Raw genomic sequence first — 288,358 nt, 5'->3', positions numbered from 1 at the left:
AACTTCTGTAGTGTAGCAATCCATAGCGTATGCGCTTGAATCATCTTGGTTTAAATGAAGAGCAACTTTTATAACATGGCCACACGGATAACCAGATGTTTGCCATTTCATACAACTACACGTCTTTGCATTTAGATCGACTAGCCCATTTAAGTTATTATCCAGTACTTGAAACAAAGTGTTGAAACATGGTTCAACTCTCCATGACGTTGACTTCACAACACGTTTCGTTATCTTTTTTTCAGTCCATGGTGTAACACGATGTTCCAATGTTCCTGTAAATTTAAATAAACAATACTTAGTAAAATATATAAATATGATAAGTTACGAATTCAAAGAAATAATACCTGCATGGTTTCTTTCTTGTAGTACCACTGTTGAATAGAGGCTCGAAAAAAACTCCATTAACAAGTAATGGGTAATTTCCGGGAATGACGACTTAGAGCGTTGATTGATTCTGCACTATTAGACGTCATGAAACATATCTTGCTCCAAGTTGATGTACTCTTGACCACTTTCAAACCCGACATCTTCTAGTGTTTGAGCACACTGAGGCAAAACACGTCTTAAACAATTATATGCTTATTGAAATCCACTTCCCGATAAGCTTTTACAGCCTTCCAGTTGTCCATTTGTGCTTTTTATAGCAGACCTTGATTTTAGATTTCTATACAAATGAACACCACAAAGTCCATGAAAAGCATCTGGGAAACACCTTCTAACAGCGTTGTCAATTGAGTTTGCCCTATCGGATATGATTGTCAGATTGCTAATAGGACCTATGCAATCCTAAGATGCCCCATAAACCATGTCCATGAATCAGAGGTTTCAGATTTGCCAACCCCGTAAGCTATTGGCAATATCCCCATTGTTAGATCCATGGCTACTGCTAATAAGTTTACTCCAAGGTATCGACCTTTCAATGTGCTCCGTCAACTATAATAACTGGGCGCATGCAAGTAATAAACGAACGAATCTACAAAATAATATACAAGAAATATAATCATTAAATGTGAAATGCATGTAACTAACAAAAATGAGTCAACAAAATTATATTGATTTACTAACCGTAGCACCAATGGCGATAAACAGCAACTCAAAGCGTCCATCTCTATCTGTTTTGATATGAGTTACCGACCCAGGATTTTTCAGCTTTAAATTGTGACAATAAGCCGGCAGTTGGGCAAACGATGCTTCTGGCGACCCCCTCAACAATTCCAAGGCATAACATTTGGCTCTCCAAGCTTGAGAATATGATATACTAATCTTGAACCGAGCATTCATGTCAGTCATAATTTCATGTCCCCGTATACCCTGTCATTCAAAAACATTAACTCAGCCAGAAAACCACCAACACCTTTTTGTTTGCCTGTCTATGGTGAGGAAAAACTTGGGTCTTGAACATGTGTTTATCAATAAAAGTCCTAACTTGAAACATTTGCAATCTTTTATTCTCTTTGCAATCATACGCCACGTACAGTTTTTGTCAATCATACACCTTGTTTCGAAACGATATTTGCTTGATTTGTTAACTTTTAGTTGATAGCCATCTTCCACACATTTCGTATATAAAGCTATCTTCAAGTCTTCCTTTGTATCAAAACAATCATCTTTCTTGATACGAATAACTTTTGTGTAACAATCAACTGCTTTCTTTATCAACTTCTTCGGTATCTGAAGTAATTCTGGCTATTCCAGTTATACGCCCGTGGCATTTTCTTTTCTTCGGGGACTTTTCTTCTTCTTTTCTTCTTCAGGATTATATGAATTACAGAATGGATGTTCAACATGTTCATTCACAGTCGTAACTTCCTCTCATTATCATCAACATTACATTCTTCGGCAACGGCTGTTTCATCATCAAAATTCGGGTATTGACCAATATCAATATATTACACGCATGGTCTGTTTCTTCTTCTGAAACATCATCAAAATCCGTGTATTGACCAATATCAAAGTCCGGATATTGACCAAGACCAAATTTCGAATACTGACTAGTACTCACAATTTTTTCTGTTGGCTCATCATCGTCTAAACTGGTCAATACGAAAACCGGAATTGGTGCTGAAAGTTGATTGGGATTTGGATTAGAGAAAGGTTGGGGTTTTGAGAAAAACTTAGTTGATTACTACCCGCTACTGACCCAACAATACTACTTCTAGGTTCAACAACATACAATGTAACATCATCTTGTGAAACACTAATGTAAGCAATGAATCGTTCAACATCTTCATTGTCGGTTAACAAATAAACTTTACCATTTCTCTGATAAGATAGCCTAAATCCACTTAGGGGCTCTAAATTCAATTTATTTGAAACACGTAGCATTAGAGTTTCATAAGTTAACTTTTGTAAAGACAATTTTAGTTGAAGATTCATGGGTAAAGGCATATTGTAAAACACCATGAACATTATCCCATGACCCTCCAAAACACAAATCTATCCAAACATGATCAACATTAGATGATTTCATGGTTGTAAATTAATTTACTAAACAGACGAGCTGCGAAACTAAAACCTGTTGCCGGATTGGGAAGGATGTCGTTGGATATAGGAACGGATGTCGCCGGAGAGAGTGATAGATGGAGATGGAATGAGTTGCGATTTAGGGATTTAGTTTATGATTTCAGTGTTATATACCCAAAATTTCAGTGTTGTGATTTACAGATTCTCGTTGCGATTTACAGATTATCGTTGCGATTTACAGATTTCGTTGCGATTTACGGATTATCGTTGCGATTTACGGATACGCGTTGCGATTTACGGATTATCGTTGCGATTTACGGATACGCGTTGCGTTTACGGATACGCATTGCGATTTACGGATACGCGTTGCGATTTACGGATACACGTTGCGGTTTACGGATACGCGTTGCGATTTACGGATACGCGTTGCGATATACGGATACGCATTGCGATTTACCCATACGCGTTGCGATTTACGGATACACGTTGCGATTTACGGATACGCGTTGCGATTTATGTGTTCGCGTTGCGATTTTCATATTCGCGTTGCGATTATGGAAAATCGCAATGCGAATTTGTACTATCGCATCGCGATTTTCAAGAATCGCGTTGCGATTTTGGAAACTGATTTGCGATTCTGGGGATCGCGTTGCGATTTTTATTTCGCGTTGCGAATTTGTTGGTCATTTTGGCAAATCCAAAAAAAGTTGGTTAAAATCGTATATTATAACTTTTTTTTGGTCACTGAGGCGATTTTCTCTTATATTAATCTCGATTATACTTAAAATCGAACTTTATGTCAAACTAATAAATTAGAAGTAGAACTCTTCTAATTGATTATTTTATTTATAAAAATTAAACTTAAAATCTTATTTATGAGTTTAAATTAAATCAGTGACAATATCTGCAATGTCTAATTTCCATGATTATTTCTTTTCTATAATCCAATATATTAATTATAATATCCAATTTCAACGTTCCCAAGCTACATCAGACATGACTTTTACTCCTATTAATTTCATTTTCCAGATTTCGCATCTCCAAATCCGTAGAAGTTTCCTTCTTGGGGTCAAAATCGATTAGAAGCTTCTTATAATTTTGGTAATTAAATAATAAATATATTTAGTTTAACTATCAGTGATAAAAAAAAATCTAAAAAGAGAAAATCGCCTCAGTGACCAAAAAAAAGTTATAATATACGATTTTAACCAACTTTTTTTTGGATTTGCCAAAATGACCAACAAATTCGCAACGCGAAATAAAAATCGCAACGCGATCCCCAGAATCGCAAATCAGTTTCCAAAATCGCAACGCGATTCTTGAAAATCGCGATGCGATAGTACAAATTCGCATTGCGATTTTCCATAATCGCAACGCGAATATGAAAATCGCAACGCGAACACATAAATCGCAACGCGTATCCGTAAATCGCAACGTGTATCCGTAAATCGCAACGCGTATGGGTAAATCGCAATGCGTATCCGTATATCGCAACGCGTATCCGTAAATCGCAACGCGTATCCGTAAACCGCAACGTGTATCCGTAAATCGCAACGCGTATCCGTAAATCGCAATGCGTATCCGTAAATCGCAACGCGATCCGTAAATCGCAACGATAATCCGTAAATCGCAACGCGTATCCGTAAATCGCAACGATAATCCGTAAATCGCAACGAGAATCTGTAAATCGCAACGATAATCCGTAAATCGCAACGAGAATCTGTAAATCACAACACTGAAATTTTGGGTATATAACACTGAAATCATAAACTAAATCCCTAAATCGCAACTCATTCCATCTCCATCTATCACTCTCCGGCGACATCCGTTCCTATATCCAACGACATCCTTCCCAATCCGGCAACAGGTTTTAGTTTCGCAGCTCGTCTGTTTAGTAAATTAATTTACAACCATGAAATCATCTAATGTTGATCATGTTTGGATAGATTTATGTTTTGGAGGGTCATGGGATAATGTTCATGGTGTTTTACAATATATGCCTTTACCATGAATCTTCAACTAAAATTGTCTTTACAAAAGTTAACTTATGAAACTCTAATGCTACGTGTTTCAAATAAATTGAATTTAGAGCCCCTAAGTGGATTTAGGCTATCTTATCAGAGAAATGGTAAAGTTTATTGTTAACCGACAATGAAGATGTTGAACGATTCATTGCTTACATTAGTGTTTCACAAGATGATGTTACATTGTATGTTGTTGAACCTAGAAGTAGTATTGTTGGGTCAGTAGCGGGTAGTAATCAACTAAGTTTTTCTCAAAACCACAACCTTTCTCTAATCCAAATCCCAATCAACTTTCAACACCAAATTCGGTTTTCGTATTGACCAGTTAGACGATGATGAGCCAACAGAAAAAATTGTGAGTACTAGTCAGTATTCGAAATTTGGTCTTGGTCAATATCCGGACTTTGATATTGGTCAATACACGGATTTTGATGAGTTTCAGAAGAAGAAACAGACCATGCGTGTAATGATTGATATTGGTCAATACCCGAATTTTGATGATGAAACAGCCGTTGCCGAGAATGTAATGTTGATGATAATGAGGAGGAAGGTTACGACTGTGAATGAACATGTTGAACATCCATTCTGTAATTCATATAATCCTGAAGAAGAAAAAAGAAGAAGAAAAAGTCCCCGAAGAAAAGAAAATGCCACGGGCGTATAACTGGAATATGCCAGAATTACTTCAGATACCGGAAGAAGAGTTGATAAAGAAAGCAGTTGATTGTTACACAAAAGTTATTCGTATCAAGAAAGATGATTGTTTTGATACAAAGGAAGACTTGAAGATAGCTTTATATACGAAATGTGTGGAAGATGGCTATCAACTAAAAGTTAACAAATCAAGCAAAGATCGTTTCGAAACAAGGTGTATGATTGACAAAAACTGTACGTGGCGTATGATTGCAAAGAGAATAAAAGATTGCAAAATGTTTCAAGTTAGGACTTTTATTGATAAACATACATGTTCAAGAACCCAAGTTTTTCCTCACCATAGACAGGCAAACAAAAAGGTGTTGGGTGGTTTCTGGCTGAGTTAATGTTTTTGAATGCAGGGTATATCGGGGACATGAAATTATGACTGACATGAATGCTCGGTTCAAGATTAGTATATCATATTCTCAAGCTTGGAGAGCCAAATGTTATGCCTTGGAATTGTTGAGGGGGTCGCCAGAAGCATCGTTTGCCCAACTGCCGGCTTATTGTCACAATTAAAGCTGAAAAATCCTGGGTCGGTAACTCATATCAAAACAGATAGAGATGGACGCTTTGAGTTGCTGTTATCGCCATTGGTGCTACGGTTAGTAAATCAATATAATTTTGTTGACTCATTTTTGTAGTTACATGCATTTCACATTTAAATGATTATATTTCTTGTGTATATTATTTTGTAGATTCGTTCGTTTATTACTTGCATGCGCCCAGTTATTATAGTTGACGGAGCACATTTGAAAGGTCGATACCTTGGAGTAAACTTATTAGCAGTAGCCATGGATGCTAACAATGGGATATTGCCAATAGCTTACGGGGTTGGCAAATCTGAAACCTCTGATTCATGGACATGGTTTATGGGGCATCTTAGGGATTGCATAGGTCCTATTAGCAATCTGACAATCATATCCGATAGGGCAAACTCAATTGACAACGCTGTTAGAAGGTGTTTCCCAGATGCTTTTCATGGACTTTGTGGTGTTCATTTGTATAGAAATCTAAAATCAAGGTCTGCTGGTATAAAAAAGCACAAATGGACATACTGGAAGGCTGTAAAAGCTTATCGGGAAGTGGATTTCAATAAGCATATAAATTGTTTAAGACGTGTTTTGCCTCAGTGTGCTCAAACACTAGAAGATGTCGGGTTTGAAAGATGGTCAAGAGTACATCAACTTGGAGCAAGATATGGTTTCATGACGTCTAATAGTGCAGAATCAATCAACGCTCTAAGTCGTCATTCCCGGAAATTACCCATTACTATGTTAATGGAGTTTTTTCGAGCCTCTATTCAACAGTGGTACTACAAGAAAAGAAACCATGCAGGTATTATTTCTTTGAATTCGTAACTTATCATATTTATATATTTTACTAAGTATTGTTTATTTAAATTTACAGGAACATTGGAACATCGTGTTACACCATGGACTGAAAAAAAGATAACGAAACGTGTTGTGAAGTCAACGTCATGGAGAGTTGAACCATGTTCAAACACTTGTTTCAAGTACTGGATAATAACTTAAATGGGCTAGTCGATCTAAATGCAAAGACGTGTAGTTGTATGAAATGGCAAACATCTGGTTATCCGTGTGGCCATGTTATAAAAGTTGCTCTTCATTTAAACCAAGATGATTCAAGCGCATACGCTATGGATTGCTACACTACAGAAGTTTATCGACAGACTTATGCCGAGATGTCTACCCTATTCCACATCCTTCTGAGTGGGACATACCAGATGACTTACAAACAGTTTTGCCACCAGCCATGGACGAAGGCTACCTGGCCGACCAAAAAGTCACGATCGTATACCGTCTAAGGGTGAAGAGAAGAAGAGATCGACATGTAGTCGGTGCAAGGAAAGTGGTCATACAAGGTTGACATGTGGATCACCAGTGCCATCAAAATCATCTTTTCCTCTACCAAAATATGGATCCTCATCAAAATCCAAAGCTCATATGGTGTCAAGCAAAAGGCAATCATCTTTAAAATCCCAATCACGATTGGCTTCACCTTTTGAGACTGTTAACTTAGGTGATTTTTAAATGCAAACGTTGTATTATGTGGATTTATGTGTGAACTTTTAACATTTTCAGTTGAATTAATGACTCAGGCCAACCATTTTGACTTAACCAACTCTTGTTATTCAGTTGTTATCACTATTAGGCATGCATTTGACTATCGCAACACGGAAAATACAATCGCAACGCGAAATGAAAATCCCAACATGAAAATCGCAATGCGGAAATGAAAATCGCAACGAGAGAATCGCAATGCGAAATGAAAATCGCAATGCGAAATGAAAATCGCAACGAGAGAATCGCAATGCGAAATGAAAATCGCAATGCGAAATGAAAATCGCAATGCGAAATGAAAATCGCAACGACAGAATCGCAATGCGAAATTAAAATCGCAATGCGAAATGAAAATCGCAACGAAAGAATCGCAATGCAAATGAAAATCGCAACGAAAGAATCGCAATGCGAAATGAAAATCGCAATGCGAAATGAAAATCGCAACGAGATAATCGCAATGCGAAATTATAAACGCATTGCGATTTTCATTTCCGCATTGCGATTTTCATTTCGCATTGCGATTCTCTCGTTGCGATTTTCATTTCGCATTGCGATTTTCATTTCGCATTGCGATAGTCATTTTTGCCTTCAACATAATGCAGATTGAAATCAACAAAATCAACATTACATTTCAATCAATTAAACAAGCACAAATAAGAATTATGTTCGCATCAATTACACAAATCAACTTTTACAAATCATCTTTTACAAATCAATTAAACAATCAAAAAATAAGCAATAATTCTTATTTCCGATCATCTACTATTGAATCAACTTTACAAATCAATTAAACAATCAAAAAACAATCAATTAAACTATTGAATCAACTTTTGCAGCTCGACATCATTTTCACGCAGTTCACTTCTGAGATTAACCTGCAGAAACCAAACATTTGTTCAAACAACACTTTCTACACATCTAAAACCTACAAACAGCAAATTATTGAATTCTAGTTACTTAACCAAACATTTTCAAACCAAAAGTATATAAACTTACCATTGTTTATGGACATTTTTTATAACGCGGAAGCAGGTAGGCAGCGTCTCGTATATATCGATTTAGCCATAATGCCGAAACCACAAGCCTACTGCAGCTTTATCTCTATCGGTGGGAGGTAGATACTTGATGCTTCCCGTCGTCAAACGCTCCAACGCCAAGCATACGAGAGGACCACAATCTCCTCTGGCTCCGCTCGTTTGTTGTGGCGCGGTCTCGTCTCTAATAACTGTAATATTGAGCTTCTTTGGCTTCTTGTTTCCAGAACGAGTCCAATAATTGATCGCATCCAAGAATTTAGCCAAATGAGAGCTCCATCCCTTAATAACATCTCTTAAATCAGCCAATGATATGTAATTTATCATGCTGTCATACACTATTGTCTTAAGGGATGGGAGCTGAAGCTCGACGAGAATCCAATGTTTACGTTCCAAAACAGGGATAAACACCTGCAATCATAAGTAATAATTCATTCATTTGCGCACTTATTTCATAAAACCTTTAAACTCAATCTAAAATAAATACTAACCTTATCGACCTCCCACCATGCAGGATAAAGTTTAGCTTGTCCATTGCCCAAATCAATGATTCATCTCGTGCATTCTTCAAGTGAACGGCGTGAAAAGACGTCGGCATTATTGTATATCGTATATTTTTATTTTTCTTAAGTTTTCTTATTATTAGAAGACGTGTCACCCACGCATCGATATGCTGTTTTACAAAAAAAGACATATATTAGTGACTTACATAAATTTAAAAAAAAAATTAATCAAATTGAAATATAAGAAAAATATAAGACTTACCCCCCCATCGAAATAGCCATTGTCTTCGACCCCTAATAATACGCCCCACCAAGGCCGTTCAAGCAACAAAAAGATATCATCGGTGAGCTTGCATATGTCAGTGAAACACCCTTGCTCCGCTCATGTAGATAAAATCAACTGCGGTCTTAGCCCAAAGGGTGTTATCCAAAATTGTGTCCGGTAGTTGTTCCCTCTCCTCTTCAGATACCGGTATGGTACTGGCCGGTAACTCATACGAGAGCCAACTTGAATCCATCATGTCCGGCACGTCAGAGGGTTTCTCAAGAAGCCTACATATGACGCCATGTGAATCGGGCTCTTGAATGGTGGGAGGGACCTCTTCAATGATGACAGTGGCCTCTTGAACGGTGGGAGGGGACTCTCGAGGAATGATATGGGGGGCCTCTTCAACGATAGGAGTGGACTCTTGAGGGATGACAGGCGAGTCGGGCTTCTTCTTGCGGTGTCTTCGCACTATTGGGGTGTACGGAGACTTAATAGCACGTGCACGCTGTCTGATGCGTGAACTCCGTCGTGCAAGCATAACCCGACGTAAAGCATCCACTCTATCGGCCGCTAAATAATTAAATACAAAAATCAGTAAATAAACAGACATGATATTTAAACAATGAAAACAAAGACAAATATGTTTCAAACTTGCATTGTATTCACCCAAGTCATTATTCTATCATAGTTCACAAAATGCATCAGATAACAAAGAAAATATGTTTCAAACTAATACCCTGAAGTTAGTATTTGTCTTTGTTTTGTCTATTGGTTGAAGTAATGCAATCCATTCAAGTTTCAATTTGCAGAAGAAGAAATAGTTTACTTTCGCAACACGAAACTTAAAATCGCAACGCGAAACCAAAATCGCAACGCGAAATGAAAATCGCAACGACAGAATCGCAATGCGAAATGAAAATCGCAACGCGAAATGAAAATCGCAATGCGATTTTGGTTTCGCGTTGCGATCTTGTCGTTGCGATTTTGGTTTCGCGTTGCGATTCTGTCGTTGCGATTTTCATTTCGCGTTGCGATTTTGGTTTCGCGTTGCGATTTTAAGTTTCGTGTTGCGAAAGTAAACTATTTCTTCTTCTGCAAATTGAAACTTTCAACCAAAAGACAAAACAAAGACAAATACTATTTCACAGTGTTAAAGAATACACAGTTTAGCAGAATTGGCAGCAACCGAACAAATTTACTTTCAACCAAAAGACAAAACAAAGACAAATACTATTTCACAGTGTTAAAGAATACACAGTTTAGCAGAATTGGCAGCAACCGAACAAATTTACTTTCAACCAAAAGACAAAACAAAGACAAATACTATTTCACAGTGTTAAAGAATACACAGTTTAGCAGAATTGGCAGCAACCGAACAAATTTACTTTCAACCAAAAGACAAAACAAAGACAAATATATTTCACAGTGTTAAAGAATACACAGTTTAGCAGAATTGGCAGCAACCGAACAAATTTACTTTCAACCAAAAGACAAAACAAAGACAAATACTATTTCACAGTGTTAAAGAATACACAGTTTAGCAGAATTGCAGCAACCGAATAAATTTACTAAGCAATCTAAGTGAAATGGCTAATCTAAGTGAAATTACGAGTAAATTTATCATTAAGTTAAATATGGAAAATCTTAAACTTACCTCGTTGCGTAGAGTATGAACCTCATTCTGCAACGATACTATCATCTCACGTAGAGCGGCAACCTCACCACGTAAAGTTGACACCTCCACACGCCATGCACCATCGTTATCGCGTAGAGTACCGATCTCCTCACGCAAGGCATTGACCTCATCACGTAACTCCCTTGACTCATCCCGTTGAGGTGGAGGTGGAGAACAGGGAGATAGGAGTCGTGGCATCTTTGCCGGTCGCCTATCATGAGGTGATGGTGGAGAAGAGGCTCGATGATGTGACGGGATAGGTGATGGCTCTCGTTCTAGAGGTGTATAGTCGGTTCGATCGGGTGATGGCTCTAGGTGAGGTGATGGCTCTCGAATTGGAGGAAGTGGATGCTGCTCATCATCCGTGCCATCAAAAAATTCTGACTAGCTTGCCACCAATCAGTGGCAAGCTCTTCCTCCGTGGGTGTCAGTCTTTGTAATGGAATGTTGGCCTCCTAAAATAAAAACTCAAACAAAGTTAAACGTCTACTATTAATAACTTGTTTATATTATATGAAAGTATTTGTGTTAACTTACATTATTTATTGTGGCATATGGTATTAAGTCTTCCCAATCCAACAGAGTTTTCCTCTTCCAGGAAATAGCCCTGGGAATATCATTTGACGTTTTTATTGCATATGTACGCATGCTGGGGAAAGCCTCGAATATCCAAATCTACAAACAATATAATAACAAAATTAGTAATTGTTAAATAATTAATTATAATTTTAGAAACATTATATAGAAATTCTTACCTTAAAGGCCCAAACAAAGCCTGACAAAGTGTATTTGGACCCATCGCCCCGCAAACTTTTGCGGTCATCAAAGGCAGACGACAACTTAGTCCAGGTAGCTTTCCATATATACGAACCCCACGGAAACAGATTCCATGCATTCAGGTCCTCTACCAATATTATTAGCTCCCGATGAATAGGTTGTCTGGCCTCTCTGCCTAAAAAGCCGGCATACACAAGTAGTAGAAGGCATACTCGGACAACATCGACGTCTTCCATCCGAGTGAAACCAGCTTTCTTATTAAATATTTCTTCAGGTCGTCAACATGTAGGTTCGGCTTCTCCATTGACTCATCCGGAAAAACCCGGGATAACCATGATGGGCGGGCGATATGACGAGTGTACCGGCCTACATCATCGTGTCCGAATCGTAGACCAGTGATTAAGCAGAACTCCTTCCGCCCAAAGCAAGTATACGCTGGTGGAAAATGAAACCATATCTCTTCCTCACCACGTTGTATACTGTCGGGTAGATTTGATGTCATGGTCTGAAGCCACAAATGGGTCAAATTAGCATCTCCACCGGATGCTGTACTCTCAGCCATGGCCCGAAGCAGGTTTCCTCAAACAATTGTCTTTGAGCAGGTGAAAGCTTCTTTGCAATTGTAGTGGCCAGGCTGACTTTATTTCTCAAGGTCAATTGAGCCGAAAAAAAATTCTACAAAAACAATAAACATACCAAGTTAGATATACCAAAAACTACACTGTGAAGATATACCAAAAACAATAAACAAAAAGTAGTAGTTTATTCTTGAAACTAAAATTTGCAACACTGTTTTGTCTTTTGGTTGAAATGAAAATCGCAACGAGAGAATCGCAACGCGAGATGACAATCGCAACGAGAGAATCGCAACGCGAAATGAAAATCGCAATGCGATTTTGGTTTCGCGTTGCGATTCTCTCGTTGCGATTTTCATTTCGCGTTGCGATTCTCTCGTTGCGACAGTCATTCTCTCGTTGCGATTTTCATTTATCTCGTTGCGACTCTTCTGCAAATTGAAACTTGAATGGATTGCATTACTTCAACCAAAAGACAGAACAAAGACAAAGACAATACTAACTTGAAAATCGCAACGAGAGAATAGCAACGCGAAATGAAAATCGCAACGACAGAATCGTAACGCGAAATGAAATCTAAGTGAAATGGTTAATCTATTATTGAAATGACCAGTAAACTTATCATCAGTTTCAATATGAAAAACCTACAATAATGCAAACATTTCAAAATAAAAATAATTAAAAAAACTAACCCTCGGAGGTTGATTTTCCATTTCTGAATATTGTGAGGGATTTCTGACCGTGAATGGTTGTGAGGGATTTCGCCGGAGATGGGGACGGAAATCTTCGGAGATGGGGACGGATTTCTTCGCCGTAGAGAGTGAGAGATGGAGATGGGACTGAGTTGTGATTTTAGGTTTTAGGTTATGAGTTGCGATTACGGGATTTTGTCTTAATATTCTTTTTGTAATTTGAAAATAAAATACGCGTAGCGATTATAATGGCGCTTTAAATATCGCGTTGCGATTTACGGATACGCGTTGCGATTTTATGTATTATCGTTGCGATTTACGGATACGCGTTGCGATATACGGATACGCATTGCGATTTACCCATACGCGTTGCGATTTACGGATACACGTTGCGATTTACGGATACGCGTTGCGATTTATGTGTTCGCGTTGCGATTTTCATATTCGCGTTGCGATTATGGAAAATCGCAATGCGAATTTGTACTATCGCATCGCGATTTTCAAGAATCGCGTTGCGATTTTGGAAACTGATTTGCGATTCTGGAAACTGATTTGCGATTCTGGGGATCGCGTTGCGATTTTTATTTCGCGTTGCGATTTTGTTGGTCATTTTGGCAAATCCAAAAAAAAGTTGGTTAAAATCGTATATTATAACTTTTTTTTTGGTCACTGAGGTGATTTTCTCATCTAAAAATTGGAGCTTGATCAGGATCGAGTGGATTTATATATTTTTCCAGTCCGATTGGAGAGAAGATATATAATTTTCATATTGAATTCGAATAAATGATACATATTTTCAAGTTGAAGGCCGTTGACAAAAAAACTCGACCATAATCCGACCGTTACCATCCCTATTCTTAATATGAGGTATAAAATAATATTAATTAACAAGTAATAATTTGGTAATAATACTTAACACTTACCTTAAACTTTTTTCTGTTTATCCCATTACTATTTCACCCATCATGGTCATCGTCATCCTTACACACGGTTCAAACACTCCTTCACTTTCGCCCAGTTTCCAGCCACTTTTCATTCCTATATACATACTCGGACGTTTCTTTTCAATCTCCAAATTTCAATCATTTTCCGATGTCATAGAAAAATTCCCATTACCGAAAAATGACTCCCAAGCATTTCCTACTCCTTATCATCTTCACCTTTTGTTTGTCTTCTTTCTCGTTACACGCTCGCTTCGTCACCGGCCGTTCGTCCCCGACAGGTCTCGTCTCCGATGGGATCTCCACCGTCGAAAACCAACCTTACCTCCTCCTCAAGCCGCTTGTTTCGGCCGAGGAAACGTGTGAGCAGTCGTATGGGTTCTTACCCTGTACCACCACGGTTCTGGGAAACTTGTTTTTGATTATCGTTTATGGATACCTTATGTATTTAGCCGCCACTTACTTGTCCAATGGAAGCGAGCTTTTGCTTGAGATCCTCGGTCCCGGTATTGTAGGAGGATTGTTCTTGCCCATGCTTGGAGCTCTTCCCGATGCAATGCTTATCCTCGGTAACTGTTATATTTTTTTTCCCTTTCTTTTCCTTTTCAGAAACTTTTATCATGATGTTTGTTTGTCCGGAAAATGCGAGAAAAATACATTTAGTTCTCCACCGTTTGGCTCATCATAAAGGGCGGAAAGTCGAAAAGTTTAGATCTTGTCGTCCTTTTTTCTTGCTTAAGGAAACTGAGAGATTCGAATCATAATATAAATAAGCTTTAATGTTATGCAAATTTTAAGCTTTTAGATATGGAAGATCAGCTAAATTCAGGTTCAGAACATAATTCCTTTCTGGGTTGTTCCAAATTCCTACACTCTTTGATTTTCAGGAATTCTCTTTATTTTTTGATTCGAAAAATCCAAGCGACCGACTCTTTTTTTAGCTTACAAGTTTGTATTTTTTTTTTTAAATTTTAAGATGTCGAATCAATGAAAATTGATAGAATTATTTGTTAACAGTCATACTTAAATTTTTATTTTTTTTGAAAAATAAAGGGATTAGTTTCTTGAAAATAAATCTTGGAGGACTAAATTTCAAATGATTAAAGGGTACATAGACTTCCAACATATTTTAGCCATTCTTTCAGGATGTCAGTTGGATTTTGTGTTTAATGTTTTCCCGTTTAAGTGTTTTAATATCCATTTATCCATTTCTGCTTTTGGATCATGCATTTAATTTTTTTGCATATGGATCTTTGTTGGACAGAATCAAACGTTTGCAGGTAAAGAGATGAATTTCTAAAATTTTAAGAGAGAAAAAAAATATCTAAATATATGATAATTTGAAAATTTTAAGGACTACAGCCCGAGTCTCCCCTCGGTTCGTCTGGCTGTTGTTTTTAATTGGCATTCTTGTTTTCTTCCAGTGTCTGGACTTTCCGGAACGGCGGAAACTGCTCAAGGCCAAGTCTCCGTTGGAATGGGGTTGTTGGCAGGGTCCACCGTCATGCTTCTCACGGTTATATGGGGATCCTGTGTGGTCGTCGGCAGGTGTGATCTCCGTGATTCGTTTGCAGTCGACGGGTCGAATACGAAAGGGATTAGCTTAACAGGTACACGGCTATGCCTATGCTTCACGTTGTTCTTTGTTAGTTGGCCCTGTAAGTTGTTGAGTTTGTTTTACCATGCATTATGTCCTGTAATGGCCAAAATCATGTGGCCAAGTAGTTTAAACTCTAAATGTATCGTTTTAAATATCCGTAACCGTAACCGGAACCGGACGCTTGTCGGATTTTGCAGAAACTGGTGTTAGCACTGATATTTGGACATGCTATGCTGCCAGGATAATGGCTATATCAGTTATCCCGTTTCTTATTGTTCAACTGCCACAAATTCTCAATTCAACTTCGGGAAGACACTTGGCCGTTTTGATTGCGCTTATCGTTTCGATCTCGATGTTGGTTTCGTATTGCATTTATCAGGTTAATATTATTTTCCGGTAAGGAATTCCATCATCATCATATGTCCTGATATTTCTTTTTAACATTCTTATTATGTGTATTTTGCAGGTGTTTCAGCCTTGGATCCAGAGAAGAAGGCTTGCTTTCGTGAAGCACAAGCATGTCATGTCCGGAATTTTAAGGCACTTGAAGATGCATTCTCTGGGAAGGCTTCTTACCGATGACGGCGAACCGAACGCAGAGATCATAAAGAAGTGAGTTTCGAGTTCCGATTCGAGATGAACTTGCTCTTCACTGTATATTGTATTGTTAACATCTATGTGCTCTGTGAACTACAGGTTGTTTGAGACGATTGATGAGAATCACGATGGTGCTCTTTCGCCTGCTGAGCTGAGAGCGTTGATTATAGGAATCCGGTTCGAAGAGATCGACTTGGATCGAGATGATGCTGTGAGAAAAGTACTGGAAGATTTCGATACCTCCCTTGACTCTCTCGTTCAAGAGGATGAGTTTATAAGAGGAATCACAAAGTGGATTTACGAGGCAAGGCGAACCGGGGGTGATTATCGTGAACCTAATGCCAGAACGTTTAAGTTTATCGACGATTTTCACCAGGTAAGTGTAACATTCACGACTTCTTTATGATCATAGCTTAGCGCTGACTGAATGACTTATGAGGATTACTTATGCAGCAAACAAAGATAGAACATACTTTGTTAGGGTCGGAGGAACAAAGCGACGAGGTAACCGAGAGTGTCGAAAACCCTCAATGGATCTCCTTCAAAGCCGTACTAATGTTATTACTAGGTACCCTCATCGCAGCTGCGTTTGCAGATCCACTGGTAGACGCGGTCGACAACTTCTCCACGGCGACGAGCATCCCATCATTTTTCATCTCATTCATTGCATTGCCATTGGCTACCAATTCGAGTGAAGCTGTATCGGCCATCATCTTCGCCAGCCGCAAGAAGCAGAGGACTGCATCCTTGACATTTTCCGAGGTTTGTTTTCGTGTCACACCACTTGTTTGCTTAGCCAAGTCGGCACAATCACATGACTGATCGATCGATTGACTTCTGATGCAGCTCTATGGGGCAGTAACGATGAACAACGTCCTCTGCCTATCGGTTTTCTTGGCACTCGTTTACATTAGGGGATTAATGTGGGATTTCTCGTCGGAAGTGTTGGTAATTCTTATCGTTTGCCTTGTGATGGGCGCATTCGCCAGCTTCCGAACAACGTTCCCGCTGTGGACGTGTTCGGTCGCTTTCATCCTTTATCCGTTCTCGCTGGGGCTCGTATATGTTCTCGATTATGTCTTCGGCTGGTCGTAATTCGCATAGATTGATGAATGTAACGACTGGTGTAGAGGACAGCTACTTGTTTTGATTTCCATGGTTCAGCTGAGAGACTCCTGATTTTCTCTTTGTTCAACACTTCATCTAATAACAACTAAAGCTCAAGTTTCCTCATTTGTGTATGATTTCCGTTTTGTTGTTTTGGGTGGTAAAATTACCTATCAGGTCCCTTCATTTTATGGACCAGTTTGAATTAGTCTCACAATTAAGACAAAAAATAAGCAAATTTTAATAAGAAAAAGATTCAAATAAACTCGAACATTGATAGAGTTAAATGTTAAATCAGTTCAAATTTAGTCTTATTTGATTATTTTTAATAGGGTAAACTTATGCGTTTAGTACTTAAACTATTAGTTTTGGTCAGTTTTACTACATAAACCTTCATTTTTTTAAAATCATACCTAATGTTTAGTTTTTTTTTTCGTTTTAGTACCACATTGTTAAAAACTTAACAGGTGATTTGCACATGGCACCATTTTTTATGGGCAAATTGCATCATTCATCACTCAACTATCGTCTCACTCCCATTTTGGTCATTAAAGTTTGATTTTTTTAATTTAATTACTTAACTTTCAAATTACTCCTATTACAATCACTCTAACTTTCAATTTTTTTATTTTTAATTATATATTAATAAAAAAAATAAAAAAAAAATCATGTCACAAAAATTATTAATAAAATAAACTAGAGTGATTAAAATATGAGCAATTTGAAAGTTGAGTAGTTAAATTGAAAATTTTTAAACTTTAGTATCATAATAGGAGTGATAAGATAATTGAGTGATAAATGATATAATTTACCCATAAAAATGCAGTTCCGTTTTTAATGACTAGGTACTAAAATGAAACAAAAACTAAACATTAGGTATAATTTTAAAAAAGTTAAAAGTTTAGATACTAAAAGATTCTAAAACTGATAATTTAGATACTAAATGAGAAATTTACCCTTTTAAGTAATATAAAGATTGATTTGAACCATAGTTTTAAATTCTTGTATCTCATTTATTCTTTAGTTTTTTAAATAAATATATATATATATATAATGATAATTCTTTAAATAAGCTTTTTAAAACTGCACTATATTATATTAAAAAATTACACTATATTATATTAAAAAATTACACTATATTATACCTAGACGGAACTATGAAAAAAATACCCCATAATTAAGAGATCATTTCTTATATATGTATGGTTTAATACTTTAAATTGAGATCAACATGTCCAGCTACTTCTCCATTTTTGCAATTAGACATCGTTACTGCACTTGCTCGTTCAATTTCAGCCATTGCGGGTGGTGGAAAGAAGCTGTAGTAAGGCGGCTGCCGGTTTAATCCTTCGCCGCCATGTTTCGGAATTCAATCTTCAAAGCTTGAATTTGATAGAGGGCTTGGATTTTGAGGTTGAACACATTGGTGTAGTTGTTGGAGGGGCTAATGTGAGAAAATCTCACCCTATTTGAGGTTGAACATGGAGGCCCTTCCCTGGGAAGAGATTGAACAAATATGAAAAAAGGTTGGTATAGATTACAAGAGAAGGTACGGAAATAAGTTCGAGGTTTGAATCTTGACGTTACGAGGACAGAAAGTGAAATTCGAGATGTCGGATGTGGGAGCTTTGCTAATTGAAGTAGCTTCAACCTGTCCATTGATGGAATGAACAATGGGAGGAAAATATTTTATGGGAAAGGGGGGCTTGGAGCATTGTCTAAGGAGAAAGGGTATGGTCTCTTCATGCCAATCACCTACATTAACAGTTATTATCATAGCTTGACATTGTTGCGGAAGACGGCTATCGGATAGAGCAAAATCGCAACTGATAATTTGAGAAAATAAAAATGAAGATAAAAGAGACACACAATTTACGTGGAAAACCCCTAAAAATTATTAGGGTAAAAACCACGGGCAACGGTAGAAGAATTTCATTATGAGAAAATAGGAATTACAACCTCTCTCGATCTACCAAGGAGAAAACAATGATAATTCTCTCTAGATAAAAAGGAGAAAACAACTCTCAAGAAACTCTCTAAAATCTCTCTAGTATTGGAAGAAAGCTAGAATGCTTTGGGATGGTTTTGAAGCTAAATGAGCTAGGGTATTTATAGTTGAAACTTAAAGATTAATCTTATAAATACCCTAAAGTTTAGTGACTAAAGTTTATAATTTACCCATTTAATTTTCAAACATTATTGCACCTAATTTTGACATTATTGCACCTAATTTTGACATTGCAATATTAGGTGCCTAACTTGAACCAATTTTCCAAGCTTTGACATTTCAACAATCTACCACTTGAAGATTTGATTGGAACAATCATATCTTCACACCATTCTTTCTACCTTGTACCATCATGTTGCTTACGTCTCTGAAAGGCCACAAGAGGATCGACACCAGGTAAATTTATCAGCGTTGATCGCCTTCGTCATGAAATCTGCTATGTTGTCTTTGGTATGAATCTTCTGTATATCTACCGTTCCTTCTTCCACCTTTTCACGAATGAAATGGTACTGAACTCGTATGTGCTTAGTCTTTGAATGAAATGTTGGATTCCTTGCTAGATGCAAGGCGCTTTGACTGTCACAAAACAGAGAGACATACTCTTGATTGTGCCCAAGTTCCTTCAATAGCATCTTCAACCAAATTGCTTCTTTACTGGCTTGTGTAGCTGCTACATATTCTGCCTCTGTTGTGGACGTAGCCACAACTGACTGCAATTTTGAAACCCAGCTTACAGCTCCACCAGCAACTTTGAACTCATATCCTGTAGTAGATTTGCTTTTATCCAAATCCCCTGCATAGTCAGAATCTACATACCCATTAATTAGTAAGTTTGATCCTCCGTAACATAATGCAACATTTGAGGTCCCTTTGATGTATCTTAGGATCCTCTTTACTGTATTCCAATGCTCTTTGCCTGGATTCGCCATGTACCGACTAACCACTCCCACTGCTTGTGCAATGTCTGGTCTTGTGCATATCATAGCGAACATTAAACTTCCCACTGCTGATGCATACGGTACTCGAGACATCTCCATCCTCTCTTCTTCACTGCTAGGACTCATACTGGAGGATAATTTGAAGTTAATAGGAAGAGGGCTAGAAATTGGCTTAAAATCTTGCATGCTAAATCGTGACAAGATTTTCTTCAAGTAATTCTTTTGTGAAAGCCAAATCTTCCTATTACTTCTGTCTCGGTGAATTTGCATCCCTAGAATCTTGTTTGTTGATCTCAAGTCCTTCATTTCAAATTCCCTAGCCAGTTGTGCCTTCAATTCTTCAATATGATCTTTGTTGGGTCCTGCAACCAACATGTCATCCACATACAACAGCAATATAACAAAATCGTTATCACCAGACCTCTTGAAATAAGCACAAGGGTCTGCATTAAGTCTGTTGTATCCAAGGCACATAATGAAAGAATCAAATCTCTTATACCAATACCTCGGCGCATGCTTTAGACCGTACAGAGATTTGTTCAACCTGCAAACCAAGTTCTTCTTTTCTTTTTCTTCAAAACCTTCAGGCTGGAGCATATAAATTTCTTCTTCAAGATTTCCATGAAGAAAAGTTGTTTTAACATCTAGCTGCTCTAGATGTAAGTCCAATGTAGCACACATTGCCAAAACTACTCGAACTGTTGTTAGTCGAACCACAAGAGAAAATATTTCATTGAAATCAATACCTTCTTTTTGAGCATATCCTTTGACCACCAATCTTGCACGATACCTCTCCACTTGATCGTCACCATTTCGCTTGATTTTGAAAACCCATTTATTACCAATTGGCTTCCTTCCTTGTGGTAGTGGCACAAGATCCCATGTATTATTTTTATGAAGGGCTTCGATTTCTTCTTGCATCGCCATCATCCACAGTGAAACATCTGAGTTGTGTATTGTCTCCTGGTATGTTGATGGCTCACTGTCCTCTGTTAAAAGGCAGTATGCAATATTACCTTCTATAACATAATCTGAGTGCCAATTGGGACGTCTTCTCACACGATCTGATTGACGAGTTGTTGGAGTTTCAGAACTCCCTGGTTCTTGTTCATCATGTGCTGGTTCTGCTTCAGAAGAATCTCCTTGTTCAACCTCATTTTCCACATGTATCTGTGTAGTCTCTTACTTTTCAGCGCTATCATCATCTTCTTTTCTTTGTAACTTATCTTCTACAAAGATAACATCCCTGCTAATGATCACTTTGCGGGCAGTAGGATCCTACAAGCGATACCCCTTTACTCCATCAGCATACCCCAAGAATTTGCATTTCCTGGATTTTGGATCCAGCTTTGAAATTTCTTGGGCGTTGTACATCACGTACACAATACTTCCAAATACATGGAGGTTTGAATAATCAACTGGTTTAGCAGTCCACATCTCCATTGGTGTCTTCAGCTTTAGTGCAGTTGATGGAGCTCGATTCACCAAATAATAGGCGGTATTGACTGCTTCTGCCCAGAATGATTTTTCTAGGCCTGCATCCCTCAACATTGCTCTTGTTTTTTCTAACAATGTTCTGTTCATCCGCTCTGGCACACTATTTTGTTGAGGAGTGTTCGCCACTGTGAACTGTCTTTTGATGCCTTCTTTCCTGCAAAAGTCATCAAATTCTTCACTTGTGTATTCTCCTCCATTATCTGTTCTGAAACACTTGATTTTATTTCCAGAATCAAGTTCTACCCGCACTTTGAAGTTTTTGAAAGTTGAAAACACGTCTGACTTCTTCTTAATAGGGTGCACCCAACATCTCCTGGAGTAGTCATCAATAAATGAGACAAAGTATTTTGCTCCACCTAGGGACGTTACTGGTGCTTGCCATACGTCAGAGTGAACCAATTCTAGAACACTTTTGCCTCTAGAATTTGATGTGTTGAATTTCAACCGGTGCTGCTTACTTGTTATGCAATGCTCACACAAAGAAAGTGATACCTTTGTTAAGCCAAGAAGTAACTTTTGCTCCACAAGGACTTTCATTCCTTGTTCTGAATGTGTCCAAGTTTCTGATGCCATAGCATTGTCGAATCTGAACTACATGAGGCAACAGAGGCTTCTGCTTCTAGCAAAGTCTCTCCCTTCAGCATGTACAAGTTTTATGCTATCTTTTCGCCTTTTAGCACCACAAGCGCTCCACGGAACACCTTTATGATTCTTTTCCGTGTTTCAATCTTGCTAGCATTATTATCCAACAATCCGTAGGATAATAAATTTTTCTTCAGACCTTTCACGTGCCGCACATCTCGAATAACTTTAATTGTTCCATCATACATCTTCAATTTGATGGTTCCCACACCAACGATCTCTAAGACATGATCATTGCAACTATACACAGATCCTCCTGAGACAGGTTCATAATGATGGAATCATTCTCTTCTTGAGGTCATGTGATATGTCGCTCCCGAATCAATGAGCCATATATCTGCAAATCTTTTTCTGCCTTCCACGGTGGTTGACGTTTCACAGCATAGAGCATCTCCATCATTTGAAGTGTTTGCGGTATTGCCTTGTGGATTAGAGTTTTTATTTAGACTCCAACAATCCTTCTTCAAGTGACCCTTCTTTCCACAGTGGTACCACTTTAAATTCTTTTTGCTCCTCGACTTCGATCTACCATGTTTATGACTACTGCTTTGGGCACGTTCTGTTGATCTCCCTCTCATCGTTGTCAACGCTTCTGCTTGTTGCAGATTTACTTGTCAGTCTTCCTTGTTCTTGTGCCAATTTTCTTCTTGTAGAACATCAGCTGCAACGTCATCGAAGACTAGACTGGTGACATTACTATTTGTCAAGTTGATGATGAGTTGATCATATGAATCCGGTAGACTTTGAAGTAGAAGTTCAGCACGTTCTTGTTCTCCTATTTTACAGCTTAAGGATGTAAGCTGAGAAAATAAAGTGTTCAGTGTATTTAAGTGCTTCGTCACTGAAGTAGATTCTGACATACGGAGAGTGTACAATTTTCTCTTAAGGAAAATTTTATTGTGCAACGATGTGGCCTCGTACAGTTTGGTGAGATGATCTCATATCTCCTTAGCTGTCTTCTTCTCCTCGATACTTGACAATAATTCATCTGCTAATGCTAGATGAAAGTTTGTCATAGCATTTCCGTCCATTTCGATCCATTAGTTGTCGTCTGTGAAATCTACTGGCCTTTCACTGATAGCTGCTAGACAACCGTCTTTCCTCAAGATGACCTTCATCTTCAATTTCCACAATGAGAAATTTCTCCCATTGAACTTTTCAATATCAAATTTCGTTGCCATTGCTTCGTTTACGGATAGCTCCACTATTTCACTATCGTGAATAGTTTTCTGGAACCTTCAAAGAATGGGTAATAACTTCTTACTTTCTTATGTTAGAGGATCCACCTTTTGGTGGCAACCACAAAGACAATAAGCAGATATTACACACTCTAATCTAGCTCTGATACCAATTGTTGCGGAAGACAGCTATCGGATAGAGCAAAATCGCAACTGATAATTTGAGAAAATAAAAAATGAAGATAAAAGAGACACACAATTTATGTGGAAAACCCCTAAAAATTATTAGGGTAAAAACCACAGGCAACGGTAGAAGAATTTTACTATGAGAAAATAGGAATTACAACCTCTCTCGATCTATCAAGGAGAAAACAATGATAATTCTCTCTAGATAAAAAGGAAAAAACAACTCTCAAGAAACTCTCTAAAATCTCTCTAGTATTGGAAGAAAGCTAGAATGCTTTGGGATGGTTTTGAAGCTAAATGAGCTAGGGTATTTATAGTTGAAACTTAATGACTAATCTTATAAATACCCTAAAGTTTAGTGACTAAAGTTTAAAATTTACCTATTTAATTTTCAAACATTATTGCACCTAATTTTGACATTGTTGCATCTAATTTTGACATTGCAATATTAGGTGCCTAACTTGAACCAATTTTTCAAGCTTTGACATTTCAACAGGCATTATGTATGTATGCATGCATGCATGTATACCTTATCATGTTCAGGCAACAAAGGTTTAAAATTTTTATAATAGCTTTGGTTTGAAGGGAGCTCCATCTGAAAATTCATTACAGATGTTGATGACGAAGTTCTTGATGACAAATTCACCTGCGTATCAAAACAAAAGAACCATCAATTCACCCTAATTTTCATTAATCACACCGGCAAATCAATGTAATTCTCACAATTGAAAATGAAGGTTGCTGTCCCCTTAGCATCAAACCCCAAGGTCTATGACCATCAATCAAAGGAACACCAAAAGTGTTCCCATTGCAGACAACAGAAAAAGATGGCCTAAAGATTAGATCTTTCTTCTGTTCTTCTTCTAGCCTCATCTTCTCGAGTTGCGCCACACCGAGCGCTCTCCGGGGTACTTTCTTAGGCCTCTTCTTCTTGGAAGATCTACAGATACTGCTGTTGTTTCCACTGCTGGTGCTACACCTCGGGGTTGTTTCATCTTCTTCAACCATTCTTTTCATACATAAAACACCGCCAAAAAGACTCGATTTTTAAAGTTCAGAGAAACACCCAAAGCTCAGAAGCTCGTAAAAAAAAAAAACAAGACGTGAACAGTTCCCAGCAAAAAATTAAGATTAAATTACTATATAATATAAAATTTAACTTAAAGGGAAAATAGACGAAATGAAATGGAAGATAGAGATCAAATAAGCAAATTCTATCTAAAACTTTACATTTTGGACCCACCTTAGCTAAGAACAAATAATCTTTTTAACATTTATTATAAAAAGAAAAAAGAAAAATAATAATAATAATTTGCCTTCCAATAAAACCAATTGTCCCTTAATTTCATGGATGACAACATACTTCTTTGTCATATAACATGCCAAGATTTTGTTACATATTACAAAAATGTTAGGGTCCCCCCTCCCCCATTTGGGGCATCTATCACTAATATTCTCTTTCACCATATAATTATTTCATTCTTTTTATTTTTCATATAAAATATACTTTTTTTTTGCTTGCATGATCTATTATTAGTTTTGAATATTTTCCTATAATTTATAAAAAAAATTAGCAAGTGTATGTGAATTGACATCAAAATTTCAACAATAATTGAAGGTACCTTGGCCCCTCTTGCTTCAAAATACATTGATTTTTGTGGGCCTAATAAGAAGTTTGTTGATACTATAAAATAAAATTCTTTAAAGTGGCTTCCAGATTATAATGTAAAAATATTTATATTTTATTTTATCTATATAATAAAAAAATAAATCACGATTTATTTAATTTGATAAAACACTTAGTTTCTCCCTCGGTCCCTTATTCTTCTGACTCTTGAAGCTCAGTCCCCCTATTTGATTGATTTAAAAGTCTAAGTACAACTCAAAAATATTGTTTATAGATATGTGTGTGACTTGTTTCTAAATTAAGTCCCCAAACTATACTTTTTTTCCCACAAATAGTCTCCCAAACTTTTTCTGAATGATTCAAGTGTCTAAAATTATAAACATTAACTATTTAAGTGTCCGAGCCGTAATTGATGATATTTTTCTCCGTTACATGACACATGTCAAATTTTGATATTTTTATTTTTTTAAAATAAGAATATTATTATAGAAACCTCAAATCCATAAAAATCCTAAATCTCTTACTCTAACATGTCATTGTCGCCATTGCCGACCATCACCACGACCACGATCACAGACGTAGTCCATGTCATTTTCCTAATCATACGCGCCACAATTACCACCGATTGACTGTCGACATCGCACCTTTCAACCTATGGTTAGCGGGTACAAAACGCTATTGATCACAATTTCATAGGGTTATTGATCGTCAAGGGAAGTCCGGGTCGGGTGAAACTTTGTCAATAACAAAGGGCAATGGGCCGTGTGGGTTTAGGAGTTCAAATGAGAGTTTTCAAAACTTTGATGCTATTTCGAATTTTTTGTTTTTCTAAATATATATAATTTTAATTTTGAATACAATTTCTAAAATTACTATAATGTGACACGTATCACTTAACAAAAAAATTAACGACGTTCATGGTCAAGACACCTAAAGTGGTAACGTTTATAACGTTAGACATCTAGATCATTCAAAAAAGTTTGAACACCTATATGTGAAAAACGCTATAATTTGAATACTTTTATATATATATATATTCCAGGGCCATACAATGATGAAGAAGAAGCAAACAACAAGCACACTAAGCTATTTACATTCATGGTGCAATGCCCAGTCTCAAATCCAAGCTCCATGGAGAAAACAATAATCACTATTAACCTACTCTTCTTTAATTATCATTCAATATAGTTAGGCTTTTGATCTCGACATCTACGAGGAAATGAAGGATTGAATCCTTCTTTTTACATTAACGGAGAGTTAAGCCTTGCAGATTAGTAATTAATAGAGGGTAGCAGCTCTGCTAGCTTTCAAAGCCATTAATATCCGCTTGCCTATAATCTACCTGTTTGGCAAGCCAGAAAATCAGAAGCTGGTAACCAAATCAATCTACTATCCTTGGGGTGTTGTGTTTTCTAACAGTAGATCGCTTTACTGTGGGGTTGGAGCTGGATAGAGAATTCGGATAGCCGCGAGGCCATGGGCCTATTCACCCGAGGAAGACTCACGGCGGGCAGGCAAGCAAATCAGAAACGCACATTACATATGTAAAAATCATGAATTTGCTACCTCCTTGATACTTTTTCACAAGGGGTACATGGAACACAGTCAAATGAACATTACTTAAGATAACCAACATCACGTATGAAATTAAGATGTCACGAGATTGCAGATTTCGATATTCGAATCTCCGACCCGATTCAAAACCTCCCAGATATTATGTCTGAACAGCTAAAGCACAAAACACCTAGAAAGGCCCAAAACCGGTGTAAAAAACAACCTATAGCAGCGACCATAAAAGGTAACCAACTTTTATTAAAAATAAGAAAAAGGCTTTGATCTTGTTATTTTTTTTAGAAAGTCGCATAATGCTCCAACTCATTACTCCATTATGCATTAATTATCGTAACACAATTATTCATTCTTGCATTGCACCATTCAATTATGCAACATCATAGCTAAGCCCCCAACAAGAACCTCTGCAACAATCCAACCACCCCTCCACCTCAAAAATCCCAACTTTAACATCTCACTATATAAAAAAATCCTATATTTTACAATAAAATCGAATAAAAGTTACGGGTACGGTACCTTTATTATGGTTTTATTGGTGTTACTATAAAAACCAAGTGTTAAAATGTGTACTCCACAGCCAAAAACCACACAGCAAATATCAATAGAAGCCGAAGTATACATACATGCATTATTGGTATCTATTTTTATGGTGAAAAAGAAATACAAGAATTTCCAGCTAGACTCAAAGGGACCATTTACAGACAGGCAAAATACCAAAATGTTGGTGGTATCTAATATCTACAGTGTATTCTACTATTCAATACCATAATTGAGCTTTTATTTGTACATTCATACCATTCCCCACTTTCATGGTTACCCCCCCTGCACTTGCTGCAGATGGTACTCCACTTATAGCCCCACTAGCTCTATTATGCTAACAAGCCCTCATTGACTGGTGTTATGTGACGTTAGGGTGTCCTACAACCTGGTCTCAATCCTAATGTATGCTTCGGGACAGTATTCGGACCAACCCCGTCTTTCATGTTGAAGCATCTAGCAGCTGAGTTCTGCTAATTTTGGCAATTGTGATGCCAAGGACGGTGATTGATTCATTACTCTTTTGTTCGATTTTAATTAATACAACGGATCGGGTTCTTTGTTTCTATAACGAGCTCTTGATTCAAACAGAGTCGATTCTAAACTGAGGCATCTAAAACAGACCGGTATTTAGTAAAACGAACACTGAAAGGAAAAAGAGTTATAAGGGGAAGTTATACATTGTTTTCAGCCAGGTAGACGCTGACGGTGGAATCGGCTACCACTATCCAAATATCCTACTGTTTTCAGAAAATGATTCCTCTTTCAATGCTACCAGATCAAATCCATATGCAATAAAGCAACAAAAGGAAACTAGAAGCGGAGTTCGTTTTCTTTCATCCACGAGAAATTGACAACTTCTTAGGATTTGGAAAGACTTTCCCATATTAGCTGATCAGGGGTTACCTTATCTCATGATAATTTTCAAAAGATTTAGCAAATATGTTAAACTGTGTCGGTCCTAATGGAAGGGAAAATCAAATCACAACTAAACAATCTAGGCACGCATCTTAGTAGCAACACTGAGAAACTGTAGCAAACATTGTAGATAAATTGACCGGCAACATGTAACACAGGATAAATCCATCAAAGAAGGAAACCATTGTTAAGCTCTACGAGCCCACGAGAATGTAAAATTAAGCTACAACACAGCCAACTGATAGAAACTAAATAAAACCGGGGATCGAAAAACCTGATATCCACCCAGATTTCTTCTTCCCACGGCAATAGGACATTGATTCAAAGTGACCAAAATCTTCTCTCGAACCGCTCTTTGACTCTTGAATACATTGTACAATCTCCTCATTGAGTTCAAAGTCAACACTCATCGATCGATGATCAACTAGTGCTGAAAGATCAATCACCTAAATAAGCAGAAGAGCTTGTAAGTGCAATATATGGTCATTGAAAATTAAATGGAAATAGGAAAGAAGTGCTAACCTGATACAGGTAAAGACTTTGGATTTCCTTTGATTTACTCTATCAATGGTGAGAATCGGATGAAGCAGAGGACAGCTTATTGGCGATTCTGTCGTGCTCATCTTTGTCGCCATGAATTCGTGCTGGATCGCGAAAACCAGAGAATACACCAGGTGTGGTGAATCCAATGCCAGATAAAGCAGCTTGGTGATGGATGTTTTCTGAGATATGATGGTGATGTTGATGGTGTTGGTATTGGTCGGTTGTGGAAATTGGCTGGTCTATCCAAGCACGAACCAAGGGCGTGTTACTGGACTGAAGGGGTCCCCTCTGAGAAAACAAATGGCTATTATGGCCAAAAGACTGCGGCAGTAGCTGCGGTGTAGGAGTGCCAAAGAGAAACCCTCCTACTCCTCCGCTACCGCCACTGCTTGTGTCAGCAGCAGCACCGCTATTATTCCAAGCAAACAATCTCTGGAACCTTCCGATCTCCGCCGGATGTTGGTGGTGATGCTCCCATCCAGCAGAAGACCCATCAAAACCAGCTAATGGGTTGGTTCCAGAGAATAAAACAGGCTCACTGTGCTGTGCCTGATCTGTAGCAGCTTGTGCGTGGTGGTGGTGATGCAAAAGAATCGGCTCCAGAAACGACTGAAGTGAAAGCCGAAGATCCTGACTGTGGCTACTGGTCCTCGACAACAAATCCTGCGGATAATTCTGAAACTGTATGGAAGAAGATGGCGTCTCACTCGAAGCCTCCAATGGAAAGAAAGACTTAATGGTATCGGCAATCTCGTCAGAAACTAAAGAGGGTGGAAGAAAACCCGAATTATGATTCGGGTTTTCTCCCATTTCTTGTTGCTGAAGACTTTGAACTTCATTCCCCATTATAGTAGCCGTTCTCCTCCGGGCACCCAACCCAGCAGCAAGGTTATCGACAGGGTTTCCACCATGGTTGATGTGAAACTGATACGGCTTATCATTGTCGGCCGTCGTCGTCGTCGCGTTTTGCTCTTCCTGGTTACTCGGTTTAGCAATCAAAGTCGATGTATTAAAACCTTCAGGTTCCAAGGAGGCAGCTCAGCGAGCTCGTCAATGGCTGACTTGGCTTTTTTATAAGCCAATCCACGGCCTTGCTGGGACGGTCGTAGCCGAGGCGGTCCTGGACATCGTAGAACTGGATGGCGGTGTGAGCCGAGAGACGAACACGTCGGTCCCGAGGACCTTTAGCAGTGCAAACTTTGCTGTGACGGTCTTTCCTTCCGGTTGACCGAACAATGTGACCACCTTGGACCTCAACGATCTCCCCTCCAGAGTGCCTTATCCCCAATCTTGACGATGTTGCAGCTAGGTGGTGGTTATCCCCCATTTTTCTTGCATGTTGTGTCGATTTCGAACCCAAAGATGTACTGGACGACGGCAAGTACGAGCGCTTCTTTGGTGGCTGCGGGTACTCCTGAGTTTCCAGGCTTGCATACAACTGTTGCGCCCCGTGGAAGATCCCTTGTCGGTTTCTTGCAAGCTCTTCCTCCTCTTGTTGCTGCTGCTGGTGATTATGATGATGACTGTGTGGATCCAGGCTCAGCTCTTTATGCTTTATCTGTTCCAGCTTTTAATGGAGGACACACCCCACTTAAACCTGATACTACTGTGGCCTACTAACAAAAGTCACTCCCATTCAATGCTTATAATTTCATTTCACCACCAGCCCTCCAGAAACACCCTAAAAAACCCAGCTTTTATTCCCAGGCTAACCCATCTTTGTACCCTCCTACTCTGAAAAACTCAACTTTTGGTAAATTGGGTCACTTTATTATCTGTACTATTCTATTCAGTAACCAAACTACAGAAATGGGTTATTGTTTTTCAACAATTAGCCACCAACTTGACCAGGACAACCAACAACAACAACACACACACAAAAAAAAACGTTTCCTTTCTTTTTCCTCTCAAGAAGGATTTTCTTGGGAAAATATACTAGAAACTAGAAAATTCTTCATCACAGCTACTACTACTACTAGTAAAACAAAAAGAGAAAAGAGCAGATTTTGTTTTGTGTTTTAGGGGGGCTTATAGCTAGTAGCTCGTGTAGGGAAGAGTAAATTTTCACTTTTTTTGTCCTACAAACCCCTTGATGTTGATGATGATGATGCCACTGGTAAAGAAGCGGCAGAGTGTGTTTAGGGTCAGACAAAAGATTAAAGGTCTCTGTGTTCATCTCATCACTATCATATGCTGCTGTTTATTGTACTATTGCCCTAAACAAACACCATTCCAGCCAAGCTAAAAAATAAAAACAAAGATAGAAATCCCTCCTTTCTTTTCACCTTTCCCTCTGATGATAAAATTCTAACCTTCCCTCTCATTTTTTACCAACTATAGATAGCCATGATTTAAAGGCACTTTCCTTTTGACAGAATAGGGTTTATATTGACTAAAATTTTCAACCTGATTAGTAAGTGTTAAGAAAGTTGAAACCTTCATAGATTTTTTTCCCCTTCATTTAAACTGCGTTAGGTTTTATAGTTCAAGAGATTGTCTGGATGCTTTGTTTTGATTAGATCAGATTGAATGAATAGATCCTTTCTTTGTGTGCCACCATCACAACTTTTGACAGTGACCCAATTCACACCTTTATTATCATTTTCATATTTATTTATTTATTTTATTTTCCATCCCCTTAATTGCTTCACTTAAAAGGAACAACATCATCTTTCCCATAGTTCTCCCTTCTTCGGATTTCTCAATATAGTATCTATTTTAATTTTATTTACCGGAGGTCTTCTATGGAAGTTGTTCTCAATCGGGTATTGAAGGTAGTCTACTACCTTACTTCCCCTTACCCCATTGCATATGTGAATAAGATTTTGTTGTTGTTGTTTAATTTTATTTAATATTTTAGAAAATGAAACTTTTATTTCATTTTTGATATTATCTTTTTATTTTTTATTTGCATTTTTTATTGCTTTCATTGAGCAAATTGAAGGAAAGGTAGCAGCACTTGCCTTTCACTGTTTTGGAATTGGAATAGTTGTCCTTGTCCTTTTTAAATGCTTTGCTAAATTACTTGGATACCCCTTCTCCAATTTATTTGTAAAAGAAATTACATGCATTATTTATATTAGGTGCTTGAGTTTTTTTAAGGGTAAATTACACAATTAATCACTAATGTTTGGGGTAGTTTTTGTTTTTTCTCACTGAAGTTTCAAAAGTTACAAATCGATCACTAACATTATTGATTGGTTACAAACTGATCACTCAACTTTAACAGTCGTTAATAGGCGTGACAAAAAACACAGTTGACGCGTTTGAAAAAGGTAAACTACACAGTTGACTACCACGTTAGAAAAAGGTAAACTACACAAATGGTCACTAATGTTTGAGTAAGTTTTTGTTTTCCCCACTGAAGTTTCAAAAGTAACAAATTGGTCACTAACGTTATCGATTTATAACAAAACAGTCACTCGCCGTTAACCTCCATTAATGTGGGTGACCGAAAACTTACATGGCCAGTTAAGTGCTAACTTGTCAACCTTTTTGTCTACTTTCTTCGTCACTCTCTCTCTCTTTGCTTAAGCTCATATTCCGCTTTTTTTTTGCTATAAAAGTCTTAGTAAAATCACTCTTCCTTGGTCGATCAAACCCTCTATTGTAAAATAATTTTGGTTATTTTAAGGGATCAAAGTTATCGAAAACATGTATCCAAATCTTGTGATAGAAAAACTTTTCTATGTTGACATCATTGTAAACGAGCTAAGCAAGATTTGTTTTACCCATGCCACCATACCAAAGATGGAGAGAACGCAAACGTCATTTTCTCACCAGTCATCATCAATGGAAGGAAGATACCATAAACCATAATCAAAAGCTCAATTAACTTCAAAATGAATCGTAATCACGATTTTACATCATTAAAATATGACAACACGAATCCTTCACTAACAAATCTACTCAAATTTGTTTGCATTCTCACGACAATGAATACCTTCAGTTTCTTATTCTTTAATATAGTACGCACTAGTCCTCGAATTTATGTTACCCACACAGCTTGAACAAAATGACCAGACAATTAGACCTCAAGTTTTTATACTTGGAACAACATGATGGACGAGACTAGTAATTAAACCCCTCCTTTTTATTTTTTGAATAATATTGTCCCCCTCCTTGTTTATTTGCACCTGTAACTTTCTTTTTTCTTTGACTTTAAGTTTCACCAATAGAGTTGCCATTTTATTGCTTGGGATGGGATCATGGGAGGTACATTTTCTTAGTATTTGTAGTTAATCCCGCTATAGGTTGCACCAATCATAAATTTCAATTTCCTCTTCGAATTAATTTGTGTTGTTTCTAAATCCTCAAAAAACCCATCTGGTTTCTAATCCAACTATTTTTGACTTGTTTAACTTACGATCATCAGGAGGGTGACCCTGTTTATGTACGGGCAGCTTGTGAAGGTAGCTTGAAATGTCTTGGGGTTGAATGTATTGATATTTATTATCGCATTCCATTATTTATGTGGTGGATGGAGCTATGGAGTATGTTGGTAGAGACAATGAAAAGCAATAAATAATTTATTTGCTCAAAACTAATAACTCTAATTGAGTTTACGTCCTTTCCATCGCTAGCACGAGGGCGTGGATAAAACAATTTTTGTTCAGCTTGTTTACAATGATGTCAGCGTAAAAAAGTATTTTGATCACAAGGCTTAAAGTAACCAAAACTATTTTGCAATGGAGGGTTTGATAGGCTAAAGGATAGTGATTTTATATAGAAGATTTTTATAGCAAAAAAAGTAAAACACGAGATTAAAGAGAGAGAGAAAGTGACGAAGAAAGCGGACAAAAAGGTTGACATGTTAGCACTTAACGAGCCACGTAAGTTTTCCGTCACCCACGTTAATGGAGATTAACGACGAGTGAATTTTTTGTTACAAATCGATAACGTTAGTGGCCAATTTATTACTTTTGAAACTTTAGTGGGGAAAATGAAAGTTTACTCAAACATTAGTGACCATTTTGTGTAACCTTTTTCTAACATGACAATCAATCCATCCATTTCAGCAGTTAACGCGCCAACTGTGTTTTTCGTCACGCCTATTAACGGCTGTTAACGTTGAGTGACCAGTTTGTAACCAATCGATAATGTTAGTGGCCGATTTGTAACTTTTGAAACATCAATGGGAAAAACGAAAATTAACCCATAAATAAACCAGTTTTAAAAAGTTCATCCGGAAATCATTCTACGTTCCCAAACGAAATCCGTCGATTTGAAATTTTGAATTATTGGTCGTACGGAACACGACATTCTCTTCATTCTTGTTTATTTTTAAATATGTTACCTACATTGACTTTGAGACAAAGATTCACGACAAAATCTACTCGAAGGCAGCTATTACATTTTAACAGGTTTCTTTTTGTCTTTTTTTTGCTACTTAGTTAACAATTAACTGTTAGGATGATGAATATTTTATTACTAAAAATTTATTTACGCTTGTAAGAAATTTTATATAATGAGTAATAAATAGTTTTAATGGACGAGTCTCGTTATAGAGATTTTTTTGCATATGTTGTATTATTAATGAGTGTTTTTTTCATTAGATGTATGATTAAGAATTATATTGTATAATCACTCCGTCAATAATTCATACATATTAAAGCTTTTAATTTATATGTGAAGCTTAAATTTAATTTTTTTATTTAAGTTTGGATTTCTATAATTGTTTGTTCGTATCTGGTATAGGAGCGGGTAGTATATTTGTTGTACGGTTTATATTTAAATAGTTTATAATGTATACATTTAATAAATACATATGTAATTAATTAATACTAATAATTGTTGCGGACTAATAAAATTGTGTAGTTGTTATTTCATGACATTTGAATTATGTAAGCCGTGGTCGGTTATCTTCTATGGTTGAATTTGGAGTTATCAAAATTTAATTAATTATATAAAAAAATATATGTTCAATTGATATGATTATATATAAAATTTACATGAAAACATATAATTAAGTATATAATTGAGGGGGAAATTATTAAATTTTGAGTGGAACTTGCCACTTAGTATATCAAAGAGAATATTCTCAACATGGGAGCCATTGTTTTTATCATCATATCAGCTTGAAATCGAACTGTTTTAATCTTCTAGTTAAACAAAACATTCTCAACGTTGTGTTTTGTTGACAACTACTTTGTTCATCGAAAACTTGTCAAGACCGGGATAAGTAATTTGTTTTTTATCTTATTTTTTATTTTCTTCTTTACTTATTTTTGTTATTATTTGTTGTCTAATATTATTAGCGGTGGTAGACATTGACGTGGTGGTGATCGAATGTGATTGGTGATGGCGGCTTTGGTTTTGGTTAATATGATCGCGAATGATGCTTGTAGTTTTTGGGACTTAAATAAAATAATGATGATGAATGGTTCGATAATCATGGGAAGGCAATTAAAACTTATGAGTATGATGAGTTATATTTACCGTTATCGAAATAATATCGATAACGATGACAACACAAATGAAAAGAGATCGTCGATTGTCAATTTAGAATGAAAATATAGGGTTTTATAGGGGATAATTCTTTAACTTACGACATTAGCTTTCCTTAACGAAAATGATTGTAACGAGCGAATTAAAGTTCCGTGATTGCACTATAAGTTTTAAACATTTATGATCAAATACAATCATTCTAAATGTTTAGGGATTGTTTATGTAGTTTATCCTTATTACAAATTTACATCAAACTATCATTTTATTATGGGTAAACTACACCATTCATCATTGAGCTTTACTCTCTCCTATTTAACTCACTATACTTTCAATTTATTCACTGAATTTTTGAATCGCTCCTGTTTTGGTCACTCTAAATTATTTTATTATTATTTTATATGACATGGAACTTTTATTATATTTAATATAAAAATATTTAAAAATATAAAATTAAACCTAGATAATGGTTGTCGGTGATGAGAATGAATGATGATTATTTTAAATCATTATAAATTTAATAATAATAAAATATCATTTTATTATTTATTTTAAATTATTTTCTAATAATATATAAAAATGTCATGTCATAGAATAATAATAAAATAAATTGTAGTGACTAAAACATGAGCAATTTGAAAATTCAGTGAGTAAATTTGGAAAAATTGAAAGTGTAGTGATGAATGATAAATTTACCCTTTTATTATTCATGTAAACAAATCTCAAACTCTTGCTTAGTATTAGGTTGAGATCCTTAAATAGTAGATTTGTATTTTAGTGACTTAAATTATTCATTAATATTACCTTGTTATTTAAGTTTAAAGGTCAAGTATATAAATAGTTATCCAACTTTTAGGGTCTTGCAGTTTTGTCACCCAACTTTCAAAACTTACAATACATTCATTGAACTTTTAGTTCGTTTTTATTTTAATCTCTGTCGTTATATTTCGTTAATTTTTATTGACATGACACTTAACCCCGTTAACTCCCCCTTCTTCTTCTTCTTCTTCTTCTTCTTCTTCTTCTTCTCTTCTTCTTCTTCTTCTTCTTCTTCTTCTTGTTGCACAACAGCCTTTCATCGCTAACCCAACATAGACATCGGCAAAAAATAAAAGAAGGAAATCCACTTCACACAGGGCTAGACAAATGAATGTAAAAACCCTAAATTCCGTCTCTTGTTGTTGGAATAATATCTTCGTTGCCTGGGTTTCAAAGAAACAACTCTCCTCCTTAGCCTGCCGAACGGCTAAATCAATGTCAACGCTGGGGATGGGTCAACTTTCTGTTCGTGTTTCGTCAATATACGAGTAAATAACTGGAGGCTATGAAATAGGCTCGAGCGTTAGGGAAAAGATATGAAATGGCTGAAAGGGTGAGGCTACCAAAGGTAGAGCTAAAGCATTCGTTCAAAGCCGTTTATAAATCTTCAGTGTTGTCGCTCTTATTTCGCAATGCAATTAGATTTCTCTATACAACTAATACTAAACACTAAAATGAAAACGAAGTAAAATTTTAATGTTTGTATTACAAATTTTAAAAAATTAGATAACTAAAATACAAATGTTTTAAAAGTTTAGACATTATTTATATACTTTATCTTAAATTTAATTATAAAATATATCGATATTAATATATATATTTTAATAGTAATTCGGGCTGGCACTGATCGTGTCCCATGAACATATTAATACTTAATAAGTTATAATTGAACATTATTAAATTATTTATTTAAAATTTAAAAAACATAATTTTAGAGTAAAGTATATAAACAATCCCTAAACTTTAGGACACTAACATTTTGGTCACCTAACTTTTAAAACTTACAATAAAATAATTAAACTTTTAGTTCGTTTTGAAAATAGTCTCTACCGTTACTTTCCGTCAGTTTTTACTGACATGGCATGTTAACTCAGTTAAAACAACACCCCCCAGGTCTTTTTCTTCATTCTTTCTTTCTTCTTCCTTCTTCTTCTTCCTCCTCCTCCTCCTCCTCATTCTTCTTCTTGCACAGTGGCTCCGAGATTGTTTGCAAGACTAACAGGGATTCAAACAGGTCTAATCGAGGACAAGCTGGGATGGACCATGGCCAGAGATTGTATGCTTTTTTATTGGCAGACAAAACCTTTGCTGAAGAAGAACAACGTTAGAGAGCTGATCAATATGCTCTCAGAGAAGATTAGAATGTTCGGCAAGTGAACATCGTCCTTTTGGCGGCAACGATGTGCATACATCAGCCTTCGATACGGCGCCCACAAATGAGTCAGGTATGATATAGTGTCACGACCCAAGTCAGCTCGTTGGACCATAACTTTCTTAACTTTTTCTTTTAACAATTGATTCTTAATATGTGCGTGCAGGTTAAACAGCTCCTTAATGGCAACCCCAACAACTTAAAGAGTAAGAGAAAACGTCGGGTACCGTTCTTTACAAAAAGCTTTCCATTAAGAGATTTAGAATGGAGAAGATCGAAGCTTTAGAAACAAGTTGTGCATGCAATAAAAAAGTAGTTCAACGGGGATAAAAAGATCGACGTTGTCTTATCGTACATTAAAAAAAGTGAACCGAACAGGTTTGGGAAGAATAGTTCATCCACGTGAAAACTGCATTGGAATAGTTGTTTTCCTTGGATGCTTCTTAATGGCTGAGCTTGTAAGGAATAACAGAGTTGCAGCTCATAGTTGCAACATATTTTTTTTAATCTTAAAACTTAGAAGAAGAAGAAGAAGAAGAAAGAAATAAAGAATGAAGGAAGAAGAAGAAGACCTGGGGGTGTTGTTTTAACGGAGTTAACGTGTCACGTAAATAAAAACTAACGGAGGTAATAACAGGGACCATTTTGAAAACGAACTAAAAATACAATAATTGTATTATAAGTTTCAAAAGATGGGTGACTAAAATGAAAAAAATCTAAATATTAAGAGATTATTTATATACTTTACCCTTAATTTATTTTTAAAATATAAAACTGATTAAAATTGCCATAGTTTCTTTATCCTTTTAGTAAACGACAACAAATGTGAGCCGTTTTGTACGACTCTGCTACGTGTAGTCGCTTTCATTTATTCGCCGCCCATTCACCTTTTGCCAATGAGAGCGACTACACCTTATTAATTTTTAGGGTAAACTACACGGAATACCACCAAACTATGGTCATTAACAATCTTGCCACTGAACTATTTTTTATCTCAATTCGACCACCAAACTTTTTAATCGATTCAATCGCGAGAATTAGTTTTTGAAAAAGAATTAATTTTATATTTATTCAGTTATTTTATTAATATATATATATATATATATTTTAAATTATATTATTTAATTCTTAAAAAATTATTCATATGAATAAAAAATTACATCTCTTCTATAAAAAATATCATTATTTTATAATTTTTTTGTTTGGAAATGGCTCTTTGGCCAATTATATTTGAGAAATAAAATTTATAATTAAATAATAGTAACATTATTGATTTTTTCCGCCTTCGATGAAAATCAATAGTGATATTGACGTATTATCACGAGGTAATATAACTTGATTCTTTAAATATAAATTTATTAAGTTAATTTATTTTGTATTAAATATTATTATTATTTTGAGAGTAAACTATGTATTTAATCATCCAATTATCATTTTAATTCTATTATGTTCAGTCATCTATTATTTTTTAAATGATACCCAAAGTTAAGTTTTGGTCTCTTATTGTTAAAAAATTAGTATTGACATGTCATCAGGGTGAGCAAAATTCGACTTAACTCACAAAAATGATTTTTTCAACTAGACCCGATTCGAAAAAACTTGACTCAAAATGACTTCGAGTTGTAATTTCATAAACTCGACTCAAAAAAATTTCAAGTTCAAATCGAGTTGTAAAATACAATTAGAATAACTCAAAATTTTTAGTAATTAGCCGATGAATTTTTAAGTTTGAGTTAAGTCTAAATTTTATATGATATATGTGTATCACATACATATATGGTATTTTTTTTTCAATAATCACATAGGAATGTATTGTTATATATATATATATATATATATATATATATATATATATGATCATAAAAATCATTTAAATTGAAATTAAATAATATCACAATATTATAAATATTGATAATTAAATTTGAACACAAACTTAAAAATTCGATTCGACTAAAAAAAATTAATTCAACTCCGAGTTATAAAATATGACTCATCAACTCGAATAACTCAAGATTTTTTAACACGACTCGATCAAATATTCACTCCTATGAGTATCATGAGGTAATATTATATCATCATTTAAAATGTAAGATACATTGTGACGTCAGTAACTTTATTTATCAGTGATAATGATAAAAAAACGTAACGATTAGGCACGATTAAAAAAATAATCGAATGACTAAAATTAAAATTAAAGTAATAGTTAAGTGATTAAAAATAATTTATCCGTGCAAGACTGCAGAGTAAAACAAAGTCTGAAACTGATTAAGCTTTAGTTTGGGGAAAGTGGTAAAGTGAATGAGTCTGTCTAGACGTATTAATTGTGCCCTGAACCCGACATTTCAATACATTGAATTTTATGACAAAGTCATGAAATTTACAAACCTCTGACTCAGCACTTCCTGTACTCGTTTTCTCTACACGGTGAATCTAGAAATATTTTTAGGTTATATATATATATATATATATATATATATATATATATTAGTATATAAAATTTTTAAATGAGATATGTATAAATAAAATTTTAAAATGAATACTATTAATAAAATAAATAATCAATCAAAGAAAATTCAAATTTTAGTATAGACATAAAAAATTTAAGAGTGGACAAATAAGTAAAATAAGTAATTAATTAAAAAAAATTTAAATTCACTAATACATGGCTCCGACCATTGGTATGAAAAAGGGTAAATTATGTGTTTAATATCTAAACTATCAGTTTTGATCCGTTTTAATATCTAAACTATCAATTTTTCAAAACTATACCTAAAGTTTAGTTTTTGTTTTATTTTAGTACCCACCATTTAAAGCTTTAGTTTTTTGTTTCGTTTTAGTATCCCGTTCAAAATTTAACGTTAAGTTTTGAAAAATTAAAAGTTTAAGTACTAAAACGGACTAAAATTGATAGTTTAGGTACTAAAAGCGTTAATTTTTTAACGTTGGGAGTACTAAAACGAAATGAAAACTAAACGTTAGGTATAATTTTTAAAAAAATATAAGTTTAAATATTAAAATAGAGTAAAACTGATAGTTTATATACTAAATACATATTTCTAAAAAAACATGGATTTATTGGTGCAAAATTACTACTGCCATGGATTTGCTTGAAGCCTGAGATTAAAAAAGAAGAAGAACATTTTGTTTGGACGTTATGTGAAATTTGGGAGGATGGTAAGTGGTGACCTTCAGTAGTAGTAAATATGGTCTGTCTGTCTGTCTCATAACAAAAGCGCTAAACTTTTAATGTTTAAGGGTGCATGTCGGAATACCTAAAAATAGGTTTACGCCCCAACGTGTATCGAATTTAAACTCTTGCAATTTATTTATATTTAACCTAAGTTTAAGGTTCAAAATGCCTTTAAATTATTCTAAAATCAATTATAATTTTATTTGTATTTATATTCATTCGAGTATTCAAGAAGGTAAAACGAGTTTTATATATATATATATATATATATTAATCGATGTTTATTATTATTACAATGATAATCAACGTAGGATTTTATATATGTATAGTGTATTGTCAATTATTAAGAAAAATATTATGAACATATACTACCTTCTAATCACTTCAAACTATTAAAAAAACTTTGATTATTTAACATAATTGTATTATAATATATATTTTTATTCGAGCGTTTAACTGATTTTTTTGAATAGTTTAAGATGATTACAAAGTAATATCAACAAAAATAATTTATTAAGGATTAAAACGAACAATTTCAAAACCTAAGTTGTATGTCTCGTTAAAAGTCTCCCTAAGTTAAACATCCTCTTCCAATCTTTATCCCAAGCACTAAAAAACACAAAAACCGAAACACATATTCCTTTGATGAGAACGATTCTACTCTGAATTACGCAATCCTCCTCCTAAATTTACTCTTATCCCAGATAGTGAGTAACACCCCAGCTCTGCCATTTGCTACGTAAATTATAAATTCAAATTCATCATCGAACCATAAGCGCCTAATTTCATGATCATAACTTTCTTAATCAATCGACTTCCTACACATACATGCAGACGCAACTATTCAAACATAGAACTTTTAGAGAGAACAATAATCCCTTAACTACTAAGTGGTCTACTAAGACCACTTGACACTTTATGAGTTTAGTTTAAGCTAAATTCCAAATTAATCGACTAATTAAACCTATATAACTTGAAAAGCTAACAAAAATTAGATAAAAGCTAGAGATGGATGCCCAGGCTTTCTCATAGTCATTAAGACAATACTTCAATGCCAATTAGTGGAATATACACACACGTAAATGTAAACATATTTTTGCCAAATTTCAGCAGTTTTTTTCTTATGTCTACCTGCCACGGCTTTCATCGACTGCCTAATCTAATTAATTTCAGACAGTTAATATTTATTAAAATTAAATAAATAAGAAAAGTGGGGTCGGAAAAAAGTCAATTTCGAAAAGTGGAAATTGATGTCGGTCATCTTCAAGGTTGGAATTATACTGTTGTCTTAGCATTCCCCCCCATCGTAAACCCTTAAGAAAAGTATTAGCTTGAACCCTACCAATAATTAATCTGGAAAGAGCTTTCATCCACACCAATTTATGGTAATTTATCATTTATTTTTTCTAATGAGATGAAATCGAAAAAGGGTATGCAAGCAATCCAACTTTAATGGTGATGGTAAGAGTTTCTTCAAAAAGGGTATGCAAGTAATACTCACATCAAAGGTGCTTCGTCATTTTCATGTGACAAGGACATGAAAAATAGGAGATTTTACCGAAATATCACCCTCAAACCTATTAATTACTTGTCAGACATATTTTCTCCTTATATTACCGATCTAGCACCCTTTCTGACAAAGTGCGGATCACCATCCGCGCCTTCGCGGGGTTCTGTCCGAGCTGGCGTCACGTAAGAGAAGGCTCGGATCATCATCCGCAACTTTTGCTGAAGTCCACACCACGTAAGGGAAGGCGTACTCTTTTCTAGGATCGTGTCATAAATCAAAAACAAAACTAAATTAGTAACTTTTGCCAAGTCCCTGACAACGATGCCAATTTGACAACGCATTGTTTTCAATGTTAAATAAATTTATCCTTAATCTCATTAAAAATAAATATAATAGTATAGAGAGAGTAAGGATCGATCCACAAGGACTAAGGAAGATGCTGAAATGATTGTTCTTGATCTCTGATCTAGGCGAAAAAAACAAGTAAAGTAGAAAAGGGGTTTTGTTGAGAAATTGAATAAGCAAATAATGATTCAAAGGAAAATAAAGAATCGAAGAAAGCAAAATTAAAAACCAATATAATGAAATTAACCTCAGACATTCGTGTGCCTCAAATTCTAAATGATCATTGAATATGATTTTTCCTCCAATTAAATGTTGGTTTGAATCCGCAAGGTTCAATCCTTGTAGCTCATTTTCCTCTTTGGTAATTGACTTTCCTAAATATATTTTAGGAATCACAATCCTTGTTCGGATTAACTTCAACTATCGTTGTTAACTTAAAACTGTTTAAAAGTGCTTGGAAAACCTAACTCGAATTATGCTTTCTCTATGAAAGTCGAACTTGATCCTAATTTCCCTTAGCGTACCATTCGCTAAGTGTGTTCAAGTGAATTCAAATAAATTGATTCTATAATCCCAACGGTAAACCATAATCCAAACCAAAATCTATTTTTGAAGTGAAAGCGTTTTGATTTTAAGAAAGACTATCCACCAATATAGTTTCCAGAAAATTGAGAATTTAACCCGAGAGGGTATGAGGTGCTTTTCGATTCTCATGATTCAGAATTGAGTCATCGCTTTAGCCTTTGACTATGAAAAACTTAACTAAGTATGATAGAAATCATACTTAGCATTTTTAAAAAAAACTTTTATAGAAAATAAAAGAAAAGTAAAACTTTATAAACTAAAGAAAGAAACAAGAGAATTCAAGAGTGAATGATCTCAATGATGAATTGAGACTTACCCCCAATGGGGTATTTATAATCCTCAAAAACCCTAAAAGATACATTTAAAATTAAAAAGATAATTCCTAAAATAAAAATAAAATAAATCCTAATTTGAATTAAAAAATTCGGCTAAGTCTTTGGTCTTTACGCTATTGTTAACTAGACCTTCTAGAAGCTGCTAACTGGATGACACATCAGCGAAGTCATGCCTACTAATCCAATCATGATTCCAAAAAATAAAAAATTGCACAATTTCATCAGTTTTAACAACATTTATGAAATTTACTACCCTGCATTGAAAATGAATGAAAAGGTCAAAGTTAACAACTTCAAATAGCTAATCAAGAAGTAATTAATCACAAAATAATATATAATTTAATCACTAATCAATCTTTTGGCTACGGTTAGCTTATCGTGATCATAAGACCTTGCTTCAAATTTTCTTATTGCAAGCATTAATAGAACGATGACGAACAAGAGCACTATCCTAGAACTCGAAGCATTGGCCATTGTATGTAGGTATGTAGCATTTCAAAGACCATTGACAAACGTAAATCGAAATCGAGTGTCGTGAGAAAACTATCTACAAACACAAATCGTGTTTCTAGTTTCAGTATAAAAGTCTAAAGCATGAAAGATCGATAAAATAATAAATAAATATCATCTTGATCAGTCTTCAAATCGAACTAAGAAAAATTAAATGAAAGAAAAAATCAAATGACTAATAAAGAAATAAAACTTGTCAAAAGACATAAAAAAGCAATCATAAAGACAGAAAAATGTATCGTTAAAATAAAATTATTGAAAAAAAAGTTGTGATATAAAATATATTTTTTGATTAATCTAATGTGATATCAAGATACTATATGGTCTAAAGATTCTTAACCATTTGACGATAAAAACTCAAACACCTTTGCAGTCTCTGGTACTCAAACCTGAACTTCTATAAATAACAACCACTGAAATAACTTGATTTGTGCATATAAAACAAATTAGAATTGGATTAATGGGAGCATTAATTTTAGGGTAAACTATGTATTTAGTACCTAAACTATCAGTTTTGTACCATTTTAGTATCTAAATTTTCAATTTTTTCAAAATCATACCTAACATTCAGTTTTTGTTTCATTTTAGTACTCAAATATTAAAAACTTAAAGCGTCTAGAACCTAAACTATCAATTTTGGTCTGTTTTAGTATCTAAATTAAACGTTAAATTTGAACATGAGTACTAAATAAAATAAAACTAAATTTTTAACGGTGAGATACTAAATGAAACAAAACTAAACTTTAATTATGATTTTAATTTTTTTTGAAATTTAGATACTAAAATAGACAAAACTGATAATTTATGTATTAAACGGGCATAATTTATCCTAGGTCGGTCCAAAAAGGTTTAAGGTCTTAGGGTCACGTCATTATGATCGGTAAGCAAGTTAAAAAAATAATTTGAGGGATAAAAGAGGGTATATTTTCATTAAGATAATCTCTTCGTTAAAATGGTATCTCATTTGAAAATGATGGCAATCGTCTATATATAGCTTGGTCTTGTGTTCTCTTCGTTAAAATGGTATCTCATTTGAAAATGATGGCAATCGTCTATATATAGCTTGGTCCTGCAACACAAGCTATGCAACTATCAACCCCGATTCTGATACATAATTTCAATGGCAAGCTTCAAAGTTTTCCTATGCATTTCCCTGCATGTTCTGTTCTTGGTCTCGAGTTCCGGGACTCGGCTGTTTTCGACCATGGATCTGGCATCGATAATGGATCCGAAATCAGAGTACAAGGCTAGTACATATGATGGAATGGAGGTAACTTATAGATATTCCGAGCCAGTTGCAGCAGGTGAACACTCTGAAGCAGCCGTTGCCGAATCCAAGCGTACATTGGTTGAAGAAGGCAGGGAAGCCATTAAAGCAAGCATTCAGAGAAATGGTGGGATGACATTCGAGTCTAAACGAACAAGTCCGGGCGGACCGGATCCTCAACATCATTAATAATCGTACATTTTGTTAGCAACCGGTTGGTTCAAGCATGTATCAGACATGTAACTTCAAAAAGCTACCAAGGGTTAACATCCTCAATCCAGAATAAATATGAAATAAAAAAAGTTACATAGATTTCGAACTATACTCTGATATCTATCCATGTCGCAATGATATTCATCAATCCAACAAGCAGCGACGGATTCAAAAATTTAAGAATGATGTCTAAAATTTCAATATTTTTTCTTAAAAGTAATGGGTATGCAATTTTTTTCTTTTTTTTCCTTAACATATTACACAATTTTTCACTATTTTTCCAAAATAATGGGGATGCACTTAACCCTATGAAGTTTAGTGCATGCCAACTGCCAACAAGTTAATCAAGTGAAGGGTGAAGTGGGATCCTAGTAAAGAAGTCTAAGGTCGAACGACGAATCAAGGCCAAATTCGGCTCATTGAAACCGACCACCCCCAGACAAAGACCACGACCACGACCACGACCCGACCCGACCCGACCCGACGGCGGCGCGCGAGAGTACCCCTTGTTCTCTTTCACTCAACAAGGAAGTGCAAAATCCAAGCCTTAAATACCATTCCCAATAGTGTTTCCAAAACTATGTGGGATTGAGCATTACCAACACTTGTTCCCAATAGTATTTCCAAAACTATGTGGGATTGAGCATTACCAACACTTGTTCCCAATAGTATTATTTATTTGGATGCTTAAGGATATATATGATTTAGAATTTAGAACAAGGTTTAGAATTTAGAACAAGTTTTAATAATATTATTGGACTAAAACAATTGTCATCTTTCCTTATTAAAGATTAAATATTTTTATCGCTTCAATTCAAACAAATAATCATCAGATGGCCCGCATTTTGTGATTTTCAGCAGATAATAAGTTCTTACAACATGGGTGCAAATTTAAGAATACGTGCATAACATGTACAAAATTAGGATGCAAATTTGAAAAATTATATTAAAACTTTAAGAATATAAAGTTATAAAATTTCAAGAGTATAAAATTAGATCATTAATAAAAAAAATTAAAATATATGAAGATTTAAAATTTTTATGAATGTAACAACGATTATTGGTTCAAGTGGTTAGTACGAAACCTTGGTCTACATACACTAGAAACTAAAAAAAGTATGCATGTTGGTATAGTTGGTAAATATATAAAGAGAGATAAGTATGCATAGTTAAGGATCAATCTCTTGTTACATAATTGATATACCATCACTCTCCAGGTTAGTAAGACTATCATTTCAGTAGGAGCAGTTGTGCTCCGTGATTTTTTACCTCAATCTTTCAAATCATATATATCCTTAAGCATCCAAATAAATAATACTATTGGGAACAAGTGTTCTCAATCTCACATAGTTTTGGAAATACTATTGGGAATGGTATTTAAGGCTTGGATTTTGCACTTCCTTGTTGAGTGAAAGAGAACAAGGGGGACTCTCGCGCGCCGCCGCCGCCGCCGTCTCGTGGTCGTGGTCATACGTGTCTTCGACACGTCCGCGCGGATACTATCTTTTTAGAGAAAATTCTTAAGAAACAAATGCAATACCATTTTTTGGACTATCGCAACGAATTTGGAAAATCGTAGCGACAACTGTAGACTATCGCAACGCGAAATGGAAAATCACAACGAATTTGGAAAATCGCAACGCAATTTTCAACTATTGCAACGCGAAATGAAAAACCGCAACGCGGTTTTCAACTATCGCAACGCGAATTTGTGATACTGGAGATCGCGTTGCGAATTAGAAATCGCATTGCGATTTTGTTGGTCATTTTGGCAAACCCAAAAAAAAGTGGTCAAAATCGTATATTATATGGGATTTTTGGTCACTGAGATTATTTTCTCTAATAAAAAACCTTGAAATTAGAAGACAATAATATATATATATATATATATATATATATTAATTAATTAAAAAATTGATTGTGGCATGTTAATTGAAAAGGAGAGAATAATTTAAATTTTTCATGAGCATATTGTTCGAAGAGTTGTGTATACCTCCACTACAATTTTTCATGCTTGACTTGTACTTTGTATATTTTGAATAATATGTTGTACCAAAAAATATATTTTGAATAATATGACTCAAAAGTGACCTTTTTGGAAGATAAAGTGACTTAATTTCCCTATCAAAGAGGTAGATAGTCAATATTGAATCCTCAAAACGATTCAACTTTGAGAATTTTTAGAGTAAATTAAACATTCACGGAGAAGGTGACTTGGCTCTTGAATCTTCCTTTTTCATTCAAAATCTTCAAACTTTGTCACGTTGTTTATATGTTCATGTGTGTGCTCTTTTTTTTTCTTTTGGAAAAACTTCTTAAATGGATCATTCATGCGTGCAACTCGAAAAGGACCTTAAATATAAAGGAGCATATTTCCCATATCCATGCATAAGGACAACTTTGAAAATGAATTCCCTCAATTGGAGAAAAGAAAGTCCTAGGACAAGACAAAAGAGTGTATGAGCCAAGGATCTAACGTTGTGTTGTCTTCATCAGCTTTTTGAGTCGATTCTGTCATGGCGTTAAAAAAGAAGATGAGCAGTGGACAACAAGAAGGACAAGGTTAATTTCCGAGTTGTCACACAAACAAAACAGTACTGTTCCTTTTGGCTGTTTATGAAGGTCAACGAACGTCAAAACTTTGCTAAGCAATTAAGGGTCGAAAATTAAACATCATGTTGTTTCTTGTGTGTAATAACGTTAATGGAGGTGAGTCAGGAAAGCAGAAAATCAGCCGTGTTTTTGGGTTATGACAAAACCAGTTTGTCTGGTTTTATCTGCTTATACGTCGATGTTCCAATACATCAATGTCTTATATGAAAAATGTCGTTTCGGTCTTGTCCCATTGCTTCCAAGGTTGATCTCCTTTACTATATAAGCTTATTGGTAAGTTCATTGATGATAAAACTTCGTTTCTCGTTAGATAGTTTTACATACCGAATTACAGATATAACATGGCTAATGCTTCGAGTTCTAGGCTGGTGCTGTTGTTCGTCATCGTTATATTCATGTTTGCAATGAGAAAATCTGAATCAAGGTCTTATGATCATGGTAAGCTGACCGAGTCCAGAAAGATCGATAGCATGACTATGTTGGAGAAACTTGGTTACGGTTTATCGAAAATCGTGCATTACAGAAGGATGCTGAGTGGTAGTCCGGAGAGAATCTCGCTTGGAGGGCCGGATCCTCGGCATCACTTTTAATCATCAGAAGCTTTGAAATAAGAGACAAAACCCCTATGGATAGTAATACTCAACTTGTGTGATGTTCTCTGCTTATGAACCAATAGGACTCTTGGATGAGCGGAAGCACATCAACACAGGCAATGTAAAAGTTCTATTTTATGCTTGAATTCTAATAAATTCGCAATTTTATTTATCAGAGTTTCTCGTACCGCATTACTAGGGTCAAGGAAAGATCGAGCCCTCGAGGCCTCAATGTTGGGTTCACAAACACGGACAGCCCCGAAGCCTCCAATGCACCTAAAATCTTCACATTTGAGCCCTGTAATGCATGCCTGTTCTACCAAGGATCAGATTCTGCTACAAGCAGATAAACAATAGTTTACATTTCTAACGATACCGATACCGTGCTTTTTCCGGAGCATTACACTGGCTTTCGGGGAATGAACATCATCTCGTCGATCTCGTTTAGCATCACATAGGCATTCCGTTGAGGGGAGCTGATAGATTTTGACAGTTACCTCACCAACACTATTGCCTATACATATATGTTTATGTATAGCTTGATCTCATTGACTAGTCTTGGCATTACTTTCTGAAGCTGAATCTAAGTTTATATTTTGATGTTCGATTGAGCTCGAGTCAAGCATCAATTTTTAAATATCGAGTTAAATTTAACATTTAACTTGTCACTATTAAGTTTGGTTCGACTCAACTCGCGGTTAGATGGAGCTACCACGTTTTTAAAACAAAGGTATACAATAGAAGATTTGATAAAGTATAAAGGTTATATCTCTATTATACCGTGCCCGCCTTGAAATGAAGAATAATATTAGGCTTAACATACTTTTTAGAGCTTAAACTACAACTCGAAATATAATTCGGTGCTTAGAGAATTTTTTGCTAACAAAGATTTGTCTAACATTTTTTCTGTTACACTTTTAGATGTCTATCGTTATATTTCTAATTTTTTAATAACAAAAATATTTTTTTAAAAAAAGGAAAAAATTGAAAAAATCAAACCCATGTCATCCCTCTCCGTTCCGTTCCCCCACCTCCTACGGTGAAGGGTCACTACCAGTCAGATTTTGTTCAGAACAGGACGAGGAACTCAATGATGGTGGCCGTGTAACGTACAAATGGTTGTAGTCATCGAAAAACAACGAAAAATCTAGAAATCTGACGACTCTTTGTGGTGTTTTTCACGACGATCGACACAATTTCACGGTGGGTGGGGGACTAGGTTTTGGTCGAGGAAGTGAGATGATTCTTATGGTGTTAACGGTAATAACCATGGACCGACGGTGATCGATTAGCGATAGAAGATGTAAAATTTGAGATTTTTTATTTTTTTAATTATAATATTAGGTTTTTTTAAATAAAATAATTTTTGAAATTTTATGTGTGTGTGTTAGAGAACAATCAAATTTAACAGTTGTTACGATTCAGACACCTAAAAATGTAACATAATGACCACGAACCGACGTTGATCGACTTTGGGGGTTTTTTAATTTTTTAATTATAATATTAGGGTTTTTAAATAAAATAATTTTTGAAATTATATGTACGATAACGTGTTTTAGAGAACAATCAAATTTAATGGTCGCTACGATTCAGACACCTAAAAGAGTAACTTTTGACACTTATTGGTAGTAAAAAAAATTCTTTAGGCACAAAATCGTATTTTGAGATAGGTTTAATAGCAAAATAAGTGCCTAAACTATACCTAAAATCTCGAATAGATGCATAAACTATTTTTTTTACCTATCCATATGCCTAACGATATAAACGTTACTTACTTAGATGTCCGCTCCTTCACGATATTAATTCTCTCGTTAAGTGACATACGCCACAATATGATGATTTAAAATTTTTGATTACAATTAAAAAAATAAGGTTATATATGTTTTTAAAGAAAACATAAACATCTTGAAATAACCTAAAATTTAAAAAAAATTCATTTTTCATTTTAATCTCTAAACCAACTTCGACCGTGACTATTTGCGGTTGATGAAGCTCCACCGTACAACAACTAACAGCAGCAGGGAAAACTGAAGGTGAAGAATCGAAGAGCAACAAAGTTTACACCAGGAAACCCTACAACAACACGCCCCAAAATCCCACTTTTCCCCCTCAGCAAACACTAGCCGCCACCACTACAGCTGGTTATAACAACTCTCAGCAGCTGCCACTCCAACCCTATGATGCCGTGGCGTCAGATGATTTGTCTAGTCATAACCAGTTGCGGTAGGGTGCACGGAATGCTTCCAATGAGTTTGCAGCTTCTGGGTATGTAAAATATGATAACCTCGTTAAGATTAACTTGAATGATTTGTCCAAGAACGATGCTAGAGTTTTGCAGAGGAAGTTAGCTAGTGAGCTTGAGCAAGTTAGGGGTTTACTTAAGAAATTTGAGGCTAAAGCAGGGTTTAGTGGTGGGTATTTGAAAGAGAACGTTGATAGATGTGGTGGAAGTTCAGTTAGAGTGAACTCGGATGTCGGTTCTGTAGGATTGCCTAGTTCAAGGCCTTTTCATGGAGTATCTGTGTCAGTGGCAGAGCATGATCAGTGTAACAGTGGTGATGTCGGTGGGAATGGGAGTAAGTTTGTGGATAAAGAGAACCGAACCCCGAAGACGAATCAGCATCATAGGAAGTTTGTGTTTGTTTCAGAGAAGGAGAAGTTGAAGCCTATAGAGAGTAATAAGAAGACGAAACCGAATGTTGTGAAGAGTAATCCGGGTCAAATGGGAGGTGGGATTGTGATGGAGAAGTTTTCAGGTCAGTTGTTTAAGACTTGTAGTAATTTGTTAGGGAAGTTAATGTAGCATAAGTTTAGTTGGGTGTTTAATAAACCAGTGGATGTGAAAGGACTCGGGTTCATGATTATTGTACAATTGTTAAGTATCCTATGGATTTGGGTACGGTGAAGACTAGGTTGAACAAGAATTGGTACAAGTCACCAAGGGAGTTTGCGGAAGATGTGAGACTAACTTTCAGTAATGCAATGCTGTATAACCCAAAAGGACAGGATGTGCATTATATGGCAGAGACATTGTCAGGGATGTTCGAAGAATAATGGACAGCTATAGAATGTAAGTATAATCTTAATAAGAGGTTTGAAACGACTTATGATTACAGTTTGCCAACCCCCACTTCAAGGAGAAATCCAGGTCCAGCACCAATTCACCCAAGCTTCTGCTCCGGCTCGTTCATCTCTACCATTAGAAGCGAATACTCTTGAAGGATCAGAATCCATGACGATGCCTGTTGACCCGAAGGCAAGAGATGCGGAGTTGGCTCCTACTGATATGGTTGCAGGATCAATGAAACCCAAGGCAAAGGATCCCGAGAAGAAGGATATGACTTTTGAGGAGAAGCAGAGACTCAGTGTAGACCTTCAGAACTTGCCTTAAGAGGAACTCGGCAGCATTGTCCAGATCATTAGGAAGAGGAACGCATTACTTTTCCAGCAAGAAGATGAGATTGAGGTGGATATTGGCAGTGTTGATCCAGAAACTCTTTGGGAACTTGATAGATTCATGACCAACTATAAGAAAAGTTTGAGCGAAAACAAGAAAACTGCTGAAGTTGCTCTTCAAGGAAATGCTGAAGATGTTCATAATATTCAGGAGACTGTAAGATGATGAACAAGTGGCTTTTGAACATTTAAATCTTTTGCTTGTTTCGAATTGTGTTCAATGGAACATTTTGTTATTCTTTTTGCAGAATTCGGAACCACCTGCTAAAGAGGTATCAAAAGTAGCTGAAACAAGTAAGCATTATGTGCCAGCAAGAATTTGCTTTCATTGTCATATTCTTCACTTGTTTGGTTCTGAAGATGAAATTTTCATGCACTAATTTGAACTGGTAGGATTCTGAAGCAGCGGGAAGGATTGGTCACACTTCTTCCCCAATTCATGGGAAAATTCTTCAAAATGAAGATAGTGGTTCAAGTAGTTCTAGCAGTGACTCTGGCTCCTCATCAAGTTGTAAAATTTAAGTTTTTCCTTTCTTTGTGCCCTTCTGAGTTTAAATATGCCAGATTCCTCACGTGAATATTTTCATGCAGGCTCTGACAGTGATAGTTCATCTTGGTAATGTGAGTCATTCACCTTGTTTTTACTTTTTAATGAAATTTTTACCTCCTTTCTCATATAAGTTCTGCAAAACATTGAATATCGTATGAGCTGTTTATCAAGACACTAGGTTACATGGTAAAAAGGAACTTGGTCTCATCTTCTGAAATTGGTCTGTACTAGGAACATGTTACATGCACGTTGAAGATGCTTTGATAGCATTTTGGAACTTTTGATGTCAAATGCCAATAAATGTTTGACTTCGGATTTTGTTGTATTTGTCGCTGAATTTCTGATTACGTATCATTCTAATGCATTTCTATCTTTCATCATATGATATGATTGCCGATCACCAAGACCTTGAACCATGAATGTATGAAAACTCTATAAACCCCCAATTTGAAGTTCTTTTTTTTCTATTGAATCTCGAGGACTTGAATTTGACATGAATGTTTTGCTTTAACCTATCATGTGCATGTTTATCGAGTTTTAAGCGAAACATATTGTAGATCATTTGTTAATGAGCTTCTCGTTGCCATTTTTGCAGACTATCTTAAGAGGGAAGCTGATTAGTTTTTTTATAAAATAAAAAAAATCTAAGGTTTGTTTACCATCTCGTGCAATGGCTAGATTGATTTGAGATGCGGGGAAAAGAAAGATGCTAAAGACTAATTGTTAAATATTCCTAAATTTATTTTGAATGGGAGAGGAGAATCAAAGATTGCTAGTGAAGACTCGTGAGGATAGGTTAGTTTCGCCACGAAATCTGCTGCCATATTTGCTTCTCGACGAATCAGCACAAAATCTATAAACCAAGCTTTAGCATAAAAACAACGATAGATCGTACTAGAGAGAAAGGGGTCGTAGATGACGGTGGCGAAGTGAACGTCCGCATTATCTATTTGTATTATATTACTTTTGAAACCATTTACCCAGGCGAGAATCAATCCCTCATGGATGCTCCAAAGTTCAGCATGAGTGACCGAGAAAATTCCAAGCTGTTTATTAAAAGCCAGAAGGAATTCACTTGTGTGGTTTCGGAAAATGCCTCCTGCAGCACCAAATTTAGAGACTTGAGAGACGGCCCCATCGCAGTTCAAACAAATCCAATGCAAAAGGGGTGGGTTCCATTGCACGGATTTATCAGGGGCACTTAAGGTGGCGTCTCCACAAGTTCTGGAGGCATAATAATGCTTTGCCCAAGAGATGCTTTGATGTAATAAGCAATCCTGAGCACTCGTATGGGACTTGAAAATAAAAGCATTCCTTTGTTTCCATGCTTGCCAGACGATGGAAGAGAAAAGAATGGACCAAGGAACCCCAAGGTCAATGCAGAAATAATCAGAGTTGAGATTCATCTGGAACCAATCTGTGAGAGGAAGATTGAAGAAAGGGCCACTCCAACGTCCGCCGAGAATCGAATCCCATAACAAACGCGTCTGGTGACAATCGCCAAGGATATAAGTCAGTTTCCTCGAGTAACCACAAATATGACAAGAAGGGTCCTGGCTCAAACCTCGTAAGCTTTGGTTTTGGTACGAGAGAATCTTATCTCGCTATGCAAGTCAAATGAAAGAGGGAATTCGTTCCGAAACTGGAATTTTCCAAATCAACCTCCATCGCGGATCTTTAGGACTCCATTTTGACATCTCAAGGTGTTTATAAGCACTTTTAACAGTGAATTTGTGATTTGATTCAGCATTCCAAAAGCAAGTTTCTAATCCGAGAGAAATAGAGGGGGCTGGAATATTACCTATGTAAGGCAATGCAACCGGCTTGAGAAGTTGCCTCAATAAAGTCCAGTCCCAAGAATCGTTGCCAAGACAAAGGTCGCTAACCTTAAGGGTTGTGTCTATCATAACATCAGATTTAGCCCATTGAATTAGAGGACCAATTTCCGGTACCAAGTATTAGTCCAAAAATCAACAGTGGAGCCATCACCAACCGACCAAGCAACATGTTCTAAGAAATTAGGCTAGACCTTGGCGAGAGACCGCCAAAAGGGAGAACAATTTGATCGAGAAATAGAATCCAGGCAAATCGTCGTTAACTTATATTTTTCTCGCAGCAGTTTGATCCACAAAGAATTGGGAGAATTAACAAGATTGTTGCAGATCTTCATAAAAAAATGCTCGATTTTGGCTGCGGATGTTCCGAATGCCCAAGCCTCCGCTATCAAGGGGTTGACATATATTTTCCCAACTGACTAAAGAGATGGGATTTGAAGTACAATTTGAACCCTTGGTGAATCTGCGGACCATTTGCTCAATTTTGTTTGAAAGACCTGCATAAAGATAGGTCGATTGCATAAGATAGGAAGGAATGCTCAGAAGAACCGACTTGGCCAGAGTTACACGCCTCGCAAAGGAAAGATTGCGAGCCGACCAACAATCTAATTTTTTGAGGATTTTGTTGAGGAGAAAATGATAAATGCCATTCGTGCACCAAGATGACGCACAGGAACACCTAGATACATCCCAAAATTTATAACTTCTTGAAATCCAAGTCTCGCACAAATCTCTAATCTAACATGTAGAGTGGTATTTGGCGAGAACCACACTTTGGTTTTCTGCTTGTTAACTGAACTCCCAGAATAGTAGCTAAAAGTATCAAGAATTTCTTCAATACTAATAGCCTATGCCATGTTAGCTTTCCATATAAAATAAGATCATCGGCAAAAAATAAGGGTAAGATGGGAGTACCGGCTTGAGCAAGTTGCACCCCAGACCAAGATCCAGCGTTCACTGAAAGGTATATACTTTGGCTGAGTCTTTCCATGGTTAGGTTGAAAATGTAAGGTGATAGAGGGTCACCTTGATGAATGCCCTTTTCAGATTTGAATGAGCGACTAAGATCGCCATTCCATTGGACTTGCATAGAGGCTGAAGTCACACACCGCATAATAAGTTTAATGAGGGCTAAGGACAGTCTGGCATTCATGAGAATGTTTCCAATAAAATCCCACGAAGCCGATTGAATGCTTTTCGGAGATCAATTTTAATGGTCATCCAACCATTTTGACTCTTCTGAGAATACATAGAATGAACCACCTCTTGATTAATAATAGTGTTCTCCGAGATACTGTGACCTTTGAGGAAACTGGTTTGATAAGGTCCAATAAGAGTGGGCATAACAGATTGAAGGCAGCGTACAATAATCTTAGTCACAAGATTGTAAAGGATCGAACAAAGATTTATCGGTCTGAAGTCCACAAAAGTCACTGGGTGGTTGATCTTCGGGATAAGAGTGAGCACAGTACGGTTGGGTGCAGGTTCTAAATCAATACCTCAGAAGATAGAATGAACCATGTTGCATACAAAAGGACTGACAAAGTCCCAATGGCATGGGTAAAAATGGGCGTAAAGGCCATCAACCCCGGGAGCTTTAAGTGGTGCCATAGAGAAAAGAGCGCCTTTAATCTCATCATCCAATAATTCAAAATTAAGCTGTAGACACCCGTTTTTGTCCGGGTCTTTTCTATCTAATTGTAATTATTATTATTATATTATTATTATTATTATTATTATATTATGCTTATTTATTGTTATTAATATATTACAAATTTTTGCAGGCCTAATCCCTAAGCCCAACAGCAGATACCAATGAACAGGCCCAATCCCGCAGCATACCCAACAAGCTGGAGCCCAAACCCGGTTCAGGCCCAATACCAATTCTAGCCCCAACTAGTGACCCGACCCGGTTCCCTAGGGTTTCTAAAACCCTAACTGTTCATCAGCAGCCGCCCCAACAGAGGAAAGGATGCCACGCCGCCGTTACTGTTCCGGCCCGCTCCGATGGTCCAGCCGCCGACCCAGCTGCTCCACTATCGTCATCTACAGCATAACCAATCAAACAGAAAATAAAACATCATCAACAGTGGACCAAATCACCCTCAAATCAAGAACCCATTAAAAACTAAGATTAAATCCCGATTCTTCGGGATTTAACAGATTAAAAAAATCAGAAGCTCATGCCCTATATTCTAGATCTCATGATATCTATCCAAATAAGACCATAAATTGAAAGGAGGAAACGAAAAAGGGGGACAGAGAGGAGATTCGGAAAAAAAAACGAAAATAGAAAGAAAAAAAAAGAAGAAAAATAAGAAGGAAGCTCTCACCTTTGTTTCATCTGCCACCATCGGTGTCTCACCGGAGCCACAGTACTCCGTCCTTGAAGGTATATGTTTTACCTTGGGGGTTGATTTTCATTTTAGGTTTTGAGAGGGAGGGGTTTAGTTTCGTTTTAGTTTTTTTAAAGGGTAAGGAAAAGAATAGGGGTGTTTGGGCGTAATCTTTCCCTTGGCCACCGAGATGTGGTGGCCGGAGTCACGGTTGTGACTCCCATCGATGGTAGCAGAAAGGTTTTTCCTTTCTCTCTCGTGAGAAGAGAAATGGAGAGGGGAAAGAGAGAGACGGCTGATGAGGGTAAATGAGAATAGGGTTCTGAGAAAACCCTTAATTTAACATATATACCAAAGAAGACGGCGTCGTTTTGGTCTAAGAGAGGAGACCAAGCTGTTATTTAAGGGATAATGGTTGTCTTGGTCCCTGTGACCTTGTAAACTCATACTCGTTTCCTGGGATTTAAGGGTTAACTACATGTTAGGTCCCTTATAGTTTGTAATCGCATATTTCAGCCATTAAATGAAGTCTTATTTTATTAGTTTTTTAGCACATTATTTTCGGTTCTTATGCTTTAGTCCTATTATTAAATGCTATGTTATTATTATTAACATTTAACTTTGGCCATAATGTTTGTAATAGTTTCATTTTAGTCACTATTTTCGTGGGTTGTGATATTTTATGGATGTTTGAATTTAGCCACCATATTTGCAATTGTTATATTTTAGTCACTGTTTTAGCTTTGGGTTAATTACTTTTTGTTCCTCCATGTTTCTGTAAAATTTCATTTTAGTCCTAAATGTTATTTGTGGGTTTTTTTTTATTTTTGGTACTTGCATGTTTAATATTTGCTGTATAGGCTCTGGTTTATTTGTAATTGTAGTTTAGTACTTAAGTTTGTTGTATGTTACTATTTAGTCTCTTAAATGTCTGTTTCTGCTATTTAGTCCCTTAAGATTCTATTTTTACAGTTTAAAGCCCTTTAACTTTCTGTTATTGTTATTTTAGCCCTTTGGAGTCCTTTAAATTCTTGTTTGTACTATTTTGGTCCATTGAGTGTATGTTTTTGCTATATTGGTCCTTGTAACTTAAAAATACTTATTTTTGGTCATTAAATTTCAGTTTGTAATATTATTTTGCTTGTATGCCAACTCTTTATGTATGTACATATTTTTTATGTCATGTATTTATTTATATCATTTGTAAATAAATATGTTTAACTTTATTTTTTATAAATATTTAGTTTCGCATATTTTATTTATATTTATTTCCATTGTATTTCTTTATTTAAATATTGTCTGAATATGTTTCGAGAACGGTATTTGTAGAATGGGCATGGAAAACACCACTTGGTCGAAGTGATGTAATCCAATATGACATTCGAATTAAATACAAACTTGAAATAAATTAATTATATTTCGCTCATTATTAATTTATTTCACTTTAATCCAAATATTGCAATGAATGACTAAATAATAATTTATTTCATTCCATGCAAATTGTTAATCTTAATTCTACATTTTTATATTCAATTCATTTTAGTTAATCAATTTATTTTTAAATGTAAACTTCATTTTTTTCATTTATATTCGATTTGCATTTTTAAAATCAATGATGAGTGATATTTTTTATTGATAAGAAATAGTCGAGTTAGTTTTCCCGATGAAGGATTGTTAATTTCGAGATTTCTTTTCGAGTTAAAGGATTTTCTCTAATTAATTGATTCCAAGCAAATTAATTATATTTCAATAAATGGATCATATTTTAATTTTATATTCGATTTGTAATTTCCACCATTACGACAATGCGTAAGTGACACAGTACCAATTCTGGGCGTTGTGGGGTGTTTACCCTTCCCCACAAGTAACCGACTCCCGAATCCATTAAATTGAATCTTTGGTGACGCAGACTAAATTGTCTAAAAAATGATTTTCCTTAAAATTGTTTTGAAAGACGGTTTTAGGTATTCAACCTACCTAACTCAAAGGTCGATGGCGACTCCTTTTCTATTTTATTCAAATCAATTCCAAAATCACCAAATTTTCCAAATTAAAGTCATAATTGTTTTTAAAACAATATCGAATTGTTTTTTTGAAAAATGGTTATGACATAAGCAAAGAATAATCAGCCTCGGAAAAGATGGGAAAGAAACCCGAAACGTAGTAGGAACCCAGCGGAGTTCTTTGATCCGCAAAGAGGTGCTCAAAATAGTCAGCAACAGCATCACGTAAAAGGTTGGAGTCTCCGCACCATTCATCACCAGTAGAACGAAGTTTGCGAAAGGTATTCCAACGCCTTTTTTGGACTGCTTTGGAGTGGAAATAGTTCGTTACGGTCTCCAAATTGAATCCAACCGGATCTAGATTTTTGAATCTAAAGTTGTTCCTCATGGTCCAGAATTTGCTCAAGTTCTCGCAACAGTTTAAATTCGAGTTTAACCATACTTTGGGTACGATAACGGTCCAGACAACGTTGCACCCCACGAAGACGTGCCATTAAGATCTTCTTATTTTACCAATAGAGCCAAAAGTGTCATAATTCCAGCCTTTAGCGGCTTCGATGAAAGAAGAAATAGCCTCTACCAGGGGGAGGGAAGGGTCCCAATTGTCAGAAATGAGTCTTTTGAAATCCGCATGAGGAGACCAACTTGAAACATACCGGAAAGGGCACAAAGAGCACCGTTAATGGCAGGGGAGCAAGAGAGCAAGAGAGGCCTATAGTCCGATTTCATATGGAGAAGGTGCTCGAGAATGGAATGTGGAAATTTCTCAAAGCAGTAGGAATTTCCAAACCAGCGGTCAAGGTGAACTGAGTAATTCCCTTGGTACTAGGTGAAATTTGGGCCATGGTAACCGAGGTCATGCAAATCGCAATGAAAGGCCATATCTTGAAAATTATTTTATATTCTTATCAAATAATATGCATTTAATAAAATAATTTATTGATACGTATATATATCACACAAATAATTTAATAAAATATGCATTTAGATAACTTATGTTCTTTTAATCAGATAAAATAATTTTATATTCTTTTCAAATAAATCAAATAATATAACATAATTTAATATTTTTAATTTTATTCTCATATGGAATCGTAGATCTTTTAAACCCACTAGAAAAACAAATCTGAAATAATTAGAGTTAACTTTATCACATGTCCTCAAAGTATGACATTTATTTTAAATTAATCTCTAAGCTTTTAAATATTTTAATTTCATCCTTAAACCATGAATATCAATTTAAATTAATCCTTAAACTTTTTAACAATTCAATTTCATCCCTAGATTGCGACTTTCATTTTAAATTGGTCACCAAACTTTTTAAACATTCTAATTTCATCCTAAAATATATGAACATACTAATCACATCATTTGTTAATAAAATCGTTAGGCCTATTTATATTATTATATGTCTAAAAACCAAATTTAGGTTAAATTATGGTTGAAACTACTTACATATTTGGATGGATTTAAGGATAAATTTGGAATATTCAAAAGTTCGGGGACTAATTTAGAAAGAAGGTCATAAATTTGGGATAAAATTAGAATTTCAAAAACTTAAGGACTAATTTAAAATGAAAGTTATAGTTTAGAGATAGAATTAGAATATTCAAAAGTTTAAGAATCAATTTAAAATGAGAGTTATAACTTGGTGACATGTGATGCATTAACTCAAATGGTTAGATTACGGGTTCTTTAGCTGATGGGCCTAGGGCCTGAAGCTTGGACTTCTTTCAATAAGGAATGTATTTTCTTGGAACCCGCCACTGATATTATGGGAGGACTGGGGTTAATTTTCTTTCCCCATTTTGGTTGCCGAGAAAAAGAAATCCGCTTTTCCTGAGAAAAAAATGGTTTTCTTTTAGTTTGGTATTTATACAATTTTCTTTTTGGGACCTATTTTCTTTCTTAGCAAACATCGTGAGGAAGGTGTTTTGGAGAAGAAATTGTGGCAACGAGGTTTCGAGGGAAAGAATAAGGGCGGATCCTGTCGGTAAGATTTAATTTGATTGGATTTATTTTTCGGTTCTACCATGTTAGGTTCTTGTGAAAGTTGAAGCTGATTTTCCCTTTTAACTCATCTTTTTGTTTGATTGGCAGAGTCACTATCGGTCTCATAGATGGATCTGTCGGTGAGTTGTGTGTTGAAATTTTAAATTGATTTTTTACAGGATAAAGTAAAAATGTTTTCATTTGATAGCTTTGATTTTTATATATTTGGCTAGGATTTTCATCCTGGTGAGGAGGACATGGACCTTTCTCCTGCTAAAGTTTCTATTCCATGTATGAATAACGTAGCTGATCAATCAATGGAAACCTCAAAAGGAAGTGGTCGTAGTGCCAAAAACAAAGGAAAAGGTCACAGAACTGAACTTAGTGTGGATGAAAGAAGTGGAAAGAAAATCTTGAGTGATAAGCGACATCGACTAAGAAAAAGGTAAGGAATAAACATGTGTTCCTTTTATCATCCTTCCCGTTAGGATTACATATGGATTATATACTTCAAGTTTAAACGAGAGTCTTGCGGAGCTTGAAAATTTGACAATTGAAGCATAGGCAGCATTTTTAAACATTAGCAATTACGAAATTCAGTTGTATAAAGACGCCTTTCTTCATGTCTCTTGAATAGATGAAAATTTCATTTGCAAGAAAAGGCATGAATGAGAGAAGAGAACTGACTACTCATAGTAATTGATATCTATATATGCCTGTGCTTGTATCCCCTCTACACTCAATGTTTTCTGCTAGAAGTACGGAAAGAGCTTTAATGGGCCTAATGCCCATCCTTTATTGTATATTGTTGAAAAGATGGAGCTATTGGGGTTGAAACAAAGATGTTATGACAAGTGATCTTGAGGTTAAATTTTTAATTTTGCATGGGATTAAAGAGAATTGGCTGTCAATAGCATCATACTTTTCGTTGCTTTTTATTTTGCAGATGTTTTTCAAAAATATGACCGAAGAGATCAGTCAGTTAAAAGAGTATATTACAGAGATGCAGTCCCAGCAGAAATCTTCATCTCAACTTCTAGAGAAACTAGGATCTTATATTTCCCAATCAACCAACCAACAGCATGATGATAAAGGTGATTCTATCCAGGTAGCAACTGTTTGCTTCTGAAGAGTTTGAATGTATAATGTTGCAATTGTCTAGGTGTTTTTATATTAGAATAATGTTTAAAACTTAGTGAATTTGCGTATAGTAAATCTTTGACGGAATAAATACCATGCATACCAAGATTCATTTATAATTTTGCGTCTTAATCTCTAAAAAAATCCTCCCCTTCTTTGATTGGTCAAATTTAGAATGCTTCAATTAATTATTGTATGTTTTACCTTCTTGACCAACAAGAATTTAAAACAGTAAAATTGTATTCCATAGATTTAGTCCGTGTGTTGCAGTGGTGATGCTTTTGGGTTTGAAACGTTGGCTTGATGTTATACCTACACCCCAATCTTTTGAGAAAAACTAGTCTTTTTATTTTATTTTCCCTTTTCTTTCTGTTTGGTAGTTTTTTTAAAATCTTTTCAAGTGTGTTAGCCTTTACAGATGTCAGTTACTCGTAAGAAAATAGAATGTTGAATAAAGTCATCTTCAGTATTTGATGTTAACATGATAATGCATCTCCAAACGTGGATTGTCTAGGATTATGGATGGGATGGAATTATCAACTGAAGTACTTAATATGAAAGAAAACAAATGTATTTCTTACAAGATATAAGGTTTTGGCTTGTATTTTTCTCTTCATTCTTTTCTCTTATTTAATTTTGGCTTCCATTTGTGCAGATTATAAAACAAGAAATGATTGCCCAGCTTGAACACTTGCAAGATATCAAAAAGTTGACTACTGAGAACGGAGAATTAAAAGAGGAAATTGTACGGTTAAGTAGTGTGAACGGATTGTTAAAATTGGAGAATGAGCGGGTAAGTTCTGAGAACGGATTCTTAAAAGTGGAAACCGAGCGGCTGAGTACTGAGAACAAACATCTAAAAGAGGAAACTAGCTGGCGAAATTTCGAGAACAAACGCTTGGAAGATCTTATCAAAGGCCTGCGAGGCAAGGGACAACTTCTAGAAGTTCTGCAGAGACAAGACAGTCGTATTTCTCTACCAACATGCCAGGTTGATTAAAATGATTATGTCCAAGTAGAAATTGTGTTTTCTTCTGAAGTTTTAAGGAATTATTCAGCTTTACTATTTTAAGAACTGAAATATAATTTTTACCATACGAAATCAAATATGCTTATCTGCTAAAACTAATTAATTTAATTTGAGGACACTGAGAATGTCATGAATAAGTTTTCTATCTCTTGCAATGTACTAACTTTCACTCTTATGTATGAATTTCATCATGTCCAAGAAGTAAAATTTATTGTTTGATTTATGAGCCAAGCTAATTTCCTATAATGCTATGATTAAAGCTACATTGATCATATCAATCACTCATCACTAACACTATGCCTTAACTTGCAGGATAACCATGGAATGGAGTGTAATAATGATGACCATGTTTATAGTGTATGAGCAACTCTATAAATCCTCTACCACATTTGGCTTGAGATGCCTTTACTAATTACTGTGTAATCTTTGAAGAGAAACATTGATTGTAATCTCTTTCACTTGTTTGTGTCTGTTAACTTACAGAATAATCGTTGTGTGGAGAAATTTGGCAACGAAGGAGCTGTTGCTGGGGTATGGAATTTCTTTCTATTTCTTTAAGTGCATTTGATTTGAGATATCTTGAAAAGTTACCATTTAGAATAACTTTGAATGCCTAGAAACCTTTTAATGGCAGTAAAAATTATCCCAAGCTACTTGTCATTCAATAATTATTATGACTTACATGCTTATATTAGATTCCACCCAGATACGTACTATGAATATAAATGAGAACACCGACTTCTCATAGTAACTAATATCTATGTACCTCTGCTTACCCAACCTTTACTCTCAATTTCTTCTGTAAGTAGTATTGACAACTATTTAACTGGATCTAAAGCTTATCCTCTATGGTCTGGTGTTGCAATGAAGATGTTAATGAGAAGTGTTAAATTTTTAATTTTGGACGAGATTAAAAGAATTTGGCTGTTAATAATATTGTATTCTTATAGAACAATTTAAACATGAGAGAGAGAGAGAGAGAGAAGAATCAGCCAAGTAGGGAGAGAAAGGTCAATCTTCCGGTGTGAGTTGGACGGTTTTCGTTGATAATCTTAGTAAGGGAGTATCCAGAAGAGAATTAAGAGATTTATTTCTCTCTCAAGGTCATGTGATTAGAGTTTTTATTCCAAATGAGACGAACAAACCAAAGTATAAATCCTACTTGTTTGCCTTCGTTCAGTTTGATAATGAAGTAGGAATGTGGAATGCAGTTGATAATTTAAATGGGATATGGTTAGATGGGAGGAAAATATTTGTTGGAGCTGCAAAATATCAGAAAGATCGCTCAAGGTATGGAGGGTCAGATAAGGTTCTAGCTAGTGCTTTAAAAAAAGATAACAGAAGGAAATACCAATACTACTGAGAGAGTTCAGCACACAAGAAGCATAAGGGATGATAGATCTTATAAGGATGCCTTGTTGATGGACATTCCGCAGAGGAAAGTTTTGGGAGATTTAGAGAATAAAAATGATCCTTCAGATAGGGGGAAAGGAAAGAAGAATATTTGGGAGATGCATATTTCTTCTGATCAATCATCCTGGGTTAAAAGATCACTTACGAGCATTGTTAAACAAAAGTTTGATATGGAATTGGTGCAAAGTGCTTTAATCAAAGAAGGTTTCGAAGTCTAGATTGCAAGCTGGGGTCACATTTGGAAATCTTGTGTCATTATATTCAAGTTGGATGAGGAGATGAAGGAGGCTTGGTTTAAAAGGAGTGAGTTATGCTTCTGGTTTGATAGACTGGAACTTATGTTGAATGAAGGAGGTATGCCAATGGCTTTTTGCTTGGTGGAGCTCTATGGTGTTCCATTATTATGTTGGCAAGAAGCTTTCTTAGAAAAGTTAGCGGGGATGTGGGGGATCGTAGATGGTATTCAGAACTCGACAAAAAACATGGAGGATCTCTCGGCTGTGAAAATTCTGATTAGGGTGGCAAGTCCTTTTGATGTTCCGGAAGTTATCACTTTAGGTTCGTATGGAAGATCCTTCAAGGTGAAAATTAAGCTGGGTTCGACTTCTATCTATTCCGGTTTTTTCTCCAGTTTCACGCCGGAAATTTTTTCCGATGAAGGTGAAACTAAATCAGAGTCGTCGGAGATGAAAGTTGACAGCTTAAAGTCAACTGATAAGACAGGTACTGTTCGGTTGGTTGAGGAAGCACGTAAGAGAGTTGATAGCTGGATGGAGCAGGGAACTACTTTCGCTTTTGTTGAATTTGACAGAGGATCCCAGTTTCCTAGAAGAAGCAGGGATGGGATAAGCATTAATGAAGAGATGTCAGATTTGCACAGTATTGGGAGTTTTAAAAAGGGAGAGTTTGCAGGTTTGGGTTTAAGGAATTTGAATAATTCAAATGGTAATTCTCAGGCCCAAACGGATGATAGTAGTGAGCCCATTTCCCCAATAAAGAAGCTAATTCCTAAGGGTCCAGCAATTCTCATAACTGGGCTTCAGTTTCCATTAAATAATCAGTGTTTCATTCATCCAAGCAGTCCGCAGGAAGCAGTAAATAAGGGATTCAACCTAGTAAAATAATAGTGGAGGGTGGTTCTAATTTTACAACATTGAATTCAGCTAATGTGAGGCCAGCAGAAGGTTTTAACTTGTTAACTGAGGGGGGTGTTTGTCAGATTCGCCCAGCAGAATAATTCTATGAAAGTGCTCCGGTGGGAAGAAGGATGATAAGAAGTTGTAAGAGAGTTTATAAAAGATCTCGGGTGAGGAACATTTGGCGAAGTAGTGAGCATGATTTCTTATCTCAAACAGAGGGTGGTTCAATTAAACAGAATGAAAATGCTGTTATTTTAAGATATGCACAATCTGAAATTCCAGAGGTTGAGCAAAACTCAGAAGAGAATTGTGAAGATGTGGGGATTAGATGATCTAAAAGGAGAATTCAAAGGTTTTTGATTAGGGATGCTTTAGAAAAGTTAAGTGTCTCCACTATTTCATCCAATGCTTTTTCTTCGATTTTAAATGAAGCTCTTACAACTTGGGAGATCAGCAAGATGTTGGGTATTTCTTTTAAGGAAGGGAAGGAAGCTTTCTTGAATAAAATCATGAAATTGGAGGAAGGTTTGAGTGGGGTCAGTTGAGTAGGTTGTCAAGTTGGGGAGGAGACTGGTATTTGCATATCATCATGAAAACAAAGATAGTAATAATGTCTTGGAATGTCAGGGGTTTGGGGAAAAAAGAAAAGCAGCGAGCTGTTCAAAAGATGGTTTCGAGAAGAAACCATCCTTTCTCTTTTTGCAAGAAACAAAATTGGAGGCATGTCCAAGGTCTTTTTGAGAAGAAGTGGACTGAACAATATTCAAGGGTATGTTGAATCACCAGCAGGGGGATTACTTACTTGTTGGGATGACAATTTTTTTGAGGTAGAAGATAGGCAGATTCATAGGAGATTTATTGCTATTTTAGGGAAGTTCAAATTGAATCAATTTCAGTGCGGGTTTATTAACGTATACGGACCTTCGGTGGAGGAAGAAAAAGTAGATTTTTTTGAAGAGCTCAGCTTGTTTTTGAATGGCATCAGTATTCCTTTTGTGTAGGAGGGATTTTAATGCTTATTTAACAGAAGATGAGAAGGATGGTAGAGCACAAAACAGAAATTCGATGGAGATTTTTAGGCAATTTGTTCATCTTTCGGGTTTAATTGATTTTCCATTAACGGGGGGAAGATTTACTTGGGGTAACAATTGGGAAGTTCCTACTGTTGTCAGATTGGATAGGTTTCTGCTGAGTGTTAATTTTTCATATGCATTTTCGGATATCACCCAACTCCTTCTTCCGAGATCTATTTCTGACCATAATGCAATATTGCTTCAGACAGGGGGTGATAATTGGGGTAAGAAACCTTTCAGGTTGTTTAAATATTTGATGAATGAGGACGGGTTTGATGAGCAGGTTGTGACAGCTATTAAAGATTGCAAGAAAGTCGATAGAAAAAGCAGGTATTCTGAGTATCATTAGAAGCTCAAAATCAGCTATTAAAAGTTGGTCTGGAAGGAGAGATCAGTATCCAGCTTCTACCATTTCTGCTTTAGAAGGTAAGATTCACAAATTAGAGCAGAATTCTCTGTCACAGCAGGTACAGAGGGGTACAAACAGTGTTGAGGAATTGCGGTCCTTGAGATCAGAATTGTGGAAGTTATACAGGATTGAGGAGCAAATTTGGATTCAAAATTCAAGGGTGAAATGGATAAAAGAAGGTGATCGTAATTCAAAATTTTTCCATACTTGTGCTTCAGTTAGGAGGAGGTTGAATTCTCATCAAGGCAAGTGTCCGTGAGCATTTTGTTGAAACTTTTAATTTCAAATCTACCCTGGAAGTGGAAGATGTCAAGCTGAATTTTTCGAGATTAACTTTAGAGCAGAGTACAAGCCTAGAGAATGGGTTTACGGAAGAAGAAGTTTGGGAGGCCTTGAATTCTTGTGATAGCAACAAAGCGCCAGGGCCGGATGGGTTTAACATGGGGTTTTTCAAAAGGTTTTGGTCCACATTGAAAGTTGATATTCTGAAATTTTTTCATAATTTTTACTTGGGTAAAAATTGGGAGCATGGTATCAATCACACCTTCATAACCCTCATCCCTAAGGGTACCAACATTGGGGGATTAGATGATTTCAGACCTATTAGTTTAGTATGTGGACTGTACAAGATCCTTTCGAAATGTCTATCGAGAAGGTTGAGATGTTGCATGAACGATGTCATTAGTGATTCACAATTTGCTTTTACTCCGGGTCGACAAATCTTGGATTGTTCTTTTATAGCTAATGAAAGAATAGATTTTTGGAGAAAGAAAGGTTTGAAGGGTTGTGTGTTTAAGGTAGATTTCCGGAAGGCTTATGATACAGTGGATTGGGATGTTCTTTTCAAAGTCATGGACAAAATGGGTTTTGGCATAAAATGGTGCAGCTGGATTAGAAAGTGTGTGACCACTGCTTCAGTTTCAGTGCTGGTTAATGGTGTGCCTACAGAGGAATTTTCAATGTCCAGAGGTCTCAGACAGGGTTGTTCTCTTTCCCCATTATTGTTTAATTTTATAGGAGAGCTACTTAATCAATTGCTTCTCAAGGCGGTATCTTTGGGGTTGTTCAATGGTTTGGTTGTTGGCAAAGAAGAAGGTTCTTACATGCTATCACATCTGCAATTTGCAGACGATCTTATCATTTTCTGTAATGCCTCTAAGACGGATATTTTAAACGTTAAGAGAGTTCTTCGGGTCTTTGAAATTATGTCCGGTCTATAGCTTAATCTCAGCAAAAGTAAGTTATTTGGCATTAATATTACTGATGAAGAGGTCAAGGAGTGGGCGGGGGATCTTGGGTGTGCAGTTGGTTATTTCCCTTTTGATTATTTAGGGCTGCCGCTTGGAGCAAAAAGGAACTCTTTAGCTCTGTGGGATCCGGTTGTGCTGAAATTCTTCAAGAAGTTGTCGGGTTAGAAGGCAAGAACTCTTTCTTTGGCAGGGAGACTGGTTTTATTGAAATCAGTATTATGTTCTTTGCCTACATATTATATGTTGTTTAAAATTCCAGCAGTAGTGAATTCTAAGTTGCAATCCAACATGGCCAGTTTTTTGTGGGGAGGAGGGGCAGAATCTAAGAAAATACACTGGGTTAACTGGATTACAGTGTGTAAATCAAGAAGTTGTGGTGGTTGGGTGTGCCAAATCTTAATTTTATGAATAGTTCCTTATTAGAGAAATGGTTTTGGAAGTTTGCTAATGACAGTGATTCAATTTGGAAGAGGTTGATTTGTTCCAAATATAATCAGGACACTAATATGATTTCTTTCTCTAAAAAATTTCCTACAAATGCTTCTTGGATTCGGAAATCGGTGGTTAATAATCATTTTAAAGAGGATGAGTTTGGTGCCAAGATTCGTAGCATGTTCCAAGTCAAAGTGGGTAATGGGGAGAGAATCAGGTTCTGGGTAGATATTTGGGCCCTTGATTATCCTTTGAAGACTGCTTTCCCGAGAATATATGCTCTTTCATCGAATCAGTTTGGGATAATTAAGGAATTTGGTGAGTTTAATTCATCGGGTTGGTCTTGGTTTGTTCAGTTGAGAAGGAATCTATGTGATTGGGAGTTAGAACAGTTTTCTAATCTTCTTGCCATCATTCATAATTTCAGCCTATAGTCAAAGGATGGTCTGCTTTGGAGAGGGAATGGGGAAGGCATTTTTACTGTTAACTCTTGTATGAAGACTTGTTTTGTTGAATCGGTAAAAGATAGTTTCTGGGAGAAATGTATTTGGAAGGGATTGATGCCTCCTAAAATTGAAACCTTTATGTGGCAAGTAGCCCATAATAAATTGGCAGTAAAGTTTGAGCTTCAAAAAAGAGGGGTTTCGGGGATTGTTGATGTTTCTTGTCCTTTGTGTAAAAGAGATTGAATCTATTCCTCATCTATTTTTCTCTTGCACGGCGGCATGGTCCCTATGGAATAAGTTTTTGAATTTTTGGAATATTAGTTCGGTCCTTCATGGAAATGCACAAGGTTTTTTGCTTGCTTGGAATGACATGATGTTTTCTTCTTCTATTTGGTCCTTAATTCCGGGGGTGGTGCTTTGGACCATTTGGAAATTTAGGAATGCCGTGGTGTTTGAAGGAAGGTCCTTAGATCACATTGAGTTATTTTTCATGGCTAGGCTAAGGCTTGCTTCTTGGTTCTTAGCTAAGTTCAATGAGGTTACTATTTCTAAAGATTCCCTGATAAGTGACCCTTCTATTGCAGATTTCTGGTCTTCTTCCAGAATTTCGGCTACTAAAATTGTGTCCTGGATTCCTCCTCCAACGGGTTATCTAAAACTGAATGTAGATGCAGCAGTTTGCAATGATTGGCGAAAGAGTGGTGTGGGTGGTTTACTAAGAGATGAGGCTGGTAAGATTTTGGGTTCTTTTAAAGAATCTGCAGATCCTGGACCTCCAACTTTGCTGGAGCTTGTTGCCATTAAGAGGGGTGTACTCTTCTTTGAGCATGACCTTCAGAGGTTTAAGAATCGGTGGATTGTTGAATCAGATAGCAAGCTTGCTGTGGATTGGGTTAAGAATTTAGATAGTTGTCCTAGTGTTTTCCTTCATATTGTTAAAGATATTGTTGCCATGATAAGAGTTTGGGAAGGAGCTATCAAATGGATTGACAGAATGGCAAACATAGAAGCCGATAGCTTAGCTAAGGCTGGTATTGGATAGTTATTGTTTGATGGGATGGGATTTGTTTTATTGAGCGTAAGAGGTGTTCTTGTTGTGTTTCGGGTTTTTTTTGTAAGGGGCTTGTTAGTTTTAAATATTATGTATTCTTCTACTTATTAATGAATTATGAGGCACTCTTTTTCTCCTTCCGCTGATTAAGGAAACACCAATCGGTGTTCCGTCAATCATGAAGGGGGTTTTTAACGAGGCCTTAACTTCCTATAAAAAAAAATAATTTTGTATTCTGGTGTTGCCTTTTATTTTGCAGATGGAGTTGGAAAGTTTTACTTCTAAGAACAGTTTCTTCAAATCAGAATTTGGTCGGTTGACTGATGAGATAAAACGGCTACAAGAAGATATTACATGGTTGCGTCCTAATTGGCAATTTCCAGCCCAAGATCTAAACAAACTAGGAGATCTTTTTTTCCAATCAACCAGTCAGCCACATGATGATAAAAGCGGTTCTGTCCAGGTAGCAATTGTTTGCTTTAGAATGATAAAAGTGTTATTTTGTGTGTATCTTTGACGGAATAAATATATGCATACCAAAAGCCCTTTAAAATCGTGTCTTAACTCTTTCAAAATCCTTTCATTCTTTGATTGCTTAAGTTTAGAATGCTTATGTTTTTGTATGTGTTATCATCTTGATTTCCATAAAGAACTGAAAACAGTAGGATGGTATTTCATAGGTTTAATTTCCATGTTAGTGGTGAGGGTTTTCGTTTATTTGGTTCGAGTTTGAGTAAATCTTGTATGTAGTTTTTACACGCCTTGATTACTTGAAGTTCAATAAAAGTATCTTTAATGTCTCGAACGAAATCAACCTTCGTGTAAGCTTCTCTTTCTGCTATCGTGATGATTTTTTTTTTCTATCTTCGAATTTAATTTTTCAGTCCACTGGTTTCCAATTGCGTGAAGGCATCCAGGATGTGCAGAAGACTGGTTCTAGTGACGAAGCAGCGGCTACCAACCAGAATCATACAAATAATTATTCTTGATTTGGAGCATGTACCCTAGTTATTTGCTGAATTAAAGTTGTTTCTCCTAAGGCTACTTTGGTAGCCAGTCTAGTTTTCAATTCCGGACTTTAATGCTTTTGGTAATGATAGCAAATGACCGACTAATAAATGTGTTTCGTGAATATTAAATGAATATGTTTGGTATTATTGGCTTAAGTTAGACTTGGTAAATTTGATCCGTACCCAATTATTCGAATTGAGGCTCGATACAGACCCGAATATGATAACCTAAAATTGACCCGAATCTTGAAATAAATCGAACCAAAATCGACCTGAATTATAGTTTAATTGAAACCAACCTGGACTGAAATTAACCCGAACCAAAATCAACCCGAATTGAAAGCATTTTGAATCGAAATTAATCCTAATTGAAAATAACTCGAACCAAAAGCAACTCGAATTTAATTTACCTATAGTTGATCCTAACTGAAACAAGTCGAATTAACTCGAAAATCTAGCGGTTGATTCAAACCTAAACCAACCCGAATTGACTCGAAAATTTAAAGGTTGATTTTGAATCAACCTGAATTGACCCGAAAATCTAAAGTTTGACTCGAACCGAAACTAACCGATCCGATTTTTGACCCGGCCCGAAAACCAAATGACCCGATTTGACCTGACTTGGTATCCGACCCGAACTAAATTTCCATAGACCCAAACTAAACTCGAACCAGATCTGACACAAACTGAATTGAATCCGCACCGAATGCAATTCTAACCTGAAATGACCAAATCAGAACTCGATCCGAATGACCCGATTGCCACCTCTACTTTAAGTTAAATAAATAAACATGAACAAGATTTCAAGGTTAAACGAAATGAAAACAAGAAATAAAATCAGTTATTTCTAGTTCAATTCAAACGTGTATATCCGTTTAATGAATCGTTTGATGTTCGTTTGTTGTTTTATTTTTATGTAATAAAAAGTGTTATTGTTTAATTGTTTATTTTATTTTTTTGATTAAGTTGGATTAGTATTTGTCGGTGAAACATACATGAGAATATGAGATCGAGTATATTTAAATGGACAATCTCTCTCTCTTTTATTAATTTAGAGTGATTACAAGTGACAATAATTGTTTTTTAGACCATTTGACAATGAAAATTTAAATATATTAATAGTTACTGATGTTTAAACTTGAAACCTTTGAGAATAATAATTATTCATCTAACCATTGAGATTATTTGGTTCACGCAATATATAATCTCTTTCAACTAAAGAATAGAGAGAAGTTTGGATGGTCTAAACATCGTATATAAAATTTATTTATTTTATTTATGTTTGACATAGTTATTAATATTAATAGTTGATTTGTATATCTAAAAAGTATGGGTAGAATTTTAATTGTTTGTGAATATATCTAACTGTATGTTCATAAACATGATCGTGAAAATACAAATTTGATTTTCTCAAATAAATGTGTTTAAATAAAATGAATATGAATATGAATAGGAATCCATCGCAGATAAAAAATTTAAAATAAACATCAACAATTTGTGGTTCTTAAGTTTGTCGAGAACAGTTTAGTTGAAGAAGGGAAAAGAAAATGTTGATGGGCTTATCCGTTCGGCTTGTTCTATTGGCATACCTAGTTGGTGTTATTAATTAATTTATTTTTAATTCAGTTAAAAATTACTGCAGTTAAAAATTGTTTGATAAATTGTATTAACATAAGAGTATTTTTATTCTTTTGTAATTTTATGTATGGTTAAATAAAATAATTAAAAATTCATAAAAATTAAATATATAACTTATGGATTTATATATATATATATTAAATAATATTGAAAACGCGTGTACAAGAACTGAACTCAATTCGATTGGTGAACGATCGGAAACGAACATGATAACGACAAACGAAAATCCACTATGTAAGAAATGTTGAACGCGATCCTTAATTTTAAGGGTAAATTACACAAATCATTATGAACTTTACTCTCTCTCCTATTTCACTCACTGTAAGTTAAATTCGTTCAATTGTCTCACTGAATTTAATATAATTAGTATTTTTGGTTACTCAACCGTTTTCTCATTATGACATTATAAATGAGCTGTTATGTGAACGTAAAACGACGTTATTTTGGTGAAAATTTTATTTTTCTAAAACGACATCGTTTTAACGCTATTAAATACGACCGAGTGACAAAAAATGTTAATTGTATTAAATTTGGTAAAAAAATTGAAAGGATTTAAAGTACAGTGAATGAAATAGGAGAGAGAGTAAAGTTTAGCAATGATTGGTGTAATTTACCCTAATTTTAAATAAAAATAAGGTCTAATTTTAAAGTAAAGTGAGAGAAAATTGAACCTGATTGGACTACATCATCTAGGCCTGTAAACGAATTGAACGCACATGAACGAAGGTATGTTTATGTTCGTTCATTTAATAAACAAACAAACATAAACGAATACGAACATAAACGAACAATTTTTTTTTGTTCATGTTTGTTTATTAAGGAATATAACTTGTTCATGTTTGTTCATTTAATAAATAAACGAACATAAATGAACATAAATGAACATAAACGTTCGAGACCATACATTCCATTGTTCTTTCATGAAAAATAGTCGACAATGCAAATCAACCAAATCTACAGTGATAAATAGCGTAAGAGCTGATTAGCAGTAATGAAATGTTTGAAGATATCAAATATTTCGATCGATCTTTTAAAGATATTAAATGATTCACACGACTTTAATTTAACGATATAACATTTATCTTAGTGGTCCATGATTACATATGAACAATCATTTTCCACTACGTTATTATAATAAATTCACCGACTAAAAGTTTTGTGACATCAATTTCAGACTTTAGTGAGGTTTGTTAATAATGGTCATTTCCGTTGGCAGAGTAGAAAATTTAACAGCATGAAGATTTCGAACGGTACAAATTGGACTACAAGGCAATAAAATAGATCCGAAATCCCTTCGATGCTACATATCGTAACTGATATTATTGCTAAACCACCATTCAAAATTTTAACATGCCTATAGTCTACTCCACAACTAAAGGTCACACAAGAACTATGAAAACAAAAGTTCATTGTCAAAATGTATTTTCTACTTATTAATGGGTTCTTCATGGAAAACCCATTACTTCCACTATTACACTCTTTTTCAGAAATTGCATAGAAACCTTTGTTTTGTTTTCTGACAAATTCTATTTATTTTTCTCTTTAGTGATGCTCATATAATTCCGATTGTTACCTTTATCTTCCCATCTATTTATAGAAAGAAGTATGATGTTTTCTTGAGTTTTAGATGTGAAGATACACACAATAACTTTACATATCAACTATTAAGCCAAATAAAACAGAGAAAAAGATGAAAACATACATGTAAAACTTCGGATTGCACTATAATATAACTTTTTTTGAAGCTTTAAGCGATCGTCCCCACTATCTAGTGAACACTAGGGTTTGGGGGAAAAATGGGAAAATGAATATTGGTGCGAGGTGCCTCACGGGTTAACATATTAGATTTAATCTCCAAATAAAATTGGGTTAATTATGGAATTTGACATCAAAATAACATATTAATTAATATTTTTAATATACTTACAAATTAGTCACCAAAATTGATTTAAGAAGATTGAGTTAAACATAAATGAATGAACATAAACGAACATAATCGAACAAACATAAATGAACATAATCGAACATAATCGAGCGAACATAAGCGAACGTTCACGAACGTAAATGAACGAACGAGACCTATGTTCATGTTCGTTCATTTAATTAAACGAACACAAAATCTTGTTCATGTTCGTTCATTTAATAAATAAACGCACATAAAGGAACTTCCCGCCGCACAGTTCGCTGAACGTTCAGTTCATTTACAGGCCTAGCATCATCGTTTTTAAAAGAAAAAGAAAACTATCCAAGACTAAAGCGATAACAATTTAAAAGTTGAGGGATTAAACTTATTGAAAAAGAATAAAGGGCAGAAATAAAGTTTCGGTAAAGTAGGAGGGGTAAAGTAGATATTAAGCATAAAAACAAAACTAATACTCAAAGTTTATCACCATGTGAAAGAGTTGAATAAAGTGAACATCTAATTGGGCGCCAAAAGCCGGGAAAATGGGATTCCAGATGTGGACGATGAGCTTGAAGGAAAAATCTAACGGCTCAGACATTTTGCTAGCGGTCTGATCCGAGGGCTCAAAAAGCAACTCCTGTTATTACTCTCTGGAGTCAATTGTGTGGGCTGACAATGTCGTGTTCGTATTTTTGCGGATTTAGATTGGCATTTGTTCGTTGCGTTTTAAATAATAATAAAAACAATGTGATTTTATTTTTTTACAATCTGATTGGAGGATAAAGACAATACTTCTTTGGAGCAGTTGGGTATAAAATCGTTATTCAACCAAAATTCAACAGACTATGTTTTGAGCTGCCGCAAGATTAGGAAGTTTGTTTTCGAGGTTGAAGAAGAGGATTCTTGGTGTAGATATCTCCCCGGAATGGATGAACTGCAGCCAATGTAATTTTCTTTGGTTTTTTAGAATTTTACTGAAGTTTGATCCCTAAATGTTTTCTTCCATTGAATCAGTCAGCTAATCTTTGATTATCTTTCGTCTGAACTTCCCCCCCCCCTTTGATTATCATCCGATCAAAAGCAGTTTGGCAAATTTTGTTTATATTTGTATATGTTTTGTTGTTGCAGGGTTCAGCCGTGTAGGAGCCGGACTCCAAATCCAGAAATGGTTTCTAGTTCATCTGCAATCCCGCTTATGAATTCTCGACCGAATCAAGCAGAGATGAACTCTCAACAGAATCAATCATTTCAGAGTCCAACTATTCAAATCAGCTCCCTGCTAGATTCAAGTACAGGATTGATGCACAATGAACCGAACAATATGTTGTCACATGATGCAAGTATGAGCTTTAGCCCACCATTATTGGATCCTTTAAATTGGAATCATGGTCAACTCAGTCAAGACCTTCACTTTCAAAGAAACATTAATGCGGAGGGCTCTTCGTCTTATCTTCATATAAGTCCACCCCTAGCGAATGAACCGTGTCAGGAGGAGAGTGGGAGTCCATCTCAGCTATCTCAACCGGATCGATTAGATCAGAATCAAATTGACGGACAGGTGCCTTCAAAATTGAAGGGAAAACAGAAGAAAGAACTATCACAAACGAAATCAGCAATTCTTGGTAGGGCTAATAGGGAGAAAAAAAAAAAAAGAGACGGTAAAGAAACATACACCTCTTTCATTCTTACATGAAGGTAGGTAGAAATTTAACATTGGTTGAATTTTGCAGGAAGAGTTACAAACCGAAAAGGAAAGGGCGACGGAAAACAAGGTAAAAGCAAAAATCTTTTTTCTTTTTTACTTTCCCTATATATATATGTGGAAGAATTTAAGTTCCCAATAATATTTTTTGGGATTTGCAGAGAAGATTGACCGAGGAAATCGCAAAGCTAACTGCAGAAAAGGTAAAGTGTGAGGAATGTGTATATCCACAAGTAATCAGAACGATATCATAAGATAGATGACACATAAAACATTGTTTGTGTTTCACAGATGGTATTGGCAAACGAAAATCAAATGCTGAAGGAAGAAAAGGTAAAATAGTATAAATCTGTTTCAATATGATATGTGGTCATTTCTTTTATGGGATCATATGTTTATATCTATCACAAACAAAACATTGCTTTGATTTCACAGGTGGCATGGACTACAGAAAATCACAATCTGACTGTAAACATGGTAAAGATTACTAATCTCTCTCAATCTGATGTGGGATTTCTTTTTTGGATATGAAGTTCATATTTATCACGACAAGTAATGGATTTAGTCTCAAAGCTATTACTTCCTTGTAAATGAAATAATTTAAGAGGCCGCTAATGTAACACCCCCAACCCGTATCCGACCCGGATACGAGTCCGAAGTGTCACATTGACTTTTCAAACCTTGACTCTTAAGAAAAATCCCGGGAAATTTAAAACTTTATTTAAAACAAAATACAGACTTTATCAGAGTGCTCGTACTTAATGACTTATTACATGCCAACACTTTATACATAACCAAAAACATACTTTGTCAAATATTTCTGATCTAATCTTTTGGTAAGGAAAACTGACCTGTCTTGCTCCGCATCACTCCTTACTCTTCTCGAAACCTACGTGTGAAACAATCACACGCTAAGTCGAAGACTTAGTGAGGCATAACCACTTATAATGCACTTTAAAACATATATATTGATACATGCATGTTCTGTTCTATCATGTTATAGCAATTCCAGGCATTTTTCATATCGTATAGAATCATATCAGATTAATCGCAGTAAATTCATACATACACATAATTCATCATTCACATGTTATCATATAATCACATACTTTTTCAATCAAACACTATACACACAACATCATATAATTTCTATAGCATTTATCATACCACTAACTTATATTTGTTCATATTTCTGGATTAGCCCATGTATATATGTGAGAACTATCGATATGTGAGTCTATAGAGGTTGTGCACTATGCTGTCACCACAGCTCGTATAAATGCACCGAAGTGCCCCGTAGAATTGCACCGAAGTGCCCGTAGAATTGCACCGTAGTGCCCGTAGAATGATGTCCATAAGGACCACGTAGAATTCCTTAAGAATCATATACATATACTATGGATCAAGTATGTGTCTTTCAAGACTTCACACAGGTTCCAAAGGATATACATATGTCCTAAAGAACCGAATAAACCCTCGACTCTTGGCATGCCAACTATACCCCTAGCTCTCATGACACATAACATGGGCGTTATCATTTCTTTCATTTCAAATATACACATAAACTTGTAATTCACTTTCACATATCACGTATCACATAGCTTCTTTTCATATGATCATATAGTCACGTAGTTCACTTACCCGTAGATCATTTCCATATAATTCACATGTCACATATGTCATGTTTTCATATAATTTCTATCATTTCTCACCCAATCACCTTTATTCATATAAACATACTTATCATATCTTGTTCACATAAGATCATATACTTCATATAATATATCGAAACACCTAGAACACTTTCACGTAGCTTATAGTCATAAGTTTTGTCTCGTATCATATACTTGTTTTCATATATATTTCCTATCAATTCTTATACCATCACATAATTCCTTTAACATACATAACATATCATGTAACATTATAATAGAAATACTTATAAGTCATATCACTTAAAGCACATATACTTATAGTCACATTGCTTATATCTTAATCGTATGCCTTCTCTTAAACATATATATTCACATGTTCAGGTAATTCACCATTTCATCACATAATTGGGTATTCATATAACTCATTTCATTTCATTTCATATCTATCTATATATATATCCTCAAGATTATCCTAATATAAATCATATAGCACTCTTATATTTCGTATTCATCTAGGGCAGACTTATAAACATATCTCACTTCTATTATTTCTATATATAATCTAATCTGTTACTTAATTCAATTTCTTATAGCTCTTATAATCTTCTCATATAACTTCACAAATTTCTATCATTCAACCCATGTGTTATAGTTTATTTAAACCTATGAATCTTTCCCATCTAGCTTATCTTATACGTTCATCTTATCATTTATGTTCAAATCCCCTAGTTGGTGTACTATTTTCACTTCATCCTATAGATCAATATTATCCAGTTTATTTCACTTATCATATAAAAATATAATTATATTTTACTATGATCACATAGTTTATATCTCATACTTTGCTTTCTCATGTTCACCTATATCATGTCATATGGCTCATATCTTTCTCATGCAGTCACATAGTTCAGTTTCACATATGTATATATATATACCTTATATAGCACATACTTCTCATAACATTACATTCAAAAGCATGTCAACACATATATTCATGCATACATACAATTCATGTCATTCATATACGTATAATCATATATTCATGCATTCTAACATAGGAAATAGACTTGTCGCAAGTCTTGTTTCCATTTAGCACCATAAACTAACTAATATGCACTCACCTGGCCTCACTAGCCAAATCCAATCTCTTATCTTTCCCTTGATCGATCTTACTTGCTAAATGTTCCGGAATTGCTTTATGCGTAGAATCTACATAAATGTACATTTCGAGACCATCATTAGATACCTACACCTTGTAATTGGATACTATCAATTTAAACGAACTTATTAAATCCATATCCCCAATTTTCCTTTAGGGGGAATCGGTTCCCCCCCCATGGGGGTATCGGTTCCCCTATGACATACTGGAAATTCTTGTTCGTTTGAAGGGGTATCGGTTCCCCTTGAATGGGTACCGATCCCCCTTGCCCAGAAATCATATTTTCAACCCGAAAATTACTTCATTTCCTCTCAAACACTTCATATATCATCCCCTTTTCATCCTTAACTCTAGTACACATACTTAAACCAATCTATATTCATTTATTTCATCTTAAACCTCAAAATTCTATCTTCCATATAAGATTCAAAAATCATACCAAATTTCCAATGTGTTCTAATTCCAATTCTAACACTTCCTACCTCTTAATTTAATCCTTGACAAGTCAAATTCAACTTCACAATCTATTAACTCCTTCCATATCAAAAATTCACTTAAAAACTCATTTTTCTTAATTTCTCATAACTTGTTAATCTTTGAGGTTTAAGCCCCCTAAAGCTTTCCTTAATCTTTCTTAATATCCCAAGAATCAAAACAAGCTTTAAAACGAAAGAATTAACCAACTAAAGACTCACTTACCTTATACCAAGCTTCACGGTGGAGAGGAGGAAGAAGAAGACTGAAGAATGCTCTGGACTCTTCTTCATACGTGCTTATTACCCTTAAAAAAAATTATAAAAAATCTTTCTGGTCAAATGACCATAATACCCTTAATTTCCTTTAATAATTACCAAATAACCTTCAATATATATTCAAATAATCATTGAATTCTTTCATTCTTCTACTTTAGTCACCAAATTCTGAAACTTTACAATTTGGTCACTAACCCGGTATTGCGGATGTTACAGCTAACATTACTTGGGATTTTGCAGGCAATAATTTCAGAGAATTTTGGAAAGTTGTCTGCCCAGTGCGAAGCTTTATCACAGTCAATAAATTGCCGGCAACAAGATGAGCAAACCACAGCACACAATGGACAATCAGATATTCAAATGATTCACCAGCAGTTAGTATCTTTATATGACTCCAAATTCATGTTTGGTACACGAATCTAAACAAAAAATCTAATATACAAATTCACTTGGAACGTGTTATAACTGGATTAACCAAATCAAGTTTTCTTTTAATATGTCCCGGATAAACTCCGTAGCTTGTTTTCCTGATGAGTGAGGGGTATTTTTGTTTAGAAGATGAAGGATGTGTCGACTTTAATCATATTGACATTCCACGTCTATCTTCGCTTTGATGTTGTATTATTCAATGCAGGTTAAAACTAGTTACGTTAAATGTTTTACAAATTAAGACTGATATGTTGGCTGCATTAAAACAAGGGTTATTATCGTTGGATGGTTTCCGACAATCGGATGAGCAAATTCCGACACAAAACAGACAACCAAATATCACAAGAGTTAGTATTTCAAACTCAAACCATGTACCTTGTTTTTGTTCAATTAGATAGCACCGACGAGAACTTATTTTAATTCTTTATTTCTTGTTCATGTATGCATTCTTTAATATGTTACATGTTGCCGTTATGAAACTTTGCTCTGCTTTATCTAGACTAGTCCAGCACAGACCCAATTTTCTTTTACCTGATCTTTTTGTTCACTTACATTTGTCATGCGGCAGTAAAAATATGCTCTTATGGTTATGAAATTATTAACAAGGCATAGTCCTATCTCATCATTCCTTTGCTTGTCTTGATTGCAGAACCACCATGCAAGCACTTCGGCATCTGAAAGTCAAGGATGTCAACAAGCATCTACCAGTTGCCCGCAGCCAAATGAGCCAATTCAAGAACAAGCTAGGCAACCAACTATTGAGCATATTCATCCTTCAACTTATTCTGCCAAGCAGCAGTTAGCGCCCGAAAGCTTCCAAACAACAGTTAGTACAATACTCATTTCTACTTATGTTGCTCGGACTTTTTATAATTGAGGGTCCAGATAAAGTACTAATCAAATGTATGTTAGTTGATGTTTAATGTTTTCTGCATTTTGCTATGTCTCGTTTTCAAGCAAGACCATGCATCAAATTTTAGGTAGGCTTCTAATTCTAGAACCATAACATTAATTTTTCCTTTTAATTTCAGCAAAATGATTCGCAAATTAGCAGCGTTGTTCAAGATCCACAGAGGACAACATCAGTTAGTACTGAAGGAGGCATTGTCACCAGCTCACATCTTACAGAAAATCAAGAGAATTCTCTAGCTACATCGATGCCTATGGCTGAACTTCTCAACAAAGTCGATGAAAAAGGAAAGAGCAAAGCTGATTTCTCAGACTTCCCATCGTTAGATAAGAACGACCGCGTTAAAGTTGGAAGATATGACGTCCCAAAATCTCTGCACAGCACTGCCCAAAAAATCATGGATAAATACGGTGATGTTACAAAGGAAAGTATAATGCACCATGATGTCGATGAGAGAACCTTTATTCTCTCATGTGCTTCAATGAAGGAAATGGAAGAGCTCCCCCTTGATCACGTTACTGAGGATTATATATTGAAGTGGAGCGATACAACCAAGACTGCTTTAGAGATGCGTTTCGATGTCGAATTCATGATGGATGAGTTAAAAAAAGGCATTGTTCCCTCTTATTCTGATCGAGTCAAATTTCAGGCCTCCTGGGATGATTTGCAGCAAACATATGCCAAAAGGCGCAAGCTGTTCATGGAATAGAAGGATGCTATTAAGAAACTGACATGAAGGTGAAGCTTTTCGAAGTAGTGATCTTTAAATTGTCTTCCTCGTCCTCCCCCTCAATGGCCGATTACTTGGCTAACTTTGGATCGGCTAGATCCCAGCTGTTCAAAGCCTGGTGGTAGCATCGTTTGCTTTTTGATGGAGTGCCGTGGAAGTGGTTCCGGGATTCGGGGAATGCCTTTCCCTAGATAGTATTGTTTTTTTCATTGTCAAGGTCACCACTCGCGTTATGCTCAGCGGTGGGTTTGTTCTTCTGGTTTGTAGTTGGTCTTTCTTGGTTATATGTATGTTTTGTATTAATAAAATTTGTTCTGGCGATTAATAAAAGGTTTTGTCAAGCTTTCATGGAGACGTAGTTGTACAAAGGCTTCAGGAATATTTTGGTCCCTACATATATTGTTTTTTCCCAAGTTCTTTTTCCTGTCTGAAATCTGAATTGATTCTCAGGACTTTGGTTAACTGAATATAATATTAACTGTGAGATTAATATTTCTAAAACGAAGCATTATCTGATAAATTAGTAGTAAAATCATATTACTTTGTTTAATTTATTTAATAATATGTAAGATTGTAATGTTTGATTAATGAATGTAAGATTAAATTTTGAAAATTTGATGAGCTATGCACCAGTTAGTGAGGGTTTAAGACCTTCCACAATGATACACACGTTGTAACTATTTTGTGATAGTTCATATGAGTTGAGTCTTCTACAAATTAATCACGTGATTAGAGTTGCAATGGACCATTTAAGATCAAATTTGAGTTCGAAAGCCAGGTATAAGGGAATGTTCAAACATTCTCATAACGTCCAAAATTAATACATAGAAGTGATATGTTTTTTCAATTTTTTTACATAATATACAAAATGTAACAAATATATTAATAAAAAAATAAAAATAAGAATAAAACGCAAAATAAAAACATGGCGAGAAAAAAGATAAAGCAAATAAAATAATAATAATAATGAAATAAACAATAACTATAAATTAGATAAAAAAAATGTAAATAGAGAAGAATATTCACACACACACACACACACATATATATATATATATATCAATAATAATTATAAATGACAATGAAATAATAAATACATAAAAACGAAAATATATATATATAATAATAAATAGTAATGAAAATAATAAAATAAATGTAAATATAAAAAAACTAAGACATAAAAGTATGCAGGACCCAATTGAAACAAAATAGAATTTAAAGGTCAAAATTAGCATTTACATATGTTGTGTGAGCAAAACTCTGTTCGACTTAAAATTTTATTTATTTTTAGTTTCAAGTTATTCATTTCGAGTTATTTGGATCAACTTGAATTATCGAGTCAATTTCAAGTTTCGAGTCGAGTTTAAATTTGAAACTTTCAGGCTGCTCAAAAAATAAAAATTTGACTGAGTATTTTGAAAATTTTGCAATTGAGTCGTTGATTTCCTCATTCCTTTAATTCCCCCTTCATTTTAAATTTATTTTTTTACCAAATTTGAACTACATACTCCTAAAGCATCGTAGAATACCGATGTACTTTTAATTCCTCTTTTCGATAACAAGTTCAAATTTTCAATTCAATCCCTCAACTTTTCATGATTTCAAGTTTATTTATTTTTTACCAAATTTGAACCACGTGCTCTTATACCACTATTAAATACCTATATAACTTAAATTCCTTTTCTTTTTTTACTAAAAGTACTCTGTTTTAATTTAGTGACTTAATTTTACTTATTACTCAATTTGTCTTTTGACTGAAATTATTTACAAATTCTTTATTGCACCGATTTCCCGAGTGGCCCGAGATCGTGTCTCGAATTAAGTGAATCATTTTACTTTTTGGAGTCGTCACCAACCTTTTTGGATTAGGTAAACTCGAATACCTAAATTTTACCTCTTACCGAATATACATCTTGCCAAAGATTCACTTGGAATGGTTCAGGAGTCCATTACGTGTGGGGAAGGATGAGCACCTTCACATCTCCCTTTTGGTACCAACATAGTTATAAATTGTCTTAATAGCGGAAATTAAAGTTTAGACCAAAATTTAAGAAAAAGATCATAATTACTTACCTTTGAGTATTTGTTACTATAAAATTAAATGAATTATGGTATTTTAAATAAAAAATAAATACTATAATTATGTCTAACAAAATAAAAGAGTTATAAGTATCATATATAAAAAATGCAAAATATACATGAAAGATGAACAAATAGGGAAATGCACAAATACACAAATTTAAAAAGGAATGCAAAATAAGATACAAAAAGATCCATAAATGTAAAGAGTTAAAAAATAATTAAAAATAAATATAAAATATAAAAAGGAAACAAAATAAAATTAGAATAAATTTTAGAAAGCAAATTATGAAAAGAAGCAAAATAACTAAAGATGACATAAATTAACTAAACTTAAAAGAAAAATACAAATTAAGAAACAAAATAGAAATAAATCTACCATACCAATTTAAGCACGTTTAAGGAAAGTTACAGAAATTAAAAGGTATATATATCGAACATAAACTAATTAAATTTAAAAAAGGAAAAATATAATAAAATAGTAATAACACCAAGCGGCCATTGTAAATAACAAAGTAAATTAACTTTAAAAATAAAATAGATGCTTTAGGGAACGATCAAAGTTTAATATATAAATTTTAATAAAATGGAAAATGAATTAAAAAAACTGAATATTGAAACATAATTAAGAAAAATAAAAAAAAAGATAAATTTTCATAAGAAATAACAAGAATAACGACTATAATTACGTCTTATTCGTGTAAAAATACATAAATCTCATATGGATTTGAGTCGAGTTATCACATCATTTAATTGAAGTTAAGAAAATAAAAATCCTTCCAGAAAAAGTCAAAATGAAAATTAAATTAAAAAAAAAGGTTAAAATACATAATCCTCTAACGGTTTTCACTAGAGAACCTCGAGATAAGATAGATCTAAATAAAATCTTTACCTCTTGTTCATCGGCCTCCTCTCTCAATAATTTTTTGAATAAAAAATAAAAACAATCAATTGAGCATCGAAGTTCTAGCATGCAAGCGAGAAGAACACGAGAAATATTTAAAAAGATTTCACTTTTTATTGGTATTCTTTTTTCGATCTCCTTACAAAAATTTCTTTGATTTCTCTTCTTCTTTTTCTTCCCTCTTTTGCATGAGATGAGTGCCTATTTATAGCCATAGACCTCCAAAAAAAACCTAAAACCTAAAATCTTAACATTTTTTTTATTAATGCTAGATACAAAATTAAAAAATAAATCTTATCATAATTTATAAGATTCTAAATTACCTTAAATAAGTATAGAAAGTTTAAAGTTTAATTTAATTGTAAATAATCAATAATATAATTTAAAATTCGTAATAAAATAAAGGCTTAAGGGTCACCTTTGCCCCTATAGTAGATCAAATTTATCATTTTCGCCCATATCGTATTTTCACATCAATTTAACCCTCAGTTTTTTAATTGCATCATTCTATACCATTCCCCTAAATTAAAACCATAAGTTCAGTGTTTAAAGGTAATAGGGTTATGGTAGGGTTTATGAATTACAATTTATGATTTTAAGTTAGGGGTAGGGTTAAAAATGATGCAATCGAGCAACTTTGAGGGCTAAATTGATGTGAAAACAGGATAGGGGCAAAGTGATAAATTGGGTCTACTATAGGAGCAAAAGTTACCCTTTTGCCTAATATAAATATCTCGTATTCAACCTGTATTGGATTTTCTGAACGCGTTGTCTTCGTTAAAATAAGCATATCTTGAGTTTCTGATGTTCGATTGAGGTGTTTCAAAATGCGTTGAAAAGCTAACTGAAAGACGATCCTATTTTAAGAAGACATTATGCCTTGAAAACGCTCAAGTGGTTTCCCTTTTTTCTGTCATTATCAGCTATATAATATATATAAAATATATTATAAAATGCTACAAAGTTTGGGTATTGGATAGGTGGTTTTATTTTCCATCTATAAGGTAGTGATACATGTCATCGTTTTATTGAAGACTAAATTTATTTTAATATATTGAATTAAATTATGATCAAATTGATAATAATATATAAATATTAAGGATCAAATATGTAATTATATCAAGTTTTTTTTAACTACCAAATCATCTCCTCCTATAAAAGTTAAAGGACATTTACTTGATTGAAGCATTTAAATAGTTGAGAGGTCTGATTGATTAAATCAAAATATCGGTGGTCAAAATGAAATCTGACAATAGTTAAATGGTCACCAATGTAGTTTACCCAAAATAATTTTATGAAGAAAAAGAACCATTTATGGGAAATAATCGCATCAAGATTCCAGAAAACCATAAATCTATATTAAATGAGAAGGGAAATTTTTGTAAATGTACAATCAACTGAGTACATCTCAATAAATTTTAGTATATTTGTTGCTATCGTCCATACAGATGAAAGAAGCCTTTGGTTTATTTGGAGGAAGAAATAACAAGGATATGATGAAGCCATGATTGATTTGTCTTTTAGTTTTGTCATCTCGTGTTTTGGTCTCTTTTATTTGACTTTTACCGATATAATATTCATGAGAAATGGCATGAGTTTTTTGCTCCGAGAAAAGACAAAGAAAAAATATGGTGGATTCGGCACGAACAGAAGAGAAAGATTACACAAGCAAGTTACTTTTGTTAACGATGAACAATGACATCCTAAACTATAGATATATACTAATCGCATTCCTTGTTAGTAAAATCGTTAGGCTAAGTAATATTATTACATGTTTGAAAAAACAAAAATTAGGCTAAACTATGATTGAAGTTAATTGCATATTTGGATGAATTTAGGGATGAAATTGGAATATTCAAAAATTTGAAGACTAATTTAAAAAGAGGGTCGTAGTTTAGGGATGAATTCGGGATGTTCAAAAGCTCATTGACTAATTTAGAATGAGAGCAAATTTGTTGAATCATCCCAACAAATCTTCCTCAACGATATTTCTTGAATCTCCTAACAAGTTTGTTGCCTGCTCGTTGAATCATCCCAACAAGCCATTTTGGTTTCCTTATTGTCATCATGATATATCCCGCAGAAAATCCAAACACCAATCCACAGCTATAACCCATCACCACGAATTTCCAATCCAATCCGAATGCAGAGTCATTGTCATGTTCATAAACTACTGGTGCTGGTGGTTCATTTTGGCCACAACCTTTTGAAACCGGAAACCCACACAACCCCGTATTGCCAATGTAGGAATCGTTGAGAAAGGTATTGAATTGTTTTCCCTGAGGTATGAGCCCAACTAGATGATTCTCCGCCAAGTTTAACACTTCAAGAAAATTCAAACCAGCCAACTGAGAAGGAATTTCCCCAACGAGCCTGTTGCAAGAGAGATCTAGCGACTCAAGTGCTGCTACATTCCCTAATGAGGAAGGAATATGACCGGTTAAGTGGTTATGGGAAAAGTTGAGCACTTGGAGTGAAATAAGATTTCCAACTTCCTCTGGAATGATCCCTTCAAACCTATTGCTTGACATATCAAGTGCTGCAAAAATAGTTAAAATTCTCTCAAGCTCAAAGTCCCCACCTTTCATTGTGACAACCAAGGAATCTTGATAGTAATAACTACCATCGTCCATATATCTCATTTGATTATCGCCCAAACTCATCATACCTTGGAAAGTTCTAAAGTATGTTGTTGGCAGATAACCAGATAACTTGTTATGGGAGAGGTCCAGGATTCGTAGGGTCAAGAAGGGAGATCCAATTCTCAAATCGATTATTTGACCATAGAAATAGTTGGCTCGCAAGACAAGAACTTGTAGCCGAGGAAGAGTTCCCAACCAGTGGGGAAATGTGTCATTTATCTTGTTATTTCCCAGATTCAACACTTCCAAATTATGGCAATTTGCCAAAGACATAGGTAGTGGCCCATCAAAATCATTGTTGTTGAGGTTAAGTGTGTGCAACTCGTGGCTTCCTTTAACACAAAAATCAGGGATGGTTCCATGTAAATGATTCATCTGCAAATCTAGAACATAAATATTTCTCAAGCCCAGACATCTTGGAATTGCTCCACTCAGGTTGTTATGGGACAAGTCGAGAACTATATCTGAATGGGACAAATTGCATATGGAAGGAGGAATTTCTCCAATCAATTTGTTCTTTGAGATTAAGAGAACGGATGTGGAAGGAGGTGGTGGTGGAAGTGGCCCTTCTAATAGGTTGGAGCCGAGATTTAGAACTTGTAGATTCTGCCATGAAGAATATTCTACAACTGTCAACAAGTTGTCAGAAAGATCAACAAATTGTAGCTTGCTTCTCCAATTTATTTCTTCTTTGGTAATCTGGCCTTGAATGCTGTTGTTTGAAAGATCTAATTCTCTCAAACTCTCTTGCGTTGTCAAGAAATTTGAGAATTTAGTTATATTACAAGAAGACAACGACAAGGAGTTAAGATTAGGCAAGACAAGGCTAACCTGACTATTGTTGCTCACAAATAGTGGATTGTTGTGTGAAAGATCCAGATACAAAAGATTCTTAAGCTTTAAAAACATATCAGCCTCGATGACACGGACTTTATTATAAGAAAGGTCCAGAGAGGTCAAACCTTCTAGATTTCTTACAAAATTTGGAAATTCTCTTATGTTGCAAGAAGAGAGTAGTAGTGTCGAAAGATTAGGCAAAGAGTAAGTGGTGTTGCTGCTTGCACTGCTCAATGATAGCAAAGTATTGTTCGAGAGATCCATTGACACAAGTTTGCTGAGGTTGGAGAGTTTGTCCATTTCAAAACTACCACTCAAATCATTAAAGGAAAGGTCAATATCAATAAGGTTCACAAGCTGGGAAAAAGAATAAGGAATGGGACCCTGTATCTCATTACTGAACAAATCAACAACCTCCAAGGGAGCAACCTTGTCAAATTCATCAATAGGACCAGTAAGCCTGTTATTATGGAGCGACAACACTTTTAAAGATGGAAGAGAAAATAACCAGGAGGGTACCCTGCCACTGAGAAAGTTGTGATCGAGGTATAGTTTAGGAAGTCGTGAAAGCCCACAAACTTTAGAAGGAAGGGAACCAACCAAACTGTTATTTGAAAATTCTAGAACTTGAACTTGTGGAAGGTTGAAGGCTGAAACTGGCAAAAGACCACTAAGCTTGTTATCTCTCAAAGACAAATGAATTAGGTTGGTGAGGTTTCCAAAAGAATCTGAAATCTGTCCCACCAAATTATTATAGGAAAGATCCAAATATCGGAGATGTGTGAGGTTGGCAAGAGTTGTTGGAATTGTCCCTCTTAAATTGCTATTACGAAGATCCAATATCTCCAGAGATCTAAGATTACCAATTGAATTAGGCAGTTCCTGCAAATATGAAAACGATACTTGCAGTGACTTGAGGGGGCCACTCCAATTAGTCTTTGGGAACTTGACTTCAAGATAACTACCCGAAACACTGAACTCCTGTAGGCGTGGAAAGTGGAAAACATCTTCAGGGAACTTCCCTTGTAGTTTAGTAGCCCCAAGGGTAAGAGTTGTGATGTAAGAAGACACGTTAAGGAAAGAAGCAGGTTCAACTAAAGACATATTGGCACCCGAAAGAAGAAGGTGTCTTAGTTGTGTCAAGTTTCCCACCACATTTTCAAACACATGACCCTCAAACATCAAATGATAATTATCAGATAGATCAAGGGATGATAGTTTAGAAAGGTGTGAGATTTCATGTGGGATTTTACCTGAAAATGATGAGGTAGAGATGTTGAGATGGGTCAAACTAGTCAATTGGCCAAACTGAGGTGCTATTGGGAACATGTTGAAATTATTTCCAGCAAGGTTAAGCTCTTGGAGATGGCGGAGGAGGAAGAGGGTGCTGTTGGAGGAGATAGGGCCAGCAAGGCAGCTGCAACTGAGATCGAGGCCAATCACATTCCCAGTTTCAGTACCACACTTAATCCCATCCCATAAACAACAATTCGTGCCTTTCTTCCACCACATTGTTTTAGCCTGAGACACTTGGCATTCCCAACTTTGCAAGCAATCAATGGAAAAGGAGTTGCTGAATTGGATTAAGGCAACGCTTTGGTCATGAGGGCAGGACAGCAGCGTTGAAGCATAAGCATTATAAGCAAAGAAGAGGGAAAAGAGCACAAAATACGACGATATTAACCACTCTTTCATGTTTCTCTTAGGATACAAAGTGAGAATTGAGAGTGTAAAATGTGAAGGCTGATAAATTAAGAGTGGAGTGGGGAGCATAGATTTATATCAAAATTTGAGGCAAACAAAAACATTTATCTTCACATTTCAAACCAAACGCTACCGACTTTAATTGGCGACTTCAACATTAGTTTCTTCTCAATTATTTTGGCATTTTTAGCAGTGTGTCTTATGGGTTAGGAATGAAGACCACGCTTAAAGACTATGAAGAGACCAAATACTTTGAAATTACTAGGAAAGCGAAAATGGGGACAAATACTTTGAAATTTAATACATCAGAGCTAGTCATGCAATTAAAAGTCTTTTCAATTATAGAAAGTCATAATTTGAATGGTCGGAAACGTTTGTAACCAATGACGTCCTATTCAAAACTAATGCATTGAAGACTATAATAAGTCAAGAGTGACCAACCTCTACGCAATTTTGCCGTGCTTCCTCTGCAAGTCATATGGTGTAGACATTTACAGCCAAGTGCTTCCTCTGCAAGTCAAGGAGTCACCAACCTCCGATGTTTGAGAATTTGGTGTACCGCTAATCTTGGAAATTTCAATGCTCTGCAACCATAGCTTTCATGGAAATTCTTCTTTTCTTTAATCTAAGAAATAAGCTCACAGTTTTGGGGCAATGGTATATTGCATTCTTATACGAGGATATTAAAATACATGAATAATTCTAAAAAAACCCTCCAACTTTGATGTTGGAAAAGAAAATTTGGAAAATTAAAAGTACCGGTTGTCATATGAGTTATTTCTGCCATGTTCTTTTGCAGAAATATCTCATCAAAGATCTTTACATGAACTCCAACAAGATGACAATGTAAATGCAGGTTACAATACATCGACATCGAAGCACATAGACTTAGACTGGGAAACACACAGCTTCTGTTCGGAAGAAATTTGCTCGATTTTATGGATGGCGGATGCAAATGAAGCTTTATTTCCGATTAAATATGCTCTCAGGAGACTCAAAGTCTGGATTGTCCCCATTAATACCTGTTTTGCAGGAAACTTTAAGCAGCACATTTGATTCAAGAAGCGACATCATGCTGATTTAAGTTCAGCACCAGAAATGATTCGAGATTTGTTGCTGCAGAGAAGTTCCAATAGATTCGAGATTCTTTCTACAGAGGAATGAACTGAAGGGAGCAAACCAAACCTGCATTGAAACCTTTACTTGCTTTATGAAATTGTTCCAATTTTTTGAGTCCACAGCTACCTGCCTTTTATTCTTCCAGCGGATAAGAGTTGTGATGTAAGAAGACATGTTAAGGAAAGAAGTAGGTTGGGCTGAAGGCAGCTGCAACTGAGATAGAGGCCAATCACATTCCCAATGTGGAAAACATAGTGATGACAGCCGACTTGCTTTTTGTGATGGATTTTTCTTTGGCATCCTCAATCAAAGCGTGCATAAGGGCTCCAATGGAATGCATAAAAATGGTATTTCTCATGGATTCAAAGCTACGGAAAACATGAATTAGATGACCAAATCGTCGTTATAGTTTACTTTGTTAATTACGATTCGATTAATGTAGGATCACGTCCCGTACTCTTATTTGAATGAACCGTATTTTTCAATGTTTATTATGTTTAAGATCTTTAGAAGAATGATAATATAGGTGCTCCAAGGCATAGATACAATTATCTCAAGAGACTGAGGTGAATGACTGGAAGAAGAAACGAGCTAAGATACATGAGGAGTATTGATGCTGCTGAGAACTTCAATAGAGTACCTGTCAGCACGTGTTTATTTCCTTTGTCTTCTTCTAATAGAATTAATCATTCTAGAAATTTAGATACCATTCTCAACACTTACTGCACAAAAATACCAGTCATCGGTACTGACAAGGCTGCAGGTAGACGTAAAGTTAGTTGTTTAATCCACTTTCTTACAGGAATGTTTCCAAAAGGTGACAAGTTTTTTGGAACGATGATCACAAGGAAAGATGTAATCGGGAAAAGCAACACAAACCTTGTTTTCCCCGAACAATGTCCCATTATATATGAACCAGAGAACATCACTCCCGGGCAAGTTCATCGAGAAAATTGTGATTCCGGTGATCATGGGGGGTTATTCATCAGATGGGTCCAGTTCATTTTTCACTTTGAAGAAACCAGATGATCATTCATGGGGCGAAGCCGACCATCAATGGATGGAGCTGGTGGGTTTTGTTGAGGATCATAAAACTGAGGTCTCTGCTATAAATGGACTCCATGAGTCTATAACAGATCAAGATCAGTTGAATCAAGTAGAAATATCCGAAGGTTCGTGCCACACGAAATCCAAAGGCGGAAGACCGAAATTTACACTCGCTCAGAAAAGAGAGAACAAGAGACTAAGTGATTACAGGTATAGGCAAAAGCGCAAGGTAATCATACATAACTTTCTTTCTCATTAAAACTCAATATGAAATCGAAAAATAATACGAATACGGTTGCTAAAGAAGCTTAATGATTGTTTCACGGTGTGCAGATAACAGCAGATGAATTGAACGCGGAGAACAAACACTTGAAAGTGGAAAATGAACGGTTGATTGCTGAGAATACTCTGTTAAAATCGCTGATCGATTCGCTGCTCTGCAATGGTAGACATGAGAATAATGTTTCTAAAGCTGAAGCAGAACCGAGTTCAAGTTCAGGCCAGCCACCTGCACAGGATTCGGTGCATTTGCGAGCACGAAGAGCTCAGGCCACTGACCATCACAAGGTACTTTTATACATATGATGACGTAATTGAAGGCTTTGCATATGTTTCCACTGATGTGAACCATATTATGGGCAGGCTATGAGAGCACAAATAAGTGAAAGCACCAAGAGTCTTAAAGATCTGATCCCTGGTTGCAATAAGGTATACCAATGAATAAAAAATATCTACACAAAATATATCATATTTTAAACCACTTTTGGACTCAGGGTCGGGGAGCTGTTTTGCTTGATGAGATCCTTAGTTATATTCAATTGTTACAACGCCAGGTCGAGGTACGGTTCCTTGCGCTTGTGTTTAAGTATAACCGTATTCGTTAAAGGTTCCCAGACATTGTCCGATGTTGTAGTTGCAGTTCTTATCAATGGAGCTTGCTGCAGTCAATCCAAGAATGAACATCGGTGTTAAAGCATTTCCTCTTAAAGATGCGTGTACTTCTGTTCAATACAAAATTCATGTTTGATTTCACATGTTTTTGGCTTAGAATTCGAAGTTTGGTAATGTTTTCAGCTCCTTGGTGAGAACATGAATGAGTTACAAAATCTGCTAGAGATGATGCCGTTAAATGAGGTTCCGAATCCGAAAAGACCCAAATCTAGAACATGCTGCGATGATGAAATGCCGGTTAACGACCTACTTACAAAGATCGGAGCCGACGAAGAGAGCAATGTGAAGTTTTCGGACTTTAGTGGCTTAGATGGGGATCGCTTGAAACTGGGGAAATATAGTTTCCCACACTCTCTGATCCCCACCCTCGAGAGAATCATCGATGCTTACGGTGATATTTCCGCAGCAAGTAAGATGAACCCAAGCATTACCGAGACGGTCTACATTATGTTCTGTGCTTGTGTCAAAGAGATGAACGATCTGCGAATCGAGGAAGTCACCGAGGATAGAATACTAAAGTGGAGGGACACGATCAAAGATGCTTTACGTATCAGTTTCGAAGTCGAATTCGCATTGAAACATTTGAAGAAAATCGCCCGCGCTTACATCGGTCTAACGGAACGCCTAAAGGTAAAGGATCTGATCATGAAGATCTCAATGTTGGAGGATGACTTGAGCTCCAAGAAACATGAGCTTGCAAAGATTTATAAACAATCCAAGGTTTACATTGATGTTGCAGATGATTTTAATGGCAATTTTGTCGGTTCTGGTATGTGTCAGAGCCTTGATACAACAAGGTGTGCACAAATTAAGTATTTACTATAATTTTAAAACATCCATACATACAATTATCCAGGCCTCGAATACTCGAACTCGAATATATAAATTTATTATACGATACAAATACGAACACGAATCCGATTCAGGATCAACCCTGGTTTAGCCTTTTGACTCCTGATATCAAGTCGTCGTCGATGGTGGGTTCAGGCCTTGAATTGCCGGAGAGTGCCTCTGACTTTCGGCTTCCGGAGGGGGCACGGTAACAATGTCTTTGAGGTTATTATTTTCAATGTAAACCATTACCGCTTAGCAATTTTTCAATTTTGCTATCGAAGGGCAGAATATGTAACAGCTTAAATAGAGGCAGAGTCGATACAAATTATATATATATATATATTTTAATTAAGGAGTCCATACAAATTATATATATTTTAATTAAGACATAATATAAAAATAAATGTTTAAACTATATTCTAAATTGATTTTGGTGTTTGAAGAATTTTTCGTTCAAAATAGGTATCTAACATTTTCAACGTTACACTTTTAGGTGTCTGATCGTAATCGCCATTAAATTTAATCATCATCTGACAAGTGTCACACATAAAAAAATTTAAAATTTTTTTTAAAAAATATTTAATGTCATATTTTAAAAAACTCAAAAAAAAAATAAAAATGTCCATTGTCGATTAGCCACTGTCAGTCCATGATTGTCACCGTTGACACAATCAAAATTATCTTGCCACCACAACCAAAATTCAGTTCCCCACACACCGTGAAATTACGTCGATCGTTGTGGAAAATGTCGCGAAAGGTCGTTCGGTTTTTAGGTTTTCATTTATTGTTTTTCGACGATTTTGACTGCTCCAGCTATTCATGCATTACACGACCGTCACCATTAAATTCCTCATCCTGCTCCGAACAAAACTCAAACAATGGTGACCCGTCATCATTAGAGGTGGGGGTGAGATGGAGAGGGGACAATGCGGAAGAGATATTGATTATTTTTTTAAAAAAAATTTAAAAATAATATTTTTATTTTTAAATTTTTTTTAAAAATAATATTTTTATTTTTAAAAAAATAAAAATATCAAAAAATATAACACTAGATGATAGAAAAACATTATACATATATTTTTAACGAAAATTTCTTTAGCCACCAAAAATTAATTTAATGTATAATTTAGACACTTATTTTTATATTAAAATTTTAATTAATTGTTAATATATATATATATATATATATTAATACTTTATTTTATATCACTTATTATTTATTTTTAATAGTTTTTCTAAATAAGACTAAAAAATTGCGAAAAAACTGAGTCAAAAAGATATGATGCGAGTGCTTATGATTCGACCTTAAGTGTGCAATAATTCAACCATATGGTGTAACTTAGTTTACAAGTAATCAAAAAGGATAATGCATAAATTTGTCGCTATACGTAGAAATTTAAATAAATCACTATATAAGTTTTTTAATTGCCAATATAATTTTTCATTAATTTAGACTATATGTTATATAAATTTATTATAATAACGATTCTTTTAATTTAACATTTTGATTCGTATTTTTCAAAAATAATCATAACATTAAGATTTTATTTTTGAGTAAGCTGAAATGATTACAAAATAGTATATGTTTGAAATACTCTCAACCATTTGACATTGAACGCCCAATCATACTACTGTAATCGTTGGTGCTCGAATCCATGACCTCTAAAAATAACAATGATTCCCTTAATCACTGAGGCAAATTAATTCGTACCTCGTAACATTAAGATTTAAATCCTAACTTTATTTAAAAAACCTAATATTCTATCTCTTTAAATTGGTTATGATTATACGTTGTTTTAATTTATATTTATCATTCTACTTTTCAAATAAAGATAAATCTACCACTAAAGTTTATATTAAATTTTGCTTTAATCTTTAATCATAATAAATTTTATTAAACTAATAAATTATTCTATAATACTTAAAATAAAGTTATATATCATTCGTATTTTATAACTTAAATTTTAATATTTAATTTATATCAAACAACACTTTCACTTATTATTTTTTAATATTTTATAAATTAACTTGTTTTAAATATTAAAATAAAATGTGTAAAAGGATATTTTTCTTGTTAAATTCTATTTTTCAAATCATTACAGTCGACAATAAGGGTAAAATCTAATTAAAAAATAAAAATTGGCGGCAAAATTCAGTAAAATTAAAAAGTTGAATAGTAAAATTATAACACCCAAAACTCAAATGTGCCTAAAATGCTACATTAGGTTACAGAAGCAACCAGTGATTTTCAAAATCTTTTCAATTTTTTTTCAAATATACTGAATGATGTCATAATAAACTTAAATAACAATTACAAAATACTTTATAAAAATCAGAGCTCCGTGACACATAATTTAAAACCAATAATACAAACTATGAGTTATAAAACTGAATACATTAGTAAGGTTCTATGAATACATATGTACACTAAACTACAGTGCAATACTCTGAAGGAGATGCTGGAAGTCTTGTTGCGATGGTGCTCCACGAACTGCACAAGCTACTGACCTGCCCACGGAAAACATCCGAAGGCTGAGCTTACAAAGCCCAATAATATAATCTCTAATCTAGAGCAACATTAAGAATATTATAAACATAAGTATGCATGATCTTGATCAAGTGCTACCTACTTAAGGCTTAAATGTTCTATCACTGAAACAAGAGTCTCATGATTCCCTTAATCTTGTGCTAAGGGTCTCGCCATGAGTACACCACTAAAGGGTCTCTAGCCCTAATGATTATAACTGCTACACATTATCTAAATGTGATACTGACACTCTTGTGCATTATTTGAACATCAAACTGACTAGTATCTGGTCTTACATAGCCATCAAACACTAGTTAACTGGGGGAAGTCAAGGTCGCATAGCATCGATATAATTCCCACTGAGACATTGAATGATCCTCTAGTCCTCAAATAACCACCAGGTAGATCATTGAGGGGAAACTCGGTGTCATATAGCATCGGTACAATTTTTGCCTAACTGAAGCATTGGTTCGGTCTCACACAGCCTTCAAGCCAAGCTTTAAGGATTTCATTGTACTGGACCGATGCGACCATACATGCATATTTAAGGACCCTAAGGCCACATAACACTGACATCGCTAACTCACTCCTCGCGAGTGTTCGATCTTCGCGCCCTAGCTAGATCTTGAAGTGCCTCACACACTGACAATGCCCCACTAGGGCAGCTACAGTAACCTGACTACTCCCTAAAATAGTCTAACACACTAAAGTGAGGTCATCCACTTACTAGCTGCTATCTCGCTCGTTCCCTCACCTAGAACGTTTGCAAGGGTCTATTAGTTTGTTTCTGATGTTGGTTTATTAAACAGTTCTATTTTACTCACTCATTACTAAAGGGCACTTTAGTCATTTTCTTCCTTTAACGAAATCTCAACGCTTTTCAGGATTTTACGGCGATTACCGAGTTCACTACTCATTGGCTGTGATACTAACTAGCCCGATACCTGACTCGGGTTCATTTCTGAGTAGCGACACTATATTCGTTCTTACCACACTCTCCTTCAATTCTTCTTCAAATTGGGAGGAGTGAAGCAACTGCACATTCACCATTCGCTGACATTCTTGTTATACTCAATTATGCTATTTCATGATCTGATTATCTTGTCTTACCGTTGTTAGTGCATCTTCTACAAAGACCCTTTCTTCTTAGATACTTGCTACATGTTCAATTTGAAGATACTTGGATGCATTACATTTACTTTGATTACTCTAGTTGTAACTCATTTCTATGAGTGTTCTTGGGCCCTTTTGGTCATTTACGTCCCTCGTGGACTATGTTCTATCATTACGGACCATCCTTAGTTCTTACGGACCTTAACCGAGTCAAAACTGATCTTCCAAGGTGGGTAGTATCGATACCCTAGGGTCAAGTATCGATATCTTATGAGTATAGATACCAAAAACAACTTCGATGTTCTGAAAAATGGCCCAGTATCGATATTGTTACCCCAAGTATCAATACTGTAGCGACAATATTGATACTCTCCCTGCAGTATCAATACTCTCTACCTGAAATCCCTAATTTTTTTCCCAATTCATATAATATTAATATTGTTCATCCAAGTATTGATACTCGAACTTGAAAATGGTTTATTTAGGCTCGGGAAAGCACCTAAAATCACTCTAAAGGCCATAGTTTGGTTTATAATCATGTCCTGAAACTTTAGGAAGTTATTTAGGGCCCTAAAGTGTCATACAACACTCTTTTTACATCAAATTCGTCATATATGGCATGAATCAAGTTTGAAACCCTGAAAGCCCAATATAACATCTCAAACTACGAGTTAGTGACTAAATTGTAAAACTTCAGAATTTGGTGATTAAAAAAAATAGTTGAATAGTTCTAGAATTTATTTAGAGATATTTTATGAAGGGTTGTTAGTAATTATTAAAGGAATTAAAGGGAAAAATGGTCATTTGACATGAAAGATTTTTATTTCCCTTATAAGATAAGGAAAACACGTGGAATCTATTTCAGAGGAAATAAGTTTCCACACAATTCTCTCATTATCTTCTTTTTCTTCTTCATACGAGAATGATAGCCAAGCAAAGGTGAGATTTATGATTACTTGATTGTTTGTTGATTTTAAGTATGGATTTTGATCCTTAGGTGATACTTAAGCTTAAGGAAAGCTTAACTTGTCTTAAAATCAAAAGATGAAGTAGTTATGAAAGATTAAAGAGAATGGGTTTTTAAGTGAATTTATGGAAAAGAGTTGATAAGTTGAATTTGAAACTAAATTTGACTTGTCATCAACTTAATTAAGAGATATGAAGTGATAGAATTGGATTTAGAGCATCTTGAAATTTGGTATGATTATTGATTTCCATATGAAAGATGAAATTTTGAGGTTAAAGATGTATTGAATGAGTAGAAATTAGTTTAAGTATATGTACTTGAGCTAAGAATAGAAAAGGGAATGAAACATGAAGAATTTAAACTGAAAATGATGAATTTTCGGGCTTAAAATACAATTTATGGGCAAGGTGCATCGGTACACATTCAATATGTACTGACACACTCTTAAATGAAGAAACATCGAATGCAATAAGTGTATCGATACACAGGTAGTGTATCAATACACCAGTGAAGGGATGTATCGATACACTATAGTGTGTATCGATACACTTCAAAGGGAAAATGAAAATAGATCTTTCTTTAGTTTAAGAAATGAAATATTAGAGTATGCTGTTTGAAATACTGATAAGTATTAATACATGATTGTGTAGACATTGATTGAAAGCAAAGTTTGGATGGGTCGTCAGAGTAAGATTCAAGAGAGAACAAGAGTTGGTATTGGCAAGTAGCTAAGGTGAGTACATGATAATAAGTGTAAGTTATGCTATGGAATTAAGACTTGCAATAAGTCTATTTCCTATATTATAATGCATGAATTTATGATTATAAGTATGTAAATGACATGATTTGTATGTATGCATGATTATGTGTTGATATGTTTTTATATGAAATGATATGATTACGTGAATAAGAGTAGGTTGACATGGATGTATGGTATATGAACTATATAGGTATATTAAACAGGGATAAACAATATGATTATGAATTAGGCTAAAACATGATTGTGAGATAATTTAAGTGAAATATTATAATAAAATTACATGATTAACTAAGAAGTGAAATAAGATAAATAGCATTGATTGTAGAATACTTTAAGAATAGTATATAAATTAAGAGACATAGACACAAGTGATTATATGAAGGTATAAAATAAGTTATATTGGAAAATTTATATGATTAAAGGAAACTAGGATACGAGGTAAATGGTAAAAATTTATGAAGTTATATGAGAAGATTCTAGGTGCTATGTGGAACTGAACTAAGTAAATATATTAAACTAGTATATCAATGATGTGAATAAAGGGTAGATGTTAATATGTTGTGATATATATATATGAGTTAGGAGAATGTTATATGATCTATACAAGGATAAGTTAGGAAACTACATATGAAATGAAATGAGTACATGTGTATATGTGATGTAATGTGTGATTTTATGAAAATATGACATGAACTATGAGATAATAAATGATATGATTTCATGTATAAATTTATATGTTATTCTATGTGATATATGATGTATATATGAACATATATGAACAAGATATGACATGCATGTTTACATGAACACATGAGAAATAATATAAGTTATATGATATGATTTATATGATTACATGCACATGTGATACATGTTATATGATATGGACCTATGTGACTATGTGGGAAAGAATATATGTCTATAAGAAGACATAAGAACAAGGTATAAGTTATGTGATATGTGAATATGAGTCATATAAAAATGTTCTACGTGTAAGTAAACTATGTGCCGATATAAATATGTGATAAATATGAAAGATAATGCTCATGTTATGTGTCATGAGATCTAGAGGTATAGTTGGCATGCCAAGAGTCGAGGGTCTACGCGGTTCTTTGGGACAATTCCACGTGGTCCTTCGGGACATATATGTCTTCTTTGGAACATGTATGTGGTCTTTTGAGACAACTACTTGATCTTTGGTATATGTATATTATTCTTAAGGAATTTCTATGTGGTCCTTATGGACATTTTATATGGCACTTCGGAGCATTTCTAAGCGGCACTTCGGTACAATTCTACGAGGTACTTCGGTGAATTTATACGAGTTGTGGTGACAACATTTGTGCACAACCTCAATGCACTCGTATATCTTAAGTTCTCAAAAGTATACATGGGCTAATAAAACAATAATATAAATATATTATATGTGATATGTGTATGTGTGATATGTTATGAAAAATGGATTATAAGGATTATAGGATGCTATGTGTGATTCTTTGTGAAATGATATGTGTGTTATATGATGTACAGAAATAAAAATGTGAATAATAACATATATGCAGGTGGATAATTGTTGCATGACAAGATATATGTTGTTGTGTGTGTATTGTTTAATTAAGAATGACTAGAAGAAAAATATGAATGATAATGGAATGAGGTAATGATGGAAATGATGAGTTATGTATATGAATATATTTACTTATATGAAATGTTATATAGTTTTGTACGATATGATAGTATTAATTGTACATGTATTGTTATAAGCAAGAGTTTATATTAGATGTTTTATATGCCTCACTAAGTCAACGACTTAGCGAGTAATTGTTTTACACGTAGGTTCCAAGAAGAGGAAGATTGATAAAAGTTATGCAAGACAAGTCAGTTTCTCCTTTCCAAAGATCAAATCAGAAAAGAATTGAATAGTTTGTATTTTGTAATACTGATTGTGGTTGGCATGTAAATAAAGATTTGAATTCGATATGTTCCAATCAGTTTTGTAAAATCATATGATTGAGTTTTGTAATGTTTTAAACGTATTTATGTAAATGGTAACTTTATAGTGATGAAAGGTTAAGTTTTTATGAGTTTTATATATGTTTTACTGAAAGTACTGTAGCAGTGCATCGATACACATTTTAAATTCGATGTTTTTGTGCATCGGTATACTGTTCACGATACTATTTAAACAGTATTGATACTATTCATACAGTACAATAATATTTATAAAAACATTTTTATGACTTAAATTTGTTATAACGAAACATAATTCAGCAATATATTATCGTATTTTCTTAATATAAGTCCAAATGTTTTATTATTTTGTAAGAATATTGTTTAAAAAGGTTAATGTGACATCTCACGGGTTAGGGTGTTACACCCAAATACTCAAATCTTGGCAAATCATCATGCTTAAGAAAGTCTTAACACCAGAAATGATTAAAAATACACTACCTTGTTGTTAGAAACCCGAAATGAAGCTCCTTGCTTAGCCACACTCCTTTCCTTGGTGATTTGGATGATAAAACTCCTATTTTTCTTGCAACCAAAGAACCCAAAGATTTACATCACTAAAATGATGTTGCTAGATAGAATAGGAACGAAATTGAAGTAGGAAGGATTCCCAAGAACTTACCTTTGAGCTATGGTGCTTAGGAGGAAGAATGGAGAAAAAGTGATGGAGAAAGGAATAAGAAGAGGAAGAATGGAGAAAAAGTGATGGAGAAAGGAATAAGAAGAAATGAAGAGAAAAGAGATAAAAATGAGATATAAAAACTCTCATCTTTAAAAAGGGTGAATTCGCACATTTGGTCACTTCTCATTTTTCACTTATTCAATAATCTCCTTTTATGGCTAGTTAAGCTAAATTCTAACCCAATTAAGCCCACGCTCGGCCCAACGAATTTAATTATAAATTCCACCAGGTTCATTTATCTCTCAGATAAACCCGAAACTACTAGTCCGAAATTTGGGGTGTTACAAAAATTCATCGATTATTTTACTCTCATATTTCTTCACAACTCACAAGTCTCCAAACGCCATGATACTATTTTTTTCTATTTATTTTACAGACATTCAAATATCAACAATTTATACATTTATACGACTACTTTAAAGCTGATTTTATTTATTTCTTTATTTATTCATATATGACCCGCTACCTCAAAGCCATTCATGGATGCCAAACATCACTTGGCAGATATTTTAGGGACTTCTTTAACATCGGGACCGACTTGAAAGTTGGAAAAACACATCACCATGGCAAGTTTGCTTTCCTCTCTCTCCAAAAACGACATCGTTTTCTCTTTATCTTCCTCGTTCTCGAACTGCATGTTAGAGAAGCACATACACAAGCACCTTCTCTTCTTCTTCTTCTTCGTCTTGTTTATTTTCTTCCCTTCTGGCAGCCGTGATGCATCTACAGAAGCTTTAGGAGAAGTAGAAATGGCAAAATACTCGGATGTGGTCTTGGTATAACTAGCCATAACTTGGTTTATTGTGAGTGAGCATATTGGGAAAATGTAAGCATATATAGAGGGCAGAGCCAATTATTGTTTTGATCATGCAAGTTGGCAGTCAAAACACGCATTGCACAAGGTCTTGTGGTTATAGAGTTTTTGAGCAAACATTGGATTAGACAGGGGGACCCTTGTATTTTACAAAGAAAATGAGGTAAAAAGGCTGGGGAAATGAGAATAAAAAACTTGATCCAAAACCCGATCTTACAAGCCAGGACTAATGAGTAATCAGAACATTGAACAAGTCTACATACAAGCTCTTAGATCACACAAGCCTATTCATTATTCAAAAGATATAGTATGGAATGAAATGTAACATGGGACTCGAATCCGATCGGATCGGATCGGGTCGGGTCAAGTTTTTAAAGGTGATGTTTAGGTCGGGTCGGATTTGAGTTTAGGGTAAAAATACTCAACCCAACTTGACCCAAAAAAATTTACATTATATATTTAGAAATAATTATAATAATACCCCTCTATATATTATTTTTTTCAATTAAATTATTATTTTTATTGAATAAAAATAATATTTTTATTATTTTGAGTCGGAAGATGGAGGGTATATATTTTCAAGTCGGGTCGGCCAAGACCCGATCTATGCCCATCCCTAAATGCAACCTAGAAGGAATCAGTTCGTAAACAAATATCATGATCAACAACATGCTAAACATCCGACAAAATTTCGTATTATAGTAGAGTCCATTCAAAGCAAACAGATGAATATGCTAGAACTTGCTCAACATATTCAATCACATAACAACGATTCTTTAGTAGCCAAAAAGTCACAAGTCTAGGCATACTCTCTTTATCTACAGCATTGCCTAAAAATTAAAATGAACCAAAGTAGTCCGAATTCATTTAGAACAACGATTTAAGATTTGTAATTCCCACCACCCGACATGTTTTCTCCACCATCGTTTGGAGCATAATCATTCTGGTATTGAGCATTAGGTGTACCACCTTGGTAGGGAGAACCATAATTTGGGACATTTTGAAAATTCTGTGCATTTCCATAGTTAGGGTTCTTCTGGAAGTTCTGATTATTACTGGACCATCCTTGATTTGATGGCATATTCCCCATGTTGGGTGGCGACATCCCTCCCATGTTGTTGGGTGGCGACATCCCTCCCATGTTGTTGGGTGGTGGCATCCCTCTCATATTGTTTGGTGGTGGCATACCTCCCATGTTGTTGTTTGGTGGCGGCATACCTCCCATGTTGTTTGGTGGCGGCATACCTCCCATGTTGTTTGGTGGCGGCATACCTCCCATGTTGTTGTTGGGTGGCGGCATCCCTCCCATGTTGTTGGGTGGCATTCCAGCTGTATTCTGAATGCCCTGGCTCGGAGGCATATCCCTATTGGGCTGCATGTTCTCCCTTCTCCTCTCATAGTTCCTCGATCTATCATAATTCCGTGGTCTGTCATTGCGCCTGTTTCTTTCATTTGCTCGAGCATTGTTCCTCACCCATTCTTCATGGTACTTAGGATCATAGGGCACTGCTTGACCATTAATGAAAGGCTCCCCTATAAAACAACAACTTATTCTAGGTATTAATAGCTTAAAACAAAAAGGAACTCAAAGAAGAAATGTTCAAGATAAGAAGTGAATAATACCTCCATAATCCTTATTCTTCACATCTAGATAGGAATCCGGAAGAACCCACCGAACTCCAGGAATTTCTAATTGGAAAATAAAAATTTATGAGCATATACAAAAGAAAACTTCCCTAAAAAGGCATTAGAGTGACAAGAAAGTCAGATGACAAGTTAAGAGATCATGCACCTTTGATCTTATAAGAAAGCTCTTCAGATACAAGAGCTCCAAATGCATAGTAGTGTCTGGTAGAAACGGAATAAATCTTCATCCTCGCTTCATCCTCGCTGTATACACGATGCACAAGAATTAAACAGGAACTAGAATATATCCTCCTTTTCCTTGGGTGCAATAGAAACCAAGTATCTAAAGAAAAAATTCCCACATATGCTAAAACCCCAACGATTAAACGATACAAGACTAAATCATCGTGTCAATCAATGGAGCTTTACAATATTAATATAACAAACTGCATGAATATATATCAGACCTAGAAGACCTGTAATCAAAATTGCATATTCAAAAGGAAAATGAAAAAAAAATTGTTTCAAACACTATAGCAAATGTACAAAGATTCTTCTATCCAATCATATTGTAATTTGTACACATTAAAACAACTACAATGATACAAGAATCAAGCATCACATATTTCCATAACAAAGATAACAAAGCAATAACCCCTGATTGACATCGAAGCAGCAGCCTTTAGTCTCACACTATCAGTACATTCATAACATGTAAAACAAAATAATACTAAAAGACAGGATTCATCAAAACAGAACACATTAAAACGAATTGTTCAATACCGTATGATGATAAAAGAATAGCGTAAAAAGGATACCTTCCCACTACTTGAGCTAGGGTTTTGATATAAAAATCAATAATATCATCCCTAGTAGCATCCTCTTTCGGCGGCTCCATCACAACGAGCCAATGCTCAAAATCGCAGCCGTCGAGCAAAATCGTTTCTTTCGGGGGTCTGTTCGAGTAGTTAGGGTTGGGGTCATTGAGGGAGGACCTGGCTGCTTTAGTGGAGAACGATTTGACGGATGGGGAAACAGGGTTCCGAACGAGGGGTGAGTAGCAAGGCGGTGCACGGAGGCGACGGAGGAAGGAGAGGGAAGGCGGTGGCGACGGGGCGATAAGAGTTTTGGTTGAGGAAGCGGCAGCGGCGGATGAGGAAAAGGAATAGAAAGAGCGAGAGTAAGGGAAGAGGAAGGATGTTAGTGATTTGGAATTTGAGAGAAGAGCTCGCGAGAGAGTTTGGGTCGCCATTTTTGGAGGCTGAGAAGTGAGATGTGAGAAATATGCGAGTAGATCGTAACGGAGAGGCTTTTGAAGGGCTTCCTTATATATGGAGAAGAAAATGGTAATTTACAGCCCTAAACCTTGGGGTTTTAGGTAAACTTGGCATGAAATGTTTTATTTTATTGGGTCACACCTATAGGCCATTATTATATAAAAAACCCCATTAAATATTTTTTTGAATAGCAACCCCCTTCCCAAGTTTGTTAAAAATATAACACTCAAACTGTTCACGTTACCACGTAAGACTACCTTGTATTTTACAAAAAAAATGAATTCAGATCTCGTTTTTTACGAAAAGTGAGTTTTACGTATTTATTATTGTTTTTATCTATACTTAAATAATTTTATCTAAAAAATTGATGGGTCTCGCGTTCTATAAAACACGAGGTCCAATAAACGCGTTTTGTAGGACACAAAATAATCTAACGTGGGCAGTTTGGGGGTCATTTTCTAACAAATTTTGAAAGGGGTTGCTATTCCAAAAAAATATTTAATAGGGGTTTTTTTGTTAAATAATACCCACTTATTGAGTAGTTTCTATCTTGATCATTTAACAATTATTTTTTCAAAATCATACTTGACGTTTAAATTTTAATTAATCTATTTAGTTACATAGTTGTGATAAAATATATGTCGACAATAATATCATCATTGTTATAAATCTTTATGAGTCAAAAAAACATAGTCATAAAAAACATAAAGAATTGTGATAAAATTCATTAAAGTTGTCACTAATATAATAGTGACAAAGTTATTAATGACGATATATGACAAGTCAAAAATTGTCAATGTGATATTCAATGACTAAATTTAATACTTATAACTATCATTCTTAGCATAACTGAAATACGTTTTCTTGTAGTGAATCAAATCAGAGAAAAATGAATAAGTTCAAGTACTCCACCACAAATTTAACCAAGTCAGTTTTGCCGATAAATACAATTGAGTGAAATAAAGAAAGTGAGTTATATTCAAAGTACAAATTTCTCCTTTGATGATTCATGCAATAATGGAGATATGGTTTGTTTGGCTTTTCGTCATCTCCTTCATTGGTGTAAGTGTGGGCAACTGGATTCATAGGTGGAGGAACCCTAAATGTAAGGGCACACTCCCTCCAGGTTCCATGGGATTCCCACTTATAGGAGAGACGGCTAGCCTTTTTGTCACTTCCAAATCCATTGACATCCATCCTTTCCTTGATGAAAGACATAAAAGGTGACAAAACAACCCTTAAATTAACATTACTCAACTATATATATACATTTCAAGAAACTAGTTATGTAGCCCATTTTCATATGGTTTTAGGTACGGTCCGTTGTTCAAGACGAGCATAGCCGGTGGCGGTATCGTCGGATGCCAATTTCAACTACTTGGTACTGCAACAAGAGGGGAAGCTCATCGAGCTCTATAACATGGATTCCTTCACGCAGATGGTTCACGAAGACAGCATGAATAATTTAGGTGGCTCCTTTCACAGGTACCTAAGGCGCTCCGCTCTCAGTCACTTCGGAATTGAGCCTCTCAAACGTAACCTGTTGTCTGAGTTTGAGGATGTAATAAGCAATGGATTGCATGAGTGGACCAAACAGCCGGAGTTTGATGTAAAACGTCGCACTGTACCCGTAAGCAATTCTAGTATATATAACCAGATGATGGTGATTCCATATTCCCATTATGCATGCATGCATGCATGTATGTATGTATAATGTATGTATGATTTTTATTCATGGTTGGAGTATTTGCAGATGTTATTTGGTTTGGCCTCACAGATACTGGAGTCATAGACCAGAAGAAAATCTAGGTGAAGATTTAAACATGTTAGCGAGGAGTTATGACGTTTCCCTTATATTTCCCCGGGACTGCTACAGTTAAAAACCAACCGTTGATTGAAAGTTTTGAAAAATAATTTTTCACATAAATATTAAATTTAATTGCATATATATATAAACTATAGCATCATTTTAATAAATGAACGAACACAAACGTAGATGTATTTGTCTATTTGGTTCTCTCATGTTCACTAATAAACTCGTTTGAAAGCTCGTTTATTTATAAACTCATTTATATGGTTCTCATTTTCCTTATATTTTTTTACATTTTAAATATCGACGAAGGCGTAGACTAAATAAATACAGTTTGAACTTTGGAGTTCAAACTGTAAAGTTTAAAGAGTTCAAGAATTGGTCTCCTAATTTCATCATTTTTCTTGACTGAGAAATAAATGAACGTCAATCAAATATCTCCGCAGATATTAAATGAATATGTTCACCAACACTAAATGAATTAAATACAAACACCTTAAATAAATGAATACAAACACGATATTAGAAATCTAAACGAACCGAACCCAATATGAATGACTTCAAAAATAAAAAAACGAACACGCGTTCAAGCATAAAGACTACTCTTTACACATGCAGAAGAAGAGAAAAGCATTAAAGCTGTCGAGAAGGTTGGTAGAAGAGAGGATGGAGTGGTACGGTCGCAGTAACTATGCTGAAGGTTACAATAAAAATGGAGACTTTCTTGACCAAATAGTGGGAGACATTGGAAAAGAAGCATATCTGACGAAAGAATTCGTGCCCTTCTGTTTGGGTTAACCCTGGCTACTGTTGAGACCATCTCGCCCGCTATCGCTTTGGCCACTCTCTATCTGCTCGACAACCCCTGCATTTTGCAGCAATTAACTGCTTGTTCATGTGCGCTTGTTTCTTACTGTTTTACATTAAATCGATACTTGAGAGTGTGTATTTGCTATCCTGCAGGAGGAGCACGAGGAAATTCTCAATAAGAGACAAGATGCCAGTTCTGGAATTGTATGGGAGGATTACAAATCCATGACTTTCACTCATTACGTGAGTTTGATTACGTTCAACAAATCTAGATCGAATAGTGCAGAGATCGACATTTGTTTATGATAATTTTCTTTATATTTTACAGGTCATTAATGAAACACTTAGGTTGGTAAATGTCCTTCCAGGGATGCTGAAAAAAGTCATAGCTGACAGTCACGTTAATGGTAACTCATAATAGCAAACACATACATACATACATACATGCGTGGATGCATACATCCTTTTTCATAATAATAACTAAAATTGCAGGATATACAATAACTAAAGGTTGGATCCTCTTGGTTAATTCCTTATCTCAACATCTTAACTCTGATACATACGAAAATCCTCTTACCTTCAACCCTTCAAGATGGAAGGTAATGATCATTCAATTAATATCTCATTATCTTATTCAAAAAGCTATTGAATTGATTGTTTGAAACGATAAAAAAACATTGGAAGCAACACAAGGAGAAAGCACTTCATACCATGTGGAGGAGGGAATAGGCCATGCGCTGGTACAGAGTTCAGCAAGGTTCTACTGGCTGTCTATATACACGTCTGGGTCACCAAATTCAGGTATGTTTCGAACTAGGCTTAATCTAAGATGGTTTTACTGGCTGGCTTAATCTATTTACAGGATGACAAAAATGAAGGGAGGGGAGGTGGTTCGTTCACCACTTTTGGAATTCCCAGATGGTTTCTATGCTAAAAGTTTCAGAAATGTGTACTAAGCTGCACTAGCCCTATTCTTATGTGTGTTCAAGACATTAGTCATCAGTAAAATATTAATAATGTTACCACTATTATTTGGTAAGGATAGCATCACATTTGAACCAGAGTGTTCATGTTGCTCTCAGCTGTTCCAAGACTCGTTTATTTATCAACAATGAACATAATATTGTACATAAAACTGCAAAGTGATCCGAATTCAAATGCAAACTCACTTTACTATCATCTCATGGCATGTTCTAGGGTAACAAGGACGGGGACAAACATCAGTACTGGCTGATCTACTGGCATACGAAAAGCAGTACTTTGGCTAGCTCTAAGGCTTTAGGGCGTCCGAAAAACTTCTCCACGATTCCAAGTGCAAACTCCATGGAAGTTCCAGGCCCCCTGCTTGTAATCAGGTTTCCATCCACCACAACTCTGTTGTCAATGAAACTCTGATCCGACAGCTTGTTGCACATTGCAGGGAAAGCCGTGGCCTTCTTGCCCTGGGCAATATCAGAATACCACTGTTAAACATCCAGAGATGTCGATGCTCAATCGCCTAGTTATAAGTTCTTAGGTATCAAAGTACTAGAATTGCTTAATCAGACTATGAAGTATCTCGATTTTTAAACATGAAACAAGTTTTCTTAGCATGTAAATTTTATATAATCAAAACAACAAAACGTTAACATTATCAAAGATTATACCTTAAGTAAACCATGGGGCTCCAAGACCAAAGCTGGAGATGCACATATAGCCCCGTAGGGTTTGTTTGATTCTGCTTGGTTCTTTAGCAAGTTCACCAGCTTATCAGAGTTGGCAAATGCTTGGGCCCCGCCAAGACCTCCCTGAAAACATGAAGGACCAAGTTTAAAATATATCATGGAGAAAGAAAGTTAGCAGAATCAGAGAGCATGGAGCATGAAAGAAATCCTACATACTGGCAAGACTATAAGGTCATATGACAGCTTAGCAGCTTCATCAAGAAGCATATCTGCCACTAGTTTGACTTTTCTAGAAGCAAGAATTTCAAGATTGTTTCCAACAGAGGCCACCACGACATTTGCCTTAGCACGACGCAGAATGTCGATGATCATAACGGCTTCCATTTCTTCTGAGCCATCAGCGATTGGTACTATAATCTGAAATTTTAATGAAACAGAACCTTTAGTAAAGAAAAGAACCCCAAATTTTGGAATAATAGTACTGAAAGGAAGACAATTTTGAATGTCAAAACACTTCAAAGTTGGAAATGAGTATCTGAATGAACTAGGCAACTAACTGCATAGAATCTGCATTAAAGGGCACACCATACGTCGGCACGCTAGATTACAAACAGGAAAAGCATCCAATATTGGAGAGCAAGTGCTCTTGCATGTTTCAGAGCTTAAATGATACTTTATGAATCAAAGAAGAAAATAGAATTGCAGAGATTGACAGATGAAAGTCAGCTCTCATTACACCGTTCTTTCTAAACTTCACTAACTAGTAATTCTTCTCGTCATTGAAACTCTTTAGAATCAAGAATTGGAATTCTATTTGAGTATCATAATTAGAGTATTGGAGGAAAAAAATCTGGCATTAACCACAAAGAATATACACATAGGCCCACATCAGAATGAAGATCAATAGAATATACACATAGAAATACTTCAGAACGAAGACCAATACATCCAATATCATACAAAATTTGATAAGATGTAAACAATAACAGCACCAAAACCTCACCTGGGGAACATCATTGTATTTCCATTCCACAGGATTCAGCTCAGTTATTGAATACTCGTCACCATGGTTAGGACGCATCACCTGAAGATAATCAATTCCACTTCAGCAAATAGTGGTATCATTAATTGGAAGCTTCCAATTAGCCTGATGGCTTCAAAAGGAATGCACAAATAACGACTGTAGTACGTAGTAGTGCACATACCAATGGCCCAGAAACTTCATCAGCTTTATCTTTCCCATACAATTGCTCGATCAGTGTTACAGCAAACTCCATTGTAGTGCCAGGCCCACGACTTGTCACAACTTTGCCATCCTGCTGAACTCTTGATTCAACGGCTGTTGCACATGATTTCAATTGCTCCATAAATGCTGGGTAACAAGTAGCCTGCCAGAAGCAATCATGAATTCCGAGTTCAATCACACAACATTATGTCAAACAAAAGCATGCAACAAAGCAAATAACATGATCTCTGAAATAACATAGCTAAACAATTTAACATTTGGTACTCACTTTCAGTCCCTTCAACAGACCCCACGAACCAAGCGCAACTGCAGGTGAAGCACACACAGCAGCATACAGCCGCCCATCTGCAGCCTGCTTTTTCACAAGACTTTCAAGAACTCCACAATCTTTAAGGTTGGTACCACCAGGCATGCCTCCCTAAATCAAAAAACATATATCAATTAATTATTAGTTTACTTCCAAAAGTAATAAAAAAACAATAATTAACCAAAAAAGAAGTCTAAATTTTCAAATTTAAACCAATTACTGTTTTAAATTTTCATACATATGCATTTTGCAGTCAATACCAAAAAAGTAAAACCTGAAGAAGAAAAGGATGAAAAAAGCGGAATAATATACTTACAGGAAGCGCGATGAGATCGAAAACAGTATCCTTACAATCAGAGACGAGAGCATCAGCGACAATTTTTACACCGTGACAAGCATCAACACGAATATCTTTCTCGACGGAAGCCACCGTGACGTCAGCCCCCGATCTCCTCAACACGTCGATCGTGATCACCGCTTCCATCGGTTCCGTACCGTTCGCAATCGGTACCAAAACCTGAACAATCGAAAAATCAAACTCAAAATCACAACTTTAAAAGTAAAAAAATAATTATCATTCATATTTTATAATTACTTGTTTAGCCATAGTGTTCGGAGGAACTGAGACAGAGCAGGAGAAACTATGGGATTTGAGAAGAGAGAAACGGAAATGGTGAAGCTTAGGAGCTAAAGGAATATATTGATGAGCCAAGTGGCGTATTTGTAATAATCCCATTTTTTTTCGGATCTGTCAGTTTTTTTCTAGATGGATCGACTCGGCTCCCTTTCTGGGAAGGGGCTAGATTTCAGTAGCGCTCGGATATGGCGGCAATGGATTCGATAGTTAAGATTAACGGTTTTGATTTTGCCACCTCTTTAATGATTGTTAATTAAATTATATTTTAATTATATCTATTAGTATATCATTGTATTCAAGCGCTCACTCAATAACAAAGGTTCACTTAATGGTATCATATAAACAGATGTTCGATCTACCAAATACTATTTTGAAATTAAATTTTATCATATCACGATGTTAATATTCAGCTTAAACGATCATAAAATTTGTAATGAAAATAACAAATTTAAAACATAAGAATAGTAAAATGATTATTTTGTTATTTTTAATAATCATAAAATTCAATAAAGAAATATTTTATAGTTGATGGATCGTTTTGTAATTTTTATTAATTTATATATTAAACGAAATAGTACCTTATAGGGACCATTTGTACATTTAACCCTTTTTTATTGTTACTTTCTTTTATATAATCATTGATTCTTTCTTTCACATGCAAGTATTATTGGATGGTGGAATGCTTTTTCACACTTGGAATTTATATGAAAATTAATTTTTGAGAATTTATATTTCATATTATATGTTCATATGCTGTTATATAAAAAATCGATTATCTATTTTCTTTAATAAATTCACTTATAAATCAACAAATATTATATATACACTCAAACTTACGCCTGTAAACGAACAGAACGCACACGAACGGAGGTATATTCATGTTCGTTCATTTAATAAATAAATGAACATAAACGAACAATTTTTTTTTGTTCATGATCGTTCATTAAGGAATATAGTTTGTTCATGTTCGTTCATTTAAATGATAAACGAACATAAACGAATGTAAACGAACACAAACGAACGAACATAATAAATGAACATAAACGAACAACACAAATACAAAAACAAACTTATTCGAACACAACAAATTAATGTAAAAAAAAGTAAACAACAAGAATAACAACTTAAAATTCATTAATATAACCTGCAACTTTAAAGTTAATTTGTTCAAATACGAAAAAAAACATACATAAATCATAAATAACCTATATGAACATAATAAAGTCTTAAAGTTAATTTGTTCAACAAAACAATCTTCTTAAAATCCAAACAACTTTAATAATCATCGTAACATATTCAACTTACCATCTGTTCGAACATAAATTAACATAAATGAACGAACATAAATGAACGAACATATAATCGAATGTTCACGAACGTAAATGAACGAACGAGCCCTTTGTTCGTGTTCGTTCATTTAATTAAACGAACACAAAATCTTGTTCATGTTCGTTCATTTAATAAAACAAACTTCTCGCTGCACGATTCATGAACGGTTCGTTGAACGTTCAGTACACTAACCTACAATATTTTATATAATTAAGATTCAGTCATGATCGTCTAAATGAAAGCCACATCATCCTTTCTGTTATAACATAAAAAATACACAAATTCCTCCAATTAATCTAATATAATCTAATTCTAGATTAATTATAATTAAAAACCTAAATCAAATTATAGCCTAAACTAATCTTAAACTCAAATCCAAAATCTTCATCTTAATTTATCTAAACTTGAACCAGTTTAATTATATACTTAGCCCGCAGATCAAATCAAATTTACAGTTATGCCATCATCCCCCAAATTCTTCCGCTCCCGCCTTTCGCCGCCGGCCAAGCGCCTCACCAGAACAACGCTCCTCATCGTCTTGTCCGTCCTCTCTTTTCTCTTCGCCCTCTACACTTTAATTTCCACCAGTGGGTGCGGCCACCGTTGTCTATCTGACCTAAGAACCGTCCGGGTCCTTTGGGATCGACCCGGGAACGTGGATAAAGGCGGTGCTGATGCTGGAGATGCTGATAATGGGTTCCGAAGGCATAACGTTATGGGATTTGTTGGGATCCAAACCGGTTTCCGTTCAGCTGGTCGGAGACGGTCGTTGAGGAAGACTTGGATGCCTTCGGATCGCAAAGGCCTTCAACGGTATGTAATCTTCTTCTTTTTCTGTAATTTATTTTCAAGTGGAATTAAATCTTCAGCTTGAATTTTAGAACAATTAAGCTCTGTTTAGTAAAGCAAAGTTATAATTTTCTTCGAAATTATGGAAAGAAGGAATAATGTTTTAATTAACCCAATATTTTAAATACAAATATAATTTATTCTTTTTTCTATATTTATGTTTTCAGGTTGGAAGAATCAACAGGATTAGCTTTTAGGTTTATAATTGGTAGAACAAATGATAAATCAAAGATGGAAGAGCTGGGAAAAGAAGTAGCAGAATATGATGATTTCATTTTGTTAGATATTGAGGAGGAATACAGTAAACTCCCATACAAAACGTGAGCTTGATTTTCTCCGAATTTTTCGGTTATCGAATTACTCATATTCTTCATTTGAAGGAAGATCCCTTACTTTCGAATGTCTGATTCAGGTTAGCATTCTTTAAAGCTGCCTATGCACTCTATGATTCCGACTTTTATATCAAAGCTGATGATGACATATATTTGAGGCCAGGTGACTTGATTAGTTGACTCTTTTATGCATGTGTTGCAGTGATATTCTTTGCCTTCATATAACCTGTTTATGTGGTTAATTGACAATGGCCTGTTATCGATTTGCAGATCGACTATCACTTCTGATAGCGAAAGAACGTTCTCACCCTCAGACTTACATTGGATGCATGAAAAAGGGCCCAATATTTACCAATCCTAAGCTGAAATGGTTAGTATTTTCGAGTATTTACTGCTTTACCCTACGATTTAGATATCTACAGATTTCGACTGTCTCTTTACTTCTTGGTTCGAGTAAGTGTCTCTCCTCATTTAATGGGATTGCCTTGTGTAGTACATAATGTTGCAACATACCTTTCCTGTTTTTATCTTTCCTCTGCATTTTACTCGTACATGCATTTTTAGGATAGGATTTGAAGATTTCTTTTTAAAGAGATATGTCAGTTTTCTGTTTAATCATTTTAGACAAGATTTAGCATTGTCTAACACTAAAAGGATCGGCTTTATATTAGCAAAGATATTCTTATATTGTAGAGTGATTAGATGTGGCTAAATTATGCAGGTATGAGCCATTATCCCATCTATTAGGTTCGGAGTACTTTCTTCATGCCTATGGTCCTATATATGCTCTTTCTGCCGATGTCGTTGCAAGTTTGGTTGCTCTGCGGAACAACAGGTATTCTTAATTATTTCAGAACTAATCTCATAATTTTCTATCAAACATTTTTCTCTTTTCATATGTTTCTTGTCCCCCTCCTTTTCTATTTTCGTATCAGGGTTTCAGGTGCTGGCAATGTAGGTTTTCCCCCTAAACATTGGCTAATCTCAATCCTTCTTTCGAACTCAACACGCTTAGTCTAAAATGTTACTCGATTGTTTGAACTCTTGTCCTGAACTGTTGCATCATGACCAGCTTTTTTCTTTCTCGAGGCAGCTAATATAACCGAAAATTTGTGTATTACGATCAAGCTTTTTATCTTTCCGTTCTCCTTTGTTGTGATTGAGGAGGTTGTGAGGGGTTGGGTATAATGGAAATTGTAGATTTTCTTTAAAAATAGTTGAATATTCTGAAAGCTTAATCCAATATTTATTTTGCAATTTGTTACTCATTTTTCATAACATTGGTTGAGGTAATGTTACTAAATGATGTATTCGTTACTTTTCAGATATCTGATCTGTTTATGAATTCTTCTATTTTGTATAAATTGCAGTTTTCGGATGTTTAGTAATGAAGATGTTACAATTGGTGCATGGATGCTTGCGATGAATGTAAACCATGAGCATAACCGGAATTTGTGCGAGACATCATGTTCGCAGACATCTATAGCTGTCTGGGATCTCCCCAAATGTTCAGGTTGGTAATTAAACCATACAAACTGGTGTACCAATAGTCATTCTAGGCTGGCCAATGATCACCGAGGATTTTCGTGGCATAAATGGTTTATATTGCCGCAATTTTTCATAGTATTCTTCCATCAGTCTTATGGCGGTACACCAGGTGATCCACGGATATACAACATTGTAGGCGATATGGACCTACTTGATCATTGATCGATGGAAAATTTTCGAATCCTTTAAGCTGAAAATGGTTGCGTCATAGAACAATGGCTTCGGAATCTATATATAAGTTGTGTTCTAACGTTACTCTTGTTTCGTAGGGCTATGTAATCCAGAGGCAAAGCTATTGGAACTCCATCAGCAAGAAATCTGCTCAAATAGTTCAACGTTGCCATCGGACGATAATTAGTTTTTTTGGGTCTAAATTCACACCGATTTTTCTCATCTGGACTAGGTGTTCAGAGAACTGCTCACTCTGCAAGTTGATCTTGCTGCCATGGTACACATCTTAACTTCCCTCCTCCAATCATACCAATCCATTTCTTTCTTCTAGAAACGTTTTCAGTAACATACAAATCTTCTTTTTACCGACGATGTATGTCGCCGATATGTTTTTACGGTACCATTCTTTTTACCATTTTTAAAGGTCGAAAACGAGAAGCCAGTTCACATGGTTTTGTTGCCTATTGTAAAATGTTCTCTGCTACAGATAGTGATACTGATGAAGTTTAACGTAACCAAATACAATACAACATTAAAGATCAAAATACATGATCATAATACACATAAGCAGCAGCAACAAAAGCTTATCGAACCTAATCTACGCACATCAAATGACTAAAACTCTTCGGTCCAACCAACGGTCGAGCCGAAAAGTTCGATCTTCTTTTGTGCTGCAAGTGTGTATATCGGAGCACCATCGACACCATCCTGTACGACTCGGAAGATAATTTTGTCACCTGGGCTGAGACGTTTGTCTCGAACGTATTTACGCCAATCTTTCTGAAAAACCGGCTTGGCATAATCGTCCCCTTCTCTTCTGATATAGTACCCGAAATTCTCCCAAATGTTACCCGAAACATCACGGACCGGGAAAGTCATTGTATATCCCCCTTCGTAATCGGGTAGATGCTTGACGAAGTCGGTCGGAATTGCCACTTGCTTCTTAACATCAACCTCGGTCAGGTATTTCTCAAAGTAAGCCATGGATGAAAGAAAATGAAACCGTTCGGTTGAATACAACCATATCCCTCGTTTATAAACATCGCTCCACATATGATCGCGATGAGCTTATCGATCGGATGATTTGATAATCGAACATCCAAAAGTTGTTTTGTTTTCTTTCAATCGTAAGACATGCAAAGGGTTCGAAATGCAGCATGCAAGTTAACGCAAGGTGCTCGTCAGAAAGTGTTATTTGTACGATGATTTCTCTCGCCTGCAACAAGAAATATATCCATTGACGGATGCATGTACATCTCAGGTGGGCACGTGCCCATTCTAGAATCCGAATTTCTTTATACTAGTTATTCATTTTATTGAAAGTGTTCACCTTAAAATTTTATTGTGCCTATCCTGGAATTTGAATTTTTTTATATTAGTTGTTCATTTTATTGAAAGTGTCAACCCCAAAATTTATTCGTGTCTTCTCCGTACGATTTTTTTATTATTAATAATAATATATATATGTGCCCAATCTAAAAAAATATTTTTAGATCCGTCGTTGAATATATCATCAAATAGTGTGACGTCACTTTATCTATATATCCTTTTTCTAGAAGAGAATCAAAGGGTTGATGATTCTATTTTATAGAAGAAAACCAAAATCAAAAAATGATTACTAAATAAACAGGCGTACGTTTTTGACCATTGCATGCTCGTAGCACTCGAGCTTGTTGCGGCCCAACTATTGGCAGTCTCGCGCCAACTATGGATATGCAATTAGCCAATTATGTGCATATATATATATATATATATATATATATATATATATATCTAGTTACGATCTACTTACACAAGGTAAAACTCTTTAGTTTTATACAAATTTAGGACCGTTGGATGAGAGGAATCAAAGATTGAGATTAACTCGTTGGATGAGAGAAATCAAAATTTGATCCAATACCAAATAGACGATAAATTGAGACATAGTATAAACATAAATTACTCATCTAAACTTAATTGTATAACAAATTACATAAAACTTGATCCAATACCAAAAAAGAAATAACACTAACATGACACATTCGTCAAAATATCAAAATCTACATGAAATAAATTATTAATATACAGAAAAATAAAGCTAACATAACATGAATATATGATACAAATATTTGAAAATGCACTAAAATTATGTTAAATAGATGAAGAATTGAGCAACAGAAGCGAAAACAAACAAGGCACATAATTTTTATCCAGAAAAATAACATAAACATGGTATAAACATATGAATATCAAAATTTATATGATATGAATCAGGGATGGATCTAGGAGGGGCGGTCGGCCTCCCTAAAAATCTAAAATTATCATATATTTTAGATTTTTTTCTATGTATTTTCTATTGAAAATATGTTTTCGCCCCCTGAAATTTTGTAAGTTCAAGTTTGCCTCCGTAACATAAAATCATACGTCCGTCCCTGATATGAATTACACGATGAAGTGATTGAAGATGTTTTGGAGGAAGTGTTTCGTACCAAACAAAAGTCCAATCACAGACGAAAATGCAGCACCAAAAGAAACAACATATCGACCTGGATATGATATGAAAGAGATGTTATGAAGATGTTACATATGCATAGACGTTCAACATTTTCGTTTTCTTCTTTCACTATTATTGAAGTGTGTTCGCCGTGTGGGTTCCTTTTTAAGCTTATCCAACTCCAATAATTCTTTTCGACGATGCGACGAGTCTCAATTTATTTTGTGAAAACTCGATTTTGTAAAAGAAATGTTTCGGAGTCGCCATCGACCTTTTGAGTTAGGTAGGTCGAATACTCAAAAATTTTATTTTAAAAGAATTTTAGTTTTTTTTAAGAAAACGTCATTTTAAAAGATTTAGTGAAACCAGAAATTTATTTTTTAGTAAAAAAAAGATTCGGAGGTCGATTATGTTGGAAAGATGAGCACCCCACAACGCCCAAGCACGTTGATGATGGATATGATGACAAAGGATTTGGGACCGGAGTTGGAAATTTAATGATGGATGTATTGCAGGTTCGACAATGCAGTTACAGCTACAGAGAAGGCTGGGCAGGTTGATGCTCGAAATGTTGAAGTTATGTTGTTCACTAAAGTTCAAGTGATCATTTTATGATAAAATTATATTTAATGACACGTATGTGCGAACTTTGAATATTAAATAAAAAGTTAGATATCTAAATATTTATTTATATCAAGTGATTTTAGTGATTAAAAATAATGTTATTTTTCTTAAAAAATTCAGAATCAAGCTAGCAGATATTCATTCTCCTATCCCCATCCCCACATAATATTTTTGTATCTACCACCCACAACGGGTAAAATGTTCAAATTCACACTCGCTCACGCGTGTATATTCTCAAACCCATTACCTAACTAGATACCCACCACTCATCATGTATTTGTCTGTATTCGTTCATACCCTCCAATTTGAGATAAGTGAAATGACAATCTTCAATTCTAAAAATGTTTATACCTAACATTTGGTTAAATTACAAGTGATGTTCTATAAAATATTAAGATTTACATAATAATCTCTGAAATTATAATAATTAAATTTATAATTGTCCAAAATTTATATGGTGGGTAGTAATGGGAGGATAGATGCGGGACTTCAAACCCATCACACTCTCTCTAACTAAGGCGAGTATGACCTTTTATATCCACGTCCGCCCACTAGTCACTAAACTTATATCCATTCGACCCCAATTAGAGCAAATACGGTACGAAATCCACTAAATTATATTAGCTTACCATCCCTAAATCAAACAATTGCATCTATAGATATACATTATCAGTAACTAAGAAAAGTTATGAACATATAAATAGAAAATATTAAAAAAATAAAAATATCTGAAGCTGGAGTTCGTCATCTTAATTTTAATGAATTTAACGTTTGTTGAAGTGATATTGTGTCTATACAACAAGATTATATAAAGAAAAGTGATAAGGTATATCGAAAAGTGTTAAGGTATAGCGGAAGTCAGGATGGCCGAGTGGTCTAAGGCGCCAGACTCAAGTTCTGGTCCTCGTGAGAGGGGGTGAGTTCAAATCCCACTTCTGACAAAAAGGCATTTTCCTCATCCCCCCCAAAAAAAAAAAACCGTAAAGACCCTACAACTTTAACCATACCAAGAGGCTTCCCTTGAATTAAAATCTATATAGCCTTATTTTCTACCCTTTTTTTGTAAATTTATTTGAGAGATCATTGTACTACTTATAACTTTAACCATCCCAGTCCAGTCCCACTTCTTTTTGCCTAGTGTGTTCCAGGTGATTGAACCAGCATCTACTAGGAATTTGAGGCTGGTATATTGTGGTGGTCTCTATTCAAGACAATATGTAACTTTGTGACGTCTTCAACCAAGACATAAATGACGACCCCGATAGGATCACTAGAATTACCAGCTGTTGTAACTGTTGACCTTGGAGCTGAAACCAAAAGTGAAGCAGTACTAGTTGAGCAGGCTCTGGAGATTTCCTCTGCGGAAGTCGGAGGTGAAAATCAATCAAGTGCGCGGAAGCCGTCGAAGGATCAATTGTTAGACGATGAAAACAAGCTTCCCGAAAAATGAAGGAAAGCCTGCAGACGTGGTTCCTTTGATCACAAGTAGTTTTGATGCAAGAAAAGAAGCTTGTGGCGAAATATACAAGTTGATGCGAAACTGAGCAAATGCCGGGGAGATTACAGCAGAGGTTGTCGAGGACTCGAGGTTGCAAATTGAAAAGAACAAGACTTTTTGGATACTGAATGATTTGTCCAAAGCCACGGCTTCTAAGCCTTAGAGTTACAGGTAGTAATAAACAGTGTAGAGCCATTCGAGAAAGGAAATGTGAAAGAAACAAGATGCATGCATAAATAAGCTGCTGATTAGATCCATGTAAACAAAAGCCAGAAGAAGCCTCAAGGGCATTACTTGTATTAAAAGCATAAATTATTAATCAGTTTCAATGGAGTTCAACTCCAATCCATTTTGTGGCAGTAATAAACACTTGCCACTATACATAACTTGTCCTGACAACAGCAACATGATCATAGTGTAAAAGAGCATTACAAATATCCACTTCCTTTCTATATCTTCAGGAAGGTTTATGCCGAAATGACAAACGTCTCCGATGAACAAATCATCTCCTCTTGACTTAAAACTATAAGCATGCAGTCGCAAAACCAGTCAGTCTAACCGGTGTTTTGCATGCCTGCAGCAATACCCTTCATGGTCAAGATGAGGGTATCCTCCAAACCAGGGGCATATTCGCTTGTTGGGTTCAGTTTCACAAGTTCATCGGCAGGCTTGCTTGATTCCATAATCTCTTTGGAGATATGTGGACGCAACTTGACACTGTAGTTCGGATCACGGATTCGTTTGAGTGTGTAGGCCTGGCAGGCATTTAGTGTTGTGATGTATGAATCACGTAGCCGGAGTCTTTGCTTCAGGTAGGGGTCCCCTTCAAGAAGATCCTTGTGCCCAGCAATCTGAAAACCAAAAAGGAAAAGAAAAGGGTTAAGTTCCTCGAGTTTTTGTTAACTAGAGGCACAGTATATGTGCTCAAGGCCCATGGAGTTTACCCGGAGAAGAAGGCTTTTAGTTTCTTCATAGTTTGTTCTCAACCGCTCTCCGAAGGACCAGAGTTCTTCAGAAACAAGGAGCTTGTCGTATAAGGCTGCTATTCCAGGATCTCCTTTTGCGAAGACCATTTCAACCAAATCAATTGTCACCCTGAAGAAAGGCCATGCGTTGTACATCTCCTGCAGCATAAGGAGATTCTTAATGTCCTTCTGAATGACATGCTTAAATGCCGCTCCAAAGCCGAGCCAAACAGGGAGATGAAATCTTGTTTGTGTCCACGCAAAGATCCATGGGATTGCACGGAGAGATTCGATACCCCCACTTGGCTTTCGTTTTGATGGTCGGCTACCAATATTCATTCTACCATACTCCAGCTCTGGTGTAGCCTACAGCCAAAAGAATAGGTATAGAATGTTCAATCCAAATCTGCTTTGATTAACTTAGAACAGATGGTGTTAAGAAACACGGGAATGCAAGTCCACTTACAAGGCGGAAATATTCAACAAATCGAGGTTCTTTGAAGACGATGGAACGGTATTCCTCCGTAGCAACAACAGCCATTTCATCCAGCAGTGCACGCCATTCCGGTTTTGGTGAAATTGGTGGGTGCATACCATGCTCAAGTGTGGCAGCAGTAAAACGCTGGAGTGTTCTAAAGCACAAGTGTTCCTCTCCAAATGATTGCTCAATAACTTCACCTTGGACTGTAACCCGAAGTGACCCGTGGATAGTCTCTGGAGGCTGAGATAATATAGCAAGATGGGTGGGACCACCTCCTCTTCCAACAGTTCCTCCACGACCGTGGAACATCGTTAGCTTCACACCAAATTGCTTAGCAACCTTGATGAGATCCTCTTGAGCTTTGTATAATTGCCAGGCAGCAGAGAGACGCCCAGCGTCTTTACCCGAATCTGAATACCCAATCATAACTTCTTGCTTGCCATTGATCCGGTTCCTGTACCAATCAACTGAGAAGAGCCGAGCCAAAGCAGCAGGTGCAGCCTCAAGATCTGCTAGCTTCTCAAACAGTGGAACAACTCTTAATGGTTGCTTCACATGGCATTCACGCTGCAGGAGCTCAACAGCAAGAACATCAGAAGGGGCAGTTGCCATTGAAATGATGTATGCTCCAAAGTTGTCTGCCGGGAGCTCTGCCAGGACACTGAATGTATCCAAAACATCAGCAATTTCTTCTGTTTTAGGAAGATCAGGACCAAACAACGGACGCTTTCCACTTAGTTCAGATAGTAGCCATTCCTGCCTTTGTTCTTCAGACCACTCACGGTAGGAACCGATTTCCAAGTGTTGGGTAATGGCATCCAACACATCTGTGTGACGGTCAGACTCTTGACGAATGTCAAGTCTGACAAGTGAGAGGCCAAAAGTTGACACTTGCCTCAAGAAATCAAGAAGACTACCATCAGCAATTGGCTGGTCACCACAAGAGCAAAGTGATCTATAACATAGCTCAAGAGGTTCCAGAAACTGCAAAAAAAAAAAAAGAGTTAAAGAGTTAATTACGGCAGACATCACAATGAAGGCAGAGAAAGTGAAATGAAAGCAGTTTTTAAGACATCACTATCCCAGTCCATAAAGCAAAAAAAGTTCAGAAAAAAATCAGATTTTATGGCTGTTGACCATTTTCTAACAAGGCTACATATTAGTCAAGGGGCAGGTAATCTAATAGTAAATCCGTATATCACTCATAAGAAGTAGGTGGAGTCCAAACTAATAATAAGACCATGATATAAGATAAAACGAGAGACCTGCTCAATATTGGTGAAAGTTTCTTCCTCAGGAATGTCAGAGATACCATGAGATAACATTTGGCGAGACCTTTCACGTGTCTGATACAGCTTATCCCTAACATCACCAAGAATAACACGGTAGGGTTCATTTGGAGGAACTTGTTTCCAGAACTCTGCATTGTAAGCAGCATTGATGAGAACCAAACCAATGATACAAATCAACTGAACAAAATGTTGTAGAAACCATCATTTCCTAGTCACATGATCATCACGTGGCATTTGAAATTTCTGAAGTATACCTATGTAATGTTTAGCATCTCTCCTAGAGGATCTATGAAGTTCTTCTGCACGAACACGAAGCTCATCACTGCATCTCCACATGGACAACTGAAAAGAGACATAAAAAACGATTGGCCTCAAATAGTTCCTTTAAAAAAAGCTTCTTAGAATGTGTTAGATAAATACAAACTAAATACCTCAAACATCAGATCCTCAATTTGGGAATAGTACAAATTGGCAGCCATCATTCTAGCCAACAAGCAAACATCCCTAGTAACCTCAGGAGTTACCCTTGGATTGCCTGCATTATGAATCAAGGAAATATTGTCATTTTAAATAGTTAACAAAAAGAACTTTAGCACTACAAGGTACAATCATTATATATTCAGTTATTCAAGTAGGAATGTACCATCACGATCACCACCCATCCATGAAGAGAACTGAATAAGTGGCGCATTATAGGGAACACGCTCATTGATTCCAATGTTCTTCAAAGCTGTGTCAACTCGGCGCAAGAATTTTGGGACACCCTTCCATACAGTTTCATGGAAGTAGCTCATTCCTGCCCTCATCTCATCTTGGGGAGTTGGAGGGGTCCTTCGGATCTCATCTGTGCGAAAAGCAGCTTGAATCTACATGGAAAAGGAATCAAAACGAATCAATGAGTAAATTTCTTTTTTCTTTGCGAGACAATTACCAAGTTTATGTACAGATAAAACAAATATCATGACACAGGGTATACCTCACGCTGTAGAGCTTCATCAAGCTCCTGCTTATCATCTGGAGTGATATCTTTAGCATACAACTGTGCTAAACAATTCCTTATCCTGGATGCAATAAAAGAACACAGGTTTTATATTTGAAATCGCTTTCAGTATTGCGCTTATTTAGATGTAATGAAAAGTACATAAAGTTGCAAGAATCTTAGAACAAACCTTCCATGCTTCTGAAGTAAAGATCGACGAACTGATTGAGTAGGATGAGCAGTGAAGACCAGATCCACAGTCTGGTTCTTAAGTGCATCGAAAACTTCCTCAGGAGACTTCTTGAGATCATTCACAAGTCTCTTGAGAGTTTCTTCGATGTCCGATTCAGTCGTTGCAGAGTTCTCGTCGGCGAAATCACCTTTCTTCAACTTGATCCTTCGACGGTGAGCGATCTGAACTTCCTCAGCCAGGTTAGCCAAGTTAAGCATGTGGGAGAAAGCCTTGGCTATAACAATGGAGTCCCCCGGATCCAAACTCGTCAAAACATTTCCCAGCTCCTCGAGTTTCTCGGGGCTGTTATTCCCTTCATACTCAGCAGAAAGTTCATAACATTCTTGAACCTAAACAAATCAACCATAAAAAAAGAGAGAAAAATACAATTTTGTCACTGTAAATCACGACACAAATTTTCAAGATCGTATCAATTTATTTAGCATCTTCAGTCTCACAAGTCAATGTACACTCAATTGACAAGTAGCATAATGTCTTTTAAGCATTAGTCTTCAACATCAAATTATGTTTAGTCCCTCACCATTAAAACTTGAAACAAAGCCATGGGAGCAAACGATCAAAAACCAAATATCAAAAGCAACTCGAAAACTGAAGAATGGCGTACCGTTTCCCTAAGATCCTCGCCGTGCAAATCTTGAAGAATATCGAGAAACCGATCCAAAAGTAAAGCGTCATACTCCACCAATTTATCATCTTCACTTACTTTAGCAGGAACCAAAGCACGTAGCTGCGCATCAATGGAAGCCATCTTCTCTATCTTGTTACCGTTGTTATAAGTCGCCATTGCCACACCCGAAAATAGAACTTAAGTCTTTTGTTTCCCCCCTTTTCCCTGTGGGTAAAAAAAACAAAAATCAAAACACAACGATTGGATGCAAAACCAACCACAAAACTGACCAAGACCAAATGAACCAAAGAAAAAACAGAAAGACCCAGAAAAATAGAATCTACAAGAATAATAGATTTCTACATAACCCATAATCTGAGGAGAAAATTTAGCTCTTTGCCCGGCAAAAGCGGAGCAATGAAAGCAAAGAAAACTAACAAAAAAGGGTAAAAAGGTTGGGTATTTTTAGAAAGACCCAGATTTGAACAATTTAGCAAACGATATGGATAAAGCAGTACCTTAAATCCCAGATTTTGTATCAGAAAAAAGAGTGAAAAAGAGAGAGAAAATGTAGAGAGTTATGAGAAAGTGAACAAAGGGAGATGATTATTTATAGACGAAAAATAATTTAGTTACCTGACGTTACCAAAATTTTCAGCTTTTTTTTAATAATATAGTGGAAATCAGTGCGGACATTGAAGTTGAATAGAAAACGAACTACAATAGTAAAAGCAAATGCAAACTTTTGTTTGATTTTGGTAAAAAGACATCATAGGTCCCTGTACTTTTGAAAGAAAATAATGTGGCCCTCATGTTATTTTTCACTCAATATGACCCTCCAACTTAGAAAACAAACCCAATATGACCTTTTGACCAATGTTTTTCGTCGTTTGACCGTTACAGTGTTGATATGACAGTTAACGGTGCTAACGTGGTTATCCTCAATACCGACGTGGTAGTTCATCTGTCATGTTTAAGTTACTAATTTAACTCATATGACATGTTATCCACTACATTATCAACCACTGTGGACAACCACATCAACACCATGGACTATCACGTCAGCACCGTGAACTATTACGTCGTTACTGTAACGGTCAATGACGAAAAACATTAGTCAAAGGGCCACATTGAGCTTGTTTTTTTGAGTTGGAGGATCATATTGAAAGAAAAAATAATATGAGGCCACATTGGTTTTTTTAAGGACCTCTGATGCATTTTTGCCTTTCATTTTTCTCACTGTATTCTATTTTTGCGTTAATATATGAATTGGTCTCTAAAGTTTACCATTTTCCCCATTTTGTTCTTAAAGATTTTTTTGGTACATATTGATCCTTAAAAATATATTTCGTTAGTCCATTCAATCTTTTTTTCTGTAACGCCACATGACACATTCTGATATTCACCGCATGCCAATTTGTTCAAGGACATTGGTAAGGATAGGGACTGATAAGACAAATAATAATAATAATCGGTTTGATTAGTTAAGAAATAAATAAAAGATCAAAGTGGTAAAAAGGTTGTACTTTAAGGACCAAACCATGCATTAATCCTTATATTTTCAACGGATTTGGGTTTACTTAAGACTATTTTTTTTAACTTCTAAATTGTAACTAGAATATGCCTACAAGTTAGCATACACTTTAACAAAGGATAATCTAGTGGATATGCTTCAATCAAGTAGATGAATGGACACCCAATTAAGTGTTCTTAATTAAAAGTAATAGGTGAGAATCAAGTCACCTCGACGATAGAGGATTTATCGTTATTTTTTTATATTTGAGATTTAAGCATCAAGAATATAAGGGTATAAACATTCAATGTGATAGGGTGGTTGAAAGTTATTATTAAATAAATATTACTTTTTTATTTATTACATATTAATAAAAATAATAATAAATTTAATGTTTTATATAGGGAACTGTACATTTTTATGGGTTATACGATCAAAAAAATGGATAAATTGGTCTACAAACTTTGAAACATTCTATATCAATCCTTATACTATGAATATCATTCTATTTTGATCTTTCTATTAATGTGTCGTTAACTCTATTAGTTTTAGAAGGCGTAGTGGTCTTCAAAAAAAAAATGTTTTTAAAGGTATTGAGAATTGAACCCATGACCTTTTAAAAGAATTAATATATATTTTGAAGGCATTGGGATTTTTTCACAAGGTCTCGGGTTCAATTTTTAAGACCTTTAAAAATAGATTGAATTTTTCAAACAATGCACTAACAAAAGGATCAAAATGGGACGATAATGATAGTTTAAGGATAGATACCAATTTGGAATGAAGGTTATCTTTTAAGCATTGATATAAAATATTTTAAAAGTAAAAAAAAATCATATAATTCACAATTTGGGGACATCTTGTGCAATTATCTTGTTTATTTTTTAAACATATCTAAAAGGTTAATTACATCATTAGTCTTCGTACTATGCATGAGTTGTGAATTTGATCATTTTAGTCTTTCTACCTTTTGAATTTTAATTTTTCAGCCCTAACTCAAATAATATTGCAACACTATGAATAGTCTACAAAGACTTGAATAGTTTTTTTAATTAATCTAGGGTAATTATAAGGCAATATTTATTTAAAGATAATTCTCAACTACTTGACATTAAACGCTCACATTTATAGCATTCTTGGTGCTCGAATATGGAATCTCAAAGAACAACAATAATTCATTTATTATCGATGTCACTTGATTCGTGCACAAAGACTTGAATATTTAAATGATTAAATCGGAGTACAAAAAATAAAATCAACAAGACTAAACTTACATTGTTGTTTTTGTAACACCCCCAACCCGTATCCGACCCGGATACGAGTCCGAAGTGTCACATTGACTTTTCAAACATTTATTCGTATAAAATAGTGAGTAATTTAAAAACTTTGATAACACTTAACTTATTCAAAACATTTACAAAATATATCAGAGTTCATACAATTTATATCTTTAGACTACATGCCAACTACACTCTATAAACAGTACCTATATTTTCTGATCTGACATTTGGTAAGGAAAACTGACCTGTCTTGCTCTGCATTCCTCTTTACTCTTCTCGAAACCTACGTGTGAAACAATCACACGCTAAGTCGAAGACTTAGTGAGGCATAAAAACTTATAATGCACTTTATAACATATATCAATATATGCATGTTCTGTTCTATCATGCTATACCAAATTACATGACTTCCTCATATCATGTAAAATTATATCAGATTAATTAACAATAAATTCATACATACACATAAATCATCATTAGCAGTTTATCATGTAATCACATACTTTTATGCTTAACCTTTTCAATCAAACACTATACACACACAACATCATATCATTTGTAATACATTTATCATATCACTAACATATATTTGTTTATATCTCTTGATTAGCCCATGTACACATGTGAGAACTGTAGATATGTGAGTCTATTGAGGTTGTGCACCACTATGCTGTCATCACAGCTCATATAAATGTCCCGAAAGACTTATCCAGAGGTCATAAAGATCCTCGGTAACTATCCAGAGGTCATAAAGATCCTCGGTAACTATCCAGAGGTCATAAAGATCCTCGGTAAACTGTCCATATGTTCCTTAGAACATAGGTATACTGTCCATATGTCTCGAAAGACATAGGTAAAACTGTCCATATGTTCCGTAGAATATAGGTAAACCCTCGACTCTTGGCATGCCAACTATACCCCTAGCTCTCATGACACATAACATAGGCATTATCATTTATTTCATTTCAAATATTCACATAAACATGTAATTCACTTTCACATATCACGTATCACATAGCTTCTTTTCATATTATCACATAGTCACGTAGTTTACTTACACGTAGATCATTTCCATATAATTCACATGTCACATATATCATGTTTTCATATAATTCTATCACTTCTCACCCAATCACATTTATTTATGTAAACATACTTATCATATCTTGTTCACATAAGATCATATACTTCATATAATATATAGAAACACCTAGAACACTTTCACGTAACTTATAGTCATAGGACTTATCTCATAACATATACTTGTTTTCACATATATATTTCATATCATTTCTTATACCTTCACATAATTCATTTAACATACATAACATATCATGTAACATTATAATAGAAATAACTATAAGTCATATCACTTAGAGCATATATACTTATAGTCACATTACTTATATCTTACTCTTATGCCTTCTCTTAGATATATATATATATATATATATATATTCACATGTTCGGGTAATCCACCATTTCATCACATAATTATGTATTCCTATAACTCATTTCATTTCATATCTATCTATATATATATATCCTCAAGATTTATGCTAATATAAATCATATAGCACTCTTATAATTCATATTCATATTCATCTATGGCCACTTATAAACACATCTCACTTCTATTATTTCTTTATATATATAATCTAATCTGTTTACTTAAATCAATTTCATATAACTCCTATAATCTTCTCATATAACTTCATAAATTTCTATCATACAACCCATGTGTTATAGTTTTATTTAAACATATGAATCTTTCCCATCTAGCTTCTCTTATATGTTCATATTATCATTTATGTTCAAATCTCCTAGTTAGTGTACTATTCTCACTTCATCCTATAGATCAATAGTATCCAGCTTATTTCACTTATCATATAATAATATAATTATATTTTACTATGATCACATAGTTTATATCTCATATAATTCATAACCTTTCTTATGTAATTACTTATACTTTATCACCTAACACATAAAAGAACAGATCAATCCATATAATCAAGCATACATACATGCATATTCCACTCATGCCTTTAATCATGAATTCATGTGTAACACTTTAGGAAATAGACTCATCGCAAGTCTTATTCCCATCGCACATCGTATACTATTGAATATGCACTCACCTGGCATCACTAGTCAATTCCAATCTCTTATCTTTCCCTTGATCGATCTTACTTGCCAAACGTTCCGGAATTGCTTTATGCGTAGAATCTACATAAATGTACATTTTGAGGCAATCATTAGATACCTACACCTTGTAATTGGATACTAGCAACTTAAACGAACTTATTAAACCCATATTCACAATTTCCTTTAGGGGGAATCGGTTCCCTACTATGGGGGTATCGATTCCCTAATGACATTCTGGAAATGTTGTTCGTTTGAAGGGGTATCGGTTCCCCTTGAATGGGTACCGATTCCCCTTGCCCAGAAATCATATTTTCAACCCGAAAATTACTTCATTTCCACTCAAACACTTCATATATCATCCCCTTTTCATTCTTAACTCTAGTATACATACTTAAACCAATCTATATTCATTTATTTCATCTTAAACCTAAAAATCCTATCTTCCATATGAGATTCAAAAATCATACCAAATTTTCAACGTGTTCTAATTCCAATTCTAACACTTCATACTTCTTAATTGGATTGATGACAAGTCAAATTCATCCATAAAACTTCAACAACCATACCATATCAAAATTTCATCTTAAAACTCATATTGCAAATTCCTTCATAATTCATTTATCTTATTGTTTAAATCCCATATAAGCTTTCCTTAAGCTTATTTAATACCCAAAGAATCAAAACTAAGCTTAAAACTTAAGAATTAACCAACTGAAATTAAACTTACCTTTTGTAGCTAGCCCCACGTGAAGAAGAGAAAGCAAGAAGAAGAAAGCTTCCAGATAGCTCTCTTCCCACGTTTTTCACTCTTATAAAAGGGGGAAGAATATCTTTTAAAAGAAAAGACCATAATACCCTTAATTTCCTTTAATAATTACCCAATAACCTTCAATATATATTCAAATAATCATTGAATTATTTCATTCTTCTACTTTAGTCACCAAATTCTAAAACTTTACAATTTGGTCACTAACCCGGTATTGAGGATGTTACAAATCTCCCCTTCTTTTTAAGAAAATTCGTCCTCGAATTTTCACTGAACATATCAATAAGAACATATCTTCTAATGTTCTCATATTACCTCTTTCACTTAATCTCTCATTCCTTTATTTCTTCAGTTGCCTTTTTCCTTTATACATTCATGTACTGATACTTATCATATAAACAGTAACTAGTAACTTTAATCCATTTATGTCTTCTCTCTCCTTCCTTTATGCATTTTCCTTTGACTATTTCTGAAATTTCATATAATGTCAATAATCACATAGACGGTAACATCAATTTTCATCACTTAACATCATAAATTCATCTTTAAATACTTTATAATAACCAAATTCATTTTCCATCATCATTTAACCAAGAATATGACCTTGAATCTTCTTAAATACGATTCAACCTACACTTTAAAGAATCTTTTTCACATCACCTTGCACACTTGTCTTATTTCTATATCAAAATTGTCATCTGTACTTCCATATTTATCGTATCTGATCCTTTAAATCAATTCTTTTTATTTCTTTATTCTTTCTTCCTTATACATAAATCATATATTTCCTTTCATATTCACATACTCTTGTCTTATCACTTATACTCATCTTTATGTACCAATCTTCATTGCATCCTCATTACTCTAATAATCCATTTCTTATACATAACTTCATTCTTTATCATTTCTTATACTTGTATTTTCCTTCCTGAAGGTTCCATGCAAATACTTATCTCTATTTCTACATCATAGCTATCTGCTCAGAATATACAACCATATTCAAATTCACATCATAATCAATTAACTCAACTTTATATTTTCCTTCAGTCTTATAACTCTATCACCTTTACTCTGACAGCTAGTCAATAACATATGTTCAATATAGGGTACAAACCCTAATCAACCAAACACATACATCCTTTCAAATTGAAATTATCTTAAAATTTGCTTACTCAACTTATCAATTTCACCTCTATTCTCATACATCCTGAAATTTCTTTTGCTCAAACTCAACATTCTGACTTCCTGTGTCTTATAATCTGATCATCGATATACACATTCTCAAACTCTTCTTATCAATCCTCAGCTTTACTTAAATATACAAATTCTTACTTCCTTTTCCTTTACTATACCACATTATTATGATCCAAATATGCAACTGTATCCAGATCCATTGCGGATTTGGTTATCATATCCTGACAATATCTTAAAATCTTATAATTCCAGTACATTTTTTTTCACATACTCTAGTTAGCCAATGCTAACTCTTTCCATCTTAACTGCAAACCCTTATCATAAACATAATCTTGTTCATGCGCAATAATATCAGTTCGTTTTAAACTCATAAGCTCTGACTTTATACATCTTATACACTTGTCACTGATGCACTTGTCCTTGAGTTCTTCTATACGTACTCATCACGTCATTAGATCTTTTTAACATTCTTATGATGACACCTGTTCACCATATTCTATCTTATCCACATAATAACAAAACTACTCTATATCGTTTTTCCGATTCCAAACGATGAAAACTTTCTATCATTATTCAGATATGATTTCAGCTTTCTGAAATCAACTTTTGATCTTACTAGGCATTTCATGAGGTGTCCGCTCTTCATCCTGCCTGGCCAGGGCAGGTGAATAACTATCACAATCAGGAATATCACCTTTCACTTACTTCAAAATTATCACGATCGGATTTCTACTGTATTAAACTATACTTATTCTATTAGCAATACAACATATTCCTTACACTATCATATCAGAATTTTTTTTTTCAATCTATGTTGGCATGTACACCTTTTATGACACTTTGGACTTCGGTTTATGCCGAGAATCGGCTAAACCTTAGCTCAGATACCATTAAATGTAATACCCCCAACCCGTATCCGACCCGGATACGAGTCCGAAGTGTCACATTGACTTTTCAAACATTTATTCGTATAAAATAGTGAGTAATTTAAAAACTTTGATAACACTTAACTTATTCAAAACGTTTACAAAATATATCAGAGTTCATACAATTTATATCTTTAGACTACATGCCAACTACACTCTATAAACAGTACCTATATTTTCTGATCTGACATTTGGTAAGGAAAACTGACCTGTCTTGCTCTGTATTCCTCTTTACTCTTCTCGAAACCTACGTGTGAAACAATCACACGCTAAGTCGAAGACTTAGTGAGGCATAAAAACTTATAATGCACTTTATAACATATATCAATATATGCATGTTCTGTTATATCATGCTATACCAAATTACATGACTTCCTCATATCATGTAAAATTATATCAGATTAATTAACAATAAATTCATACATACACATAAATCATCAATAGCAGTTTATCATGTAATCACATACTTTTATGCTTAACCTTTTCAATCAAACACTATACACACACAACATCATATCATTTGTAATACATTTATCATATCACTAACATATATTTGTTTATATCTCTTGATTAGCCCATGTACACCTGTGAGAACTGTAGATATGTGAGTCTATTGAGGTTGTGCACCACTATACTGTCATCACAGCTCATATAAATGTCACGAAAGACCTATCCAGAGGTCATAAAGATCCTCGGTAACTATCCAGAGGTCATAAAGATCCTCGGTAAACTGTCCATATGTTCCTTAGAACATAGGTATACTGTCCATATGTCTCGAAAGACATAGGTAAAACTGTCCATATGTTCCGTAGAACATAGGTAAACCATCGACTCTTGGCATGCCAACTATACCCCTAGCTCTCATGACACATAACATGGGCATTATCATTTATTTCATTTCAAATATTCACATAAACATGTAATTCACTTTCACATATCACGTATCACATAGCTTCTTTTCATATTATCACATAGTCACGTAGTTTACTTACACGTAGATCATTTCCATATAATTCACATGTCACATATATCATGTTTTCATATAATTCTATCACTTCTCACCCAATCACATTTATTTATGTAAACATACTTATCATATCTTGTTCACATAAGATCATATACTTCATATAATATATAGAAACACCTAGAACACTTTCACGTAACTTATAGTCATAGGACTTATCTCATAACATATACTTGTTTTCACATATATATTTCATATCATTTCTTATACCTTCACATAATTCATTTAACATACATAACATATCATGTAACATTATAATAGAAATAACTATAAGTCATATCACTTAAATCAATCCTTTTTCACATCACCTTGCACACTTGTCTTATTTCTATATCAAAATTGTCATCTGTACTTCCATATTTATCGTATCTGATCCTTTAAATCAATCCTTTTTATTTCTTTATTCTTTCTTCCTTATACATAAATCATATATTTCCTTTCATATTCACATACTCTTGTCTTATCACTTATACTCATCTTTATGTACCAATCTTCATTGCATCCTCATTACTCTAATAATCCATTTCTTATACATAACTTCATTCTTTATCATTTCTTATACTTGTATTTTCCTTCCTGAAGGTTCCAAGTAAATACTTATCTCTATTTCTACATCATAGCTATCTGCTCAGAATATACAACCATATTCAAATTCACATCATAATCAATTAACTCAACTTTATATTTTCCTTCAGTCTTATAACTCTATCACCTTTACTCTGACAGCTAGTCAATAACATATGTTCAATATAGGGTACAAACCCTAATCAACCAAACACATACATCCTTTCAAATTGAAATTATCTTAAAATTTGCTTACTCAACTTATCAATTTCACCTCTATTCTCATACATCCTGAAATTTCTTTTGCTCAAACTCAACATTCTGACTTCCTGTGTCTTATAATCTGATCATCGATATACACATTCTCAAACTCTTCTTATCAATCCTCAGCTTTACTTAAATATACAAATTCTTACTTCCTTTTCCTTTACTATACCACATTACTATGATCCAAATATGCAACTGTATCCAGATCCATTGCGGATTTGGTTATCATATCCTGACAATATCTTAAAATCTTATAATTCCAGTACATTTTTTTTCACATACTCTAGTTAGCCAATGCTAACTCTTTCCATCTTAACTGCAAACCCTTATCATAAACATAATCTTGTTCATGCGCAATAATATCAGTTCGTTTTAAACTCATAAGCTCTGACTTTATACATCTTATACACTTGTCACTGATGCACTTGTCCTTGAGTTCTTCTATACGTACTCATCACGTCATTAGATCTTTTTAACATTCTTATGATGACACCTGTTCACCATATTCTATCTTATCCACATAATAACAAAACTACTCTATATCGTTTTTCCGATTCCAAACGATGAAAACTTTCTATCATTATTCAGATATGATTTCAGCTTTCTGAAATCAACTTTGATCTTACTAGGCATTTCATGAGGTGTCCGCTCTTCATCCTGCCTGGCCAGGGCAGGTGAATAACTATCACAATCAGGAATATCACCTTTCACTTACTTCAAAATTATCACGATCGGATTTCTACTGTATTAAACTATACTTATTCTATTAGCAATACAACATATTCCTTACACTATCATATCAGAATTTTTTTTTTCAATCTATGTTGGCATGTACACCTTTTATGACACTTTGGACTTCGGTTTATGCCGAGAATCGGCTAAACCTTAGCTCAGATACCATTAAATGTAATACCCCCAACCCGTATCCGACCCGGATACGAGTCCGAAGTGTCACATTGACTTTTCAAACATTTATTCGTATAAAATAGTGAGTAATTTAAAAACTTTGATAACACTTAACTTATTCAAAACGTTTACAAAATATATCAGAGTTCATACAATTTATATCTTTAGACTACATGCCAACTACACTCTATAAACAGTACCTATATTTTCTGATCTGACATTTGGTAAGGAAAACTGACCTGTCTTGCTCTGCATTCCTCTTTACTCTTCTCGAAACCTACGTGTGAAACAATCACACGCTAAGTCGAAGACTTAGTGAGGCATAAAAACTTATAATGCACTTTATAACATATATCAAATATGCATGTTCTGTTATATCATGCTATACCAAATTACATGACTTCCTCATATCATGTAAAATTATATCAGATTAATTAACAATAAATTCATACATACACATAAATCATCAATAGCAGTTTATCATGTAATCACATACTTTTATGCTTAACCTTTTCAATCAAACACTATACACACACAACATCATATCATTTGTAATACATTTATCATATCACTAACATATATTTGTTTATATCTCTTGATTAGCCCATGTACACCTGTGAGAACTGTAGATATGTGAGTCTATTGAGGTTGTGCACCACTATACTGTCATCACAGCTCATATAAATGTCACGAAAGACCTATCCAGAGGTCATAAAGATCCTCGGTAACTATCCAGAGGTCATAAAGATCCTCGGTAAACTGTCCATATGTTCCTTAGAACATAGGTATACTGTCCATATGTCTCGAAAGACATAGGTAAAACTGTCCATATGTTCCGTAGAACATAGGTAAACCATCGACTCTTGGCATGCCAACTATACCCCTAGCTCTCATGACACATAACATGGGCATTATCATTTATTTCATTTCAAATATTCACATAAACATGTAATTCACTTTCACATATCACGTATCACATAGCTTCTTTTCATATTATCACATAGTCACGTAGTTTACTTACACGTAGATCATTTCCATATAATTCACATGTCACATATATCATGTTTTCATATAATTCTATCACTTCTCACCCAATCACATTTATTTATGTAAACATACTTATCATATCTTGTTCACATAAGATCATATACTTCATATAATATATAGAAACACCTAGAACACTTTCACGTAACTTATAGTCATAGGACTTATCTCATAACATATACTTGTTTTCACATATATATTTCATATCATTTCTTATACCTTCACATAATTCATTTAACATACATAACATATCATGTAACATTATAATAGAAATAACTATAAGTCATATCACTTAGAGCATATATACTTATAGTCACATTACTTATATCTTACTCTTATGCCTTCTCTTAGATATATATATATATATATATATATATATATATATATATATATTCACATGTTCGGGTAATCCACCATTTCATCACATAATTATGTATTCCTATAACTCATTTCATTTCATATCTATCTATATATATATATCCTCAAGATTTATGCTAATATAAATCATATAGCACTCTTATAATTCATATTCATATTCATCTATGGCCACTTATAAACACATCTCACTTCTATTATTTCTTTATATATATAATCTAATCTGTTTACTTAAATCAATTTCATATAACTCCTATAATCTTCTCATATAACTTCATAAATTTCTATCATACAACCCATGTGTTATAGTTTTATTTAAACATATGAATCTTTCCCATCTAGCTTCTCTTATATGTTCATATTGTCATTTATGTTCAAATCTCCTAGTTAGTGTACTATTCTCACTTCATCCTATAGATCAATATTATCCAGCTTATTTCACTTATCATATAATAATATAATTATATTTTACTATGATCACATAGTTTATATCTCATATAATTCATAACCTTTCTTATGTAATTACTTATACTTTATCACCTAACACATAAAAGAACAGATCAATCCATATAATCAAGCATACATACATGCATATTCCACTCATGCCTTTAATCATGAATTCATGTGTAACACTTTAGGAAATAGACTCATCGCAAGTCTTATTCCCATCGCACATCGTATACTATTTAATATGCACTCACCTGGCCTCACTAGTCAATTCCAATCTCTTATCTTTCCCTTGATCGATCTTACTTGCCAAACGTTCCGGAATTGCTTTATGCGTAGAATCTACATAAATGTACATTTTGAGGCAATCATTAGATACCTACACCTTGTAATTGGATACTAGCAACTTAAACGAACTTATTAAACCCATATTCACAATTTCCTTTAGGGGGAATCGGTTCCCTACTATGGGGGTATCGATTCCCTAATGACATTCTGGAAATGTTGTTCGTTTGAAGGGGTATCGGTTCCCCTTGAATGGGTACCGATTCCCCTTGCCCAGAAATCATATTTTCAACCCGAAAATTACTTCATTTCCACTCAAACACTTCATATATCATCCCCTTTTCATTCTTAACTCTAGTATACATACTTAAACCAATCTATATTCATTTATTTCATCTTAAACCTAAAAATCCTATCTTCCATATGAGATTCAAAAATCATACCAAATTTTCAACGTGTTCTAATTCCAATTCTAACACTTCATACTTCTTAATTGGATTGATGACAAGTCAAATTCATCCATAAAACTTCAACAACCATACCATATCAAAATTTCATCTTAAAACTCATATTGCAAATTCCTTCATAATTCATTTATCTTATTGTTTAAATCCCATATAAGCTTTCCTTAAGCTTATTTAATACCCAAAGAATCAAAACTAAGCTTAAAACTTAAGAATTAACCAACTGAAATTAAACTTACCTTTTGTAGCTAGCCCCACGTGAAGAAGAGAAAGCAAGAAGAAGAAAGCTTCCAGATAGGGGTGCACAAAAAATCCGAATATCCGATTTTGCGAAAAAAATATCCGAAACCGGATTTGGGAAAAACCGGTTTTTTTTAACCGGATCGGATTTTTTTAAACCGGTTATTTTAACCGGTTTGGAGAAAAAAACCCAGACCGGTTTTTTAACCGGATAAAAAACCGGTTTGAAAAAAACTGGTTAAAAAACCGGTTTTTATCCGAAAAAAAAACCGGTCTGGGTTTAAAAAACTAGCCGTTAATATAGCCGTTTGTGACCGTTTTTGACCGTTTTTTTCTTTAAAAAATTACTATTTTACCATCCTAAACATGTATAAATAGGTTGGGGATGTATTTGGTTGATTACAACTTTCTCAAATCTTATTACACAACACTTAAACATCTCTCAAATCTTAGTTTTGTAATTTTTTATTCATCATGAGTAACACTGCTGAATCTTCCGTCGGGGGAAACCTTGAAGTCGTGAGAGTGATCGAACACACTCGAAACAAAGATATTTAGGATCACTACGATTTATGTGAGATGTCAAATGGCTCGAGGAGGGCGCGTTGTAAACTTTGTCTAAAGTTTCTTGCATCGGAAGGAAACACAACGTTGAAGAACCATTTGACAAAATCATGCAAGGCACTTCGCTCAATATCGGATCCTAGTCAATCGAATCTTACACCGCAAGGTGGTGTTTTTGTTTACGACAACGAAAAATTACGAGAAGCGTTTACAAAGTTCGTGATTACAAAAGCATTGCCGTTCGACCACTTTGATGATGAAGATTTCACGACAACAATTCAACAACTAATGCAACCACGTTATACTCAAGTAAGTCGTACTACCCTTAGAAGAGATGCTATAAAAATGTGGCGTACGGCGAGGGAAAAAATGATTTTAGGATTCCAAGAACACCGTTATGGTGTGTCGCTTACATGTGACGTTTGGAGTTCCCCTCATAATACCGGAAATTCTTTTTTAGCCGTTACGTCACATTGGTTAGATCAAGATAATTGGCAAATGATGAAAAGAACAATCGCGTTTGAATTATTCGGTGAGCCGCATACCGGTGCTAATTTATTTACACTTTTAAAACTGGTAATTTGTCTTTATAAATTAGAAAATAAAGTTTTTTCTATATCCTTTGATAATGCATCGAATAATACAAACGCGGTTCCAAGATTGAAAATATTACTTTCACCGATTTTAGACGGTGCGTTTTTTCATACCCGTTGCGTTGCACACATAATTAATTTATCCGTGCAAGCCGGTTTGGAGGTTATTGAGCCAATTAGATTAGAATTTAAAACAATGATAAAATCGATTCTTTGTAACAACAACAAAGACTAAATGATTATAAACGATTTTGTAAGTCTGTTAATAAAAAAGCTTTGGGTCCTAATTTGGATTGTCCAACTCGTTGGAACTCAACTTGGATGATGATGCATACTGCCTTAAGGCAAAGGGAAACATTGCAAACATTTCACGATCGGCTTTTCGAGAGGGGTCATGTCCCAGACATTTATCCGGATTCGAGTTGGGAAACTATAGCCAAAATAACCGATTTGCTTGAGGTTTTTAAAAATGCAACAACTTTTTTATCCGGTGTTTATTACCCTACTAGCCCGTTGGTTCTTAATCAAATATTTTTGTTGGCTACCCGACTAAATGACTTTGAATTTGAAACCGAAGTTTTTCAAGAAATTGGCTTTGCAATGAAGGAAAAACTTTTAAAATATTTTAAGGAGATTCCCCCCATTTTTACTTGTGTCGCCGCTTTAAACCCAACGTTAAATGTTGGTGGGGTTGAAACACTAATTGAACAAATTGCGTTTGCTTTTAATCTAACCGATGATGAACCCAACTTTGTCCAAAACCAAATAAATTATTTTAACAAATGTTTTCGAGACATGTTTGCAATTTATTTAACTAAATACGGATCAAGTAGTGTAATACACGATCAAATGAGAATGAATGCGGAATCATCTAGTAGACGTCCAAGTAACATAAATTTGAATCTTTTTAACAATCTTGTAAATTCCCAATCCAAACGATCACGTACTACCACCCAAGTAGCGAGTTGGGAAATTACATGTCATGCGATTTTCTATCAAAAATGACATTTGAAGAGTTTGAAAGTTTGGATATTTTGGCTTGGTGGAAAGAAAAGGAAGCACAATTTCCGATTCTAGCCGCCATGGCCCGTGATTTACTAACCGTCCAAGCTTCTACGGTAGCTTCGGAATCCGCTTTTCTGTTAGTGGCAGGGTTATATCACAACGGAGATCAAGACTAAGTCCCGAGTCGGTGGAAGTATGCATTTGTTTAAAGGATTATTTGGATGGAGCGGCTCGTAAGCAACATATCACCACCCTAGAAGATGCAATTGATGCCGATTTGGAAGCAAACTTACACATTGAAGAAGTCGAACTTGGAATATCCCCTCCAACGAAGAAGGCGAAGATGATGAAGAAGAGATGGCAATGTAGTTTATTTTATAACTTTATTTCAATTATCGTAAACTTTGTTTCAATTATCGAACTTGAAGTTTTTAAGTATTTGAATTTATCGAACTTGGAAGTTTTTAAGTATTTGAATTTATCAAACTTGGAAGTATTTAAGTATTTCAATTATGTTGAGTTAATTAAGTATTTCAATTAAGTATTTGAATTTATCGAACTTGAGGTTTGATGCTTTCTCTTTGATTCTCTCTTGATTCTAGTTGATTGATGTTTCTTGTCTTTGATCAATGACTTCTAAGCTTGCTTAAATACACCTTGAATCACTTCTGAACGTTAGTGATAATTAATGAAGATAATATAGCCGTTTAAGTGTGAAAACATTTAATAAAAATGCTTAGAGCGTGGGGGAATCGGTACCCTCTCATAGGGAATCGGTTCCCTAAGTGTAAAATTCAAATATTTCGACCGTTGAATAGGGGGGAATCGGTACCCCTATGGGGGAATCGGTTCCCTCCGAGCATTCTGGAAATCTCAGAGCCAAACCATTCAGTGAGGAATCGGTACCCCCTTGGGGGGGAATCGGTTCCCTATGAGCAATTTGGAATATTAAAATCGGTTTTTTTATAACCGGTTTTTTAAAAAAACCGGTTTTTTTAAAACCGAAACCGGTTACACCGGTTAGGATATCCGGCCCTCCAAACCGGTTAGAAACCGAACCGGTTATTTTATAAACCGGTTTTTTTTCTATGGGAAAAAACCGGATCGGATAAAAACCGATCCGGATCGGATTGAAATCCGAATTATGTGCAACCCTACTTCCAGATAGCTCTCTTCCCACGTTTTTCACTCTTATAAAAGGGGGAAGAATATCTTTTAAAGGAAAAGACCATAATACCCTTAATTTCCTTTAATAATTACCCAATAACCTTCAATATATATTCAAATAATCATTGAATTATTTCATTCTTCTACTTTAGTCACCAAATTCTGAAACTTTACAATTTGGTCACTAACCCGGTATTGAGGATGTTACAAATCTCCCCTCCTTTTTAAGAAAATTCGTCCTCGAATTTTCACTGAACATATCAATAAGAACATATCTTCTAATGTTCTCATACTACCTCTTTCACTTAATCTCTCATTCCTTTATTTCTTCAGTTGCCTTTTTCCTTTATACATTCATGTACTGATACTTATCATATAAACAGTAACTAGTAACTTTAATCCATTTATGTCTTCTCTCTCCTTCCTTTATGCATTTTCCTTTGACTATTTCTGAAATTTCATATAATGTTACTAATCACATAGACGGTAACATCAATTTTCATCACTTAACATCATAAATTCATCTTTAAATACTTTATAATAACCAAATTCATTTTCCATCATCATTTAACCAAGAATATGACCTTGAATCTTCTTAAATACGATTCAACCTACACTTTAAAGAATCTTTTTCACATCACCTTGCACACTTGTCTTATTTCTATATCAAAATTGTTATCTGTACTTCCATATTTATCGTATCTGATCCTTTAAATCAATCCTTTTCATTTCTTTATTCTTTCTTCCTTATACATAAATCATATATTTCCTTTCATATTCACATACTCTTGTCTTATCACTTATACTCATCTTTATGTACCAATCTTCATTGCATCCTCATTACTCTAATAATCCATTTCTTATACATAACTTCATTCTTTATCATTTCTTATACTTGTATTTTCCTTCCTGAAGGTTCCATGCAAATACTTATCTCTATTTCTACATCATAGCTATCTGCTCAGAATATACAACCATATTCAAATTCACATCATAATCAATTAACTCAACTTTATATTTTCCTTCAGTCTTATAACTCTATCACCTTTACTCTGACAGCTAGTCAATAACATATGTTCAATCTAGGGTACAAACCCTAATCAACCAAACACATACATCCTTTCAAATCGAAATTATCTTAAAATTTGCTTACTCAACTTATCAATTTCACCTCTATTCTCATACATCCTGAAATTTCTTTTGCTCAAACTCAACATTCTGACTTCCTGTGTCTTATAATCTGATCATCGATATACACATTCTCAAACTCTTCTTATCAATCCTCAGCTTTACTTAAATATACAAATTCTTACTTCCTTTTCCTTTACTATACCACATTACTATGATCCAAATATGCAACTGTATCCAGATCCATTGCGAATTTGGTTATCATATCCTGACAATATTTTAAAATCTTATAATTCCAGTACATTTTTTTTTCACATACTCTAGTTAGCCAATGCTAACTCTTTCCATCTTAACTGCAAACCCTTATCATAAACATAATCTTGTTCATGCGCAATACTATCACTTCGTTTTAAACTCATAAGCTCTGACTTTATACATCTTATACACCGTTAGGAAATTAACGGAAGAGTGACAAAAAAATTCAATATATAAAGTTCAGTGAGTAAATTGAAAAAAATAAAAGTACGACGAGTGAAATAGGGAAGAGAGAGTAAAATTCTGTGAGTAAGCATGTAATTTACCCTTTATTAAAATATTATGAAGATTATAAAGTATTATATGTTCATTATTTTTCTAATCATTAATAATAAATTTCCTATACACTTAATTGCTCAAACTAAGATTTTAAAGATGAATATATTTTTTTAATCGTTGAGATCACTCAATAATTCGTAAACTTTAATGAATGAATTAATTAGTAGATATTATAATTTTTTTGGTACATTAAAATTTAGGTCAGGAGTGACTCTCTCGATTTAGGGTCAGGACATAATTAAAATTCAATTAAAATTTATATAGGAATTTATGAATTATCCACTAAGAGTACGTCTTCACATGAGTATGTTCATGTTGCTTTCGGTGGTTAAACCATGTTAATTGGTTGATTGTCAGCACCCACGGGCATCAAGCATGACAAATCATGCTTTTGAAGAAATTAACTAATGTATTTTTTTACATCACTGTCACCGTCATCTTTTCTTATATAATTGAATCTTTAATTAATTACATTATATGTCCTTCAATTATGATTTTTATTTTCAATTATTCATTAAGCTTTTGGACATATTACTTTCATCTCTAGATCATGATTCTTATTTTAAATCACTCCTTCAAATTTTGAACATTTTAGTTTAACTCCTAAACTATGATCCTCCTTCTAAATTGGTCCCCAAACTTTTGAATCTTCTAATTTCATCCCAAATTTATCCAAATATGTAATCAATTTCAATCATAGTATAACTTAACTTTTTTCAACAGTTATATAGTTGGGCCTAGCATTATTAGCAAGGGATATGATTAGTATATACTGATCTTTTGGGATGAAATTGAAATATTCAAAAGTTTGAGGCCTGATTTAGAGTGGGGTCATATTTCGGGGATTAAATTTGAATGTTCCGGGACTAATTTATAGTAAGATTCATAGTTTAAGGATGGAAATGGAATGCTTAAAAGTTTAATAACCAATTTAGAATGCATATCATTGTTTGAGGACATGTGATTCAATTAGCTCAAAAATCTTTTACTTTATAATTATTTTATATTAATGATTTATTTAAAAATTTCAATAAAATATAACTCATTACGTGAGTGGTAAAATAAAATATTATTCTCTAGAAGTTTTAGATTCGAACAATTACTTCTGTAGTCGACAGAATGTGTGTGATCAATAGTTCTGAACATTATTTTTATTACATGTTACATTTGAATTTCAATATTAGACCTTGATTTCACCTTATATTGACAAACGTGTAAGAAAGGCATGACAAATCCTCATATGCATGAGATTGGAATGCCAAAATTTAGACATGAATGAGAATAGGATGGCAAACGGGCGGGTCGGGTGCGGATACCCCCTCCCTCATCCCCATACCCACCTAATATTTTTCAATTCACCACCCCGCCCACCACCCATGATGGGTACAAATTTTCAAATCCACACCCGCCCACGCGGGTACATTCTCAAATCCATCCCCACACCCACTACCCACTAGCGACGTACCCGTCTAGACCCGCATGAAAGCAAACTTAAGTTATATATAAGCAACAAACATAAAAAAAACATTTCCATTAAGAAACATATCCATTAAGAAACATAATAAAATAATCCAAGGATTATCTGAGTTAAATTTTAATATAGATCTTAAAGTACATAAAACACCATAATAAAAGACATAATTAAAGTTTATAAACATAAATGAAAAACACATAATGTTTTTGTTCTTTGGCACAACATTCTAAAATTTCAATCAATACTTGTAACATCTGATACTCCAGTATTACAATCATCATTCTCTATTTCCTCCAATTGAGAGCGCTCCAATTTAAATTCACTACTACCTACATATATAATAGAAAGTGGGCGGGCGGATGCAGGGCGGATGCGGGGTGGGTAATGTCTCAAACTCATTACCCGCCCACTACCCGTGACGGGTATCACTTTCTAAATCCACACCCGCCCACTACCCGCTAAAGTTATACCCATCCCCGCCCCAATTGGAGCGGGTACGGTGTGGAATCCACAAAATTATACCCGTTTGCCATCCCTAAATGAGAAGGTGTACCATGTGGTTTGGTAAAGGGAAAACCAATTTGCTTTCACTTGATTCGTGCATTTAATTGAGTAAAATATATTAGAGGAAGTTGAATTATAAATATGTATATATATATATATATTGGAATAAATTAAATTATATTTTAATAATTATTTTAATAATTAAAATTTTAAAATTTTTAAAATAATTATTAAATTTATTGATTTGTTATAAAATAATAATTACGACGTTATATAAAGTGTGATAAAAATAATAATAAAATATGGGCAAGTCAGCTCTTACTCATGTACTATAAACTATTAACTAGTGGCGCCATGCTGTACGCATCTTCTCATTGATGACACAAATTAAGAGGAAAAAAACCCCTAATGTTTAATTTATTCGATTTATAAAATTATGTAGGGAAATATTTAGGGTTGGATTCCAAAAAATAAAATAAAGTTTTAATAAATTATATTAAATTTTTTGGAAAAGTACACAAATGGTTCTCCGACTATAAGGTATTACTTTATCGATTCTCTCGATTATTAAAAGTTACAAAATGATCATTCGATTATAAAGTATTACTTCATTGAGTTCTTAGACTATTAAAGGTTACAAAATGGTTACCCGACTATTTATCATGTTCAAAACTCATCATTTTCCGTTAAAAATTTGACGGTAATTTAAGCCGAACGATAATATGCTAATTGTGATACGATAAAATTTGATCCCAGAATCTTATACGGTTATCATATCTCAGTCATCGTATTAACATTAAGCCTAGACAACTGCTAATTTTTTAACGAAAAGGGACGGATTTGAAATATAATAAGTAGTCAGGTGATCATTTTGTAACTTTTAATAGTCGAGATACTTAACAAATCAATATTCTATAATCGAAATATCATTTTATAATTTTAATAGTCAATGGACTTAATAAGACAATACGATAAGGTCAAGAAACCATTTGTTTACTCTACCCTATATTTTTAAAAATACAATATCATATAATTTTGGAAATTATAAATTAAATTATTAATAAAAATATTAAAAAAATAAATTTTGAAAAATGTAATCATATCTACCACTAATAAACTGTAATGACGATAGGGTCGGTTGCTTATTAATTCCACCTTTGACAACTTATCAGAATTAATGTACCTTTTTGTTCCATCTCTCAAAAGGAAATGCAGTGGGAGTCAAAAATGGAATATTAAGTGGATATTCCTTTGGGATTCCTATTTTCACCAATGATATTTGACCGATTGAGAAAAATAAATTGAGGAAATTTTGAAAATGACCACCACCACTCATGGTGTCGGTCCATGATGGCTACGACATAAAATATCCTCGTGTAGACTGTATTTTCAAAAACTTTTAAATTAGTAACGGTTAATTCAATTGATAAGTAATTTTATATCTTTTAAATAGTAAGTTTTAAGTTTGAGTTATTATATATATAGAAAATTTTTGTTAGAAGATTCATCAACTAAAATTAGATGTACGACCTACGTCGGTTCGAATTAATCAAAATAAAACTTTGTGAATTGAGAGGACAACAAAGAATAATAATAAAAACTTTTATATTTATATATTCTATATTTTAATATTTTATGTTTTATTTTCAACTGCTGAATTTAATTTTATTATTAAATTAGTCGATAAATATAATTTTAAATAGTATTTGAACAATCCGAAAAGCACCAGATCCAATACCCTTTTTCATGGATGTCTATAGTTGACTTGCTTAAATATTATTATCATTATAGTGAAAAGAGTATTATTTTATTTTTAATTCATTGGAACGGGAGGACAATCCGAAAAACACCTAATTCTATAAGTCACGTGTATGATCGGTTCAGATTAGTTAATACGAAGTCTTGAAATCAGAGGGTAAGAAAAAAGTATTGTTTTATTGGCTACTTGACCGATTATCTTCACTTGTATATATAAAAAGTAAATACAATAGCTTGAATCAACTTATCTTATTGGTTTAAAGAATCATTTATATTTCTAAAGTTCATAGGTTTGAATATCAGTGACTACAATATAGTGGTTGAACATTCATTGTCAAATGATTAAGAACATTCAATTTAGAATATTATATTGTTTTGTAATTACCTTAGCTTAATAAAAAAATACAATAGATATATTAATTTATTAAATCCAGATGGGAACAATGTTCTTTTATGCCATCAATTTTGACTTCTTTATATTTTATTGGTTATTTGGGGAAATAATTATGGAGAAAAATATTCTATTTTCTTTCTAAGAAAAGAAAACATGGTTGATTTAACGGGATATGATATTAAATCTTTTAAATAAGAATCGAGATTCAAATTTTAATATTGTAAATGAAATAAATTAGGTTTAAAGAATTATCTTAGGATAACCTATATAGTACTCAATCTAATAATGTTACGATAAATCAAACGCTAATAATTATGCTAAAAAGTAAAATATTATTTGTGATTGGATGGTTTTTCCTTGACTATGGGAGGTTGGTTCCGAGTATGAAAAAGCCAAAAGAACATCTCCTGAAATTTGGTAAAATACATTGAATCTAGCATAGCTTCTACTTTTCTTAAAGATATAGCCATAAGGGACCATTTTGAAAACCACAATGCATGGTAGGGAGGGGGTGTAAAATTCGAATTCGATCGGTTTTGATTCAATTTTATAGGTTATATTATTTTCTTGGGTTCTGATCGACTTGAATCGTGTTTTTTTTAAGGAAAGGGTTGGATCGAGTTTAGTTTAATGTGAAAATCTAACCTAATATATTAATATAACTCTCCCTCTCTCTTATATATTAGAAGAAAATTACAATAATATTAATATATCTCTATATTTTCTAATTAAGAATTGTCCGTCCAGCTCAGTTGGTAAGAGCACAAGGCTCTTAACCTTATGGTTGTGGGATCGAGTCCCACGTTAGGCAATTCATAATTCTGACTGCCGGAGGTCTCCCACGGAAGCTGCTCTCAATCTGGCGTTGGGGGTCAGCCTACTATCCTACCTTCCTTTTATCCCATTACATATGGGAATAGGGTTAGATGCATATATTATATATATTTTATAATTAAATATACATTTTACCCAATAAAAATGATATTATATATGTGTGTGTGTGTCAGGTCAGATCGAGTGCACATTTTTAATTCAAAAATGACATCTATTGAGTTTCTGGTCGGATAAAATTTCCCTAAATTCAGATCAAGTATGATAAAAGAGTATAATACTTGATTTAAATTTAAATCAATAAAAAAATTGAACTAATCTAACGTGTCCATCCCTATGCGGTGATTTTTCTCTAATTATATTTTTAATTTTTTTTGTTGTACTTCCGTTTTCATGGTTTCGGCCTATTTAATTCAGACCGACTCTTGTAGCACACCTATCTTTAGCGAGTGAGTCTCCCAACGAGAATTTTCTGTGCGGACAAGAACTCGAAATCGAAACATTGCTTAAATAATATCAAATTTATTCCTACTTGAACCAGCCCTGCTGACCATATTTTTTAATTGTGGAAATTTTATTAAGTAAACTCTTTATATTTTATATGTTTTGTTATGCATGCCGAAGCATAAAAAAGTTTGTTTGACTTAATTAGAATAAAGTTTCTATTTATTAATTCATTCGATTTCGATGTGAATGCATGCTGATAAGCTACCTCAATAAGCTATCGCGTGCTCAATTATTGAGTCGGTGGCTCGTTACATAATCAAAAAATTAACTTATCAATCATACATACTTTAAGAAAAATATAATAGAAAATAATAGGAGAGCTTCCGGTCCACGTAATTGAAAATCCAATTAACACACTAATTGTCGTATTAAAATGCAAAATCCAAAGTATTTTAATTATTTTGGCACTCATGCTCATATCATATGACATGCTTCCACGGTCCGCATCGGTTGTATTAATCAAATCGTATTCCCAATTATATCAATAAAACATAATGGAAAGAACTGATGATTTTAAATAAATCATAAAATATTATATACGCCGTAATAAATTTATGTAAATTTAGGGGATTGAAAAATGAAAAAGTTAATATAAACCCTAACCAAGACTATCGCATACGATAGTTTAAGTATGCGAATTTATACTATAAAGATTTTGATTTTTTTTAAAAAAAATATTTTTATAATTAACATAATTAAATTAATAACTAAAGGAATTGAATAATTCCTTGTTGACACGTTTAACTCGTGATAATAACAACACGATCCAAATGACGTATGTGATAAAAAAAATGTTATTATTCCTTAAGGTATCGTGTTCGAGCACAAAAAATACTAAAGGTGTGAGTGTTTAATATCGAATGATGGATAGTTATGAATGATAATAACAATTTAACTTTTTGTGTGATCATTTAAAAATTTAAAACAAATATTTATTCACTCAAAATGATATTTTATATCATGTATAAGTAGGGATGGGCATGGGATCTGAACCTGAAGGGTTCCGACCTGACCCGACCCGAAAAAAATAATAATTTTACCTTATATATTTAGGTATAATTATAATAATATCCCTCTATATTTTATTTTTTTCCAATTAAGTCACTATTTTTTTGAATAAAAATAATATTTTTATTATTATTTCGGGTTGGGTTGAGTTTTGAAGTTATATATCGGGTCGGGTCGGATCTCGGATGGAGGATTCCTTGTTCTAGGGTCGGATGGACCAAAAACCAGACCCATGCCCATCCTTATGTATAAGATAATATTTATTTATAAAGTACTAATTATTTGAGAATAAACTTTTGATGGAAACAATGAATAGGCTCGAAGGCGTTTGGGCTATTGTAGTCCAGAGCTCGTGCTTTGGATTCCCAAACTCTCATAATTTGGAGACAATCATCAGAGGCCTGACTCACTGTAGCTTGGTTGAATCACCAAGCCGGACTGGTCTGCTTGTTGGATAATTAGAACTTCCACTAATAGAATTTACCTTTGGAACTATGTTTGGGCCTAAGCACAGACAATTTCATCTGCTTTCACCAATCTATGTTTGTTAACTGTTAATTGATCATCATTCTTCTTCAACAATTTCAGTGTATTTTCTGGTTTTGAATTTTAATCAAATCCAGGAGTTTGATACTTTTGACACCATGAAAGAAGAACAAAGCTTACTCATTCTCCAGTCCGCTTCTCTTTTTGCTCATCCTGAAGGTCTTTCCTTTCCTTTAAACCCAAAAGATATTGATTTTTATTTATTTATTGCTGATTTTTTTGTTTTGTTTTAGGAGTGAAGCTATCGTATGGGACAGCAGGATTCAGGGCAGATGCATCGATTCTTAAATCGACGGTTCACAGGGTTGGGATGTTGTCTGCTTTGAGATCGATCAAAACCCAATCAGTGGTTGGATTGATGATCACTGCTTCACATAATAAAGTCACTGACAATGGAGTCAAAATCGTTGATCACAGTGGTGGAATGCTCTCTCAAGAATGGGAACCTTTTGCCGATCAGCTCGCCAATGCCGAAACTCCTGAAGCTCTCCTCTCAGTGAGATTTATATATATGTTTTGGATGTGGGTTTTACTTGTTTCATGATAATTCATTGAAATTACTGTTGAGGGATAGTGGAAATGGTTCGTTTATTGAGTTTGATGGAATGCTAAAGCTAGTGTTGTTTATTGAGTTTGAAGAGATGATTTAGTTTCTATGTTGAATTCTAAATGTGACTAGAGATACATATCATACTTATTTATTGTATCATCTTAGAACAGCTCATAACAGAATTCATAGAGAAGGAAAAAATTCCGTTTGACGGAGTGCAGACTGCGGAGATCTTGTTGGGAAGAGATACACGGCCTAGTGGAGAATCTCTCCTCGAAGCTGCAATGCAGGTATCTCTTCTTTCAATTCACAATCAGATTGCCGAAACTTTATAAATTTCTTTGTCATATATATCTTTCGTTTGCTGATATCTATATCCATGTTGTAGGGAATAAGTTCAATTTTTGGAGCCATTGCGCTTGATTTGGGAATTTTAACAACCCCACAGCTGCATTGGATGGTTCGTGCTAGGAATAAAGGCATTGTAGCGACAGAACCTGCCTATTTTGAACAGATTTCAAGCTCTTTCAGGTTAACTGAAGCTGGAATGTTTTTTGTAGCCATTTATTTAGCTTGAAATATACTACTTACAATTTACATTATTGTTTAGGTGCCTGCTAGACTTGATCCCAAATGAAACCGAAAGCAACAAGATGGATAACATAGTGGTGGTTGATGGGGCTGATGGTGTTGGTGGAGAGAAACTTGAAGTTTTGAAAAATATGTTGACCGGTTTAGTTATCGAGGTTCGTAATACTGGTAAAGGTGGAGGTCTACTGAATGACGGGGTTGGTGCCGATTATGTACAAAAAGAGAAGGTTGTTCCACGTGGATTTGGTTCCGATGATGTTGGAATAAGGTGCATTATCTTTTCATATTTGGTAGTAAATTGCAGTTATTAAATAGTTACAAGCTGATTGTTCTTTCATCTCACTGAATTTTTTATCAAAGGTGAAAGGGTTCATTTTGGTTTCAACTCATTCTGGCAAGTGCATATGGTAAATAAGATAACAACTAAACATGAGACAAATTAGCAATGCTTCACGAAATGATCACTAAGCAAACACTTTATCCTTCATTGAGTAGTACCACAGCTAGTTTGGATGGTTGATTCATGATGGTATTTGACAGTGTTTTTAGTATGATACTTAGTGTGATATATCTGGTCTATATATTAAAATCTGGTCATGCTCTGGATTTTTATTTATCAGGTGTGCAAGTTTGGATGGTGATGCTGATCGCATCGTATTTTTTACGGTCCCAGATAACAGCAGCAGCAGAATTGATCTTGTTGACGGGGACAAGATATTATCCTTGTTTGCATTATTCATCAAGGAGCAACTAAGTATTCTGACCATGGAGGGCAATGAAAATCCAAAAAATAATTCTGAAGCTCGACTTGGTGTTGTACAGACAGCTTATGCTAATGGAGCATCCACTGATTATCTCAAACAGTTGGGTTTGGAAGTCATTTTTACTCCTACAGGCGTAAAACACTTGCATGAGAAAGCTGCTCAGTTTGATATTGGAATCTATTTTGAAGCCAACGGCCATGGCACTATCTTGTTCTCTGAATCCTGGTTATCTTGGTTAGAGGCCAGGAACAATGAGCTCAGTTCGGTGTCTGATGGTATTATTTATGAGTGAAGTCCTTTTCTTTTAAGAATTATCTATTGTAGTTTATTGAGTATCATGTCATTTTCTTTCAGGATCTGAACAACAGAAAGCTGCTCTAAGACTAATCTCAGTCAGTAAATTGATCAACCCAGCCGTTGGAGATGCTTTGAGTTGCTTGCTCTTGGTTGAGGCTATTTTGCAACATAAGGGTTGGTCCATTCATAAATGGAACGAACTTTACCAGGATTTACCTAGTCGACAACTTAAGGTCTGTTTTCTTTATTACTGTTGAAGACAAACAAGCGAGAAAGGATAATTCATGTCTGTTAAGATTGAAAAATCTCCTCTAAATTAGTCGTTTAGCTAGTTGCTCGAGCAAAAGTCTGGTCAGTGTAACATTCGCCGAAGAATATTAGCTTATTTCCACCTTCTATGTTTCACTTCATAATATTTTATCTATAAACTTTGCAATGATGATGTGGCCCACCTTAACATTGCTTATACCAACTAATCCATTGCTTGTGTCAGGTCAAAGTTGTGGACAGAACAGCTGTTACAACAACAAATGCAGAAACTATAGCTGTTAGCCCCCCTGGCATTCAAGAAGCTATTGATGCTGAAACTGGTAAAATAATGTCATTGATCTTCTCTCAATGCATGTGTTGCTGTATATTCCCAGCTTATTATTGTTTGTGTTGTTCGATTAACATCTCACTTTTGGGGCACGTCTTTCTCTTAGTTCTTTTTTCAGGGCCTCATTTATATTAATCTTGTTTTATACGAAATACAGTGAAGTATCCTAAAGGGCGATGTTTCATACGACCATCAGGCACAGAGGATGTAATTCGAGTTTATGCAGAAGCTTCCACCCAAGAAGCTGCCGACAGCTTGGCCGATTCCGTCGCCAAAATAGTCGATCGTTCTCTCGGCTTTGGCAGCTCTGAATAGTAGCTTTCCAAATCATTTCATATTGTAAAAGAAAGTCACAAGATTACTGAGGATACTTTATGTTTTATACTTTTATGACAGTAAACTTTGTTATCTTTCTTTCATTCGTACTAATTCCAGATTTTGTTTTGCCTCTACTTGGAACATTACATAGTTCCTTTTCGATTCTGTCACTAAATCCAATTACAAATGCACTAGATAGATAATTGTGAATGAAATTTTATTACTTTGTAATATGTGATTTAAACTTACAAATATTTATTAGCAGACAAAAAACTATAAAATACAGAGGAAAAAGTAGAGCTACAAACAAATACAAACACAAGCTTCAGCGATTTACTTTTGCATCCTGGGGTAAAAGTACCCCAGACACTTGCAATCACTCTCCTTGATCCCTTGTCCTTCATTGTACTGCCTCATGAAATGGTCGACTCCATCGACCTTGTAGTAGCTGAAAGTATTTGGACTGCAACTCACCTTCTGCGCTTGACAGTTCCGGCTCCAACCGAGTAATCCGTTCGGTGATGGGCAAGCGACGCATTGGTTCTGTGCCCCATATTGAGTCCCTGGAAAAGAGAGTGAATGTCTCTTCCCATGCTTGTGAATATACCTTTCATAGTAGGTGAAAACCCTCAGGTTCCCATCGATCCCGAGCCGAAGAAACGACAATATGCTGTTGTATTTCGGCCTCGTCAGAATGATATTTCCGGTACCAATTGAGGAATTAGCTACAGTGTAGTCGAGCAGAACGTTATAAGCAAAACCATCGTTTGTTTCCTCGACATTCAGTGTCACGGTCTGTAAGGTCCCATCTTGTGTATTAGGCCAAACGGATGATCTGAAGTAGACAAGTGGTTTGGGAGTGTTGGGTCCCTTGTATTGCAAAACCAGCTCTTTGGGCTCCATCACCAAGCTATAGGCTCCGTCGACATTGTTTCGAGGCAAGGCCCGGCTCACAAGCTTCGTCGCCCCATCTGCCCGAATCGACTGACTGACCAAGAGTGTATCGGTTGGATGATCAAAGTTTTGCCAAATGAACTTGCCACTGGCATCATGTAGCACCATGTTACCATTAGGCAACAATTTGAACCCTACAACACCTTTGTTGGCAGTGTTACTCTGCCAAGCTACCCGACCATCGGCATCGGCCAAGACAAGGTTCCCGTCTGTCCCGCGAGAGAACGTGGTGTTCTCGCGAACGGGTTTCCCCGGTTCGCCTCCCAGACCCACCGGAACAACCATTTGGAACGGGTGGTAGACATGCGCAACGCAAGGGTGAAGGCATTAGGGGTGGTGTTATAAAACGCAAGCTGGAAGGGGGCAGTACCTATACTTATCACACGGTAATCCCCACCGTAGTCGACGGCAAACGGCCCAAATTCTCAATCGTTGACGAACTGAAACGTCTCCGACGGAGGAACAACAGCTCCGGCATTAAAAGCAAAACAGAAACAACAAGGAGAAAGACAGCAAAGACGTATCTAAAGAAGGGGAAATAGACATGGAAGATGAGAGAATGAAGCAGCAAAGCATGGTCCATATTTATAATACTCGATAAAGGGTACATTGGACACCATCTGATCCTCAATGATTTGACCTTATTAGTTATTTTTTCCTGAACTGCTGTCATATTCTGTCTGAATTATTCACAATTGGCAATTTTGGAGGTGAGACGCCAAGAAACGTTTCTTTATGGTTAAGAAAAGACAGCTTTGATAAGCCCCTGGTTTACGTGCATGTCGTGTTAGGTTATCTCGTAATTTGCTCTCTTTTCAACATTGAAGCTTTCGTAACAAGCAATCATGGACACGTAGTATGTTTCTTTATGTATATATAGATTAATCTAGTGTAATTACATGATAATATCTATTTAAAGATAAATTTTAATCATTTGACATTGAATACTCACACCTTTGACAATTTTGGTGTTCAAACCCGAGACCTCAAAAAAAATTCATTTACTATCGAGTCCGCTTGGTTTTTGCTTCTATATTTAATTATAACCCTCGTTTTAAATCGGTCCTTAAATTTTGGGATATTTAATTTCATCCCCAAAACTATGACTCATTCTAAATTAGTCATTAAACTTTCAAACATTCTAATTTCATCCCTAAACTATGACCATCTTTCTAAATTAGTTCCCCAAACTTTTGAATATTCCTATCTCATCTTCACCCAAATATGTAATTAGTTTCAACCATAGTTTAACCTAAATTTTATTTTCTTAAACATATAATAATATAACTTGACCTAATAATTTTATTAACAATGGATGTGATTAGTATATATGTATAATTTGGGATTGAATTGGAATGCTCAAATAGTTTGGGGACCAATTTAGAATGAACGTCATAGTTGGGGATGGAATTGAAATGTTCAAAAGTTTGAGGACTAATTTAGAACGATAGTCATAGTTTAGGGATGAAATTGAAACATTTAAAATTTTAAGGGCCAATTTAAAATGAGGGTCACACTTTGAGGACATTTGATGCAATTAACTCATTAAATAAATACAATTGAACTGTCCCATCTAGTGTTGGGATTATGCATAAGCTCTCCATTAATGGAGAAAACAAAGAGAATCAATAACTCATTACAATTTACAGACAAGATTTTCAAGGACAAAGGACAAATACGATCGTTGAGTCCTTTTCCTATGGCTTTAGGGTTTATTTTTTAAATAAAGTAAATAATTATAATTCAAACACAAAATTAATAAATACATATACAAATATATTATAAGAGAAAAAGACAGGGATAACAAATTAGGCTAATATTTTAGATTTTCACTAATTGGCCCAATACATGATTATATTATTTGGGCTATATAATATTTTAATGGGCTAGAAGCTTTGGGTTTATTCCAATAAAATTTGTTAAAAGTTTTCTTGGGCAATTTGTTTAGGGTACTAATCTAATTGAATTAATTAAAATTGTGTGTTTCTCCAACCAAATGGAACCATTTAAAATTGTTTATTACCGATTAATTTGGATCAGGTATTATAAATATTTATCATAAGATAATACTTTCAATTCAATTTATTTCAATCACAATGCCAAGATTTTAACCCATAACCTTAAAAGAATTTAATATATCATCCTATTAAATATTAAAATTCATTTTTCATGTATGTAAAACCCATTTTGATATTCTCATGATATATTTTTAATATAGCAACTGACAAAAACCGAAATTAAATTTGATGGACAATTCGTAGGTGTTTACAAAGTAGTATATGTTCTAAATACTCTCAATCATTTGATAATGAATGCTTAATCACCCTATTACAACCATTGGTGCTCGAACAAGTGACCTATAAGAACATTAACGATTCCTTTATCCATAATTCAAGAGGTCCATTATAAAAACGTTCACTCATTATATTAAAATTTAAATCTTTAATCTTAATTAAAAAATCTAACATCATATTTTATTTAATCAATGAATAGTCAATAAAGAAATATAATATCTTATAGTTCACACAATTTGCCACTCTCCAATAATTTGAGCATCCATATTAAGAAACTTTTAATCAATCCCAAATCTATCAAGGGGGATTTGGGTAAGAGAAAGGTGGATTAACTTTTCTTTTTCTTCCCAAAAAAATAATATTTTAAACCTTCACTACTTCAAAAGAATTAATAATTAAATTGAGCCTTTGATTTATATAAGGTTTATTGGAAGGTGATGTTGACAAATTTCATGCTTTTTAAAAAAATCCTAACACAGATATCTTTTGGGACTAATTAATTATTACATAGCCAATAGGCAGCATTGTGTCATCATTTCTTTGGTGTTATTGGCTAAGGTTCCGTCCTAAGAAGACACCTTACAATTTCATTTACCTTTTATCACATTGAAATTCATATTCATGACTAGGCAATGGGTTATTGATTCTTCTGGATGAATTAACCACACTAATTTAATTTTTGTTTTATTTTAGTATTTCTGTCTAAAATCTAACGTCATTTTTTGAAAAAAAAAATAGAAAGTTTGGGTACTAAAACGGATCAAAACTGATAATTTAGGTATTGAATGCTTTAAGTTTTAACGACGGGGTACTAAAATAAAAAATAAAAGCTAAATGTAAGGCATGGTTTTAAAAAATTAGAAGTTTATGTACTAAAAGTGGATCAAAACTGATAGTTTAGGTACTAAATGCATAATTTACCCTTAACATTATAAGAAATTAAGGTAAACTACGCCAATGGTCACTCAAGTTTGGGGTAATGTTCGTTTTCACCATTGATGTTTAAAAAGTTACAAATCGGTTATTAATATTATCTTTTATTACAAAATGATCACTCAACGTTAATTGCATTACTGTGGGTGATGGAAAATTGACATGTACCGTTAAATGCTTACATGACCAGTTAACTGCTTCCATGACCCTTTGACTAATCACTAATTCAATGAAAATTGTTAACCTTTTATGAAAATTGCTTCTTCTTCCTCGGAGAAACTCTTGACCCTAAAAAATGCCAAAGTCAAATCTCCCGTATAAAATTGCCTCTCCCTAGTAACTACGTTAGGAATCTCCTTCCCAACTCATTCTTCACTCTTTCTTCTCCTTCTTCACAACTCATTCTTTACTCTTCTTCCTTCTCCTTCACTGCATTCATCATTTATCTTAGTTTCAGATCCAAAAACAAATCATCATTTCTGTTTAATTTACACATTTATACACCAAAAACACAAAGGGTAAAGAAAATCTAAATGGGGATATTCTCCTTCTTCACCGCCATAGCTTAATATTTGTTGTTATCCATTTTTTCGACGCCGTCATTGCATATCCACGTCCGATCGAGAAGCATCGTTGAGTTTAATGGTACACATCGTTGCCGTCGCTGAGCTATGGAACCCTCGTTTGCTTACTGGTTTTACCAGCCGGATTTCTTGGATCACGCGTCCCCCTCTTCATCTTCAACACTCGTTCCATGCCCCTCCCTCTCTTGATTCTCTCAGTGAGTTTACCTCCGTATCCCTCATTTTGTTCTTTTCCCTTGAATTTTCTTGAATGTATGAGCGAATATGCACCTTCTTTAGGCTTTTTAGCAGCAACCTCAGTTTACATTTCACTATGGCATGCTCAATTATATGTTTAAATAGTTTCACCTGGAAGCTCTGTTTATTTGACTATTGGAATGCCATCACTGATGCTAAAGCTATGTTTAAGTGACGGAGAGTAAGATCTTGGGAAAGATGGTTGTTGTGGTGAAACGCCATGGAAACGGATACCAAAGAGAGAAATTCGATGACAACGGGAATAATTAATCAAATAGTGTCAATGTCACGAGTGACCATTTTACAACAAACGATAATGTAAGATTTGTTGTCACAGATCTTCTTTCCTTTCCCAAGCTTGTTACTTGCCTTTTATCATAAAGACATTTACACACCCTTCTAATCTATTTTTCCTTAGATCCTAATTCATTTTATTTTATAATTTAAAGATTAACTCAATTAATTAAGGGTTAGCCACGTATTTAGTACTTAAACTATAAGTTTTGGTTCATTTTAGTACTTAAACTTTCATTTTTTTAAAATTATACCTAATGTTTAGTTTTTGCTTCATTTTAGTACCCAACGTTAAAAACTTAACACGTTTTAACACGTTTAGTACCTAAATTATCATTTTCGGTCCATTTTAGTACCTAAACTTTCAATTTTTTTAAATTTAACGTTAAATTTTGAACGGGGGTACTAATATGAAATAAAAACTAAAGTTTAGGTATGGTTTTGAAATATTTGAAAGTTTAGGTACTAAAACGGATCAAAACTGATCTTTAGGTACTAAACGCATAATTTACCCGTTAGTTAATGTAATTAATTTTAGTGTCAGATTTGATAACAAAATAAGTTTTTCTAAAAGTTACAAACATGATACTCAATTTAGTCATTAAATACTATACAAAATAATGATGTGACATGGTATAATAATAATTTTAGTCCTTCAAAATTAATACAATTTATCAATTTGGTCATACTCTTAAACAATTAAATAAATTTAATCCTTAGCATTTGAAAATTCTATCATTTAAGTCATCCTTGTTCTCCTACATTTATTGTTCTCCTCCCATAAATGTTATACACTGTCATGGTATAATAATAGTTCGGTAATAACTAGTTACTTCATGATAGAACAAAGTTATACAACTATTGCTTTGATATGACCGACTTACTTAGATTGACAACATTACAAAAAGATTAAAATGGTATAATTTTAAATACGAAGGGTTAAAATTATTAAATTATTTCGACTCCCCGAGCCCAAACGAGAGGAGATCTTGGAAATTTTAAACTCTCATATTTAAATTGTACTATACGTATATTTTGTCTAAATCTTTTCTGATGAATTGTCGAAATATAATATATTTCATCGATCTGAATTCAATTAACAATTATAATGACTGATTCTAAAATCTACATCCTTAAGACCTTTGAGTGTGAATATATATCATCTTGATTTAGAGTTAATGATTGTTGCATCTCTTGCAATATATCAATAAGATCACTACCCCGATTATAGTTTCCTCTAAATTTATGGACCCAATGTGTAAATAAACAAATATATACTACATGGATGTATTTGTGTATGTTTGACAAATAGAATGCTTCCCCATTATTTTCTTGTCCCCAATCGGATTTTCTTTCAAGTTGTTCATCACGTTTTTTTTTTCAAAAACTTTCTATGAGCGATTCTTTACATGGACTAGTGTACGCGCGAAGCTACATTTTAAAAGGGTAAACTACACATTTAGTACATACACTATTAGTTCTGATTTGTTTTAGTATTTAAATTTTTATTTTATTTTTCAAATTCACACGTAACGTTTAATTTTCATTTCATTTTAGTACTCCGCCGTTAAAAACTTAACGCTTTTAGTACCTAAACTATCGGTTTTGGTCCGTTGTAGTACCTAAACTTATGATTTTTTTAAACTTAAAGTTAAATTTTGAATGAGGGTACTAAAATGAAACAAAAACTAAAGTTTTAACGGCGATGTATTAAAATGAAACAAAAGCTAAACTTTAGGTATGATTTTGAAAAAAAAATAAAAGTTTAGGTACTAAAACGGGCCAAAACTGATAGTCTTTATACCAAACGCGTAATTTAACCTTTTAAAACATATATTATTTAATATCAAAATTCAATTATAAAATATATTAACAATTAGTTGATCTAGTGAGATGATATGTTAAATTCTTTAAGTAAAATTATGAATTCAAATCCTGATATTCACGAATGAAACAAATTAAATTACGAATAGGCATTGGTTTTCTATAAATCAAAATGGGGGGTGTTTGGCAAACAACTTTTTGAAGAGCATTTAGCTTATTTGAGCATAAATAGAGGATTAGTAGTCAAACCCTCCATTTTTAGTATTTGGTAAACACATTTTTGAAAGAGATTTTTGTGTAAAATAAACTGAAAATGAAAACGCTGAAAAATCTAGTGGTTTGAGAGAGCTTAATGCAAAATAAGATGTTAAATGACATATTTGACCTTATTATTTCCATAATTACATCATTGCCATAAAACCTAATCTAATGAAATAGCCTCCATCCTAATATATTTTAGTGAAATTTTATTTTATTATTCTATTTTTAGTTGTAGATTCTTAAAATATATTTTAGTTAAGAAAATATAACAAAACATGAAAGTAAAAAAATGTAGTGTTGATATTTTATACAAGATTAATAGTATGTATCAATCTCACAATGTTAATATTTGTAAATATTAAATTTAAAAAATATATTCAAAATTTTCAAAAATATTCACTAATTTTCTTAAGGAATTTTTAATTCCTTGTCAAAAGCATTCTATCCGAATAATTTTACCCAAATAAAGACTAAAGTATTATAAAAATATATATATATACTTAACAACTAAATGTATCATATCCTTATTTGTCATTTTACCCATATCAACTATCAGCTAAATTTTACCAAACACTTATATACAAACAATTAATCAAATCTGTTTCCGAATTTAACATAAAATGTCATTTAATTTATTGATTTTCTTATAGATCACACACATATATATATATATATATATATATATAAGCTAAACCATCAAGCTGATTAAATATTGATGTACTTTTTTAATTAAAGAAAATATTTTGAATTAAAAATTTCAAATCAAATATAAAGCTAATAGAAAAATTAATTAGTCAAATTAAGATTCAAAATAAAGATTGAATACGCAACTGTCATAATCCTCAAGCAAGAAGCCAAGGAGACACGTCACATGCTTCTTCATTTCCAGTCTTGAACAAAAGCCAAAGATGCTAATCCTTGATGATTAGTACGGTAAATGAGACGAGATAGATCGTAAGTTATTCGAGATCGATTTGATCAAAACTTGAGAAATACTCGATTCGAATAGACTCGACTCGAGTTCTTAACGAGTTACTTGATACTCGACTCGAAAAACTCGTGAGTAGCTCGGAATTATAATTTGTTAAGATTTTATTTGTTTAAAAAATAAATTATTAATAATATTGACATTTATGTGTTGATTTAAAAAAAATTTAGTATAAGGTTTTCATGTATTTAAGGTTAAGATTTTGAGACTTCAATCAAGTTAAGTTTAAGATTTTTTTTAAAATTCAATTTATTTTCTAATATTTATTTGTTTTTAATACTTTTTATTAGAGCTCCAATTTTTCAATATTTATTATTATGAGCATACTCTTAAAATTTATATTTTTAATACTTGTTATTAGAGACCTATTTTTTCAATACTTGTTATTATGGAGTTGCCTTTAATTTTTTTTAGCACTTGTTATTAGAAACAATTACTTAAACAACAGTTTGTAACCACAACAATGATTGTTATGCAGGGGTAACGACATCGTCCGAAACCGCGATATCCACAATCGTTATGTTCACAATAGCATATATTATTAAAAAGGGTAAATTACGCGTTTAGTACCTAAGCTATTAGTTTTGGTCCATTTTAGTACCTAAACTTTAATTTTTTTTCAAAATCATACCTAAAGTTTAGTTTTTGTTTCATCTTCGTACACCGCTTTTAAAAACTTTAGTTTTTATTTTATTTTAATACCTCGTTTAAAATTTAATGTTGAGTTTCGAAAAAATTGAAAGCTTAGGTACTATAACGGACCAAAATTGATAGTTTAGGTATTAAATGTATTAAGTTTTTAACTGCGATGTACTAAAATAAAATGAAAACTAAAGGTTAGGTATGCTTTTGAAAAAAATTAAAAGTTGAAGTATTAAAACAGACTAAAACTAATAGTTTAAGTATTAAATAAATAGTTTATCCCATTAAAAATTCACAACCACGATACTTACAGTCTACAATAATGATAACAATAATGATAAATGTAACGCGGGAGAATATACAAATACAAAATATAATTTAAATCCTTGATTAGGGGCCTAAATTTTTGATCCGCCCGAGGGCTACCAAAATCTCAGAAATGAGATTGTTCAGACCGAATTACAAACTCTAACGATCGCGTGGTCTACTTTTTACCTATGTTTTACCTTTTAACTCCTTTTTATCTTATACAATATAATCTAGTCCACAGTGTAGATGTGCTTCAACAAGAATCCACATGTTTCTGATAAAGAATCCACATGCCAAATTCCCAAAGGAATCAATATTATAATAGTATTTATGATCATATATATATATATATATATATAATGCATTAACAGCAGTGGGAGACGGTGTTGATGGTGGTGCAATGACTATATAGTGATGGCTAGTGACTTCCATGTTCAAAGAGAAATTGTTACAGTAACAGCTCGATTCTCGGAACACCATGAATTCCTCCATTGAAACTCCGAAACGTGGCGACGGCTCAGCCCTCTCATTGGGCATTCATGGCTTTCTGTGTCGGATTTGTGCGTTACTCCATCACTGCTCATTATAATATAAGGGAAAATCATTTCAAGGGTCAACCAGGTCGTCTACAAGAATATATACTGCAATTTTGTGCCTACCCCATCAACGAGAGTCAAAATCAAACTGTTGTAAACAAGGAGATCTAGGTGAAAAATTGAGTTTTTCAATCATGTATTCATCAATTGTTTATATTCATCTGTTTAATATCTAGTCACAATTTTTTTTACGGATATAATTCTCTCCGTTCAATTTGCTTTATTCACAAAACGAGAACTTAAACATTCAATGACTTGTGAAGTTTAACGATTCATATCGAAGAAAAATTTGATAAAAGATAAGAAAAGAAATGTAACAGTGGTGTCAAAATTCTCATAATTAAAGTTATCTTAAATATTGATAAGGACTTAACCCTATAGGGTAAGCCATTAAATACAAAAGAAGGGCTGCCAATGTTCCTCAAATTCAACATGGATTAAAAGAGCATTAGTTTATTTATTAATTTATAGATACCTAAAAAGAATATATATAAAATTAATAAGGTAACATTAATTAATAAAAATATATTAAAAGGAATTTTATTTATCATCTAAAATAGAGTTAAATAGTTTTCTTTTAACAACTAAATAATGTATTGTTTTTTAAATTTTAAGACACATGATGATATAGATATAATGGCCATGACCTTGCAGCACAAGTTATCTGATCTGCACTCTGCAGCAGTAAATCAGGTGACTCAAACTAGCTTTTACTTGACAGTAAAAAAGGAAAACCAGGTGAGAAATGGTAAAACTTAGTGGTAATTAGACTAATGTAGCCTATAATGATTGCTTGGATGATGAAAGCATAATTATAAATAAATAGAAAAAAAGTATAGTTGATGCTAATTGTACGATTAAAGGAAGAAAAATATTGTGATAGCAAGAAAAAGAAGAACTAAAGCACTTTCATAGGCCCCATTAGTTGTCCCCCTCAATTTAGCTCCCCATTGATGTGCTCTTCATCTTCCTCCATCTTCTCTGCAAATTTTTTCTTTTCTCACCTTTGATTAGGCAAGTACAATGATGTCAATCAACAAAGGGAAGGAAGTAGCTGAAGGCTCTTCAATACCAGCCACTGTTGCTGGTGCTGGTGTTGGTGCTGTTCGTGATCAGCGGAATCCGCCTCCGTTGAGCCGATACGAGTCGCAGAAGCGAAGGGATTGGAACACTTTCGGTCAGTACTTAAGGAACCAAAGGCCACCGGTTGCGCTTTCTCAGTGTAACGCTAATCATGTCCTCGAATTCCTTCGTTACCTCGATCAGTTCGGAAAGACTAAGGTGCACTTACAAGGTTGCGTGTTCTTCGGGCAACCGGAGCCGCCGGGGCCGTGCACGTGCCCGCTTAGACAAGCTTGGGGCAGCCTCGACGCTCTCATCGGTCGGCTCCGGGCCGCGTTCGAGGAGAATGGCGGGTTGCCTGAGACCAACCCTTTTGCCAGCGGTGCTATAAGGATTTACCTTCGTGAAGTGAGGGATTCCCAGGCTAAAGCTCGGGGAATTCCTTATAAGAAGAAAAAGAAGAAGAGGAATCCAATAAAGGCTAATGAAGTTAGCTCAAGCTTCCCAATTCAGCAACCTTGATTCTCTTATGGTAATTAATTTACTTATTTTCCTTCATTAATAGTCCTAGTTAACAGTATAAGATCTGGTACCCAAAATACAAGAAAATAATTGAATTTTACTATAATTAATAGATTAAGTAAGTCTTAATTGTCAGTGATTACTTTACTTTAAGAAAATTATTACCTGTATGAAGAAAGTTACTGAAAAGAAAGAAGAACAATTTCTTAATACCCGAAGCCTGTTTAGAACTTATACATTTATACCAAAACATTTTCTCCCATGGATGATAAACCCTAGAGCTTCAAAACCCTAATTTGTAACTTTGTCAACTTCAAGAAAGACAAAACATAATAACAGTACTGAGAAACCTTACCTTAATATCAATAACAAACATGAATTTTCTATGAACTCATACAAAGCTCTTCTTCTTCCTCTTCCAGTTCATTTTCTCTCTCTCACATGCAAAAATCTCAGTAATCTTACTCTTAGTGAGTCCTTGCTTTTTTAGGATTCTGCACTAATTTGTGCTCGCCATTAATGGTCACAACACTTTAAATATAATATTTATTTATATATATATGTATGTATGTCCTTTTTATAATTTTAAGAAAATATCATGATTGAACTTAAAGATCACCAGGACAGTAGGATAAACCCAAAATGCTTGTTCATTGTCTTCGTTCTTTTGCTGCAGATATCATGAGCTATCCTACTAAGATATCCTACATATATAATAGATTAGGATATACCGGATTTCACTAGATTTATAATAATAATAATAATAATAACTTTTTTAATGATTTGATTTAACTTGCCATTAAATGAATGTCCTTTTCTTGGGTGATAATTCTATTTGCGATCAAGGCAAGAGAATCAGATCTTCTTTTGTCTGTATCAGAAAAGTGCTAATTGTTTACCCCAATTTTTATATAACCCACAAATGCTTTGCAGCTAATATTAGTGTCCAAGCAACATGAAAAATGCAAAAGCATCATAATTATGCCAAAATCATTAACAAATTTCACCACCACATATCCTTTAAAATCATCTCATCAAGAACCCCAGATTTCAAGTTCACTGATCACATGATTTGAATTATTTCAGGTCCTAAAATAAAATTCCAAGAGCTTGAATCAGTTTGCTTACTAGTTCTGCATCATCATGCTGAAGTTCCACTCTTATTGGGAAATCAGCAATCATTTCCTCCTTGGATCAAGATACTGGTAGATGGCTAGTTCATCAGCACTGTGTTTATTGTTTTAAATGAGAATCAAAGCGGGAAATGGGACAATATATATATATATATATAAATATATGGATATAAACTGGAGTTGTGAAGAGGGTAAGTTGCTTTGTTTTTCTTCTTCTTTTTATTTTATATTTCGAGTTAGTTAATTAGTAGTATTTTGTCAAATTCAATTAAGCATGCTCCATGAACTATTATCCTCCAGGTATACGTATATTGATTATGAAAACGACTTTGATAATTTCATACTTCAACTGTTCTATTTTTTTATTATTCTTCTTTTATAATTTTGTATAAACTACTATATGGTATCTTCTTTAACATCTAGGACTAGGAAGATAGTACATTAAATTATTACATGTAAAGTGGTTGGCTCTCTAGGACCTATATGTATATTATCATCTTTGTCCGTTTGTATCTCTCTATGTATTTCATATATTATAATACAATTATAGATATATTTGAATATTAGGATTTTAGGCTTAATGACAGTCATAATAATATAAGGAGACCCCCACTTTTTTATATATATTTTTCCTATTTCATATGTATTTTTTCATTCCCCACTTAAATTTATCTTGTCCCACATCTTCATAATGTTCTTTGATTTGTACAGTAACATCATTGGATCCTCTTCAGGATTAATAAATTTTTTTTACATGAGCTAGTAATTACTGTCGTTAACTTTCCTTCTTCCACTCAGGGATAAAATTCCTCCCAAGCCCCACTATTTCCAAGTTCCCTAACCAGCTAGTGTATCTGCAATTCTTGTTAACTTCCAGTGAAAAATGGCCAAATTTTCTAATATTTTGAACAGAATAACCTTATACTTAATCAAGCTTAGTTCATGTAGTCTTTGTAATGCTTGTACTACTCTTTAAGAGATTGAATATATATGGATAGAGTGTTAGATTATTTTTCTATCCTTGGATAGATTGAATAAGTAAGAGGAAATTCATATATATGAATAATTCCAAAATTAAAAAAAAAATACTTAGTTTGGAATTAATTATAGCAAACACCATGCCCCCCTTTAGAAAGAAAAGAGAATGATAATCATTATAAAATGCTCCAAATATCAGCAAGGGACAACATGGATGTTACCATATTAATTAAAATTCAACTTTAATCAATCCTATAAAAAATATGCATGTACTAGGATGTAGGTGTGAAGCAACTTGAAATGAAAAGGTGGGGAATTGAGAATATAATGTACAATTATCAAAGTAGGAACATATAAGCAAAGAAAAGATTCAAGTCAATAAAAGGTTGATAAGGTAGCTGGAAATTATTGAGAAAAGTTCAGACTGAATTGCAACTTGAAAAAAATTTCCCTTGGAACCAGGAGAGACTGATATGCTCTGAGGGGCCAAAATCCCAAAGTTTGAAAGTGTTGAAAGCATAGCTACGTAGAGTTGTCCCATTTCTTATCTTGTCTTTCATAGACTTTAATATTCGAATCTCGAATATTTTGGATATTATCTCTTCTTCCGTGATCTTTCTCATGCAGTTCAAGATCCATTGTAGTTGTTTTAACTTTATTTCTGTCAATCTGAAGTATACCTAATCAGTTTTCTAGACTTGTTGAAATGATATCTTTTTTAGCCATTCCTTCCCTAGATAGTATAACAGCCACTAACATTGGATGTCTATATCAGATTGTACTAGGAAGATGATGAAATTTATCTTGATTACTAGAATGCAGTTTAGACTTCTCAGATTGATGTAACTTTACAGTCATTATAGCACCATTTTTTCAGCCAAGGCCTTTGGATTAAAGATGTACATTTGCTTCAATTCTCATCACTAGCAAAATGTGGGGCCGTTCATAACACTAATGACTCCTTAATCTTTCATGAATTTACTGAAAAAACATGATATATATATATAAGACTTGAAAATGATATTCAGCAATAGCAGTAAACCAAGGATCAAATCAATGTTACAATGAGGACTAAGATATATCAGATGGGGGGAGCACATTTGATTCTTTTAACATTAGCCTGCATCAAAATTACTTGAGTTTTCTCTTTTCTGTTTGCATTTTGCTTGCATGCATACATGTTTTCAATGGCATGTTGCAGATATATTTGCATCATTTAAGTTTTAGATAAATGCAAATATGTATCTAGATGGAATTATTGGAGGCTAATGGGCGATCATCATATAGGTTTATGATTTGTTTGAAAGCAAGAAAATCTGCATTGATAGAGGTACATGATTCCTAAAATTCTTGTCAATTAGTTCACTGAATTCAATCGGTTGGTACTGTTGTTGCATCATACAGGACGGCATGGAGTTTAAGTGTGTTTAAACTTGTAAATCCTTCAATTTATAGATAATGAAACCTCTAAGTAATTAAGCGATTGTATAAGGAAAAAAACTATTTAAAGTTTCATAATGGTTTCAAATCTAAAAAAGATAGAAAAAAAATCAAGGTTCTATAATTGAATTTAGTTTGGATTGGATTATTCGTGAACAGGTAGGTTCGGATTTGAAATTATTATTAAGAAGTTTGTATTGTTTCAATATCACCTTTAGATTCTTTTTAAAAACAACAGACAAAAAATATATAATTTGACCAATAAAAAATTATATATTTTTATTTTAAAGATCCACTTGTTTGAATACTGTCTATTCAGAAGATACTTTTTTATAACATAATCATTTAAAAGATTTTCAAAAGATCTCGTTGAGCCACTCAAAATTAATTCACACTTAAAATGATTGTTGCAATAGTGTTTAAAAGATGAAAGGATGCATTTCAACCTTTAGCATTGTCTTGTTGTGGAAGCAAGTTGAAAGACCCTAAAACCATTTGCAAGTAACCTCAATCAAACGAAGAGGTGAACAGCATGCAATTGCCTCTTTTCTCTCTCCTTGTCTTAAAGACCCAACCTTTTTGTCTTCGTCGCATGGCAGGTGTTGTTCCAAGGGTTCTTAAAGTTGAAGCAGGTTTTCAAATTAATAATTTAATTCCTCTTAATGGACAAGGGATTAAGATAGCTTGATTCCATGAAAATAAATGGTTGTAACATAGTATGAATTGGTCTCTAATATAAAATTATACGACTGTTTCTACTTACTTCGTCCCCGATTCTGAGTAAGAAAACAAAGCTTCTCGGATAAAAGAAATGTGCCACGGCCTCTTCAGGAGTCCCGACAAGAACGCCGTGACCCAAATTAAGGATGTGCCCACGTGGCCCTGCGCGCTTAACAACCCTGAAAAATAGAATGCACCAGCTAGAAGCATAGTTTAAGTTATATTTAACACGGAAACAGAACTTCCGAAATCTAAAAGCTTATGCATCTTTATCATTTTGACTGATATTCTAACATTGCCTTTCCAATGCCTTTGAATACACCAACATACACAGTCATAGACATTCCTTAAGTCAACAGATGGTCAGGCACACAGGATCAGACATTTGCTCCTCAAGTAAGGTACTTGCTTCACAATTTTAAATCTACCGAGCCATCTTATATTAATCAAGCGACCTTTGTGTGTGTGTCCATAACAATATTAGCAATAAATGAAACAAGAATCCACATTCAAATATAGATAAACGAAAATTCAAACACAAAGTTCAGATGATACGGCAAACCTTTAAATTTCCTTTGTCAGTGCAGGAAGTGGGGTCGACATTTCCCTGCACACTGATATCACTACCCAACCGCTTACTGTCCAGTCAAGTCCAATCACATCAACCCCAGTTCCTTTCATGCGCTCAAGGAGGCCACCGTTTCCGTTAATGTAGAGAACAAGGGGTGTTTAGGGGCATTTTTTTCAATACTATACCCACAATCTGCAATTTCAAGAACCCAAAAGAAAGACATTGAAAGGTATAGAAACATGCAATCCCAGGAAATTTTTCTCAAGCCACTTAATGGGAGTCGATTGCTGGTAGTAACTACTAAATAGTAATAGAAGAGGCTCGCCTAATGTTTCTGTCTACTTTTCTATATAATTTATAATAAAAAAAAAACAGAGCTCTTCCTTAAAATAAATGAATTTTCAAAATTCACAACCTTATATGGCTTTGCTAGATAGCTGCTTTTAGCCAAATAAATGTTCAGGTTCAAACCAAACAATCTCTTGAAGAAGTAAAAAACTTGCAATTTTAACTTCCGATGAAAACAACATTCAGTCTTGCAGTTTTATATCAAATAATAAACTTGATTAGTTTTACATTTTAGCCATTCACTCATATTAATGAAATATGATTTTGTTTCTTATAGTTTGCTTTCACCTTATACCAATTCTTCAGGAAGTAGAAAGACAGCAATCAAATAGTGCCTGAAGTATCATGCATAGCTTAATTAGCTTTAAGAGGGGGGAAAAAAGGGATAGTCGGGCAATTTCTAAGCAACAATGTGAGATTTATTCAGTAAGGCAATACAATGATGCTTTATCCAATCAACTAAGTTCCAAATTAACCCAGTTATGTAAATCTTTGACCATTTCTCCCGCATATCAGGTGGTAGTTGGCCACCCCATGAATCGAATATTTGCATGCAATGTGCTCCAGGTTCCACTTGGTAAATAATGTATTCAGCTATTGCCTTTGTTAAATGAGAAAGAAGGGCCCTCAATAAATTTGGTGCTGTGTGGCACATACTCTTTATGATCGTGTAAGTGCGGGTTGTACCTCCCTCTACTATATATGTGGCAATTGTCCAAGGAGCTCCGACAAAGCCCAGCACCGCTGCATGATCTCCAACCTACATAAAAAAGAACTTATATAAGGAAAAGAAAAAGAAACTTTTAGAAAATTAGTAAGACATATTTTATATATGCATACTATTAAAATGGAAAATAACTTCCTGGCGAAAATCTTAAGGGACTCCCCAACAAAATGTAGTTTCTCCAACTCAATAGGATGCAATGCCTTCAAGCAATACTCAGAGTGAATCGGTGACTGAATGACAGGACCCCTAACTTCTTCAATGTCAAAAGGAACACCAAATGCAGGAAGTGGAGTGAGCATATCGGAGAAAATTATCACTCCATCAGAGCGGAAAGCTTCCCAAGGCTGCAAAGAAATTTCCACAATGAGATTAGTTGTCTCAGACCTCTCTCTGAAGGATGGATGTTTCTCTGCAAGCTTTCTGTAAACAGCCATATACCTTCCTGCCTGACGCATCATCCAGGCAGGAGGTCGACTTACAGGATCCCCTCTTGCAGCTTTAACCAACAATGGATCTAAAAACCAGATAAATGGAGACCGAGCATAAGTTGATAACATCTCTAAAGTCTAAAGAATGTTCTTGCCATTCTGGATATACCAACAACAACAGTACAAAAATAACTTTTCCACTAGCAAGGTGGACTAATTAGTCAAATTCGTACAGGTTTCAGGGAAGGATCTCGAATTGAATACCATGGAAGTTCACAACTTTTATAACTATACCATTAATCATATTATCATCTATTAGAAAAATAAAAAAATAAAAAATTTCATCATAATACCATTGAATATTGAAGTGGTTTTACATCCTAAACCAAGGCATACCAATTCCCATCCATGCTCCAATCATTACAATACTAAAAAACATAGCTATAAAAGAATCTAATCCATTTCAACTATGTCCTGGTCTTATATTCAGACTAAGTAGACATTTTCAGAACAAATAGTAGCTTGTGACAAAATGCAGTCAATTCTGAACAAAATTCTCCTAAAAGCACAACCTTTGATCATATTCACTAAACACCCATAATTTATTAAAAAAACACAAAACAAAACTACCCACCAGCCCAATCAAGGGGGGGGGGGAAACGAAACCGCATTTTGAATTAAACTCAACCATAAGAAACCCAGAAAACTAAAATAAAAAGAAGAGCAAAGCTATGGAATGAACTTTACCAGTAGCAGAAGAAGACCATGCTACAGAAAACTTCTTAGTTTTTGTTCTTTTAGGAGAAGAAACAAAAGCTACAGGGGAATTATTAGTTTCATTAGAGTGAAACCCCAACTGCACTGTCAAGCTAGAGGATTTAACTCCCAAGGAACTGCAAGCACTGCTTGAAAAATTGAAGAAGAAGAAGAAAATTAGAAGAAAAGATAAAAAAGGTTGAAATTCATATATGATTGCAATGGGATTTTGACCTTGTTATTGAAAAGCAACCCATTTTGTTTTCCTTATGTTTACCCTCGCCACTTGCAAACTGTTAAATCTTTGCACCATGCAATACGTGAGATATATCTGAGGTGGAAACACTTTATAGGTAAACTAATAAAATAATTGGATAAAATGACATCGCGCATTGTGAAACGTGAGGTAGTTTTTATGATTCAAAATATGGCGAGATTTATGAGACCTCGCGGTCTGCAAAGCGCGAGGTTATTTCGATTCCCTACCCTCTCTTTAGTGTTCACAGCCTTGTTTGAATACTATTTCTGGGTGGAAAACTATTTTTTTTAATTTTAATTATATATATAAGACATTTTAAGCGGGGTAAAAATGACATTAAAAATGATTAGAAATCATAGTTTTGTGAAGGAAAAAGAAAAAATGGTTTGATAAACATATTCGAGTGTTATTTTTTAGCTTAAAAATATGAGTAATATGTGTTGTTAATTAAAAAAGAAATAATGCAAAAAGGCCATTTAATTGATATGTGTGTCTGAACGATTGGAACATTTGTTCTTCGTGTGTTCAGGATTCCTACATATAGAGCATAATTTCAGTTGTCCGGTTCTTTCTTGATGTTCGACCAAATTCTCGTCACAAAAAATCCGGATTGACCATGGACGACCGATTTTTTCATCGTAGTGCATAATCTAGCCGTATTGTAGGTTCATCATCAACTTCATCCGGATCTCATTCATTTCCAATGGGAGGGAACTCATATTCATAAACCTAGAATATAGTTTCAAGTAAGTAAACCCGATCAACGAATCTCATATAGGGTATTCGAATAGAAGAAGCAACAACAATGGTGTGCGCACACGAGTATTTGAAAGTTTGGAAGAATTCACACTCACATGTTTTTTTCCCGTAAATTAACCACATATGCGTTGTGTTGTATGACTTCCAATGGCAAATTCTGATACACATAATAATGACATTTCGCGGGAGAAGCATATGCCACTCATTGCGTTGGAATTGTGTTGGAATGTTTGTAATTTTTTGAGGAGGTCTGGGTGAATTTGGTGGCCACATTCCATCTAGTTAGCTGCTTGCCTTCCCAAGGTTGAGGGTTTCCAGTCGATAATATGTTGCTTTAACAACGGACGTGATAGACAAATAGTACACTCTCATAGTGATGATATATTGTCTCAGCCAAGTTTGTTGTCATGTGACCATACCATATACCCCCATCAAATTATTGTATTCAGCTATGAAGGGCCCTCAATAAATTTGGTGCTGTGTGGCACATACTCTTTATGTTTGTGTAAGTGCGTGTTGTACCTCCCTCTACTATATATGTGGCAATTGTCCAAGGAGTTCCGACAAAGCCCAGCACCGCTGCATGATCTCCAACCTACATAAAAAAGAACTTGTATAAGGAAAAGAAAAAGAAACTTTTAGAAAATTAGTAAGACATATTTTATATATGCATACTATTAAAACGGAAAATAACCTCCTGGCGAAAATCTTAAGGGACTCCCCAACAAAATGTAGTTTCTCCACGTCAATAGGATGCAATGCCTTCAAGCAATCCTCAGAGTGAATCGGTGACTGAATGACAGGACCCCTAACTTCTTCAATGTCAAAAGGAACACCAAATGCAGGCAGTGGAGTGAGCATATCGGAGAAAGTTATCACTCCATCAGGGCGGAAAGCTTCCCAAGGCTGCAAAGAAATTTCCACAATGAGATTAGTTGTCTCAGACCTCTCTCTGAAGGATGGATGTTTCTCTGCAAGCTTTCTGTAAACAACCATATACCTTCCTGCATGGCGCATCATCCAGACAGGAAGTCGACTTACAGGATCCCCTCTTGTAGCTTTAACCAACAATGGATCTAAAAACCAGATGAATGAAGATCGAGCATAAGTTGATAACATCTCTAAAGTCTAAAGACAAGAATGTTCTTGTCATTCTGGATATACCAACAATAACAGTACAAAAATAACTTTTCCACTAGCAAGGTGGAATAATTAGTCAAATTCGTACAGGTTACAGGGAAGGATCTCGAATTGAATACCATGGAAGTTCACAACTTTTATAACTATACCATTAATCATATTATCATCTATTAGAAAAATAAAAAAATAAAAAATTTCATCATAATACCATTGAATATTGAAGTGGTTTTACATCCTAAACCAAGGCATACCAATTCCCATCCATGCTCCAATCATTACAATACTAAAAAAACATAGCTATAAAAGAATCTAATCCATTTCAACTATGTCCTGGTCTTATATTCAGACTAAGTAGACATTTTCAGAACAAACAGTAGCTTGTGACAAAATGCATTCAATTCTGAACAAAATTCTCCTAAAAGCACAACCTTTGATCATACACTAAACACCCATAATTTATATATAAAAAACAAAACTACCAACTAGCCTAATCAAGGGGGGGGGAAACGAAACCGCATTTTGAATTAAACTCAACCACAAGAAGCCCAGAAAACTAAAATAAAAAGAAGAGCAAAGCAATGGAATGAACTTCACCAGTAGCAGAAGAAGAGCAAGTTACAGAAAACTTCTTAGTTTTTGTTCTTTTAGGAGAAGAAACAAAGGCTACAGGGGAATTATTAGTTTCATTAAAGTGAAACCCCAACTGCACTGTCAAGCTAGAGGATTTAACTCCCAAGGAACTGCAAGCACTGCTTGAAAAATTGAAGAAGAAGAAAAAATTAGAAGAAAAGATAAAAAAGGTTGAAATTCATATATGATTGCAATAGGATTAGAAGAAATACGGCACTCCAGTAATTATTTGGAAGAATATCCTCTAAACCGTTCACATCGAACAACCTCGGGCTTGCAAATTGCATGTTAAATATTTGCACCCAATACGTGAGATATATTGGAAGCACTTTACAGGTAAGCTAATAAAACAATTAAATAAAATGACCTCGTTTATTGTAAAGCGTGAAATAATTTTTATGATCTAAAATATCACGAGATTTATGGGGGGTCTCGTGGCTTGCAAAGTGCGAGGTTCTTTCGATTCCCTACCCTCTCTTTAGTGTCTATAATATTGTTCGGATACTATTTCTGGGTGGGAAACTATTTTTTTTTTAAAATTTTAATTACAAATGCATAGTGTTGCAATTTAAGCGGGGTAAAAATGATATTGAAAATTGTTAGAGATCATAGTTTTGTGAAGTAAGAAGAAAAAATAGTTTGATAGACATATTTGAGTGTTATTTTTTGGCTTGTAAATATAAGTAATATGTGTTGTTAATTAAAAAAGAAATAATACAAAAAAGTCATTTAATTGATATGTGTGCTTGAACGATTGGAACATTTGTTCTTCGTGTGTTCAAGATTCCTACATATAGAGCATAATTTCGGTTGTCCGGTTCTTTATTGATGTTCGACCAAATCCTCATCACAAAAAATCGAGGTTGACCGTGGACTACCGATTTTTTTTCATCGTAGTGCATAATCAGATCGTATTGTAGGTTCATCACCAGCTTCATCCGGATCTCATTCATTTCCAATGGGAGGGAACTCGTATTCATAAACCTTGAATATAGTTTCAAGTAAGTAAACTCGATCAACGAATCTCATGTAGGGTACCCATTCGAAGCACCATTAGATGCTCATCTTAACTCTTGAACTTCTGTAAATAGTTTGCAACAATATATCGTAAATATTACCGATGATAAATATTGGGGGTTGGCAAGACGAACCTATACGTTGGAGTACGTATTTAATACAAGTGCATCTGTCAGAAATAAGACAAATTTCATCATCTCTATCATGCATCACATGTGATAGAACATATGTTTGTAAGTTCGTAAGAAAGAATTTTCAAGAGTCGATATATTTCTTTTCGAAAATTGTGAAGGCGATTTGAACAACCGACTTGCAGTGTGGGAATGTATTAATGCATTATGGAAAAGTCCAAAAAAGCCAGTAGAATTGGCAGACTCCTTGTACAACACAATCATTTTCGTACGCCGAGACTGCTTTCAATTTCACAACTATTCCCGGAATGTGTTTCTGCATCAGTTTAAGTCATGGTTGCAATTCATTTTATGATTTCTCCCATTAGCCGAACAATTTTTGTTGGGTCTAAAGCATTCATAACATGCTTTGTGGTAGTCAACTGTGTACCAGTATAGCGATGGAACTGAAGTAATACAGGTCGCAATCGTAACACGTGGATTTGATTTGAGCAGCGGAATGAAGGCTTCAGAAAGCACGTGCACATCCAAGTTACGATGATCTTGATTCAAGATGTTGACAGTGCATGTATATGGTTGGACGTATTTTTGTGAGTTTCCAAAGGTTGTTCATCGTCTTCAACCGTGCTACACAAACCCTCTAATTACATCCATGCTTCTTGTAGAGACATTCAGTGATGTACTTATCCGCATAAGTTTTTTTCATAGTTGACATGATGGAGCGACAAATGTTGTAGTTCTTGATTGCAACCACAACTTGTTTTTTTATCCTAAACCTTATTCGTAAAAAGAGTAAATAAAATTGACAACTTACCAATAAACAAATCAAAATAAATAATAAAAAAATAAAACATTATATTAACCTGAAAACCATTCCAATATAGAGATCACCATCACTACGTTGATTGTATTGCTCAACATGTGGGAATTGAGAAAATTCTGGAGCGTTGAATGTTTCCATATCAATTGTTGTAAAGGGCGATGGTGGTTAGTAATAAGAAATATGCATCACAACATGTGGAACCGTTGTAGTCGTGCCATATTCTTCGTTGTCTTCTGCTTCTCGTGGCATGTCAAGGTCTTCTGGTTCTTCATAAAAGGGGCCTAACTCATCACCATCAGGGTCAGACTCCCTTATTGATTCTTCGTTAGAATCATCCCCCTCAAAGTGGAATAGTTCAACCTTGTTTAAATCAAAGTGAGTCGCCGCTGCAGGTGTTCGTCGATCATGAGATCGGCCATGAACCGATTCCCCAAGATCAACGTCACACACATCAATAAAAGAATGTCTCCCCATATGTGTGAGACATTATCTGCAGAAGGGATATAATTTGAATATCGTCTAGATGAGAAATCATAGAACGGGTTAAACATGGATTATTGCTTTGGTGACATGTTGAAGTCAAATTCGAATCTAGCAACGCAAGAATGCCTTGGCATCGAAGACGATGATGCACCCAAGTCGTTTTGTGTACCATGTGTGCTTAACAAATTGAGGTTGTTTATTAAATTTACTGTCGGACTTTCAACAGTTGGATCAAAGTCAAACTCCGCTTGTCTCCAACTTGGCACATTGGTATCATTATCAGTATCAGAAAACAATGTATACAACTCCATCGACCCTCCAAATAAATATTGCAAGTGAGTGCCAGCCATTATATGCACATCATCATTATCCTCAACAGTGTATATCGTGTACGTTAATGGTTCTAATGACTTCGGTAGTCGATACTTCAAGGGTAACAATTTTGTACCGCGAGCATGTGGGACATTTTTCTTCACTTCCTCCATCATCTTGTTATACGTTAACTTCGTTGGTAGCGTTATTGTCATAGTATGTGCGGACTGAAACATGACACCGAGAGATGCATCATTGATCATTTCTCCATCGTAATATACCAAAACAATAAGGCTTTATCTCTTTGACATTTTAGTTGAGTTGTTTCCCGATAATACTAAATTGTGGTTATTTTATTTCAAGAATCTCGCGGGTTGGAAGAAGTGATTTCCAAATAATGAGGGTTACAGAGTGCGAGATCCTAGTATCTCGTGTTTTACATTATGCGTGGTTCTGCTAACGTATTATAGATATCGCAGGATGCATGGTGCGATTTTCACTGAAAATATTTTGATCAACTCAAAATAAAATAATTTAGTACAAATATTTCAGTTTTGAAGAACGAAATAAATAACAACTAATAAAGCCTATGTCTACCAGTTCCGCATTGTGGTGGACGACGAGTCTGACGCGGACGTAATTGTGGTTCTTCTTCCTCTTTAGCAATATCATTATCATTAGGATAGGCAGCTGTATATGAAATCGATCCACCACTGCACTGGAATCGGCACCAGTGTAGAATATGCTCTACGGCGGCGTCTAGTAAACAATATTTGATCCAAAGTTAGCTGCCAATTATGTTGGTGATGAATTCAACTGGTCAAAGACGTCAGTGAGAAAACCTTCTGAGAATTGCCCCATTTGCTAAAATACTGATTGAGTCGAGTGGGTGAAGACAAGGTCAGGGGTGTGTAAGCGGTGTTTGAGGAGGTCTCTGTGTTGTTACCAATGAGGAGGATGCACCTTGTTGTCTTTTTCTTCTCTGCCTTGACTCCCCCACAATGCCTCCCTGTCTGTGGGCAACTCTGTGGAGGAACATATAATTCTCGCACTCGCTCCTAATCGGTCAATATATATGGCATCCCATATTCTTGGTATCACCTCACGTTGTGGTCGAAGATGGGTTGAGTCATGGGCGTCATCTCGAATCTTCGTACCCACTCGTTCAGATACATCACATTATGGTTTGCCCAATTAATTTTCATCTTTTCTTGTCGCGTCAATCGATGCAACTCATCCAATCAAGGTGGATGTGGCGAATCGATTGGACACAGTTAAATTATCAAATGACGTGCTCGGTAGGATTTCACTCGACTATTTCATACAAGATCAGCGGGACTGACACGATGTACACGAGCTCATTAGTCACCCGAATCTCATGCAGTATATAGTCGACAATAGCAACATGGCAGTAATGCGTCCAGAGGAACTATAAAATTAAAATTAGAGAAAATAACCTCAGTGACCAAAAATCCCATATAATATACGATTTTAACCAACTTTTTTCGGATTTGCCAAAATGACCAACAAAATCGCAATGCGATCGCTAATTCGCAACGCGATCTCCATTATCGCAAATTCGCGTTGTATTTTCGCAATGCGATAGTTGAAAATCGCGTTGCGATGGTCTACAGTATCGTTGCGATTTTCCCAATTCGCAATGCGAATAAGTAAATCGCAACGCGAATTGGGAAAATCGCAATGCGAATAAGTAAATCGCAACGCAAATTGGGAAAATCGCAATGCGATACTTACTATCGCAATGCGATAATACAAAATCGCAACGAGATACTTACTTTCGCAACGCGATACTGACTTTCGCAACGCGATTTACATAATCGCAATGCGATTTTCAAAGCGCCATTAGTATCCTGGCCAAGTATTTTATTTTTAAATTCCAAACATGAATATTAATATATTGGAACACTGAACTGTCCACAGTATATCCCGTAATCGCAACTCATAACCTAAAACCTAAAATCACAACTCAGTCCCATCTCCATCTCTCACTCTCTCACCCATCTCCGACGAAATCCGTCCCCATCTCCGGCGAAATCCGTCTATCTAAATCTCTCAGAGCCACCCTCACAATCAGAAATGAAAAATCAACCAAATCAACCAACGAGGGTTAGTTTTTTTAATTATTTTCTTTTTGAAATTTTTGCATTATTATTAGGTTTTTCATATTGAAATTGATGATAAGTTTACTGGTAATTTCAATAATAGATTAACCATTTCACTTAGATTGCTTATTAAATCAACCAAGAATCGCAACGCGAAATGCAAATCGCAACGCGATTTTAGTTTCGCGTTGCGATTCTCTCGTTGCGATAGTCATTTTCGTGTTGCGATTACTTCACAGTGTTGCATATTTAAGTTTGAAGAATAAACTACTACTATTTATGTTTATTATTGTTTTTGGTATATCTTCACAGTGTAGTTTTTGGTATATCTAATTTAGTATGTTTATTGTTTTTGTAGAACTTTTATTCGGCTCAATTGACCTTGAGAAATAAAGTCAGCCTGGCCAAAACAATTGCGTCGAAGCTTTCACCTGCACAAAGAAAATGTTTGAGGATACATGCTTCGGGCCATGGCTGAAAGTACAACATCCCGGTGGAGATGCGATGTTGACACACCTGTTTCTTCAAACCATGACTAGAGATCTACCAGAGACTATACAACGTCGTGATGAAGAGATATGGTTTGATTTTCCACCGGCGTATACGTGTTTTGGGCGGGAGGAGTTTTGCTTAATCACCGGTCTACGCTTCGGACACGATGATGTAGGTCGGTACACTAGACACATTACCCGCCCATCATGGCTATCCCGGGTTTTTCCTGAGCTGGAGAGGCCGAGTCTACACGTAGAAGACCTGACAAGATTTTTGAATAATAAAGATGGTTTTACTCGGATGGATGACGTCGACGTTGTCCGAGTATACCTTCTAATTCTTTTGCATGCCGGCTTTTTAGGCAGAGAGGCCAGACAACCTATTCCAAATGATCTAATCAAATTGGTAGAAGACCTAAATGCGTGGAACCTGTTTCCGTGGGGCTCGTATTTATGGAAAGCTACATGGAATAAGTTATCGTCTGCCTTGGATGATCGAAAAAGTTTGCATGGCGATGGTTCCAAATACACTTTGACAGGCTTTATTTGGGCCTTTAAGGTAAGAATTTTTATATAATGTTTCCAAAATTATAAGTAATTATTTAAAAATTACTAATGTTTGTTATTATATTGTTTGTAGATTTGGATATTTGAGGCCTTTCCCGCCATGAAGACATATGCAATAAAAACTTCAAATAATATTCCCAGGGCTATTTCCTGGAAGAGGAAACGAACCTTGCAATGGGAAGATTTACTACGGTATACGACAATAAATAATGTAAGTTAACATAAATACTACAATATGTTTATAAACAAGTTATTACTAGTACACATTTAACTTTGTTTGAGCTTTTATATTGTTAGGAGGCCAACACTCCTCTATAGAGGCTGACACCCACGGAAGCTGAGCTTGCCACTGATTGGTGGCAAGCTAGTAAGCGTTTTTTTTATGGAACGGTTGATGAGCAGCCTCCACTTCGGGAGCCATCACCTCGCCCAGAGCTATCACCCCACCCAGAGCCATCATCTGATCGACCCGGCTATACACCTCCACAACGACAGCCATCACCTATTCTGTCACATCATCGAGCCTCTTCTCCACCATCACCGCAAGATAGGCGACCGGCAAAGATGCCACGACGTTTATCTCCCTGTTCTCCACCTCCACCTCAACGGGATGAGTTAGGGGAGTTACGTGATGAGGTCAATGCCTTGCGTGAGGAGGTCGGTACTTTACGCAAAGACGATGGTGCATGGCGTGTTGAGGTGTCTACATTACGCGGTGAGGTAGCCGCTCTACGTGAGATGGTAGCATCGTTGCAGAATGAGGTTCATACTCTACGCAACGAGGTAAGTTAAAGATTTTTCATACTCGTAATTCATTCGGTTGCTGCCAATCTGTTTTTGTTAGTATTTGTTTTTGGTTTTGTTTTTGTCTTTTGGTTGAAGTAATGCAATCCATTCAAGTTTCAATTTGCAGAAGAAGAATAGTTTACTTTCGCAACACGAAATGACTATCGCAACGCGGAAATGGCTATCGCAATGCGAAATGAAAATCGCAACGACAAAATCGCAACGCGAAATGAAAATCGCAATGCGATTTTCATTTCGCGTTGCGATTTTGTCGTTGCGATTTCATTTCGCGTTGCGATTTTGTCGTTGCGATTTTCATTTCGCATTGCGATAGCCATTTTCGCATTGCGATAGTCATTTCGCATTGCGATTTTAAGTTTCGTGTTGCGAAAGTAAACTATTCTTCTTCTGGAATGTTTATATATGTTGTCCTTTTAAATGTTTATATAAGTGCTTACTTCTGGAATGTTATCTGAGCATTTTGTGAACTATGATAGAATAATGATTTGGGTGAATACAATGCTAGTTTGAAACATATTTGTCTTTGTTTAATATCATGTCTGTTTATTTACTGATTTATGTATTAATTTTTTTTAGCGGCCCGATAAGGTGGATGCTTTACGTCGGGTTTTCCTTGCACGACGGAGTTTACGCATCAGACGGCGTGGATGTGCTATTACGTCTCCGTTCACCCCAATGGTGCGAAGACTCCGCAAGAAGAAGCCCGACTCACCGGTCATCCCTCAAGAGTCCCCTCCAATCATTCAAGAGGCCCCTATTCTCACTCAAGATTCCCCCCCCACCGTTCAAGAGGCCACTGTCATCGTTGAAGAGGTCCCTCCCACCATTCCAGAGCCCGATTCACATGGGGTAATATATCGAAGTATTGAGAAACCCCCACCGGTTCCGGACATGATGGATGAGAGTTGGCTCTCGTATGAGTTACCGGCTAGTACCCTTCCGGTATCTGAAGTGGAGAGGAGACAACTACTGGAAACAATTGTGGATAATACCCTTTGGGCTAAGACCGCAGTTGATTTTTATCTACATGAGCGGAGCCAAGGGTGTTACACTGACATCAGCAAACTCAACGATGAAATGTTTTTGTTGCTTGATCGGTCTTGGTGGGGTGTGCTATTAGGGGTTGAAGACAGTGGCTATTTGGATGGGGAGGTAAGACTATATTTGTCTTATATATGATTTTGATTAATTTGTTTAAAATTAATGTAATTCACTAATATATGTATTTTTTTTGTAAAACAGCATATCGATGCGTGGGTGTCATGTCTACTAATAATAAGGAAGCTTAGGAAAAATAAAAAAAATTTGCTATATACAATAATGCCGACGGCTTTTCACGCAGTTCACTTGAAGAATCAACGAGATGAATCATTTTTGTTGGGCAATGGACAAGCTAAACTTTATCCTGCATGGTGGGAGGTCGATAAGGTTAGTGTTTATTTTTTAAATTTTTTAAAGGTGTTAATAAATAAGTGCGCAAATAAATGAATTATTACTTATGATCGCAGGTGTTTATCCCTGTTTTGGAACGTCGTCACTGGCTTCTCGTCCAACTTCAGCTCCCATCCCTGAAGATAATAGTGTATGACAGCATGATCAATTACATATCACTGTCTGATTTGAGAGATATTTTCAAGGGATGGAGCTCTCATTTGTCTAAATTCTTGGATGGGATTAAGTATCGGAGTCATTCTGGACACAAGAAGCCAAATAAGTTCAATGTCACAGTTGTCAGAGACGAGACCGCGCCACAGCAATCGCCGGGAGCCAGAGGGGATTGTGGTCCTCTCGTATGCCTTTGCTTGGCGCGTTTGACGATGGGAAGCACAGAGTTTTTACCTCCCACGGATAGAGATAAAGCTGCAGTAGGCTTGTGGTTTCGGCATTATATGGCTAGAGCAATATATTCGAGACGCTGCCTACCTGCATCCGCGTTATGAAAGTGTCCATTGTTAATTGGTAAGTCAAATGCAAGTTTTGTTAACATATATACTCCTTTTGGTTTGAAAATGTTTGGTTAAGTACCTAGAATTCAATAATTTGCTGTTTGTAGGTTTTAGATGTGTAGGAAGTCTTGTTTGAGCAAATGTTTGGTTTCTGCAGGTTAATCCTTAAGTGAGCTGCGTGAAATGGATGTACGGGGTCACAAAGTTGTTGATTCATTGATTCAATAATTGATGAAGAAATAAGAATAATTATTATTTTTTGATTGTTTAATTGATTTGTAAAAGATGATTTGTAAATCTTGATTTGTTTAATTGATGTGTACATAATTTGTGTTGAAATGTAATAGTTGATTTGTTGATTTTCAATCTGCTTTATGTTGAAGGCAAAACAGACTATCGCAACGCGAAATGGAAATCGCAATGCGAAATGGAAATCGCAATGCGAAATGAAAATCGCAATGCGAAATGAAAATTGCAATGCGAAATGAAAATCGCATTGCGATTTTGATATTGGTCAATACCCGGACTTTGATATTGGTCAATACACGGATTTTGATGATGTTTCAGAAGAAGAAACAGACCCTGCGTGTAATGATTTTTATATTGGTCAATACCCAAATTTTGATGATGAAACACCCGTTGCCGAGGAAGATGTTGTTGATGATAATGAGGAGGAAGTTACGACTGTGAATGAACATGTTGAACATCCATTCTGTAATTCATATAATCCCGAAGAAGAAAAAGAAGAAGAAAAAGTCCCCGAAGAAAAGAAAATGCCACGGGAGTATAACTGGAATATGCCAGAATTACTTCAGTTACCGGAAGAAGAGTTGGCAAAGAAAGCAGTTGATTGTTACACAAAAGTTATTCGTATCAAGAAAGATGATTGTTTTGATACAAAGGAAGACTTGAAGATAGCTTTGTATACGAAATGTGTGGAAGATGGCTATCAACTAAAAGTTAACAAATCAAGCAAAGATCGTTTCGAAACAAGGTGTACGATTGACAAAAACTGTACGTGGCGTATGATTGCAAAGAGGATAAAATATTGTGCAATGTTTCAAGTTAGGACTTTTATTGATAAACATACATGTTCAAGAACCCAAGTTTTTCCTCACCATAGACAGGCAAACAAAAAGGTGTTGGGTAGTTTTCTGGCTGAGTTAATGTTTTTGAATGACAGGGTATATCGGAGACATGAAATTATGACTGACATGAATGCTCGGTTCAAGATTAGTATATCTTATTCTCAAGCTTGGAGAGCCAAATGTTATGCCTTGGAATTGTTGAGGGGGTCGCCAGAAGCATCGTTTGCCCAACTGCCGGCTTATTGTCACAATTTAAAGCTGAAAAATCCTGGGTCGGTAACTCATATCAAAACAGATAGAGATGGACGCTTTGAGTTGTTGTTTATCGCCATTGGTGCTGCGGTTAGTAAATCAATATAATTCTGTTGACTCATTTCTGTTAGTTACATGCATTTCACATTTAAATGATTATATTTCTTGTGTATATTATTTTGTAGATTCGTTCGTTTATTACTTGCATGCGCCCAGTTATTATAGTTGACGGAGCACATTTGAAAGGTCGATACCTTGGAGTAAACTTATTAGCAGTAGCCATGGATGCTAACAATGGTATATTGCCAATAGCTTACGGGGTTGGCAAATCTGAAACCTCTGATTCATGGACATGGTTTATGGGGCATCTTAGGGATTGCATAGGTCCTATTAGCAATCTGACAATCATATCCGATAGGGCAAACTCAATTGACAATGCTGTTAGAAGGTGTTTCCCAGATGCTTTTCATGGACTTTGTGGTGTTCATTTGTATAGAAATCTAAAATCAAGGTCTGCTGGTATAAAAAAGCACAAATGGACATACTGGAAGGCTGTAAAGGCTTATCGGGAAGTGGATTTCAATAAGCATATAAACTGTTTAAGACGTGTTTTGCCTCAGTGTGCTCAAACACTAGAAGATGTCGGGTTTGAAAGATGGTCAAGAGTACATCAACTTGGAGCAAGATATGGTTTCATGACGTCTAATAGTGCAGAATCAATTAACGCTCTAAGTCGTCATTCCCGGAAATTACCCATTACTATGTTAATGGAGTTTTTTCGAGCCTCTATTCAACAGTGGTACTACAAGAAAAGAAACCATGCAGGTATTATTTCTTTGAATTCGTAACTTATCATATATTTTACTAAGTATTATTTATTTAAATTTACAGGAACATTGGAACATCGTGTTACACCATGGACTGAAAAAAGATAACGAAACGTGTTGTGAAGTCAACGTCATGGAGAGTTGAACCATGTTCAAACACTTTGTTTGAAGTACTGGATAATAACTTAAATGGGCTTGTCGATCTAAATGCAAGGACGTGTAGTTGTATGAAATGGCAAACATCTGGTTATCCATGTGGCCATGTTATAAAAGTTGCTCTTCATCTAAACCAAGATGATTCAAGCACATACGCTATGGATTGCTACACTACAGAAGTATATCGACAGACTTATGCCGAGATTGTCTACCCTATTTCACATCCTTCTGAGTGGGACATACCAGATGACTTACAAACAGTTTTGCCACCAGCCATGGACAGAAGGCTACCTGGCTGACCAAAAAGTCACGATCGTATACCGTCTAAGGGTGAAGAGAAGAAGAGATCGACATGTAGTCGGTGCAAGGAAAGTGGTCATACAAGGTTGATATGTAGATCACCAGTGCCATCACAATCATCTTTTCCTCTACCAAAATATGGATCATCATCAAAATCCAAAGCTCATATGGTGTCAAGAAAAAGGCAATCAAAATCACAATCATCTTTAAAATCCCAATCACAACTGGTTTCACCTTTTGGGACTGTTAACTTAGGTGATTTTTAAATGCAAACGTTGTATTATGTAGATTTTATGTGTGAACTTTTAACATTTTCAGTTAGGCATGTATTAGTAACTTGAGTTTGAAAATTGCTATGATCTGTTCCTTGTTATCACTTAATAGGCAATCATCTTAATGTCCATCGCAATGCGAAATGAAAATCGCAACGAGAGAATCGCAATGCGAAATTAAAATCGCAACGCTAATTTCGCAATGCGAAATGAAAATCGCAACGAGGGAATCGCAATGCGAAATGAAAATCGCAACACGAATTTAATTTCGCGTTGCGATTTTCATTTTCGCGTTGCGATTCTCTCGTTGCGATTTTCATTTCGCATTGCGATAGTACTTTTTGCCTTCAAACATAATGCAGATTGAAATCAACAAAATCAACCATTACATTTCAATCAATTAAACAAGCACAAAAAAGAATTATGTTAACATCAATTAAACAAATCAACTTTTACAAATCACCTTTTACAAATCAATTAAACAATAAAAAAATAAGCAATAATTATTAGAGAAAATAACACTTATACTATTGAATCAACTTTTGCAGCCATACATCATTTTCACGCAGCTCACTTCTGAGATTAACCTGCATAAACCAAACATTTGCTCAAACAACACTTTCTACACATCTAAAACCTATAAACAGCAAATTATTGAATTCTAGGTACTTAACCAAACATTTTCAAACCACAAGCCTATAAACATACCAATTGTTTATGGATATTTTTATAACGCGGATGCAGGTAGGCAGCGTCTCGTATATATCGATCTAGCCATATAATGTCGAAACCACAAGCCTACTGCAGCTCTATCTATATCGGTGGGAGGTAGATACTTTATACTTCCTGTGATCAAACGGTCCAACGCCAAGCATACGAGAGGACCACAATCCCCTCTGGGTCCTTTCGTTTGTTGTGGTGCGGTCTCGTCTCTGCTAACTGTAATATTGAGCTTCTTTGGCTTCTTGTTTCCAGAACGAGTCCAATAATTTATCGCATCCAAGTATTTAGCCAAATAAGAGCTCCATCCCTTAATAATATCTCTTAAATCAGCCAATGATATGTAATTTATCATGCTGTCATATACTATTGCCTTAAGGGATGGGATCTTAAGCTCGACGAGAAGCCAATGGTTACGTTCCAAAATAGGGATAAACACCTGCAATCATAAGTAATAATTCATTCATTTGCGCACTTATTTATGAATACCTTTAAACTCAATCTAAAATAAACACTAACCTTATCGACCTCCCACCATGCAGGATAAAGTTTAGCTTGTCCATTGCCCAACGCAAATGATTCATCTCGTTGATTCTTCAAGTGAACTGCGTTAAAAGCCGTCGACATTATTGTATACCGTGTATTTCTTTTATTTTCCTTAAGTTTCCTAATTATTAGTAGATGTGACACCCACGCATCGATATGCTGTTTTACAAAAAAATACATATATTAGTGAATTACATTAATTTTTAAACAAATTAATCAAATGAAAATATAAGAAAAATATAAGACTTACCCCTCCATCGAAATAGCCATTGTCTTCGACCCCTAATAATACGCCCCACCAAGACCGATCAAGCAACAAATAGATATCATCATTGAGCTTGCATATGTCAGTGAAACACCCCTGGCTTCGCTCATGTAGATAAAATTCAACTGCGGTCTTAGCCCAAAGGGTGTTATCCAGAATTGTGTCCGGTAGTTGTTTCCTCTCCTCTTCAGATACCGGTATGGTACTGGCCGGTAACTCATACGAGAGCCAACTTGAATCCATCATGTCCGGCACGTCAGAGGGTTTCTCAAGAATCCTATATATGACGCCATGTGAATCGGGCTCTTGAATGGTGGGAGGGACCTCTTCAACGATGACAGTGGCATCTTGAACGGTGGGAGGGGACTCTCGAGGAATGATAGGGGCCTCTTCAACGATAGGAGTGGACTCTTGAGGGATGATAGGCGAGTCGGGCTTCTTCTTGCGGTGTCTTCGCACTATTGGGGTATACGGAGACTTAATAGCACGTACACGCCGTCTGATGTGTGAACTCTGTCGTGCAAGAAAAACCCGACGTAAAGCATCCACCTTATCGGTCCGCTAAATAAAAATACAAATATCAGTAAATAAACAGACATGATATTTAAACAGTGAAAACAAAGATAAATATATTTCAAACTTTCAACCAAAAGACAAAACAAAGACAAATACTAACTTCACAGTGTTAAAGTAAAAAGTTTAGCAGTTTTGGCAGCAACCGAATAAATTTACTAAGCAATCTAAGTGAAATGGTTAATTTAAGTGAAATTACGAGTAAATTTATCATCAAGTTAAATATGGAAAATCTTAAACTTACCTCGTTGCGTAGAGTATGAACCTCATTCTGCAACGATACTACCATCTCACGTAGAGCGGCAACCTCACCACTTAAAGTAGACACCTCCACACGCCATGCACCATCGTTATCGCGTAGAGTACCGATCTCCTCACGCAAGGCATTGACCTCATCACGTAACTCCCTTGACTCATCCCGTGGAGGTGGAGAACAGGGAGATAGAAGTCGTGGCATCTTTGTCGGTCGCCTATCATGAGGTGATGGTGGAGAAGAGACTCGATGATGTGACGGGATAGGTGATGGCTCTCGTTGTAGAGGTGTATAGTCGGGTCGATCAGGTGATGACTCTGGGTGAGGTGATGGCTCTCGAAGTGGAGGAAGTGGAGGCTGCTCATCATTCGTGCCATCAAAAAAACGCTGACTAGCTTGCCACCAATCAGTGGCAAGCTCAGCCTCCGTGGGTGTCAGTCTCATTAATGGAGTGTTGGCCTCCTAAAAATATAATAAAAACTAAACAAAGTTAAATGTCTACTATTAATAACTTGTTTATATATGATAGTATTTGTGTTAACTTACATTATTTATTGTCGCATATGGTATTAAGTCTTCCCAATCCAACATACGTTTCCTCTTCCAGGAAATAGCCCTAGGAATATCATCTGAGGATTTTAATGCATATGTCCGCATGCTGGTGAAAGCCTCGAATATCCAAATCTACAAATAATATAATAACAAACATTAGTAATTGTTAAATAATTAATTATAATTTTGAAAACATTATATAGAAATTCTTACCTTAAAGGCCCAAACAAAGCCTGACAAAGTGTATTTCGACCCATCGCCCCGCAAACTTTTGCGGTCATCAAAGGCAGACGACAACTTAGTCCAGGTAGCTTTCCATATATACGAACCCCACGGAAACAGATTCCATGCATTTAGGTCCTCTACCAATAATATTAGCTCCTGAGGAATAGGTTGTCTGGCCTCTCTGCCTAGAAAGCCGGCATACAAAAGTAGTAGAAGGCATACTCGGACAACATCGACGTCATTCATCCGAGTAAAACCATCTTTCTTATTAAACAATTTCTTCATGTTGTCGACGTGTAAGTTCGGCTTCTCTATTGACTCATCAGGAAAAACCCTGGATAACCATGATGGGCGGGTGATATGACGAGTGTACCGGCCTACATCATCGTGTCCGAATCGTAGACCAGTGATTAAGCAGAACTCCTTCCGCCCAAAACAAGTATACGCCGGTGGAAAATGAAACCATATCTCTTCCTCACCACGTTGTATACTGTCGGGTAGATCGCTAGTCATGGTCTGAAGCCACAAATGGGTCAAACTAGCATCTCCACCCGGATGCTGTACTCTCAGCCATGGCCCGAAGCAGGTTTCTTCAAACAATTTTCTTTGTGCAGGTGAAAGCTTCGAAGCAATTGTAGTGGCTAGGCTAACTTTATTCCTTAATGTCAATGAAGCCGAAAAAAATTTCTACAAAAAAACAATAAACATACCAAGTTAGATATACCAAAAATTACACTGTCAAGATATACCAAAAACAAAACAATAAACATAAATAGTAGTTTATTCTTGAAACTAAAATTTACAACACTGTTTTTGTCTTTTGGTTGAAATGAAAATCGCAACGAGATAATGAGAATCGCAACGCGAAATGACTATCGCGACCAGACAATCGCAACGCGAAATGAAAATCGCAACCGCGAAATAAAAATCGCAACGCGAAATGAAAATCGCAACGCGAAATGAAAATCGCAATGCGATTTTGGTTTCGCGTTGCGGTTTTTATTTCGCGTTGCGATAGTTATTTCCGCGTTGCGATTTTCATTCTCGAAACTATTCTTCTTCTGCATTACTTCAACCAAAAGACAAAGCAAAGACAAATACTAACTTCACAGGCTAAACAGTTTAGCAGTATTGGCAGCAATCAAATGAATTTAATAAGAAATCTAAGTGAAATGGTTAATCTATTATTGAAATTACCAGTAAACTTATCATCAATCTCAATATGAAAAACCTAAAATAATGCAAAAATTTCAAAATAAAAATAATAAAAACTAACCCTCGTAGGTTGATTTTCCATTTCTGAATGATTGTGAGGGATTTTTGACTGTGAATGGTTGTGAGGGATTTCGCCGGCGATGGGGACGGAAATCTTCGGAGATGGGTACGGATTTCGCCGTAGAGAGTGAGAGATGGAGATGGGACTGAGTGTTGTGTTTTTGGGTTTGAGGTTATGAGTTGCGATTACTGTGGACGGTTCATTTTCCGATTTATTAAGAAAAAATACGTGTTTGGAATTTGAAAAAAAAATACGCGTTAATACGAATGGCGCTATGTAAATCGCGTTGCGAAAGTCAGTATCGCGTTGCGAAAGTAAGTATCTCGTTGCGATTTTGTATTATCGCATTGCGATAGTAAGTATCGCATTGCGATTTTCCCAATTCGCGTTGCGATTTACTTATTCGCATTGCGATTTTCCCAATTCGCGTTGCGATTTACTTATTCGCATTGCGAATTGGGAAAATCGCAACGATACTGTAGACCATCGCAACGCGATTTTCAACTATCGCATTGCGAAAATGCAACGCGAATTTGCGATAATGGAGATCGCGTTGCGAATTAGCGATCGCATTGCGATTTTGTTTGTCATTTTGGCAAATCCGGAAAAAGTTGGTTAAAATCGTATATTATATGGGATTTTTGGTCACTGAGGTTATTTTCTCTTAAAATTATATAACTTTGTTATCTAAAAACATCAAATAAATTTAATTATTCTCAAATTGATGAGATATTGTTTAACCATGATTTTGCCCTATCCCTCAGTGAATAGGAGAATAATTTCAGTATTAGGACATCCTCATGGACTCCTTGTTGCTTGAATGAATTACAGATTTCCATGAATGATTTGAGATGTTGTCTAGCATCTTCTATTGTCGATCCACCAAATTGACCAATTGTGTTGATCATATTGAACATAACTGGTTTTAGTTCGAAATAGGATGCTTCTGTTTTGAGTGTGGCAACTCCTATATTTAGACCGTTGAGAACTTCTTCTAAGTAATCTCGGATGGTTCTGTTCTATACTTGAGCAGGTCGCTCGACTAAAGCTCATATTTCCCTTGCTTCGGCTACTTGATCACCGACGACAATTGGGTTGTTAGTCTGATTGTTTCACTCCATTTTGGGTTCAAATGGGTACTCTGGTGATGTTGGTCTCGTCCTGTTCATACACAGAAGCAAAACCAAGAATTGTATATGTAACATCCCAAAATCAGGGCCAGTGACTAAAGTGAAAGTTTTTGAAATTCAATTATCAATTTAGGAAAAATTTAAAAGTTCAGGGACTTAAATATGAATATTTTTGTAGTGGATTAAATAGCAATGATGGAAAGAATGAAGGTTATTTTGGTCTTTTTAGTTTTAAGGATATTTTCTCTCCTTTATTAAGAGATAAACACGTGGGATTTGGATGAAATCTCTGGAAGCCATTTCCTCTTGCTTTCTTCTTCTTCCCGTTAGCTTCATTGCAAAGGTGAGTTGGGTTATAATTGTTTATTTCTTGAATTTCTAAGTTGGTTCTTGTTCTTTGGGTTTCATATAAGCTTAAGGAAAGCTTATATAAGATTTAAACAACAAGAAGAGATAATTAGAAAGGAAATTGTAAAAAGGGTGAAGAAATGAATTGTTTGTATGAAGAAGTTTTTGAAGTTTTATTAATCAATTTAACTTGTCATAAGAAGGATTAAGAAGTTTAAAGCATTATAAATGAGTTTAGAACACATGGAAAGTTTAGTAAAATTCTTAAATTGAAGAGTTATAGTGAGTTATTGAAGATGATGAAGTGTTATAGTGCTAAAAGATTGTTTAAATATGTATAGCTGAGTGTAAATGCATGAATAGAGTTAAATAAGTAGAGTTTAGGTAAAGTATTGGGAATTTTTGGGTTAAAGAAGTCTATTCTGGGTTAGTAGTATCAGTACTGGTTGAGTAAGTACCGATACTACAAGGCGAAATATGTGAAAATTATGTGTAGGTATCGATACTTCATGAACATTATCAATACCATAAGGCAATAGTGGGATATAAGCTTCATGGGGTATCGATATTGAAGTGATAGTATCGGTACTATGGATATCGATACCATTCTTAGAATAAAATTACAGAATACCGATTAGAAATCTATACCGTGGGATGATATTGATATTACAAGCATGAAGGTATCAGTACCGTAACTGTAGTACCGATACTACTTTAATTGGAAATATGAAATATGAAATTAGTGATTTGTTTAGTTTATATTAGTAAGAATCTTTTCAAATAGTTTGAATTCCGATATTTATTGGTTTGTGTATTCGTGTAGATATCGATCGAAAGCAAAGTCCCGGCAAATTGACAAAGTAATATTTATTGAGAGAGCGATAAAAGATTTGTATCGACTAGTGAGACCAAGGTGAGTACATAATATTAAATATAGGTTATGTTAAGGAATTAAGACTTGTGATGAGTCTAATTCCGATATTAGAATACATGAGTACTTTAATACAAGCATGTAGTGATATAATGCTTATGTGTACATGAGTATGTGCATATGTCTAGATGTTAAGTGCATATCTATATGTTATCTATATGAACTATGCGTGATAATAGGTTATGTAATCATAAGAGATAAAATATGTGACAAAAGATATGTGAAAGTGATTATATGTCTATATGAAAACATGTATATGTGAATGAGCTATGTGACTATGTGAACATATGAATACATGTCTATGAGATAAGCCACATGACTATGAGATATATGATAAGAAGTTATGTGATTAAATGATCACAAGATATATGTTTATGTGATATGAATATGTGAATATGTGACAAACATAAATGCTAATGTCCTATGTGATATGAGAGCTATGGGTATAGTTGGCATGCCAAGAGTCGAAGGTTAATAGGTTCTTCGGGAAAAATTTCACATGCCACTCAGTGGATCCTTATACGAGGGTTGGTGATAGTATATGTGCACAACCTTAATGTACTCACATATCTTTTGTTCTCAGAAGTATACATGGGCTATTAAGAGTGATCTAAACAAGTACAATGCATATGAGGTATATGCTTGTGATGTGAATTGTATTACATTAATTATTTGATGTGGAAGGTATTTTTATATATGAAAGTATATAATTATGTAAATAAATGAAAATCATGTCAATAGTAATAATAATGACATATGTGCATATAAGCTTTATGTGTATGAAGTGTACATTATATGCATTATTTGTTACGTAGTCATAGTTTTCATTATTTATTTATATATCTCACTAAGTCTACGACTTAGCGTGTGAGTATTTCACACGTAGGATCCGAGAAGTATCAAGAGAAGATAGGCAGCGGAGACAACATAGTATCACTGAAGATCAGATCAGAAGAATTTTTATCAGTATGTCTCTTTGTTGTAATATGTATGTATAATGTTGGCATGTACTTAAAAGATGAAATGGTATATGCTCTGAACAATTTTTTGTAAACTTTTTGAGTTGATATTTGTAAATTATTCCATATGCTTAAATTAAATCTAAATTTTTTCTCTATTTTAAATAAGTAAATGATTTAACGGACATCTCGGACTCGTATTTGGGTCGGATACAGGTTGGGGGTGTTACAATAAATCCATTGAATTCGATTAAGAAAGAAAAATAAAATAAAAGTGCAAGAAATAAAAAAATCAAAGTCGTTTTTTGCCAATCCCCAACAACAACGCCAAAAACTTATTGTGTGGTTTAAATGCTTCGCAATTGGTGTAAGTATACACGTTGCAAGTTATAGTATAGAAAGATATCGTCTCCACATGGATTGGTGAAACTCTAAGTTCTAACTTCTTGCAGTGAAAAGTAAATTAGAATTGTGATTGTAGTAGTTCGAGTAACAAGTAAAAAAACAAGTAAATAACAATAGATGAAGATTGAGTAAAAGAGTTGGCTTGGGGTATCACGATTAGTGATGTGTCAACTGTTTGAAAAGTCCGAGTCGTTGATTACCGAGGCAATAGGCTGTCGAGGCAATTAGTTGTCGTGGCAACTAATTGTCAAAGCAACTATGTACCTTCCTTCAAAGCTCAGCAGAGCGTTCTTCAATGTCTTATTGTTATTCCTAACTTGAAAGAACTGGTCAATAGTGCATGTCTTGATGATACATTCCTGCATTAACCAATGGTGGACAATAAATCTTATACTCCATTTATCCGTTGAAATTCGAATCTTATCCCTAAGATGGATTAACCTTCACCAACGTTCATTCAAATGAAGATCATGCTCATTCGTTTCTTGAATCTAACTCTCCCGATATTAGATAAACAGATACTCTGGAGACCCTCTCCCAATTCACTCGAAATTCAATTAAGGAATCAAGAATGAGCAAGCTTTGAAGTAAAAGAAAAGACAATCAATAACTTAAACAAACCCAAAGGTTTTCACCACCACCAAATCACAATAACTCAAGCCAAAATAAATCTAGTTCATGGTTGGGTATGAAAAAAACAACATGAAAAGAAAATAAATAAAGAAGAAAAAAAGAAAGAATTTGTGTTCCCTCTCTCCCGCCCTCCATTCTTGAGCGTCCTCTTCGTCTCTTTATAGGATGTGTGTGCTTGCTTTATCTTCTTGGAGGAGAACTTTAAATCTAATAAAAGAGCTAAATATTCTCCTTATCTTTAATTTCCTTTGTGAGCAAGGTTTCTTCTCTTTTTCAAACTCTTTGTGTAATTCCAATCCCCTTCAATGAGTTGGAATTATCCTTTCACCTTTATTCTGCAAAATTTAACTCACACTGTAATATCTTTTCCTAAAAAAGTGATAAATATAATAATAACCAACAGTGAAAGTTAATTTCGTATTTGTGCATGAAATATAACTAACAAAATTAAAATTATCTTGGATTTAGCAATAATTATGACGACATATAGGTATAAATTGTGATACTTCCGTACACTTATCAGGGGTCCAATAGCCTAAAAGTTTGAGCAACACCTTAATAAATAAAACACCAATGAGAGGAAGATTGGGAGCAATAATTCCAAAGAAGCAACATCATGCTGATTTAAGTTCAGCACCAAAAATTATTCGAGATTTGTTGCTGCTGAGTAGTTTAAACAGATTTGAGATACTTTCTTTCTACAGAGCAATGAACTAAAAGGAGCAAACCAAACCTGCATTGGAACCTTACTTGCTTGATGAAATTGTTGAGACGTCCAATTTTTGAGTCCACAGCTACCTGCATTTTATTCTTCCAGCGGTCAATATTGGATTCATTCGTAAAGATTACCTAAATATTGCACGAACCAAAGTCACAATAAGAAAACAGATAACAAAACCAGCTTAAAGCTCTCTTCATAAAGACTCTGCAGCTTCTCTGGTACTGAAGAATACATAAGGGACCAAGCATCTGCACCTACCTTGAGAGAAAGATACATTTTTATCAATTCAAAAAAGTGAGCAGCTGCTTCAAGTTGACAAGTACACCAGAGCACTTACGGTTGGGCAAAACAGGGTGGCAAGGCCACTCCCACATTCGTTGGCACAATACCATTTCCCGTTTATTCCCCATACCCCCTAAACCTCTAGTTCCTATTCCCTGCATGGCAGTTATGTTGAACTGTACTCGATTTGATCATTAGAATGCACGGGAAGGACAAAAGAATGTAACATCATTCAGAACCAAAACAAGTTAAAATATGAGCATGCAAGTGAATGTCATGGAACAAACTAACTGAATTCAAGAATCTCATTTAACAAAGATGTGAAACCAAGTGACGGGAAAAAAGCATTTACTTTGTTCATCCAATGCAATACATGTCAGATTTATGCAATGTCAAATATAAAGTAAACTGCATACATCCATACCTTCTAATAGATGTGTTAGCCAGACAACCATCGAAATCGAAACCAGCAATTTTACCAGAATCATGGAGACCCTCATCCTGAGTAGCATAAGAATCAAATACTATAAGATATTTGGACGTAGAAATATCGATCACCTATGACATAGCCACTGCTTCAATGGAAAATGCATCCGATTCAAGTTCTTTATTCTATTCCATTATTATAAGAATAAATGTGTTTTCCAAGGAATATTGATCATCTATAACTTGGCCTCTGTTTTTTTATTCCTTACATCCCCTCGCCTTTAATCCGATCAAACAAATTCAAGAGCTAGCAATAATGGCCAGAATCGGACCTTTTCCACAATTCCGGGAGCCCGTCTTTATTCAGAAAAAAGCTCCAAACGCCGCCATCAAGAAGGATGAGAAAGTCGTCAACACCGCCCGTCGAGCCGGCGCCGAGATCAAATCCTTCAAAAAATGTGTTTTTTTTATTCTTTTTCCCCCTTCTCTTGGTGAAGAAAGAGAGATTTTTTTTCCAATCTCAAATAGGGTTATTTTCATCGATGATAAACAATAATAAAAATCTGTTTCTTGTTAATGGGAACTTCCAGGGAATGATGGGACGAACAAGGCGGCCTCCAGTGGTACTACTTTGAACACAAGGAAGCTTGATGACGAAACTGAAAATTTTGCTCGTAACAAATACTTTATTCCCTTTCATTTTTTTCCTTCTATTTCTCCGATTATAACCGAATTATGGTTGTATTAAATTACTTGTTTTTACGTATGAAATCAAATTATTGCTCACAAGTGTTTGAGTCGTGTTTAAAATCTAATGAACAGATGAAAGAGTGGCAACAGAACTGAAGAAAGCTATCATGCAGGCTCGAATGGATAAGAAACTCACCCAGACTCAACTTGCCCAGGTATTTTAATGAATAAACATGAATAAGTTAAATTTCTTAATGGACGAACAAAAAATTCCGTTTGTTTAATTGTTCATGTCCGTTCGTTTGTTCGATTAAATTTAAATGAACGAACATAAATATATCCTCATTCGTGTTTGTTCCATCTATTTACATACCTAAACAGTGTTACATCTGACCTTTTTTTATTGTCACTGAATCTTTCATGTCATCCTACAGATGATCAACGAAAAGCCTCAAATCGTACGAGATTATGAATCCGGAAAAGCTATTCCTAACCAGCAGATAATCGGTAAACTCGAGAGGGCACTCGGTACGAAGATGCCAAGGCACCGGTCGACACCGTCCATCGGAAAAGACCCTGATGTTTCGCTACTTTCCGGCGAAAAAGTCTATCACGTTTCGCTGCTGCTCAACAGAAAAGTCTATAATGTTTCGCAACTGTTCAACAGTGAGGAGTTTAATTTCTTTCTGTGGCTTTTCACAGAGAACGATGGACTCCCAAGTTATTATGGTTCTCATTGTAGTGGTTTCAAAGACTGGGGGGCTTATCCAACATTATAGCTTGCTATCCAAAGTGTGTTAACCTGTATCATGGGCTACTATTTGAATGATCTTTGTTTTCTAATCTCCTTCTTCCTGGATGAAGTTGTTGACTTTCTGCAGATCAACTTAGACGTGTTCAAGTACGGTATTTTTCGGTTTCGTAAATCTGAAAATCAATTTAAGTAGCATAGGAGTCAGTGGCGGAGCCACATTTTGGTGAGAGAGTACGAATTGAAATTCAAATATTCTTCGATTAATTAATTATTTTATTGATGATGTCTACATTGAAATTTTTCGTGTCTACCCTAAAATATAAATTTTCTTTGATTAATTAATTGTTTTACGGAGGTGTCTGTTGGTTTTTGGCAAAAGTCCCACATTGGTTGTGTATAAGGAGGAGGAGAAATTCTTTTGTTATAAATAAAGCCCTCCTCCTCCTTAGTTAATCATCCCACAAATATAAGTCTTCTTCTATTTTAAAGGTTATTTGTATTCTTTCTCTCTTTGTAATATTTCTTCTATTAGTGAAATATTTTGGTGTTCTCTTTTATGTCTATTTAATAGCTATTGTCAGGTATAGTTATTGTCAATTATTGTCCTATTAAAATTACTTGTCTTGGTAGTTCTGTCTAAGGAAAGTGGGTTTTAAGAGGGACCATTGTGACCCCTCCTCTTTCCTGGGAATCTACCTTGGGGTGATTTTTAGTACAATCGTTTTCACACTAGTCACCTAGATAATAGTTTTCAAGGTGAATCTGTTATTGGTGGAAATTAACCCGAATTTCACAACAGTGTCCACCCTAAACTACTGGTTTTTGGTTTATTTTACTAATGGAACTTTCAATTTTTTTTAAAAAAAATTATACCTAAAGTTTAGTTTAAATTACGTGTTTAGTACCTAATCTATTAGTTTTTGGTCCGTTTTTTAGTAGCTAAACTTCAAAATTTTTAAAACCATACATTAAGTTTAGTTTTTTATTTTATTTTAGTACCCAATTCAAAATTTAACGTTAAGTTTTGAAAAAATTGAAAGTTTAGGTACTAACACGAACCAAAACTGATAGTTTAGGTGCTAAACGCGTTAAGTTTTTAACGGTGTGGTATTAAAATGAAATGAAAACTAAACGTTAGATATAGTTTTTTAAAAAATGAAAATTTAAGTATTAAAATAGACCAAAACTGATATTTTAAGTAAATACGTAGTTTACCCTAAATTTTACTATTAGTTCATGTAATCATGTAATTTAATAATACTATATCTGTATTATTTTAATCAGAAATGAAAAGTTTCACAATTAAAAAATAATAGGAATTAAAAATTGATGAGATTAGAGTATATAGACTAAAATTGATAAAATTAAAATATAAAGATTAAATCCATAATTTATACATAAATTTAGAGAGTAATAACAAATTTAACCAACAAAACTCCTACTGTAGACGGGATTTCGTTCATTGTAAAGAAGCCCAAATCAGAAGTTCACTCCAAAAAGCTTAATTGCCACGTCATCTAATAATAATACTAATTAATGAATTAATAATCGGATAATTAATGTTTAATTTTTGTATTAGTGATAATTTCTCTTTTTGATTCCTTACTTTCCCTTCCGTTTAATCCGATCAAAGAAATTCAAGAGCTTGCAAAAAATGGCCGGAATCGGACCTTTGACTCAAGACTGGAAGCCCATCGTAATTCGGAAAAAAGCCCAAGCACCGCGACCAAGAAGGATGAGAAATTCGTCAACGCCCCCCGTCGAGCCGGCTCCGATATCGAATCAATAAAAATGGAACTTTTTTTTTGAAAAAAATTCCCCTTTTCTTTTGGGAAAAAATAATAGAAATACGTAATATAATTTGCATTTTTTTTTATCTCAATTAGGGTTACTTTTTTCCGATGATAGAGAATGATGAAAATTTGTTTAATGTTAATGGGAATTTACAGCAAATGCTGGGACGAACGAGGCAGCATCTAGTGGTACTACTTTGAATTCAAGAAAGCTTGATGAAGAAACTGAAAATCTTGCTCGTAAGAAATCCTTTATTCCCTTTCCTTCCATCCCTCATTTTTATCATGTACAAGTCGAATTAGTTGTTCAACTATGCTGCTATGAGTTTATTTGCATAAACTTGATGAATTACCTGATTACATTTTCCCGTGATCTCCTTCGATCTCCTTTTCTAACAAGCGAGATGCTCTTCTCATTTACATAATCTGCTGTTATGATATGACCCTAAGCCTAGCCTCCAAGTGTTTGACCTGCTTTTAAAAACTAATGAACAGATGAAAGAGTGCCAACAGAACTGAAGAAGCCATCATGCAGGCTCGAATGGATACGAAACTTGCCCAGGTCTCTCTTCATCCATGTTTATGCTTGATGCTTATTCCCTAAGAGTGTTACAGCTCCCTTATTTATTGTTAAGTTCTTTCATCGATTCTTTCATGTCATCCTACAGATGATCAACGAGAAGCCTCAAATCATACAAGAGTATGAATCCAGAAAAGCTATTCCTAACCAGCAGATAATCAGTAAACTTGAGAGGGCACTTGGTGTGAAGCTGCGAGGGAAGAAATGAGGAGTCTAAACAGAATTCGAATATGGTGTCCAGTGTCTGAGTCCTAAAACTTTGTGATGTAAATAAATGTTCTCTACCGGTACAATGGTTTCGTGTGGAATAACGGTGTCTTCGACCTTGTCCGATGACTATGACTACGACTATGAAGTTTGTGTTCTTGAATGTTACAAGGAATTCTCTTGAATGTTCGCTTATATTTATTAGTAGGAAAACCTTGGAAAATGCCTTTCTAAGGCTTTTTACTTGTTAGCAAAGTCATTGAAGTATTTTTCTCTGTGTGATTTCAATAGAAACCGTAACTTTTGAAATATCTTTACCAAATGCTTCTAATTTGCCTAACTGGTCAAGAAACGAGGGAGAAAAACCGAATAAACGAAAGAGATTTCTAACCTCAAATTTCAAAACATAATAACTGTAAGAAATGCTTGCAGCCAGTAATTTCAGTTAATGTTATTAGATACAAGAGAAACATGTACATGATTTGCTTTGTCTCACTAAGCCAAGGCTGTCTAGAAGATTTGAAAGTGACATTTTAAAAAACATTATACTTAACATGCAGAACAACTTGTTTATATATATATAGACATAGAATCACTCACAAGCCAGCTTTGTACCAAAGCTTGTAAGGCAGATGGAAAAAGCAAGAAAAGCTGACAAGGGCTGCCTATAATCCATGGTGAATGTATCATCCGCTACTTTACCGAACTGGAGAACAGTTTCCTCCTCTTCTTTCCCTCCCGGTTGGCTCTGCTCCACAGTTGCAGCCAGCTGAAAGTTTTTCAATGATGCTACAGTTACCCAACCATGGGAATTCAAGCACCAGCACTGTAAATGTTCATGCCATCTTGGAGCTTTGTTTCTCAAAGTTGTATGGCCAGATATACATCATGCTCTGGCATTTTCATCTTAGTGTTATCTAAATGCCTGTCATCAACCATATCTTCCGGGAAAGGGCACTGTATTGAGCAAATCATTCTCCTGGGACCTCTTGATTTCAAGAGATTGAACTTGTACGAGACTTGCCCAACCTCGAAATTGCCAGCTGAAACTTGGGGGCAGATTTGCTTACTTGCAAATCTGCGACTTGATCTGCTGCTGGAGGGCTTTGCACCACTATGTGGAGGCTGACTATCATAGATTTTAAAGTTGGTACCTAGAAAATCCGAACTACAAAGATTTTGAATTTGTGTCAGCTGAATTATAATCCGAACTACCATAAATTACAAATATTTAAAACCTTAATGAAATTTATACATGCTACCTTAAAACATTTGTACCAGATAATGAAATTATATCTCAATTTCAATTAAAAAAAAGTTTTTTTTAATTACCTGCTTAAGACAGGAAGGGAAAGTGATTTTGCCGCTATTTTGAGGAGAAGCCTTAACGATCTCTCTAGTAACTTCTCTCCACTTCTTGCGCACGCAAGCGCAAGCAACCACGTCTTTCCTTCCGGGCCACATTTCTTCACTCGCTTCCACGCCCTCCAGTATCTCAATTAACAGCTCCGGCTGCAACGTCGACCACGAATCCCCTCCATCATCCGGCATGGACGGAGAAGAATCACAAGACTCCGGCTGATCCTCCCTGGTCGAGGCTGTTGCTAATGCCGCCATTTTGGCTGATGATTATCTCAATGACCTCGAGAATCTCCGTGAAATGCGCGAGGTTTTCCTAAACGACAAAGGAGACGACATCATTTCAAAATTCTTTTCCGTAAAATTTGCTTTTGAGAGAGGAGATTCAGAAGGGGGGATTTTATGAGAAAAATATGAACACAAAAAGAGAAAATGATGACCGTTGCAAGAGTGACAACGCGGTGAGGGGAAACGGACAAGGCCAAACAGTATCGGGAGTTATTGAGACGTGGCAGTAAATGATTGGCGGTAATGAATGGAGTTTGGTGGGAGTTGTTTAAATCTTGACTCGGTCGCTTTGAAATCGTTAATCCTAAAATGCAAGTTTTATGTTCTGCCTGTCTTTAGAACTTTTTAGTATTTTTGAGTTGTCATTTATTTCTATTTTTAATTGATTTTTAATATTTTCAAAACAATAAAACAAATTTATGGTGAAAATTATACATTGATTAAGTCTTAATGAACGACATTTCACATATTTACCTCAAAAATATTTAAAAAAAACTCTAATAAAATAAATTATATATCACGAAGACACGAATAATAAGTTAGTTTAGTGAGATGAGACACTAGATCCTTAAATAAGGTCAGAGGTAAGAATTCTAGCCATTGCGGGTGGAGTGAACTGGGTTGGGAGGGTCACCCTTACCTCTATAGTATTCAATTCGCATTAATCGATTAATAGATCGAATACAGGTGGTTATACCATTAAATCTTTGAATAATATTAGCATGTAAACCATGAATCAAATACTTTACCAAGCTTTAAGTAGATTTAAATAAATCATGCTTAACTAATTAACACAGTGAATAAGTTATCAAAGCTCAATATATATATAATAACTTCAATCATGACATAGATTAATGGATGAAGCAAAGTTGTTCAACAAACAGATTCAAGTTCATGCAGACCTCATAAATGGAAGCCTTTTATTTCAACAACATACATATAATATATATATATATATATATATATATATATAAGTAAAATTATCTTATAAAATCAATACTCATTTGTTCACTTAAGTAGCTGATGGAATGGCTCAGTTGAGTCCTGCATACACAGATTAAATAAAAATAAAGACACAAAAATCAGTGTTAATCTTGCTAGTCTTAGCAATAGATTAGGTAAAAATAAAACAACATTACCATTTTTCTCATTACAATTTAAAATTTATTAATTTTATGTGTGATCTTAGTTTAATATATATGATAATATTTTTTATTAGTTTAAATGATTATAAAATATTATCTATTTAGAATTTCCTTACATTATTGAGCTTTGGTTGATTATCGTTTTCCAGCATCAGTCCAAAATGAATGTGAGGGAAGCGAGCCCACTGTAGTTGAGGACACAAAAACAAAACTCGGAATGATTAACTTTATGTGATCGAAATTCCCTTACACCTCGAAGAGAACGACTTTCAAGATATTGTAATAACAACGATGACACCCATAGAACGACTTAATCTGTCACGACCAGTGAGAAGCATATTCAATTATTTCGGTTTGGATGATGAAAAATGAATGTTGAACTTACATTCTTAGCAGCAGTGCTAAATGCCTCCCTATGAGTGATATCAGGATTGCTCAGCTTGATCCTCTGAATCTCCTCCCTACAAACATACCACATTTTTTTAGTTTATAACCATGTATTAATCAATAACAAAGTCAGTATAGTTAATGATCAAATTACTTGATGAACTGATTGTACAATGAAGGAGCCCTATGCCTCTTGTCAGGAGCTGGGAAAAGAAAAAGGAAAAATAGCAGTCCATGAAACCACAAACCCTAAACCCAAAATCTAAATGTTAATGAAATAAATCAGACACCAATAATACTTACGTCGATTAACAACCCTTTCTGGAGTGGTTGTATTTAAAGTTGTTGGTCGCTTCGATGGTGGCTGCTTGTTCTTGCTTCTAGAGGAAGAGCCTAGGTCAATTCCGTACTCCGATGAGGTGTAGTTAGGCACCTTAACATCCAATAAAACTGACATCAGTTAACAACATTTCGGAATTCAAATTACGATCACGATGCATGCTCGATTATATAATATTGATTATATACTGGGCCAAAGAATGTTGGGATTACGATCGAACCTCTCTGAAAATTTTAAATTCTCATGTGATTTAAGTATTTTTTATATTTTATATCGATAATTTAAGGCCTCTAATATTTTATAATTGTGTACTCACTAAACTTTTAATATAATTTCTAAATCTGTACAATTGCTAGGAGATGACCTTAGTCATATCTCGATGTTTACTAGGTTTCATTGTAAGTACTAGACTGGGAATCTATCTCTTTGATTGGACAAGCATGAATGCAAGATCAAACATGGTTAAATTTTGTCTGTAAAAACACAGCATTATCCATTTGCTTTTTCTCAAAACTTTATTTGGATTTCGTTTCCCCATAAAATGAGCAAACAAAGGAAAAACAACACTGAAGACAACTTAAGAAAAAGGATAAAACAGTGTAGTGATCAAAGCCTATATAAACCCTAAAGTTCATGTCAATCAAAACCAAAGTAAAGACGTTTAAGAGTTGGGGCTCAATTAATGAAAAAAGAGGGGAAACCCTAAAACTTTGCATTGCACTAATTAGCAGCTCCTAGGGTCCTTTTTCAGCTTAGAAAGCCTAAGTTTCAAGGCCCCGAGAAAAACTATAGGATTTTCCCTGGAAATGAGGAAAAAAATCCCAGAAAACCTGGATCTACAAGAAAATTAAATTGAAAAAGAGAACCTGAATATCTTTTCCAGCCCTTGATTGAAAGGAATCCGCCAAGTTCACTGAACAAAGATTGGTGCACTGCCCACAGCGGACTGTTACCGTTTCAAACAAGCTGCTGCATGGAACATTCACCTGCAGAAAATCATGTACAGATTTTAGGTCATGAAAATAATTTGCTTGTTAAAAGAATTAGGGCGTTTTTTTGGGTCTAAATGGAAAATATAAATGAATAACATGGGACCTTTCCATGTCCGAATCATGCAAAAGAAGGGAAATGGTTTTTTTTGTCTAAAATCCCAATCAGTACAAAATCTAGGGCTTTGTTTGATATTTTTTTTATGTTTATAAGTAGCCAACACTCAAACACTGGCTGGACTTTCTCATCTTTCGAAAGCATCTTTCCTACATAAAAATGGGGGTTTTGAGGAAGACAACAGATCTAGTCCCTTTCGTTTTCCATTATATTAAAAGGAAAAAAGAAAGAGAAGCTTTTGGGCTTTGCAAAAAAGAAAACAAAAACTTCAAAGAAGATGGTGCCCTAATCTAATAGGGTAAAGGTTAAGGTAATCATGGATCAAAAATATGAAGGAGATGTCATCTTCATCCAATAATATCAGCTAATACATCATCCCATGCTTGTTTTCTCTTAAAAAAAATGAATTTAAGGCCCATTTTTTAACAAATTCTCAGAGATCAGAGGGTAAGATCTGCAAAAGAGAAAGAAATTAAGGGAACTTATGACTTTTCTGCAAAAGAATGAGAAAGAAGTTTTGGGATAGTGACCTGACTTCATTACATGGAAAACCTTAAAATAATCATACAGAAGAGAAACCCAGCAAAATAAGATTCTCTTGCAAAGAAAATAAAAGAAGAAAGCTTTTGAAAGTTTGGGTCTGTGATATAAACTGAAACTGGAAATTTTATGAGCAAAAACATCTTTGGTTTATTCATTTATATTATATCTATTGAACGACTGAAGACCTAGCATTCTTCTGCAACTATACAAAGGCATTACGTTTTGCAGTAACAGAAACTCACATCATGGTGACGATGATGATGTGTATTAGATTATATATATAAAAAATCAAATAAGAAGGGAAAAAGGGTTTAGGTTCAAAATTAAATACCGCAAGAATGATGTTGCAAAGGTTGCAAGGGATGTAGCAGAGCTGTTCTGGTGCAGAACTGTTGGAGCTTGACATCTTATTTTCTCCGATACCAAACAGAAAAGAAGATTTCTTTGAATTAGATTTGAGACAAAGAACAAGAAAAGAAGAGTGATGAAGAGAACAAATCAAACGCAGACACAAAGTACATAATTATAAGATCAAGTCATCTAACAACACAAAAATCACATCAAAGAGAAAGAAGAGAATGGAAATTAAGAAAATGAAATTGAAGAAGCAGTAGTGAACAAAGAAGGTAAAGGCAGGCTGAGAGAAACGTGGGATTTGTAGTGCCATGGCAGGCAGCACTAAAAAAGAGTACACTCACTCTCTCGTTAACGTTTTCAAACATCACAGTCAGTCACTCACTAAGAACGAAAGAAAGAGAAATGGTGAATGGGGCCATGGGAAAAGCAGACAAAACAATATGGGGTTAGGGTTAGGAATCGACTTACAATTCAAAGGTGGTTAATGGATTTTTTCTTCTTTTTTTGCTAAAACAAACTAATCTTTCACTTTTCTTCTTCTTCTTCTTCTTACGCTGAAACTACAGTGGAAACAGCATATTTGAATGAGAAATCATTGAGAATGCTCTTCTTGTTTATATAATGAATGAAATGACATGAATTATTCTTTACTTGAATTATGGAGGGGCTTTGGGTTTGATTCAGAAGACATATTCACAAAACACATGCAAATGTTGTAATATTTAGGGGACACGGTTACTTTATTCGAGATTATAAAGTGTGTTTCAAAGTGTCCTGTGCAAGGTATTGATGGAATATCAATGGACCCTCTCTTTTAGAATCAGACTATGTTAGTCGATGTAACTTTGCCAACCCCAGAAATGAACCACAAAGAAACATCTAAGTTGATTCGTTATCTTATCAGATTTTGAACTCTCATTAATAAACAGCAAATCCAATCTGAATTAGCTTTTTCAAAATGCCTTTTTTTATTTCTGATTATGCATCAGATTTGACCAAGAATCATTATACCGCAAATGCAAAAAGAGACAAACAACTTTTGCAATACAAAATTTCAGACATGTTGAATATGTAAATTTCTTTTATACATTAACGAGGGAGAGAGAGAGAAATTAATGCAGTGATTAATTATTTTTTTATATAAAAAAAGTGGGTTTCACTCGTCGTTTTCGATCCCAATGCTTGTACAGTTCAGCGGTTCTCTCTGAGCTATAAAAGGAAAAGGGGCTATTAGTGTCTCAGACTGGGAATCCTGAGAGAGATGAACGGCAGACAAACAAATGTTTCATACTTTGAGGGGAGCATGTCGAAACCACATCATGTTTGCTTTTTTCATTTATTCAGGTACGTAGGGATGAATCAAAGAGATGGGTGGAGATAGTCGTCTTCTGAAATTTTAAAATTACCATATATTTTAGTTTTTTTTTATATGCATTTTCTATTGAAAAATTTGTTTTCATCCCTTAGAATTTTATAAATCTATCACCTTTTAAAATTTTAGAGGTTCACCCCTATCATAAAATTCTACGTTCGTCCCTACATGTACAATCTTTGTGTACTAAAGAAATTTTCATTCAAAAAGAAAACAAACTTTCTATTTGGTTCTCGCGAAAGTGCCAGATAATATTACAAATGAAGAGTTTTACAGTAACTTTAATCGTTTTCTATGATGAATTTTGATAAAAATACTTTTGTAGATCCATGATAATTTCTAATTTGACAAATTAATTATTATCATAAACTATTTTAGAAGCCTCATATTAAAAAGTAACACATGACTAATCTATCTTTTGAGACGAGCCTAGATGTTATTGTATTAATAATTGACAAAAGTATTAAACAATTAGTTAGTTTAGCAGGATATGACACTAACCTTTTAAGTAAGATTAAGAGTTAAAATCTTTGAATTACAAATGAATATCTATTCAGAATTTTATTAAAATATTGGCAACGCACATGCCTTACATGCGCAACTACTCAAAATTAAGACCAATGAAAAAATATTTTATTTTACCCTTGAATACAATTGATGAATTCAATTATTAAATCATTTCCGAGAAGCTTAGTTAGAAAAAAAATGTAATTAATTTGATATTATATCCCAAAACCCTATGAATTTAACATGAAATATCATTGATTAAACCTAGAAACACCCAACTAAGTAAGAAAAAAAAGGATACGGAAGAAAGTACATGTAGTCTATAATATCTATCAATGGGATTTGAGAATTAGGTCAGACCTCACCTCATGAAAAAGGAATCACTCAACCCTATTAAATCAAATCTAAGCCATCAACTCTACCAACACAAATATTCCAACGGCAGCTCACGAATAATTTAATTAACCTCAGGTCTACAGGTTTTGTTTATGAACTAGGGCTTTGGTTTTCAAAAAGAATAATTCTGACAAATGGTCATGTATAAAGAAAGACAGCCTAGGACACGAAGAACCGGTTAAATAGTCATGTCTGAACAGTTGTTTTCATTAAAACTATGTTTAAAAGAAGATAAGCTGAAATCTTTTAGATTTGCAGAGGCTAAAGAGGGCTAGCATTTATGCTATACGATGGAAAAGAAAACTTCAGCCCTTTCACATGACTTTCACGCAATTTCTTGGCTGCCATATTCTCAAAGCTGCTGCTTGCACCACTTTTCTACACTATATATATATATATATATATATAATAGAGTGCATATGCAGAATTTTATATTGAGATTTTATAAAATTTCAGAACATAAAAATAAATTATTAGTAAAAAGTACATAAAAAATATTTAAATTATATGAGAATTTAAAATTTTCTGGGGACGATCACCCCATCAACTTCCTCGATCTATTCCAACATATATATACACGTGTGTGTGTGCACGCGCGTGCGTGTTAAGATACCCATTGCCTTCAATCACTTAAGGGGCCCATGGATACCTAACTAATGCACCATAAAATCTTGTGATAAATCCTTGAAAAGTGAAGTTTCATATACTTAGCCCAACAATTATGTAACTCCATCTCTCTTTGTCACGGATGATGCTTCATCATGTAACTCCATACATGCATATATATGTAGATATGGACCGACATATGGATATTTGGGTTCTTCTTGTTTAACTTAATATTGCAAATCTTGTTTGGTTTTTGTACCTTGATCTGTATTACTTGTACGAACCAAGTTTATCATAGGGAGCATTCTTGTTTATATTACTCAAAACTAATTAAGCATTCTCTAAATCCTTATGTTTTATCATCTTTATGCATATGTTTTGGTACTTGTACACGAAAGTGTAAAGATATGTAGTCGTGTCAGTGTCACATTCTTTATGAACAAATGACGTTATCTGAATTGTTTTCATAATTAATTTCTTGTTTAATCTGTCTATCCAACTAGTTTGATATAATTTTAATAACACTGATATTATCTCAAAAATATTTTTAGAAATATCAATTTTCGTGTAACCAATAGAACATGGAGATAGAGATTGTTGAGATGATTAGGGGTTATGGGGAGGTGACAATGATTGAGGCAAATGTTTCACTAAAGTCTAACAAACAGGCTCATTACTCAAAAAACGACATTTACTTCTGTCCATAAAATGGAGACTGTCATTGCTGTTCTTTTACATGCAATTTAGCTTCAATTATTAAAGGTGAATATTAACCATTTCACCCTGCTTTAGTTAATTGACTAATTGACGTTAGGTATGAAACCCCTAGACCTGACATATACGTCTCGACCGAATCTCGAAGAACACAACAGTGTTTCGATTGAACAGGAATCAAGTAATTTTTATATTTTAATATGCATCCTTGGTAAATCGTAAAAAAAAAATCCCGAAAGCAAAAGTAGGAGTTCAGAATATATATGTATATATAAGTGAGTATATACACTATGAGTTTAAAATCCAAAACAAGTAAAATAATTTAATATCTTAAATTCCTATAAATAAATATATATTGCTAGCAGAAAGGAAATGACATATAATCTGAAAAAAATGTACATACGATGTCTAAAGAAAACGGCTACTAACGATCCTCTAAGTACCGGTCATAGTCTTAGAAGTCTGAGTAATCTGAAAAAGACATAAACTAGAAAGTGAGCTACAAAGCTCAGTGTGTCTTCTAAAGTAAAACAAATAACGTAATATAAATATAACACAACACAATTAAAGTGTAACAACAAATCAGAATTAATCTTCAAAATGCAACATCAATAGCAACCTTTCACCGTAGATAAATCCCATACAAAATAGATCGGGGAATAAATCCCATACAGAACAGATCAACAAATAAATCTCATACAGAAACATGAATGTATCAATATGCAGATCATGAATGATGCAACGTTATTCAAAATCGTCGATGTCATAGGTAATTGTAATCAAATTACGAACATGCTTTAGGCAGTAATATTAAACATAATAGCATAACATATCAGAGAATAAAGAAGACACACCTATAGTCGCTAAACGATACCGGCTAAGCCTTGCACTTCCCATAGTCGGTCGTACTAGGTCCTAAGTTAAGCGAGCAGAATTGAACTGAGCTAAGGGAGGGAGGTTGGAATGTATCGGAGAACGATGCAGAGAAATGTGATCACCTTCAGAAAATAGTAGCAAAAGTGAGTCCAAAATCTAACAATTTATTTAACATATTTACGACTTTAAATGTAAAACGACATAAAACAAAGCTTTCTAGTCAGAAAATGACAAAACGGACTCAGGACGTCGAAAAATATAAAGATAGTGGTTTTCAGAAAAAAGTCAACATGCCAAAAGTCAACAGTTAACGGTCAAAGCTTTCGGGTTAGATTTTGACAAAACAATATCGAAATTGTTCTTCAGTCAAGCTTAAAATAGGCAATTTTCAAAGGGGAATATCGATATTGGGGTCCCAGTCTCGATACTGACCAGGTTGGTATCGAGACTGAAATTTCATAATGTAATTTTGGTACCGATACTCACGTAGAGTATGGATACCAAGGCAAGGGTATCAATACTACAATGGTGGTATCGATATTGAGATTATTTTCAGAACATCGAACCCAAATTTGGTATCGATACTCATGTTAGTATCGATACCCCAGAGTCAAAGTATCAATACTCATTCATGGGTATCAATACCAACAGGTGGGTATCGATACCAAGTGGCTCAGTATCGGTACTGAGGTCCCAATATCAGTACTGACAGACATTTTTTAATAAATAATTCAAGGATTTTAGACCAGACTTGAGGTATCCCGAATACAACCGAGTAACAACAAATAAGACTTCAAGCGATAACAATAAATAATATAATAACAGTAGAAACAGTAACAACTAAACTAGCCTTGGTTAATGCTAAAAAATAATCAGGACACCCAAGTTCCTCCTAGCAGAATACAATAGTCAGTGCTACAACACTTCTTTGCCGACTGGGCGCCAGATGCCCCAATACTCGACAGAGTAAGTTGACGGGTGTATGTTTCTGATATAGATTTTTGTACCTCACCCAGGTGTGCACATGGGTACATCGACAGTGCTAGAGGGGTGCGTGAGCTCCGAGATGCAGAATCCCTCAGCCGCACCATGATACCAGGCACAGATCAGAAATTCAATAGTGGTATACTCTGACATGTGTCATTTACCATTTCATTTAGTGAATGCATATAGTATAGTACAATTATTAGTGAGACACTGAGCTAGTAAGCTCAACGTTCGGAATGTGTTTTCTTACATAGGTTTTTAGGGGCATACCGATGAGAGTTATCGTCATCAGATATTTCAGTGCAACATATCATATTCCCAGAGACCTTCAGCGTATGTCTTGAGTCATCTTTAGAGGGCATGTACTATTATGGACCATTTTTATGTATTCATCGTAACTCTTTTTTATACTCAGTGTTTGTATTATTTTGGATGTACTTGGGAGCTCCCCACTATTTTGTAAACCCAAATTATCATGTTTTATTTTACTACTATGGATGAATTATTTTTCAGTAATTACAACAATTTTTAAAGAAAAATTTTAGGTTACTATTTTAGTAGTCCCGTATAATATTGTAATCCATGGATCTTTGGGTCAAACTGGATTAGGCTGTTATAGGAAGCCTCAAAGGTATCCGATTTTCTGCAAACAACGTACTTTATAAGTCTCAAAGGTATGATGAGTTTGGCCAACAATGAAATGAGATATATGGGAGATGATGGTTCTTACTACCAATATTCCATGGTTGTGACAATGAAAGGTATGGATATGGAGCTTGAGAGAATTTTAACTATTTTTGCAACACTTGATATGTCAAGCAACATATTCGAAGGGACAATTCCAGAAATAATTGGAAACCTTATTTCTCTCCAAGTGCTCAACTTTTTCCACAACCACTTAACTGGTCATATTCCATCCTCATTGGGAAACGTAGCTGCACTCGAGTCCTTGGATCTCTCTTGCAACAAGCTTGTTGGGAGAATTCCTTCACAGTTGACTAGCTTGAGTTTTTTTCGAATGGTTAAACCTGTCAAAGAATCAGCTAGCTGTGCTCATGCATCAGGGAAAACAATTCAATACCTTTCTTAATGATTCCAACACTGGCAGTATATGATTGTATGGGTTACCAGTTTCAAAAGGTTGTGGCCACAATGAACCACCAACAACAATTTTTTATGAACATGAAGATGATTCTACATTCAGATAGGATTGAAAATTCATGATGATGGGTTATGGCTGTGGAATAGTGTTTGGATTTTCTGCAGGATATATCATGATGACAATTAAGAAACCAGAGTGGTTTGCTGGGATGATTCAACGAGTAGGCAACAGAGTTCCAAGGATATTCAAGAAATATCGTTGAGGAAGATGGAATTTGTGAAGACAAATATTTGTTCTTCCATAAAGACAGAACGGGGTGAAGATATTTATTACCTTTCCGACAGGTATATTGCACGATTATGGACCAGTTAAGATTATATAGATCGTCCAAGTGCCATTTAAGGAAGTGAATCCCCTTAAAATCATCCTTCAAAACTCAGATCGCCTCCAAACTATCTAACTCGAGCATTGATTTATATGTTTCATTTTTTTAGGCAAAAAAGCAGTAGAGGTCCCTATACTTTAAAAAACAAATCAATGTAACCCTCGTATTATTTTTTCTGTTAATGTTGCCCACCAACTCATAAAATAAACTCAATGCGGTCATTTGACCAATATTTTTCATCGTTGACCGTTACGGTGTTGATGTGATAGTTCACAGTATTGATGTGGCAGTCCACAATGGTTAATGGCATGGTGGATGACTTGACAGATGAGTTAAATTGTAACTCAAACATGGCAGATTGACTGCCACATCAGCACCGTAGACCGTCACATCGACACTATTAATTGCCACGTCAGTAATGTAAAGGTCAATGACGGAAAATATTGGTCAAAAGGCCACATCGTGTTTGTTTTATCAGTTAGTACTACATTGAGAGAAAAATAATATGAGAATCACATTAATTTTTTCAAAAGTACATACCTCTGATGCTTTTTTTATTATCTTTCATTCTTTCTTTTATCTTAAAAATTATAAAAAAAAACCAGTACGAACTAAGTGACATCAGTTGTTAAACGAATGATTGTTATTCCTAGAAATCTCAAGTTCAAGCATCAATGACTGCAGAGTATTTGAGTGTTCATTGTCAAAAAATTGAGTCTTTAAAGTAGATGTAATCACTTTAAACATCCTAGATTAATAAAAATATATATATAGAAATTCAATAAAAAAAAATGTCCCAAAATTATCAACATCTAGTAAAACACATATTATATGTCATGTTACTATTAAGAATTCAAATTTATAATATTATAAATTTTTAATATTTATAAATTTTTAATTATTCGAATTCCTAATTATACCTATGAATTCAAATTCATTTAACTTATGTTTCCCATGTTGCCCATGTTACTACCACTTCTCTAGTGTTAGCAGTTGCCCATGTTACTATCCTTCATCACGTCTCGGAATTGTTGAAGCAGGACTGGTTGGTGAGAATAGAGTACATTGCTAGAGAAGGAAATCGAGTTGCGGATGCGGTGGCTAAGTTAACCAACTTTGGAGAATTCCAATGCGTGACTCTTACAACGCCCCCGGCTTCGGTTTTGCAGTTTCTGCATCAGGATGGGCAAACACAGGATTAATGGCTTCCTGTTTTTTTTAATAGTTTATGGATGTTTTCCCTTGATTTGTAATCTCCAATTGTCACGTGTACTCTTTTCCTCTTATTAGAATTAGGGGTTTTTAACGAGGCACGTGGCAATTCTCTTTTCCAAAAATAAAAAGTCCGCAAAAAAAATTTAAAATTCTAAATCATATCAAAAGTTTTAATCCACTGAATGTTAGATGATCAAAGTTTAAATCCTTAAAAACAAATATATTCTCTATTTTATAATGTAAAGTTAGATTCCTTAAACAAGATCAGGGGTTCGAATTTTGACGTTTGTGTATGAAACAAACTGGGTTGGGAGGATTGCCCCCATAATGGGCCTCTGCAAAAACCGATATGGATTAGTTAATCAATAGATCGGATACTAGTGACTAATTCAAAAAAAAAAATTAATGGATACTCAAGAGTGTCTATCATATGTGCTCCTAGTCTGCAACGAATAGTAACTTTAATATTTGAATCCACAATTATTCAAATAAAAAACAGATAGAATACTTGCAAATATTCGAATATCCAATCCAAATTGCATAATAACAAACAGAAATCAATGAAGTCTTCATTGTATGTATATATATACACACACACATCTAAACAGAACATAGAGATGATGAGAAGACTAAAAAAAAGACCTCAAAATCCAAGAAGCTTTATTGACAATGAATCATTTAAATTTATTGACCTTTTTAGTTCGGATTTGGATCAAGGTTGGAGTTCAAAAATTAAGTCATACGATATGATCTTTAGTTACACCTACTGTTGGTTTCGGTACATTGATCGAACCTTGAAGCCTAAGACCTAAGACTTCCTTTCAACTAATACCTTTGTCTCTGGATCAAGCACGCTGTTTCATTACCATATTTGAACTGAAATCATTCGTCAGCGGGTTCAATGACACACTCCGAAGTTTCAAAGGATCAGTGTGAAGAACCAGAAATTTATACATCCTTGTATAGCAATTGATATCTCGGTATTCGTTCTGAGGTAGAGGGCAATGAACAATCAACTTGCCTTTCATGGCTCCCCTAAATATTGCCTGCAAGGTCAGATACGGAAGATTAACTCCAAGCGAAGACGTCAATATAAGCGTAGAAGTAGGAATCCAGAATTCATTACCAGCAGTTATTACTTTTGTAGCAACTGCCTATCCATGAAAACTAACATGAGGAGAAGATTTCTTAGCACAAACAGCAAAGAAGACAGTTCACAACAAGAAGAACATACTTAGATACTACTTATAAGGAAGCTCAGTGTTTCTAACGCTCACACAGCCTAACTTTTGATGCTTACAACCAAGAACACTGAAGCACAGACAGACATGCCAACATGATACTTTTGAAAACATATATATATATATGTGTGTGTGTGTGTGTGTGTGTGTGTAGGAAACAACATGGCTGAGATACAGTATGGGGGTCTCTTATTATTCCATTTCTTAATACCAACACAGCATGGGAGGTCTTTTCTTCACCTTCTCCAGCCAGTCACTGTTGCTTGAACGACAGAAATTCCTTTGTTTTTTTTTTCTCTTTTCTCTGTTCTGAAACAATTTACTGTCGATCGCAGTTTCCAATTAAAAAATTTGTTGACTTTTTATGCTGTATCCGGCCGACCAAGTCTGTACATATTCTGGCATGTCAAAAGTGGAATACAGGAGCTTCAACCATGTCTGTTCTTTCTAGACCAAGATAAATCACACTTCCCTAGCTTTTTGAACGATGCCAATTTATCAGCTATTGTGCATTTAATAATTGGACAGCGGCGGATGACGAACAGGCTAGGAATTGTTAACTAGGATTAGTAATCAAGTCCGACGGATAACATAAACAATAATGGTTGCATGAATAAATTACATCACTCACAAAGTAATGAGATTGATAGATCATGAAATTGTTTAGGAGCTAATGTAAAGCATACCTCTACAACATCTATGAAGTCCTGCTTTTCATGAAATGCTAAAACCCATTTCGTGTGGTCCGCGGTCCTAAATCACAATAAAGCAACATTAATCCATAGCAGAAGAACCCTAATCTGAACTAGCCTCTAAATATTTCAAACTTAATGCAGAGATCAAATTTTTTGTTTGAAAACAAGAGATGTCATTACAGTTCATCGAATCCAAATTCCAAACATAATTAAAAAACAAGCACGTTTGGTTAATCATGCTAACTTGAGAAAAGCAAATAAGGAACAAATCAACAGCTGAATTCGATTCATTTAACCTAAAATAAATTAAAATTGCAAACAAATGCATAAGGATAAAGGGGTAAAATTAAATACCAGAATCCATCTTCATATGATGAGCATTGAAGAAGAAAATAGTCGAAGTAATCAGAGTGATATCGAAATACTTAACGTAAACCTGAACATCCTCGGAATCTATGTCGACTAAAGCCACTGTCGCGAATTTGGAAACCTTACGCGCATTCTTATCAAGTATATCATCAAGTTGGTGACAGTCAACGTCTTCGGCAAGCCCGAACCGGAGGACCAGGACCTTGTCGATTGTATCTCTGATCATCGTGTCTACTTCTTTCTTCTTCGTCAATGTCGGTAACAGGTAACTCATCTTTTATTACTAGAGATTTCATCTTGAGTACTAAAGTCTGCAGAACATTTGGATGTTTATTATCAAAAAAATTGAAAATCTTTAAAATAAATACTACTCCTTATAAACACCCTAGATTCATTAAAAATATATTATTGATACGAAAAATATATCATTATTATAAAAAGCATTCACTTGATATAAATTATGTAGATATTTGAACCCTTCTTCCCCTCCCCTTTAGATAGAATTAGAATTAGATTTAAAATTTATCGTCAAAAAAAACCTTTCTTAATTACCATATAAATTATATATACATTTACACAATTCGTTGGTTTTCAGATTATTATAAAGACATAAAACAGAGTAATGGATATGGCTTCTTCATCTTTGGTTAGTTACATCACAATAAGAATATGAACGAATTATACAAAGTTCAAAAGAGCACCAAAAATGGATTATGAATAAACCTGAAAAATCCTACCTACTATGTAACTAAGCTAGCCTCCTCACTTTCAGGGACTATAATGTCAAGCCTCATCATAGGCTTATATCTGTTGGGCACTTGAGCTCCAGCTTGCATGCAAACTTCAACCACAGCAGGAGCCTTGCCATAGTATCTCTTCAATGCACTTCTCAATGGAGGCCCCTTTGGGTCTTGAACATGCCACACATAATTTGGTGGGAAAACTTCACCGACCGACCCCATGGCCCTACATGGACCTCCGAGCAATATCCGCATGCCTTTACCGTGTACTGCTTCATCAATTTCGTAACACCTGATCGAACAACCTCGTGTGCATTCATTGTTTCCTGGGCAATTACGGGTACGTCTTCGGGTCGGGGTGGTGGAAATCTCACAGGCTCCGCACGTGTCGAGATTTACGATTGAGGATGAGGATGGATCCACCGAGCGCCTTGGCTTAGGTTCCTCGACGTATCCACCGCGATCGATTACTTTCTTTCCCATCATTCTGATGGGATTCGTTCTTCGTCGTGAAGGGTATTCTGGGATGTCGACACCGGCTTGGATACATAGCTCCACAACAGCTGGAATCCTATCATAATCAAACCGTGTTTCGTGCTTGATGCCCCAACCAAAAGGATCATAAAGTTGATATGACTCTATGGGAATTAGAATGTCATTGATGGAACCTTTCACCCATGCATGTAAACCACGGCGTTTTGAGCTAGTTGGACCTTTGCAGTCCTGAATTTTATGACCACTATGAGCCACATGAACTTCAGAGCACTCACTGCATAGAGCTAAAACAAATGAAAACTCGAAGATGCAATAATTGTTTCAAAATATTCAGATCTCAAGGAGGCAACAGCAACATCATAACTGCAGACTATATATAATACAATTTGCCTGCAACCATAAACAGGAATGGCATGCAAAAGTTGTGCAAGGCCTTTAATCAAGACTTTCCATGCATCTAGCACCTCGTGTGCAACAAGAATAAGCTCAGGAACAAGTAATCCATTTTTTTGGGGCTCAAGTGGCTTCTCGATCCCCCTTTCAGCAAGTTTCTTATCCTTCCTCGCAGCTCTCTGGAGTCTGGATCTCTTTAAAAGGAATAGGATAAGGTTTCTTCTTTTTCGTAGGCAGTACCGGTGGAAGATCCACATTTTGGGGATATACCCTCGGGTTCTTGCCAATAGGGTTCTGTCTAGACTTCTGACAGGCATACGGGGAAGTTTGTGAAACAAGTGTCCGACCTTTCCATAACCATTTCCCTAATGATTCCAGACTTCCAGTAACTAACACAGTGATTTCAAAATACATACAAACCAAATCACCAGGCTAGCTCACATTATACCTCCCATTTCCCTCCCTTAAATGAACATTAGACTTCAAGATGGATGGAAAGAGATAAAGATGGAAGCTTTGTTGATCCAAGGGTTAAATTTAATAATCAATTGACCAATTGGATTAACAAATTTTCAACTTAACCCTTCTCATCCTCCCTAATAGCACAGCCTTTATTTTTCACCAGTTTCTTCTCTCAATACAATTTATTCAAAGAAGGGGCAACAATGACTATCTTACTTAACCATCTATCAAAGAAATAAAAGAGGAAATTCATCTGAAAGTATTGAAGCGAACTCAATCAATGGAAATTAGAAACAAATCAATGATCCTATAAACTCCCAGAAAACCCAAATTCGAGAAAGTTGAGCTGAAAGGAAAGATTAACAAGAAAAAAGCTGACCCAGAACTTTGAAGCAGCTACTTTCTATCAGTAAGGTAGTCTTACAAAATATCACCTCAAAAGAAGAAAAAGAGGGGGGAAAATCAGCTCAAAGTTCTGGGTTTAAGGCTTCCTGCGAAATCCCCACGACCAATTTTCATTTGTGTGACGTGCGCTTTCACATTGGACCACCACATATGAAATTGGGCTTTGAGAAGCGCTTTCCAGATGCTTGAGCAAATTTCTTTTTGGGTTGAAAAAGAAATTATTACTACTTAATTATGGATACAATAGTATAATTCACTAAATTTTATTTCACATGAAATTAATCTAAATATAAATAATTAAATAGAAATGTCCGTCCAGCTCAGTTGGTAGAGCACAAGGCTCTTAATCTTGTGGTCGTGGGATCGAGTCTCATAGAGGTCATTTCATAATCGGAAGTCTCCCACGGAAACTGCTCTCAACCTGGCGTTAGGGGCAGCCTACTATCATACATCTCCTTTACCCTATTATATATGGGAAAAAGGGTCCGCTAATTTATAAATAATTAAATAAAAATTTTAGCCTGTGAACTTTGTTTATAAACACTCATAGAACCCAGATTTTATATAAAACCATATTTTCAAACAACAAATATTCTACTAAAAATTTGTTCGATATCTTTTTAGATATAATTTAAAAATCGAGAAATACTTATTTAAAAAGTTTTAAACATATAATATAATATTAAACATATAAATATTCTACGCGTTAAGTTTTTAACAACGAAATACTAAAATGAAATGAAAATTAAATATTAAGTATGATTTTGAAAAAAAATATTAAAGTTTAGGTACTAAAACAAACCAAAACTAATAGTTTGGTTACTAACTGCGTAGTTTACCCTTATTAACATTTGACCTATAAATCACATGGTAAAAGAAATGCCAGTCTTGTTTATGTCAACATTATTGATTATACCATCTTGGTTTACCTTGAAGTGTTAGTCATCAACCGGAACACATTGGCTGAATAATTCAGATTCAAAACGTGTTATTTCCTTTGTTTCATCTTCTTGAAGAAAAAAATAAACCCTTTCAACCTATCATCTTTAACTGCTTGTCTGCTTATTTTATACCAAGACATTAATTTTGATTGAGAAACCACTTTTTCACTAAATAAACCAATCCATGGCATCCCATTAGGGGTGATCATCGATCTGTACAACACCAGGACCGTCACCGACTCAGTAAGGGACAACATGATACTGATGCATACAAAAATGGTTCTCCTCCAATTCCAAATCATCTGTTTCAAGCGAGGGAGCTCGGATTCGAGAGCAACGGATGCAGCATAAACTTCGGGGATGCCTGCGCCGGGTTGGAATTCTGCTCGTTGTTCGAGTATCACTTTCATGTACGTGGTCGGCTCGAGTCCTTCGGTGGATTCATTCATTTTGACGTTCAGAACTTGGGATTCGGATCGGTGACCTGTCATGCGAGGAATGCTGTTGATGACGGTTTCTGCGAAACAGAGAGTTTGGCTCTTGCATCGAAGCATACGTGGATACCTTGACGTACCAGTGGCTTTGCCATTGGCAGATAGAAGCTCAACCCTCACCTGCAAATATGAAGCTATGCTTGGTGAGAATCACGATGGAAGTTGTTCAAATGCAACAAAGGTGATAATTAGTACCCGGAAGACTCCGGGTTTCTGGTTTTATTCGGATTTGGGCACCGTCAATGAAACAGTGTGCTGTAACCGATGATTATATGGGATAAATCGTGGACCGATCTCCTGTTGGACTTCATATATGATTAGTGTTTAAATTATACATTCTTTTATGATTAATTAATCTTTGATTAGATAATTTTAATTGCTAATTTGGGTCTTTTCATTCATTTTCGATACAAGACATTGAATTCCGGAAGTTATGTTAAGAACAATAAAATCGTGTAATTTTTTATTTTTCTTGATTCATGGCCGGATTAGAGGGCACGACTTGGGACATTACACACCCGAAATGGAATCTAGTCAACGACTGATGTGACAACTGAGTTGGCGATGATGTGGTGGCTGACATGGAGATGACGTGACAACTGACGTGGAAGGTGATGTGGTGCCCAGTCAACAGCTTCTAGAAGGCCTAGTCAGTAGCTTCTAGAAGATCCAATCAGCAGTGGCGTAGAGAATGAGACTTAGCCGAATTTTAATTCTAAAGTCGGATTTTTCTTATTTTTATTTTTAGGAATTGTCCTTTGTTTTGAATATTTTTTTCTAGATTTTTTGAGGACTATAAATACTCCATTGGGGTAAACATCTAAGCATCGATTTTCATTCAGAATTCATTCAATTCTTGTTTCTTTCTTTCTTTAGATTTATAAAAGTTTTTCTTTCTTTTTATTTTTCAAGTTACTTTATTTTTCTTTCAAAATGTTAAGTATGATTTCTACCATGCTTAGCTAAGTTTTCTATAGCCAAGGGCTAGAGCAATGACTCGATTCTAAGTCGTGAGAATTGAAAAGCGTTTCATACCCTCAAATGTTACATTTTTCAGTTTTCGGAAATCAATGATCGGTAATCGACCATCCTTTTATAATCAATTCGATTTCATTTCAAAAAGTGCACGTTGGAATTGAATTTCGTTTTCGATTAATAGTTGGGAGGAATGATCGGTCAGTGGCACATTCAACTTCCTGTGAACACACTTAGCGGCGGTCCGCTAATGGAAATTGAAATCGGGTTAGATTCTCAATTGAGACGATAGAATCCTAGACATGTTTTTCCAGAATTTAATGGTGTTAAATTAATAAGCGATTGCCGCTATTAACTCTCAAAGAGTCGAGATCTAAAAATTGATTTTTGATTCTCGATTCATTTGAGAGAAAAACAAGTTATAGGGGTTGGACTCTATAGACTGTAACCGGCATGAGCTCGAAGGTAAAATCTAATTCGTGTTCAAATTTAAATCGAGGCAAAAGCTTTATCCCAAGATTGATTTTTACCAATTGAATTTTTTTATTTACTATTTTATTTTATTTCGATCAATTTTATTACTTCGCTTTAATTCTCCAAAATCTCCCTCTAATTTCTTTTACAAATCACCCCTGAAATCATATCAAAAGCGAGAAAATCGTCAAACTCCTAGTCCTTGTGGATCGACCCTTACTCTCACTATTCTACTTATTCCATAACGACGCGTGTCTATATCATCCTTTGAAATGATGCTGGAAGGATCTCCCACACCGGCTAAAGACAGTAACGGTGCGGTGGGGTTGGTTTCGTGTAATCGAAATTCAGGGTTTATGTTTTTTTGGATAGTTTCACCAGCAGGCATTGCATGATGAAACCCCCAAGAAGAAACCCTGACACCAGTAATCCAACAAGCATGAAACAAACATAGGATGCCCTTAACAAGGCAACCCCAAACATTAATGCCAAATTCCCTTTGAGCTCTTAGCTTTGGGTTTAACAAATTTGCTAGTTTAATCCAACATAGTTCTCAACAGTTTTCTCATGAAATAACCTTTGATTTGCCACAGCTTGTAGTGGAAACATCAAAGACATGAAAACAAAGTAAGAAAACCTTATTGGAAATGTGAAAAGGGTAACTAGAAGATTAAATTAAAACCCCACAAGTTTGATCATAAGAACTGGAAGAAAATAATCAAGTTCAGAAGGAATTCAGCTTTGACAGATTCATGTTTCCATGAATCAATGCAATTGGTTTTCTCATTTTTTGCATGAAAACTACATTTCCCTAGAGAAGAATTAAGGCCATTGGAAAATTTTGCATCTGTCAACACCATATCAGCTCCATCTACCAAGAACCTGATTAGACAACATTTTAACACATCAGATAACCTCTGAGTTTGCATTATTTCTAATATCGGATAAACTCTGTTCATCCATGACTATAATATGGAAAAAAGTTTAACTAAGGGACTTGGGGGGACTATGAATCAACTGTATTATTGAATTTTATAACGAGGGAATGATGATGACAAGCCTACAACTGATATTTCCTAGGGATGCCAAAAGCTTGGAGATGGTTCAATTCGTTGGTTAACTAACCAGGAAAAAGCTATGATCCTGTTGGACGTTTGTGATGGCTTCATCAGTGATTAAATATTGTAGGTGAAAAGGGTGAGGATAAACTGCTCTGTGACACACATTTCAAAGCCTTTTTATTGCAAGCTTAACCATGGAGATGGTGTGTATGCAAATTGCAAGCTACCTACCGTAGCTGTCAAGGGCAATCGGCCTGGCTATGTTCTGCCACACTTACCGAGCCTAGAGTACCACACGTATCATTTTGTTTTGGTCTGTCGAGAACATGTATTTCGATGTCTAGTTCTGATTTCACCTGATGTTCATGCTAAAATATGCACCACACTGACCACAAATGAAATATGATTTGTAGAAACGAACAACCATTGTATGTTTTTCATTTCAGGAACAGGAAGCAAGTCAAGCAACCATGTTACATTATTTTTGTTCAGGTATATGGTACATCTAGATCTATAACAAATGAAAGGCTAAAACAGAAACAGAAACCAAAATTTGTTGACCTGATCTCTGGCAAAAACCATCCAGAAAAGACCATGAATCTCCAAAGTTGGATCTGAGATCTAATACGGTAATAACACAAGTAGCATTCCGATATTCACATGTATCACTTATTTTAGGCGCACCGGGGCTCTATATACACTTCAACGGCAGGCTTTGGAAGTCAAACGATCAGAACTCAATGGCGTTGTTTATCTGAACAGAAAATGAAGGGCGGCCAACATTGGAAAGTGGTGTGTTGACTCTTACTACTATCCCTGACTTCCCGACATTTCCATTCCACTTAGAGCGTCCAAACTGCATGATTGGTAGATAAAATGACGATGTGAGTGCATCGAATTGGAAAACACCACCATCAAGAACACTTGAGGAAAAAATAATTAAAAGAATACAATTCTAGAAGTTGGCTAGGACTGATATGTTGTAGAATCACAGTTTCACAATTTTGCAAATCCAAACATAACAGACTAAACATATGAATTGAGCTTCAAAGAAGATTCCGCAATAGGATAACTTGCCGATATTGATGCAAACGCAGAAGGATGTGTCGTCAGAGCACAACCACAAATCAGATTGAGATCCTCCTTCACCGTGTGCATAATTTCAGTTCGCAACCCCGGATTACTTCCACCAAACGTTGGAAACAAACTGATCACAAATGTAGACATTGACTTATAAGGTCTAATGAAGTGTTTCAAAGGAAGTGTATGAAACATAAGAAACATCCCTTAACATGACTTGTAAGTAGAAGAAATCTCCTATTCCAAAAAAAAAAATAGTAGAAATCTTACCTAAATTGAATGGATGGCCTCATCATGAGCCCCGATTGCTTCCAAGCCAAGGCTTGTGAAAGACCCAGCGTAAATGATTTGTCTGGCAATTGCACCATTGGTGTAATACGGGTTCCCCACTTATTCTGACAAAATATCAACACAATAAATTCAGAACTCATAAAATGTACCCAGAACATAATAACAAATCCCAGATAAGGAACCGTTTAACAAAATCCTAATTACTTCTTTGCTCACTGTTAATGCTGGTAAAAGATCAGGAACTGACCTTGCAGGAGAAGCTATATCTCATTTCTCCTGGATATTGCCCCTGTGCCTGAAGAAGTCCCCCACAAAGAGGTAGGAAAGCACTTGTTGTTAGCCCCTCGCCAGATACATACGTGAACTGTCCATTTGGAAATTGCAAATCTACAAATGACTGCGTAAAGAAGGAAGAGTTGAGAAAGAACTCAAGAAGGGAGTGGTTATGCTAGAAAATCAACATAAAACTTCCTCAAATATTAACTAAAAAAAGCTAAAGTTCTAATGCTTATCTCATCTAATTAGCATAGTTCTCTATTTCTTATGAAGGCTGTTTAAAATTTTGGTGATCTTTAGTGTGCAAGAAGAGTCAAATAGATAAATTAAATTGTGTCACCATTTTTGGTAAATTGCCATCTTCAATGGACAGCCAGAATATCAATATTTTATTTTCAGTAAGGTAACCACTCCTAAGTCCTAACTAACTGAATCAACAAACGCAATTCGAATCGATAATCTAATTGCAACAAAACTAGATAAAACACAGGTATTTTGGAAATTCAGTGTGTTGAAACAAAAGCATAAACACTGTAGAAACGGATTCAAAATCATTATCAACTTACACAGGCTAAAGGCTTAAGACAGAGCATTGACATTAATAGCCATCTCCTATGCTTTGACCATATTGCTGGACAAAGAGAATGCATTCCATTCTGCAACCAAGAAATTATCAGCATAGAACGAAATACAACAATTTGAGAAACATAAGAACATAATGCTCAAACCATACTATCTGCTTTCAGGTTTCAATATAAGCATGGCCATGTAAAATGATTAAGTGCATCTTATCGGCAAGAATTAATGATGTACGAAGTTGCCTAAATGACCTGAACACTTAAAACTGGGGTGTTGGAGAGGGGGGGGGGGAGAAAAAAACAATAAGAATAGAATTTTATTATGGAACTTAACCTTAAAGTTTTGTCTTCCAACTTAAGCAAGGTCCTAGATCAGTTCAGACCAAAACATATTTGATTGTCCAGATTCCTAGGAATTTTATATCAAATTCCCTTAGCATCTTTATATTCTATATGAGAACTATATTCTCGTCTATTATAATCATACGATACGAGAACCTTGTAACATTTTGTAAAAGCCAACTATAATAGCTATCAGAGGATTCTAGGCTACGAAATGCACAAGCCATCCTGGCATCTCCACACCACAAAAAACAATACACAAGGATAACGGAGAAAAGGGAGACAGTTGAAATAGTTTCATCTTATATTTGATTGATTCAGTGTAAATTATAAGCATAAGACTAAATACCAAATGATGTATCCTTGGACAACAATCTACATAAACTTAATAGTATTATCACATCAAACATAACTCTCAAAAGTTATGTTCCATAAGGCCTAGCAGAATTAAGTTTCATAGAACATAAAAGCAAATTTCTTGGTATTCCTATTTCCTATATGTAGATCCTACTGCTACCAACAATTATTCCATGAAACTATTGCCATACCTTCCTATCATAGCCGTACCAAAGCAAATGTTGCTTTGATAGATGAACTGGTAAAAGAAGTGTAGTGTCCCTGACGAAAAGTACTGGTCCAAGCTGAAGAAGAAACAAAGAGTTGTCACTCCCTGATGTAGAACTTCCATTCGATGCCTCCACTCTCCATAGGTCTCCCCTTGCAACCAAAGAACTTTCTAAATTTCGTGTTCTACTCTCATACGTTGAGGTAATATTTATCATCCCCTGCTGCCAACAAAAGATTAACCATAGCGAAATGAATTAGTCATTAACACTGTAACAGCAGAGTGAAAGGAAGACAAAACTAACAAACAGCTAACCTGCTACTATCCCATCATTTCAATTCATATGAAGGGGGAAATATTCATAACTTATCATAGCCAACATTACGTCAAACAGACGTCTTTATAAAGTATTTAACGCTAGATTAGAACTTGCAAAAGAACAATCACAGATGTATTTACAAGTAATGGTGCGTCCAAAACTAAAAATAGATGTCTATTATATATCACAAGCAATGGTGCAATGCTATCTAAATACTAATCTACTATCAGTTCTAAACCTTTTGATTACAAAGAAAAATGCCCAAAAACACAGCCTATGCATCAATTAGACAATTTCCCTTTTCCAACTGAACATGGTAATTCTTCAAGTATTTAACGCAAATCAAATCCATAATTCAAGCCCCTAACCATCCTCAAAGATCCTCATTTTACTTGCTTGTTTACCTGAGGTCTCCCAAGTAATCCAGCAGACTTCAAATTGAACCCTGAAACCTCTTCATCCTCAACTCCATCCGAACCACTCTCCTTTTCGACGAACCCGAAATCCTTATATGGATCTGAAAACCCCACCCAACCCTCCATATCATTGCCACCTACCTCAGCCTTCTGCCGTTTTAAAATCATATCACCTCTAACCGGAAAAACCGTCCTCTCCTCGGCGCGAAAGGGGATGGGCAAACTCCTGAAGAACTGCTGCACTAGCCCATTCAAGCCTGCACTGAAATCAGCCCCGACTCGGCCGATCGTGTTCCCGATATCACCGATGTCGAAAATGGTTGACTTGTCAATGGGAAGGCCAAAATCCTTTTTGACAAAGGATTGGGAGGCGAATTCCAGGTCGAAAAGCATGGGTTTTGGAGGGGTTGGCCATGAAAAGGAAGGTGGGTTCATGTGGGAATGGATTAAGCCAGTGAAACCTTGAGCTATCCTATCGGCAAGGTCCTGTCCATGGCGTTGGACCTCTTCCCAGGCTTCTAATGACCTTTCTACTGACATGAAGTAGTCAATCTAAGTGAGAAAATTTAAAATTGGATCCTTCTGAGGACCCAACCAGTGGATAAGAAATTAACCCAAAGCTTAAAACGTTCACAGTCAATAAAAACTGAAATTTTCAAGCTGAAGCTTAAATATCAGCGTGCCTTGAACTGTTTAGTTTCCCAACCTTTCAATGGAAAATTCAAGGATTCATACGATAATTAAACTTCCAGCGGATTAAAATATACATTAAAAAAACAAATAAAGCTTCTGTAAAGCCGAAATTCAAGGATTCATACGATAATTAAACAATTCAAAAGCTTGAATCACCAATTTTTCCAAAAGAAAACATCAAAATTTGCATCTTTTGAGCTCCAAATAAGGAGGAAAAAAAAAGTAAAACAAGGGATCTAAGTTAGATCTGTTTTAAGAGAGGACAAAAGGGGTTTCTACATAAACTTGAAACCGATGATAGGATGTAGAGAATTCAGCAAAGGCAAAGCGAGGGAGTATAAAGAAGAGCAAGAGAAGACCGAATAAGATAGATAAACTAAAATATCTGCAGCAAATTTAAGGCTTTAAGCAGAAGTTTTTGCTTAATTTGGAGGTGGAGAGAAAAAAATGTCTGAAAGGGAGGGTTAAAATTAACCGTATATTAAAATTGTTGCACGTGATTATTTTATTAATTCACAAAACATAATTAGATAGTATTGGATTTGTAAGGCATTGAAAGTGCAAAGAATTGGAGAGTTTTTGTACTCGAGTGCTTGAAATTGACATTTTTGTTGTTGTTGATAATTCTCTTACTTTATAAAATTTTCGTTGCTGATTTGAATGAGTTTTATTTATTTTCTGTGCACTAATTTGTCTATTGAAATTGACAGTAAAATGGTATATTCTGTAATTTTTATTTTATTTTCTAGTCACGACTATAAACATGGACACTACGCAAAATTAACGTGATAATTTTTAGAAGACACAAAAAAATTCAATTTGCCTAGTCAGCATAATCCGAGGAGATTTTCAAAGATTTTATTTTTCAATTTGAATTATTTTGGATTATCTTCATTTTATTTTCTTGTTATTTTTAGGAATTTAGCAGTTTATAAATAACCGGCTTAGGAGCTATCTATCATTTTATCTTTATTTTTACTTTATTACTTTATTTTTTATTTTATAAAAGTTTCCTTCTTGCAATTTTGTTTTTACTTAAACTTTTATCAATTTTCGCAAACATATTAAGTATGATCAATCATATCATGCTTAGCTAATTTAATTTTAGTTGAAAGTTAGTAATGAATCAATTTCATGTATGAGAATTGAACAGTATTTAATTCCCTTTGAGATACATTCTCGTTTTTCTGGTTTATTAGTTTGACACGTTTTTTTCTGTTTTTCAATAGCTTACCTTTTTTTGCCGTTGTTTTTCTATGCCTTTGTGGCATGTTTTTCTCTGTCTTTTGGTAACTTACGATTTTTTTTATCGTTGTTTTCGTTTATCTTTTTTCTCAAGATTGGATTTGGCATCGCCACAACTGATCAAGATGACATTTTTTTGTTATCATGTTGATCTTCCCTGCTTTGGACCATCGGATTAATTTGAATACATGTTTTGCGTTCTTGAATAGTTTTCTCACGTCACTTGACTCTGATTTGTGATTTTCGATGGTCTTCAGTAGCTATATCTCCTTTTGTGGTTCGTTTGTCGATACAGTCAGATTTGTTTGTATCTTTATTTTGTTCGAGCATTTGTTAGATTTTTTATCATTTCTTTTTTTTTCTTGTGTGATTTAAGTGACTAGTTTTTGTGTCAATGATTATAGGAAAATATCATAATTATAATTTAGTTTACGCTTACAGTTATGCTTATAAATCTTTATTGTAATTTTAAATATTTTGTATTTTAAGTAAAACTAGCAGATTTCTATAAAAAAAAATAATTTATAAACAAATTTTTCTTTAACTCACAATAAAATAATATATATATATATACCTTAAACCCAAACCCATAAACTTTAAACCTTAAATCTCAAACTTAAACCTTATTAAATACAAAATCTTAAACTTCAAACCCTGAGCCACAAATCTCAAATTTTAAATCTTAAATTCTAAACTCTAACCCGAAGGTATTTATTTATGTGTTATAATTGTTAATTAAATCTAAATTATTTATTTATTTAAATTTAATGATTATAAATGAATATAAACTTACTAGTTATAAATATATCTATTTTAAATCGCATATCTAAAAGTCGATTATTGACAAATTCATTTAAATATTCACTCATGTGTTAGTTTGGTGCTCACATTCATACCATCCCTGTTTAAAGATTTTTTACAATAATAAAATTATATTAAATATAAATTAGGCCAAATTATCTAAATAATATTGTAGAAAAAAAATTCACGTGTAATGACCATTCTCATTTTATTTTCTTAAATAGAGTGGTTTCTACAGCATTATAAAAAACTTGTCATTCGACGTCTTCATGAAGACCTACAAAAAATTTAACATTTTTTCCTATGATGCATTCATGCACACAAGTTAATAACGTCACAATTTGAATGGTGTCTTTTTAAAGACATCATGCAATGTCTATTGAAAAATTATCAGATAATCCAAACGTCTTCTATGATGTATTATAGTGATGAATCTAAATGAAATAATAATTTTTAAATCTCATTATATGAGAAAATCAATTGTTCAAATACATTATGTAAGAAAAATTGTCATATAAACTCTTGTTTTCTTTCTAAAATATTTTTCAACGGGTATATTTACGATCATCATGAATCGAGTAATTAAATTAAATTAAATATAGTAAATAGTTATTCAGTACCCTATGTCCAAGCCTACCTAGGCTATAGTCCCCTATGGTAAAATAGTTATTCAGTCCTCCATTTATTATTTAGTTTTCTTGGCCATTCAATTATTATATATTTTAAATCATACTTAATGTTATATTTTTGTTATGTTTTGGTCATTAATTTTTAAAAGATTAACGGTGATGTTGACATATTATCATAAGATAATGTTACGTCATAATTAAAAAATAATTAAAAAATGACATATCAACACCATTCTTAATTTTTTTAACTGTAAGTGATCAAAATAAAACCAAATCGTAAGGTCGACTATGATTTGAAAAAATAATAGTTTAGTGACCAAAATATGTCTGAATTATGTTAAGAAAATTATATTAGTCTAATTAATATATTATATATAATAATAATAATAAAATCCACATATATATATATATATATATAATTGTGTATAAAATTATTTCTTTATATCAATGGGTTAATTTAAGGGGTAAGTAGTTAAATATCGCTTAAACAGGTTATGAGTTCGAGTCTTTGTGTATGTAGAAAATTCTCATTGGGAGATTCATATACCAAAACTAGTTGTGTGACACGAATCGCTCCGGATTAATCAGTACGAAACCCTAAAACCGAAAGGATAACAAAAAAAATTCTCTTTATCATTTTAACATCGAGAAAAGATAAGTATATGAAGTATGAAATTAAAGATTATTCATGGTTGTGGAATCTAAAATTTGGATATCCAGAAGTAAACATCATCAATGTCGACCAGTCAAGTGTGAGCGTTGAATCGAATCGAGTTACAAAATTTTGAGTTATTTGAGTTGACGAGTCCCGTTTTATAACTCGGAGTTGAGTTGAAATTTTTTGAGTCAATTCGAGTCAAATTTTTGAGTTTATTTAAATTTTATTGTAAATATTTACAATATTATGACATTATTTCATTCCAATTTAAATGGTGTTTTATAACCATATACAGTTCATATATATTTTTTCGTATTATTTTTCCTATTTAACTTACATATACCATACAAAATCGAGGGACTTGACTTAAACTTCGACTCTAACTTGAAAATTAATCCACTAATTACTAAAAATTTTGAGTTATTCGAGTTATATTTTACAACTCGATTTAAACATAAAATTTTTCGAGACGAATTTATGAAATTACAACTCGAAATCAATTCGAGTTAAATTTTTTCAAGTCAAGTCAAGTAAAAAAAAATCGGTTTTTCGAGTAGAGCCTTCCCTTAAGCTGATATCAAAAGCAAAGATTGTGAATGGAAAATCAACCTTTCAAATCAGTTATTTGAAGCTTGCATCAAAAGAAAATAATACAAACAAAATTTTGAAGTTGCATGTGAAAAATTTATTGTTTCTTTCTCTTTACGTCACATACCATAGTTTTTCATGGCAGATTACCTGTTGATTCGATTCGGTATACTTAATTCGTTTAGTTAAAATGTTATACATAGTCTTCCAAGTTCAAACAATGGTCAAACGACAACCATTTCTACATTAAAAGCCTAATAAACAACCTTTTGCCTATCAATGCCCAGAGGAAAACTCTGACATCTTTCTTGATTCAAACCGATGTTATCATTTTCATCAGAGAAACTTACAGCAACCTAGTGGACATCGAAAGTAAACACGAGTTAAAACAGAACTTAAACGAGCGGCCCTAAAGTTTATAAAGGGTTTCAAAGAAGATGAATGTACATGATTTACGTTCAACCTTTGCATTCATTGCATTTTGTGCTCTCTCTATTTTCAACTCTCTCGGATCAAGTTGGTTGGCTCACTCAAGACATACTTCTGTAGTTCATACTTGGCACCTGTAAAAAAGAGTTGGAAAAGTTAGGATAAACTTCAAGCTGGAAAATGTGGTGCTTGCTAAGTTATATATTTTCAAGGAGGTTGAATAGTAGAGGTACTGAAGGCGGCTCAAAAGGTTAATCATTTATCGATGTTTGATTCAACAAAGTAGATTTACCTCTTTCATCGTAGCAAACAGTTAAATCAGCAGATTGCACTATGACCCCTGCACTGTCCACAATAGCTTGAGCAAGAGTTAAATCAGCTTCGGCAGCAGCTCGAAGTGCATCCCAGATCTCTAGTGTCAACGAAGTTGACAATTACGATCCAAATCCATGATAAGAAAAGCAAACTAATTACATTATGCAGAATAAAAGTAAAAATGCTTTACCAGAAGTAGAAGGTTATTAAGAAAACCATACTTGTTGAATTCACTTTCAATCATATAGTTCTAATGTTTCAATTCCACGGTAAAACTTCATAGCATTTTAGCAAAGAACCCAGATTTCTTGTTGAGAAAAGAAATCGACAACATACAGCATGTGATATTTACTCCTAATTGTTCTTAAAATGGTTTTATTGTTTGAAGTTTCTTACTTGGTTCTCTCTATTCTTCTCCATTGCATTTAAACTCCCCTAAGTTTCTCCCCTTCTTTTCTTTGATTTCTTTTAAAATCATATCCTATTTCTGTATTTTCCTCCCTTGGAAGACATTCATCCATCTTGCAATCATACTACCATAGTCAACAATTAGAATCTAAACTGCTGTCACTAGGTACTGAGAGTTCGTACTTAGTCTACTGATTTTCAAAATAACATTGTAAGCTTTCAGTAAGACCTGGTTTTGATTAAAGTGTAACCAAAAAGTCTGTTTTCCTAAAACACCAGTGGCATAAGAGTTATAAACTATGTCATCTTTCACTCGGTTTAACTTACTCTGCCTGCGTATTTAACTGGGAAGGGAATTGACACTGCTATCAGAATCTCCTAAATACCAATGTTTAGTTTGACAATCACATACCCGGGGAACCTTCGAATGAGACCTTGAGTTCCCATTAATAACTCTACTTTCATCAATCAACACTAAAACAAGTTATCTTTAATGTATAGTTAAACCCTCTCAGAATTCATGTTATAACGGACTGGTTTGTATTCCAAGATCGGTCTAAATTTCCAAAATCACAAGATTTTCAGCTGTTCATTCACATCTTTGTCTCGGTTTTCCTTTTATTTTCCTTCTGGGATATAAAAATTGAAAGTAGCCTGATTAGTGAAAGGGTTGGCCTGCGCAGTCTATACTTTTCAGTTTCAGTTGATTCCCATGCTTTCTTAAGGAATATTTCAGATAATCCAAGCTCTTAACGTTACATATGGGGGACGAGGAGCTTAACGGATGTACAAGAATACACATCACTGCATGAATCCAAGTATCTAAGTTATGATTTTATATTTACAATCCCGGGTCTGACTTCAGAACCAACTTGAAAGGACATAACTCAATTCAGTCTAATTCAGTTTTCCATAAAAACAGATCCCCACATGACTAGCTAAGCATATTGGTGGGTTAGTTGCCTTTATAAGATCATTCACTCAGTGCTTCAGCATTTTCTGAGTTTCCCCAGACTCATTATGTAAAAAAGAAAAGTTTTCTCTATTTGGTCAACTCAAGATCAACAAAATTTCTTCTCACTTACAAAATTGATAATCATGGATAGATACTCGTAATCTTATGCATAGAACCTAACAGTTGATTTCTAGTAACAGAATCATTAGTGGTTCTATGTTATAGGTAGCAATTACCTTTCCTTCCACCATAATGAGGTGCGGTGTCCCAAAACTCTTCACGCATCTGCACAAGTTGAGACTTCGTTATCGGCTGAGGATGTTTCCAAGGTTTTGGCTTCCGGATCTTTTTCACATTCCCTATTGGATCCAAAAGAGTTCACTGTGTCATTTACTACACATAAGCTTCAAATGCAAATCTAGAAGAGTGAGTTCAGATTGCATGTTTACCAGGAAGAATTAGTTAATTAGTTAACAGATGGTAACAAGAAACTAACCACCAAGATACACAAGCACTACTTGTTTTGAAGATAGCATGCTCGGAGCTCAGACTACAAGGATAAAATTTTCCCACATGATATGAATCCGGAGCTTAATTCATCGGATTCATATAGCCACCATTAAGAGGCGGAATTCAGCAAGTTCGAGATTAGAATCCAATACCTACAATCCCTTCTCCTCACCCCAAACTGAGACCTTCTTCGGACCGAGGCAAAGTTTCCTATATGATTATGAATTATGCTAAGCTGATCCACCGATATACATATTACGATAACACGAATGAAAATATAATTAAATATAGCCCATGTCATGTAGCGAAGGCCTTTTACCCCTCCTTATTCTTCTTCCTCTTTTTGTTGCATAATTTGATAATTGATCTCCAAATTTACATATATTGAATCTCAATACAAAAGCAAAATGGCAGAGTAATAAACAAATTAACAATTCAGTTTCTTGCAACTCCAAAATGCCATATTTCTTTATTTTAGAGCTGAATGGAAAACATTAGAAAATTCAGAACAGCTGGGAAACAAATTTAGTTCTAATAGCAAGCTAATGATCAAACATTCCAATAATCATCTCAAATTTAACGACTCTCAGACCCATTTTTCTTTTCCTTTTTTTTTTCTGAAACAAAAATAAACAAGTAGATGAAATTCAAGCGGCAGCCTTTTAGCTGCTTAGAAAATATCAGAAACTTTTACCAGTTAATCTAGAATTTGACTAGTTTAGCTCAATGTTTTCTCGAGCTCAAACAATTCACAGATGTTGTCATTGTTCTTTAAGCTTCCAACTTTCCCAACGATTTTCGTAGCAACCAAACAAGAAAAAAGGACCAAAGCAAACAAAGTCAAAAAGCCTCACCGTCTCCTTTGGCCGGCGTCGATCCCGCACATCCCATTCTGCTTTTCTTCTAAAACCCCAAACCAAAACCCAAAAAAGGAAATTTCTGTTTCTTTTTCAAAGCAAGTTCTTGTTCATTGAAATTTGATTGAAGTCAAAGTTTGTTATGAGAAGAGAGAAAAGGAGAAGAAATGTGTTCCGGTGATAAAAAAAGGCAGCTGTTTTCCGGTGAGTTGAATTAAAGGAGAAATTTGATTGATGATTGAATAAATAATTATGTAATAAATGGAGAAAATATATAATAATAATCGTGAATCGATTAAGAGTGGTGGCTGGCTGTCATGTTCCTTCTTCGTGACTATTTTTCGTTTTTTCTTTTATTAATATTTTTTTTTAACTTTTTCTTGGGCTTCCAATCATTTATTTTATCCTTTTAAGTTTCAACTTTACAAATCAAATCCATTTAGCTTTAATTTCTAACAATTAAGTCCTCAAAACTTTTTTACTCTTTTTTATCACGCTTAAATGTATAGGAAGCCCTCAAATTATATTTATTCTTTTAATTATGTATTTATATATTTAAACTATAATTCATAACTACAAATCTTAGAATTATATAAATTTTATCTAAAAAGAATAAATATGTAGAATAGAAAAAGATATCTCATAAAAGTAAGGATAAAGTATAGTAATGGTCACTGAACTTTTCTGAAGATTTCATTCAGGTCCCCCAACTTTTAAAACTTTCAATATAATCCCCCAACATTTAGTCCGTTTATAATATGGTCCCTCAACATTTAGTCCATTTACAATATGGTCCCCGACGTAACTGTTGGGAGACTATATTACAAACGGACTAAATGTTGGGAGATTGTATTGCAAGTTTTAAAAGTTGGGGGACCTAAATGAAAGCTTTAGAAAAAATCAGTGACCATTACAATACTTTACCCTAAAAAATTAATCACATAATTGAGATTTTATTTTATATTTTAACCACAAAATATATTATATTATGTTACCTTGGGGAACTGCAATATTGTTTCTTGATTTTCTGACCCAAAACAATATTAAAGTTAGAAGCAGGAGGAGACCTCCACCTCCAGACAGTCCTCCAATCAGAACATTCCTTTTAGTTCTATTTCCTGCGCATAATACAATTCAATAATTCATGTTAATAATATTAATTCTTAACTGATTCGATTAAATAATATAAATCCGAGTGGACAGACAACTGGTTTTGTATCAATCGGTCAATTGATTAGACCGATCCGATCTAGTTTTACTGGTTCTGAGGAAGGGCCTAAGTTCAACGGTGTAGTTAGCAGGGAAGAAGGGGGAGTCTGAGTATCTTAGGAAACAACCCGTGTCAACTGCTCGACCATCTGAATCAGGCGGACATCTTTGAATGTTGTCCAAAGCCACTTCCAAGCATGCCTTGCACCCAGTCTCGTCGATGGTTTCCATGCAGTGCGCCACCCCGTACGCTGTTACATTGCCGTTTACACCAACCATGCCACTTCCTCGTTGCTCGTGGCGAAGAACGAATCGATCCTCGGCGTCGCCCTTACAAGATTCCCTAATAGCCTTCCCACTGTTGTTTCGAAAATAGTATGCTGCGATGCTGAGCGGTTCCCGCAATTCCCAAGGTGTCCCTCTTGTGTGCTTTGCTGGTAGAACATGTTGCTCTCGTACCTCAACGAAAATGAAAAGCACGCATAAATATGGATGATTCTTTCAAGGTTTAGTCTAAGTGGTTCATGACTTTATGTAACCATCGAATATACATGCATATATTAATATATGATGGTATTTAAACATGTAAGTGTAGCTAAAAGAAAGCAAATTTACACCTGAGGAAGCAACCGTCGTAGATGATACGGGCACCGTTAGCGGCGGAGCAGCTTCGGATTTGCGACGAAGGAGTAGTGAAGCAAGAGATACAGTCTCGTCTAGACATGTAATTCCTGCACTGCACCATGGCGTAGACCGGGTCCGAACCCGTTGCTTCTTGAGCCACCGCGAAGTACATGCCGTTCTCTAACTGCCCTCGGAGCTCCGTCAACGTTCTGTTTAGGTTTCTCGAGAAATCGGAAAAGCTAGTCACGTTGAATCGACTGCACCCTTGGTTGAGCAGATAGGTCTGTGGATCGGAAGCAGCCATTTCCAGCAGCCACCACATTACTGTCAAGGAAATGCAAATTCTAAGCTGCTCCATAGCTCTCTAATCTGGAATTGAACCTTGAATACTTTTTTTCATGTTGTTGTCGCTAAAACAAAGATGGAAGAATATTTGACATCTGAAACATATAAATAATGGAATTTTATACAAAATAATATAAACTGTATATATAAATTAATAAATGAAAATAATAAAAAGGTAGGAATATGATACCGGTATACAAACAAGTAATCAGGGAGGAAAACCAGGTTAATTACATGAGATATTTGGAGAGAATAGTCAATTTTGACTGAAATCATTGGTTGTCCTCGTGTCACCTATCTGGACAAATCTTTTAAATTTATTTTCATCATAGATAAATAAATTAAAACGAATTGTCAAGATAAGAACAACTTTTCAATTTAGAATAGTAAGTTTCAGACAAATTGATCCACCACTCAATGATGTTGAGAGTGAACTTTGATATGATTATAATCGTCTTCAAGTTAAATCCAAACAATTTCTCGAAATAAAAAAGAGAGTTAACATTTGTTCAAGTCAACTCATAGTAAATGGTAACTTTTGGAACGTTCTTAATACAATTCATTAATTAATTAAGGAAAGAAGTGTTCTTTGTTAGATATTTTATATATATACCTAATTTGATTCATGTCAAATTAGATTAATTTAATAAAATAAAATAAATTAAGTTTTAATAATTAAATAAAATATGAAGGGTAAAGTATAGTAATGGTCATTGAACTTTTCTAAAGCTTTCATTTCGGTCCCTCAACTTTTAAAACTTGCAATATAATCCCCCAACATTTAGTCTGTTTGCAATATGGTCCCTCAACATTTAGTCCGTTTACAATATGGTCCCCAACGTAACTGTTGGGGGACCATATTGCAAACGGACTAAATGTTGAGGGATCATATTGCAAGTTTTAAAAGTTAGGGGACCTAAAAGAAGGCTTTAGAAAAGTTCAGTGACCATTACTATATTTTACCCTAAAAGTAATTTAGAAAAAAAAGCATAGTTTTGTGTCATTGGTGTGTCGCTCATACATTTTCTTTTTCGTCTTTATTGATAGGCGATGGCGTCAATTTTAATATTACTTACCGACAACCGATGCTCTTTATTATCTTTTTCTTTTCTATATCATATATTTATTTTCTTTTGTTTTTATATTTTCAATAAATTTGTCTGTGTTGTACGTTTTTATCTATTTTTATAACACGTTTTCTTATGCTATTTAGTATTTTTTTCGGTTCTTTGACCCTTTTTAGTAATCTTTTTTTCCTAAGAGTGGATTTGACATCGTCACATTTGACTAATATGGCGCGGCGCTTATCTGATATCTTATTGATCTTTCTTACTTTGGATTCTCAGATTGGATTTGGATATCCAATTTGCGTTCGTGAATAGTTTTTTTTTAAGTCACTCAAGTTTGCTTTTGCGGTTTGTCGATGGTCTTTCAATAGCTTGATCATTTTTGTGGTTTGTTTGCTGTTGCGATCAAATCTGTTTTTAATTATCTTTGTTTGATTTTATTGGTTAGATTTAATTTTTTCTTGTATGGTCCTTATGTGATATTAAGTTATTAGTTTTGTTTCAATGATTATATTAAATCTTTTTAATTATGTGCTTAATTTATGCTTTTGATTATAAATCTTTATTATAATTTGAGATATTTTCTATTTCGAATAAAATTAGTTATTTCTATAAAAAAATATGTATAGTGCATGTCAAAAATATACATTTATACAAGCATAAATCAAGCGACAATGATGATTAGTGTATTAGTTTTATTTTTAATCATTCAATAAATATATGTTTCAAAAGATTATATTTAAATACTTAAATTTCAATAAACTTTTCAAATTTCTCGTTGTTTAGATATATGAGATTTTTAAGTATTTAAATATAACATTTTAAACATATATTTATTGAATAATTGAATATAAAACTAATATATGTCTCGTCGTCATTACTTAAATCATATAATTATATCTTTAACACATACTCACTCTGCATATTTCTTTATTTTTTTTATAAACTTTGTATAGATTTTTTATATTAATTATTTTATGATATTTGAGTAAAAAATCTATAATAAAGGTACAATACATTTACGTGTATCAGATTTCTTAACAAAAACGTCCAAATTAGGGATTATAAATATAATATCCCAAAATGAATGAACGTGCCAAGTACTACAATACTTCCCTTTGACAAATTTGACAGTTATCCCGGTCAAACTTGCCGCCTCCCTATCCACGTCACTCTCACAGTCCACGCGTCTTATCCTCATTCGCTCGACGTCGTGTGTGTATTTAAACAACAATAACGGAGCCGTTCACGGAACCATCCTTAAAACCCCGCCAGCACAGTTTCACGGAGCCTGCATTTCCAGTGCGTATGGTTAGTCTTATTTCTGTTCATAGACCTTTGTTGTTGTTGTTGATGATGACCAGTTCATATTTTTTGCTTCACTTTGTTTTCTGTTAGCTTTATTAATGATATTTTACTCGTGATTTGTTTGTTCTTTTAAAGATCTAATTTTGCTGATGGATATTGATTAGGGTCTTCTGTGTATAGTGGAATTTTTTTTTCTGTTTTTTTAATATTTTTATTGTAAATTTCAATGAAAATTGGAAGGTTTTTGCTAGTTTAAGGATTAGTTGTTTTAAGGAAATGAGGATTTGAAGCAATTTTCTGAGTTTAGATCCCTTCCAGTACTTTCCAAATCTGTAGTTTATTCCCGTGCATCTGTTTGGAATTTAGGGCCAGTTAAAAGTGGAACCTTTAGATCGTTTGATACCGCTTGTTTAGGTGAAGTTTTTTATGAGCTCATTGAAGATTTTTGGTTGGAAACTATTGGAGAGGAGCAACTCCTTTAATTTAGTTGAGGATTTTGGAGCTTCTTGCTCATACAGCTATCTGATGTATGCTTGTTTATGGAATTTCTGTTTTGATGTTCATTTCAACTGTGAAACTGCTGTGTCTGTCAAATAAAATTGAAAGGGGCAATTTGTTTTTTTTATGGATACGAGAATGAGTAATCAAAAAGGAGTTTTTATGTATATTAAAAGTTTTGTCAACGGTATTTGAATCTCTCTCTTCATTTCCCGAATAGAATAAAATTTGCTGGTGTGTAGTGTTTTACCTCTCCATTGTTTCTTGTTAGATACTGTTCTACTTTGAGATGTTTGACAGTATTGTTCTGTTTTAACTAATATATGTTTTTCTCTTTTACAGTTGGATAAAACAAGATGGGGAGTGGATTTAGAGTGCTTCATCTTGTACGACCCTTTCTTTCATTCCTGCCTGAAGTTCAGAGTGCTGACAGGAAAGTTCCCTTCCGAGAGAAGGTCATATACACCGTGATCTCTCTTTTCATTTTCTTGGTTTGTAGCCAGCTCCCACTGTATGGCATACATTCTACAACTGGTGCTGATCCATTCTATTGGATGCGTGTTATTCTCGCTTCAAGTCGTGGGACTGTCATGGAACTTGGAATCACTCCCATTGTGACGTCTGGACTGGTGATGCAACTTCTGGCTGGTTCAAAAATCATTGAAGTGGACAACAATGTCCGTGAAGATCGTGCCCTTTTGTAAGTATCTATTAAGGGCGTGAACATTATTTCTATTTTTTTATATTATTCAGGTAACTATTGTCACCGAATGAAGATTGATTACTTTTTTGTTGGCTCTCTGTTGCTCAATATTTGATGGCTTCATGAGTGCCATTAGACTTTTAAGGTTATTGGTTGACAGAATCAGAAACTTTGCTGATGATAGCAGCTTGATTCTTGCCCTTCAGGGTTGTGCTTTAAAATGATGTTATGATAAGTCTCGTGGAGCATGTAATATTTTCTCCATGCAGGAGAGCTTCTTTTGGTGTGCATCATGTGCATTACTCATGCATGCACCTGTGTTCATGCTTTACCTCTATGAGGTTTTGCTAAGCAGTCAGGTTGCTTTTTTATTTTCCTTATGATGCAAATTGCTTCTTTAGTGTCCAAGATGTATAATTATGTATGATGAGTACTTTTTCTTTCTAGAAATGGTGCGCAAAAATTGTTGGGTATCTTGATAGCCATTGGCGAGGCAGTTGCCTATGTTCTCTCTGGGATGTATGGTACTGTTGGCCAACTTGGAGTTGGAAATGCCATTCTCATCATCCTTCAGCTTTGCTTTGCTGCTATCATTGTCATGTGTCTGGATGAACTTCTTCAGAAAGGATATGGTCTGGGTTCTGGAATTTCCCTTTTCATTGCAACAAACATCTGGTGAGCATTTGTTGTGTTTGACTCTTATCTTTGCTTTCTTAACCTACTAAAAAAAAAGTTCCCCAAGGATTCTTATGGTTTTACTACTGATATTATGTAGCTGAGTGCTGTTCCATGGTGAAATCATTGGTAGAATTACAACTGTTAACACTCTAAAGAGATTTGATTGATATGCAGTGAAAACATAATCTGGAAGGCATTTAGCCCCACTACAATTAACTCTGGAAGAGGTGCCGAGTTTGAAGGAGCCGTTATTGCATTTGTCCATAATCTTTTAACTAAAGATAACAAGATTCGTGCTCTCAGAGAAGCCTTTTATCGACAGAATCTTCCAAATGTGACAAATCTGCTTGCTACAGTCTTGATTTTTCTAATCGTTATCTACTTCCAAGGGTTCCGAGTGGTTTTGCCTGTGAGGTCAAAGAATGCCCGTGGACAGCAGGGATCATATCCTATCAAGCTCTTCTACACCTCTAACATGCCCATCATTCTACATTCCGCTCTTGTTACAAATCTTTACTTCATCTCTCAGGTACTGGAGTTTACTTTGTATACATACGACTGTCTATGTCTGTTGCTTTTTAATATGATGCATCTAATCATGTATCCCTCTGCAGTTACTGTACAGAAGGTACAGTGGAAACTTCTTTGTGAATCTCTTGGGCAAGTGGAAGGAATCTGAATATTCAAATGGTCAATCCATTCCTGTTGGTGGCCTTGCATATTATATCACCGCACCATCAAGGTGATTTGAGCCTTTACTATTTTCAAAATATATAGTATATCTTTTCCAGCATGGTCTCTAGTGCTAACACTTCAGTTAGGTTAATAACTTTATAATTTGGGAATCTTCCTTATCAACGTATGCTGACTCTTCTTGCTATATTATCTTGCAGCTTAGCTGATATAGCGGCCAATCCTTTTCATGCGTTGTTCTATCTCGTGTTTATGTTGTCAGCATGTGCACTGTTCTCAAAAACTTGGATCGAAGTCTCAGGGTCATCTGCTAGAGATGTTGCCAAGCAGCTCAGGGTATTTGATCTACCCTGAAAATCCATCTTTAGATTTACTTTGTTTCTGTACACTTGCTTTTGTGTTTTCACTTTATAATTGTAAGTTTTAGTTTTAACTTTGAGCTCAAAACTTGGAGTAACCTTTTTTTGCAGAAACAGAAAGCATAATTTACGTACTTTTTTAATTTGTTGAAACACTATAATTATAATTATAGCTGGCGCGGAATCTGTACTTGGATGAGTGCACTTTCTTTTAATGAAATAATGTGGTAAGTTTTTCCTTGAGCTTCTAAGGTTTAAGCCATCATACCAAAGTTGACTTCGCAGTCCCTGCCTGGGATGATTGAGTACACTAGGAACTAGGAAGATGAGTATGCTATGCATGTAGTTCATCAGTTGAGGTACCATTACTCTTCGTTTAGCGTTTGATGAATCATTTTTTGTCTGCTATTTCGCAGGAACAACAAATGGTTATGCCTGGCCATCGCGAGGCAAGCTTACAGAAAGAGCTGAACCGTTACATTCCCACAGCTGCTGCGTTCGGAGGCATGTGCATCGGTGCACTCACAGTTCTGGCAGACCTTATGGGAGCAATTGGATCAGGAACCGGCATACTTCTTGCGGTCACAATCATTTATCAATATTTTGAGACTTTCGAGAAGGAGAAGGCCAGTGAGCTTGGCTTCTTTGGATTGTGAGCTTAGGCTTTGACTGAAGGAATAGTAGCATATATACCTTGCAACAGAATTTTCTTTACTTTGTATTGTTACTGCAGTAATTTCAGAGGTAGTTCAAAGATAATAGTAAAACTAAAGACGTCTGTTTAATGCTTGTTTCGGTCGAGACTTGAGCATGTTTTGCACTTGGGAATTTACATGCATGCACTTAGTGGGTTTTCGACCATAATTTCACTGTACCAACATTTATATCGTGCTGTTGGTGAATGTACAAAATAATCCTTCAGATATTTTAAAATAAAGATACAAATCAATAAAACAAAATTTTAACCATTTAAAAATGAAATTCATTAACAATTATACATCAGTTATAGGAAAGTTAATGGGTGGGTTTTGTGGGATCCGTATCACTTCACAACTAAGTGGATGCAAATACATACATTTTATGAATGGTGGGTATACATTTTATGATTGGGTAAGTGACAAATCCGTATCTATTCAAAGATAAATTTTAATCTTTTGATAATGAGCTCATACCCATGTCATCTATGGTGCTCAAACTCAGGTCTTCAAGAAATAAAAACAGTTCCTTTACCATGGAGGCTAATTGGTTCGTGCAAAAAAAATGATCTCAATGATTAAGGGAATGATCGTTATCCCCATAGATATCGGATTCGAGTACTACCGACTATAGACTATTTAAATGTTTATTGTTTGATATAAAGACTATATAAAATAGATAGTACCACTTGCAATCGGCCTAAATAAATAAAAAGAAACCCTATATAAAGACTTTATTCCTTTCAAATCATAAGTTATAACTATTTTCTACTCTATCTTTATATATCTTCAAATAAAATAAAAATAATAAAAATTACAGCAAAGTAAATCAAAGTTTGATATTCCCTCTAAACTTTTTAATTAATAAGAATTGAAAATATACAAAAAGCTCAAGTAATATTTTAAATATTTTTAGGCTTTCATTTTTTTTAAATAAAGAAAATTTCTTATTAATTTGTTCAGTACTTTAAGAGTTTTTCTTTTAAATTGAGTGTCAAACTCTATTATTGTAATTTTATTTCTTTTTTTAAATAATTAAAAAAATGTTATAGATTTACATTCACCCCACAAAATCACATAAATCTATGTGATTTCGTAGACAAAATTTCTTACGATAATTACCTCCCGAAATAAAATATATAATTCTCTTACTACTAAACATTTAAGTATATCATCTAAAAAGTTTGTTTTATCCTTTCATTCCCAAAAAAAAAAGTGGTTAGTTTTTGTTTGATCTTTATATAATTATCCTTTTTGTTAAAGTTGTCACATCATTAATCTAACGGGGATGATGATAAAGTGACTATTTTGTTACAAATCGATAATGTTAGTAATCATTTTGTTATAAATAAATAACATTAGTGATCGATTTGTTACTTTTGAAATTTTAGTGAGAAAAATGAAAACTTACTCAAACATTAGTGACCATTAGTATAGTTTACCCAGATTTTAGTAATAATAATTATTAATACAAAAATAAGTGGCCAAATTACGCCTAAAAAATGTTTGAGTGTCTAAAGGATTTTCGTTAAAAATATGTGCTTAACGTTTTCTCAGATATATTTTTATGTGCCTACTGTTATATTTTTTAAATTTTTTAATAATAAAAATATAATTTTTTTTAAAAAAAAGCTTAATTTATTTATTAAAAACCCCAATTTTCTTTTACCAAAATTATAAAAAACCCTAAAAAAAAACTAAAATTTCCCATTTCAACCTATTACCAACCATTGTAGGCCATCTCTGGCCATCATCATCATCGTTGAACGGTTGGATTTTGATCGAAATTGCGATGGTTCGAATAGTGGTGGTGATGTGACTTATGGCCATCGAAATCGATCGAAATCAACGAAGAACGGTGACGATCCGACGAACCTTTAAACGCTTCTCCACAACAAATAGTGATAGATTACGACGAAAGTCCAACGGGGTTTTCATTGAGGGTCGATGTCAGTACTAATAACGGTGGCGGTGACAGTCACAACTGGTTGACCGAAGGCTATGGAAGAGGGAAGTTGGAAGGGAGAAGGGGAGGGGATGAGCTGTTGTTTGTTTTTTTTAAATAAATTCTCAAATTTATCAAAACAGGATACGTATTGCTTAACGAAGATTTTTAATACGGATAACGGTCGAACACCTAAAAATGTAAGGTTGAAAACATTGAACATCTATTTTTAGCGAAAAAATCTTTAAATACTAAAACATTTTTGAGACATAATTTTGGCATTCAGTCATAACTTGGTAAATAAGGAAGTGGAGTACCCAAGTAATGGTATCCAAGTTCTTTTATCATAGTTCAAACCTAGAAGAAGAAAGGGCATCAAATCCCGCTCCCTCAGGTACCTTTTCTATTCTCGCACCGCTTCTCACAGCCATTGCTTGTACCTCAGCAAACTCATAAGAAGCTAGTATCGGACTTCTTCCTCAAAGTTTAGGCTTTTCTTCTCGGTGTCGTACCTGCTCTTTCTTCTCAACTTTTTTTGCTCGACTTTCCTATTAGGGACTTAGCCGGATATAACACATATGCCTCATCGATAATAAAAGAACTTAGGGACTTTCCCGAATAGAAGTCATATCCCTTTGCCGAAGACGTTCTAACCCTTGGGCTCACTGGGACTAATAGGCCTGTACCAGCCGATGTTTAGGGTTCTAGCTCAACAACAGGAAGAACTATGATGTCTGTTCCAGGGTCTACTTAGAGTGAAGAAGGACTTTACTCTTTTTCTAGGGTGAAAGACTGGTTTGATAAAGCCAGGGTCCGTAAGTATTGGTTTTATGAAATAAAATCAGGGGACTCATAGAAAGCTCTAAAAGTAGGCACCCAACCCTAACTTAGATGCTTATGTGAGATAAACTATTGTTAATATGTCACAGCAGAGAGTTGAACATGATATTCTTGACCTGATCCTCCTTCTCAAGCTTTTTCTCTGAGAACATTTAGTGACTTGGGCCTGTTTCAATGAAAGAAAGCCCACAAAAGGGCAAGCCTACCCATCATCAAAGCAAGCCCAAATGCTTGAATGACCTCATTGTCATAGAAGACCTTTCCTTACTAATCAATATAGTTGCAGGTTCTATACATAAAGATTTGCAGCACCTATTCAAAAGCTAGGGAATCAGCTTGCAAGGAAAATCTGGATTGAAGGTCACTCAACAACAACTAAGATCTCTACTGGCTAGAGGCAATGCATCTCGAGTGAGACAGAGCAATTAATCAATCGTTGAATCCCTTTCTTTCTTTGCTCGCATTCTCTCCTTGCCTGCCATCTCGGATGAAATAGTACGAAGCCTCCCTCCCTAGCCCCGTCTCTCTTTTCTTAGCCGGGGCTTTGCTCATTTTTTGGTGAGAGGCAAGCAAAAATGGATTGTATAAAGGCGGGAATTCTATCTCACATATCGCGCATTTGTCTGAATGATGAACCGATGGCATTTGACGACCAACCACATGCAACTCTCATGGGCCAACAATAGCTCCCATTTTAGCTAAAGTCGATGGATTATAATATTCCATAGGCAAATTAGGAAGCCAGATCCAAGCTATGAGTTTTTTGAAACTATCATCGACAAGATTAAATTAGGTGACCATTGTCGAACTGTTAAATAATGTCCCCCAATTATCCAAGGACCTTCTTCAAGCACATGCTTATAATCCTCCTCATATTTATGAAACATAAAATACATGTGTAAAACATAATTTATTTCGAGACTAATGAAACTAATAATATAAATAATTATTGTTTTTTTTAAACGTAAATGCTTAGCCCTCGGCACTGTGAGACCAAACTTCTCGGTCATGTCGATCTCATTAGGCAACATTGCATCGGGCAACTCCCAATCGAAGCAATGGACTAACTGAGCTATAATTAAACGCATTGTGGTTAGTCCTAATTGCATTGCAGGGCATCCTCTTCGGCCAGCTCCAAAAGGGATGAATTGGAAATCATGTCCTCTAAGGTCTATGCTGCTATCCTCGAATCTCTCTGGAAAGAACTCTTCTGTATTGTCCGACCATACTTTGCGGTCTCGCCCCATCGACCAAGCATTCACCATGATTCGCGACTTCTTCGGTATGAAATAACCATTAACGGTGATATCTTCCGTCGACTCATGTGGAATTAATAAGGGTGCCACCGGATGCAAACTCAAACTCTCTTTGATGACCATATCCAAGTAAGTAAGTTTAGGTAGATCCGACTCTTCGACCCTTCGATTCCTTCCGTAAACTAATTAAAAAATTAGTGGCCGGAACACCAACCAACAACAAAAGTGGCAGACATGCATGATGTGAGTAACGTGAATGTCCGAACCGGTTTAGTTCTTCGTGGGATTGCGAATATTTTAACTCAAATGTGAGATATTTTCCTCAAATAAAAAATATTTTTTTAAAAGATGTTTTGAAATTAAAATGATAAATATTAAAAGGTTCTTTTAATCAAAACAATAATTTTGTAAATTGTTTAATTACTTGATTCTCATTAATGTTTCATTAGGTTAAAAAATTCAAATTATTCACAATTAGGATAATTTATTTAATGAAAATAACTGTTCCGTAAACTCCCACCGGGTCCGGCACCAAACTTACTTTTATTTAATGAAAAAATTGATTTAAATAAAAGTAAGCTAATTAATAAATCAATTTTTTTAATTTTAAAATGCACAAAACGATAAACTTGGAATTCCAATTTAGTAAGACAAATTTATACTTTCCGTAAGATCTTACGTGCGAAAATGCACTATTTCTTTGCATAAAATAAGGGTCCACTCAAAGACCAAATCTAGATTATCAATGGTAAAGAAATAATCGGTTAGTTTAATAGAATGAAACATAAATTTCTACGTAAATTTAAAGATTCGAATCCTGACAATTATAAATGGAGTAAATTAAATTAAGAGTATTACTCTTACCTTTATATTTTTTATCCAAATTAATTTATTAATAAATTAAATATCGATGATTATAACAAAAGCTAATTATTAGATAAGTGTCCAATCAAAAACCCAACTTAGATAATGAGTGGTGGTAAAAAACGAACCATTAGATAAGGGTCCAATCAAAGACCCAACTTAGATAATGAGTGACGGTAAACAACTAACCATTAGATAAGGGTCTAATCAAAGACCCAACTTAGATTATGAGCGGTGGTAAAGAACTAACCATTAGATAAGGGTCCAATCAAAGACTGCATTTGTGTACGAGTATTGGGAGAAAAATATATGATAGGATTTTTCTTGTTATGGAAATACAGGTGAAACTTTTAAAGATTTACGGAATGTAAATTTGTAATCCCTTTAATCGTCTTAGATGTTCGACCAAATTTTAGAAATTGTGCTATTAAAAGTTCATAAATACGTAGTCAACGGTTATAAAGAATAGTTTGTAAAATAGATAAACAACCATTAATAAATTCTTAAATAAATAATGAGATTTCATAATTATAAAGTAATGCAAGCTAAAATGAATAGTACAAAGTCTCAAAATAAATATCTCAAAAGTCTAAAGAAAAAGTCTCAATATAAAATAAAAGTCCGGTGAAAATGTATTGTGTATAATAAAATATGTTGCTAGTCGATCCTTCAAGTATCAAAACATTCGAACGTTCAAGAAAATTTGAAAGTAAGGAAATTAAAGAATGAGCTGTAAGGAAATTAAAAGATGAACTACGAGGCTTAGTGTGTCCTTTAAGTACGGGTCAAACACACAAAATATAACATACAATTAATTCACGGTATACAATACTTTAGAAATGACATTTTCATACAACATCAAATATAACATGTATGCAATACAAACCACTCTCTCATCTACATCGTCGTACGTTTATTCGGTAATTGGATATTACCATTCTACGAGGATGCACTAACCTGTAAATCGGTAATTGAATTTACCATCCGCTAAGGATAAACCAGTCTATAAATCGGTAATTAGAATTTATCATCCTTTAAAGATGAACCAACCTATTATTTGGTAATTGTAAACCAATAATTCTTACCCTTCACAAACTCTGCTCAATATATGATGTGTGTCATTACAGTAAATACCGTAAATCATACATAGTCATATTTCGATTCGGTGCACGATAAATGCACACATCGATAAATACGATAAATAAGATAACATATTTTTGATAATGAAGCACCCAATATACATAAACACACTCAATCATAAAAGAATGTAGCACAAGATGGGAAACACACTCAACCACGGTTGCTGCCAGCGTGTTGTTTCTGTCCCATTGTGACTTGCAGTAAGCTTGGTGAACTTTTGTTGGAAAAATTTGATAATTTTAGATCTTTGAATGAGAAATTGATCTAAACGTTGTTTATGAAAATTTAGAACCAATTGTTGGTTCGTAAATGTGCAGACATGAACGATGTGGGTAACGTGAGATATTTTCCTCAAATAGAAAATATTTTTTTTCAAAAGATGTTTTTAAATTAAAAGGATAAATATTAGAAGGTTCCTTTAATCAAAATAGTAATTTTGGAAATTGCTTAATTATTTGATTCTCATTAATGTTTCATTAGGTCAACAAATTTCAATTGTTCACAATGTGAACTCCCTATAAATACCGTGTTAACCTACTAGGTTAAACACAATTCAAAAACCAATTCAAATGAATTCCTTTCTCTAGTTTTTGGTGATAGGCGAAGACAATAAATAGTTCGTGATCTCGGTAGTTGTGCTAGTGTGCGTTGATCATCTCGTTGTTGTATCCTGAGAGACATACGGCCAAAGATCTCAAGCACCAAGGAGTGGCCGAAAATCTGTCTTAAGTAAACTGCGTAATTGCAGGTCTCAACTTATTACAATTCATATATTTTTTGTTTTCTATTCATATTATTTAATAGAATATTTTTCATGTTATTAATTGTGTTTATTTTATTCTTGTTTCACGTACTCACAAATTTTGCGATGAGATTCTACCGAGGTGTTGATCCTCTGTTGCCGCAAATTGTTGAATCACCATGGAAAGACTTACGAATATATTTCTTGGTTGTATTTGATTTTGTCGCTACATTTCATTTTGGTTTTAAGTATTATTTCGTTCGTTGTATTGTCTCGGATTGTTATAATTATAACAACTTTTTTAGTCTTATCTACTCATTTGCTTCTGGGAGTATTACTGTATTTTCCCCATCTAATTGAGCAGGATGTTCGTTTTTGGAGTTCTATAACTCCTTGATTGTGTTATTTGCCATTTTGCAGGAACAACAAATGGTTATGTCTTGCCATCGTGAGGCAAGCTTATAGAAAGAGCTGAACCTTAACATTTTAGCACTTCATTAAATGTTGCTCTGCCTGTTCTCTCTCCCTTTGAACTACCCTGCATGACCATTTCCCTCCTAATACATATAAGCAATACACACGTATAAATAGAGATGAATATAAGATTTTATATCAAGAAATAAATTATAAAACTTTAGAAAACGAAGTCTAATACCTGTTGTAAATCTTCAGAATTGGTTGAGCATGTTTCGCAAGGGAATTTACATGCATGCACCAAGTGTGTTTTTGTCACTGATGTTTGTGAACTTTTGCGTGTGGGATTTTACATGCGTATAGATGATGAGAGTTTATTGCAATCGCCATTGGTGTGTATTTATTTGGTACATGCATGCATTATTTACATTTTTGTTCAACAATGACATCAATTTGCCCACCTGTCCACATGCAGGACCCTTTTTTTCAACCATATATAGTTCCCCTGTACCAACATTTATATCGCGCTTTAGGCGACGCTGAATGTTCAAACTAGTCCTTAAGATGTTTTAAAATAAAATAAAGATATAAATCAATAAAATAAATTTACAATCATTTAAAAATGAAATTCATTAGCAGTTAATTTGTACATGAATTATAGGTGTTTTTACCCAAAAATCACTCAAACATTCAATAATTACATGTCAGACATTCATTGACCAAATTTTACCGATCTAACACCCATTTGTTGACATGGACAGAAGCCGCGAATCACCATCCACATCTTCCCTGGTTTTTCGTCCGAGTTGGCGCCACGCGTGCAAAGAGTGGATCACCATCAGCGCCTTCGCGGGGAAAACTGACACGCGACAGAAGGCACGAATCACCATCCTGAAAGCTCAACGACTCACCCATCCCCTATAAATACCTTCGAATGCAAACACCAAATCACACCAAAATTACTTTCACATTCTTCCTTATATCAAGTTAAGTTCTTAGAAGTTAAAATTATTTATTATTATATTTATTTATATTTAATTATTTGACCAAAATTTTTTGTATTAGTGATTTTGTTTTATTTTGTACTAATATAAAATGGAAGGCGAAATCAAATATCGAGACATTTTCTCGATACAGTAACAATGTTAAATTGTGTTATGAAATTTACTATGAATTTTTTTAAAATGTTTTAGCATTAGTTTATTTTTAAGTTCGTATATTATTTATTTAATTAGGCGTATTTAATATATTGTTTTTGCAAATATAAGACTCAATCTTTAAAACTTTAAAAATGAGGCGTATTTCAGCTATTGTTTACTATGATAGATAAATTAAGGAAGATGATACATGTGTTGTCTTCGAATCAAATCATTATGTCATAATATCCTTCAAGAGAAACAGCACTCTTGAGGAGATGATTACTAAAATTTTAAGGAAGGTTCATGTTAGAAGTACTAGAAGATTGTTCTCATTTCAGTATAAATTTCCAACAGTAGTATTTCCATTAACTTTTACATCGTTCGAACTCTCCAATGATGGCGATGTTGCTATGATGGTTGATTCTCAGAATTAGAATTCAGACGCCGATATGCAGATGCATGCGACATTTGTTGAAGTGATTGTAGTTTGTGGTATGTCATTATGCTCCCACTATGGGCTAGCTTAACAAATTGATGAAGTTGACAGTCTAACTAATGTGTAATGATTTTAATATCATAATGGGAAATCCACATCATGGTACCATCCCATCAAGTTCAACGGGGAGACATTCATCAGCAACTTGTTACAACGTCTATCGAGGTGGCTCTACAAACAATCATTATGGCAATTTCGCTTTCAGTTCAAGGGGAAGACATTCATATGCCAATTTTTTTTACTTGAATATAGGGATGCCATCGACACAAGAATTTATTCAATACCCATTTGACACAATGCTTAAAGTTCAAGGGGAAGACATTCAACTACCAGCTTGTTTGACCTAAATATCGACCACGCAGAGGAACCTTCATTTCCACCAGAAGAACCTCTTCATAAGCCAGGTGTAGATGGTGCTGAGACTAGACTATTCGTTGAGCCAGAATCATCACAATTCAACATGAACTCCAATGATGATATGTATATGAAGTTTCCACAACTATTGTACACACCAAACCTCTAGCACACATGTATTAAGCTGACTATGGTGCAATGTATAGGCTGTAATTTATGGATATGCCTAATTTTGGAGACTATAGATTTAATTCATCAGTCTGTGATGGTGAGTTGTATATTGGAATGAAGTTTCTATCGAAAGAAAAAGTGATAATTACTATTAAAAATTATAATATTCATAATTTTGTTCAATCTAGATTCGACCGATCCACCACCAAAAAATATGTATGCTAATGTGTCCAATGTGATAACAGATGTAACTGGATGGTTCGTGTATCGAAGAAGAAGAGAAAAAATAACATATACGAACTAACAGTAAACAAAGGTCCTCATATATATTGTGATAGAGGGATCAACTAGGACTATCCCAACTTGGACTCTAAAATTATCTGCCAAGCCATCATGCCCATGGTCAAAGCAAGCTCCCATATAGCTATTGTTGAGATGATTTTAGCTATACAGTCTCAATATGGGTACATAATCTCTTACAGGAAAGCATGTAATTCAAAGCATAATGTCATTAAAAAATTACACGGTGAGTGTGATTCATCCTACAATGGACTACCAAGTTGGTTTAGGGTAGTGCACAGACTGAATCCTGGGACAATAGTGGACTTCAAAACTTGTAATGCATACAACAATGATCGAGTGCTACACAATCGGTGCCAATTTTACCAGTTGTTTTGGACTTACCCACAGTGCATTAATGTTGTAAAATACTACAAGTTCGTGGTCTAGATTGATGGGACATTCTTGTATGGAAAATACAAACAAGTTCTACTATTGGAAGTTGTTTAAGATGACAATCACAATATTCTTCTAGTTGCTTTTGCGCTTGTTGAACGAGAAGATACATATTCTTGGGTTTTTCCTAAAAACGTATGCTTTCATGTTGTCACGAGGGAAAAAATCTATCATTTCAAATTGCAGAGCTGAGATCAAAGCAATAATAGACTCTTTGGGTACAATGTGGCAACCACCCTATGTCCAACATCGGTATTGTATCCAACATATTGTCGTAAACTATCATGGAAAGTTCAAGAAAAATGATGAATGCCAATTACTTGTGCGCTTGGGTATATCATATTTCTTAATTTTATTTCTGTAGAATTTCATTTTTTTATGGGAACTAAACAGTAAGTACTACAAAAATTGCTCAAGTTATGAACAACTACCTCATACGTTTGAGTCCATGCTTTAAGAATTATGATGGAAAAATGAGCAAGGATACAATTATAGCATCCTCATCAACAAAGAAATGTGGACAAATGCATATGATGGTGGATATCGATATGGACACATGATGACCAACTTGGTTAAGGCTATCAATTCGATCTTAAAGGGGGCACGACTTTTACCAGTTACAACATTGGTTAAAATGACCTATTTTTGCTTTGTGAGAACTTTTTGCCAATCTCGACGGACAAGCTCAAACTTGGATGCAAAACGGTCATGTTTATCACCTAAGATTAGTTACAGATCTACAAAAAAGAATTATTGCTTCAAATAGAATATTTGTAACTAGCTTCTCTCGAAATCATGAATTATTTTGTGTCACATAAATGCCACGAACTCTTCAAGGGATTGAAACTAACTCGTTTAGAGTTAATCTACAAGACATGTGATGTGACTGTGGGTTTTTTCAAGCTCTAAAGTATCCATGCTCCCATGTCATAGCAATTTGCTCTTATATTCGTCATGACTTTAATCGTTTTATGGATCACGTATACCGACTTTCAGAAGTATTTAAGGTATATAAATTTGAGTTCCCCTCAAAGGTAATCTGAAAGACCCAGACGAGGTTCAGAATTGGCGTCCAATTTTACCAGATCCGTTCTTATTAACGGAAACAGGTCGTCCAAAATCTACTCGAATTCACTGTGATATAAATATTCGAGAAATGTCCAAAAAATAAAATGTGGGTATTTTAGAAACCTAGGCCATAATAGGAAAAAATGTCCATCTCTTTTATCATCATGTAATAATAGATGTTGTGCCCATGAAATTGTTTTTTTTGTAAAATATCAGCTTTTGTTATTTCATTTCTGTTTACGTTCAAGTAATGGGCTACTTAAGTGAAAATTAAGCTCACAAACACTTCATGATTTATACCCCAAAACCTTGAATAAACTCTCTCCCAACGAGTAATTATAAATTTAGCAAACTAAAGAAAATCCTCACAAAGGCAAATAAGTTTGCACTAATTAAGCTCTCACCCAAATTACACTTGTGCAAAATAAACAATGTAGGTCACAAGTGTGCTTACAACAAAGAATTTACAAATTAAGCACAAAACTAAGCTTTGATGGTGGTAAATTGGTTCAATATGATTCTTGATGACCTTGGGAACCTTTGACCTTCAATTTATACATTTTCCATTAATTCTAGCTGTTTGAAGCCATTAAAGATCATTATAGCCGTTACCTACAACAAAAATCAACATTTAATGTACAAGGGATCGATTTTTCATTAAAATTGATCGATCCTTTTGGTGAAGGTATTGATCCCAAACTCACTGTTGTCCAAGGGATCGATCATTTTTAAAAGATATATTTCAAGTTAATTTGGACTTTTAATTATTTTTGATAAATTTTTGACAAATTCAATTAAGTCCAAAAACAATTTTGCAATTTAATGTTATATAAAAAAAATATTAATTCAACAAAAATTTTACAAAATAAACAAGTCTATCGATGTTTGCGTCTCGAATGTGTTTCATATGGTGGTGACTGATTATTTCGATGAGGGTTTCTTCATATAAGTTGTTCTTCCACCTCATTATTATCATTCTCATCATCAGCAGCAACAGTAGCAAGTACATTTTGTTGATCAGAGACGGATGATGAAGTACTACCTCCATATAATAGGGACTCTGGAGGTGTATAACTAATCATCACATCGCTCATAAAAAACTATAAAAACTGTGAAAACATAGACATCAATGAATACGAAAATAGGGTCAGAGGTGTCAGAGTCTTTGGTGGCACATCACCCGCCAAATATGATGCATATGAAGTCCACGCTGGATCTACAAGCATAGAACTATAATATCCGCATGGAGGGGTCATAAAACCCTGTGGTGATGGCATCGAAACCAGCTGTGGTGGCATATGAAATGGAGGCGGTGGTGTCTGAAATAGTTGTGGAGCTATCTAAAATGATTGTATCCCCATATGGAAGGCCTGCAGAATGTAACCTAGTGTAGACGGTGGTTGTTGTGATGGTTTTGATTTTGCAGCTAAAGACGAATCGGAAGCGCCTGCTCTCCGTCCACTAGTCAAGGGACGATGCGGATGTGGCGGTGGATACCTTTCTCGACAGTAATGAATGCTTCAAGCTCGTGCTTCCTTGGAAAGAAAGAATGACTTTCCGTTCGTGTTGAACCACTAGTAGTAGTCTACGCAACTGAATATTGATCTACATAAATCGCCTCCCTACGGGGAATGCGCCCACATCATCACCCAATCGATGTGTTTCATCAACCAGTTGACTTTTTTCATGTCTATCGATGTTATACAAATTATTGAGATCCATAGGTGCTTCTAGAATAGATTGTATGAAACCAAATTACCGGAGCACGCGATCAGTCAGATGCCACTTGACAATAGCATAACATATCAGAGGGACCACAGTCATCCATACATGTAGTAGCATAAGGACTTTATTGAAACTACAACAAATATATATAATTCTTTTCAAAATAATATTTTAATTATATAACAATAATTTAATGTAAATAACAAAATTTAAATACATACCCGTGTACCAGCTTTTTGATCAATGAGTAGTCAAATTTCTTCTAATTCGTCTGGCATTTCATGATGATCTTTCCTTACACATGACCACATATTCAGTGTAAAAAATATTTATTATACACTTAAAAAATATTTATATACGAACTCAGTATTGAAATTACCTCACTAATAATGGGAAAACTAATGGGTTCTTTACCACCAAACATAAAAAGGGGTATACGATACTACACCCATGACTGCGGAAGCATGAGACATCCGCCGATAGCATTTTTCAATAATCAGTTGTTCGACACATTTCTCTATACAGAGATGCCAAAACTGCGGAGCCCCAACTAAATGACCCGACAACTCAAAAATCGACAACGCAACCACATACAATAAATTTAGTTGCGAGATTTATCGGGCATCAAGATCTGTCATATGAGTCGTAATATGCAAGCCCGAGCAAATATTTTAGCCTTTTCCTCGGAACAGTCGTCGCTCAACTGTCGAAAATTTGTAGCCAACAATGATAACGATATTCGACCGCCGTTGAAATTAGGCGGGATACCTCCAAGATACTCCTCGCACAAGGAATGTCAATCACCATCCGTCACACCAGAAGTGACATCCCCATCTACCGAAAGCCCCAAATATAAAGAAACATCCTCCAACGTAATAGTGCACTCCCCACACGGTAGATGGAATGTGTGTGTCTCTGGTCTCCACCTCTCGACCAGTGCAGAAATAAGGTTAGATCCAAGGTTACCATGCCCTTCATATCTAGCTATGTAACTGAATTCAGTCTCGCCTAAATACGGACAGACACGATTCGGTATCTCTAACTTAGTGTTACGAATAAATGGATCTAATATATGGTTATTCCCCTAATTAAATAAATGATATACAAATTAAAATATAAACTAATACTAAAAAATAAATAAATAAATAAAACTTTCAAAATTATTAACATAACACAATTTCAAATTATTACCTTATCTGCAAAATAGCTCGAGATATGATTTCTATCTAAACGCAGCAACCCGCCTTCCATTTTATAACTGTAAAATATAAAAAAAATAGCACAATCAAATAAATAAAATAATACACTATTTAATTATTATAATATAATAAAAATAATTTAACCTTCTAAAACCAATAACAGAACCACTTGAAACTTGTTAAAATGAATGATTAAAGTAATTTTTTTGTGTGGTTTGAGAGTTATATGAGGTGGTATATATAGGAGGAGTAAGAGGTAATTAAGGGGAGCGACGGACGATTGAGGTATTTATGGAAGGCGTCAGCTCAGACAAAAACCATTCGGGCCTTCAATCCATATCAACAAATGAGTGTTATATCGATAAAATTTAGTCAATGGGTATCTAACAAATAATTATTAACTGTTTGGGTGATTTTTGGATAAAAACACCTTAATTATAGGAATATAAGTGGGACGAATTTTGTGGAGACTTGTCTCACTTTGTCCGTTTTAGGTAATTTTCTTTTTCTCTATTTTTATAATATTTTCAAAAAATAAAACAATAAAAATTACGTTGAAGTAAATCAGAGTTTGATATTCTTCTAAGTTTATTAATCGATAAGAATTGAAAATTTTCAATAAACTGACGTAATATTTTAAATATTTTTAAGCTTTTATTTTATTCTATAAATAAAGGAAAATTTTATTAGTTATTCAACATTTAAAAAAAACTATAAATCGAGTGTCAAAATCTACTATTATATTATATTTTATTTAAAAATGATTTAGAAAAATGCTATAAATTTATTTTTAACACCACAAAATCTCATAAACATATGCGATTTGATAGATAGTATTATTTATTGAATTACTTCCGATAATTACCTTCTAAAATAAAATATATAATTCTCTTACTATTAAACATTTAAGTATGTCTTCTAAAAGTAGAATAAAAGTTATAATGATAACAATAATTTTTCATTGAGTAAATATTATATTCGAAAAGTAAACACGAAATTTTAACTTACACAAGAGGAAATAACATGAATATCCTTAACAGGATTTAGACATAAACAATCATTGCCAACATGGTGATGACTTTGTATTTTGGCCATGCCAACCCTAAATATAACCTTATACTTAAGAGCTTACCCTAAGACTACCCTTTTATTTATTTATTTAGTGCAAAAACAGACGTTGCGCCATTTTAACCAACTAAACGATAGGTTGGCTTCGCAAACAAATGCTCAGCCCTCGGCACTGAGAGACCAAACTTCTCGGTCATGTCGAGCTCATTAGGCAACATAGCATTGGGCAACTCCCAATCGAAGCAATGGACTAACTGAGCTATAATTAAACGCATGGTTGTTAGTCCTAATTGCATTCCAGGGCATCCTCTTCGGCCAGCTCCGAAAGGGATGAGTTGGAAATCATGTCCTCTAAGGTCTATGCTGCTATCCTCAAATCTCTCTGGAAAGAACTCTTCTGCATTGTCCGACCACACTTTGGGGTCTCGCCCAATCGACCAAGTATTCACCACGATTCGCGACTTCTTCGGTATGAAATATCCAGTAACGGTGATATCTTCCGTCGATTCGTGTGGAATTAATAAGGGAGCCACCGGATGCAACCTCAAACTCTCTTTGACGACCATATCCAAGTAAGTAAGTTTCGGTAGATCCGCCTCTTCGACCATTCGATTCCTTCCGATGACGGTTTCCAACTCTTGCTGGAGACAAGTCATCACTCGAGGATGCCTTAGAAGTTCCGAAAGCGTCCACTCGATGGCTGTAGTTGTCGTGTCGAATGAAGCTGCCACCATGTCCACCAGTATAGCCCTGATGTTTTCTCTACCGATGATGTATTGCTCCTTGTCGGTAGGGTTCATCGGAGTGTTCAACAACGAAACCATCACATGAAAAAAATCTGTATAAGAATTTCGCTCCTCGGTGTTTGTCGATCCTTGTTCATGTTCATCGATTAGTTTATCGAAAATTGCGTGAAGGCCATTGCTCGTCCTCTTAAGCCTTCTTTTTAGTCCCTGAAGATCAAGTGGAGCAAGAAGAGGAACGTAATCCGACAGGTTGAAAACCCCAGCCAAGTACATGGTCTCTTCAATTAGTGGCTTAAATTCGATTTCGTCATCCATACGCCGTCCAAAAATGACTCTAGACATTATCGCTTCGACAACCTTACCTACCTGCTGACTAATGTTCAATGTTTTAGCCTCCGGCGCTGTCTTCCTCACCGATTCGACTAACAACACCGTCTCCTCCTTCCTGACGAGAGTGAAACATTCGACTTTCGAAGCACTAAGTAGATGCAATATACACCATTTTCGTACCGTTCGCCAATAGGAACCGTACTCGGTAAAAGCCAATCCCTTCGCACCGCATGTCAAGTAATCGGCGGATTGGACTTTCGGCCTGCTAGCAAAAACGACGTCATGGACCTTGAGGAATAATTCAGCTGCTTCGGCTGACGATACCACAATTGTAGGCACATAGCCTAGTTTAATGGACATTATGGGTCCATATTTTTTGGCCAGACGGTGAAGACTTTGGTGTGGAAGGTTTCCTAGGATATGGAGGTTACCGATTATCGGAAGTTGGGGTGGTCCCGGTGGTAGTTTTCGGCCATTTTTGTTGTTGGTTGGTGTCCGGAAGAAGTAGATAAAGGAGCAGAGAGTTCCCAAGAGGACAAAGAATAAGGCTAACGTTGAAGGCATTTGGAAGAGTCAATTGTAACAAGCTAACCAATACCAATCTTCCTGATATAAAGCTAGTAATAAATAGCATCATTTTTCTCACCGTCTTTACACACACTTTAAATACTTATTTTATGTATCATTAATTTCACGTGTTGAAAGTGATTTGTAATTTTTTTCCTTACAAATAAATGTTGAATATTTTTCCTACTTATTTCCTCTTTATGGATTTAAATATCGAGAAATATATTTATAACATAAAGGATTGTTTATTTTACGTTTTAAGAAAGTAAAAGGAGAATGAATGTGTTGAAAATTCAGTTCGGCCAACTTTTCACTTCAATTAAAAACATTGCATGTTAATTTAGCTAACCCAACAAGCAAGACAACACTTCACGACTCTCGAGAATCATATTCTCAATTGGTTCCGTTTGACTTGTCCAAGGACCTGCCGTCCTTTGCTTCGACCCCATGTGATTCACGTGGCAACATCTTAGTAACTTAAATACAAAACAGAGCCTAGTAACTTCGAATCTTCACCCTTTATTCACCTTAATAGAAGGCATAATAATAAAATAACCTCCAATATATGTACAAATAGTCCTTTATCTTCTATCGTTTTTAAACTATTTTAGCCTCTGACATTTTATTTTAAAATAAAATATTTTTTAGTTAGATGAAAATTATTAGTTGATTAACTGTTAATGCTTCATACGAACATGATAAGTCTATGGGTGATGTCACTTCTGAAAAAATATTTTTAGAATAAACTATAATTATAATTATTTATATATACACTCATAACAATATACTTAAAAATATTTAAAAATATTTTTTGATGACGTGACATCACACATGGACCTGTTACGTCTATAGGAAGCATTGATCGTCATTCAACAAATGGTTTCTATCCACCCAGGGGGTATTTTGCTCCAAAATAATATGTTAGGATATAGAATATTCCAAAAAAAAAAGATAAGGGATAAAGTGATCATTTGTGCAAACATTTGGGGTAATTTTGTTATTATGCATACGTACCATTAGAATTAGAGTTAATTGCATCACGTCTCTAAACAATAATTCTCATTTTAAATCAGACTTTAAATTTTTAAATATTCTAATTTCATCCCAAACTTTGTCTCTCATTTCAAATTAGTCCTTACCATTCTAATTCCATCCCTGAACTATAGCCCTCTTTTTAAATTAGTCCCCAAACTTTTGAATCTTATAATTTCATCCCAAATTCATCCAAATATATAATTAATTTCGACCATAGTTTAACCTAAATTTTGTTTTATTTCAAACATATAATAATATAACTTGACTATAGTTTAACATAATAATTTTTTTAACAAGAGATGTGATTAGTATATACGTATAGCTTGGGATAAAATTTGAATGTTTAAAAAGTTTGAAGACCAATTTAAAAAGAGGGTCATAATTTAGGGATGAAATTAGAATGTTCAAAAGCTTAAGGACTAATTTAAAATGAGAGGCAGAATTTAGTGAGTAAAAATTCCTTAATTACGAATGTCACTTGATTCGTACAATTTATTATTTTAAATAGATTGTTTTATTCAATGCATACTAGAAAGACAGAACATTTGATATCCTTGTAAAAATACATGAAATATTTGACGTTTTCTCTTTTGCATGAGAAAGGTATGGGTGTGCATGGATATGGACGGGAAAAAAAACTAACAAAAAAAATCTAATCTTTCGTACATTTTCATAATACTTTAAGTGATCTTCATAACTTTTAATATGCAATATAGAAATCACTCTATTTAAATAAAATACATTGAGATATTATATTGTATGAGGAATTGCTTTCAGTGTACCGAAAATAACCTTTCAGTGTACCGAAAGTGTTGGGGTAATTATATTATATATTGATGTGATGTGTGAGAGATTTAGAAATACTACAAAATATTAAAGTCATTGGCTCATGGCTACACAGTGCAGAGCACTCACTAGTACGCCACGTGAGCGTGCAAAACACTCATCGGCAATGAATGTGCAGTAATTGTTCCATTAATATTTATACTGTTGAGGAAAGAAGGCTCACTGATTGGGTTGGCAATTTTTTTTATAATACATTGAAAAAAATTACCGATTTTTATCTGATCTCGTCGAAATTATTTTTTATATAAGATAAATATTATAATGTTGGAGAAGACGTCAAAAATATATTATGTCTTTCTCATTGTTTACCCTGTGGGACGGAAATCTTCACGTGCGGCATCTTAGTATATAGTTATAAGATGTTATCGGTTTTATTATTATTTTAAATAATAAAATCGATAAAAAATAATCGAAAAATCATTATTTTGACCGGTTATAATTATCTATATTGATAAATACGGTAAAAAAATTCGGTCAAAAATGATGTTTTAGGTTTACCACGCTTACCTATATAGGTAATTAGAATCGATCAAAATAATGATATTTTTGATCATTTTTTATCGATTTTATTATTTAAAATAATAACAAAACATGTAACATATTATTTTAATCGTATACTAAGGCGCAGCACCGCAGAACTATCGTGAAGACTTTCCAAATGAAAAAACAAGAGACATATTGTAGCCGTCCTGCCTTTTCGACGACGTATCGTATATCCGACGACCTCCAACAAGTACAATAGCATTCATTATATCTGAAAATAATTCTGATAGAGCCTTACAAGAGCTAATAATGTTTTTCAACACCTCAAAGAAAAAAAATTTACCGATTAAGTTTGAATTGAAATATTTGTTTTCTCATTTTTTTTTCAAATGTTGCAGAGTCAAAATATAGCGATGGTGTAAAAAATGTGGAACCACGTTCGGAAAAGTTCCAGGTGGTTCAAGCAATCCAAGTATTAGGACATGTATGTAAGAACATACGTAAAATTCTATATTAATGGGTTGTTTGTTTATCTCTTAATGAAAATATTCAGCGTTAAATGTTGAACCGTTCAACATTCAGCGCGTTTGTTTCGTACTTTTGAATGATTCAGTGATGTCTGATTCAACAAAACAGTGCTGAATGATTCAGCACAGAAGTACATTCTGAATGATTCAGCACAGAAGTACATTCTGAATGATTCAGCACAGAAGTACATTCTGAATGATTCAGAGCCATTATCAAACAACATGTCACATTCAGAGTTAATTCATACAGAGCCTCTGAATTATTCAACATTTAAATCATTCAGCGCTTAATCATTCTGAAATAAACAAACAACCCCTAAGAGTAAATTTTAAAAATTCTATTCAAAGGATAAAAATAAATTTTCATTCAAAATACATAAAAAAATATTAAGATATACTATAAATTTAAATTTTTAAGAGGAAGCAACCGTCCTTATCCTCCTCTTTCAATCCATCCACGTGGATATAAGTAGAGATGTTGATTTTATTCATATATGACGAGTTTCGATTTGAATTGAACTCAATTCCAAAATGTATATTTACTTTTCTTTTTGAACTTATATCCATATGGAGTAGAAGTTTTGTGCGTTGAAAAGTATTGTGTTTGTTGTTTTTCTCATGTATTTTTGTTGAAATACAAACATCTAGACTTGGGTTTATGCTAATATTTTCTTAGTGTTCTTTTACAATTTACATAATAACACAATTATTCCTAATGATTGTATAAATAGTAATTTCGTCTTCAATTTTTTTTTATCATTTTATCTTTTAATGTTTTAAATTTTAATCAAAACAAATTATGTTAGATAAAAATCGTTATTTAATTAATTTTCAACATATATTGTTGACGTGAAATTTTCACATGTGTTTAATTTTTGACATAACATGTGTTACATTATCATTTTGGATGACGTAACATATATCACATCATCATTTTATGTGACATGACACATATCATATAATCACTTTGGATGACATGACACATGTCATGTAATCGTTTTGGTTAACGTTCCATGTGCCACGACATTAATAGATCATATGTGAAAACATATCAGTAATATGTGTTAATCGTTAGTCAGCTAGCGGTTTTCATCCAGTCTATTTTGATTAAAAATTGAAATGCTAAGAAATAATATGATCCAAAAAAAAATAAAAAAAATAAAATCACCATGTGTATAAATATTTAAGGGTAGTTATATCATTATGCCTTTACCATTTTATAGGAACTTTTTATGGTATGTTCTTAGATCAACTTCTATTAACCTTTTGGATTTAATGCTTTCGGTCCTTTCTATCTATCTTAGTATATAAAGGGTTAAGATTAATTAATTTTGTTTTTTAATTATTATTCTTGGAAATATCTTGGACACTTTTTGATTCCTCCATGTGCTTGTAACTGACATTTCCTATATTCAAATGAAGTTGCACTTCTTCAAGGTATAAATAACAGAAGTTGTTAGACAAAATTCTTTGAAAAGTATATTTACATGAATAAGTTATGTAATATTCTGCCGATACAGGTTTCAAGATTTATTAATTCGAACTAAAATAGCTATACATACCCATATATTCAACATATTATCATCTACCTTCAATTGGTATATTAAAATGAATCATCGTACGAACCAACTTACCTCGGTGGTTGAAGGAAATGTTATTGTTCCTAGAGGTCACGGGTTCGAGCACCAGAGGCTGCATCAGGGTGATTGAGCGTTCATTGTCAAATGATTAAGAGTACTTAGAACATATACTACTTTGTAATCATCTTAGCTTAATAAAAAATCATTGAATCTCTTAAATAAAAGGATAAATTACAAATTTGATAACTGAATTTTACTCTATCTATTATTTCATTCACTGAACTTAATACATTGAGGGTTTTTTGTCACCTAGTCATTTTCTCACTAACGGCGTTATAAACAGGCTTTTATATATATGCATAATGATGTCGTTTTGATATTTAAAAAAACATAAGTTTAACGTCGTTAACTATTAATGACAGAGTGACCAAAAAAACCTAATGTATTAAGTTCAATTAGAATATTGAAAACTTTTAAAGTTTATTGACTAAAATAGGCGAAATAGTAAAGTTTAGAGATGAAATTTATAATTTACCCTAAATAAAATTGAAGATACAAATTTTAAAAGTGCATATAATATAAATTGAATCTAGACGATCGTCTATATAATAAGTAAAGATGTAACACCCATAGCAAACATATATCTAAAAATACGAGCCATATATATCACATCAAACTGATCAATACTCACTATTCATAATTACTTAAAATTTTGTTTCTTTTAAAACATTCATATTTTCAAATTTAAAACTATTTATATCTACCTAAATTTATGTACCATTTAAAAACATAATATTATATATTTTATGCATACCAAATACTTATAAACTAAACTAATCAAAATAAACAATTCTAATGTACTATGACAAACCATTTAATCAAAATTGGTAAAGCAGACTGGTAACTGAATAATACATGCCACTACTAGTCAAAAGAAACATTGATGATGTCTTACTGATACTGATATTATAGAGGACCTTCAAAAGATGCTCAGGAGGCTCATCACAGTACATTCGTATCTATATTAGAACCTACGCATTAAAACCATCACGCGCTAAGTACAACTTAGTGAGACAGTAATACTAAATGTGAGAATAAATAAATAAAGTATCGAACTATATAAAAACATTTAAAATAATATAGACAAAATTTTCAGAACATTCAAACCGGATATCTCATGTTGTATATTTATCAGAAACCTGAAAAAATCATCTTATGATTTTTCAAAATCATAATAAGTCATATCAGTCAACATTCCTTTTGAGTCAGACACTTTTCAGAAATTTTCTATTTCATTTTTATAGCCTAAGGTATATTTAAGAGAATATAAGGCACGTGAGTTAAATGAGTGTGCGCAATAAGCATCTCAGTGTTGTCATCAGAAATCAGAATATATAAGCACACACAGTTCTATCACATCGGAAATTACAATATGCACACAAAGTGCAATCACAACGGAATATATATATAAGTGTACCCACTGGTACACCACAGTATATCAAAATCAGAACATAATCACTCCACCTCATGTCATGTCAATTGTACATTTGACTCTCAATACAACATACAATGAGCTTTCAGTTCAATTCATAATCATTTGATAAAAATCATATTAGAATCAGAATTATATTCAAATCATATGTAAAACATAAATGAACAGTTCATACCCAAAATCATTCATAAAACTTATTAAAATATTACAAATATAATTCCATAATCAAAACATAATTCATATCTTTGAAATAAATAATGTGAGGTTGACTTATCGCAAGTCGTCATCGATCAAAATAATTAAATAAATAAACTGCACTCACATTTGCCTCACTACTGAACTTTTATATGTTAATTCTTTATTCGTGTACTTTTTCCTTTCCTTTCGGGTCGTTCGGATCGCTAGATTTATCGTAGTCTGACAATATAATATAATAATATAAAATATTCAATTATATGTTAGTATCATACTAACCTAATTTAAAATTAAAATATAAAAGTCTATACAAAATAAAAATCTAAATCGATACAAACTTAGGTCACGCTTTCACCAAAATTTCAAACTTCTCAAAACACTTTTTAACTTCCATATGTATTTATTCCAACTTTTAATCCCTTGAATTTTTCCAATTACACATTTAAACCACAAATTTTGAATTCTTTCTAAAATTCACCTCAATTTTCCTTTAAATTCATAATAGCTCTTCACTATTATGATCATATCACATTATTCACATGAAATTCCAGCACTTTAATAAAACATTCAAATCAACACTTAAACATTCAAAAGCTTTCAAATTCATCCTAAATTGTCTTTGACTTTTCAACTTTAACCATCCAATTTAATAAACTTGCAATTCAACCCCTATTCAATATTAAATTCCAAAAATCAGCATACCAATACAAGTTTCCAGAATTACCATAATTTATCCCTTTAATAACTTGCAAACAAGTCCCCTATTTTCTTGGACTTTTTGAATTCCACCCCAAATTTTACCAAAATTTGAAATTTGGTTCCAAACAACTTTTCAATCTTAATTTTCTAGCATCTAAATATTAAAATTTAACATTGAACACCCCAAAACTCACATTTAAACAACAATGTCCCACAATTCTTAAAACTGTTAAACTAACCCTTTTACACTTTCAAGGTTCCAAATTGATCCAAATCAATCTCCAATTCACATAGAATACTTCTAATATCATTTCTAAACCATAGGAAAATTTTCAACATTTCCCCCCAATTTCTTCCCTAAGGTTGAATGCTTCATGTCACCTAAGGGGGACTTTTTGTTCAATTTCAAGCATGAATTCAACCTCTTATGATCAAATTCATGCATTTATAACCATCACAACATCAAATTGAATCAAAATCCCATCATTATTACAAACCCTAACATGACCAAACCTTATACACACATGTACAATTAATTTTAATCATTATACATGCTTTAAAAATAATCACAAACATCAAAAACATAAAAATACTTCATCAATTCTTCAAGATCACCAAACCTTGCTTAAACCCTAATCATTTAATCTCAACACAAAAATATCCTCACCATGCAATTTTTATATCAATTGATAGAGAACTTCATGTAGATTAATTCTCTATATAATAGGTTAATCCAAAAACTAATCATGTAACTTGAAAAATAAAAATAAAATTCTTACCTTAGGAGAGCTTGTAGTTTAGGCCAAGAGAAAAAATGAAGCTGAAAATATGCTAATTTTCTTGATTATTATAGTATTTAATGAATAATACACACGGCATTTATCTAATTTAATTGAATTTAAAATTCAATTAATGAGAAATTGCAAAAATACTATTAATGAATCTTGAAAATTACCAAATGTCAATGTATTATCTTCCATTAAAATATTCCTTGGTCAAATATAAATCAAATTGGCTTTGACATTCTAATTTGGCCATGCAATTTTCAAAAATTGCATTTTAGTCACTAAAATTCCATGGTTCAGTCATATCTAAAAAATTACATAGTTCAGAGCCAAATTTCTCTGATCTAAAATATGGAAATAACATTTCCAACCATTTTATAATATCTTTCAAAATTTAATGAAATTCTGGTTCAATTCAATTATCTGATTTCAATACGAAACTTATCGCTTTATAGCTTTTAACACAAATCCGTACCCAAAATCTAATTCCCACAAAAATCCTTGTTTTAGGCCAAACTGTTCATTCCCACAAAAACTTATATTTTAGTTACTAAACAAAATTTAGGGTATTAAAAATATGAATATTTGACTCAAGCCCGAAGGATTTTCACTTGATTCAAAGTTATAAGGTTGATTTTTTATTATTGAAAATTCATGTTCATGTTATATTTTTTAAAAGATAAGGTTGAATCGTATTTTTAAAAATATGGTTTGTAAAGTTATTAAGAATTTACAATGAAAAGTGATTTTTAAGATGTGTGGTTATTTTGAAATCATTAAATGATTTTAGTGGTAAAAGATTTTTTTAAAAGAATTTGAATTATAAAAATCATGTTTACAAGTTGTATATGTGATATCAATAACTAAGAAAGATTCACATAATATTATTAAAAAATGTGATTATTTTATAATAATTGTCTGAACTATGACTCAAAATACGTTTTAGTGCCTAAAGAATTTTTCTTTAAAAATAGATGTCTAATGTTTTCTCCATTAAACGTTTAGGTGCATGTCATTATATTTCTTTATTTTTTTAAATAAAAATATTATTTAAAAAAAGAAAAAAAACTTTTTAAAAAAACCCTTCCCCTCGTCGTCCCCCCTCTCCCATCGCCCTAGCTTCAAAGACGAACGGTCATAATCGGTCGGGTTTTGTTCGAAACATGACGATTAACGCTACGGTGGTATAACACCCATAGTCTGTATATATCTCGAAACACGGCTAAAGATGTCACATTAACTTGACATACATTCATTAAACATGAATGCTTAAAATTTTGGTTCGTTTTAAAAGATTTCATTATTAACTCTGAAAACATTCCATCGACTACGTAAAAATAATAAAGTAATATTTAATTAATATAAACGAATTTGAATTCAGACAGTAATTAGGCATGTTTGTGATATTTAATAAAATATTTAAAACTACCAAAACTCTGCTAAAATTTTAAATCATTTTAAACATGGTAAATTAATCATTCATAAACATGAATATAGCTAGTCTAATCAAAATAAAATAGTCTTAATTTACTATTACATACTATTTAAAAATAAATTGATAAGGCATATGATAACATAAATATATATGCCACTACTAGTAAAAAATAACATCGAAGATGTCTTACTGATACAAGTAGAAGGTGTGATTTCCAAGAAGATGCTCGGAAGGCACCTCACCACACATCATGATCTCTACCTGAACCTACGCATGAAATCATCACATGCTAAGTATAGCTTAGTGAGGTAGTAATAACTCAAGGTGAGAATAAATATATCAAATGTCATGTGTACATTAAAACATTTAAAAAATAAATCAAATAAAATCCCAAACGTTCAAACCAATTTATTTATTTTATTTATTCATCAGAAATCTAAATGAATCATCTTATGATTTTATCAAAAATCATAATAATCAATATCAAACAGAACAATCGTATAACATTTCTTTCCAGTCATATACTTTTCAGAAATTTCATATTTCATTTTCATAGCCCAAAACATATTTAAGAGAATGCAAGGTACGTGAGTCAGACGAATGTGCGCAATAAGCACTGTGCTATCATCAACTGAGACTATGCACTCTAAGTGCAACCATATAACATGCACCAACGATGCTACACATATTGTACACAAATGAACCAAATCATAATCAGATTCACTCCACCTCATGGTATGCCAATTGTACCTAAGACTCTCAATACAACATACAATGAGCTTTCAAATTATTTTATAATCAACATTTCAGTATCAGAATCATTTTTAATTCATCATCATAAAACATAAACTCGGGCAGTTCATACACTAAATCATTCACACACTTGTAAAAATATTATGGAAATAATCCATAATTAAAACATAAATTATACTTATAAAATAATATGAGGTTGACTTATCGCAAGTCGTCCTCAATCAGAATAATTAAATAAGTATATTCACTCATATTTGCCTCACTACAGAACTTTTATACAAACACCTACTGATGAGCTTTTTCCTTTTCTTTCAAATTGTTCGGATTGCTAGATTTTTCGTAGCCTGACAACATTACATAATACAAGTATTCGAATCATATGTTAGTATCTTACTAACATAATCCAAACTTATTAATATAAAAATCAATAAAAATAAAACCGATACTTAATCTATAGGAAATTAAATCATATTTCCAACATAATTTCAAACTTCTCAAAATATTCATTTAATTCCAAAATATTTATTGTCATCATAAACCCTTCAACTTTTTCCAATTCCACAATCAAGCCACTAATTATGAATTCTTTCTAGAATTAACCTTAACTTTCCCATTAACTTCATAATATCCCTTCATCATTATGATCATTTCACCTTAATAAATTTCTCAAATCAATACTTTAACATTCAGAAACTTGAAATTTCATCCTAAATTTTCTTAGGCTTTTCAAATTCAACCTTTCACCTTACCAAACTTGAAAATTAATCCCCAAACTAATATTTAAATTCCAAAAATCAGCATACTCATAACATTTTCAGCATTGTACTATTTTACCCAATTGGTACTTTTACATTTAATAAACATGAAATCAAGTCCTAAAACTTCTAGGACCTTTTGAATTTCACACTCCAATTTTACCAAATTTGAAATTTGGTTTCCAAACCACTTTCTAACTTGAAAATTCCAGCATTTCAATGTTAAAATTCAGCATTGAACACCCCAATTAACAAATTTATGCATTAATGTCCCACAATTCTTAAAACTTGTAAATTAGCCCTTTTCCAATTTCAAGCTTCCAAATTGATCCAAATTAATCTCCAAAACATATAGAACACTTTTAATATCAATTCTATACCATAGGAAAATTTTCAATATTTTTCTCTTTAATTTCCCCTATGGCCGAATTTTCCTAGTGAAATAAGACAAGAATTTCATTCAATTCCAAGCATGAATTCAACCTCCTATGATCAAATTCATGCAAACCCAATCATCCTAACACCAAATTCAATCCAAATCCAATCATCTCTTAAAACCCTGGCCATGGCCAAATGATATATAAGCACCTACACATCATTTTGATCATCACACGTGCTTTAGAATTAATCCATAACACTACTAACATAAAATTCTTCAAAACCAAACATGTTCTTCATGAACCCAAATCCTTAATCTCATCATCCAATCATTTTAACATGTATTTCTTATACCAAATGATAGAGAGTTTGATGGAGAACATTTTTCTATTTCACAACTTCATCCAAAATCCTACTAAAATAGCTTAAAATGGAAAATAATTTTTTTCTTACCTTGTAGAGGTTCACGACAGCAAGCTGATGGAGAAGAAGAGTTCTTGATTTTTTTAGTATTTTTTTATCATACACGTGACATTTAAATTAATTTAATTGAATTTAAAATTTAATTAATGAGAAATCCCCAAAACGCCATTAATAAAAATTTATATTTACCAAATTCCATTTCAATATCTTCCATTAAAATGTTCCTTGGTCAAATATGAATCAATTTAGCTTTGACTTTCTACTTTGGTCATTCAATTTTCAAAAATTGCACTTTAGTCACTAAATTTTCACTGTTAGGCTAAAATCTGACAAATTAACTCCAATTCCACTGATCCATGTTAAATTTAACTGATCTAAAATATGAAAATGATATTTCCAACCTTTATCTAATGTCCTTCAAATTTTTGTAAAATTCTGATTCGATTATCCGATTTATATACTGAACTTTATCGCTTTATAACTTTTAATACAAATTCCGTATCGAAAATATGATTAACACGAAAATTCTTGTTTTAGGCCAAACTGTTCCTTTACGGGCTAAAATATATAACTTTTCAAAATTATATTTTAGTCCTAAACCTTTTAAAGCTTATATTTTAGCACCAAACTTTCAAAACTTACATTTTAGTCATTAACCAAAATTTGGGGTATTACAAGTGGCATCCGTGTAACGTACAGATCGTTGTAAGCGTCGGAATTGCATAAAACTTAAATGAAAACCTAAAAATCAGACGACCTTTCTTGATTTTTTACTACGATCGACGCAGTTTTACGGTGGATGGGAGATTGAGTTTTGGTCACGACGACGAGATGGTTATGATGGTGTCAACTGTTATGGGGACAGACCTACGGTGGCCTATCGGCGATAAAAATGTAAAATTTGGAGTTTTTAATTACTATAATTAATTTTCTAAAATTAAATATTTTATAAAAAAATTTATGTGTGATACGTGTTAGATAATATTTAAATTTAACAGTCGTTACAGTCCAGACACCTAAAAGTGTAACATTAAAAATTTTAGACACCTATTTTTAATAAAAAAAATCTTTAGGCACCAAATCGTATTTTAAAGTATAATATAAGCACTTATGACTTTTAATTTTCTAACTTAAATTCTTTTTTATTATTAGCAGAAAACAGTTCTTTATTTTATTCCTCTATATACTTTTTCCGATCCAACCATTTGAATAAAATATTAAGCTTCTTGTAGGTTTTTGAACTTTGACAACGTTAAACGCATCTTTTGAGCATCTCATTGAATTATTTCATTTCCGTCCATTTTGCTCTTCTTCTTCCTCCTCCCGTTGTTCATCTGTATTTTTTTTTCTTTTTTCCCGCCTTGTTGAAAAAGTGTACCTTTATTTTTCACCCGTTTCAATTTTCAAAAGAAGATCAGAGGGTCCCCCGTTAAAGACCTCGGTCCTGTTAAAATCATTTTGCTTCTTCTATTTTCATCTAAGCCCTCATCATTGTCACCATCTTCATAGATCTTTCTTGCCGCCTCCCCCATTTTTCCTTTTGTTGATTCCTTCCTTGTTGCCTGTTAAAGTTGATTGAAGAAACTCTCTTACAACTCCCAAGTTTGAGACTACATTTGCAGATGGAAGCAGTGATACCATCGACTGTTACTCCAGCGAAGAGCAAATGGTCTCTAACTTTATCGAAAGTCCTTCACCGGCACGCGATGGCGTCGGAGGTTGTTCCGGACGACGGCATTCACAAGGTTAAGCTGCATGAGGAGACCGAAGAATGGAATGATTGTAAGACGACCAAGAGATTATCCCAGAAATTTGACAGATTACACGATGAAGAGCATGAAACAAAGGTGGCACTGGAAGCGATTGTTGCTAAAATCTTTGCTATTGTTTCGGGTATTAAAGCAGGATATGCTCAGTTGCAGCACGCTCAGTCTCCTTACGATGCCGAAGGGATCCAAGGAGCCGATCAAATCATCGTCTCCGACTTGAAAAAACTGTCGGAACTGAAGCGGTGTTTCTTGAAGAAACAGTACGATTTTCCCCCAGAGCAAGCATTGGCTTTAGCCGAAATCCAGGAACTGAAAGGCCTTTCTACGACGTTTAAAATCACGGCAAAGAAACTGGAATCTCAGACAAGACTCAAAGAGTCCGAGATAATTTTTCTCCGGGAAAAACTGGATGAATCCAACAAGCAAAACAGGTTACTGGAGAAGAGCTTAAACCAAAGCGGCCAGTTAGTCGTGCTCGACAACCTTCATCTTTCCGGCTTAAATCCCACCCATTTCATCACCGTCCTTAAACAAACTGTTAAGTCGGTTCAAAGTTTTGTCAGGCTGATGATCGATGAAATGAAGTTGGCTGATTGGGATATCAATGCGGCAGCAAGTTCGATTGAAAGAGGCGTGGTGTATTGGAAGGAAGACGATAAATGTTTCGCATTTGAATCCTTCATTTGCAGGGAAATGTTCAAGGCTTTCCATCTACCTTATTTTTCCATTTTTGGAAGCTCAGTACCAGAAACGAAGAAACATCCCCGAGTCTTCTTCGATCGGTTTACAGAACTGAAATCCATCAAAGTTGCTGAATATCTAGCCATGAAACCGAGATCAACGTTTGCCAAATTCTGCAGGAACAAGTACCTGCAAGTCGTTCATCCGAAGATGGAATCGTCGTTCTTTGGCAATTTAAGCAACAGAGAAGTGTTGAGTTCCTATCGATTCCCACACACAACATTCTTCACATCGTTTGCCGAAATGGCGAAAAGGGTCTGGATTCTGCATTGCTTAGCATTCTCTTTCGTCCCCGAGGCATCAATCTTTCAGATAAGTAAAGGGTGTAGGTTCTCAGAGGTGTACATGGAAAGTGTAGGTGAGGAAGCATTCCTTTCATCCGAAACCACGCCGGGATCGGAACCCCGAGTCGCATTCACCATCGTCCCAGGATTTCGGATCCGAGCAACTGTAATTCAATGCCAGGTCTATCTATCACAATTCAAGACGAGGTAGTCCTTGATTCATGTTTTAGTAAGCTAGGTCAGAGGACATGGATTTGGGGATGGTTATTGTGGGGGATTTATTCCTTATGGCCTTAATGATAAATGAGAGGATAATTGGTTTGTAAGACACATTCCCCCCATTTTGTTAATCTCTTGGGACAGTCATGTTTGCCATTATTGCCTTACTCTGATGCTTTTTGTATGTACATAATTATATAGTTTTTGGAACATTTTTATGTGTATGTAAAGCTATGTGGTGCCATGCCATGTATTGCCAGAAGGGCTTGTCTCGTCTTTTTGTCTCCATATTTATCTTGTAGCTCTGATTTTTTTTTCCTGTTTAAGATCTGGGTTCCATGACTTAGTCTGTGTATATATATATATATATGTAAAGAATCTAGATAAACTATTAACGATTAATTATAAAATAAGTGTCTAAAGTATACTCAAATAAGTGTTCAAACTTTTTTTAATCATTCAAGTGTCTAAATGTCATCAACATTACCACTTTAGGTGTCTGAAGTGTAACTGTCGTTAAATTTTGCTGTTAAATGACACATATCATGTTTTGGTAATTTTAAAATTTTTATTTAAAATAAAGAAATTAAAATTATATTAAAAACACAAAAAATTTGAAATACTTTAAAAACCCCAAAAATTTGAAAATCCTCATTTTAACCCCTAAACCACATCGACCGTCATCCTTTGTAGTTGATGAAACTCCACCCGACCTCACCTTCACTCAACAATTGATAACCCTACGAAATCGCGACCAATCGACGATTGTACCATGTGAACTTATGTGGCAAATCGTGACCCCACACAATCCCGATAGTCAATCGACAGCAAGTATACCAGTGTATGACTAGGAAGATGCAAGGAGTACGTAAACAGCGGTGGCCGAGACCAACAAGGATTATGTCGTGGGTGAGGGCTAGGGATTTAGGATTTTTAGAGATTTAGGGTTTTTTTTATAATTTAAGAGAAATCAATATTTTTTATATGAATATAATTATATTTTTACTTTTTTAAGAAATAAATTTTTTAAAATTACCAAACGTGAAACATGTCACTTAAAAGAGAAATTTAATGGCAGTTACGGCCTAGACACTTAAAGTGATAACATTTGTAACATGAAACACCTAGATGATTCAAAAAAAAATTTGGACGCCTATTTGAGAAAAACGATATAATTTGAACACTTATTTTATTATAATTAAACCAACTTTTAACCCAAACTTGAACCTTGCAAGTCTTGGGGAGTTCAAAGATGATAATATTAATTATCATACGTATTATACAAGTAATACAACAAAAATGCAATACAAAATCTAACGAATAATAATAATACTAATAAATATGATACATATATCTATGTGGTTTGATTGGTATGTATCACCTGACCGTGGGGGAGCTTTGGCTTTAGATAAAAGAAAACAAAAATCCACTCCAATTCGTAGTTTATGTGGAAAAGGACTTCGAAATTGGATAGTTACGGCATCAATATCGGGGAAACATTGAATTGGGGGGACACATCAATGTTATCTTCCCCGACAGAAATTAAATTTGACGGTCCAAGTGATTTGGAGGATTGGGATTCTGTTAAAAGATTGTGTGATTTTGGACAATAATAAGCCTATACAGAACTTTGGGTCCATGAAAGAAGACCTACAAGAGTTGTTGCCCGATTTTTGTCCTCTTGTCATAATTAGGGTTTCAACTGCCATGAAATGGAAAGCATTTGGCTTAAGACAAACTGTAAATGATATATCGCTTTAAGTTAAGGAGTTAAGTCTGATATGAACTTTTGAATTATCAGATGCAGGCTATGTCCTACAAAGTATGCCATTGCTTTAAAAACAAGGAACATGAAGCACGGCTTGATTTGATTTGAAGTATGGAACGTTGATTAAGGTGAATCAAATTTGATTTAATTTGAAAAATTAAAGTTTTTAAGTTATGCGAATTTTAATTTGATTGTCAATTTTTTTAATTTTACCAATTAGTTTATATAATTTCTCAAAAGTTATTGATCTCTCAACACCAAGCTCAGTACAACAAATTTATCAATTTATGAAAAAATTTCTACATGACATTGTATATAACGTCACAAAATATACTATAAACGTGACGTTTTTTTATGTTCGTCACATTTAGTGATTGATTGTATATATTTTATGACAATTTTAAAAATTGTCATTGATTTTTGTCACTATACGCTTGGAGGCAAAATTTACCTCCAAACAAAATGGTGGGAAATCTTTCAATGACGTTTAGATCAAATGGCAACGCCTTAAAATCGTCTCTAATAAAATGGAAGTGTCAGTGACGATTTATTATTATGACGAAATTATTTGAATTACTGACATTCTAGATTTGTCACTAATAAGTTTTATTTGTAACAATTTGATTCGTCATATTATGTAAGATATAAAAGATGACATTTTATTCGTGCAAAAAATAAGTTTAACATGATGAAGGCAATTATCTGTCACAATCTCTTATTTTTATATGTCAATTTTGAAAATTTTGGAAAAAAAACTTTTTGTGACATCTTAGATCGTCACTAATTCAAAATCTTATTAGTGATATTTTTTAAATAATTTTTTGAATTTTTCAAACTTTTATATGAAGACCTTTTTTGTTTAATACATATAAGATACTTAAACAAGTTGAGTACTAATAAGTCGAGCCCAAAATCAAGATTAAAAGGGGTTTAAATTTAATGTTCAATATATTAATTATGAAATTCTGATTAAATTGAAATATATATAAAGTTTCAATGGTCAATTCGTAATTTTTAGAAATTCCAAGTAATTAATGTGAATTATAGACTGCTAGGGGTGTACATTGTTAGATTTTAACTGAATTAATCGATCAAATTGAAATTGAATTTGGTTAGTTGGTCGAGTAATTAAATGTTAGATCGGTTAATGATTACGATTTTTTTCAAATTTGATTAATGATTAATTGGATTTGAAACTGATTAATTAACCAATATATATATATATACACACACTAAGCACAAACCTAATAAGAATCAAAATCCAATTATTTTTTAACAACAATATCCACATTAAACTTTCAAGATCCCATCAAACTATAATCCATATGGTAAAAAATTATTTAAATTCAAATTAATCTATCTAAAAATTATAATAAATTTATTTTAATCCAAAAATTGATCAAATTAATCGAACTTTGTTTAGCTCAGTTAATAATTTTAAAAAAATCAATTCGATTAATTGTTAAAGAAAAAGAAGTTTGATAAATTTAATTTAGTCATAAATTTAATTTTGACTAATTTGATCCGATCAATGACTAAATTAGTTGATTGAACAATGCCATAAATTATTCAATGACCGAACCTTTAATTTTTTATCTTTTGATATATATTTTTTTAAAAATAAGTTTAATATGATTAGGATCCACTTACACCTAATGTAAAACTAAAAGTTTTATATATCAAAAAAATGATCTTTAATTGCCATGTGAATTAAGAGAATAATATATATATATATATAAGTGGCGTTTAACCTGGTGAATTAAAAGAATTATTTTTAAAAGAGTTTTCTAATATATTTATTTGCATATGTAATTTATTGCTAATAAAAATAAACTTTAAGGGTATTTGGAGATAAAGCCTAAAGCTTGCAGCCGATTACCATCTCTCAAATAAAATAAAATAAAAGTATTATTCTTTAGTTGTAGCGTGAGTTTGCAAAATGTAAAAACAATCATTAGGTTCTACAAGTTAGCGCCTTTGTCTGGGTTATTTGCTATAATTGCGCCGCCGTTGATATTTATAACATTTTAGCTCGTGATTTCTTTAGTCATATATTAGGTTACGACATTTTAAAATTACCCATTAAAGTAAGTAAACTTAATACTATTAAAATTAAGGGTAAACTATTAAAATGACCACTCAACTATGGGGTAGGTATCGATATGACCACCGTACTTTTAATTTTGGTGATTGGTCATATAACTATTTAAGTGATTCAATGTAACTTATACAATTGTTATTGACTAATGGCGAGTTAGAGATCCACATCAGATGTATTGTCTATTTTGTAATGACAAGTGGTTATATTGAAACCACTTAAATAGTTAAGTGATCATATTGTCAAAATTGAAAGTATGATGACCATATCGACATTAACCCTATAATTAAGTGTCATTAGAGTAGTTTACCCTAAAATTAATGCTGCAGAATCTAATAACAACCGAGGATCAAGAAAAAATTGATGGTCCAAGTGATTTGGAGGGTTTCTGTTAAAAGATTGTATGATTTTGGACAATGATCAGCCAATATGATGTTTCAAAATCAAAGGATCCATGCAAGAAGACCTACACGAGTTGTTGCCTGATTACTGTCCTTTTGTCATAATTAGGGTTTTAAATGCCCTGAAATGGAAAGCATTTGGCTTAAGAGAAACTGTAAATGATATCTGGTTTGAATTTAACTCTGATAGGAACTTATGAATTATCTGATGCAGGATATGTCCTACACGTTTATGTATGCCATTGTTTTAAAAACAACATGAATCACGATTTGATTTGAATGATTACTTATTTTATATTCTAACGCTCCGATTTCACATCGGTATTTTGAATCTCTCGAGATTTAAATTTGTATTTGTAATAAAACTGATAATAGAGTAATTACTCATCGGGGTATTGCTACGTCATGAGTCACCTCTAGAAATATGGAGGGTTGATTAAGGAGAATCAAAATTTGATTTAATTTAAAATTTTACTATTTTTAAGTTATGAGAATTTTAATTTGATTGTCAATTTTTTAATTTTATCAATTGGTTTAGAGAATTCTTCAAAAGTTTTTGAACCATCATATAACATCTTAATCCGGTTCGACTTCAAGATCAAAGAATTAAAGCATCATATGTGATCGCTGAAGTGGCTAACTCAACATTTTTTCTTTTTAAACAAATTTTCATTCAGCAACAAAATTCCATTAGTTCAAACATAAATGAAATCATAGGTATCCAAGTTTTACAAAACGTGGAGCTCCCAAATGCATCCCAATGTAACATCACAATATTTGAATAAAAAATAGAGTTAATGCATGCCTCAAGATATACTTTGCTGCTCTGAAAGATCTGGAATACAAGTTGTGCGATAAGCTTCGTGAGATCCTCATAAGAAACTGAGCACTGAAAAAAATCTAGAACTCTGAGCTCAAAAGCTCATTACTACACTAATAATTGTACTAAACTACATGCATTCTTTATATGACCATGCTAGCAAATAAAGACACAAGCATACAAGTATGCTAAACACACATGCTGAGGTAGGCATCATGCTGTGGTCAGAGGGTTCGCTGCATCAGAGACACACTCTTATCTATCCTACCTAAGGTGAGATCCGAAATTTTTGAATCAGAAATGTACACCCGACCAACCTACTCCTCGTGAGTACTTGGAGCATCTGCGCCAGATCAACAACTGAAGTGCCTTGGCACTAGCTGATATATATCTGAATATTCTAATAACACGATACAATCGTCATACTACTAAAGTAACTCGGGTGTCCTTGTTTTTTTTCTAAGCATCACACAATGGCTACTTTTATGACATTCTTATTTCATATCATTCTTAGCTCTTGTTGTATCTTGAAGTTTTATTAAGAAGTTCTGGTGATTATTGACCCCTTCTCAAACCATTGGATTAAAGTTGGATTTCTTGTCCAATTTAGGACGATGATATCGATACTAAGCCCTTTAGTATCAATACTGACACTTCAGTATCGATACGTACCTTTGGTATCGATACAAAAATTGCTTACTGGAATCTGAGAAATCCTAGTAGTATCGATACTTCTATTGGGAGTATTGGTACGACTATACTAGAGTATTGATACATTCCTAGGTATCGATACCAAAACTTGGTTCGATGTTTGGGAAAATAATTCAGCGTCGATACCCTTACTTAGGGTAATTGTACTTATGCTTAAGTATTGATACCATATTTGGCTATTGGAATTTGTAATTTAATTATGGTACTGATGCCCCTCCATTGGGTATCGATACTCGATGAACAATATTGATATTCTATGAACAATATCGATATTACTGAGTCAAAAACCCTTTTGTTTTTGGCTATTTGAAGAATAATATCATTACCGATACTCGAGCCCAAAAATACTCTGTTTTTGCTTGATAATGACACCCAACTTAACCCATTTGTCTCTCTTAGAACTCAATCTACCATGAATGCACTCCCTTATTTTATGAACTTACACAAGCTAATCTAGCACACATAATGACATATAAGTGGTATAGATAAGTAAGAAATGTGTTACCTTGAATCCTATGCCGCTGAAATGACTCAAGTCTTAACCAAGGACTAGATTTTCCTTGTCCTTGCCTTTAGAGCTCTCCCCAACTTCTTTCACTAATCATAGACAATGAGAATGAGTTACTAACTCATTTAGGAACTCATAACTAAGTTAAGAACATTTCCTAAAGCTTAATTCTACAAAAAAATGGAAACACATGAGGCTCTAAACCTTATTAAACCCCTACTTGTGGCTATTATGGCCAAATTCTGATTTATAGATTTATATAGAAACTCTAGGGATGTTGATTTCATTTCTTGCCTTAGCAAATCCGCACTAGAGATGTAGGCTTACAAAAATAGTTTCCACATTTGCTCAAGCTTCTAAGGGGAGGAGATAGAGTTTGAAGGAAGAATATTAAAAAAACGGTAGAAGAAAAAAAAGATACTCACTCGTGACCTCGTGGAAATTTAATTTAATGGAGTTCAGTCTTTCAAACTCCAAATTGTAAAATTACTCCACTGGCTATTCAAGCTTTCATAACAATCCAGTCTGAACCGAAGATCCATGGATTACGATGCCACATAGAACCACAAAAATGGTCATCCCAAAAATTTTCTTTTCAAAACAGTTTATAACCATAGAAACATCCACCATACCATATGCGGGAATAAAAATAAAGTTTACGAAAGACGGGAGTATCCTAAATACGTACAATACAATCCATGAGTTTGGAAATAAAAAATAGAGTTATGACTCGAATACACAAGGTCCATATAGAATACATGCCCTCTACAAATACTCAAGACATACTTTGATAGTCGTCTGGTCTGAAATGGTCGAATGCGATAGGCTCCCTCAACGATCCTCTAATAACCTGCGCACGAAAACACATTCCATACGCTAAGCTCACAAGATCAGTGCCGCGAAAATAACTATGCAATACTACATTCAATCATTTCATGAACATGTTGGAACGTAAAGTCATGAACATGCAAAGTACATATCAAACATAAGATAGACTAAGTGGAGTGGTCGGAGGAATTTATGTACATCTCAGACAACATACATTATCCCATCTAAAACGAGATAGCGTCGGGGTAAGAACAAAAATTTATGTGCGTCGGAACTAAATCCCTCAGTCTACCTTAGATTCTTGACAAGTCTGGGCGAGGTACGAAATTTACGTGCATCGGAAGCTCACATCCCGTACTTAGTCAAACATAGGGTACGATTCCAAAATTTACGTACATTGGAATTCATATCGATACGACCCGAAATTTATGTACATCAGATACGTACCAAACATACAATATCCAGATATTTACAAACAAAGGGCGATCGTCGTAATGTTAGAGTAACTCAGGTGTATTCGCTATTTCCCAAGCATCATACAAAGGCATATATTATGTCATCCTATCTTGTTTGGTTTATAGGTGAGAAATGAGTTAACTTGTTTGTTTTCACTTGTATTTGATATTTATAGTTTATAAGAACTTAAAACACCTTAGCTCGAACAACCAAACCAATTTACAAAAATTGCCCAAAAATCATTGTAAGTATTGATGCTGGGCCAGCAGTATCGATACTCACCCCTTGGGTATTGATACTCAGGTGAGTGTCGGTACCAAAATCAGATTCGATATTTTGAAAAATGCTTGGGTATCGATACTCCTATGCTCTACCTTGGGTATCGATACTCCCATGAATATCGATACCAAAATCAGCTTTGATGTTTCCAAAAATATCTCAGTATCGATACCAACCCTATGAGTATCGATACCATTCTCCGAGTATCGATACCATTCTCCGAGTATCGATACCATACTCCGAGTATCGATACTTCTTGAAGGGGTGTCGATATTGCCCTTGTAATTTTCTTATTTTTGCTTTCCACGAAGAACAAAATCAGTATTGTTCTTCTAGTACCAATATTGACATACATGGGTGCTCTGTTTTGAGCACAAAATCAAGCCCAAAACTCACCCATTTACTCCCCTAAGACTAGTAAAGCTTATTAATGTCTTATTTGAGGTCTTAGAGGTAAAAAAGAATCATTTTTCATGCATATAACACACAAATATGAATTATGCCATGAATTTACTCTAGCATGCTTCATGAGCTTAACATACCAAATATACACATAAATGACCTACATGCAATATGGTTAAGTTAGAATCGTGTTACCTTGTAGCTAGGTGACTGAAAAATATCCTCAAATCACCCAAGGACTAACTTCTCTTGCCTCAAGCTTTTGAGCTCTCCACTTGCTCTTGCACTAATCAAAACCATAGAGAACGAGTTATTAACTCATTTTAACTTAGGAAGGTGTTAAAACGATCCTACAACTTAGAACTCTCTCAAGAACAGATTAAACTTCAAGATTCCATAAACCCCTGTAAAACCCATTTTTGGTTAACTTACTCAAACCTTACAAAAGATGGCTTAAATAGAAGCTTGGGAGATAAGGGTTATAGTTCTTACCTTGGAATTCTCTAAGAAGGCTTGAGTTTCTTATTGATTCAAGCTTTAGCTTGACTTGGAAAGGAAAATAGAATGAAGAAGAAGAAGAGGGGAAGAAGACAAAACATGGGATGAAAAAGAGGTGGGGGTTTCAGACATGATATAATCCCATTAATTGGGAGATCAACCTTTCATTTGAAAAATAGGTTAATTACTTACTTAGTCCCTTCAAATTTGAGTCCAGATTAAAAACACCTTTTTTTATTACTTGTTGGGCTCAACCCAAGCCCAAATCAAATGCCACTTGGGTCAAAATCTTCTTGGGCAAAGAGGATTTATTCTAAGGTCCAAATCAAATATACCTGAAACTCCTAACTCATAATTTAGGGCGTTACAGCTTTGGCGTCAACTAAAAAATGCCAATTTTTATCTTTAATTGGGCTCAAACTGATGAGTGCTTAATTTATTCATTATTTTATTGATAATTACTCCTTTATTTGTTGATTTATGTTGCTAAGTTAGGTGATCTTATTTTCTGTGCAGGGCATTAAGTTCCAAAAACTATGCTAAAAAGGACAATTTCTGCAGGTTTTTATTTTTCTGGAATCATGGCTGGGCCAATAGGCACTACTTGGGGCATGACTACACTGATGTGTCGACAAGTCAGCATCTTCTAGAAGGTCCAGTCAAAAATTTCGTGAATACAAAACTCTCAGTCGCAAATCCAGATGTGAATTTAGGATTTTTTTTATTTTTGGGATTTATTTCAAATAGTTATGAGAATTATCTTTTGTGATTTTTAGGAATTATCTTTACAATTTATTTGGAGTTATCTTTTAGGATTTTTAGGGTTTTTTAGGACTATAAATACCCCTTTGGGATAAGCCTCAAATCATCATTCACATATCAAATTCTCTTGTTTTTCTTTGCTCTTGTTTTATAAAAGTTTTTACTTTTACTTTTTTTAGTTTTACTTTCAAGTTTTTATTTTATTTTTCTTTTAAATTGCTAAGTATGATTTCTATCATACTTAGCTAAGTTTTTCTTAGCCAAAGGCTGAAGCGATAATTCAATTTCGATCGTGAGAATTGAAAAGCACTTAATACCCATCGGGTTACATTCTCATTTTTTTGGGATCAAGGTTGGTAATAAACCATCCTTTTAGAATCAAAACGCTTTCAAATCAAAAAGATATCGTTGGCTTGTTAGTTGTTTCGATTAACAATTGGGATGACGGATCAACTTTTAGAACATTCGACTTTCTGGGAACACACTGCTATTGGGAACTGAGATCAAATTTGATTATCAACGAGACAATATCCGAGTTGGGTTTTTCCAAAGCTTTAAAATTGAGTGGCATTAATAACGATTGTTGCGATTAGTCCACATAAGGACTTACAATAAAAGATTTTTTTGGATTGTCAATTCAATTGAGAGAAAAATAGGTTATAGGGTTCAACCCTATAGATTGTAACCGACATGAATCCGAAGTGAAAAATCTATTTCGATGATCGATGGAATTTGAGGCAAAGCGAAAGACGAAGGCCTATTTTTAAAATTGAAATTTTAATTCAACTTTACTTCATTTTCAATTTTATTTTCTTTATTTTCAATCAAGCTAAACCCCTTTTATTTTCTTTATAGATCACACCTAGCATAGAAGCAATAAGCAATTCATCGGCAATTACGATATTCCTTGCAGATCGACCCTTACTCTTCCTATACTATTTATTCTTATTTAATTTTTATTGAGATTTAGGATAATTTATTTGACATGAAAACGACGCTTTTCAGAAACCAAGCCCAAAACAATCCAAACTTGGGATAGATCTCTACAAAGTTAGTGGGTTGATCTAAAACTTCTTTCGGTTTATACCGAAACTACTAATCCGAGATTTGATGCATTACACCTTAAAACCAGGAAGTAAATGACGAAAAGAAGATGAAAATAAGGGACATAAGTGTTGTACCTTCAGGGAAATTCCTCCGCCTATCGAAGTTTATGACCTAACTTCTTCATCGATCGAAACTTCTGAAGATCCATATCATTCAATCAACCACGATTCTTTGACATTACCTCTGACAGACTCATATAATTTTCCAGAGGCAAATCTATTATCATACACTCATATTCATTTGTCATGCTAGCATTTGAATAACCATTATAATCCTCGGTCTGCTACCAATATCAAGAGTCAATATATAATATTGTCATGTTTGGTTAGAGAAGGGGTCTGAACTCTCTCTTTCTACCCTTCAACCAAGGAGTGAATTATACAATTTAAGGGACAAAATCAAATCACCAACAAAAAATATAAAAAAAATAATTAAATAATATAAAGTTTTAAAAACTATAGAGACGGTGCCTCTAGTCCCCACGATCTATCCCTACTCTTAAAGACCCATAGTTTCTTGCTCATCATTCTTCATAGAATCACCTACTATGATTATCCGTCAAACTCAAAAATCAGAAGGCATAAATCCCCTACAGTTGAGATAATTCAAAATTTACCATCAACGTACTGTTTTTAGAACGGTGTATGAAAAAACCTCTTGAGACATTGGGCTAGGTACATTTGAACTGAAAAAGTCATCAGTGCTATATTAGCATCAACTTTTTTCCATCGACATGGGAGCCTAGTTAGACTTTCTTCAAAAGTTGTACTAGGTATAAAATGGGTAATAGTGGAGATCATCATAATGGAGACATTGGGCTAGTTTCTGATATGTAGCTCATATATGCTAGCTTTTGAAGGCATTTCTGGATTCAATGAATCGTAGACACATGGAAGGCATATTATTGAAAGCACTGTCGGTTTCGTGTGTAGGCCATTTTCAGATACACCAGAGTACCTGAAGATGACTCATTGGACACCATGATCAATGCTAAAGTGACCACTCAACTATGAGATTGATATCAATATGACCACTGTATTTTCAATTTTAGTGATATGACCATATAAATATTTAAGTGATTTCAATGTAACTAATGTGATTGTTATTAACTAACGACGAGTTAGAGGTCCACATCATATGCATTGTCTATTTTGTAATGACAAGTGGCTACATTGAAACCACTTAAATATTTATGTGGTCATATTGTCAAAATTGAATGTATAATGGTCATATCGATATTAACTCTATAATTAAGTGGTCATTAGAGTAGTTTACCCTAAAATTAATGCCGCAGAATCTAATAACAAGCGAGTATCAAGAGAATGAAAGCGATAAATGGGGAAAATCAATAATTTTTTTTCTTATTCATAGCGAACCGCATTGAATACATATATCAATAGATTAAATTACAAATTGGGTAATTAAACTTTACTCTCTCTTCTATTTCACTCGCTATACTTTAAATCTTTTCAATTTTCTTACTGAACTTAAGACATGAGATTTTTTTGTCACTCGGCCGTTAAATAGTTAGCGGCGTTAAAATAGGATGTTATATACATGCAAAACGACGTTGTTTTGGAGAAAATTTTGTTTTTTAAAACGATATCATTTTTAACGCCGTTAACCATTTAATGACGGAGTGACCAAAATGAGAGAGAGTAAAGTTAACTGACCAAAAAATCCAATGTATTAAGTTCGGTGAAAAAATTAAAAACTTTTAAAATTCAGTGAGCAAAATAAGAGAAAATAAAGTTCATCGTGAAATTTATAATTTACCCATATTAATAAATTAAGCCCCAGAAGCAAACTACAAACAAAAGCCCAATAAGATCAAATAGAAAGGCACAATCTGTATTGTAAAAATGCAAGCATAGAATCATAACCATGACTGCTTGATATAGTATAGGGGGATGACAACGGAAAAATAATGCCATTTTAGTGGTGACCGCCTCCAGGACTTGGGGTAGACTGCAATATTCTATCAATTTTGGGTAGATGAATGGCAAACAGCCTTTCATTATTGGCCATGGCCTGCCCTTTATCATCACCAACAGCAGCAAAATCGCCCTTAAACGAAGGATCTTGTTCCTTCTCTAAGTTCAAAAGCTTTCTAGCTTCAAAACATGCCAGATGGAAGACAATAACGATAAGCAAAACAGAGCTTGGACGAGCCATTTTAGTGAATGGTAAATATCTTCTCCCCGTCTGTTGTTGAAGTGAGGACTTGTTTTGTGACAAATTAGTTGGACTCTAGGGTATATATAGACCCTAATTCAGCATGAATCAAAAGGATATTTTGGCAATTTCCTGCATGGATTCTTGTCCGAGATTCATGGAAATTGGGTTAGGTACAGATTAACTACAGCATAACCCAGCTATCA

At 34.4% G+C, this 288,358-nt stretch overlaps 24 protein-coding genes, 2 long non-coding RNA genes, 1 other non-coding gene and 8 pseudogenes across 33 annotated transcripts; 16 read left to right on the top strand and 19 right to left on the bottom strand.

The window, feature by feature from the left end:
- The first annotated feature begins 13,891 nt into the window (after positions 1 to 13,891).
- On the top strand, positions 13,892 to 17,165 carry LOC120155422 (sodium/calcium exchanger NCL-like). Its single transcript, XM_039166977.1, has 7 exons — positions 13,892 to 14,304; positions 15,160 to 15,345; positions 15,533 to 15,714; positions 15,802 to 15,947; positions 16,032 to 16,308; positions 16,386 to 16,694; positions 16,779 to 17,165. The coding sequence occupies exons 1-7, from the start codon at positions 13,917 to 13,919 to the stop codon at positions 17,025 to 17,027; spliced, it is 1,737 nt and encodes a 578-aa protein (XP_039022908.1). The 5' UTR covers positions 13,892 to 13,916; the 3' UTR covers positions 17,028 to 17,165.
- Positions 17,166 to 18,240: 1,075 nt separating this feature from the next.
- On the bottom strand, positions 18,241 to 24,527 carry LOC120155424. The gene is made up of 3 exons (XM_039166978.1): positions 24,212 to 24,527; positions 24,018 to 24,134; positions 18,241 to 18,794 (listed from the first exon to the last, which is right to left on the bottom strand). Exons 1-3 carry the CDS (start codon positions 24,503 to 24,505, stop codon positions 18,729 to 18,731), a joined length of 477 nt encoding a protein of 158 aa, XP_039022909.1. The 5' UTR covers positions 24,506 to 24,527; the 3' UTR covers positions 18,241 to 18,728.
- Positions 24,528 to 28,256: 3,729 nt separating this feature from the next.
- On the bottom strand, positions 28,257 to 37,115 carry LOC120155423 (annotated as a pseudogene).
- Positions 37,116 to 48,229: 11,114 nt separating this feature from the next.
- LOC120155420 lies at positions 48,230 to 52,656 on the top strand (annotated as a pseudogene).
- A 7,876-nt stretch (positions 52,657 to 60,532) lies between these two features.
- On the top strand, positions 60,533 to 71,193 carry LOC120155460. The gene is made up of 9 exons (XM_039167008.1): positions 60,533 to 60,654; positions 60,762 to 60,789; positions 60,887 to 61,097; positions 61,598 to 61,761; positions 62,449 to 62,784; positions 63,136 to 63,180; positions 63,307 to 63,354; positions 70,296 to 70,499; positions 70,921 to 71,193. The coding sequence occupies exons 3-9, from the start codon at positions 60,911 to 60,913 to the stop codon at positions 71,023 to 71,025; spliced, it is 1,089 nt and encodes a 362-aa protein (XP_039022939.1). The 5' UTR covers positions 60,533 to 60,654; positions 60,762 to 60,789; positions 60,887 to 60,910; the 3' UTR covers positions 71,026 to 71,193.
- Positions 71,194 to 75,129: 3,936 nt separating this feature from the next.
- Positions 75,130 to 82,238, top strand: LOC120155419. Its single transcript, XM_039166975.1, has 11 exons — positions 75,130 to 75,195; positions 75,393 to 75,532; positions 75,716 to 76,145; positions 76,318 to 76,359; positions 76,451 to 76,492; positions 76,581 to 76,622; positions 76,725 to 76,766; positions 80,096 to 80,229; positions 80,490 to 80,631; positions 80,934 to 81,110; positions 81,316 to 82,238. The coding sequence occupies exons 1-11, from the start codon at positions 75,130 to 75,132 to the stop codon at positions 81,901 to 81,903; spliced, it is 1,845 nt and encodes a 614-aa protein (XP_039022906.1). The 3' UTR covers positions 81,904 to 82,238.
- Positions 82,239 to 85,137: 2,899 nt separating this feature from the next.
- On the bottom strand, positions 85,138 to 105,824 carry LOC120155383 (multiple organellar RNA editing factor 8, chloroplastic/mitochondrial-like). 4 transcript variants are annotated; one of them, XM_039166949.1, is made up of 6 exons: positions 105,356 to 105,824; positions 104,704 to 104,801; positions 104,535 to 104,600; positions 103,768 to 104,444; positions 88,180 to 88,183; positions 85,138 to 85,153 (listed from the first exon to the last, which is right to left on the bottom strand). In XM_039166949.1, exons 1-4 carry the CDS (start codon positions 105,787 to 105,789, stop codon positions 103,792 to 103,794), a joined length of 1,251 nt encoding a protein of 416 aa, XP_039022880.1. In that variant the 5' UTR covers positions 105,790 to 105,824; the 3' UTR covers positions 85,138 to 85,153; positions 88,180 to 88,183; positions 103,768 to 103,791. The 4 variants fall into 4 exon arrangements, with proteins under 4 accessions (XP_039022880.1, XP_039022882.1, XP_039022881.1 ...); XM_039166951.1 differs by lacking the exons at positions 85,138 to 85,153; positions 88,180 to 88,183 and having other exon boundaries at positions 103,584 to 104,005; positions 104,198 to 104,444; XM_039166950.1 differs by lacking the exons at positions 85,138 to 85,153; positions 88,180 to 88,183 and having other exon boundaries at positions 103,584 to 104,072; positions 104,214 to 104,444.
- LOC120155417 (receptor-like protein 6) lies at positions 86,887 to 90,081 on the bottom strand. The gene has a single exon (XM_039166974.1). It carries the CDS (start codon positions 90,079 to 90,081, stop codon positions 86,887 to 86,889), a length of 3,195 nt encoding a protein of 1,064 aa, XP_039022905.1.
- On the top strand, positions 91,810 to 92,992 carry LOC120155416. Its single transcript, XM_039166973.1, has 4 exons — positions 91,810 to 91,983; positions 92,129 to 92,485; positions 92,590 to 92,823; positions 92,899 to 92,992. The coding sequence occupies exons 1-4, from the start codon at positions 91,810 to 91,812 to the stop codon at positions 92,974 to 92,976; spliced, it is 843 nt and encodes a 280-aa protein (XP_039022904.1). The 3' UTR covers positions 92,977 to 92,992.
- On the top strand, positions 93,026 to 94,250 carry LOC120155415. Its single transcript, XM_039166972.1, has 3 exons — positions 93,026 to 93,247; positions 93,331 to 94,004; positions 94,151 to 94,250. Exons 1-3 carry the CDS (start codon positions 93,185 to 93,187, stop codon positions 94,248 to 94,250), a joined length of 837 nt encoding a protein of 278 aa, XP_039022903.1. The 5' UTR covers positions 93,026 to 93,184.
- Positions 105,825 to 106,798: 974 nt separating the features above from the next.
- Positions 106,799 to 109,390, top strand: LOC120155414 (annotated as a pseudogene).
- A 127-nt stretch (positions 109,391 to 109,517) lies between these two features.
- On the bottom strand, positions 109,518 to 112,410 carry LOC120155382 (protein DJ-1 homolog B-like). The gene is made up of 8 exons (XM_039166947.1): positions 112,247 to 112,410; positions 111,968 to 112,168; positions 111,613 to 111,762; positions 111,304 to 111,486; positions 111,102 to 111,182; positions 110,315 to 110,515; positions 110,081 to 110,221; positions 109,518 to 109,876 (listed from the first exon to the last, which is right to left on the bottom strand). The coding sequence occupies exons 1-8, from the start codon at positions 112,385 to 112,387 to the stop codon at positions 109,670 to 109,672; spliced, it is 1,305 nt and encodes a 434-aa protein (XP_039022878.1). The 5' UTR covers positions 112,388 to 112,410; the 3' UTR covers positions 109,518 to 109,669.
- Positions 112,411 to 114,032: 1,622 nt separating this feature from the next.
- On the top strand, positions 114,033 to 116,992 carry LOC120155384 (probable beta-1,3-galactosyltransferase 14). The gene is made up of 7 exons (XM_039166952.1): positions 114,033 to 114,430; positions 114,634 to 114,786; positions 114,879 to 114,961; positions 115,069 to 115,168; positions 115,520 to 115,633; positions 116,169 to 116,311; positions 116,616 to 116,992. Exons 1-7 carry the CDS (start codon positions 114,075 to 114,077, stop codon positions 116,702 to 116,704), a joined length of 1,038 nt encoding a protein of 345 aa, XP_039022883.1. The 5' UTR covers positions 114,033 to 114,074; the 3' UTR covers positions 116,705 to 116,992.
- On the bottom strand, positions 116,859 to 118,495 carry LOC120155385. The gene is made up of 3 exons (XR_005518962.1): positions 118,483 to 118,495; positions 117,454 to 117,456; positions 116,859 to 117,013 (listed from the first exon to the last, which is right to left on the bottom strand). It is a non-coding gene; the product is annotated as an uncharacterized LOC120155385 (long non-coding RNA).
- A 1,976-nt stretch (positions 118,496 to 120,471) lies between these two features.
- On the top strand, positions 120,472 to 120,555 carry TRNAL-CAA. Its single transcript has one exon. It is a non-coding gene; the product is annotated as a tRNA-Leu (tRNA).
- A 1,011-nt stretch (positions 120,556 to 121,566) lies between these two features.
- On the bottom strand, positions 121,567 to 144,069 carry LOC120155432 (phosphoenolpyruvate carboxylase). The gene is made up of 11 exons (XM_039166986.1): positions 144,063 to 144,069; positions 125,687 to 125,886; positions 125,020 to 125,411; positions 124,827 to 124,911; positions 124,494 to 124,716; positions 124,282 to 124,385; positions 124,105 to 124,192; positions 123,824 to 123,978; positions 122,544 to 123,542; positions 122,057 to 122,443; positions 121,567 to 121,963 (listed from the first exon to the last, which is right to left on the bottom strand). Exons 2-11 carry the CDS (start codon positions 125,864 to 125,866, stop codon positions 121,667 to 121,669), a joined length of 2,910 nt encoding a protein of 969 aa, XP_039022917.1. The 5' UTR covers positions 125,867 to 125,886; positions 144,063 to 144,069; the 3' UTR covers positions 121,567 to 121,666.
- A 6,968-nt stretch (positions 144,070 to 151,037) lies between these two features.
- On the top strand, positions 151,038 to 154,355 carry LOC120155435 (phosphoacetylglucosamine mutase-like). The gene is made up of 10 exons (XM_039166988.1): positions 151,038 to 151,135; positions 151,250 to 151,364; positions 151,439 to 151,701; positions 151,926 to 152,045; positions 152,144 to 152,286; positions 152,366 to 152,614; positions 152,967 to 153,385; positions 153,465 to 153,640; positions 153,901 to 153,997; positions 154,163 to 154,355. Exons 2-10 carry the CDS (start codon positions 151,304 to 151,306, stop codon positions 154,318 to 154,320), a joined length of 1,686 nt encoding a protein of 561 aa, XP_039022919.1. The 5' UTR covers positions 151,038 to 151,135; positions 151,250 to 151,303; the 3' UTR covers positions 154,321 to 154,355.
- Positions 154,356 to 154,521: 166 nt separating this feature from the next.
- Positions 154,522 to 155,854, bottom strand: LOC120155454 (annotated as a pseudogene).
- A 9,288-nt stretch (positions 155,855 to 165,142) lies between these two features.
- Positions 165,143 to 167,125, top strand: LOC120155458 (protein LIGHT-DEPENDENT SHORT HYPOCOTYLS 7-like). Its single transcript, XM_039167007.1, has 3 exons — positions 165,143 to 165,833; positions 166,909 to 166,937; positions 166,994 to 167,125. Exon 1 carries the CDS (start codon positions 165,263 to 165,265, stop codon positions 165,821 to 165,823), a length of 561 nt encoding a protein of 186 aa, XP_039022938.1. The 5' UTR covers positions 165,143 to 165,262; the 3' UTR covers positions 165,824 to 165,833; positions 166,909 to 166,937; positions 166,994 to 167,125.
- Positions 167,126 to 171,518: 4,393 nt separating this feature from the next.
- LOC120155457 (uroporphyrinogen decarboxylase 1, chloroplastic-like) lies at positions 171,519 to 173,195 on the bottom strand. Of its 2 annotated transcripts, XM_039167006.1 has the most exons (5): positions 173,159 to 173,195; positions 172,916 to 173,070; positions 171,873 to 172,254; positions 171,701 to 171,773; positions 171,519 to 171,614 (listed from the first exon to the last, which is right to left on the bottom strand). In XM_039167006.1, exons 1-4 carry the CDS (start codon positions 173,179 to 173,181, stop codon positions 171,710 to 171,712), a joined length of 624 nt encoding a protein of 207 aa, XP_039022937.1. In that variant the 5' UTR covers positions 173,182 to 173,195; the 3' UTR covers positions 171,519 to 171,614; positions 171,701 to 171,709. The 2 variants fall into 2 exon arrangements, with proteins under 2 accessions (XP_039022937.1, XP_039022936.1); XM_039167005.1 differs by having other exon boundaries at positions 171,534 to 171,773.
- A 1,203-nt stretch (positions 173,196 to 174,398) lies between these two features.
- On the bottom strand, positions 174,399 to 178,157 carry LOC120155413 (uroporphyrinogen decarboxylase 1, chloroplastic-like). Its single transcript, XM_039166971.1, has 3 exons — positions 177,885 to 178,157; positions 174,637 to 175,070; positions 174,399 to 174,537 (listed from the first exon to the last, which is right to left on the bottom strand). The coding sequence occupies exons 1-3, from the start codon at positions 178,155 to 178,157 to the stop codon at positions 174,474 to 174,476; spliced, it is 771 nt and encodes a 256-aa protein (XP_039022902.1). The 3' UTR covers positions 174,399 to 174,473.
- Positions 178,158 to 179,400: 1,243 nt separating this feature from the next.
- Positions 179,401 to 201,765, top strand: LOC120155392. Its single transcript, XR_005518965.1, has 3 exons — positions 179,401 to 179,414; positions 193,883 to 193,892; positions 201,582 to 201,765. It is a non-coding gene; the product is annotated as an uncharacterized LOC120155392 (long non-coding RNA).
- On the top strand, positions 197,836 to 199,083 carry LOC120155390 (multiprotein-bridging factor 1a-like). Its single transcript, XM_039166958.1, has 4 exons — positions 197,836 to 198,010; positions 198,143 to 198,226; positions 198,375 to 198,457; positions 198,677 to 199,083. Exons 1-4 carry the CDS (start codon positions 197,869 to 197,871, stop codon positions 199,019 to 199,021), a joined length of 654 nt encoding a protein of 217 aa, XP_039022889.1. The 5' UTR covers positions 197,836 to 197,868; the 3' UTR covers positions 199,022 to 199,083.
- On the top strand, positions 200,583 to 212,366 carry LOC120155391 (annotated as a pseudogene).
- On the bottom strand, positions 202,003 to 203,193 carry LOC120155412 (annotated as a pseudogene).
- Positions 204,232 to 207,194, bottom strand: LOC120155411 (axial regulator YABBY 5-like). The gene is made up of 7 exons (XM_039166970.1): positions 207,077 to 207,194; positions 205,962 to 206,081; positions 205,059 to 205,188; positions 204,910 to 204,958; positions 204,754 to 204,829; positions 204,485 to 204,553; positions 204,232 to 204,267 (listed from the first exon to the last, which is right to left on the bottom strand). Exons 1-7 carry the CDS (start codon positions 207,149 to 207,151, stop codon positions 204,232 to 204,234), a joined length of 555 nt encoding a protein of 184 aa, XP_039022901.1. The 5' UTR covers positions 207,152 to 207,194.
- A 3,844-nt stretch (positions 212,367 to 216,210) lies between the features above and the next one.
- LOC120155455 lies at positions 216,211 to 217,841 on the bottom strand (annotated as a pseudogene).
- A 405-nt stretch (positions 217,842 to 218,246) lies between these two features.
- Positions 218,247 to 219,869, bottom strand: LOC120155442 (annotated as a pseudogene).
- A 1,087-nt stretch (positions 219,870 to 220,956) lies between these two features.
- Positions 220,957 to 221,681, bottom strand: LOC120155451 (seipin-3-like). The gene has a single exon (XM_039167000.1). The coding sequence runs from the start codon at positions 221,555 to 221,557 to the stop codon at positions 221,051 to 221,053; it is 507 nt and encodes a 168-aa protein (XP_039022931.1). The 5' UTR covers positions 221,558 to 221,681; the 3' UTR covers positions 220,957 to 221,050.
- A 2,813-nt stretch (positions 221,682 to 224,494) lies between these two features.
- Positions 224,495 to 228,636, bottom strand: LOC120155439. 2 transcript variants are annotated; one of them, XM_039166991.1, is made up of 7 exons: positions 227,863 to 228,636; positions 227,123 to 227,362; positions 226,221 to 226,310; positions 225,626 to 225,775; positions 225,358 to 225,482; positions 225,085 to 225,214; positions 224,495 to 224,863 (listed from the first exon to the last, which is right to left on the bottom strand). In XM_039166991.1, the coding sequence occupies exons 1-7, from the start codon at positions 228,412 to 228,414 to the stop codon at positions 224,738 to 224,740; spliced, it is 1,413 nt and encodes a 470-aa protein (XP_039022922.1). In that variant the 5' UTR covers positions 228,415 to 228,636; the 3' UTR covers positions 224,495 to 224,737. The 2 variants fall into 2 exon arrangements, with proteins under 2 accessions (XP_039022922.1, XP_039022923.1); XM_039166992.1 differs by having other exon boundaries at positions 227,123 to 227,359; positions 227,863 to 228,635.
- A 4,111-nt stretch (positions 228,637 to 232,747) lies between these two features.
- On the bottom strand, positions 232,748 to 236,199 carry LOC120155441 (ubiquitin domain-containing protein 1-like). Its single transcript, XM_039166994.1, has 4 exons — positions 235,960 to 236,199; positions 234,832 to 234,954; positions 233,210 to 233,329; positions 232,748 to 233,051 (listed from the first exon to the last, which is right to left on the bottom strand). The coding sequence occupies exons 1-4, from the start codon at positions 235,994 to 235,996 to the stop codon at positions 232,987 to 232,989; spliced, it is 345 nt and encodes a 114-aa protein (XP_039022925.1). The 5' UTR covers positions 235,997 to 236,199; the 3' UTR covers positions 232,748 to 232,986.
- Positions 236,200 to 236,967: 768 nt separating this feature from the next.
- LOC120155440 (cysteine-rich repeat secretory protein 55-like) lies at positions 236,968 to 238,218 on the bottom strand. Its single transcript, XM_039166993.1, has 3 exons — positions 237,789 to 238,218; positions 237,222 to 237,630; positions 236,968 to 237,080 (listed from the first exon to the last, which is right to left on the bottom strand). Exons 1-2 carry the CDS (start codon positions 238,151 to 238,153, stop codon positions 237,438 to 237,440), a joined length of 558 nt encoding a protein of 185 aa, XP_039022924.1. The 5' UTR covers positions 238,154 to 238,218; the 3' UTR covers positions 236,968 to 237,080; positions 237,222 to 237,437.
- Positions 238,219 to 240,413: 2,195 nt separating this feature from the next.
- LOC120155468 (protein transport protein Sec61 subunit alpha-like) lies at positions 240,414 to 251,408 on the top strand. Of its 2 annotated transcripts, none has more exons than XM_039167022.1 (7): positions 240,414 to 240,518; positions 241,356 to 241,713; positions 242,164 to 242,391; positions 242,569 to 242,923; positions 243,009 to 243,136; positions 243,288 to 243,423; positions 251,349 to 251,408. In XM_039167022.1, the coding sequence occupies exons 2-7, from the start codon at positions 241,370 to 241,372 to the stop codon at positions 251,391 to 251,393; spliced, it is 1,236 nt and encodes a 411-aa protein (XP_039022953.1). In that variant the 5' UTR covers positions 240,414 to 240,518; positions 241,356 to 241,369; the 3' UTR covers positions 251,394 to 251,408. The 2 variants fall into 2 exon arrangements, with proteins under 2 accessions (XP_039022953.1, XP_039022952.1); XM_039167021.1 differs by lacking the exon at positions 251,349 to 251,408 and adding an exon at positions 243,863 to 244,199.
- A 7,816-nt stretch (positions 251,409 to 259,224) lies between these two features.
- Positions 259,225 to 260,974, bottom strand: LOC120155443 (cytochrome P450 CYP736A12-like). The gene has a single exon (XM_039166996.1). It carries the CDS (start codon positions 260,935 to 260,937, stop codon positions 259,417 to 259,419), a length of 1,521 nt encoding a protein of 506 aa, XP_039022927.1. The 5' UTR covers positions 260,938 to 260,974; the 3' UTR covers positions 259,225 to 259,416.
- Positions 260,975 to 273,771: 12,797 nt separating this feature from the next.
- LOC120155456 (protein GRAVITROPIC IN THE LIGHT 1-like) lies at positions 273,772 to 275,532 on the top strand. Its single transcript, XM_039167004.1, has one exon. It carries the CDS (start codon positions 273,949 to 273,951, stop codon positions 275,329 to 275,331), a length of 1,383 nt encoding a protein of 460 aa, XP_039022935.1. The 5' UTR covers positions 273,772 to 273,948; the 3' UTR covers positions 275,332 to 275,532.
- Positions 275,533 to 288,358: the final 12,826 nt, after the last annotated feature.

This window comes from Hibiscus syriacus, unplaced genomic scaffold, assembly GCF_006381635.1.
Source record: "Hibiscus syriacus cultivar Baekdansim isolate YM2019G1 unplaced genomic scaffold, ASM638163v2 tig00111191_pilon, whole genome shotgun sequence".
Lineage (NCBI taxonomy): Eukaryota > Viridiplantae > Streptophyta > Magnoliopsida > Malvales > Malvaceae > Hibiscus > Hibiscus syriacus.
The sequence above is the reverse complement of the archived record's forward strand: the minus strand, read 5'-3'. Positions and strand labels throughout refer to the sequence as shown.

Excerpts from the sequence above, each read along its gene's own strand:
- LOC120155456 (XM_039167004.1), top strand. The coding sequence starts at position 273,949 with ATGGAAGCAGTGATACCATCGACTGTTACTCCAGCGAAGAGCAAATGG.
- LOC120155441 (XM_039166994.1), bottom strand. The coding sequence starts at position 235,996 with ATGGGATGTGCGGGATCGACGCCGGCCAAAGGAGACG. Across the intron at positions 234,955-235,959 it reads GACGCCGGCCAAAGGAGACG|GGAATGTGAAAAAGATCCGG; the intron begins GTGAGGCTTTTT and ends TGGATCCAATAG. Across the intron at positions 233,330-234,831 it reads TCATTATGGTGGAAGGAAAG|AGATCTGGGATGCACTTCGA; the intron begins GTAATTGCTACC and ends CGTTGACACTAG.
- LOC120155382 (XM_039166947.1), bottom strand. The coding sequence starts at position 112,387 with ATGGGATTATTACAAATACGCCACTTGGCTCATCAATATATTCCTTTA. Across the intron at positions 111,763-111,967 it reads TCGATCTCATCGCGCTTCCT|GGAGGCATGCCTGGTGGTAC; the intron begins GTAAGTATATTA and ends TTTTTGATTTAG. Across the intron at positions 110,516-111,101 it reads AATACAATGATGTTCCCCAG|ATTATAGTACCAATCGCTGA; the intron begins GTGAGGTTTTGG and ends TTAAAATTTCAG.
- LOC120155451 (XM_039167000.1), bottom strand. The coding sequence starts at position 221,557 with ATGCTTCGATGCAAGAGCCAAACTCTCTGTTTCGCAGAAACCGTCATC.
- LOC120155411 (XM_039166970.1), bottom strand. The coding sequence starts at position 207,151 with ATGTCAAGCTCCAACAGTTCTGCACCAGAACAGCTCTGCTACATCCCT. Across the intron at positions 205,189-205,961 it reads GGGCTGGAAAAGATATTCAG|GTGCCTAACTACACCTCATC; the intron begins GTTCTCTTTTTC and ends TTGGATGTTAAG. Across the intron at positions 204,959-205,058 it reads AGAAAGGGTTGTTAATCGAC|CTCCTGACAAGAGGCATAGG; the intron begins GTAAGTATTATT and ends TTCTTTTCCCAG.
- LOC120155384 (XM_039166952.1), top strand. The coding sequence starts at position 114,075 with ATGCCATCATCCCCCAAATTCTTCCGCTCCCGCCTTTCGCCGCCGGCC. Across the intron at positions 114,431-114,633 it reads GATCGCAAAGGCCTTCAACG|GTTGGAAGAATCAACAGGAT; the intron begins GTATGTAATCTT and ends TTATGTTTTCAG. Across the intron at positions 115,634-116,168 it reads GTTGCTCTGCGGAACAACAG|TTTTCGGATGTTTAGTAATG; the intron begins GTATTCTTAATT and ends TATAAATTGCAG.
- LOC120155440 (XM_039166993.1), bottom strand. The coding sequence starts at position 238,153 with ATGGAGCAGCTTAGAATTTGCATTTCCTTGACAGTAATGTGGTGGCTG. Across the intron at positions 237,631-237,788 it reads TACGACGGTTGCTTCCTCAG|GTACGAGAGCAACATGTTCT; the intron begins GTGTAAATTTGC and ends ATTTTCGTTGAG.
- LOC120155419 (XM_039166975.1), top strand. The coding sequence starts at position 75,130 with ATGGGATTCCAGATGTGGACGATGAGCTTGAAGGAAAAATCTAACGGC. Across the intron at positions 75,533-75,715 it reads ATGGATGAACTGCAGCCAAT|GGTTCAGCCGTGTAGGAGCC; the intron begins GTAATTTTCTTT and ends TTGTTGTTGCAG. Across the intron at positions 80,230-80,489 it reads ATTCAAATGATTCACCAGCA|GTTAAAACTAGTTACGTTAA; the intron begins GTTAGTATCTTT and ends TATTCAATGCAG.
- LOC120155424 (XM_039166978.1), bottom strand. The coding sequence starts at position 24,505 with ATGAAAAGAATGGTTGAAGAAGATGAAACAACCCCGAGGTGTAGCACC. Across the intron at positions 24,135-24,211 it reads AGCAACCTTCATTTTCAATT|GTGAATTTGTCATCAAGAAC; the intron begins GTGAGAATTACA and ends TTTGATACGCAG. Across the intron at positions 18,795-24,017 it reads TGTTGCCTGAACATGATAAG|GTGATTGGCATGAAGAGACC; the intron begins GTATACATGCAT and ends CTGTTAATGTAG.
- LOC120155443 (XM_039166996.1), bottom strand. The coding sequence starts at position 260,937 with ATGCCTTCAACGTTAGCCTTATTCTTTGTCCTCTTGGGAACTCTCTGC.
- LOC120155415 (XM_039166972.1), top strand. The coding sequence starts at position 93,185 with ATGGAGCTTGCTGCAGTCAATCCAAGAATGAACATCGGTGTTAAAGCA. Across the intron at positions 93,248-93,330 it reads AAGCATTTCCTCTTAAAGAT|CTCCTTGGTGAGAACATGAA; the intron begins GCGTGTACTTCT and ends TAATGTTTTCAG. Across the intron at positions 94,005-94,150 it reads CAGAGCCTTGATACAACAAG|CCTTTTGACTCCTGATATCA; the intron begins GTGTGCACAAAT and ends ACCCTGGTTTAG.
- LOC120155417 (XM_039166974.1), bottom strand. The coding sequence starts at position 90,081 with ATGAAAGAGTGGTTAATATCGTCGTATTTTGTGCTCTTTTCCCTCTTC.
- LOC120155383 (XM_039166949.1), bottom strand. The coding sequence starts at position 105,789 with ATGGCGACCCAAACTCTCTCGCGAGCTCTTCTCTCAAATTCCAAATCA. Across the intron at positions 104,802-105,355 it reads CTAGCTCAAGTAGTGGGAAG|CGAGGATGAAGCGAGGATGA; the intron begins GTATCCTTTTTA and ends TCGTGTATACAG. Across the intron at positions 104,445-104,534 it reads GAAGAATAAGGATTATGGAG|GGGAGCCTTTCATTAATGGT; the intron begins GTATTATTCACT and ends GTTGTTTTATAG.
- LOC120155422 (XM_039166977.1), top strand. The coding sequence starts at position 13,917 with ATGACTCCCAAGCATTTCCTACTCCTTATCATCTTCACCTTTTGTTTG. Across the intron at positions 15,948-16,031 it reads AACGCAGAGATCATAAAGAA|GTTGTTTGAGACGATTGATG; the intron begins GTGAGTTTCGAG and ends TGTGAACTACAG. Across the intron at positions 16,309-16,385 it reads TTATCGACGATTTTCACCAG|CAAACAAAGATAGAACATAC; the intron begins GTAAGTGTAACA and ends TTACTTATGCAG.
- LOC120155435 (XM_039166988.1), top strand. The coding sequence starts at position 151,304 with ATGAAAGAAGAACAAAGCTTACTCATTCTCCAGTCCGCTTCTCTTTTT. Across the intron at positions 152,287-152,365 it reads CAGATTTCAAGCTCTTTCAG|GTGCCTGCTAGACTTGATCC; the intron begins GTTAACTGAAGC and ends ATTATTGTTTAG. Across the intron at positions 153,998-154,162 it reads AGCTATTGATGCTGAAACTG|TGAAGTATCCTAAAGGGCGA; the intron begins GTAAAATAATGT and ends TACGAAATACAG.
- LOC120155468 (XM_039167021.1), top strand. The coding sequence starts at position 241,370 with ATGGGGAGTGGATTTAGAGTGCTTCATCTTGTACGACCCTTTCTTTCA. Across the intron at positions 241,714-242,163 it reads CGTGAAGATCGTGCCCTTTT|AAATGGTGCGCAAAAATTGT; the intron begins GTAAGTATCTAT and ends TTTTCTTTCTAG. Across the intron at positions 242,924-243,008 it reads ATCTTTACTTCATCTCTCAG|TTACTGTACAGAAGGTACAG; the intron begins GTACTGGAGTTT and ends ATCCCTCTGCAG.
- LOC120155413 (XM_039166971.1), bottom strand. The coding sequence starts at position 178,157 with ATGGGGAGACATTCTTTTATTGATGTGTGTGACGTTGATCTTGGGGAA. Across the intron at positions 175,071-177,884 it reads AATATGGCACGACTACAACG|ACTTTAGAGATGTTATCAAC; the intron begins GTTCCACATGTT and ends TCTTGTCTTTAG. Across the intron at positions 174,538-174,636 it reads CTTAAGATTTTCGCCAGGAG|GTTGGAGATCATGCAGCGGT; the intron begins GTTATTTTCCGT and ends TTTTTTATGTAG.
- LOC120155439 (XM_039166991.1), bottom strand. The coding sequence starts at position 228,414 with ATGTCAGTAGAAAGGTCATTAGAAGCCTGGGAAGAGGTCCAACGCCAT. Across the intron at positions 227,363-227,862 it reads GATTACTTGGGAGACCTCAG|CAGGGGATGATAAATATTAC; the intron begins GTAAACAAGCAA and ends TTTTGTTGGCAG. Across the intron at positions 226,311-227,122 it reads GGTACGGCTATGATAGGAAG|AATGGAATGCATTCTCTTTG; the intron begins GTATGGCAATAG and ends TCTTGGTTGCAG.
- LOC120155458 (XM_039167007.1), top strand. The coding sequence starts at position 165,263 with ATGATGTCAATCAACAAAGGGAAGGAAGTAGCTGAAGGCTCTTCAATA.
- LOC120155416 (XM_039166973.1), top strand. The coding sequence starts at position 91,810 with ATGAGGAGTATTGATGCTGCTGAGAACTTCAATAGAGTACCTGTCAGC. Across the intron at positions 91,984-92,128 it reads AGGCTGCAGGTAGACGTAAA|AGAACATCACTCCCGGGCAA; the intron begins GTTAGTTGTTTA and ends TATATGAACCAG. Across the intron at positions 92,486-92,589 it reads GGTATAGGCAAAAGCGCAAG|ATAACAGCAGATGAATTGAA; the intron begins GTAATCATACAT and ends CACGGTGTGCAG.
- LOC120155390 (XM_039166958.1), top strand. The coding sequence starts at position 197,869 with ATGGCCAGAATCGGACCTTTTCCACAATTCCGGGAGCCCGTCTTTATT. Across the intron at positions 198,227-198,374 it reads CGAAACTGAAAATTTTGCTC|ATGAAAGAGTGGCAACAGAA; the intron begins GTAACAAATACT and ends TCTAATGAACAG. Across the intron at positions 198,458-198,676 it reads CCCAGACTCAACTTGCCCAG|ATGATCAACGAAAAGCCTCA; the intron begins GTATTTTAATGA and ends GTCATCCTACAG.
- LOC120155457 (XM_039167006.1), bottom strand. The coding sequence starts at position 173,181 with ATGGGTTGCTTTTCAATAACAAG. Across the intron at positions 173,071-173,158 it reads GGTTGCTTTTCAATAACAAG|TGCTTGCAGTTCCTTGGGAG; the intron begins GTCAAAATCCCA and ends TTTTTCAAGCAG. Across the intron at positions 171,774-171,872 it reads CTTAAGATTTTCGCCAGGAA|GTTGGAGATCATGCAGCGGT; the intron begins GTTATTTTCCAT and ends TTTTTTATGTAG.
- LOC120155432 (XM_039166986.1), bottom strand. The coding sequence starts at position 125,866 with ATGGCGACTTATAACAACGGTAACAAGATAGAGAAGATGGCTTCCATT. Across the intron at positions 124,386-124,493 it reads GATGGGTGGTGATCGTGATG|GCAATCCAAGGGTAACTCCT; the intron begins GTACATTCCTAC and ends TTCATAATGCAG. Across the intron at positions 121,964-122,056 it reads CTAAAAGCCTTCTTCTCCGG|ATTGCTGGGCACAAGGATCT; the intron begins GTAAACTCCATG and ends TTTGGTTTTCAG.
- LOC120155460 (XM_039167008.1), top strand. The coding sequence starts at position 60,911 with ATGGACCTTTCTCCTGCTAAAGTTTCTATTCCATGTATGAATAACGTA. Across the intron at positions 63,181-63,306 it reads ATGATGACCATGTTTATAGT|AATAATCGTTGTGTGGAGAA; the intron begins GTATGAGCAACT and ends GTTAACTTACAG. Across the intron at positions 70,500-70,920 it reads ATAAAAGCGGTTCTGTCCAG|TCCACTGGTTTCCAATTGCG; the intron begins GTAGCAATTGTT and ends TTAATTTTTCAG.